The following is a 288,358-nucleotide window of genomic DNA, read 5'->3' as shown; positions in this document are numbered from 1 at the left end:
TCTCTCTATATGCCCCACCCCTTTCCTTTCCCGTGGTCTCCAAGACTATCCCAAAAGTCAGATCCCAGCTGGCCCTGGGGTCATTTGTATTAAATGAATCCAGGGAGAAGAGAAGAATGCACTCAAATGAAGGCAATATTTTGCTGTTTTTTTCAATCACAAAATCTGCTGGGAATATGTGTGGAAATGGAGAGAGATTGTGAATGTACTAGTCAAAGAGAGAGGAAAATTATTTTTTTTTTTTTTTTTGAGAGGAAAATTATTAAAAATTAGTTTAATTTTGGGGCACCTGGGTGGCTTGGTCGGTTAAGCGTCCGACTTCGGCTCAGGTCATGATCTCACGGTCCGTGAGTTCGAGCCCCGCGTCGGGCTCTGTGCTGACAGCTCAGAGCCTGGAGCCTGCTTCCGATTCTGTGTCTCCCTCTCTCTCTGACCCTCCCCCATTCATGCTCTCTCTCTGTCTCAAAAATAAATAAACGTTAAAAAAAATTTTTTTTTTAAATTAGTTTAATTTTATTTCTATGGCTGCATCTACAAGAGCACCTGGGAATGCCTTGAACTATTTGGTGTGTTGACTGAATACTATGTAAGGTGAGATGTCGGAAAGTCGCTGGTGTGATGTGAAAGGGGGTATATGAAGATGTGAAGACTCTGGGCATGTGTGAGCTGTCTGTGCTCTCTATGGGGGTGCAACATTCTCTCCCTTTATAAGACCACCAAGAAGAATATTGATAAGCGAACCGAGCCCTTGTCAAAAGTGCTGTTATGTGTATGCAAAGTGCTATGGACTGTGTTCTCCCCAAATTTATATCTTGAAGCCCTCACTTCCCAATGTGACTAGATTTGGAGATAGGGCTTTGATGAGGTAATTAAAGCTCAGTGAGGTCATGACTGTAGGGTTCTAATTCAATAGGATTGGTGTGCAAGGAAAGGCCATGTGACACAACAGCGGGAGGGTGGCCTAGACTCCATGTCAAGCAGAGAGAAGCCAGCTCTGCCCATGCCAAGATCTCCAACTCCAGCCTCCAAGACTGGGAGAAAGGAATATCTCTTGCTTAAGCTGCCCCGTCTGTGGGAGTTTGAGGGATAGACATCGAGGACCAGTGTGGGCGCCAGTAGGTTTCACTCACAGAGATCTTTGATGATGCTAATCTATCACGACAACCCTGGGGACCAAATAGAGACGCTGCACATGTTAGGGTCCAATGTTGGGGGAAAAAATAATTACGACGAGTGGGTAGTTCTCTTCTGGCACATGCTGCCTCAACTGTACCCAGACCTACGTTATTTCCAGACTGGGAGTCGTCCAAGAAGGGCCCTGTGAGTACATGTAAGGGTTCCCAAAGGGAGTCAAAAGCATTTACAAAAGTAACTTTACATGAAGAACTAAAAACATCAGACTTTTCAAGATTCATGGGCCACTGGCTCTGACTTCGCACATATCCTCCTTGACTCAGAATGATTCTCTTGTAACTGAGAATGGGGACTTTTCGGAGAAGGGGGTTCCACTGAATGGAGTTGTGCTACAAATCCACCCCACTTTGAGCAAAGTAGGTCCAAGCCAGCGTGTCACTATTTCCCCTGTTTCTGAATGTATATTTGGACTTGATATGCTTGATAACTGGCAGGGACCAGAACATTGGCTTTTTACCTTCAAGTCCGGATTATAATGGCAGGACTTGTCAGGTTTCTCCTTCTTACCAAAATGGTAAACCCAACCAACAAGAGGTCCCTAGAAAATGATGGCGATTCGTGCTCTCTTTACAGTCTTGCAATATGTAGGGATAGTGGTCCTTAATGTATACTTGTTATGAGCTGAATTTTGTCTACTCAAAACGAACATGTTGAAGCCCTAACCCACAGGACGTCTGAATGGAAATGAATTGGGAGACAGGTCTCTGAAGAGGTGATTATGGTAAAATGATGTTATACAGGTGGGCCCTGATCCCATAGGAGTGAGGTCCTTATAAGAAGAAATTAGGACACAGACATACACAGAGGGATGACCTTGTAGGACACAGGGAAAAGACAGGGTCTACATGCCAAGGAAAGAGGCCTCAGGAGGAACCAGCCTTGGCCCCGCCTGAATCTCAGACTCCCAGCCTCCACCACTGCAAAAAACCAATTGCTGTTGTTTAAGCTACGCTGTGTGTGATATTGTGTTATGGCAGCTGTAGCGAACTAAACCAATGCCAATTCAATGAGCCTCTTGGGCTTGGCTGAGGACTGGCAGGTTGTGTGGAGATTTCCTGGATCATGGTGAGCTTACTCATACGGTGTTGCTAATTTCTTTGCTGTTCCACAAGTGGCTTATGTCGACCCTGAAATCTGGGAAGCATCTATGGATACGGGAAATTCTTTTGTGTCACTTTCCTAATCATCACAGCTCGAGTGTTGGAGGCGGACAGTTCAAGAAGCAGGACCTAGTAGGATATGCCATGTATTGCACAGACTTGCCCCCGAAAGCTATTATCGGAAGGATATTTGATCCCCGTCCTATCTTAGGAGACAGACATATTCCTCGCACACAGTTTTGATTCAATCATGGTGATAGGGCCTGTAAAGCAAGAAGAAGCAATTGCCTTGAGAGCCTTGGAGAGAAATGTTAACCAAGGGCAGCAAATGAATATCACACACACAAAATTAAGGGATTGGCTGCTCAGGTAACGTTTTTGTATGATCTGCTGGCTGAGACTTGCCAGGGCATTTGATCTCAGTTGAGAGAAGAGGTGCCCCATTTGCACCCCCACTTTGGGTTTTTGAGATAACATGCATTTCACTTGAGTATAACGTTCTTACTGCATCCACTGAGTTATCTGAAGCACTTCACTGCTTTGGCAGAGACTCGCATTAAGGAAAGGAATTTTTAGCAGGTCGAGGAGGAGGCAGCGTGAGAAGCCATGTTACTTGGCATTGATGACCCGATAGCACCAGTAGAGTTTGCCGAATCAGAACCCACTAGGAGTGTCTACAGGGGGACAAGAGTGAAAGACTCAAGGTTGTGAACGAAGCGTCCCAGAGCAAACCAGCTTCAGGATGGCTTTTTGAGCCCCAGAAGACAGAAAGAGAGGCTCACGTGGAGCTTAATGACCATGCGACCCAGGCCCCCATCAAGAACTGCCCGTCCGCACAATCATGAAGCTGGTGTGGGTCATTTTGCGGAAGGAGAGTAATTGGGACTGAGCGTCCACAGTTTCTGAGGGTGGACGCAGGACCTAAATGTGAAGGAACCGTGTGTGTTCCTCAATCTGCTGCACTGCCTATCCTTCCAAAACCTACACCTAGCGGTCTCACGAGGAGTCCCCATGACCATTTGATCCACAGCAGATGCTCTGCTGGTTTACTGATGACTCCAGAAGCAGACAGCCATAGACTTGTGGCCTGTTGGTGGCTTTCACGTACTTAAAGTGGTGTGGGGGGCTGTCCTCAAGGAGGAAAGTAAGCTTGCCAGTGAGAAGAATTTCACGGAGGACCACTGGGGTCCACTTGCTGAGAGACAGAGTTGGCCACAAAGAAGGATCTATTACTGGTACTAAATACCTCTGTTTCTATTTCCCCTGCAACTTGGCATGGGGTGTTGGTAAGATAAGCTCACCATTTAGCCCATTTAGGAGATGAATGTGAAGTTGGCACTTAGGGGTGGAAGTGACCAACATGAATAGAAGCATGAAGGACCATTAGATATTGGGTTGACTGTTGAGTTGACCGTTGGGTCTTGGGTGTTTGTTTAACCTTGGGGAGCTGAGGCAAGGCTTCTTTCTGGGTTCAAAAATAATTTGGTAGGAATTGCCTTAAGGTGTGGTTAACCATTTCCTCTGGCTTGATCCTTTCTGTGCAATCTTATGACTTGGTTGTCTACCTTCTTGGATATTTAGAAAGATACTACCATGTGAGCACCATTTAAAACTAAATTAATTTTTAAAATTAATCTTGGGGCCAAGCATAACAAGGACATATAAATCTCTAGTGGCTTGTCTAATGGTTCTTTTTTTTAAAAATGTTTTTACATGTTGTTTTGAGAGTGAGAAACTGCGAGTAGAGGAAGGGGCAGAGAGAGAGAGAGAGAGGGAGGGAGAGAATCCCAAGAAGGCCCCACACTGTGCAGAGCCTGACTTGAGGCTTGCTCTCACAAACTGTGAGACCATGACCTGAGCTGAAATCAAAACTGGGACAGTTAACTGACAGAGCCACCCAGGGGCCCCGTGCAATAGTTCTTATTAAAGTATGACTGTGGGGGCGCCTGGGTGGCTCAGTCGGTTGGGCATCCGACTTCGGCTCAGGTCATGATCTCACAGTCTGTGAGTTCAAGCCCCGCGTCGGGCTCTGTGCTGACGGCTCAGAGCCTGGAGCCTGCTTCGCATTCTGTGTCTCCCTCTCTCTCTGCCCCTCCCCTGCTCATGCTCTGTCACTTTCTGCTTCAAAAATAAATAAAGCATTAAAAAATTAAAAAAAAAAGCATAACTCTGTTGTTATTGGATTCATAAACATGTATAAATGAAGGCAATTGGCTTAAGGCACTCCTCCTGTGGTGCCAGAAGGAAGGGAGAATCTAAGGTAAATGGACACACATTTCTACTGATTTCACGAAAGACGTCATAATGCAAGGAGGATCTACATGCACATTGTGCAGGAAAGGTGGTCGGAGAAATGTGTCAAAGAATAATAGTAAAAGAGGTAAGAGGGAGGGAATGGGCAGGAAACAAGGGGGATAGGGGTGAATCTACAGAGGGCTAGTAGAGGGCTTGAATATCCGGGCTTCCGCAGGGAGCCACACTGGTTGGGGCACAGGCGTGTGTTAGTGGGAAAAGCAGCAGAGAATTGCACACATAGTTCTGTGGGCCGTGGCAGTGTTGAAAGAGAAATGGTTTGACATGATCCCTCCCCGAGGGAACTTGACCACTCACCAGCAGGGCAGGAATTAAGGGTGAGGGGCAACAGAAAGTAACGCTTACGGAGACCTCAGTTGTGCCTCGGAAGAGATAAACAAAACCAGCCCTCCGCACACGAAGCGAAGCGTCCCAAAGCTTTTTGTAAGGGAGCAGAGATAAGAGCTTCTTCACTCTCAACAGACCCCAAATGCCAGAGTTTGTTTATGAGAGCGGCAAGGAGGGAAGTCAAGTAAACACTGTCTTTTCTAAAAACGCACACAATGGAAACAGGAACACAGGGACGGCTGCAGAAATGAAAACAGAGTGACAACCCAGGTGGACCCTACTGTTCACAGAGAAGATAAGGGGAAATACTCAAAGCAGAAAAGAGCCTTTCCGAAAGCAGCCAGTGGTTTAGAACAGATTTAGAGAAACCTGAACACGTTCTAAGTGCCCGCCTCAGCGACTCACGCAGAAATCCAAGCTAATCTCTCCAGGAGTAAGCACGGCAGCTTGTGCTGATCATGAAGGTGACCTAGAGCATGGGGACCCCAGGGCGAGGGGGCGGCCCACCCAAGGATGACATTCGAGGGGGGATTTCCTCAGCCCACCGGCCAGGCGATGAGCTAGCTGCAATTCTCTGCTCTCCAGGCCCAAGGGAGTCTGGCAAGGCTGACCACCAGGGTGCACCTGGCATTCACAAATGAGAGTGGTGCCCTCCCTGGGGGTGGGTAGAATACCTACAGCTCAGGCAGTCTGTCCTCACCTACCCCACCTGCCGAATACAAGTCCACCCTGCAGTCATGGGGCAGCAGGCAGATTAGAATTAGATCGTTCCTTCTGGGGTATTTGCAAGTGGTTCCCAGTCGCGGGCACTTCTCACTCTGCTGAGTGCCAGGATAGAAAACCAGAGATGGGGTGCTGTGTGCCAGATGAGCTATCTGGTAAACCTGGAAAATAACCCCATGAGCACGGAGGCTAGAGGCTTCGGTCCTGGGTCCTACTTCGCAGGACCCAGTTCTGATCATCCGCCGTCCCGATTTCTCCCTCCAAGGACGCCAAAAGATCAAAGACCTGCACTTCTTTTTAGATCCCATTCTGGGTACCTGGGACCCTGGAAATCTCTGCTTCAAAGACATTATCTACATCGACTTCTGTGGCCGGTGTCTTGTTCAATGAACCACACACTCAACCACATTACTGTTCTCACTGGTGATCATGTGGCTGCTGTGGGGAATTGATGGAGGATGGGCACCCATGGAGGACAGGACTGGAGTGTGGACGTGTGTTAAGCGGATGGATGGAGTATGGACATCCATGGAGGGCAGGGCTGGAGTGTGGACGTGTGTTAAGGGGATGGATGGAGTATGGACATCCATGGAGGGCAGGACTGGAGTGTGGACGTGTGTTAAGGGGATGGATGGAGTATGGACATTCATGGAGGGCAGGGCTGGAGTGTGGACGTGTGTTAAGCGGATGGATGGAGTATGGACATCCATGGAGGGCAGGGCTGGAGTGTGGACGTGTGTTAAGGGGATGGATGGAGTATGGACATTCATGGAGGACAGGGCTGGAGTGTGGACGTGTGTTAAGGGGATGGATGGAGTATGGACATTCATGGAGGGCAGGACTGGAGTGTGGACGTGTGTTAAGGGGATGGATGGAGTATGGACATCCGAGGAGGGCATGGCTGGAATGTGGACGTGTGTTAAGGAGATGGATGGAGTATGGACATCCACGGAGGGCAGGACTGGAGTGTGGACGTGTGTTAAGCGGATGGATGGAGTATGGACATCCACGGAGGGCAGGGCTGGAGTGTGGATGTGTAAGGCGATGGATGGAGTATGGACTTCCATGGAGGCCAGGACTCGAGTGTAGATGTGTGTTAAGGGGATGGATGGAGTATGGACATCCATGTAGGGGAGGGCTGGAACGTAGATGTGTGTTAAGGGGATTGATGGAGTATGGACATCCATGGAGGGCAGGGCTGGAGTGTGGACATGTGTTAAGGGGTGGATGGACAGTGAGGGTTAGGTGGAAGGTGACTGTGCAGGTGGAGATGTGCCCGTGTGGGTGCTGAAGAGGTGAGGGGCCGGACGTGGAGGTGGAAATCACTACGGGTGTCTCAGGAATGGGCCTGCATCGCACAGCCTTCCCCAAGTGTGAACCGGCCTTGTAGGCTGTTACAAAGGTGTGCTGACAGCTCGGAGCCTGGATCCTGCTTCGGGTTCTGTGTCTCCCTCTCTCTACCCCTCCCCTGCTCAGTCTCTGTCTCTCTCTCTTTCTCAAGAATAAATGAACATTAAAAAAATTTTTAAAAAAAGAAGAAAGTAGTCAGAAGTACGCTTGGGCAGAGTTCTTTGTAGGGTTTCAGGAGACAAAGACATCAAATGCTGTATTTAAGACAGGGTGCTGCCTTAAAACCCAATCCTGGCTGCATTTCAGTTTTGTAAGCAACCCAACGTTGCTGGTGGATTTGGCATATGCTGGACGTGAGGGAGTTAAGAAAGTCAGTGAACCAGATTTCAGGCGATACTGAAGTCTTACAAGCACTGAAGTCTTTTTTTTTTTCTTCCCAGAGAGCAGACAGCATTAAATAGTTTGTTATGAGCTAAAAGAATGTCACGGGAAAAGCATCCCGATCTCTCAAGGCTCACTGGTCATCCAATTTCTTTCTACCTTGGCAAGATGACGGTCTGGCTCATTATTTTCCTGCATATCCCTGTTATCTTGTGATAGGCAAACAATTTATTTTTAAACAAAGGTCAAACAAATTATCAGCTTTGGACGTTTGTGCTCAGGCAGAACATTGATGTGGCTGAATAGATATAATGCACAAGAATTGTAAGGCAAAAGATATGGGGCGACCTGGGAATGACAACCTCTCATTTTTCTTCCTTCCTTCCTTCTGTTCTTTGCCTGCTGTTGACATTTTGTTATATTTGCATCTTTCAAAATTTTTTTTATATTTTTTAATGTTTACTTATTTTCGACCAAGCGACAGATCATGAGCAGGCGAGGGGCAGAGAGAGAGGGAGACACCGAATCCAAAGCCGGGTTCAGGCTCTGAGCTGTCAGCAGAGAGCCCAGTGCAGGGCTTGAACCCATGAACTGCTACATCATGACCTGAGCTGAAGTCAGATGCTTAACCGACTGAGCCACCCAGGTGCCCCTGTATTTGCATCTTTTTAACGGGTACTAGATGTTCCTTCTTTTTCTTCACCTAGCAGACAACAGCACTTTCTTCTATGTCTGCATCGATTGGAGTAATGCTCCAAATAGCACGTTTATTATTTATGTACGTATTATCTTTAAAGGCTGGGAAGAAGGGAAAGGGAGGTTTTAAAATACACTAAAATTCATTTGCACTATTTTTAATAACACTTTTAATTATTCACGAATGTAAACATTATATATGCAAAGGCAAATATCATCCCAAATTACTATCTGGAGTGAATTCTATAGTGGAGGGCATACAGAATGCATGATGCATCCATTTAAATTTAAATTCATGTTATTTATTTCCTTGGATGATTGCACTATGATTTGGTTAATTATTCCCTGTTGTGGCACATTTAACTGGCTTTCTTTCCCTTCTTTGCTTTTATTTAAATCTTGCTAAAAATAAGGCGAAAACAAGTGCATGTGTACGTGGGGACTCTAAATCTGGTCCACTGGTTTTCTCAGAGTCCATTCGCAGGAGTGCTGTTGCTGGATAAAATCATGGTGTTCATTTTGGAGGTGTAGCTATTTTCTTAATTGTCCATCATAACCAAATTGTGGCTATCCTAGGAATTCAAGAATGGTTGATCATCAGAAAATATATGAATATGACTCAATCCATTTACAGAATAAAGGGCAAAAAATACATCTTTAAAAATAGGTCGTTTATTTATTTGTTTATTTATTTATGAGACAGAGGGAGGCAGAATACGACCAAGGGAGGAGCAGAGAGAGGGGGAGACACAGAATCCAGAGCAGGCTCCGGGCTCTGAGCCATCAGCACAGAGCCCGACACAGGCCCCGAACCCACGAACCCCGATATCATGACTTGAGCTGAAGTTGGACGCTTAACCGACTGATCCCCCCAGGCGCCCCTAAAAATAGGTCTTTAAAGTATCTTCTCTCCCCCACCAGGAGACCATAATTTAGTCCATAACACTGTTGTAAAGGGATGTGGGAACGGGCTGTCCTGTTTCCTGGTTGAAAGTGATGCCATGGGCCAGAGAGGGAGAGTTAGAAGGTAAGTACATTGCTTTGGGAAGGTACCTGCACTGATTTCCGAGCCACACGGCTATAGCATAGACCTGGCATCTTTCAGACCTGTGTCTGAGGATGATGGTAACTTTCCTGGCCCAGAGTTTTCCAGAATCTGCAGTGTGTAACACTGAGCATCCTTCTGATGGGTTCATTTACTTGGCCTCGCTCGTTTATGTTACTGTTGGAGAAGTTTATGGATTCTTCCCTATCGTCACCTCCACGGAACGGCAGGAGAAGCCGAGTCTTGGCTTTCGTGTTCCTTCGAAAGTCAGCAGCGTTGTAAAATCTGTGTTTTCGCCCTTGAGAGAGCAGAGGAGGAACATTCCAGAACTTTACAGAAAATTGTGCCAGATGCAATCATGAGTGTCAGGTTCTTTGGCCTTTTGGCCCCAGAATAAGGTTTGTGAAAGCAAACTAAAATATAGGGAATACACTCTGGTTTTCTTTGTTTTCCCCAATATTGACCTTATTACTATGTTGTAGTTGAAAGCCCTCCTTGGGGTGCCTGGGTGGCTCGCTCCGTTAAGCATCTGACTGTGAGTCAGGTCATGATCTCGCGGTTCTTGAGTTCGAGCCCCGCGGCCGCAGAGAGAGAGGCGAACGCAGGATCCGAAGAGGGCTGTGTGCTGATCAAAAATAAATAAGCATTTTTAAAAAAGTACTCTTTATATTAAGTGCATGATTTCATAAAAGGGGAATTTCGACCTCAGATATTTAGTTTAATGCGCTATATTTTGCATTGTTTTTCCTTAAAGAGTTAAGTTCTCATTTTATTCAAACATACATATATATTTCAGAAGCCATGAGAACTATATATATATATAAATATGTGCTATGTATAGCTATATAGTATAATAATATATTATGTATAAGCATGTAGTACAATATATCTCATATAAGTACATATTTATGTAAATACAGATATAAAAATATATTTATATAATCTATAAATCTTTTTATATATAATTTATAACTTATATAATCTATAAATCTATATAACTGTATATAATAGGTTATATAAATATTTATATAATAGAATATATAACATACATATATAAATCTACATTCCTAAATGTACATATATATATATTCTTATATATATATTCTTAAATAATATCTAAATTAATTTGAAATACCTCAGTTCTCCATTTTATGCTATTATTATCATTCTTCTGTAACAAGTTGGAAACTTGAGGCCAGCTTTGTCGGTCTGTTTGTTTTTCAAGGCGCAGTAGTCACTGAAATGGCAAGTTTTCTGTCTTAAATACTGCATTTTCTCCCTAATCTGTCAAGTGACCTTTTTTGGAAAACACACATCCCGAACGCCTTTGAAAGCCCGAGACAGCATCGTCTCGCTATGTTTTTTCAGTGTCCTTCGTCTGAGCCACTTAAATGTCTGTCAGGTGGCTCTAAGTGGAGGCACGTGCAAGGCCCGGATTCCCCGACCGTCAGAGTTGAAATCGCAGCCACATGGCACACAGGGGAAGGCGGGTCCACAGGGTGAGCCACAGGTAGGGGCTGTGGGTGATGAGCTCAGATCTGCAGCAGAAAAGCCTGTAACGAAACGTGAAATTGCAGCATCACACCTGTCGTGACAAGCAGCGGGCCCTTAGGGGACAGACCAGCTTTCCCGGGGATGCCACTCAAGGACGGGATTGTTGGTCTGGGCACAGAGGAGACATGCTGGTGGGTTTCCCTGCAGAGCCTCAGGAGCAAATACCACCAGCCGGACACCGTCCCCGTAGAGAACGGGCGCGTGTGGATGCCTGTAGGGTCCTCTTCCTACGGAGCCGGTGCAAGGAGGGCATTTACACGGCACGGATGGGGAGCACTGACATGATGTCGATTGTGCGTTCTCTGACCTAAGTCTCAGACACCCTGATTCGCCACGTCGTTGGGAATGTAACCAGAGTCTAGGAGTCGGCACGGAAGGATGGGAAAGAAGGATTTATGGAGATACATTACAAACGCCTGATGTTTGTAGTTACAAGGAAGCCTTTCTTAGAAACATGGAGTAGTTTTCTTGAACGGGAGACTTGTTATATATAGTGTATGTGTTCACGTCTGCCTCTCAATCTCTTATTTCTAAAAATTTGTGCCGACGGGAGCTCCAGTGACAGAATATGACTACTCGAACATTGCGGATGGAGGCAAGTCTTGCCCCAAATTCATGTGTGGCAGTCCTAACCTCTGAGACCTCAGGATGTGTCTATATTTGGAGGTGGGGTCATTTTAAAAGGGGATTAAGGTAAAATGAGGTCATCAGGATGGCCCCTGATCCCGTAAGACTGGGGTCCTTACAAGAAGAGGAGATCAGGACACAGACACGCACACAGGGATGACCACGTGAGGACACAGGGACAAGACGACCTCTACACGCCAATGAGAGAGGCCTCACGAAGAGCCAGCCTCCGCCCCTCCTGGGTCTCACACTCCCAGGCTCCCAAACCGTGGGAAACCAATGTCGGTTGTTTAAGCTTGTACTCCATCGTATTGAGTCATGGCACCCCAGGAAACTAATAGACACTATTCTATTTCTCAGTACAATTCTTGAACCCCTGATATTTCACCTAGAGAGGCAAACCTTGACCATATTCACCGGTATGCAAAATTTCTCTAATAAAGGGTCTTGCATGTTTGTGCATTAAATTTAAAAAGGGATGCAAAGAGAAACATAAAAGAGGTTTTGCATAGATTGTACTCTGCATATACTAGGGCTTTTGTGTGGCTTTCCTCCCCCCCCCCCATTTTTAATGGGGTTATATGTGTTTTTATTACTGAGATGTGAGAGTTCTTTATATGTTCTGGACATAAATCCCTCATCAGATCCATGATCTGCAAATACTTTGCGAGGTTTAAACAGCTCTGATGTGCAGAAAACACTTCAGCCCCATTTCTGTGTCTAATTTAAACTGTAGTGAGCCATATAGTTTCTATTTAGCTATGGCTGAACTTTTCTGAACCCAGTTGGTCTCCTGAAAGCGTGACATTTTCCATAGATCTGCAGAGGTCTTGGGCTGACCTTGGGGTTAAAGTCTGCCATGGGATATATGGATCCTCTCTCTACACAGTTACTAACGAGAACAGAGAAGACGGAACACCACTGAAATATTTCTGTGATTTTTAAGTGTTCTCCTAAAAAGCTCTGATAGCTGTCAAGAATATTTTAAAAGATGGCATATTTTCTATAAACCAGACGTAGAAACATCACTGCCACAGGAAGACTGGGAGAATGAGGCTGGCTGACATTGATGTAGCAAATGATTGAAAGAATTGTTAGTTTATGTATACATCTGAGATATATATATATATATGTATAGTGAATATACAGAGCATACATACAGTATATACAGTGTTATATGTTACAATACTTTATGTGCTATTTTTACACTTAGCAAGTGCATAAACAATTGTTAGTATGTGTATCTGATACATAGAGTGTATATACAATGTATATAAAGTACAGTACTTTACATTTAGCAAGTACTTAAAGAATTGTTACTATATATATGTGATATACATGTAGTGTATATACAGTATATATATATATATATACAGTATATATAAAGTACTTTATGTACTATTTTGACATTTAGCAAGTGCTTAAAGAATTGTTACTATATATATGTGATATACATGTAGTGTATATACAGTATATATATATATATATATATATACAGTATATATACAGTAAAGTACTTTATGTACTATTTTGGCATTTAGCAAGTGCTTAAACAATTGTTACTATATATATGTGATATACATGTAGTGTATATACAGTATATATATATATATACATATATATATACAGTATATATAAAGTAAAGTACTTTACTATTTTGACATTTAGCAAGTGCTTAAAGAATTCTTAGTATATGTATCTGATATGTATATATCATATATATGTATATATAATATACACACATGTATAATAGTGTGATAGATAATAATTATGTTATAGTATATATCATATATTATGTAATTATTTTATATTATACTATTATATATGAATACACTACTATATATAATATGTGTAGTATGTACAGAATAATTTGTATAATATACATACAGAGTATATGTTTAATACCTATGTAATATATATATGTATATATAGTGTAGTCATTATTCCTGCTTGGATAGTCTATTAAATATTTTTTTCAATGTTTATTTATTTATTTTGACACGGAGAGGGGCAGGGAGGGGCAGAGAGAAGAAGAGAGAGAATCCCAAGCAGGCTTCGCACAGTCAGCACAGAGCCTGACGCGGGGCTCGACCCCATGAACCATGAGATCATGGCCTGAGCCGAAACCAAGAGGCAGATGCTCAACCGACTGAGCCACCCAGGCGCTCCAAGCCTATTAAATATTTAACAAAGCTGCTTGTGCATTATACATGATGGTGTAGGATTTACTCTTTCAGTTGAATATTGATAAGAAATGTACTTTACTTGGAAAATATTTATATTTCCCATCCTGTCCAATACCTGAGAGGGTAGAACACATTTTGGAAGGAATAATTAAGTAAAATATTGATAATTACCATGCTATTTTCATTGTTCCTCTATAGTAACTAAAGACTTTTGCAGCCAGAGGCATTTCTTTCCTATTCCTTCTCTCTCTGTCTCACACTCTCTCTTTTCTTCTTTCTTTCCTTCTTTCTCTCTTTCTTTTGCATTTTATTTTTATTTCATTTTTTTCCTTGAGATTTTGTTTTTAAGTAATCCCTATACCCAAAGTGGGGCTCAAACTCATGACCCTGAAATCAAGAGTCACATGCTCTACCCACTGGGCAAGCCTGGTATCCCTCAGGAGGCATTTTAATTTTTTTAAAGCATGTTTATTTTTTAGAAAGAGGGAGAGAGAGAAATAGAGCAGGGGAGGAGCAGAGAGAGAGGGAGACACAGAATCCCACGCAGGCTCCAAGGTCACATATTATAACTTGTTTTGTTTTGTTTATTTATTTATTTAAAATATTTATTATTTTTTACATTTTTTATTATTTGAGAGAGAGAGAGAGCAGGGGAGGGGCAGAGAGAGAGGGAGACCCAGAATCCGAAGCAGGCTCCGGGCTCCGAGCTGTCAGCCCAGAGCCCGACGCGGGGCTCGAACTCACAGACCGTGAGATCATCAGCCGAGCGGAAATCAACAGTCGGATGCTTAACCAAGGGAGCCACCCAGACGCCCTGCTAAGTTTCAAATTTCTGAATTGAGATGTCAAAGTACCTGGGTGTCTCTATGGAAAATCCTCCTCAACTTTAACCTGTGATAAACATTTCTTAATTGGAAAGGGGGACGCAAAGGCAGACTTCCGGCGTAAATTGATATGAACACGGCTAAAAAAAAAAAAAAACAAAGAGAGAGAGAGAGAGAGCAAAAAAGATAAAGGGTGATCAGCTTGCCGTTGCAGCCATGAAGACAGAAAAGGGGAAATACTCGTTAAATACTTGTTAAAGCAACGGGATCTCAGCGTATTCCTAACCAATCTCAGAAAATATGTATCAGTAAGTGCCACCAATTATGAGGCAAGAAAATTACATGTTCTCAACATAAGAGAAACACAGGGTTTCCTACGTGGGCAAAAGTCCATCGTCGATCTTTTTAACAGTTTGTCCCTGTGGCCAGGAGGGATGCAAAGTCAGTCAACCGGAGTTGAAAATTAGGAATGGGCTGGGGGGCGCCTGGGGGGGCTCAGTCGGTTGAGTGTCTGACTTCAGCTCAGGTCACGATCTCGAGGTTTGGGAGTTCAAGCCCCACATTGGGCTTTGGGCTGACAGTGTGGAGCCTCCTTGGGATTCTCTCTCTCTCCCTCTCTCCGTGCCCCCTCCCCGCCACTCATTCTGTCTCCCCCACCCAGGTGCCCTGAATTTCATTTTTTTTAATGGCCAGAAACAAATAAGACACATCCATTTCTCAAAAAAAAAAAAAAAGCCGTTCTTTTCCAGAAGAGACAGATACATGGCAATCATCTGCTTATGGCTTTTTATCATGGCCCCTGAGGTGATGCAAGTCCCTGGGTTGCTTGGTTTTTTTTTTAAGTCCTCAATGTCGAACTCGAACTCAGAACCCCAAGATCAACAGTCTCACACTCCAGGGACGGAGCCAGCCAGGTGCCCAGCAACTGGGTGTCTGATTCCAGTTTTTCTCTTCTGGAAAAGAATGGATTTTTTTTTTTTTTTTTTTTTTTTTGAGAAATGGATGTGTCTTATTTGTTTCTGGCCATTAAAAAAAAATAAAATTCACGGCACGTGGGTGGGGGTAAGCACCTAGCTATTGATTTCGGCTCAGGTCGTGATCTCACAGTTCGTGAGTTCGAGCCCGGACTCAGTTCTGTGCTGACAGCTCAGAGCCTCCTTGGAATTCTCTCCTTGTTTCTCTGCCCCTCCCCTGCTCGTGTGAGCTGTGTACCCAGAGGACGTCTCATGTGTGATCGTGTCCCCAACAGGCAAACCCACGGACACAGATATCAGATTCATGGTGGCCAGGGGCTGAATGGTGGGGGGTGAAAGTGTTGATTCCATCTACCACGGGTGAAATATAGTGCAACATTAGCTCGATATGTGTCCATTAAAGCTACCACTTGGGGTTCAAGGTGCTTTTATGTTGAAACATAAGATATCTAGTTCGCTCTTCCAAAGGTGTTACACTAACATATTTTTTCACCTGGGAATGGGAACAATTTGACCTTTGCGTCATCCTATTTTCGGAATTGCAACATATATGGAAAGTTGCCTGTTCAGTTTCGCTCTGCGTCCTGATCCTCTCCAGGGAGAGACTTCAGAATCTGCAATTAACCTCCCAGAGGCCCAGGTCAGCGGGTGAAGACAAAAGGGCATAAATAGAAATGATAAGGTTAGACGTTTGCAAAAAATCGTGGAACGGACAACCAGATCCCAGACTTTGGTCCCACACGACTATCCCGAAGGTTTTGCAGAGAATTTCTGGTAAATGTAATCAATGTACTCACTCTGTAATAAAGATTCTTGCCATTAAAACAAGAACTCAGGGCCACCTGGGTGGCTCAGTCGGTTGAGCATCCGACTTCGGCTTGGGTCATGATCTCAGGTTCATGAGGTCGAGCCCCATGTCGGGATCTGTGCTGACAGTTAAGAGCCCGGAGCCTGCTTCGGATTCTGTGTCTCCCTCTCTCTCTCTGCCCCTCTCCACCTCATGCCTCTATCTCAAAAGTAAATAAACATTAAGAAAAATTTTTAAGTAAAATTCACAGTCAGATTGTTACAAAATAATTCTTCCGGCCTCCACTCTATCAGGCACAACTATCTGTATCAAATTCCGGGAATCCACACGGATTTCATACTTTGTCAGTATGTTGCATCCATTATCGTTTCCTGTGACCATCATCTTTCTTATTACGTGGTTGTCATTTAAAATGAGGTTTTAGATATCATCGAATTGCTACGATTGATGGATTCTATCTGGAAATGGCTTCGCAAGAGCCTCAGAGAGCCCAGGAGGTTGGAGTATTCCGTATTCCCGGACAGTTAATGACTACAAATTGGATCAGGTTATTGCCCTGCTTGGCGATGTTTTCGTAGGCACTTTCTTCATGAACTAATTGCATAGGCAAGCTCATTGGGAAGCGGGCATAGAAACAAGATAGCCAAGTCAACATTTTATGGATCAAAATCATATTCCCTGGCGAGAATCCACAATTAGGGTAGGTTTTACACGATACGGAAGTCTTGGAAGACGGGACCAGCTTTATCAACGTAAACATATGGTTAACTTTCCATCATACACAACCGAGCTATGTATTAACACCATGATCTGTGTATGGGGCAAAGACTACATTTCTAAGAGGTGTGTGTGTGTGTGTGTGTGTGTGTGTGTGAGAGAGAGAGAGAGAGAGAGAGAGAGAGCGAGAGCAGGGAAGGGGCAGAGAGAGAGAGGCACAGAATCGGAAGCAGGCTCTAGGCTCTGAGCTGTCAGCACAGAGTCCAACATGGGGTTTGAACTCATGAACCATGAGATCGTGACCTGAGCCGAAGTCGGACGCTTAACCGAATGACCGACCCAGGCACCTCGAAAGACCCCAAGAAGTGCCCTCCTTAATGCCCATCACCCATCTAGCCCATCCCCCCTCCCCTTCAGGAACCCTCAGTTCGTTTCCCATATTTAAGAGTCTCTTATGGTTTGCCTCCCTCTCTGTTTTTATCTTATTTTTCCTTCCCTTCATAAAGAAATTGGGAAAAGTAGAAAAAAAGCAATAAAAAATAGATTCTAGGGGTGCCTGGGTGGCTCAGTCAGTTAAGTGTTTGTCCAACCTTGGCTCAGGTCATGATCTCACGGCTCATGAGTTCAAGCCCCACGTCGGGCTCTGTGCTGACAGCTCAGAGCTTGGAACCTGCTTGGGATTCTGTGTCTCCCTCTCTCTCTCTGCTCCCTCCCCACTCATACTCTGTCTCTCTCTCAAAAATAAACATTAAAAAATTAAAAAATATATATTCCAAATTCAATGAGTTTGGAACCAATGCAAGAAAACTAAATGGACCTTTTGGGAAAGATGGTCTTTCAAGCAGACTGATGGGCAGGGCTGGGGACAAGGCGGGGAGGACACAGACAGGATCTCCAGCAGCCTTGGGACACCCGGCTTCCTTCCTGAGAGGGATCTTGGGGAGCACACAGTGTTATATGGGTACACCTGACCCCCACTTTCAGATCTGCGTGGAGCCCTGGAATCTGGGGCACATTTTCTCGCCTGCAGTCTGCAGCATACCCTGATTCCCTAATCTTGCTCAGCATAGGGAACATGTCCCTGGAAAGCAGACCCTGCCTGGTGCACAGGGATGCAGAGAATGGGGTTGGCATCACAGCACTCAGCCTCTTCCTGTAAACACGGCCCTTTTCCAGCTGCCTATTGAATCTGAGCTTTTCTAGAAAAAGTCAGTAAATAATAGCATGAATCGATGGGCTGCAGAGTGAGTCCTGTGTCTACGATGCTGGCTTTCATAGGTAACGGAGTTATGAGATCTTTATTCAGGGCAAGCAACACTTTGGTTCTGGGCCAGAGAAAGAAATTGCTAGAACTGATATGTCAGGAGTAAAAATGAACGTGTAAGTACAGTGTCGACATCGAAACGCCCCGAGACCCACAGGGAGGGAACAGGGGGTTTAAGCCCATGATGATGGGGAAGCTTCAAGGATGTAGGGTTTGCATGAACAGCAAGGGGCACTGCAAAGGAGGTAAATGCGACCAGTTGTCCATGAGATGGGACGGGGTGGGGGATCACCGTGCAAGTGCCATCGGTCAGTTGATGAACAGGTTCCGGCCAGGATACCCTGGGAGACAGGATGAGTGGTGACCCCTTTGGAACATTGTAGGTGTTGATTTGGGCGGTGGGAGATGACGTTATACGGACATGGCTCTAGAGCCTGAGGTCCGTCAGTTGAGAGTCACTTTAAGCTAAAGGAGAGGACATCATGAAAAATGGATACACGGTGTGCTTGGGTGGCTCACTCCATTAAGCATCTGCTTCTTGATTTTGGCTGAGGTCATGGTCTCAGGGTTCGTGAGTTCGAGCCCTGCGTCGGACTCTGCTCTAACACCATGGAACCTGCTTGGGATTCTCCAACCCAGCTAGTAAGGGGAAGGGGCAGAGTTTGAGCCAGGACGGTAAAATTCAAGGCTCTGCTCTTAACTATGTTTTCTTTATCACCGTAAAGATGAACTGGGGACATGGCGGGGGGCAATTTACACAGTGTTTTATTACCTGTGCACAATTACTAGAAATCTTGCCGTGAGCTGTCCAGTGTTTCTACCAGGTCCCAAATTACAGAATTACTGTGTTCTTTAAATTACCAGGAGCTTTGAAAACATCTCAGGGAGTAGCAGTTGTATGCAGGCTTTCTTGAGTTTAGAGTAGACAACCCATCTTTTTAAAAATATTGAAAATTTTACTCAAAGTAATATTTCAGTCCTATTGAATACACTAAAAACAAAAAAGGGAATCAGTACATTGAAAACCTGGAACAACGACTGATGTGTTGTGTTAACTAACTGGAATTTAAGTAAAAACTAAAACAAAAAGAAATAAAAAAGAGAGTGGATGTGTGTTGTAAGGGGAACAGAGCCTCCTACGGGTGTCCCCCTTGTGTGTCCGCTGGACAGGTGAGTTCACCTGGGATCCTCAGATGTGTGTTTTCCATATGCCTTCTGTGTAGATTGTACCAGCTCTCCACAGCTCCCTCACCTTGGATGTGACTTCCACAATAAGGTCTACGGAAGGGACAGGGGAGGGCGGGATTCCCCATCTCAGCTCTGTCTCTTCATGGCTGAGCATTTTGGGATCACATTCCCCCTCCCCTCGGAGCCTGCAGAGAATTTAAATGAGATAATATGGGACGCTAATGGGCATGCCCACAAACACCACTGGTTACTGTGGTTTGAAATACATTTCTACTTGCTGGGATGAGCCCCGGGTGTTATACGTAGGGGATGAATCATTGGAATCTACTCCTGAAATTGTACCACTGTGTGCTAACGATCTTGGATATAAATTAAAAAATGAATAGATACTAAAAAAAATTTTTTAAAGGAAAAAAATAAGGGGGGCCTGGATGGCTCAGTCGGTTAAGCGTCCGACTTCAGTTCAGCTCATGATGTCACAGCTTGTGGGTTCGAGCCCCGTGTCGGACTCTGGGCTGACAGCTCGGAGCCTGGAGCCTGCTTTGGATTCTGTGTCTGTCTCTCTCTCTCTCTGCCCCTCCCCTGCTTATGCTGTGTCTCTGTCTCTCAAAAATAAATAAACATTAAAATTTTTTTTTAATAAAATAAAAGAATAAAAAAAGAAAAAAAAAGAAAAAATAGAATATATTTCTGTATCTCTCTTCTGTCCCTCCTACAACATAAGCCACTGTCTGCGGGACAGACATTGGATATCCCTTAGATGCCTCCTTGTGGTTTCCTCCCATATTAGGAAACTCCCCCAAATATCTGTTCCTGACAGATCATAGCCGGCACTTACGAAGAGACACCAGACAGGTCGGGTGCTCTGAACACACGGGGTACAGAATTACACCAGTGCAGCAAGGTCCAGAGGCTCTCGGGGACGTCCTGTTTACTTTTCATAAAAAACATACAAAACTGTCACTGGAGGGAGCTTTTCACTCAGTAGGGAAAATGTCTATTTGGTTATTTAGAGATCTCTCGACTACATTCACTGCTTTTCTTTGTACTGCTTTTCTTTGCACTGTTTTTCTTTGTACCGAGTGACCGAAAAGGCAGGAATACGTGTCTGAATTAATTTAAATACTCAATAATATTTCAATCAGTATAATTCATTTTAATTATGTAATATCATTTATTTATACTTATTTAAGTTTTCTTTTTTTTTTTGAGAGAGAGAGACAGAAGCAGTGTGAGTGGGTGAGGGGCAGAGACAGAAGGAGAGAGAGAGAGAATCCCAAGTGGGCTTTGTACTGTCTGCACAGAGCCTGATGCGGGACTCAGACCCATGAAGCCACGAGATTATGAGCTGAGCTGGGGTCGAGTCAGATGCTTAACTGACTGAGCCACCCGGGCACCCCATTTATTACTTATTGAATGATATCAATCATTTCATCTGAAATTAATTTTAATACTTTCTTGACCATTAATAGTACTTTAATTGTATTATTTTAGCGACTTGATCATTTAATTCAAGTATTAATTAATCAAAATATCTATTTTATACTATCTCCTCTATATTAGAAAATGCTTATGTAATATGGAAATTGTGAAATATGAAATTATAATTATGAAAATCCTTTGTAATGGCATTATTGATGGTATTAATGATTAAAATATTTACTTGTCTGTTTATCTTCTAACATTTTCTAAAATGTACAATTTAGCGGTATTAGGTCCTCCATTCACAAAGCTATGTAAGCATCACCACTACAGAGGAAAACATTTTTAATTGAAGGGGACATTGAAAAAAAAAACGAATATTTTAGGTTTTTTCAAAGTCAAAATTGCATTCGGTGATAATCAAATGCCGCCCTCATTAGCTTTCTAGTTGGTGAGATCTCGTTCGTGTCACACAAAGCCCATTCCTATGAGCCATCAGTGACCACGTGTCATGAATGTCCAAGGCCCATGACCAACGTCTGATTAGGAGGAAGGTGACCTAAGTCCCAACTTGTACCTGAAGTGAAGGACACGGAGGGCAGCTCAAAGTTCTCCTCTTTGGGGTGGCAGGAGCTGGGGTTTGATTTATCCTAGGATAGAAGTTCTAAGTTTGCATAATTCCTTAGGCCCAAGAGAAAGACGGCAGGATGTAGGAGAACATTCCATGCCTTGCCTCCCCCACATTGTAAGTTGTTGAAATTATCTCTGGGGAATACAATGGTCTACATGCTGCGTGCATATGAAGACATTTCTTCACAGATAAAAGCGGGATCGCCCACAGCGAGTGGCCTTATTAGGAGGTGCGATTTCCCAAGTGTCCCTTGACCTGCCTGGGAAGTTTTATTCAGAAAAAGGGCCATGAAAAAGTTTATTTTGAAAATCACACCCCACTAAGAAACGAGCGTATTTCCCAGAAAAGTGCTTCAGTGTTTGGGTTTACAAAGAGATGTATAAATTTATTTCTTGGTCTTATATTGGACACTGTTTTATGTGTCTCATCTTGCTTCAGGATACATTAAAAAGTAATGAATGCCTTTAAAATTCGAATGTAGTGAATTAAAAGACACTGGAATTGTATAGCTATTGACTTTTAGCTTTTATGTGCTGATTCCCGGCAATTAAACTTTCCTCATTTGACCCTGTTCTAAAGGATTAAACAATGAAATGTAATTGTGTGAAAACGTTATAACATTAAAATACATAGAAAATATCAAATTATTAAGATATGTTTCATATTTTCTGAAGTTGCTTTTTTCCCTAAAGTATACTAAAATCTATTAAAAGGAAAAGATATAACACAAATTCTAGTTCCTACATATTAAATCTTATAACTTGAATTATTTAAGTAAATTTGTGAGTTTCAATCTATGTTTTCAAAATGAAATTTCATCTACCATTTAACCTTCTCCTGGTGGCTAAAATAAGGAATAATAATATATATTATGTGTATATATTATAACATATAGGTTATATATTACGTATATACAACATATACTTTATATAGTATATATACTAGTAAACAATATTAAAAAACCATTATATAGTGTGATACATATATGTATTATGCATATATGCATGTATCCTTATGCATATATTGTTATGCAAATACATATGCACAGCATTATGCATATACAAATACGTGTTATATCACTATATCACTATGCATATAGATATACACACCATTATGTACATATGCAAACACATATCATCATGCACACACATACAGCACCATTATGCATATATAAATACCTATAACATGCAAATACGTATATGCACATATGTATCAAACCTTTGATATGAAATATAAATGTTTAAATATTGAGATCGCTATATATGTCTAGCACTGCGTGCATATACATATTTTCCATGTAATACATATGGAACTACACATGCATGACTTTTTGAAATATTGTTCTATGCTTACTGTAACACATTTGTCGGTGGCCTTGCCAGCTTTCGTGAACACCCCATGAATCAGGGACAACATCTGTAGCCACAATTTGGAAGACGCAGAGAAGAGATTAGCGCATGCTTGGCGGTGCTGGGGAATGATGTTTTTTACTCAACAATCTTCTGCATCGGGACTTGGCAAGCTTTTTCTGTAAAGAGCCAGAGAGTAAATATTGTCAGCTTCAGCCTAGGAGGTAAAATCGAGGATATTACGTGGGTGTTTATACAGCCTTTTGTGGTGCAGCCATCTACCGGTGGAAAAGCCGTTCCTAGCCATGGCTTGCACACGCTCATTCTGTAGTCGCTCTGGGAGGAAGTGTTTGAGAAATTAATGCATTTTTTCACTCACAGAAGCAATTCTGCAACTCAAATCTGTCCACGCCTCAAAGCAGCGTCTGCCTTAGCAAGAGCAAGGCTGTAACCCACAGACCTTGGGGCCATTAGCATAAGTCACCTTCGAGTTCAGGAACATAGGTCAATTCTTGGGGAAGTTTCTGGGGACATGAAAGGTGTTAGTTGTGGGAACAGATAGTTCAGGCTGCATTTAGTCTCTGCCAGAGGTGAGACCTAGATCTTGCATGACAGGGTGTCCAATGTGTCCCTTATTAACTCTGTGTGTTTATTGGTTGACTTGTGTCTGTGATACAGGAGACCCTCGGCAGTAGGGGCCCCAGGTCAGGGACCTGCACTGTCCAGGTGTGTTGACCGTACTGCATGAAGGGGTTTAGGAGCATAAACCACAGTTACAAATATTCTTGTGTCACTGTTCCCTGGCTCTTAATTGTGTCTAAATTTCTGCTTCACGCATTAAACAAAAAACAAAAAACAAAAAACAATATCTAAAATGAGACACCATGGGGCACCTGGGTGGTTCAGTCGGTTAAGCGTCCGGCTTCGGCTCGGGTCATGATCTCATGGTTTGTGAGGTTGAGCCCCGCGTCAGGCTTTGTGCTGACAGCTCGGAAGCTAGGGCCTGCTTCAGATTCTGTGTCTCGTTGTCTCTCTGCCCCTCCCCTGCTCATTCTCTGTCTCTCCCTGTCTCAAAAATAAATACACATTAAAAAAATAATAAATAAATAAAATGAGACAGGACTCCCTCATGGTAGCTCTGAAGAGTAATGAGATAGCACGAGAGCCTTTTTCTGTCCCCGAGCAAAGAGGACCTGTGACTTCACATAAGTTTTGGAGATTGAGAATGTCAAGGAGGCAGCAGCAAAGTAAGAGTTGATATTCCACAGTGAGATTCAGGGAGATTTCCAGAGAGGAGAGAGCAATGAACTTGGGGGCTGGTTCCCGTATCAACTCCTGGTATCTAGGAAGCCCTCAGTGGATGTTTTCCCAATCAATCCATCAATCAAATATCCATCAATCAATGCATGATAGATAAGACCGTAGATGTAATCTCACTGGTAAACGTGCAATCGCATAAATGATTCAAGCGGGGGAAATGCACACTGATCTATACTCCAGGACATGATATTTATTGGTGGCATGAATTGGTGTCTGGAAGGTTGTGCCGTGGCCTTGGTGAGGAGCCAAAAGCTATGAGATTTGGCATTGCCAGAGAGGGGGAAGAGGGGCAGATATAAGTGGGTTTTAAGGGTGAGCTGATTTCCCAGGGCCGGGCCATAACAAAGTACCACAATCAAGGTGTCCTGCTTCCCCCTTCTCATAAGAGCACTGGTCATATGGGGTTAGGGGCCACCCTATTCTGGTATGACCTTATCCTAGATTCCACCTGCAATGACCCAATTTCCAAATAAGGTCACATTCTGAAGCCCTGGGGTTGGGACCTCAGCATATATTTTTTGCGGGAAAGCACACAGAGAGGGTAACCAACCACACCTTTTGGTAAATAACACGGCATGAAAAAAGAACCGATTTCAATGAGTCACAAGTCGTCCCGAAGCCTCTTAGTGGGGTCTAGATGGCCTTGATCTTAACTGAAAAGGAAAAGAGCAGGACAACCTTATGGCTTGAACCCACTGGGTTTATAATGCCTGGGAGTTATTGAGGAAAGATTTGGCTACAGGCAGTTGGACATAGGAGAACTCACGTGTGCGGTGTGATCTGGTCAATAGAACGGATTTACCTCCTCCAGGAAGTGCGTTATTGCACGGCACAGAGGTAGGATAACAACGTGAGGCTGACTTATGTGCTGCTGGGAACGTCTCCAAGGCACACAGGTGTTTGTGACCAAAGCAGTGTGCGTGATGATGTGCAGAATGTATTAACATCATCGTAAAAACAAGATGTGTGTGCAAGGTACAGTACGGACTGGCTTGTGTATTTGCAGAAAGTCCTGGGATGAAAATACAAGATGGTAAAAGCCTAAGCAGAGTTTTGGAGGTGTACTGAACACCACTTTGACCCCCTGGAATTCAGCACTGTTTTATGGTATTATTTTAAAACAAACAGCTGGTTTGAATGTGGGTATTGGCCTTGCATTTGGGTTGACACGTCGTGGAATGGTTGTTCTGAGCGTTTCTGCACATCACCGTGTGGTGTTTCACAGGTGGAGGCTGAGATAGAATCATTTGGGGGCAAGGTGTGTGGAGGCCAGTTTCCCTATCGTGACACATCTGACTTCAGTCCGTGATGCACAGAGTCTAACCATATGGCACGGTGTCTCTCCTGGAAGGAAAGGAGACAGATAAGCTCTTGGAACCAACACCCAGCATTGCAACGGGTGAACCCTGTTAACAGAAGAGAGAACAATAATGTGAACGGTCCAGAAAATATACCGAGAAGTAATATTGCTTGTGTGGGTAACAGCTTTTGAGCTGTGAGTGGTTCTCTTCTGACTTGGCTATTTAATGATCCACGTTGCTCTTTACATGCAAGAGAGACAGACCATTAGCACACCCTGTTGGGAAGTGAGGATACAGAGAGGTCCAATTTTACAGCACATTGGTTTTCAGCCAGGACGGCCGATGTGACAGTGGGCTTTACGGGAGTCATTTATCTTTGACGCTTTCTTGGAGCTGGTCCATAACTGCATAGACTTGGTTTAGCCATGCAAGCCGTCAAAGGCGCTGGCATCTCCAATGCCTCTGGAAAGTGTATTATAGTAAATGCAGTTTAAGAGGCTGTCTGACAACCTCCTGAGTAGATGCTCCGTGAGAGCACAGCGCTCACTCCTGCAAAAGAAGAACTCAAGAATGTCGTGCCTTCGTTATGGTGAGGCCGAGAACCGACGGTGATATCATTTGGATTGGGTGTAGTGAACAAGCACATGCGAGTTTTATTTGCCCAAAGTTACCATTTCTCACCGTGGTTTTAATTTAAATGTATGCTTAAAAAACAAAGTCTTGGGGCTCCTGGGTGGCTCAGTCAGTTAAGCGGCCGACTTCGGCTCAGGTCATGATCTCGTGGTCCGTGAGTTCGAGCCCCGCGTCAGGCTCTGTGCTGACCGCTCAGAGCCTAGAGCCTGTTTCGGATTCTATGTCTCCCTCTCTCTGACCCTCCCCCATTCATGCTCTGTCTCTCTCTGTCTCAAAAATAAAAACGTTAAAAAAAAATTAAAAAAAAAAAAAAAAAACGAAGTCTTTAAATAGCAGGAAAGGAAGGCATATTAAAGATGTACATCATGTGTCTAAGAACATAGGCAATCCCCCCACTCATTTACAGGTGTGGATTACAGATGCATCTGAAGTTTGAAAGGCATACAAACAGGGCAGAAATTTGACTTCTCCAAGACCCGGCCGTTACCAGAAGCAGAAGGCAGGGGGTGACAGGAGATTGCAGAGGTGGAAACACGCAGGGTAGGCTTCTGATAGACTTTGAATTGAAGACTATATAGGCCCCTCGTGTTCTACCGACATTTGTATGAGGAAGCACTCCACGGTCTAGTGAGGAATCCAAGCCACAGATGGGATAAATCGCCAGGTAAATCTCTTAGCATTTCATATTATGATCTTGTTTCTAAACCACCGCTGTTCACACTGTTTATGGATTTCTTCGGTTAAATCTCAAAATTACCCCAAATGCAAACCCACAAAAAAAAACCCACCTACAATGAACAAATATTAATAAGTTTATGTTCTTGACAGTTTTTAGATGTTTGTTTTGAGAGGGCTGGAAGGGCAGAGAGAGAGAGAATCCCAAGCAGGGTCCATGCTGTGAATGCAGAGCCCATATGGGGCTCCAAATCATGAACCGTGAGATCATGACCTGAGCCAAAATCAAGAGCCAGACGTTCAACTGAATGAGCCACCCAAGAGCCCCTAAAACATATTCCATATATATATATATATATATATATATATATATATATATATGGACCTTGTCCATAATAATGGAAGGATAATTAATGGAGGGCATATTACAACATATGCTAATTTTGGGGTCGTGGTGTGGGTTGAATTATGTTTCCCCCAAAAAAGATATGTGAAATCCTAACATCCTTACCCCCAGTCCTCGTGAATTCAATTTTATTTGGAAATAAGGTCTTCATTTAATAATGAAGTTAAGATGCCTTCATTAGGGTCGACTCTAATCCGATATGATTTATAAAAAAGGGAATTTTAGACATAAAGACAAATTTCGGAGAGAAATATCATTAGGCTTATCATTAGGCTTTGTGGAGGGTGTTATACATTCCTCAACTAGTAAGAGTTTTGCGAATGTGCCAAAATCCAGTGAAATCAAAACAAAAACAAAACACGCTAATGAATGGACAATTAAGACTTGGAATCACATTCCGAAGTAATTCTCCATTTCTGTCAGTATTCATTAGAATTAAATTTTAACGTGGGCTCCAGCCTGACTCGGAAGGTACAGAGGAATGCTTCCTGGCTGGGTCGCGTGGAGGAAAAGGCTGGCATCGTCCCCCCGAAAGGTGGCAGAAGGTAGGAGACCTCAGAGACTGTTTACAGGGAACGTATTTCCACACTCCCCGTCGCTGCATAATTCAAACCCACTCTGCTCAATTGGATATTTTAATCTTTAAAGTGAAGAGGAAAAATATAACCTTTTAGAAGCAGATCTTCAGGTGGGAACGTTAACGTGTTTGCCTGAAAAGCCATCCATTTTTGCTGTGGCAGGCAATTTGTGGTGGGAAATCATTTTCATCTCAGCCGGGAGATTGGAAAATAAACGTGTCAATGGGGGTTTTTCACAGGGAGTTCTAGAGGTGGGAGGCGGCCGTGGTGGGAAACAGGATGATATTTTGTCACCCGGACCTCATCTGCATGGGATGTGTTTTGGGCTTTGTGACCTGAAGCTCTGTGGCTTGTGTCTGAATCAACACCAATCTTCCAACAAATTTAAATTCCAGTTTTGCGCAAACATTTTTCTTAAATGGGCCCAAATTGCTCTAAACTGTTCAAATATAAATGGTAATCAGCTTATTTCAATGTGAAAGGAGTTAGTGTTGACCTGTAGGCATCCCAGCTTCGAGGGCTGTTATCAGAACACAACTGTGAGTCCACTGAAGGTCGGTAAGGCTGGCGATTTTGGTCACTACAGCGTGAGACACGGTGCCATTTGGTGGATCTCTTCCTGGAAGTATCCATTCGCCTATGTGTAAATGGAATAAATACTACTTTCCCTGCTGGGCTCAGTGCGTGTGCATAATTTGCTGTGGCACAAAGATTTCTCTAACGTCATGTAGAAACCTCTTTCGTACCCACCTTACTAATTAACGGTCTGAAATATGTTGAGAACATAGGTCCTAGTCAAGCTTTGAGAAGCACTCTGGTGTCTCCAGGGCATGGCTCTCAGGCTTTTAACCAGGATGGTCTTTGAGCTCACGAACATCTACCTGGGGAAAGTGAACGTCACCAGCAGGTGGGTTTGCACGGAGGGTCCCGCGTAGGGGGAAGTAGGAAGACGTTACTGTCAACCTGCAGACTCTTTGATCCCCAGGGCAAGCCGTTTCACGGTTTTCTAAGATTTAATGGTCTTCGTTGTAAAACAAAACAAAACAGAACAAAACCAAAAGCAGGTATAGTATCAGGATGTGCCTTAGACAGCTGAATGGCTACCATGATATGTTATTATTTGAGACCGCTCTTCTGAATTCATTGAGGAGAGAGATGGTCAGGATGAGTCAAGGGCTCTTCTGAGGCACATGTGTAAATGTGCTGCCCACCAGGACTGAAGTTCAAGTTAACGCTAACTAGCCGGGGAGGATCCGGAACTTTCTGACCAAGAGCCGATTCCAAGGCTGAATCATCTTCACAGCAGGTACAGGACAGAACAACTCTCTCTCTCTCTCTCTCTCTCTCTCTCTCTCTCCTTCTCAAGTGGAGATAAGAATTGGCAGATAACAGTATTCCAAATTTCTGAAAACTGAAACCTTCCTCTTGTGTATGTGTGCGTGTGCCTAAGACTTAAGTTTTTTTTTTGTAAACCAGGGTTTTGGGGGTACACGGGCGACTCAGCTGATTGAGCATCTGACTCTTGATTTGGGCTCAGCGTGGGGCTCTGTGCTGAGTGTGGATCCTGCTTACAATTCTCTTTCTCCTCCCTCTGCCCCTCTCCCCTGCTCACACTGGTGCTCTCTCTCTCAAAATAAAAAATAAATAAAATAAAAAAGTAAAATCTTAAGGAAAAAAATCTTAAGGATTGGGTTCACTGCAAAAATTGCAAGGGAGGTACGGAGAGCTGCTATGTTCCTCCTTCTGCCCCACATGCCCACGGCGTCCCCCGTTACCAACTTTTCTCACCACGCGGTGCTTTTTTTAAACAGGGATGAACCTACACCGACAGCTTAGAATACCCCAAGTCCTAGTTTACATCAGGATTCACGCTTGCTGTGCCTTCTGTGGGTTTGACGGATGTATGATACGCATCTGTTCTGTCTGTCCATCTGCTGTCCCCCCGTCCCTGGAGACCCCCGATCAATCTGTTTACCATCTCCATAGTTCTGCCTTGTCCAGGATGTTGGACTTGGAACCTGTCTCCTCGTGTTCTGAATTTTTTCCCTTCCAAGATTTTATTTAAATCCAAGTTAGTTGACATAGAGTGTAGGGTTAGTCTGAGGATGCTAATATTTTGAAGGAGAAATGATTGAAAGCATGGAGGCAAAGACAGGACCAGGAAATGCCTTGAACGCAGGTGTCCTTTTATATAAAAAAATGTTTTCAGGGGCACCTGGGTGGCTCAGTCAGTTAAGCATCTGACTTCGGCTCAGGTCATGGTCTCACGGTTCGTGGGTTCGAGCCCCACATGGGGCTCTGTGCTGACGGCCTGGAGCCTGCTTCCGATTCTGCATTTCCCTCTCTCTCTGCTCTTCCCCCACTGAAGCTCTGTCTCTCTGTCTTGCAAAAATAAATACGCATTAAAAAATGTTTTCAGGGGCGCCTGGGTGGCTCAGTCGGTTGAGTGTCCGACTTCAGCTCAAGTCACGATCTCGCAGTCCGTGAGTTCGAGCCCCGCATCGGGCTCTGTGCTGACAGCTCAGAGCCTGGAGCCTGCTTCTGATTCTGTGTCTCCCTCTCTCCGACCCTCCCCCATTCATGCTCTGTCTCTCTGTCTCAAAAATGAATAAACGTTAAAAAAAATGTTTTCATATCCACAGTGACTAGCACAATGTATGGTATCTATTAGACATTTCACATACAGTTAATAAAAAATATTGTATGGCAAAGTGGTGTGGGAATTGGAGAATGTTTCAAAACTCCACACATTTGTAAAGATGTATGCAACATCGTACAGAGTCTGTCCCACCTCTGCTGTGAATAGAAAGGCTGTTCTTTATGACGTGAAACGTGAGACATTCAGGAACAGGTCCTTCCAATATGTACTGTTTTGCCAGTGGCTGTCCAACGCAGCTTTCTAATTCACCAGATTCATTGCTCTTGTCATCACAGACACGATGATTTTTCATTAGCGCCTTCACCAAGGTCTACGTGTGAACATAGCGCTTAGTTAACTCATGAGAAGCTGGAAATGGATGCCTTCCCGTTTGGCCGTTTGCCAGGATGAGTACACGATTGGCATGTGATCGTGGGGTTCGCAAACATCTGTCTCTTTTGAGACCACATGGTACCTACCGTTGGCTGTTGGGTCAGTGACCAAGACTCCTTTCCAGATCGTCACCACAGTTAGGATAAAGTAGCAAGGGCTTCTGACTGTCGAGCACATTTGACACTTAGGTAAGCATTCCGCTTGGTAATATAAAATGCATCAGTCCTTTTAAACAGATGGCCTGGGAGAATGTCTCTGAGTTTACATTCGAAAAAATACGTTCCCTGCAAAGTTCCCAGGCACATTTCCCAAAGTGGGAAGATACTGGATCTGAACTGACAGGCAACAGAGGTCTCCCGTCCCTGCCTTAAGATTGCTTTGGAGCCTGGCTCCCAGCCACGTCCGTGATCTCTCCCGAGACAGACCCGATGAAGCAGAGGAACGTGGCACTGAACCCCCAAACAGCAGAGGCCTGTGAGAGTGGGGGCTTTCCCCAGTCAACATTATGCAAAACGCACCCTTGGATCCCATAGGCACGTACGGAAAATTAAGGGTCAACATGTCAGTGGAAACGGCACAGGCACCTTGACCAAGCACGATGCATGTAAAAGAAGGAGGGACTGGACACCCAGGGCCCCTAAAGCAAAGAGCTCTATCAAACAAGCATGTCTATCAAAGCACATGCACACCGTGTGTGATGAGCACCCTGCCCGGCTCATCTGTTTTAATGGCAGAGGGAGCTCAGTGGCACCAGGGGATCTGGCACCTGCAGTTTGCTGCTGTCTCCCGTTCACCAGACGGAAAGGTCCCCCTTCCCCCATTTGTCTCCCCCTGAGAACTCGCACCCACCCTTCAAGGCTCAGCAAATGTATGAGCTTCCCAGGGAAACGTTTTGTGAAATTTGGTGTCCCACAGGTGGTTACGTGGCTCTCCCAAACTGTGACCCATAGCGTGCTGTGTCTTTTGCATGTCACAGCCTGTAACTCCTGCCCTGAGACAGCGGTCTCCCTGCAATGCAGGTAGGAACAGCCCCAGCCTCCCCCCCGACCCCCTTCCTGTGCATGGGAGAAGCTCCCCTTTTCCTGGCCGCCATCATGAATCTCCCTATGTTTCAGGTGTGCCCTGGGACCAACTTGGCTCGTGGAGAGCTTGCACAGGTACGAGGTGTTGGGCCCCTTCATGGTACATTGAGGAGCGTTGAGTCTGGCCTGTACCCACTGGCTGCTCAGAGCTAATGACACGCAAGTGCATGCTTGTTTCATTGAAGCACAATTCACGTAAAATTAACGGGTCAAAGTGTGCAACTCAGCGGCACACTGAATGTGCTCACCAGAGTGTGCCATGTCACCACGGTCTGGTCCCAGGACGTTTTTATCCAGCTCCAGAGGAAACACGGTGCGTGCTAACCAGATGCTCTGTATTTCCCCACCTCCCGCAGCCCCTGGAGACCATGACTCTGCTTTCTGTGTCCGGGTCTGCCCGTTCCGGACAGTTCTTATCAATGGATGTACGGCGGGTTCGTTTTAGCACAATAATTCCACGAAGGATCAGGCCACTGTGCCGATAACTGTACCGCAGAGTGAAATGCAGGCACGGAGGCGTTCTGAGACCTCAGAAACAGAGAAGCCACCCGCGATGCAGGAAAACTTGAGATCCGCACCATTAACTGATTGTGGGACATGACCCGGCCCGCCATCGATATTCCCGCCAGCCTGAGCAATACATATACCATGTTGGCTTCTCGTGTTCAAAAATCATCAGATATTGTTGCCTGAAGGTGGGAAAACGAGCAACGAATTCTTCCTCTTGTATGTTCTTGGGTCAGCTCGCGTCTTGGGTCAGATGCTCGCGTCTGTTTCTGATTTCTGCCTTTCCTTTGGCTTCCTTTAAACCCCAAGTACTGAACAAAGACGTATCCTCCAAGGAAGGTGTTTCATTGGGAGGGACGTTGTATAGCTATGTTCTCACACTGGCAAAGTCCCAATCAGGCAGGTGTCTCTTGGGTCGTCTTTGCACTTCGCCAGGTTTGAAAAGAGGGAACCAACCCACAGGCAGGTTTACCATACAACACAGAGAAGTTTCTTCAAGAAGTTTCCTTAATGCGAGCACAGCAACGATGCATTATTTCACAAGGGTAAGGCTTTCTTTACGGGGGAAAAAAATCCCCTTGGGGCGCCTGGGTGGCTCAGTCAGTTAAGCCACCGACTCTTGACTTCGGCTCAGGTCATGATCTCACAGTTCGTGAGTTTGGGCCCCGTATGGTGCTCTGTGCAGACAGCTCTGAGCCTGCTTGGGATTCTCTCTCTCTCTGCCCCTCCTCTGTTTACACACTCTCTCTCAAAATAAACAAATAAACATTAAAAAAAAAAAAGAAAAAAAACCCATCTGGAATGTGGAACTTTGTATGCAGAGGACAATAATGTCGAGCCGTGAGCTTATCTGTCTTTTATTTTCATTTAGCCAAGCACCAAGTGTTTGGAGGGATGGGAAGAAAAAGTAATCTAAACAATAAAAAATATCAAGTTGACCTTTTACTGAGTACCCATCTCTGCAGCCCAAGGCAACAAGCTACATGGAGTTTCTTTTCATTAAACGAAATTATTCTATCGTATGAAACCGTCACCTTCATATTCATTTAACCTTTCTGATGGTTTTCTTGCCTGGGAGGCGTGCAAGAGGAAATGCCGAATGCAGAGAAAAAGGAAGAGGTTTTAAACTTCAACATAAAGCAACTGGCAGAGGGGTTTGATGTTCCTGTGGACGGGCCAAGAGCCCAGTCATGTTATGGTGGAAAGCATGGCTTTCTCCACCCTGAAACGAATGATGGCTTGGCAGTGTAAAGACTCGTAAAATAATGGTCCTCCTATGCTTCGGACAGAGGGTCTCCACTGCGTTGCACTCAACAGCTGAGACGCTAGAGGTCTTTCAGTGTTTTTAAAACAATGAATACGCTGACTTTCCCTGTGAAAGTGGTTCGCCCATAGTGTTGAGTCATGGATCTCAGTCTGCCTGTTGTTAGTTGTCACGAGAGGGCGCCTGCGGTAGAGACGACCACAGTCACAATGGCTTCCCCCAACAAGAATCCATTTCTTGCTAACCTCATAGTCTACACCAGGGGTTATTGCCCACACTGGGGAGAAACAGGTGCTCTTTCAAAGACTAAAAGGGGGCTTTACCTGTGCAAGGCAGGTAGAGGTGACCCTGGCCATTGGGGCTTTGCCATCAGACAGGATGAACGTAGCTTGCCAATGGCACCCACTGGTCTTGCCCAAAGCCCACTGACGAGAATTAACCCCATGGTTAATTCTCGTAAAGGTGGAGATGTGATGGGAATTCTAGACAGTGACAAGGAACAGGAGACCAGGCGATACTGTAGGGCCAAGCAGCCAATCTCCGCCACAATTATGCGCAGTGACTGGCTGCATGTAACGCAACATTGGGCGTATTTTGCTTTTATCTGCCTATCACAGTGAGATGGGAAAGGGAGTCCCTTCTACCTATTGCTTTCCACCTCAACGGTGAGTGCGGGACTCATTGGTCGTGACCACCACAGCTCACCCCTGCTCCCACAATCCTATTAAATATCTCTGCTGGATTTGTCTCCTCCTAACTGGAACCCAGCCTCGTGGCAGCCCAAAGGTTGGTATTTCTGTGAGATACAAATGGGTATCTGTGAAGCCCTATTTGCCCTCAGAAACCAGTGTTTATGATCACTGAAAGAGGAGGAAGAGGCCAAAAGAGGAAAAGATACGTTTTTCATAAAGATGGGTTCTCCAATGTAGCAGGAAAAGGCCCCATGTAGGACTCTGGGCTGACAGTGTGGAGCCTGCTTGGGATTCTCTCTCTCTCCGTCTCTCTTTCTTTCTCTCTCTCTGCCCCTCCCTCACCTTGTCTCAGCCTCTCAAAATAAATAAAAAACTTAAAAAAAAAAAGAATAAGGTTTCAAGGAAACTGCAGTTGAAGAGTTTTTATGAAGACCCTTATATTTAAATTGATTTACTTATATACAATGTGTCTATAATATATAACATGTATGTAATATATATGTATTACATATTTATATATAGTATGTGTGTATGTATTATATATAATGTACATAGACATGTGTATAATATATATTATATATGTAATATATCTCTTACATACATACAACTAATACATAGGATAGAAGTATGTTAATTTACTTGCTATGTTTAGATAATGTAATGTTTAATAAATGATAAACACATATTATGTGTAATATGATTATATTAAATAATGGTTATAGGCACACCTGGGTGGGTCAGTCACTTAAGTGTCTATCTCTTGATTTCAGCTCAGGTCATGATCTCTCACTTCCTGAGCTCGAACCCCCCGCATTGGGTTCTGTTTTGCTAGTGTGGAGCCTGCTTGGTATTCTCTGTCTCTTTTTCTCTCTCTGCCCCTCCCCCACTTGCTCTCTGTCTCCCTCCAAATAAATAAATAAACTTAAAAATAAAGAAATAAATAATCATTATAACATCATGTTATATGTATTGAATATATGTTATAACAGTATCTACGTGATGTGTGTCTATAATTATGACAGTATATACTAATTTACATAAGTACACATTTACAATAAGTTACAGGTTTTAGTGCTTTAAAGTTCTTTCATATACGGCATCGCACAAACCCGTCTCCCACGCACACTGCCCCCGGTACCAGAATCAGACCATCCCAACGAGATGGCCGAGAAAGCAGTCGGTGAAGCTAGGACATCACTGAGCTCTGCATGATTCTACTCTTGTTGGATTGGCCCACATCTAAAGATACGTGTGATTTGTATATATTAACAGGCATGTTCTAAAATGATGTGTTTTTGTATTTGGCAAGGAAAACTGCTGGAAAGAAATATATATTCTCTGCACACGACAGCGACATGTATTCTGTTCCTTTTGTGTTTTCCTCGGTAGTATATCACCCACTGAGGCTCCCATTGGCCCATGCAGACAAAATCCTGTCAGTCCCCCGGTGTCGAACAACTCTTGGGAATACTAATTCTCCAAAATCACAACAAAGCTCAGATCAGCAAATAGAATAATATGTACGTGCCTCTTAATTGATAGAGAAGACACTGTGATTTTATCACTTTCTAGAAGGTAGAGATTGCAGAGGGAAATGAACTAACTTCTGAACCCCACTGTGACTCAAAAGATATTCAGAAACCCAGGCAACTCCTACAGTCTATTTTAAACAATCACAAATGCCAACACGGGTCTGGACTCACCGTGACGTGTGCCTTCTCTCTCATACGTAGACATGTACGTGCATCTTGAGCATACCCAACGTTAACAACACCGTTCTGTCTTTGTCTACAATGCATCGCTATGTCATAACTCAGTTTCTTATTTCCTTCACTTCAAAGACCGTGCGCTTTTCTCTCCACCCTTAATAAAATCTATGCTTAACTTATATCGTAGATGCTCTTTGGACGGTCGCCCAGATCTCAGGAGAACAAAACCAATGCATCACCTATCATCATGCCATTTTCACGTGGAATTCGGGCAAAGTGATTTTCTTTAAGCTCCTTCCCGAGGCCACAACCCATTGCAAAATGGTTGCAAACGTCACCGTTCTTGGGACAACCAAACCCTTTAAAAAGTAACGGGTTTATTTTTTTAGAAATTGGAAGTACAGAGTTCCCACGAACCCCTCTCCCTGCTTACACAATCTGCCCTATTAATAACATCTGGCACTAGTGTGCTACATTTATGACAATCAATGAAAAATACGAATATTATTAATAAAGGGTTATAGTTTGCATTACTGGCTCTATCTTTGTTTTGGGCACTCTGGGTTTGGACAAATGCATAATGACGTGTGTCTGCCATTACAGACTCATACAAAATAGTTTCACTGCCCTAAAAATTTCCTGCGTTTTGTCTGCTCATTCCCCGCCCCCAAGTCTCCGGCAACCACTGATTTTTTTTTTTTACTGACTCCATGGTTTTGCCTTCTCCTAAAACGTCATAGAGCTGAAATCATAGCATAGGGAGCCTTTTCAGATGGACTTCTTTCACTTATGAGCATGCATTTAAGTTTTCTCCATGTCTTTCCCTGGGTTGACAGCTTATTTCCTTGTATCCCTGAATGATATCCTGTTGCATTCACCTGTTGAAAGGCTTCATGGTTGCCAATTCCATTCTCAGGCAGGTACAACTTGCCGGCAGCTTCTGTCCACTCTCTGACTCCTTCGTTACCTGGCTGCCCGGAAAAATCCCAAGCTTAGAATTATCCTCGGCCTTTCCTGTTCTAAATCTATAAATCTGAGTGGTAGACCACAAGTAGAGTAATGGCAGTCTTCCCAGCATAGTAAAAATAATCTTCCCCAAACCGCCCATCTTCCTCCATGTGGTTAAAAGAGAGGAGGGGTCTTACTCCTTGTTCAAAATGAATGAAGGGGTCCTGAGTGACTCAGTTGAGCGTCCGACTTTGGCTCAGGTCATGATCTTGTGCTTGGTGAGTTCAAGCCCCGCGTTGGGCTCACTGCTGTCAGCCCGGAGCCTGCTTTGGATCCTCTGTCTCCCTCTCTCTCTGTCCCCACCCCACTTGTGCTCTCTCTCTCAGAAAATAAAATAAAACATTAAAAAAATAAATGAATGGAAATAGAAGAGTCTTCCCTCTACTTGTCCTGTAGCTGTGATTCCGGACCTGAGTGATTTCTCAGGTCCTGTCAAGAGCCCGCTGGTCTGGGTAATGGGTTCTCCTTTGCAGAGTGAGCATTATCCCTACCAGATGCCTTGTCAGAAGGAAAGAAGCGTGGTGCTATTGTCATTTGATGTCCTTCGAATCATAATCAACGCCTTGATTTCCGTGTGTGTGTGTGTGTGCGTGTGTGTGACACCTACATCAACTGGGGGGGAAAAAATATTCAGAACCAATTGAACCAGTGACTCTCAACTCTGCATTTGGATGGTGATATTGGCAGTGGCTGCTAGGGAAGGCAGTGGAGGCAGTGGGTTCTGGGGGTACGGAAGCGGGTTTCTAAATTGCCAGTCTTGGAGGATGGAGAAATACGTAGAATGAAGATGGAAATGTTTCTCTATTCTCATAAAGTAATGAATGAGCTGTCATCATTAATAGCCACAGGGAAAGGTTGGCAGCTCGAGCCGAATGAATAAGAAAAGAGCGTGATAGCCTGTCCCTGCCTAATGAAGCCGAGAGATTAAAGATACTCAATCATAGCATTTTACCAGTACACCTGGATTCTCTTTATTAAAAAGGCATTTATCTAATGATCCATGGCAAGCTATTACCAGAAGTGGAGAATGGTGTTATTGATAGAAAGAGGATGAAAAGCCATCGAAGAAGGAATATTTCCTCACTGTAATAAACCTTGATAAAGTATTGATCTTTAAAGGAAAATTGTTGGTTTTGCGTTTTGTGCTGGGCTGTCGAGCTTAGTTAGAGAAAGAATTATTTAGCTGAATTCCCAGCACTTAGTGTTAATGAACTCAACACTTCTTTTTTTTTTTAAATCAAGTAATTTTCATGCAAAATCGTAGTTTGAGGATTGGCATAGTGCTGAAAGAAAACTGCACGTTATTAAAAAGCAGACAGTATTACTCTGAGAGAATCCACGACTCAACCGATACCTTCTTCTAGATTTTGTCAGTATGTCTGTCTGAAGCAGCATTGGGAGGACAGGACAGAGTAATTGATGCACCAAAGTGATTCATAACATTCCTAGCTGTTCCTGGATTATTAAGCAATTCGGGGGAAAACAAACACAGAAATGCTTTTGCTGTGTTTAATCGGAAAACAGAGACAAGTCAGAACATACGAGAAGGAGAGAAAAAAAGACATCTGGAATTTGGTTAGAAAACCTGAAATGTACTTTGGTCTTGGTCTCTGTTGGTTCGTTGCTGGGTAGATGCTAAAACATGATATTCTTGGAATCTGCGTTTGAAACTGTGATGTACATGAGCATCTATCAACACTTAGGTTCGAGGGAGTGTGATTTTAGTCCAGAAGGTCAACATAAGAAATATCTGTTTCCAGGATGCACACATTCTCTGGGAATTACACACATCGTCGATTACAGCAGGGGTATTTTTCTAGCATCCTGATTGGAAGTATCCATGATACTGCATATTTAAAACATGGCAAAGGAAACATTCTGCCAAGTGAAAGGAGCCAGTCATCAAAGACGCAATGTAGGAGTCCATTTATATGAACTGCCTTGAATATGCACATCCATAGAGACAGAATGTAGATGGGTGGTTCCCAACTGGAGACGTGGAAATCAGGAAGGACTAGCCATGTGTGAAAAAGTGCCCTTTGTGGTGATGAAAATGATCTGGGATAGGCAGTGGAGATGCTTGGACAACTCAATATACTAAAACACAAACACACACACACACACACACACACACACACACACACACACACACACTGGCTTGTACATTTTCTTTTTATTTTTTTAATGTTTATTTTTTGAGAGAGAGAGAGAGTGAGCATGAGCAGGGGAGGGGCAGAGAGAGGGGGAGACACAGAATCTGAAGCGGGCTCCAGGTTCCGAGTTGTCAGCACAATGCCTGATGTGGGGCAGGAACCCACAAACCATGAGATCATGACCTGATCATGATCATTAACCGACTAAGCCACCCAGGTGCCCCTGGCTTGTACATTTTCAACAGCACATTCTATGGTATACGAATTACATCTCAAAAAAGCTGATAAAAACCTGATAGGATTCTTGTCAAGTGCGTACACTGGGTAAGATGCCAACGTGTTCAAATGGCTGCATCTTGACAGGTGGAAACCCACAGGCGTGCCTGGCTGTGACCATAAAACCCTTAAGAACCCCAAAATCTAGGTTTTTGTGCCTCAGAGAATGGTTCTTGGATGAGCAACACGACAATTTCCTGGGGGTGAACTTCATGCCAGACTCTCAGGCATTGAAGCAGGATCTGCATTTAGGAAGATGTCAAGGGGATGGTGGGCACATTCACACTTACGTTTACGACGTCCTGAGTGATACAGCGTGCCATGCAGGGGTCATTCTGCTGAATGATTTTTTTCCAATTGCACCTCATGTGTTTTGGGTTAATGTTTGAACTAGATGGACTGCCTTTGTAGAAACAGAAGCGGAGACCCTGTCTTTTTGCCTTCAGACCCCAAGCCACTCTTGAGTGCTAACTGTACTGTTAGCTCAACTCACTTTGGAGGTGAGTAAGTGGGAAATAAAATAACCCTCATGTGTAATCAAGTCTTACGATGACATCAGTGCCACGTTGCTATAAAAGTGCCATGTCACGTGTCTTCTGCGTACTTTGGTACAGCCACCGTGGAAAACGGTATGGAGGTTCCTCAAAAATTTAGAACTAGAAATACCATATGATCCTATTAATTCTAGGGTTTATTTACCCAGAGAAAACAAAAATACGAATTCAAAAAGATACAGGCACCCCTGTGTTTATTGCAGCATTATTTACCACGGTCAAATTAGGGAAGCAGCCCAAGTGTCATCACTAAGATGAATGCATACGGAACACGTGGTACATATACACAATGGAATATTACTCAGCCATACACAAGAATGAACTCTTGCCATTTGCAACAACATGGATGGAGCTGTAGACTATTCTGTTAACTGAAATAAGACAGTCAGAGAAAGACAAATACCATGTGATTTCACTCACACGTGGAATCTCAGAAACAAAACAGATGCACACACAAAACAGACTCCCAAATACAGAGAAGAAATTGCTGGTTGCCAGACAGAGGTGGGTAGTTGGATGGGTGAAATACGGAAAAGAGATCAAGAGCTAGAAAATAAATAACCATGGACATGAAAAGCACAGCATGGGCAATAGAGTCAATAATACTGTAATACGTTGTTGGGTGACTGAGGAATACTCTATACTTAGTGAGAGGAGCCCTGGGTAATGTATGGAATTGTTGAATCGATATGTTGTACATCTGGAATTAATATAAAATTGTATGTTAATTATACTTCAATACAACGAAGAAATGGCATCTTAAAAAAGACAATAGTAGGAAAAATATGAAGAGAAAAACTACCTTCGATGAACTCAAATCCATGCCTAGATGCAGATTATCGCATTTAAAGGCCTCGGAAGAGCAACCGTGTATGTAGATAGCCTAAAATGACGGTGTGGGTGTGTGTGTGTGTGTGTGTGTGTGTGTGTGTGTGTGTGAATTTGACAAGTTTCAGTATTTATGAGCCTCTGTTAGTTTTCTGCAGAATAGAGATAATGCCCATGGCCTCCTTCCTTCAGAAAGACTTTTGATCCAAGAAACTTACGTGTGCGAAAATGTTCCATAAATTATATGATGACGTGAAAATGACTCCTATTTTATCAACAAGACTGCTTCGCGCTGAATTTATAGTTTCTTTGTGGAGAATGCTTCAGACAATGATACTGTGTTCACTTTGAAAATTTTCCTGCCTCTCCTACTAAAATTAGACGCAGACGCAGTCTTGTTCCCGTATGTTTGTTAATTGGGATTATGAATTACCTCTTTGAAATGTATTTTCTCTAAGGTTTATTGCCTCATTTTTCATTGTGTGTACATGCTACGTGGCATTTCGCTTTTCTTCGCTAGCCCACGGACTGGCTTTGGCTAAAGAGAAAAATAATTGAAATGAAATGAAGAAAATCTTCATGTTGAATGCAAAATCATTACCCCATAACCACCTTTTTTAAAAGCAGGAACACTTCACAATTAGCTTTTCCATCTTGTACCAAAGCCTTCATCCCAAGTTCTTCCTGTGCCATCATTTAGTCCACTGCATTCTTATGATCTGTTTGTACGAATGGCTTTCTTAAAGATGTCTTGGAGAGATTATCTTCATAGCTTCTCCTTTTTAAACAAATGCTAGCTTACATAGTCCTGAGAACCATCAGCCTATATTCACGGTGCATCCGAATATTAAGGCAGCACAAATTCTCAGAGGGGTATAGATGGTTTTGTATGATAGGAACTAGTACATATAAGGTTGACATTTCTTTCATTTATGCAGCCAGGAATAGTTCTTGAGAGCATAGACCGAACTACACTGTCTGTGCTATTCTGAGAATAAACATGCAAATTTGAAGGATGTCTCCTCTTCCATTTTAAACATGAAAAAGTACACCTGGGGGCCTTGGTGGAAAAATACATTCAAGGGCCACCTTGGTGGCTCAGTCGGTTAAGCATCCAACTCTTGGTTTTGCCTCAGGTCACGATCTCGGTTTGTTGAGTTCCAGCTTCGCATTGGGCTCTGTGCTGACAGCACGGAGCTTGGTTGGGATTCTCTCCCTCTCTCTCTCTGCCCCTCCACATGCAGTAATTGAAATTCCTGGCTTCATGGATGTTCACATATTTCTATTTTAGCCTCTGGGAACTATGGAGAGAGGAAAATAGCTCTCTGTTCGTGGTGGTGTAGGTTATGAAGTCAGAGACCAATGCATGGAGACAAGAAGTTGTCAGGACCTGGGGAGGAGGGCACAGAGATTGCCCACTAAATGCCGTGTGTCCAGTCTGAATCCCTACATGACTTTAATGTAATTTAACCTTGGAAATGAAGCATATATCATCCTGACTTCCTCCATGTGAAGCAGTAATAAACTGATTAGTCACTGGAGGGTGGGCATTGAGGCACCAGGGACAGCGGGCATCTGTGAGCAGCTAGGAGGCCACGTGGGGCCCCAACACAGTGGTAGAGTCCCCCTGCATCAGTCTGCACCCTTGCAACTTTCTTGTGATTGATGCTGGAACCCTGGCTGCTTCCCAGATCTGCACCAATGGTTCACGTGAAAGTCAGGAAGGTCAGTCAGATTGTGTCAGGATTCAGCACGTTTGGGCCAGGCCTCCAGCCACGTCCATCTGTGGACTCACTCTTGCCTCAGGGACACTAGCATTGGGAATCACTGGGTTCCAGAGACACAGCACCCCTTCTTACATTCCCATTCCATGGGGATCCTGCCTTCAATACAACTGTTCTTGGGACTCTCTCTCTCTCTCTCTGCTGGCCTCCATTATATGTGTTTCGAGGGTATGTATATAAAATGTACCATTTTAACATTTATTTATTTTTGAAAGACAGAGACAGAGTGTGAGCAGGGGAGGGGCAGAGAAAGAGGGAGACACAGAATCCGAAGTAGGCTCCAGGCTCTGAGCTGTCAGCACAGAGCCCAATGCAGGGCTCGAACTCATGAATCGTGAGATCATGACCTGAGCCGAAGTTGGATGCTTAACCAACTGAGCCAACCAGGTGCCCCTAAAATGTGTCCTTTTAACCATTTTTAAGTGTACAGTTTCCCGGCATTAAATACACTCCATTGTTGGGCAACCATGCCCACCGTCTGTCTGCAGAACTTTTCCATCTCCCCACACTGAAGCTCTCACCTTATTAAATGCTAAGTCCTCAGCCCCCTCTCCCAGATGCTGAGAGCCATCCTCCACTTTCCGTCCCTATGAATGGGACCCTGTACGTTCTATATAAGTGCAGTCATACAGAACTTGTCTTTTTGTGACAAACCTATTTCACCCAGCATAACGACCTCAAAGTTATCCATGTTGTAGCATGGCGGCACTTCCTGCCTTTTTAAAACCCAATTGTATGTTTGTGCCCCATTCTACTGCATATACTTCTCCCTTCATCTGCTGAACTTTTACCCTGCTTCTACTTGTGGGGCACTGTGACTAATGCTGCAGTGGACATTGGTGTACAAACGTGTGTTGAGTCCTGGCTTTCAACTGGTTTGGGTATGTATGAAGGCGGGGGATGTCATACGGAGTCAAGCTAAGTCATATGGAAAGTCCATGTTTAACTTTCTGAGGAACTGCTCTGTTTGGAATTTATGGGTTCAAGAAACTTCTAGGTAAGAAAGGCAAATCTCTCTTTAAAATTTCTGAGGGAGCTTTGTTACCAAAAAACAAAACAAAAACAAAAAGTCCCCTAAATGAGCCTGAGGACAACTAGGATCTGGTTCCTGGAAAGCGCCACCATTCAAACCTTGGGTAGGAAGAGGGGAGGACTGAGAAAACCACAAAGATGAGGACATCGGTAAAGCATCCTGCCATATAAACCATCCACCAACGTAGTAAGGGAGTTTTGTCTGCACATTTGAAGAGTGCTTACATTTTAGGGACACATGCCCACTGAAATATAGTCATTCCAATTCTAGAATAAAGGTTGGCATTTTTCACGCAATTTTGTAAATGTCACGCATGAATCTCCAAAGGGGGTTCAAAACCAACATCAGCTCCTTTGTATATGGCTACACCCAGCGCGATAATAATTTGATGTGAGTTGTGCTTCTTTACAAATGCATTCTGGTATCACTCATGAGTGCCTGCCTGTTATCTGGTCTTGCTGGTTAAGATTATGTATCCCATAAAAAGAATAACTCGCGCTCTACTGCTTGATCCATCCTGCAATGCATTGTGCACCTTGCCGTGGATATGCGGTGTGCACCATCCAACGGGCAGTGGGGAGACTGAGGCGCTGGACGTCTTGTGGAAACAGGATCCCTGAGATCTCCCATCTCATTCTTGGTGCATAGCCACCTGCGGCCAGACTTGAGCCTCCCAACATTCGGCAGATGTCTTACAAATCAAGTTGTGGGATCCTTTTTTGTTTCTCCATTCACTCTCCTTTGATCTAACATTTAGAAATTCTATTTGAGACCTTGCTGTTGCGGGTTGCCACATGGTGCCGTATATCAAATGAGTTAAGCAAATCCAACTGGGCCACGAAAGGAATATCTTTCAATGCCTGCTCTAATTTTGAAATGTATTTAATATTCATACTCCGATTTGGGTCACTTCATGTGAGGTACTACCACTACCAGCCACGTCATGGTAGTAGCTTGTCCTTAAGAGCACTGAGTATCTTGTTGAAGAAGTTCTTCCTTTCTCGTGTCCATTCCTGGGAAGACCAGCCATCGTGGAGCCCCATCGTGATTCTACTTTGCCAGTCAGGGTTCTGCAACAGAGTATGAAGTCCTCAAGGGCAGATATCTTTTTTGCTCGTCCTTTGAGTTCCATTTTCAACTGAAAGCTTTACAAGAAGAATGTGTCTACTGCACGTCGCATACATGTAGAGAAAAAGGAAGAAATGAAGGAGACAAGGGAGGAGAGAAGGGACTCAGATGGTGTTTATGCAGCAGCATCCAACGAGTTACAACCCGTTAGAGGGGTACTTCCGTTTTTCACTCTTCCTAAGTCATACAACTGAGCTTGATGAAACCCGTCTGCCATTATTCTGCCCACTGAGTTTGTCCCCTGAAAAGAGGGGTCTGATCTTATCTGACTGATGTCTTCTTTTGTGGCCCCTAGAAGGGGTCACTGATTTTTCTTTACAAAAGGGTGGATTTGGCTTGCCTTGCTGCAGGGGTATTTCTCTTCAGGAGAGGCTGCAGCTTCCCAGGCTCCAGAGTCCAGAATGCATCTCAAGGTGATGGGTTTGGTGACTCGATTACATGATGTGAGCTCAACCTAACCACTGACTCAGGGAGACACAGATGACCCCCCCTAACACCTTACACCTGGTCTCTTCTTGGCTTTTTGGGGGAGACCAATGTACTCTGTGGAACTCTTTTGTACAACTGGTCAACCCACAGGTAGATGACGCCATGTGGTGCCATGCAGCTCACTTCTCAGCAAGAACTTCTTCAGCTGTCAGCTCCTCAAGGGTCCACCATACCAGTGAGATAATTTTGCCTGTGGGGTGATGGGTGCTGGACATTTGTATGGCTGATCAGCCACATTTGTTCCTGTTCTTGATCCCAGGGGGCAGAAAACCTTTCTCTTCCTTTTTCCTTTCTTCTTTTACCCGTCTGATCTTGGTCAAACTGAATTTACAGATTTATCTAACAGTGTTTCCTCCATAATTAGGAGAAAAGAATGAACCATTGTGTTAGGGTTCCCTGGAGAAACAGAACCAGTATATGCACTGTGGGGTTGGGGCAGACGGAGGGATGAATATTCGGAGCACGGGGGATTTTTTAGGGCAGTGAAACTATTCTGTATGATAAGCTACAGTAGATACCTGGTCAAAGTCAGGAGGTCCAACACCAAGAATGCACCCAAATGTGTACTATGGACTTTACAGGATGAGAACATGGCACTGTGAGCTCATTAGTTGTCATAAATGTCCTACTTTGATTGACGTGGATAACGGGGGAGGCTGTGCATTTGTGGGGGACAGCGGGTGTATGGGACTTCTTTGTCTCTTCTTGTCAACTGTGCCATGAAACTAAACCTGTTCTAAAAAATAAAGTCTTTTAGGGGCACCTGGGTGGCTCAGTTGGTTGAGTATCCAACTTCGGTTCAGGTCATCATTGCACAGTACGTGAGTTCGAATCTCGCACGGGGCTCTCTGCTGTCAGAGCAGAGCTCACTTTGGATCCTTGTCCCCGCCCCCGCCCCCCCCCCCCACCATGTTCCTGTTCACTGTCTCTCAAAAATAAACATTAAAAAAAAAACCAAAAAAGTCTTTAAAAAGAAAAATACAAAAGCATCAAATATTTATTTTAAAAACATGAAGGGCATAGGTTTTAGGCATTGGATTGAATTATGTGCCCAATGTTGGTCCTTCTGACATACTTTTTAATAACATAACAGAATTACATTTTATGTCTAGTTCATTGAGTAATTTATGTGGAAGCACATTTACTATAAACATTTTCAGGGCACATCCTGGAAAATGGCATTCATAGACTTTTGTTTTCTTGTTGCCATAGTTGCAGAAAGAAGTTGCTGAAGAACTTTAGTAAACATTTGGAAAACTGTAAGTTTTGACCCGAATTGTCCTTGTGGTTTAACAGCAAGCTTTCTTATCATGTTAATGGCCTTGTTAAAATCCACAATCGAGTCCTTGTTATTTTGTAACTTAGTGTCAACAAAATCAAAATAAGCTCCTCTGTTTCACATCACATGTTTATTTTCATGATAGAAGCCTGAGGCACCAAATTAAAGGCCTTTCTGGAAAATCTGTCATAGTCTGAAGCCTTCTTCCTTCTGAAGAAGGAGGAGCATCCGACTACATCAAAAAAAAGAGCCTTTAAAAAGTTCAAGATGATTTCAAATGAAATTCCTAATAGTAGATTTTCTAGAAGTCAGTTAAATTTTATTGTGCACCTTATCATCTTTATAGAAGTTGGAAAATCTCTAGGGAAGTGAATTAAAGTTGATTCTTTTGCTTGTAATAAAATAAAGAATATCCTATTGTACCTAAGGGGATGTCTTCGAAATGACTTTTAAAGTAAAAATCATAAAAGTAAAAAAAGAAAAAAAAAGAAAGAAAGAAAGAAAGAAAGAAAGAAAGAAAGAAAGGAAGTCCAGGGAGACTGTCTCTATCATTGTTCCTTTTTCTTTTTCTTTTCTTTTTTTTTTTGTCCAACAAATTATATAAGTAATGCTCTATAATAAATCTTGGGAGTATCATTTCTTCACCCTTCCCAGAGAGTATGGTGGATTTGTTGGCTGATGAGAAAGTTGTCTGGTCTGAAGGAAATTCTCGGTGGGCAGGAGGTAGGTCCATATGCCAGAAGGAGCGCGTGACTAGCTGAACTCACAACTACTCCTGTGTCCCTGCAGCCATGGAAACGTGGGAGCACCTTGGCCTCTTGAAGGCTCTAGAAAGATGGGCTTCTTTGGATCTCCCTTGCGACTTTGTCCCTGCATACGATTTTTCTCTGGAAGTCATGATGGAATATGTTTGACACTGGGGCCGTATGGGGGTGGTGTCTCTGGATTCATTGATATCCATCAGCTGAGGGAATAAATAGTCACTTACTTGGAGGCACCTGTGAAGAGAGAACTGACTAGTTCAGATGATTGACGGTGTTTCTCTTAAGGGGCCTGGAGGGGTCTGCATTCTCAGCTCAAATGCTCCCATGGTACAATGGATGCAAATTTAGCCTTGAACCTGCTTGGTGTCTACACCTGTTGTATGGCTAGTGAGGTGAGTGTGTAGCTCACATGGACAGACCCATGATCACCAGTGACCCCTGCATATACCTTCTCCTTCCACTTACGGACCCCTCATCCTGCTTATTAAAGTCATGCTGTGTATGGTGATTTCCAACGTCTGTGTGTTTTCCTTATTGTTTACCGAGAATCAACCTCAAATATAAAGTCAGTGAGCACAGAGACCTTGTGTAACAGTCTCTACCTACCCAAGTAGTGGGTACATGGTAAATATATGTTGGTAAATATCTGTATTTGAATGCCTGTGTCCCCCTCCCCAAAATTCATATGTTGGCATCCTAACCCCCAAGGTGATGGTGTTAGGCAGTGGGGCGGGATTCCTTCCACTTTAGGGTGGAGTCCCCATGGTGGGATCAGGTGTCCTTTTAGAAGAGACTCCGGGAAGCCCCCCGCCCTTTCCATCATATGACGATGCAGTGAGATGATGCCATCCATGAACCCGGAAGCAAGGCCCTCAGCAGAAACTCCATCTGCAGGTGCCTTGATCATGGACACCCAGCCTCCAGAACTGTAAGAAGTAAGTGTCCCTTGTTCATAAGCCCCCGGGTCCACGGTTTCTCTTATAGTAGCCACAGCAGAGTAACACATATAGAAAGTAGGTGGTCATTGTCGACAATATCCTGACACCTTTCTTGATCTCAGAAAGTATCCGAAGGGAATAATTAATAATATAAATTACTTCAAAAGACCAGCTCCACAGAGATTATAAGGGAATATTAATAAGGTTAAGTGGTGGCTCATGGAAAATGGAAACATCAGGAAGGCTTCTTTCCACGTTCGGAGGCTTCCATTCAAGAGAGAACACTGCGTAGAGCCTGACCCAAAGGCATCGTTGTATTTCCCCACAAACGATCTACTTCCGTTTGATTTGCCTTAGTCTTTTGAATGGCCTGAGGGGCCCACTTTATCTTAGCCAATTCCTAGGATTAAAAAACTATGTCCTCATATGCCTGCCCCTCATAATTATGTCTACCTTTACCGGGAGAACTCGGGAATGAAACACAAAAGGAAAACTGATGCCAGTTCCCATTCTCTTTCAGAATGGATTACGTTAAGAATCAAGATGAGAGAAGACAGACTGAGCGGGCACCGGGGTGGCTCAGTGGGTTGACCCATTAACTCTTGACTTGGACTCACGGTCGTGGGACTGAGCCCCGCGTCAGGGTTTGCGCTGACAGCAGGGAGTCTGCTTGGGATTCTCTCTCTCCCTCTCTCTGCCTTTCCACCCCCCTCAAGGTAAACAAATAAACATTTTTAAAAAAAGATCAGAGAGGTCAGGAGAATTATCTGAGCCCTAACGGGTAACCTAAACTACATACGCATCCATCTGGGGAACAGGGAGGTCATTCATCAGAAATAGAAACTGATTTCTGAAAACAGTATATACCCTCTACACCTCCGTATTCTAAATGTGTCTGTTGTGCTCTCTTTATAGAGTCGCTTTTCTCATTCTGGACATAGCCTCTTTGCTATCCTTGCTAGAGAATCCTTCCAGGTATTCTGACAGCCCGGGGAAAATCTTGCAAATGGCAAAGGAACAGGTACCCGGAGATGTGGGCACAAGAAATAGCGTTATCACCCATGCAAATTTTAGTCAAAGCAAAAAAGAATAATACACTTTTTTTCCATAACAAGAAAGGGTCTTCTCACTGGCTATTGTAGGAGAGGTTACCCCGTATATTGAAGTCAGCGTTTTGCTTTAAGGACCTTGCTTGTCAGTATTTGATTAAGGGTTTTCTAATCAAGTTAGAACAGAACCGACAGGGTCGTGTCTGTGCAAACTCTGACCCAGCATATCCCCAGCACCTGCTGTTTCCTTGCTGTTGCTACATTCCCCATGAACCTGACACGCTCAGTGTCTGCTATTGTACCACCCGACTTAAATTTCCCGACTCTTTGGGGTTGTTTCTCCAAAGACACTGGGTCACTCTGTGAAAATGTTCGCCACTCACTAAACACGAGGGTGCGACTTAACTGTGAGAGTGTCACTGTAAATAAACACGCCACATTCTGAGATTGGGGGGAGCTTCTAAAAGGACACCGACCCCCTAAACGCCTAACTGGAAAAACGCATGTCCTTTGGAAAGCACCTGATTCCCTCCAGAGAGGATGTGACAGTCAGGGAGCCCTCACAGTGCGTGGGGACAGGGCTCTACAAAGCTAATTCCGTGGGTGTATCTGCTAATGGAACATCTTAAGGTAAATGGTATCAATGCTATTCTCTTTGCCATTATCAAATGTCAATAACAAAAACAGGAGACCAGAAATTCAGTATAAAAGCCATGGGCTAAGTTTTCAGTCTTCGTGAAGCTCAGTGAATACTTTCCATTGCAATGCAAAAGATGAGAACATTTATCACGTGTTTTTTTTTTTTTTTTTTTTTTTTTTATCCTGCTCCATGACCTTTGGGACAGTTTATTATGAAAGGAAAGGGTATTCAAGTATTCTGACAAGTTGAAGGTGTACAGACGAAGCACTGAGAGCTTGTCTTATCCGCCCAGCCTTCACTGATGGCTTATTTGAATGTAGTTCTGAACCAGCCTGTGAATATTCTTAAATCTCCTCCACACTCAAAATAAATTTAAAAAATAGTAATAGTTCAGTAACTTGCTTATGGTCTCACGAGTTGATTTGTGGCCACGGAATTCTGATGTTATTAAAAAAATAATAAAAGGCAGGGACTCACTCTGTATAAAAAGAGTAAGATATATCTCAAATGGCACATGCATTAGAATATAATGTTTTAGCTGAATTCAGTATATCCATCCAATGGTTTTTTTTTTTATCTAATCTGTAGAGAAGCTGGTTATGCATTGCTCAGCCCAAGAGAATTGAATAAGAAATATTCATGATTTAGTTTTTTTTTTTTTTTTTTAATGCCCGGAGCCACCGGGCTTGATGGCATATCAATTTTTGGCACAGTTTATGGCTTTTCTTTCTATTTTATTATACATTTGAGAATACACATTGAGTCTGTTAATCAAGATGGATCCTATATTAAAACTGGGTATGTATTAGAGCGAAAATATAAATTGCAGCAACATGGACCATTGGCCTATGAGCTTTCTCTTTGGATTGTGTGTTCATCTTGAGTGTGATGGGCATGTACCTCCTCTGGCTTGGGTCAGGGTTCCCAACCTCCTGCCCTCAAAAGTCTGGAAGTTTTTAAAGAGATGCAGGAAAAATGGTCACAAAACGCCATGTTCCACACTGTAAGTTATTATTGTAAACTTTGACAGAGAAGGAAAAAATGACCCCCGAGTGCCTTGAGGAGGACACGAAGAAGTGTTCCCCAAATATGAAAGCCAGAAGGGAGCGTTTCCAGCCACTCCTGAGAGACGAAGGTTGTCATTAGTAAAAAAAAAAGTGGATGATGGTCTTTACAGATCAGGAGGTTGAGCGTCTAACTCTTGATTTCACCTTAGGTCACGATCTCGTGGCTCGTGAGTTTGAGCCCCGTGTGGGACTCTGTGTTTGTAGCTAAGTCTGGAGCCTGCTTCGGATTGTGTGTGTGTCTCTCTCTCTGTTCCTCCCCAGCTTGTATTGTCTTTTTCTCTCTCTCTCTCTCAAAAACAAATAAACATTTAAAAAAATAAAAAAGAAATAAAAAGAAATAATTCTAAATTGGTTGGTCCTCCGGGAGTTTGGTAGAAACAGTATTTTTGTTGAGCAGCACATATTTCAAATGCAACCCTCCAAGAATTCCTACAGATACAGCTCCGGGAACACCAGCTCATTGTAGCATGCTCCCAATGACAACAAAAACCCAAAAACCCAAGGAAAAGACGCACGCCACCCGCCTATACTCTAGTCTGTACGGGATGTTTCCAGAAGGAGAATCAGACGTTCAAGGCTACCAGAGACTTTGCGGACATGGGAGCTATGCTTTTGTAGCAGGTGTCATTTACCTTGGCGGTAACGGAGGGAGCTCTCACAAAGTTGTGTTTCGGCAGAACTACAGGAAAACGTGAGCATGTTGTTAAGTTGCATGAGGATTTTTCCCATCTGTGTTGCACGGCGTGCATCATCGACATGGCACCCTGGATGACAATGGGGGGATAGTGATACGGTGTGGTCCTGTAGCAAATGCTCTCGGTAGGTGACAAGTGTTTATTTTATTTGTTTATTTTAATATTTAATTATTTTTGAGAGAGAGAGAGAGAGAGAGAGAGACAGAGCATGAACGAGAGAAGGGCAGAGAGAGAGGGAGACACAGGATCCAAAACGGGCTCCAGGCTCTGAGCTGTCAGCACATGGCCAGACACAGGGATGTCCTCAGAGAGGATGGATGTCAGAGTTCACACAGACACTTGGTAGTTTTTTTTTTAATGTTTATTTTTGAGAGAGAGAGAGAGAGAGAGAGAGAGAGAGAGAGAGAGAATCCCAAGCAGGCTCTGAGCTTTCAGCACAGAGTCCAACACGTCGTTCAAACTCACAAAGTGTGAGACCGTGACCTGAGCCAAAGTGGGACGCTTAACAGGCTGAGCCACCAGGCGTCCCCATTTGGTAGTATTTTTAAGGTGGGTGAACTTGTCTTGCTCTGTGTTGCTTATGATCATACTAAAGAATATTAAATGTCAGCAGATACAAAGTAAATTACAAGCAGCACCTACATATTCATATGTATTTATCATTTATATATACAGTAAAACCTTGGATTGTGAGTGACTTGTTCTGCGAGTGTTCCACAAGATGAGCAAACATTTCTAATACATTTTAACTTGATGAACGAGAGATGTCTCGCATTAACGAGTGGTACGTGATGCCCAATGTCACGTGATTACAACTGAGCCAATGTTCTTGAAATTCGCTTTGATACACAAGTGCTTTGGATTACAAGCATGTTTTTGGAGCGAATTATTCTCGCAAACCAAGGTTTTATGGCATGTATATATACTATATAAGTAATTTATATAATATATACAAATATATACATAATATATTTGTATTATGTAATATGTAATATGTGATGTTAATAATTTGTAATATATATACACATAAATATATATATTATATAGATATAATTCATCTTGAATTATAATATGATCAAAGCCTCCACAACTTGCAACTGTGACAATGGTTATAAAAATGTGATATTTAGGGGCACCTGGGTGGCTCAGTCAGTTGGGCGGCTGACTTCGGCTCAGGTTGTGATCTCACAGTCCGTGAGTTTGAACCCCGCGTCAGGCTCTGTGCTGACAGCTCAGAGCCTGGAGCCTGTTTCAGATTCTGTGTCTCCCTCTCTCTGACCCTCCCCCGTTCATGCTCTGTCTCTCTCTGTCTCAAAAAAGAAAATAAATAAACGTTAAAAAAAATTAAATTAAAAATGTGATATTTAGGGGCCCCTGGCTGGCTCAACTGGTTAAGCGTCCAACTCTTGATCTCAGCTCAGGTCACGAACTCACGGTTCATGGGTTCAAGGCTGTGCTCGAGCTTGGCGTTGTCTCTCCCTCTCTCTGTCCCTGCCCTGTTTGTGCTTGCTCTCTCTCAAAATAAATAAACATTAAAAAGAAGTGATATTTAAACATATATGTAAGTATAATGCATACATACATAAATACATTTCTTTTTGTTACATGCAAAGGTATAATTGTGGGTGGGTTTCTCAGGTTTATAAGTCACAATAAATGTACTTATCCCAAGCAGGGACCACACTGTCAGTGCAGATCCCCACGTGGGGCTTGAAATCAAGAGTCAGATGCTTAACTGAGTGCCCATATGATGATGGATATTTTGAAGGACATTTTTTAAAGTTAAAAAATATATATTTTATAGAAATGTTTGACTTCTCCTGTTGTGTAAAGGCAGTGTTTTCATTATGTATCGCAACCATTTAGATAACGTGATACCAAAAAATAAATAAATCACATGAAACCTTCACTTCCTGTCGAATACATACTTTTTAAGCAGGCTGGTATTAAATCTTGGCTTCATTTCTAAATTGCTGTGAAACTTCTGGAGATCCACTTAATGCTCTGATTGATTTGCAAGTCTTCACCTGAGAAATAAAAATGCAAACCAGTATCATGCAGTGGCAGAGGAATTAAAAATATAATGCACTAAAAAAAATGCCCTAGAGATCAACAGCTTTGCCAGTGACACGTGTTATTGGGGCATCCTTGTATCTGTGAGGACCTAGCAGGAAATCAGTGTAAGGTCAACCGTTAACTGTTGGGGGTAACATATTCTCCATGAGTTACAGACTGACAGAGCCCTGACTGTGTGCTTGGATCCTAACTCAGTATTTCACATTTCCTCTCCCCAAAATACAGCCATCCAATGGCATTAATGATGAAGACTTTTGAAGACAAACACACTGTGTTTTAATGAAATTAAAACCAAAATTACCAGGCACCTGGGTGGCTTAGTCGGTCGAGTGGCCCACTCTTGATTTTGGCTCAGGTCATGATCTCATGGTTTATGAGTTTGAGCCCCGTGTTGGGCTCTGTGCTGACAGCTCAGAGCCGGCTTGGGATTCTCTCTCTCCCTCTCTGTGTCTGGCCCTCCTCACTCACATGCTGTCTTGCTCTCAAAATAAATAAACTTAAAAAAATACAAATGAATCATTTGAGGCAGTCAAAATGAAACAAAATCAGCCGTGCCCCTCTCTGCACAAATGTCATGTGGTGTAAAAACCATTAAGATCCTACAGGCTGTGGGTGTGGTGTCTTCAGCTATGAGCCCATAGCAATCAATGAGAGAAAACGAGTGATTTCAGTGGGAATAGTACTTTACCCAGTAAGAGTGACAGAGTGAGTTGACCTTGAAAAGCATCTTGGATTTGACGACATCGTATATGAAGGGGCCATTCCTGGTCAATAAAAGGCCATAAACACAGTTCTCGGAAACGCTTAGGTTCTCGACTCTGTGATACACAAGTGGAAATGATAGAATCAGGAAAGTGAATGTGAGTCGAAGTGCGAACCGAGTTCAGACTCAGTTACAAATAACCGAAATGAGAATTTTCCCCAGACACGTAGCAGCAGGTGAAAATGTTTTGGGTTTTACTCCACAGGCAACAGGCAAGGAGTAAAGGTTTCCATGCAGGTGGTAGACACAGTCAGGACATGTGTCACTTAGGGACTTTGAGCTCCCCAAGCAGAGAGGACACGGTAAAAAAAAATGTCCTCACTCCCTGCATCACAATATCAAAGGACCACATTTGTACAGAATAAACTAGGGACATCAATGGAGATACTCCAAACCAAAAAGCAGTGATTAAAATTTTCATTTGCAACCTGAAATAGAATTTTCAAACTCATTAGAGAAACTTAAATAACATGAGAAATGATTTTAAAAAAAGCTGGCTGTTGACTGGAATTGGAATCATGCAGCTACTGTTATTATCTTGAAGATAAAAACTAACCGTGAAAGTGACAATCCACTCTCTTGTGAATTTTATTAAGCGAAGTAGAGATGTTAGGCTTACACAGTGAGAAATGATAAAATCCATTCTCTCTTTTATTATCCATTTAACAAATATTTAGTGAGAGTTTTCCATATGCTGCAGACTGTGAGAAACAGCAAAATTTATCAGCTTTGGCCCCTAGAGGATAAAAATGCAGTGGAAAAGACAACACATCCAATAGGTGGGAAGCCAAATGTGAAGCATCCGTCTTAGAGACGCGTCTATATCTTTGCTGGAAAGAGAAAGTGCATTTGTTCTGGTGGGTGGAGGTGATGCAGAGAAGGGTTGACTTTTATTAATAAAGTTTGTCTTTATTGAATGAATGAATGGAAGCAAATGAGGTGGGCCAGCAGTTTCCAAAAACACTAGAGGAGAAAGTTGGTAAATCAGCACTGATGTGGACAACACGGAATGCCAAGAGATGACCGATGAGTTTGTCCTCGAAGAGATCGTTGGACAAATTGTCCAACAAGTGGCTCAGTCCAGTCATGGGGATAATAGTCGATAGGAATGCACTCAAGAGAACATAAAGGAGAGAAAAGGGAAGTTAGTGAATTTCAACAGTGATTGAGGAGTTTTTCTGCGAAGTTGAGCAGAGGAAGGTGGGGAACGTGACTTCCTGTAACATTTAAAACTCACTTTGAAATTCGAGATCGTGTATCTGAGGGGCACCTGGGTGGCTCAGTCCATTAAGTGTCTGATTCTTGGTTTCGGCTCAGGTCATGGTCTTATGGTTCATGGGATTGAGCCCTGGGTTGGGCTCTGTGCTGACAGTGCAGACCCTGCTTGGAATTCTCTCTCTCCTTCTCTCTCTCTCTGCCCTTTCAGTGGTCGTACTCTGTCTTTCTCAAGATAAATAAAGTTAACAAAATACAAAAAAAAATAATAATGAAATGCAAAATGGTACCATTTGTGTGATTGCTGGTGGAACAACAAAGCATGGAGACCCATGATCAGGGCGCCCAACTCAGCAATGGATACTGGTTGAGCTGCGGGGCAACCGGCTGAGGGTCAGTGAGGGGTCCTAGCCCACATTCCACAGACGTCTTGTTTACCGAGCGACAAGGGCAACATCCATCTTGCAGGGCCTTTGAGGAGATGAGGGAAACAGAGGAAGCACCCAACACAGATACATCTTGGAGAGAACAGCAGAGATGGTGGCAGAGGGGGTACAAAAAAAGGAAAGGTGGGGGGAAGAAGGAAGAGAAGGATACAGTCCAGGGGAGCAGAGGAAGGAGAGTGGAAGGGAGAGGGAGAGCTGGTGTCAGAGGAGAGGGAGGACCAGAAGGCCACAGAGAAGGATGGGGAAGTAAGGAACCAACAAGCGATGAGGACAAGCAGGGAGAAGAAACCCCCAAGAATGGCATTTGATGGGTGATGTGGAAATTTTCATTTACCGTAAGCTGAGGAGGGAAAGGTGAAGACATCAGCAGGGATGGGAATACAGGATTCTTATGAGGGGCCCTGTGTGAGGAAACAAAGAAGGGGTTCCACTTGTGTTTTGAGGATGCTATTGAGGACACAGTCAATGCCAGGCAAAGGTCAAAATGTGGGGGAGTGCTTGGACACTGCACGTCCGCCAGCAAAACGCCGCTGGCTGGCAAATAGTAGGATGACCACAGCACGGATGACAGATCAGCCCAAAGGATTCCACCTTGACTATAAAAATGATGAAGCCATTAAGACAAGAGGGAGCCCAGTGAGAAGGGTTGAAATTGGGGATGGGATGATTAATTAGGTTCGAGATTTGTTGAAATTTAGGTGCCGGCAGGGCGGCTGGCCGGAAATATCTGAGAGACCTTTGTAAATATGAATCTGGGGCAAAGAGGAGAGGCCATGATACAGATATCTGATTAGGGAACCACGTGCATGGAGGTGATGATTAAGGGTGCTGAGGTTGTGTTGTTTCACAGCAACCGAAACAGAACAGAAGCAGACTTCCACAAAAGAGGCCAGTTGTCACCTGGGCCAGCCAGCCAAGGATGGGACTCAGGGACTGAACCTGGCGTGTATTTTCTATTCTCTGTTCTCACATCTTTGCTTTTCTCCTTTATTTTATCTTCTATCTCCTCGTCCTCCTCCTCCAGGTCTGGAGAGAAAAATCAAAGCTTTGTCTCTGGGTTGGTAAGTTGGAGATCTCGTGGGATGACACACTGGGGAAACCATGAAGTCAAGTGCTTATATAAGATGAGAGTTTAGAGAAGGGGCCCTTGGGCATAGTAATTTGGAAATCAACCCATACAGAGATGGGATGTAAAGTGTGAGGACGAATATAGTTACCTACAGACAGAGTAGATGGAGGGAAGGGCCCAGAAGTCCCAAACCAAGCTAGTCGAGCTCCCCAGTGTTAAAAACTGGGAAGAAAGCCATGGAAAGAGATCATAAAGATGAACCATTCAATGAGGTAGGAAAATGAGCTCCCAGTCATGGAAGGAAGGATGGACTCAAGGGGCGGATGGACAGCTGAGTGGAATGCTCCTAAGAGACAGGTCCCATGGGCTTGGTCCACAGTTATCTTTGGAGATGAAAAGGCAACTTCAGTAACTCAGATACTGGCAGGAATCAGGCTGAAGCAGGCTGCTCTTGAATAGTGCACGAACACATAAAAGTCAAACTGCTGGTGACTTTGTGAAGATATGTAGACATGGTTGAGAGAATTGGGGGTACGTGGTTGGAACACAAAAGGGAGATCATCTCATTTCAACTGTTTTTTTTTTTTTTTTATTTTTGTTTGAGAGAGACAGAGAGAACAAGCAGGGGAAGGGCAGAGAGAGAGGGAGACACAGAATCCGAAGCAGGCTCCAGACTCTGAGCTGTCGGCACAGAGCCAGACACACGGCCCAAACTCATGAACCATGAGATCATGACCTGTGCCGAAATCAAGAGTCGGATGCTTAGCCAACTGAGCCACCCAAGCGCCCTATTATCTCCTATTTCGTAAGGGGTGAGTCATGAGATTAGGTGTACATCTTGAAACATCGTAACTATATCCATAAATGAAGAAAGAAAGAAACAGGAAAGAAAGAAAGAAAGAAAGAAAGAAAGAAAGAAAGAAAGAAAGAGGAAGAAAGAAAGGGAGAAAGAAAGAAAGGGAGAAAGAAAGAAAGAGGAAGAAAGAAAGGGAGAGAGAGAGGGGGAAGGAGGGAAGAAAGAAAGAAAGAAAGAGAAAGAAAGAAAGAAAGAAAGAAAGAAAGAAAGAGAGAAAGAGGAAGAAGAAAGGGAGAGAGGGGGGAAGGAGGAAAAAGAAAGAAGAAAGAAAGAAAGAAAGAAAGAAAGAAAGAAAGAAAGAAAGAAAGAAAGAAAGAGGTAAGATTTCTCTGGGCTTCCTCTTCATATCCCTACTCCTTTGGACAGGATTCCAAAGATTGAGCATGAATGGTAAAGTGTGCCAGACTTCTTGAAAACCAACTCAACCATTTTTACCCCAGTCAAAATATTTTGCTTCTCTGAGCTATAGCTGACTCATGCATGATGTAGCACCTTTAACACCTCCCGGGTAGAGAACAGAGAAACACCTGAGGTTTTTAAAGAGGTGTGGTACGTGTTAAACCATGGTGGCCATGAAGGCAACACATACATGCAAAACATTTTGTTAGGAGAACTCTGTCTTGTCCTTAAGCCTATGGATTTGAAAGCCAAATTCCTCCTTAGTTTGTCTTTTATAGAAGTTCCCAGCTTAAGAGAACACCTTTAGCTAAGTTGCTAGAGGCGATGCCCCTAATTCTTCTTAGGGCACAAGGTGACATCTGTGTTCACCCAAGATTGCTCACTTCTGTGCTGGAGCCATAGTCAAACTTGTCCATATAATAAAACTTCCCTGCCTCAAAGTCTTACATTGTCTTAAGGCACTTGGTTCCCTTGACATGTCTTTTTAACGGATGATTATGATCAGAGCCCATGTAATTCTGTCACTGTTTTCAAAGAAGAAAGTTTAATCCAATAACTTCTTATTAAATTTTTAGTCCTCAGAGTGGCACGTGTGAAGGATATTCAAGGTAAACCACCTCATATCCTAATTCCACTGCTGGATACCCTCATCCTTCCTAATGAAAATTTATTTCGGGCTAATAACAAATTCTGGTCTTTGTTATATTGTTGAGGATTTCTGCACATGAGCTTTTTTGATATGCTAAGTTTATAACCAATACTTTATGCTTGCCTAACTTATTTTCCACTTAGAAATGAATGATAAATAGATAAAGCCCTAAAGAAGAAAAATTGGATTTTAAATCACTCAGTTGTCTTATTAAAAAAAAAAATAACCAGGCAATGATTACAGTTGGAGCTAGACCAGACATGTATTCACTCTATTAAAGATGGAAATCGTAATGCTGTTTAAGTGGACATTTCTTTGCTGTCTTGCCGTCTCTCCTAGGTAAATTTAGATTTACAAAATTATTGAGTGTGAGAGCACTCAATCCTCTGCACTGTTTGGAAATTCAAATTCCTTTAAGGCCAGGGGTAATAATAAGGGAAATGGTGGAGTATGTAGGGCACTGATGAATGTGTCTGGGGCTTGAAGTACTTATAGGTTAAACGTTTTAAAAAACCATTTTGCGGGCCAAGTGAAATACACTTGTGAATTCAGATAGCCCATGTGTCTCCTTCTCTGGCTCGAGGTCAAAGCTCTACCTAAACTACGTCCTCTGTGTTTCAACTGCATGTTCCTAGGATGCCAAGGGTGGGGCACTGGCCCTTCCTTTCAGTGAAGAGTTGCCTCGTGTTTTTACGAACTGTGTCAAAGGTCCAAGATGGCGGCCATGTGGTGCCACCAAGGTAGTCGGGGTGAAATAGCATATGAATGCCATTTCTCATCCGCTGCCTCCAGTCCATTCTCCTTGCCACCCTGCACTCTCCCTTTGAGATATCCTAGAGCAATGTTTGGGAATTCTGTCCCTTACGTATGTGGGGTTCTCTCTGTTCCTCTGTTGAATGGCTAGGTGGGCTCCCCACGCAATGGTAATGCTCTCTGGCTCACTGCATCATATCTTGCCAACGCTCCCAATTTCTGTGACACAAAAAACCAAACCAAGAATAACAAAAAATCTCCACTTACCAGAGACAGGACCTGTAAATACAACATCTCAAATTTACTTCTTGAAATGGACATATGGGGAGATTCCTTTTTTCATGGACTGTGGTCTCCCAACATGAGAAGGAATACTACCCAGCCCCTGTGCGACGTGGCATGGGATACATGCAGAGACCTTGTGCGGCGTAAATTAAAAGCTGATTTCCACCACGAGGGCAGGTACAACTGGATGCTGCCACTTTTGACAATATATGCATGAGGGATACATACTCAAGCCGGCAACTCTGGGCGGTGACCCTAAGTCAATTGATATAACTTCTGAAGACAAGTCATAATGCCAAATGATTACACCATGGTTTATTCAGACATGGCTCCTTTGCTACAACAAGCATATACGGGTCTGTTTTCATTCCTTGTTTGTGTTACAGGTGTGTTTCTGCTAAGGTTTTATTTTTTCCTGCCACTGTCATGAACCGTGACCTGATTGGTACTTTTCCCATCCATTCCTGTCTGTGCCATACTGGGGAGACATTCTTAATATCTCATGGTTTGGGATGGTATTTTTTTTCCCTAAATGCTGAAAAATATGGCTGCCTACCTTCACATTTATGTGACTATATGTGAAGGCAATGAGATTAAATGAAGACTAAATGATTTCAAAGTAAGTGAACACCCACTGCAAAAGAAAAAGTTCCCCATAAATGTGCAAGATTGTTAGTTTTGGAAAATGGTTATGCGGGTTGCAAATGATTGATCCTTTGAATGAAACGGCACTGTAGCAACATGCCATTATTGGACTTATTGATTGATTGAAGACACTTTCCTATGGTTTAGGTAGCAGTTACTATTATTTCTAAACAATATTTCCCTGTGATGCAATAAACCATGGTATCTGACACGTTCTTCAAAGGGAATCTTGAATCTGTGGGCACTGACAGATGCAGTTCTGTCTTTGTGATCACTTACTTTGGTTCAACGTGATTTATTTCCTTGTGGAGATGTTAGGAGGCCATGCTGAGATAGGATACCAAGGGAAGGGGGAGAGGAAGTCTGTCTCTAAGAAGTTACTATATAATTCACAGATGCCTACAATTATAGAGCTAGCACTGACTTTAAGGTCAGTGTGCTCCATTCCATCATTTGAAAAATCAGAAAAAAATAGACTCAAGGGAATTGTTAGTGGTTGTTAATATTTCTGGGATCACAGAGCCTTGGAGCATCAGATTCACATTATGAGTGTCTCTCTAGAATAATGCATGCATGCTTCAAACGTTGAACATTCTCATTTGGTTTTAAGGGTCTTGCTACAGACTTTCATCACTGGCCTTTAGGAACCCTGAGGTTCAATGATTTCTCTAAGGACACCCAGACGGGTGTCATGAGATATGCCTCAAAAAGATTCTTTGGTTGGAATTGAAACCACATATTTCAAGAATAGAGAACCAAAACTTCTGCCCTCATGCGAATGTTCTAACACAGAACCTCCTAGGGGCACCTGGGTGGCTCAGTTGCTTAAGCTTGTGACTCCTGACTTTGGCTCAGGTCACGATCTCATGGTTTGTGGGCTCAAGTCCTGCAGTGGGCTCTGTGCTGATATGAGGGACCCTGCTTGGGGTTCTCTCTCTCCCTCTCTCTCCCCCTCCCCTGTTCTTGTTCACTCTCTCTCTCCCTCAAAATAAATGTAAAATAAATAAAATAAAACAAAATGGAACCTTCTATCTCTGCCTCAAGATATTGACATGCCCATTCTCAAATGGCAATTCAAAATTTATAATTGGTGTCACATTGGGATTTTTGATTAAGTCCTACTGCTTTCCTTAGGTGTTTTTCCTTCTTTATTTTTCTTTATGCTATTATGTTCCTACTGTGGTAAGATATTCTTCATTAGTATGGAAACATAAATAAGGCCCTATTTTACCCATAAGTGGGTCACCACCTACTGTGGACAGCAGTATGCATTATCTGTCGACGGTGTTTCAAGAGATGCTAAGTTACATGCCACTGCTGAGATCTGAATGTCTCGACCCACCTTCATACACTTACTGGTGTCTTTGCAGTCTTCACACAGGGGAAAATAAACATTTTGTGAATGGAGGCCAACTACGTCATGCCAATACCTGCATGCATCTTTCTTAGGATGATACGATTTCACATTATTCCAACCAAAGGAAACCCAAAATTATCACAATTCACAAATTATGCCAGCCCAAGAATCCTGTCAAATCCTCATGGTCGAATATTTTTTTTTTGCACCATTTCTGCCCAAGAACTTATGCTCCATTCTTTTGAAACAAATACCCAATTTTAGGCAAAACGTGCTGTCTGCCCTGGCCCATACCTTCTATATCTTTGACAGGTCTTTAAGTCTCTTGTCCTTAGACGTGATCACTGTTTGTAGTTTTAAAAAATCAAACTTAAGTCTAGATCAGCAAAATGAGTTACCCCCAGTTTTGGCAAGAATCTAAAACAGCTTTCATATAATAAATGCCATATAATATGTGAAAAACTCTAATGTACTCAACATCATTCTAATACCAAGGAAACTAGGCTGTGCTCACAAAGGTCTTGCACATGAGAAGGCATCAGTTGGTCTGTTACCAGCATCAATAAAGAGGATATGGTGGTAAAATGGAAAAGCATGGCTCAACAGATTCAGTTCCATAATTTTTGGGGGAAGGAAATCATAAGACAAAAAGTATGTTCCGGTGTCTCAAACCCCAGCCCAATTATCACCTCTAAAGAGAACAACCCAAGACCAAAACCTGGCTTCATTGAACGGAGTCATTTTCAGATATGTTGAGTTGGAAACCACAAGTGGAAATGCTAAGTATTTGGTAAATACTGAGGAAACATCTATGAAATCCCCCTCCGGTAGCTTGTGTGAGAAAACGCAACGGGAGAATTGGAGTCTCAGAAATTTACATTTCCAATATGCAAGAAATAAATGGAAACAAAGCAAACAGAGTCTTTTTAAGTACAACTTCTACATCTTTAGGGTAATGAGGTCGCTACTCATTCAATGGAGATGGCCTGAAGTCACTCTGACACGTCAGAAAATAGCTTGCATGTCTGGGCAACTAGTCTGGTCACCATCAAAAGCAAGGAAGTATCTTTTTAATTTTTTTTTTAACCTTTATTTATTTTTGAGACAGAGAGAGACAGAGCATGAACGGGGGAGGGTCAGAGAGAGAGGGAGACACAGAATCCGAAACAGGCTCCAGGCTCTGAGCCATCAGCACAGAGCCCGACGCGGGGCTTGAACTCACGAACCGCGAGATCATGACCTGAGCCGAAGTCGGACGCTTAACCGACTGAGCCACCCAGGTGCCCCAGGAAGTATCTTTTTAGAAATATTTAACTCCGATACGCAGCTGGGCCAGCCAGCAAACACTGACCTTATGATTAAGGTATGCGTTTTGAAATTCTGGAAACATTTAAGTCCCGTATACAAATGAGCCAACCAGCAAAGACTGACCCCGCAATTAAGCTTTGCATTTTGAAAATTGACCTTGGATTCTCAAATGTTATGTAGGGATTTTGCACTGGGCGCTCGCTCGGTTAGTATGTACCTTTGAATGGACTCCGCCCTCCAGTTTGCTTTGACCGGATTCTCAACGGCCCCGCCCAGTGTTGGCCTAAGAATTCTGTCGCCAAGGTTTAGGTCTGCATCATTTTTGTTAGGGTGACGAGGATCACTCCCCAAGCCCTGTTCTGTTCCTTTCTGGGTTTTTTCCTAGCGACAGTCCCTGCCTCTCAAGGAATGTTTGCCCACACGTCCTCTTCTGGTCCAACCTCCGTCCTTGCAGCCAGTGCTAAGAAATCAAACGTACCAACTCCTTCAAAGGTTCCAGAACGAGTCTGCAGAATTCCCATAATGTGCTACACCTGACACTTCATCGTCCTCGAAAGGAAACTCCTTCATTTTCTGTTTCAACATTTAAGAGCTTTCTGAAACTGTGATTTTAAAACATTCGAGTCTATATTCATTTATTTATGACTACCATGGTGTTATGTCCTATGGTTGTGCACCGAAAGTCTTGAGTATCTTGTGTTTTTTGTGGCAGGCGAGAGAAGATTTTTTTGAGGGTTGTTTGGGAACCTTGCCATTATTAATAACACGGCTTTGCAGAAACAAATACTTTATTTTCTTCCAAATAAATGACTCAGAGTTGAACCTTGCAGGCGTTGCCTGTAAACATTCATAAGCTTTGAACCCTACGAGGCTCGTGACTGATGCACCAGCCAAGGACGGGGAGCTGTTTTAGTGCTGACATGACACTCCCAGCTGCACACGTGTCTCAGAATCCCCCTGCCTCACATAAGATTTCTCCCCAAACCTGTGCATTATTTGAAACTCCAAACTATTAACGAAAATGTTTTAACGTGTATTTCATAACCACCAACACTAATTTTCTACTCAGTATTGATTAATGCCCTACCGTAGGATGCTTTTAGCAGCCTTAAAATATTATGTTATGACAGATTTTGATGACAACCTGAGGCGCCACGTGTTTAAAAGGTTTTGCCATGTTTCACAGTTTAGTCCTCTGGTTGTTAAGAAGTCAAATGAATCCATTTGGGTATACTCAAAATTAGCGAATTATGGCTCTCCCACAAATAATTAGATGCTAAAATACAGTGACTAAATTAAAGATTGTTATTCATACATAAATTAATGAATTTTTAAATGAAATATCCCACCGTTTTAAAAAGCTGTGATTATCTAATTCTAATTAATTTTCCACATGATTACAAATAACTCAAGCTTCTCCCTTCCACAATTATTTGGATGTCTTTCCCTGTACATTTCTATACTATCAGACCGTCTTAAAAATTAATTGAAACACATGAATGTTGCAGGCAAAGGTCGAAGATAGCCATTATTCCTGGCCGTATATTTTTACAGAGTGTGTACCCTGGGAGCTTATTTATTTTCATATTCACAGTGTTAAATTAAAGAGGCTGTTCCCTGCTTGCCACGGCTTGGGACTGGAGAAAGGGTAAGGAACTCCACGCATAGGTGACTGCTGGTAGCAGATGGGGACGGCTGTCTGGTGAACAGACCTTCCTTTCTTCTCAGTTTTTAGGAGGCTGATATTGTTTAAACGACACGCCCTGGAAAGCTCAGCCTCTCCCCAGCCCAGAGTATAAGGATCATTCGATGTGGGCCAGACAAGAGACTCACTTTCTCTTTGGTTGCGAATAATTTAGGAACAGCCACGAGACCGGTTTCTGATCAGAGACAAACATTTCCTTCTTCGTATTCCTGAGAACTACGTTCCTTCCCTTTGAAGACCCGGACCCTTAGCCCATTTCCCCTAATTCAGAATGACATATGTACCTCATTTTGCCTGTCGTTGGAATTTCCGTGTCTGTGTGGGTTCCCCGTATGTAGTAAAGTAAACGTGATTTTCTCATGCTCATCTGCCTCGTGTCAACTTGATTCTTAGTCCAACCAGGAGGACCTTGAATGGCAGAGGAAATTCTTCCTCCTCAACATCTGAAAATGGGTAGAAAGAACAAGGAAAGAAGAGAGATTTGTTTTTTAATTTTTAAAAATGCTTTATTATATTTGAGAGAGAGAGACAAAATGGAAGCAGGGGAGGGGCAGAGAGAGAGGGAGACACAGAATTGGAAGCAGGGTCCAAGCTCCGAGCTGTCAGCACAGAGCCCGATGCGGGCTCGAACCCACAAGCTGTGAGATCATGACCTGAGCTGAAGGCAGACGCTCAACTGACTGAGCCACCCAGGCATCCCAGATTTGGGATGATTTCACTGGGTTAGGGCTTGGTGCTGGGGTAAACTTCCTGCTGGCATAAAAGAACAGAGAACTGGGCTTTTCTATTAGTTTTTCCTTTCCTGGAGCAGAAGGACATAGACAGGCATGAAGCTAAAAAACTATGAGGGGTACAACAGTGAGAACACAGAGTCCCACTTTTTATTCCAAAGACAAGAGGATTAAGAACTATGGCCACACACATCCTGTGTGCAGCTTTCTCTCTCTTGCATATCTGTAATTTTAATAAAAATATCAGGAATTAGTAATTACGTAACATTTGTGAAGGTACAAATCCCATGATTAATTTGCACGACGCATCATGGAGACAGACATACCATGAAGGGTACACTTAGCCATCGCCACGGCAATGAGTGATAAAAATGAATGTCACCACGTGGTCCCACTGGAACTGGACTGCAGCCACTGGACGGCAGATCCCAAAGGATGTATGGAAAATGGAGTGTTCACTGATTTGCGGGGAGGAGCGTCCTTCATCAACATGGCTGGACACCTTGGTTCATTAAGGTGGCTTCTCCAAGCACTGTTCCTTTGCTCCCGGCTACCTAGAGACTGCAGCCAGTGTTTAAGGGTTAACTTGCTTCAAGTTAATACACTCCTTCTTTGCTGACCTAAGGCCCTTGATCTGTAACGGAACTAATTTACTTCCTTTGAGATCTGCAGTCCGGTGGCTTTTGTGGAGCGAAGGACCTGAATGTTCCGAGGTCACAGAGGCCCACAGGTCTGTTTGAAGGCCCTTGGTTTTCTTTTTTTTTTTTTTTTTTTAAATTTTTTTTTTCAACGGTTTTATTTATTTTTGGGACAGAGAGAGACAGAGCATGAACGGGGAAGGGGCAGAGAGAGAGGGAGACACAGAATCGGAAACAGGCTCCAGGCTCCGAGCCATCAGCCCAGAGCCTGACGTGGGGCTCGAACTCACGGACCGCGAGATCGTGACCTGGCTGAAGTCAGACGCTTAACCGACTGAGCCACCCAGGCGCCCCTGAAGGCCCTTGGTTTTCTGATAACGTTGGCAATCTTTGAGCACATGTTTTTGTTTTCTTAAGATCACACAAATGACTTTACTGACCAAGCTGTGTGCATTTGTTGAGCCTGCCCTCCTGTGCAGAAAGAACAGAGTACCTTTGCACAACATTCCCCCCACCTGCCCTGCCTTTGGGGGTTCCAAAGAACCAGACCTTGCAAAACCACTCCCTGGGCACCAACAACCAGAACTTCTCGCACAACCTCGAAGCACCAAGATAACTCTGTAGCTGAGGTCGTCAAGCCTGCCTGTTACCAGGAACATCACAGACCACTGCACTCCCTTAACTGATGAAACCCTTTAAAGACCCTTGGGCCAGGCAGAAATCAGAGTTGGCTTTTGGACAGGAGTCTGCCTTCTCCCCAGGTTCGGGGAAAACATGGCCAGGGTTTTCCACCCGACTGTTTCTGTTTCCTCCATCTCTTAACTGTAGGCCACGGCATCAGTGCAGACCCTGATGGGGCAAACAGCACATGAGGCACAGGATAAACACGCCCCTTGTTCGTGAATGCACGAGCAAGCGAGGGAAACCAGCTTGCCTCGCACCGAGCTTTCTTTAGAACCTAGACTAGAATGTTCCAGTTCTCGGGCCATGGCTGCCCTCAAATCCCTTTTGGTGTTGCTTCAATTAAAATATTATCCATCATCAGGGCGCCTGGGTGGCTCAGTCGGTTAAGCGTCTGACTCCGGCTCAGGTCATCATCTCACAGTTCATGGGTTCGAGCCCCGCATCGGGCTCTGTGCTGACAGCTCACAGCCTGGAGCCTGCTTCAGATTCTGTGTCTCCCACTCTCTCTGTTCCTCCCCTGCTCATGCTCTGTCTCTCTCTCTCTCCTTCAAAAATAAATAAAAACATTAATAAAAAAATTAAAAACAAAATCCTGGCTAGAACAGCTTCAGTAGTGTGATGAGATCATCAGTCAAATGTCAGCTAACTGGAGCCCACACGTGGTTGGAAAGTAAGATCATGGACCCAATGCTTTTCTGCTTGTCTTACCTAAGAGTTGGGGGGGTCTGGAGAGGCAGACCAAAATGCAAGATCAACACTGGACGCCTTCTTCCATTTTTGACTCTTATCATCAGGACAAAGTTCATGTTAGGGCAAAAGTCTTTTGTTCTCAAAAGTTCAGAAAGGAAATGAGTGCTGTGTTTGTGGGATACGCCCACATTAAAAGATACCAAAGATATGTTTTTTGAGTAAAAGCAAGAGGAAAAAGTTAGTTTCAGAAGGCATTGCACGTAATTGTAATATTGCTCTCACACTTATGATAGTAAACACGTCTCGGGGAAGGACAAAAATCTCCCACTGACGTTTTTGTACATTTTCCAGTGATCCAAGCAATCATTTCTCCTCCTCGGTGGCATCCACTTAACAGCCTAGCCCATTAAAAAAAAAAAAAAAAAAAAAAATATATATATATATATATATAGAGAGAGAGAGAGAGAGAGAGAGAGAGAGAGATCTATATATATCTACAACTGCCAAAGTGTCAAAATAATCACTTCCGAGGGCCCCTGTCCCTGCCATAGTCCATCACAGCAAGGAAACCCCAAGAGCCCTTTCAGAGCTGACACTTGCCTTGGAGAGAACCTAACTCAGATCAGACAAAAAGGCATCGTCAGCCAGGCAGGTGTCTACAGGAGTCCAGTGAGCTCTCTGTCCTTCAGCACTATGTAGACACCAGTGCTGAGAATATTCATCACCCATTAGCATGCGTAACCATGTCCTTGGCCCTCCGGCTTGCTTCTTGTATTTATAAATGTTGCATTTGAAGACTCTTATGCAAAAATAAAGGCTGTTTACTCCCCCATGTGCGAGTTCCGGAAAGGCAGAACTGTCAGGCACTCACTGGAGTGAGTGAATTGCCACGGGCAATTAAGAGCTGAGGGTGGAAAGAACAGCAGAGAGGGATGTCAGAGCCACGTTGAAATGTCTCATCCTTTCTGCTTCTTCCTCTGAAAAGCTCCCCGGCATAATGGCTCTAAATTATTAGCAATTTTGATAGACATTCCTCCTCCTCAACCTTCTATCTGACACATCTCATGTATTAAATATCAAAACAGCAGGCCCTGGAGAGAAAGACTTTGGGGAATACCATTTGAAAAACCATAAATTTTGTAATATCAAGAGCATTTAGGGGGGGCAGTAAATAAACACTTTTAAGTCACGCGTACACAGTCTTTAATAACGCTTTGCCGATGCTTGAACGAGGGCTGATATTTTCCTGGCGAAACCATGGACACACTTTTGTAAAAGACGTGTCCATCGTTTCTCATCATCATGGCAAGTTCATTTGCAAGTTAAACAGCACAGTGGAGGGTTTCAAATAAGGTAGCCACGTGGATCAGCTACACGGGCTGGAATGGATTTCTGTTGGCCTGATGTTAAGTCTGGTGACTCAGGGTGCTATCAAGAAACGGAAGTTTCCATTGGTGGAAACAGAAGAAGACACATTGTTCTTTCAATTCTCCGGACTCATCGTTCCAGGGGCGCCCGGGTGATTCAGTCGGTTGAACGCCCAACTCTTGCTTTCGGCTCAGGTCATGATCTCATGGTTTGTGGGTTCGAGCCCCGTGGTGGGCTGTGTGCTGACAGTGTGGAACCTGCTTGGGATTCTCTCTCCCTCTTTCTCTGCCCCTCCCCTGCTCTCTCTCTCTCAAAGTCAATAAATAAACATTAAAAAACAAAAGACGCATCTTGCCAGGAAAGGCCAATATGCATTTTTTTGCTGGGTGATTAGCTTGATGTGACAATAGGTTGCTTATTTATAATAGAACCTCAAAGCCCCCTGTGATTCTGAATATATGCCTTTCTTGACTAGGAAATTATATATTATTAAAGTGGAGGGATACATTTTATATCAATACATTTTTACGGCGAGTTTACTATCTGCTGCATAATTTGTTGCATTATCTCATCTCATCTTTTTTATAACTCTATTAACATTTTATTTCTATTTTATATATTGACAAATTAAAGCTTACGGACACTCAGTAAACTGCTCAAAGACAAAAAGCCATAGCATGTGTGGATCTCACTGTATGTCATTGGGGCTCTCCACCAGAAAGCCATTGACATTTTGGACCAGACCATTCTTTCGTGGTGCACTCCAAGTAGGAAATTTTGCAGCATCCCTGGTCTCTACCCACTAGGTGCTGGAGGCATCCCACACCCCCAAAGATGAGAGCTGGGATGTCTCCTGACATTGCCAAGTGTCCCCTGGGGGCTAAAATATCCCAAGTTGAGAATCACTACACTGGATTATTTACGGAGACTAAAGATTAAAATAGTGCTTTCCAAAATGTCCTCCAAAGACCAGAAACTCCATTCTCCCTTGGGAATTCTTGGTGCTGCAGTTTCTCAATGGTGACACCATGGCCCTACGGACTCAGAATCCCTGGGGTGGGGGGGGGGGGGGAGGCATCAATCTGTGTTTTTAACAACGATCCAGGTGGTTCTGATGCTCTCCCTGAGTTTGAGAAGCACTGGATTAAATTCCCTTTATTTTATAGGTTTGCAACATTCACGTGTTATAGCGGGAGAGGGAGAAAAGAAGAAAGAAAGGAAGAAATTCCTGCCAGTTTTCATACAACATCAGACGCTATATCAGTTACCTAATAGGTAATGGGTATTTGGATGAAAAGTTGTCCAGGAGGAAATCTCCAATTTATACCTCAGTGCCTTTGTTTTCTTCGTCAATAAGAGCTGTCTTACATCACAATTGTGAGATGTTAAGAATCCCGACTTGCATTTTAGTGGTCTTTGACTGGTGAATACATTGATGAAAAAAATAGGCCATCTCGGTCACCTGGTCCTCCGAGGAGGTGCCATGGTCACTGGCTCCTCTACTGAAGATGAATTTCTGGACGACTGAGTAATGTAAAAGGGAAATAATTTGCAAATTCCTCCACAGTGAAGGGACGGCCAGGCTGGCCGTGGTGGGAGGGCCTATGAGTGTTTTTTTGCCTCTGTAACAAATGAGCACATACTTGTGGCTTAAAACAACACACATTTGTTCTTTTATGGTTCTGGAGGCCAGAAGTCCAAAGTGAGTCTTGAAGGGCAGATTCAGTCCACCTCTGCTTCCGTGAGGACATCTTCTCTCTACATTGATCTTTAAGTCCTCCTCTGATAAGGGCCCCTGTGACAACAATGGGCCTACCTGGATAATCCAGGACCATCCCATCACCTCAAGATCCTTGATGTGATAACATACTCAAAGCCCCCTTTGCCATGGAGGGTGACCTATTCACAGGAATCAAAGCTCAGGTTGTGGACATCTCCGGGTGATAATTCTGGAGGCTTAGTTCTCCTCCGTTTCTCGGATGTAACCACGAGGCAGCTGTTAAGACACTGGCAGTTTCCTCTAGAGGCCACTCTCCTTCCAAGCAAATGAGGACGCGTGTTGTTCCTGAGTCATGCAGAACCCTACTGTATGGCCCAGGAAACGTTGCTGTGTGGTCCTCTGGAAGAATCACCACATGCTCTGTTTCTGGCCACCCCTTAGTCACAAATGAAAGAGGAACAGGGGTAGGAAGATGAAAGAAAACATTTGCCCATCCAGAACACCATTTATACATACGTCCCAGTAATCTGGCTCTTGTTAGATGTGGGGGCCACCATTCTAACCATGGCTCCACTAGTAACTATCCTGTGCAATGTGTCTTCCTCTCTGTGGACTTTCTCTCATAAGTAAAACAAGCATGAGCTGCCTCAGCGTGTTAGTATAATGACTTCATGAACTATTGAAAGAAAAATCCTTAACATGATGTCTGCAATACTGCAGGCACTCAATGGTGGACAATAACATTTTTGGGGGGGATTTTAAAGGCCACCAACTGAATCCATTGAATCTCCACTGTTTTCGCGTTTGCTATTCATTGTTAGCAAACAGCGCTCAGGTGCCTCGTAGCTGGTAAGTCTCCGGCACAGAAATAGTATCAAGTCTGGGTCACTGATTTCAACAGCTAAAATCCTGATCTAAAAAATGGGAGTAGATTTAATTAGCAAATATCCATTATCGAGTCATGTCCAGTGGGCTGGTAATGGATTTCAGAGTGAAGGAAAACAAGTCAACTGTCATTCTACCTACTGAGTGTCCCCAACAGCTGAGCACCCAAAGGGCTTGCTTGTTGGAATTGCATTTGAAATAGGGAGATTCAGAGTTCTTCTTGTGCAAGACTGCAACCAGCTTCCCTTTAACCATATGGACCATGCCTACCATAGGGGCACCATTTTTTCATACGTCCTAGGTGTGAAGGGTGTGATTTTTCTAAAGAATGCATATCTCTTTCCATTAGCAAAGCAATACGCATTCTCATGGAAAATCTGTAAAATGATCATCAGTGGAAAGAAAATCCATTTTTCAGTAATCCTTTCTCTAATAAAACTGGTGCATTTGTTAGGGTACCTGGGGGGCTCAGTCAATAAAGCATCTGACTCTTGATTTCTCCACTCAGGTCATGATCTCATGGTTTGTGAGTTCGAGCCCCGTGTCAGGCTCTGTGCTGACAGTGTGGAGCCTGTTTGGGATTCTCTCTCTTTCTCTCTCTCTCTGTCTGCCCCTACCCCACTTGCTCTCTTTCTCTCTCAAAAATAAATAAACTTAAAAAAAAAGCCTGGTGCATTTGTCGATCCCCGTTATTTTATTCATGTTTTACACTGTTGGTCTCATGTTCTGCCTAAAGAGGTACGGAGCATGGCATGGAGTGGGAATTAATGATGGTAAATTTATTGAGTGATGGAGGCCATGACTATATGGATTGTTCTATGTAAAAATTACTTATAAATAGTAAGGCATCCTCTATGTTTAAAAATTTGTATTCAGCACTCCCAAGTGCCTGGAGCTGTTTTAGGTGTCAGGAACAGAGACAACCAATATATTGGTTAGTTTTAAAGGAAAGCTGGAATTGTGAAGCATCCAGTATATTTCTAGGCTCCTGGGAAGCATGTGGGAATCGCTGACGAGTACTGCTTGCAATGCAAGCAACTTCTGAGAGCGGTTACTGTTTCTGAGGCAGAGATCGCTATGTGTGATGTGATCTCGTTCTTATTTTCGCCCTGGTTTTTCTCATTTTTACATTGTTTTCCTTTATACTCAGGGAGGGAGAAGTGGTCTGCTGTGTTCTCTCTATACCAACAGTTTTATTTTCTTCGAAATCTGTGTTGAATCTGGTGACCTTGTTTTTTATCTGTTTTGTTGCTTGGCTCACTCCTGCCTCAGTTATGTGCAATGTAAGCCATGTGATCTTCTGAGAAAATGACGTTTAACTTAAGCCCCTAAGTGCAGGACTCTGCACATAGACAAGGACATCGTCGTCTGCTTTTCAACGTGTGGGATATTTACATGCTCGATGTAGCACCTTCCTGCTACACCTCTCCTGTGAGTAGACTCATTTATCACTACAGTGACACACAGGGTGGTCAAAAGCAATAAACGAGCACTTGCCACAACTTGTAAATGGAACCGTGTTGTATTTTAATGCCAGGAAATATTATATGGCAATCGAAAGAAATCAGGCAGGACCAAGCCTAATAATGTTCAGGAAACTTTGCAATGCATTAAAGGAAAGAAATAAAATTGCTAAAATAGCACAAGCTGTAGATCACACTTTTATTTTATTTCATTTTCAATATTGATTTTTGAGAGAGAGAGAGAGAGAGCATGAGTGGAGGAAGGATAGAGAGAGAGGGAGACACAGAATCCCAAGCAGGCTCCAGGCTCCGAGCTGTCAGCCCAGGGCCCGATGGGGGGGGGGGGGCCTAACCCACGAACCCTGAGATCATGACCTGAGCCGAAGTTGGGCACTTACCTGACTGACCCACCCAGGCACCCCAAGGTGAATTTCTTGAAGGCACTGTGGCAGGAAAAAGGAATGAAGTACGTGTAGTAAGTATTTACAGCTTGTTGTTAAGGTCAGTGTGTGTGTGTGTGTGTGTGTGTGTGTGTGTGTGTGTGTGTCTGTGTGTGTGTGTGCGTGTTGGATGGTGGGGCATAAAGGGAGATAAAGGGGATGAACGAAAAAGGGAAGGAGGAAGGGAAGGAGAATAAAAGCAGCAATGTGTGGACCAGTAATGAGAATACGTCATAAATCAAGAATTACTATTTCACTTCCATGCAATGAGTTCACATTCTAAATGGGGGCGGAGGCACCCCTGAAAGCATGAAATGATGGGAATTGTAATAGGAAGAAGGTCTTCAGGTTGTGCAAGGCTCTGGTCGGCTGAAATTTGAGAAGTATGGCTCTGGGCTGTCATTCCAGGGATGGGAAGTGGTGTAGTGCAAGGAAAAAAGAGGACATAATCTGAATAAAGAAGTGTTTTGAGCACGAGAGTTTTGACTTCTAGTTGGTGTGGGTGTCCGTGTGTTCATCTCCCATGTCCTTCTCTTCCTTCTTCTTCATATGACATTTCACCCACACACACATGTAGAATTTAAGGTTGGTATGTATGCCTACTATGTGTGTCTGACGTGCCAAGTTATTCTGTCTGATTTGCACAAAATTATTTGTAAGATCTTTCCATGTCAACAAATTGCTAATGTGTTCTCATATTACACTTGGTTCTTATAGAAATGTGTTAATTCATGTCTTAATTTATGTGTGTGTAAGGTTTTCCAAGGAGATGTAGGACATCTTCAAACTTTTGTCATCAGATGCATCTATTACACGTTTTGACCCTATGTAATTTATTTTATCTTTTAATGATTTTGGTTTTTTTAAAATTTTTAATCATCATTTATTTTTGAGAGAGACAGAGTGAGCAGGGGAGGGGCCGGGGGGGGGGGGCAGCTGTGCTGACAGCAGAGAGCCTGACTCAGGACTCCAACTCATGCACCACGAGATCATGACCTGAGCTGAAACCAAGATTCATACGCTCAACCCACTGAGCCACCCAGGTGCCCCTAAAGATTTTATTTTAAAGTAATCTCTACACACAATGTGGGGGTGGAACTCACAACCACAAGATCAAGAGTCACATGCTCCACTGGCAGAACCATCCAGGTGCCTCAACCATATGCAATTTAAAAGTTAAGCAGATGGTTACTTATTTGTACTTTATGATCCTTCAACTACTTGCAACAGTTTTGTTTTTTTTTAATCTTAATGCCATCATGGAATTTCGAAGGAAATAGTGAAATTTCTCTTTGGACGTTGTGTTTTTGATGTTGGGCATCACAATTAATGCAACATAAATATTTTAACCCGCCCCATGCGACGTTCCACGTTCTATTTTGAGAAATCTGATCGACAAGCTGGTAATTGCATTGGACACGGGCTTTCCATCAAGTTGGGCACAAGCTGAGCTTCAGTGGTTCATGGAGGACCATGATAATTAATCATCGACTTTCCCATAAGATAATACTCCAACATCCCCTGGAGACACCTAAGTATATATCAACCTCTTCCTGGGAAGGGTTAGTTACTCTGAGAGCATAAGCCTGTAATTGTATCCTTTTGAATTTTACAAGTGTGCCTTGTCAAAGGGCTCCCCTACAGTGACTTTTCTTTTCCCCTTGGAGAAGAGTCAGATTAATTACTGTTCATCACCTTCCTGCCGGGTCCCCTCCCTAACATGGAGCAAGAATCCATCATTGGCATTCGACTTGCACATTTTCTTCAAGCCACAGTCGATGTGCACAGACTGGTTTTAGCATTGACCTACCACCAGTTCTGCATAAGAAATAAAGATATGATTTAGGGTTACTCTCAATGTGGTGATGATGGCAGAGAGACGTATAAGAAATGATAAATGAGTCCTCCAGATTCTACACTGTCAGGGGCCATGATGTTCCGGGAATGAGATCTTGGAGCAGCTAAATGGAGAAGACAGATGTAAAGCGGGATAGGGGACGACACACAGGTTAACAGTATTGCCCAGTAGAACATTCTATCAACGGAGAGAGAGGGAGATGTGGGTGCCAGTTTCACCAGGAAACCCACAATTCTGAAGGAAGCGGTAAGGTGGAGGAAGGGGTTTGCAAACCAGTATGAAGGACGGGGCATGCATTGAATCCATTCGTGTTTGGTAAGCATTAAATCTGCACGTTCATGCACCATGCATCTGTGTCAATGCAGGGCTTTTGATTGGCTGGCGTCCAGCCCTCTGCATGCAGGCTTTCATGTCTATTAGGCTGACTGAATGATAACGCTCTTTGTTAGAGCCATTTTCTCTTGGGGAACCTTTGTGGAGAGCCATGTATATATGCCACCCACCTGGAAAGCAAGTTTGAAAGAAATAGGGCATCTTCCTATTTTGACATCTAGACAATCCCATGAGTGGGGGAATAGTGTATATTATCCTCATGCTATCAACGAGACAGATGTGTTTAGCTTCTTGGAAGGAGGGTAGGAAGGAAAGAAGGAAGGGAGAAAGGAAGGAAGGGAGGGAAGAAGGAAGGGAGGGAGGAAGAAAGGAAAGAAAGAAGGAAGGAAAGAAGGAAGGAGGAGAGAGAGGGAAGGAAGGGAAAGGGGAAGAAAGGAAGAAATGGGGGAAAAAGGAAGGGAGGGAGGAGGGAAGGGGGAAGGAGGGAAGGAAGGAAGGAAGGAAGGAAGGAAGGAAGGAAGGAAGGAGAGAGTGAGGGAAGGAGAGAGTGAGGGAAGGAGAGAGTGAGGGAAGGAGAGAGTGAGGGAAGGAAGGAAGGAAGGAAGGAAGGAAGGAAACAAGAAGAGAGTGAGGGAAGGAGAGAGTGAAGGAAGGAGAGAGTGAGGGAAGGAAGGGAGGAAGGGAGGGAGGGAGGGAGGGAGGGAGGAAGGAAGGAAGGAAGGAAGGAAGGAAGGAAGGAAATAGGTAACAGGGAGGAAGGGCATTTTCACCAGAAACAAAAGGATCACCCTGGTTGTGAAACAGAGTGAAAATGGAAATCTTGGTTTTTTTGGTCTGTCATCATTAAGATGCCCCCAAAGGAAGGAGAATATGTACTTGCAGACAAACAGGCAAGTGTGATGTTAAAATGGGATTTTGCAAATTAGCCTCATTCTTTTCAGGGCAGGAAAGCATGGTAACCTTAAAACTCAGAACGATCGTGGCCATTGAATGGAAAGCAAGGAGAGAAAGCCAGTGTTGCGATCTGAGAGGTAAAGGAGATACTGAATGGATACAGGGGAGCCACCGTCAGTGAGTCAGCCGATTTTCTGAGTCAAAACGTGGCCAAGCACGTGGCTGGTGGAATGACCACAGTTGGCTGAGCAAACTTGTGGGGCATCAGTGGGCAATGAGAATAAAACAGAGACAGAGGGGGAAGGTCCAGTTCGTTCCTTGTGACTCGAGAGCCAAGTGTCCTTGGGGACATGGTTGAACACTTGCTGAGTTGCTAAGCTTAGTGAAGAGTTTCTTTGGGTGTTGATGGCCAGGTGCGCGTTGCTCGGGGACTCGGTGTGGTCGGGAATATTTGCTCCGAGGGGCTTCATGAAATGCCTCCTCTTTTGGTTGACAATTTCATCCTGCACAGATGTGCACTGAGTTCACACTGAATTGTCAAATGTCCGTGACATAGGAAACCATCTGTGGGCTAATGGGCACAGATAGCGACCTTTGAGAGACACATGTCAGTAAGAATTAGTGATTGCCTCGTGTTAGAATCACATTGCCTATTCGATACAGCCCAATAGCAGTGACCTCGAGTAGAAGCCGGACTCCACATTCACCTGCTTAAAATAATGATAATAATATACGGGGCGCCTGGGTGGTTCAGTTGCTTAAGCTTCCAACTTTGGCTCAGGTCATGATCTCATGGCTCACGAGTTCGAGCCCCGCATCAGGCTCGGTGCTGACAGCTCAGAGCCAGGAGCCTGCTTGGGATTCTGTGTCTTCCTCTTTCTCTCTGCCCCTCCCCCACTCATTCTCTCTCTCTCTCTCTCTCTCTCTCTCTCTCAAAAATAAATAAAACATTTAAAATAATAATAATAATATACTAAAATGAAGAAGAAGGAGAGAGAAGCAGATAGAGACAGGATACAAAGTAAGACCAAATATTTTTAGCCTGTGATGGGCGGACGGGTAAACCGAAGTTTATTTTCTTTATGGTTTTAGTTATTCTCCTGGGTTATCACCGTAAATCTGCAGAATACCCTTATATATTTCTTTCTTGATGTATCCACTACAGAAAGGATTGCATTTATGACACTTCCCAACAGCCCTGAGCCCCTCGTCTTCAGACCAAGAGTCACCAGCTACTCATACTCTGATTCTTGTGGCTCAGATTCCACACGCCCCCTCCCCAAAACACGAATATGTAGCAACAGAGGAGAATCACCTGGGACGTAGTTTCATTCTATCGTTGAATAAGACTAAACCGGGAGGGGGAGGGCGGATTCGTTTTTAGAGCAGTTCGAGGACGTGTAGACCTGTATGGAGGGAATTGGGTTTTACAGCAAGATAGAACATGTAAAAAAGGCTTTAGAGTATATTTAACTAAGAGGCACGGGAAGTCCCAGCTCTGTGACTAATTTGCACTGCTGTGTCCCTGATTAGACTGGGGGAGGTTGGGAGATGTCATCCCTGTAGTTATGTGGACCTTCAGATATGCCATCAAAGGAAAGGGGCCAAGGTTTTGTTTCCTCCGTTTTGGGGGTTCATATTGCTAAAGAGCCTTTTGCATATCCATCAGATAATTTTAAAATGTGCCTAAGGATCATGTTGATTTACCTAAGCAGACATAGCCTATGGGGGGAAATCTAGTCTCTCCTTAAATACTGCTGTGATGCTTTGAATTGTGCCATAGTCACAGCCCCTCCAAAATAATCCATATGTTGAAGCCCTAAACCCAGGACCTCAGAATGTGGATATATCTGCAGTCTTTAAAGAGTGGAGTAATGGGATGCCCGGGTGGGTTAGTTGGTCGGGCGTCTGACTTCAGCTCAGGTCACGATCTCACGGTTGGTGGGTTTGAGCCCCGCATGGGGCTCTGTGCTGACAGCTCGGAGCCTGGAGCCTGCTTCGGATTCTGTCTCCCTCTCTCTCTGCCCCTCCCCCACTCATGCTCTCTCTCTCTTTCTCTCTCTCTCTCTCTCAAGGATAAATAAACATTAATAAAAAGAGGGGATTAAGGTGAAATCAGGTCATTAGGATGGGCCCTGATCCCCTAGGGCTGGGGTCCTTAAAAGAAGAGATCAGGACACAGACATGCGGAGAGGGATGACCACGTGAGGACACAGGGAGAACACTTCACGTACACGCCAAGGAGGAACCAGCCTCGGCCTCACCTGGATCTAAGATTTCCAGCCTCAGCCCCACCTGGATCTCGGACTCGCAAACTCCAGGACTGAGAGAGGACACATGTGTGTTGTTGAAGCCGCTTTGCCTGTGGGACTCTGATACAGCAGCACTACGAAAGTACTAGGCTTGCTGAGCTGTTCTTCAGAGTAATGTTATATGTAAAAAGAAATCATGTTTCTAGGAGAACAATGACACACACACACACACACACACAATCAGCACACACAAAGCATGTTTCTCTCTGATTCTTCTTGCTTTGTGGCAAGAGTGCGTTCGAAGCTAGTAATGAAATAAAAGAGGGAAATGTGCTTCTCTCTGCCTTTCTTTCTTCTGTTTCTAATGAACTGCATTTATGGGGCTCAACGTTTGCAATTATAAAGAGAGACACAGTTTTGAGAACCCCGTGTCAACAGCGCACGGTGAGTAGGAAGAAATCCGCTGTGCTTTTCAGCTTCAGCTTGCGGATGCTTTGGCCACGCTGCAGAGTCCTTCCAGGAGCCCAGAACGCTGAAGTCATGCAGTCGCCACTGCAGAAAGCCTCCTTCCGATTCTCTCCACACAATTACTGTGAACACCCTGAGTGAATACCAATTAGGAGATGGGAGAGGCTGGCTCCTGCTCTCCCCGCAAAGATCCGGAAGCTTCTACTCAGAGGCAGAGAAGTTGGGGAAAGAACACTGTATCTCCTGCCCGGAGAGATTCAGGCGGAAACAATTAGAAGCATAATTGAGGATGCTCTCTGAGCTTCTCTGCGTAGACCTACTCAAGGCTTTGCAGGAAAGCGTGCAATGAAGGGAAGTCTTGGCTTTTCTGATTTTATTCATGAAGGAGATTTGAGAGAGATCACACGCTGATAACTATGAGGGCAGTTTGCTGTGAAAACGTCCCACAGGTGTCCTCTGGCATGCCTCATTATGTGTGTAGACACCCATCACCAGCCACTGGTGACTCAACTACGTAAAAACGAGATGTTCCTTCACAAGTGGGGTTGGGAGGCAAGAGTTGCACAACAGGAAAGGCTCTGATGTGCAGCATAAACGTGGACCACGGCGTGGAGCACAAGGCCCAGGGTGCACGCACACGCTTTCCACCACGTGAATGTACCTCCCCTCGAACCAGGCATGGGTTCTGCGAACCTATTTGGGACACATCACTCTACGTCGCGGGGGGCACGTTTTAGGTCTGTTCACTTCTCATTCTCACTTGCATTATTTAGAATTTATCTCCTGGTGGGAAAAATGTGTTTTTCATGGCAGATGATACAGATCAAAGTCCAGAGCTTTTCCATTCAATCCTGAGATTTTTGTTACATACATGATGTGAAAAGTAATATTTCTCTATTGTGATGTATTTTTATAGGTAAATTAATATTCCTGTATCACATTGTCATGTAAATTAATGTTTACATTATATAATTATATAAATTAATATCGATACACTAGATTATATATAATTAATGCTTATAATTATATGATTGTGTATAAATACATATGTGATTATATATAATGTTTACATTATATAATTACGTAAATTAATATCGATACACTATATTATATATAATTAATGCGTATAATTATGATTGTGTATAAATTAATACATATTATGTGATTATATATAAATTAATGTTTACATTATATAATTATGTAAATTAATATCGATACACTATATTATATATAATTAATGCTTATAATTATATGTGTATAAATTAATACTTACATATTATGTGATTATATGTAAATTAATGTTTATATTATATAATTACATAAATTAATATCAATACACTATATTATATATAATTTAATGGTTATATATTATATAATTGTGTATAAATTAATACTAACATATTATGTGATTATATATAAATTAATGTTTATATTATATAATTATATAGATTAGTATCGACACACTATGTTATATATAAATAAATGGTTACATATTTTATGATTGCGTATAAATTAATACTAACATATTATGTGATTATATATAAATGTTCATATTATATACTTCTATAAATTAATATTGATATACTATATATAAATTAATACTTATGTGTTATATGATTGTATATAAATTAATACTCATATATTATGTAATACTTAACATTTATATATTAATAATTGCATATAAATTAATATTTCTGTTATAGATTATATAAATTAATATTAATAGAATATTTATATCATGCATTATATGTGTTAACATGATATATTAATTATGATGACTACATTAGAATGATGTGTTATATATTATGTAAAGTATAATTATGTATTTTTGTTTTATACGTATGTGTATATATGCTCTATATACATACATATAGAGGTGTTCACATTACATGATTTTTGCATGTTTATACATATAAACTCATAAATATATATATATCGATGAAGAGTATGTGATTCTATGTAGTTCTTAGCTATAATAATGAGCAGATGACCTTTTTATCATGTTCCCAAATACAGTGAGCACATGTCTGTTCCAGGAAACTATGGTGGGATTTTCACCTTTATAAAGAAACCAGGATATGACAAATGTTTATGTGGAGTTGTGGTCACATGCAGACACACAGATATTTGACACTGAATGAAGTTTGGGGTGAATCAGAATCTCAGTGAGATGCCAAGAGTCTGACAGAGTGTGGGAATAACCCTATCAAAGAGGTGGGTCATTAAGCTTGGGTGTTGTTCTGGAGAAGAAAGGGGGAAAATGTGAAGTGTATCTATGGGGATATTAGCATATAAAAAGAAAAGTCAAAGGAAACCCAACAAAGAAGCCATTGGAAATGATGGGTCAGAAAGAAAACAGCATAGCAGCCTGACTTTAGGAAATCAGAGTGGAATTCTACTGTAAAAAGTCACAGTGGGGGAAAAAGAAAATGCTGAGTGTGGCAATCTCTTCTATTTGTAAACTCAAGGGTGTTAAATATTACTTTGCTATTATTGGGAAGAGAATGTCTCTAGTTATTAGGGAAGGTAATCATTGTTTTTGTATATTCCTTATTCCAATTTTTGTATTATTACTCTGGCTATTCTATTTCCTTTTCATTCCCTTACATTGTTTCCATTTTTCTGTCTACTTTGGGTTTGACATGTTCTTAGTCTAGCTTCTTAATGTGGAAGCAGGGGTCACTGACTTAAGACCTTCATTCTTTTCCAACATAGTCATTTAAAGCTATACATTTCCACTAGGTAATGCTTTAATATCATCCCACACGTCTACTAATTTTACTTCCATTTTGTTCAAGCCACATTCTAATTTCCCTTCTCACTTCTTTGACACCTTGGTAATTTAAAAGTGTGTTAGTTTCTGATGTTAGTGGATTTCCTAGATATGTTTCAATTTTTTATTATGATTCAATATCGCTGGGGTCAGGTACCATTATTGTATGAGTTGATTTTTTTTGAGTTTACAGACACTTGTTTTTAGGTCCACAATATGGTCTAACTTGGTTACTACTCTGTGTCCATCTGATCATGCATATCACACACCTGAAAAGTAAGCTCAGAAATACCTACAGGATACAAAAGTAGGCAACCCCCTGCAAGATAAATTGTACAACATCTGGCATCCAAACAAAAGTTTCCAGGCATGAGAAGCGGTTGGAAAATATAACAGATAAGACAGAGAAAAAAACTGATCAATGGCAATGGCCCCTTCAGTGACACAGAGGGTCAAATATGCACAGTGACATTAAATAGTTATGACAGCTGTGTTTCATATGTTCACAAAGCTAGCCATATGAAAGATATATAAAACACCCGCACAGAACATCCAGATGGAAACCACAATGAGTCAGATGATCAACTCATTGAGTGGGATTAAGAGTAGAGTAGGCTTGGCAGGAAAAATGGTTAGTGAACTTAAAGCTACGGGGGGGGGGGGGGGGGGGGGAAATCTACAAAATAAAACACAAGAGAAAAGAGATTTTTTTTGAAAAAAGAATAGAACTTCTGTGAGCTGTGGAAAAACCTTAAGCACCTTAGTATATATGTAACTGAACTCCTGAAAAACACGATTACAAGAACAATACTTGAAGAAATAATGACAAAGCATTTTCCATTTTTGATATTAATTTATAATCCCAAACTTCACGAAGTTCAGTCAAACACAAAACAAACACAAACATTATGAATTAAACTCCAATTTATTGAATTTGTGAGATGATGCTATGCCGTATTTTAGAGAAATGCCTAGTATTCCATAATCAAGTTACTGAGAAGTAGCAATTAAGAGAAAAATCTTAAAGCATCCACACGTGAAAGACGGGTTACATGTCATGCGACAAAGAGTAGGATTGAACAGGATTCTTGTGAGAAACGAGGCAAGCACGGGGAGAGTGGAATAACATGTACAAGGTACCAAGGTGGAAGAAACTCAATCTAGAATCACATAACCAGTACATAAATCTTTTGAAAATCAAAGAATATGTAGGGCCCGTGGGTGGCTCAGTTGGTTAAGCGTCCGACTCTTGATTTCGGCTCAGGTCATGATCTCACCGTTCATAGGATAGAGCCCCACATCAGGCTCTACACTGACAGCTTGGAGCCTGCTTGGGATTCTCTGTCTCTTCCTCTCTCTGCCCCTCCCTTGCTCCCTCTCTCTCCCTCTCTCTCTCTCACACAACAAATAAATAAACTTTAAAAAAAATCACAGAAGGTGTAGATGCTTCAAACATACAAAAGCAGAAAGAATGTGTTAATATAGACAGCACTCCAAGAAATGTTAAAAGCATCCTCAAATAGGAAAATGATATCAGGTGTGATTATGGAAATATGGGTCTATACAATGCAATGTGGAACATCAAACATTGTACATTGATTATGTGTAAGAACAGTTTCTTACAATTTGGATCTCTTTAAAGGATAATTGAATGTTTAAACCAATATGATAACAACATGAAAATTAGAACTGTGTTGTTAAAAGTTTTCCTTATCACCTAAATCTCTTTAAATTAAAAAAAACTTTAATGTTTACTTTCGAAAAGAGGGAGAGAGACAGAGCATGAGTGGGGGAGACCCAGAGAGAGAGGGAGACACAGAATCCGAAGTGGGGTCCAGCCTCTGAGCTGTCAGCACAGAACACAATGCGGGGCTTGAGCCCAGACTGTGAGATCATGACGTGAGCTGAAGTTGGATGTTTAACCAACAGAGCCACACAGGCGCCCCCTAAAAATTTTTTTGAATGTTTATTTACTTTTAAGAGAGAGAGAGACAGAGTGCAAGTGGGGGAGGGGCAGAGAGAGAGGGAGACACAAAAATCCAGCAGGCTCCAGGCTCTGAGCTGTGGGCACAGAGCGCAATGCGGGGCTCGAACCGTGAGATCATGACCTGAGCCAAAGTCAGACGCTTAACTGACTGAGCCACCCAGGTGCCCCAACTTAAATCTCTTCAAAAGACAGGCAACTCTTTAAGCAAATTTGATCTGGTTTGAGGAGAGAAACGCAAGTAAACTTAGTCATCTTCACATATTCTACGTGAAGTGTAATATCATTTGCGTGTTGACGGTGAAACATTAAAGATGTGAACTGTGAGCCCTAAAGTAACCACCAAAATAGCAAAATCATAGTGAACAAGCTTACAAGGGAGAAAAAAGAGAATTCTAAAAAATATTCAAATAATACGAAAGAAGGCAAAAAATGGGAAAGTGAGGACAATGCAACAACAAAATACCCAAGATGAGACAAAGAAGAAGAAAGCAAACAGCACGTGGTATTTTAAACCTTGCCATATCACTAATCACTTAAATGTGAATGGTCTGTAAACTCCAATTAAAAGCTGAGTTAGTGAAGATGAACGAAGGCAAGACTCAAACCTATTATATGCTACCAACTAGACAGGCTGCCTATATATCCCCAACTGTGTATGTTTCCTGTAAAACACATTAAATATAAAGACACAAGGAGGTTAAATTTGGGGCGGCTACATTTCTAGCACATAAAGGATGTGTCACAGCAAAGACTATGACCAGTGATAAGGATTATTTCTTAACAATAAAAAGGCCAATTTATTAAGAGGATGTAAAATCCTAAACGCCAATGCGCCCAATAACAAAGTCTCAAAAATGCAAAAAACAAACAAACAAAACAGATATGGAAGGACCACCAGAGAAATTCACAGTTTAAGTGAGGGATTAGAATATCCTTCTCTGAACAACTGGTAGAGAAAGGAGACAGAAAAATTAGTTAAGGATATCAGAGATTTGTTCAACACTATCAACCAACTTGGCTTCATTGTAATAATAAAACAGTCCACCCAAGAATAGCCAAGGAGACATTTCTTTCAAGAGAACACAAACTATTTAGGATGTTAGACCATATTCTGGGCCATAACATCTTCTTAGTCAATGTGAAATGATTTTGTTGATATCTATACGATTTTCATTTTAATAATGGAGAGATTCCAGAACCAAGTAGAAGGGGAGATATTAGTTACCTTTTAAGTCTGTATAGAGGGTTCTTGGCCATCTGCCATTGTTTTCTATATTTAATTTTACATGTACAATACTTACACTTTTTAAAGATTAAAATCAGAGTTATGCATTAAATACTTTCAGAGTCTGTAACATTTTTGCCTTTTATGTAATTAGTATAATTTACTGTTGTAGAAAAAAATCGAGTGAAATACACGGCTGTGCATAAAGCCAGATTTTTGAAACTTAGAAATCCATTCCTACAAAAATACAGAGTCTTGATTTTTTTTAAGTTTATTTATTTATTTGGAGAGAGAGAGAGCAGGAGAGGCAGAGAGACAGAGAATCCCAAGCAGACTCCGCAGTGTCAGCACGGAGTCCGATGCAGGGTTCGAACTCATGAAGCGTGAGATCATGACCTGAGCCAACACCAAGAGTCAGAAGCTTAACCGACTGAACCACCCAGGTGCCCCCAGAAGCTTCTTTGTTTTTGTTCTTAAGGTAAAACACCCTGAGCAGGTTCATCTGAAATTTCAGGCATGACAAAGAAACTATCAGGGAAAAAAGAACCTTTTTAAAGATCGTATTGTCTGGTAAGCACTCATGACCACAAGTTTCAGAAGTTGGTTTAAATATGTAAAATAAAAGCTGACAAATTAAACTAAATTACTAATGATGAAACAAACAAAGCTATCAGAGGCCTGAGCAAGATCCGATTTCAAAGGACCCTGAAAGAGAGCTTGGCTCCTGTAATGAAGGAGGGGGTTTGGACTCTGGGATGCAGAGAATCGTAGATGAACACAGCAGAGAAGTATCCAAGTCTGACATGGAAGGGCACAGCAAAGCAGAGCCAAGAAGTGAAGTCCTGAAGAGCTGTGCATGATGTTGTGATTTATAGTAAGAAATCTGTATTGGGTCCTCTACCCTGCCCGGCACCTAAACCCTTGGAATTTCCTAAGGGATGAGAGTGATAAAGGTGCCCTTTTTAGGTTAAGGAGGCGACAGGGGTCTACTCCCCGCAGAACGGGGTGGGGGAGGGCTGGTTGCCAGGGGAACCGACCCCCTGAGGAGAGGGTTGGAACTCGGTCCCAACCTCCCATCTCTCTGGGGAGGGGGGAAGGGCTGGATGTTGAGTTCAGTCACCAATGGCCAGGGATTTAATCAACCATACCTATGTGCTGAGTGCTTTATAAAAACCCGAAAGGGCAGGGTTTGGAGGGCTTCTGGGGTTGGCGAACACAGGGAAGTTTGGGGAGACAGGCTCATCTGGGGAGGGCATGGAAGCTGGGTTGTAGGACCAAGTGTGAGGAAACAGTTCTCTCCATCTTTTCCAACCTGCTCCTCCTTAGTTGTATCTCTCTAGAACAAACCGGTGATCTAGTAACATGTTCCTCTGAGTTCTGTGAGCCGCTCTAGAAGACGAATCCGACCAAGAACGGGGTGGTTAGAACCCTGATTCGCAGCCAGCCAGGTCACAACCTGGGCTTCCAACTGGCAACTGACGTTTGGCAGCAGTCTCGTAGGACTTGAGTCCTTACCGTGTGGGATCTGACCCTATTTCCCGGGAGATAGTGTCAGAATTGAGTTGAACTGTAGTATACCCTGTTGGTGTCACAGAATTGTTCAGTGGTGGCAAAACCCACACGTTGGTACCGGGTGCAGAACCTTCCCGAGAAAGGATGAATGTGTGCACCTGAGTGATGCCCCACAGCCCCACCTTTGCCTGATGAAAACATCCACCGCTTAGAGACTTCCATAATGAGCCAGGAATGAGGAAATCTGTAGTCTTCAGAAGTGACCTTAAATGAGAAGGTTATCGATTTAAGGCTCTTCCATCAATCTGTTGTCACGTGGGCTTCGGTAGCCAATACGATGTCCTCATTAAAAAATTTACTTATTTTTGAGAGACAGAGCACAAGTGGGAGAGGAGCAGAGAGAGAGGGGGACACAGAACCGGAAGCAGGCTCCAGGCTCTGAGCTGTTAGCACAGAGCCTGATGCGGGGCTCGAACCTGTGAACTGTGAGATCATGACCTGAGCTGAAGTCAGACGCCCAACCGGCCGAGCCACTCCGGCTCCCCACGATGCCCACATTTTAGAGCCTTGCCCTTTTCAGGAGTGTGGAAGATAAAGACATCAGTAGGCATTCATAGTAGCAAAGATCTTTATCTTCCACACTCCTGAAAAGATGTTGATCTTAGCTGCTCACAGTTGGAGTAAACATGTAAATGAACCTGAACCCAGAACCCAGGAGTTTTCTGACGGCCAAAATGATCTATATTGACTTGATCATTTTCATGGTTGCCACATAGCAAAACTATAACTTTTCTACCTGAGACCAATCTGACATTTTATGTGAAATGCAATCCTACCGTTTTTTCACCCGGTGAAATTGCTTTTGTCTCCTTGGTACGGGCAACGGCGAAGAAGCCAGCATTGGGTTTGGAAACATGGAGTTTCACTGCGCAGTTGGGGTTACTGGTAGACAAGTTAGCACAAGCCTCGGGAAGAAGCCTCGTCCCTGAAATTACTCACTTTTAGAGACATTTGGGATTGTTTGTTTTTCTTTTCAGAACAGGAGCTGTGCATGAAAATTTTACAACGTGATAAAAATTTCAAAACGTGTTTATATGTTCGCAAAGATTTCCCAAGCGTTGGGTGTTTGAAAGGACTCATCAGACTCCACAGAGTTTACATATCTAGAAGCTGCACTGAAAGGAAAAGGATAAGGAAAGAGAGAGAGGTGGGGGTATACAGAAGGGGGCATAAAGGGAGAGACAGACACTCAGAGACACAGGAAAGGAGCAAGTGGACATCCAACGTCCAAGAGACATCCAAGGCACAAACTCCCTGGGTCTTTACTCTCGTATCAAATGTGCTATGTCTCTGAGCAGGACCAATACCTGGAAACAGAGTTAGTTACATCTCACTAAATCTGGACGAAAACGCAAACATTTCAGTGAAGACCTGAAACTCACCTACATTAGCTCCTTTCTGTCAAAGGAGGAGTAGAGTTAGTGGCTTTGCTAAAGCCACTTAATGAGGGGCTACTTGGGGAACTATCACGGCCAAGCAACAGAGACCACCAACGTGAATGAAAACCCAAAAATCCAAACACAAAAGGATTAACTCTTGTGATGGTCTCTCTGTTTAGCCCCTGTGGGATCTGCCCAGGTGAAGGGGCGGGCCCCTCCGCCATGAGGATGTTGGTGTTTGGGGCTGGGCTTCCCTACGCTTCCTGAAGTCACACACTCTCTTGTAACCACTGGGGTCTACAGGTCAGGGGATGATGTGGTTGCGTGAACAGACTTTCTCCGAGGGTTACTATGGTTTTACCACATGAGAAATATTGGTTTAAACAAACTCAATTTGCTCACCCACTCCGTCTCACTAGGAGCTTCAGTGTTGGACAGTGTCCACCAGTGTAGACCATGTCTAAAAAGGAGAGCTGAAACAAAACCCTCTTAAACGTATTCGACCTCAAAGACCCACAGCATCATCTCCTCCCTCTTTCCCTCACAAAAAACAATCTCATTTTGGGAAAAACCGCACACGAGGATTCTCAAGTCCTATGGATCTGTAGACACATCTGAGAAGCTTTCAGAAAAACCGCATTGCTGTTTGTCAGCCTAGACTTTCTGAAGCAGAATCTTCAAGGGAATCCACATTCCCTGGAGCTACTTCTTCTGGTGGAAAATACACAGTTCCCAGACTCCCTTAGGTTGCAATGGCAATGTTGGTGAAAAGCACCAGCCTTGGGATTGCATGTGTCAAAATAATGCAAGCAGCAATTCGACCTTACTTTGTCCTTAGGTTATAGCTAAACAGTCCCTTTTCGTGTCTCTCTCTCTCTCTCTCTTTTTTTTAATTTCACATCGACATGGCTTCCATTAAGCTGAGCCGGACCTCCAATCCTCCTGCCTGACAAGGCATCAGCCTCCTGTTCCAAGTGATTTACATGATGGTGGCAGACAATTTGCAGAAGTCAGGCAATTAATCAGGTAGCTAAAAACGTTTTTACTAAAGTAGTCAAGTAATTGAAACATCCCTGAGAAACTGTAATTGATCTACTTATTCCTGAGACAATATCTGGATATTATATAAGCAGGTCACATTTTCCCCCCCACCCCCAAGCTCAAAACACCGGGTGACTGGTATTGGGATATTTCAGTGCTGAGTTAGAATCCTTACGCAACATTTCACCCCTTCCTTTCCTACCAGGGGAAGGTAGAAAATTGGAATGAAGTATCAACACAGGAAACCGTGGTTTCTTTTTTAAAACAAAATAAATCAGCATCTTTTATTTGAAGATCCATAGTTTCTAATGCAATTTTCCTTGAGGGAGAGATAGAAATCTGAGTTTGCATTTGAAACAAAACAACAATATAAGCGTTCTCATTGAAGACTAGACGTATTTTGGCTCATTGGTTTCTTTCAAATTAGAAATAGCACATTTAGGGGCGCCTGGGTGGCTCAGTCGGTTAAGCGTCAGACTTCAGCTCGGGTCATGATCTCATGATTCGTCAGTTTGAGCCCCGTGTCAGGCTCTGTGCTGACAGCTCGGAGCCTGGAGCCTGCTTTGGATTCTGTGTCTCCCTCTCTTTCTGCCCCTCCCCTGCTCATGCTCTCTCTCTGTCTCAAAAATAAATAAAAACATTAAATGTTTAATAATAAACATTATTTTAAAAAATTTTAAAAAAAGAGATAGCACATTTGGAAAACATTTGGGGGGCTTCTTAGAGTAAATAAGTGGCATGGAAGATTGGTTTTTGTAAAATTCTCAGATGCCTTTTGCATATCTCAAAGATGATTGAGCATTCGTAGGAAGGCAGGATAGCTCCTCATGGTGAGTGACAATGTTTTCAGAGTGTCCTCCTAGAGAGATTTGCTGCCAGAAGTAGATGGGATTAGGCCCCTTCTTGGTTCTGGAATGTCCCACACCAGGGGCAGGCTTGTATTGAACGGTACCTGGGACTTCGGAGTCTTTATGTGTGTGTGATCAAGGCGAGCTCAGAACACTGACTTCTAGCAGGGACTCCTCCAGCTGCCCTTTGTGGGCATGATTTAAAATCAGGCACTTTCATACGTGGTCCTCCTACGGTATCCCTCTGCATGATTTAAAATCAGGCACTTTCAGGGGCTCCCGGGTGACGTAGTCAGTTAAGCGTCCACCTCTTGATTCTGATTCAGATCACGATCTCACAGTTCATGGGACGGAGCCCGGTGTTGGGCTCTGGGCTGAGAGCACGGAGCCTGCTGGGGATTCTCCCTCTCTGCCCTTCCCTGCTCTCTCTCTCTCAAAATAAATAAATAAACTTAAAACAATAACAAAACAAAATAAAATCAGGCACTTTCTACATAGCAGTGCTGCAGAGGGAACACAAAAATCCTACATTTAATGGTAGCACTGAAGTCACTGATGTCAACACTATAGCATCAGCCTATCACGAAAAATGTTACACGTATGAAACGCATTTCAGAAGGGTCCAGCTATCCCATGAGACTATTTTACCGGCTCGTGTTACACATGTCTATTTGCCGTTTGTATTTGGTGCTTCTCTGTTGAACGATGTTTGGAAAAGCAAAGACTGGAGACCAAGAAAATGGAGAGCTTCAGAAGAGTAGAAAGTGTTTACGCCTTAAATTCTAGTAGCAGAAAATCTATGTATAAAAATCACAGAAATGCAAATTAGTCGCCCCCACCAGTATTCTGAATGACGCATTGGTGTAACTGTTCTTGAGCATTTGCCCTTCTACATTGGAAATAATTTTAAGCATTTCCCTGGGGTGCCGGGGTGGCTCAGTTAAGCATCCAACTTCAGCTCAGGTCATGATCTCACAGTCCGTGGGTTCGAGTCCCGCGTCAGGCTCTGTGCTGACAGCTCAGAGCCTGGAGCCTGCTTCCGATTCTGTGTCTCCCTCTGTCTCTGCCCCTCCCCAGCTCACACACTCATTCTCCCTCTCTCTCTGTCAAAAATAAACAGTAAAACAAAAATTTTTTTAAAAATTTAAAAACTTTAAGCATTTCCCAAAAGCACCTCCATTGTAATTATCTCCAAATCTTGTGAACGGATGGCCCTCTTTTACTTGGTTTTTCCTTGAAAAAGCAAAGAATAAGAGACTTTATTATGAAGCATATCACCTCTTAGTGATTACATAGTGCTCAATTTGTCCCCTATTCGAGGGTGTTAGCAATTGTAGGTTAATGGGGGACTTTACCTACTGAAAAAATACAACCCATACATAATGGCTAATTCTGTTTTTCTTTTGTCTTTGGGGTGTATGGCTTTATGAACAGGCATATAAAATGTTGTGTTTTGCTTTAATAAGCAGTAAGGATTTTGCTTCAGCCATGGCTAGACTTTGTTGGCTGACCAGCGCAGTCACATTCATATGCTTAATATGGCAAAGCGAAAGGTAGGCACCACAGTGTAGACGGTGAGCCTCACCCTGTGTTCTGAGCTCTAGCCAGAGGGACACAGGGGACAGGCTATCCTGGGCGGGCATGTGAGGAGATCTGGAACTTGCATGCACTCAGTAGAACGAGGGATGTAAGCAGCATTCATGTAGCAGCCCATCCCAACTGTCATGTCCCAGTGAGTTCTGCCATGGTCCAGCCATCGTCACCGCCACTGAGCTTGTATGGCTCATGGACACGAAGGACCCACTGTACACGCCACAATACCCTTCAGTGTGACCTCACAACTCAACTACTGTGAGATGCTGAAGAAGAAACTCACCCTAGTCTTTTTTCTACTTGGTTTCCCCATCCCTTGGCACAGTCAGTATAAACATTTAGTGTCTTTGTGTTAGATGAATGGGCTTTGGGGAGGTAGGTGGCACCTGGGTGGAAGCAAGACACTCAGAGTGTAGAATTTGGACGCAGGGGACCTTGCTGGTGAAAATGATGCGAAATGTGCCTCTCGGTCCCCAAACCACTGGAAGAGCAGATACCTTGAAGTTTAGACACAAGAACAATAAAGCTAAACTCCCTCTAGCTCATCACTACAGTTCCTCTTCCAGGAATCTGTCTCTGGCTTTTCAAGGCCATGATGGGCACCATATGGGGAAAGATCATGGATCAGAAGACCTAGGACTGCAACTTTATTTTACAATTTTCCAGAAGGAAGATGCTGAGTGAGAGTCTAGATGCGGCCTGGGTGAATATGGAAAGTGAGGAGGAAGACTTTTCTTTCCATAATGTAATTGTATGGCCAAAATGACATCCAAACAAGGACGGTGGGTAGAAGACAGAATTATGAAAATGCCCTGTAGTTCCTGGAGAAGACTTCCATATTTTTGGAATCTTGACAGGATCAATGCAAAGAGGTTCCAACTTCCACCAGGAACCAATATGGCGGAGAACATGCATTTGCATGTGTCAGTCTACTTAAAATAAAGCTACTTAAAAAATCATCCAAGATTTTTTTTTAGGATATCATTTATATGCAGAAAAAAACGAAAATCAATAAATTAGTTTCCCAGTGAAACTGGTCACCCAGGATTTTAAATGGAGACCTTACATCCGGAGAGTTCAGCTCTGAAATCATAGGGCCTATTTCAGAGTTCGATCGTGGAGGTTGTATCAACCAAACAAGAGCAAGACAAATTGGGAATTACAAAATAGATTCCCGTATAATATTTTGCATCTGAGTTATTTCTACACTATATCTTAGTTTTATGACTGAACAGTAACGATCTAGTGTTGGCTGAAAACATCACGATAATTTACATGTGTGTTCATATAATATACTTGCAAGTAATTATTTGGAACTGATTTGATAGTCACTCAGCTTTGGTTTTTTTAATTATAAAAATATTAACATAAATTTACTCATGATTTATCTCACGCAACTCCCCATTTTGTTTCCGACGACGCCCTTCTACACCGGTCAGGTTTTGGCATTCTTCCCTTTGGGATGTTGTGGTTTTTCTGGCTTCAGATAGAAAAGGTAAAAAGCATGTTTAAAAGCCGGAGAACGGGCAAGGAAGAAAAGGTTAGGACAACATAAGGTCCTCATTGTGCCGCCAGCTAATTACACATGTGGTTCCGGGGAAATGAAAACGGCATGTTATCAAGGAGACACTTTGCATTCTCAAGTCTGTAAAGTAAGCAGCTTCATTTTCAGGACTACCCACTGGCCCTTCATGACGAGCCGACTCAATTCTGACCGTAAAATGCTTGTGGCACACAGCGTGCCCATCTTTCCCCCAGATCGCTGCCACGGGGGGTGGGCAGGAGGGAGATTCTTCTTGGTGTTGTTTCAAAACAGGTCCTCGTGCTGTCGAACACGTTTTATGATGGCAGGGTTTAGTTGCCCTTGAGGCTTACAATGGGAGAGGGTCAGTGAATAGGTAGGTCTTTGACACCAGTAGGTGTGGAATCAGCCCAGAGGGGACAGGGACGAGGGGGCTGACTGACGCCCTGGGACTCTTCTGGACGCCCTGCTTGGGGGACTCTGGCAGGTGGGCACCAGGAAGATAAATCACATAGGTGCACGTACACACAGGCGTGGAGAGAACTGTCCATCCAGAGAGCTATGTGTGCCCTGAATTATGATGCAGGTCCCCTCCTAAAGCCTCCAGCTGCCTCTGCCGACACGGATCCTTGAAGAATGGCAAGGGACAGCAAGGAACAAAGCAGACAGAGCCGGCCCACGTGGAGCTGGGGCCGTTTGAGCAGGTTCATCAGCAGGCGGGCTGCAGAAGGTGATGGCTGCATGAGCCTCGGGCAGCGACGCACGTCTGTGACATTGAACTGTGGGGCAACACGAGCTTTTGTTTTATTTGTCCACTACTGTGGCCTCAGTCTTCTGAGGCGGCTCCTCTCCTGAGCCACAGAAAGGCGGCAAGGAGGGTTGACCTTGTGAGAAGCTGAGAAAAACAGGTGTTGGGCGGACCCCTCCGATGGCAGTTGAGCTGCATCTCAAAACTGCCCATTTGGGAATGAAGAGGGCAGGCACCGTGCTGGCTCCCGTCCTGCCCCTGTGAATTCCGGCCCCCACCCATACACCTTGATGTCCTCACACACCCCGGCGGCCTGCGGAGGTCGGGAGGTCCGCAGCTTTGGAAGAGTGTGCAGTTCTGAAAACAATTTGGAAGTGGTGCAGAAAAATGTCCCAAAGAGAGTGTGGGTGTCAGGGAGACCGTTCAAAATACGCATCTTTCCCTAAGCGCCTACAGACCATTGTAATAGTTGACCACATATTAAGTCATAAGAACGCTCAAGAAACGCCAAAGATAAAGTGCCTGGAGACCACGCTTCTGTCTACCATTTCCTCCATATTCTATTGACATGGATGGACACTAATGTATACATTAATGAGAAGGTAGGTAATGAATTCTTGCCTATTTAATAAAACATACAAACATGGGTTACGTAAATCAGCGCTGGGTTACAGGAGGCATTATAACCAGAAATCCAAAGTATTATTAGAAATAAGTGGTATTCGTTGTCCCACCTACCAAAATACTATGTTGAAATAGACTGAGTCATGGGGGGATATCACGTCCTGAAAATTTACATGAGAAAACACACTATCTTGAAAAGAATGAAGTATTTCCCATAAAGATAACAACAGTATCTAACAAACAGATAAAAACAGTAGCACAAACCCCAAGGATGTAAAGGGAAAGATAACCAAGTAAGAGAAGAAACAGACAGTAGAGATTATAACCGTAGGACTGGGAAATTCAACGTAAGCAAGAGTTGTTCTTTGTAACAAATTGGAAGAAGAGGTAGGTCTCCGCCAATACTGACTAACAGATGAGGAGACGAGATAGAAAGAAGTGGGGCTGTATGGCTAGTATTTCTCGAGTCAACTGTCTAACAATACAAGGGGATTACATTTTAAATACAGGAGGGATGGGGGAGCCTGGGTGGCCTCTCACTTCGGGGGGGGTCATGGTCTCGCAGTCCGTGAGTTCCAGCCCCGCATCGGGCTCTGTGCTGACAGCTGGGAGCCTGGAGCCTGCTTTGGATTCTGTGTCTCCCTCTCTGCTCCTCCCTTGCTTGCACTCTGTCTCTGTCAATCTCTCTCAAAATTAAATGAATGAATGAATGAATGAATGAATGAATAGAGCAGGGGTCATCAATGCAGGTAAGGCAGAGATGAAATGCAGAGGAGAATATCATCACCCTTTTACAGACTCTGGCGTTCGGGAGGGACGTCATTCTTAAGCTAAGTTTAAGAATCTTTTTTCGGGCTGGCTTACCAAGAGGTGACAGGAATGAAAATCCTACGTGCTGAAAACGCTACAGCAGTGGTTAAAAGGGCTTCCGACAGAGAGGACGTTCACGGGCCATTCAAGAAGTATATCATCCCAGTTTTATACAAGTGACCGAACAAAGGGGAGCGATACACATGTAATGGCCCCCATCCTGCTGTTAAGGCTGATGTGAGTTTAACAGGCGGTGGGGGGAAAAAAACCAAACAACAAACAAGAAGTCCATTGCACTTAGGAATTCGGTTTCAAAAATCTAACAGCATTACGAATATGTTTCACCCAACAAGGTACCAAAAATCAAAAGAGGGGGCCATGACCTAGCTGGGGATGTCCCTGCATGGCAGAGATTTATCACGGGGTTGGATTTTGAGAGAAAAATAAAATCACCTGGATGGAAGGAGAGAAAGAAGTGATAATATTTGAGTCTCCTCTGTCAAAACTGTCTGTAATTAGGAATCCAAAGGAACTTACTTAAGGGGTTAAAAGAATGTATAAAAATTGCACAACACATGCCTCCTGAAATGGGGAGGTGCAGATGTGAGCTGAAAGCATCCTTCATGCATTGTGGGTCAGAAAAATTGGGGGATCCTCCTTGAAAAAGAGGTGAGGGGAGCCTGAGTGGCTCTGTCGCTTAGGCCTCCAATTCTTGATTTCAGCTCAGGGTTCCCGTTCATACATAGCACCGTGAATGTCTGATAGATTTACACACTAAGACCGTGAGTTCCACCAGGTGACAGATCCCCTCCCCCCGTCACCCTGTTCTGTCAAAGTCAAGGAAAAAATAAAATACATATCCCCATTCAAGAGCACGTGTTGATGAAGCATACGTTCACTTAACCAAATGAAGAAAACCCTGAATGCAGGATTTGCCGTGATGTTTAAGTCAAGATGGGGAGACGTGTTCGTGAGGAGGATGTTAGATAAATTAATGCTCGTCATGGTCCTCGATTTTGTTTGGTGGACGGGCTGAAATAGACTCCGGGCTCCAAGCTGTCAGCACAGAGCCCGACTGGGGGCTCAAACACATGAACCGCGAGATCATAATCTGAGCAGAAGTCAGATGCTTAACCGACTGAGCCACCGAGGCGTCCCTCCTTATTTCAGATTCTTGATACAGCATTTTGTTTATAGTGTTGGGAACACAAATGATGAATGGTTGGACCTCAGGAATACATACACTTCCTACGTCAACAGAAGTACACAGGGGACAGTACGTTCTCTGTCCCCAGCCCTAACACATGCCACCAGCACACAGGTGACATACATCTGCGTCAGGCGAATCATGAAGTCTCTAGTATTGTATGATTACATCCATCAGAAAGCTTGTTTCAAAAAGTAAGGAAAGGTTGCCTCATCAGTGCTGAATGCATTCCCATGGCTAAACAGGCCTCCCTAAATGAAATGTTTGGAAATGAAAAGAAGAATGGAATGGAATGGAATGGAATGGAATGGAATGGAATGGAATGGAATGGAATGGATTAGAATAGAAAAGAATAGAATAGAATAGAATAGAATAGAATAGAATAGAATAGAATAGAATAGAATAAGGACTGATCAGCTGAAAAAAGCCTTTGGAAAAAAAATTCTGAAGCCAGACTGTATGGACATTATATTTAACTTGGGTGTTGGTGAATATTTTCTGAACTTGATATTTTCAAAATATGCATCCCAGTTTTGAAAACTGGAAACTAACAGACAATATGAATTTCTGTGATGTCTACATGTTTCCTTTCGTACAGGAATTGGTTATTAAAACTACTGAGCTGATGTAATTTAATTAGTCGTCTAGCTAGTAATTAGAAGATTGTTTGACCAATACTGTACAGACTTTTTTTTCCCCCATATTTTCCTCGATGGTGTTATCTGTGGTATCTTTAAACAAACTTGTGTACTGAGTATTTTGCACAGATATTTTTAGAATGTGGCAGGTTAGAAGAAAAGGAAGTGTGAATCAGGTACGCATCAAATCAAAGGTAACAGATGGTCACTTAAAAACATCAACATTAATATCTTTGCACCCAGTCTGGGAACACACTTTCCTTCCTGCCTCAGCTGGGAGTGAAAGGTATCTGAAGTGTCTACTCACAGGGGTTACAAGTGAAACAATTATTTTAAGTAGCAAGTGCAGTTTGAAAGTCTCTGTTTGTTGGTGAGGGTATTGATGTTGGTTGCAAGACCAATGTGAGGCTGGCTCATTATATGAGCTATGCTTTTACCATCAGCCCCAGGCACGTACACTAGAGAGCTGAAGAAGGTTCAAAACTTAGCTCAGCCTCCTGTTGACTTGGAGGAGAAGAGTGGAGGTCCTGGGGAGAAAGAGAGGCAGCAGTTGCCAAAGACTATGATTGGGATATTCTAGATCCGAGTAAAAAGTCCACTTAATCTCCCCCCACCCCTGCGCTTAGGACTAATCTGGAACATCTTCCAGATCACCGTACATTCTGGGACCGAGATGCCTTCTCAGAAATTAGCAAGTCCTCTCAGGGGGACACTACCCAGTCAGGGGACATTCCAGGAAGCTGCCAGCTTCTGGCAAGCTCAATGGAGGCTCCGTTGGGTCGCTAACATTCAAACGGATGCATACATTTGTCCTGAGGCTTCGGACGGAGGTCGTGACCAGAGATTATGCATATTCGCTCTAGGAGGGGACATTTCACTCAGTCCGGGATTGTTATTTTGTCATCAGCAAATGCCTGTCATTTCTCATGAGCCAGTTGGAGTGCCCATTGTGTGTCTCCCATTCTGTTTGGCACAGAGAAGAGAATACTGAATGCTATTTTAGGGCAGATGGATTAATCTGCCTTGGTTCTGAGGTACCAAGTTTTATTACTTTTCAATTCAATTGTTGTATCAGAAGCAATTACGTCTACACCCCTAGAGATAATACATCTTCAAGGGTACACATGGGCATGCACAGACACACATTCACACACACACACACACACACACACACACACACAATCTACTATCTGCGGTGGGGGAAACAGAAATTGGAGAAGAATATGAAAGACCTTACTGGAGGGAATAAACACACGATTCTGGGATATCATTATTTGAAGATGTAAGGATATCACGTGAGTGCATCCCAACTAGTCATGATAGCATTTGATATAATGGGACCGGTAGATTCAATATCCCAGCACTTCTGGTCCTGGTGACAGCCTCGTTCTGGGAATCCCAACCACTTCCTGCTCCATTTTATATTCTGTGTGCAAGACCTTCCCATCCTGAGTTCTAGCCCCACAAGGTGCTCTATGCTGACTGTGGAACCCGCTTGGGATTCTCTGTCTCTGTCTCTCTTTCTCTCTCTCTCCCTCTCTTTCTGCCCAGCCCTGGCTTATGCTCTCTCACACTCTCAAAATCAATAAATAAAAACTAAAAAAAAATTCTCTCTTCAGAAGTATGTAACAATGGGAGTATTTACCCAGGAAAACTTTTCCTTTCAAACATCAGATAAAATTCAGTAATTTACTGGGAATCATTGCCAATTTGCTAAAGGTTAGGATTAGGAAAACATGATTTGCTATGGGAGAAAAATATCTCTACATTTGAGGCACAATTTTCGTATTTCCTTGGATGTCTCAATATTATTAGAATGTTTCTAAGTTCACAAGTAAACAATTTAGATGAAATAATATTATTCACATCAAATAAAGGTCTTCAGAATGATAGAAATTATTGAATGCAATCCATTACTCCCCCTTATGCTGGCCATTTCAGTCAATGATTTCTGGGCAACTTCCTTGAGGTGGAGGGATTTGGAACAGGTTGAGAGGGTTAGAAGGGGGGGAGGCTGGATGCTTTCTGCTTTATAACAATCAAACTAAGCAACATGAAAATCCTCAAAATGTAGACTTCTCAGGCCAAAGTCCCCATGCCTCTTAAATGCAGCTACATATCAAAGCGTTGTGGGTACTAAGGAAGGGAGATTCGCAATGTAAAACGTTTTAAAAACTGTTAAATGTCCAAAATTGCAAATTAGGTGTCTGTGGGCTTATCTTATTGTACATCCATATCTATTTGTGATCAAATGAGCATTAGGATCCAAGCAAAATAAATTAGTAATTCTGCGCAGAAAATGAGGTTTGATTTACGACATGAACGTCACGCCCTGGCACAGTCTGAAACTCTTTTACAGTTTCTTTAAATTGAAATTGACCCTCTTTTCTCAAAGAGTGTAATTTAAAACACCTTACAACCAATTATCTCCAAATGAAATTATTTAACATGTACACAAGACAAGGTTCATTTGCTAATGAAGACCGTAACAATTTGTGAAGGTGTTTATAGAATTACCAATATTTATTCAACAGAAATCTATTGAATTGAGGCTAAAAGCCAGTGCTATGGTGCGCCTTTCAATCTGTCTTTGTTTGCTTGTTTTTAATAATTAATGAGGCTTCCAATATTGCAGATGAATGAATGTTAACAGACACAGTAAGATGTGGCTAGATATAAAGAAGTCTTGAAAATTTATTGGAGGCAAAAAAAAAAAAAAAAGGATTTACTCTGTATTCTTTGTTAATAAAGCACTAGTACTTGTAAGCATTAACTAATATTTCTGGGTCCTGAGTTTTAATCCCTTTCAATAAGCCTGTTGGTCTCTTCAATGGAACGGTCATTGTCTACTGCCATATTAATTTGAGTTTGGAAAGGGAGCCTGTCATGTTGGGTCCATGAGACCCTCTATGTTCTAAAGGAGAGCCACCCTATGTTTTCCTATGTGGGTGGAAATCATCACGGCGGGGGCAACTTCACAAGACTTGCATTCTGCCTGCCTTTAGTCCACACCCTGATTTCCGTACCCTGAGTCCAGGAGAACCCAGTTCGAGAAATTAGGAACAGAAGCAATTGCATTGTCTACTTTGGAAATCGGTTAAATGTGTTCCTTAAAAAGAAGATACTCCTTTCTTTTTGGTGAAGCATTCTTGGCATCTTGATTTGGTTTTAAATTTGTCTCTATCCATAGCAGTGTGTGTGTGTGTGTGTGTGTGTGTGTGTGTGTGTGTGTATTTTCTCCTTCCTCTTCCCCAATCAAAAGCACCAAAAACTCTCTTTGGAGAACACATCCATTACAGAAATTTGAGAGACTTGGCTTCTTTTAAATACAGGTCCCGGACTTTGTAGGACATGTTTATGTTGATGCAGAATTCGGGGACGCACCCTCTCCAATTTCCTTCCTACGGTCGTGAGAAGTAGGCACAGAAGGTACATATATGTGCACACAGAAGCCAATGACATCTCAAGTTCCCCAAATACTGCTTTAGACCAAATCTCCAGTCTTCAACCATCACGTAGCCACGCAGAACCCCAGTGGTTTTGTGATGAAGGGGACGTTCAGTAAGTGAAAGCTGATATTTGTGAAAGAGACTATTTTATACAAAATCCTTCATGGAGGAAAAGAAATATACATGACGGATGATATCAGCAAGGAGCTTGACCTTAACCTGGGAAAGAATATGTAGAAGGAGAGATTTTGCTGTAGTCCTTCTGGACAGAAACTCTTGGTTTCAATCTGTGAAGATACCTGGCTGGAACAGACTGCTTTCCACCTCATAAAATCTGTCTGTGTTTGTGTTTATACTGGCGACCTGCCATCCTGTTTGGGTAAACACCTATGCCTTTACACCAATTCAAAGGTGGCTGTTGTGGTCCAGTGAATAGCACATAGATGAGGCAGGCAGAAAAGTCCGAATGCCCCATTAATTTCGACGCTCTGAGAAATGTGTAATGCTCATAGGATTTGACCTTCCTGGGGCACCTCGGAGATTTCAGGCAAAGAAAAGGAACCTCCCTTTTGTAATCCGTTAGTTAACGCAAACCGAAAGATTTCTATCAGCTATCTTGTGGCAATATCTGTCCGTTACCAAGCTTTCTGCATAAAGTAAACGCTACCCCAAAAGATTGTCCATCTAGAGGATGCTACCAGGATTAGAGGCAAACGGGATGACTGTATTAGAATGCACGGAGTTGATCATGTTCGAGTATGAACGCATTTGTTCTCCATTTTGGAAGGGTGACCAAAACTGAAGAAACGGCTGAGCCACATGCCCAGATGTGTTAGAAACAGACAAATGCAAACGTGTGTGTGCCTACAGCAATACCGATAGTCAGGGTGGGGGTTTCTCAGCAGCCCAGACGCAAGGGTCACCTCTAAGATCAGACAAGAGACAGGTCGAGGGAAGCCAGATGTTGGAGGAGGCCCCACAGTGCGGGGCACTCCAGGAAATCTTCCAGGATAAAGGAGCAAAAGCCTTGGGAACAGGGCACCAGGCAGTTATCAAGGAGAAAATAAAATGTTGGCTGTGGGGGCTCGGGCTATAACCCAAGAGGAGAATGTGGGGTCAGCGATCCCCAATCAAACTCATTCCCTTGTGCCAGCTAGATTAGATCAGCAACATTGGAAGGGGTTGCTTCCAAGTGAGACCAGTGGGCAGGCAGACTTGATTTGGCCACATGGCAGCATCTGAGAGGAATGAAGAGTCTGGAAGCTGGCATCCACCTCCACTGCCAGAGGCAACAGCATAAAACCTATCAAGAGCTAAATGCACATCCCTCATCAGGGAGAGAGAGCAAAGGCTCTATCAGGCAAGTAACAGGATCTGAAGTAAATGGACACACGAAACGTATACCATACCATCAACTAACACAATGAAATAGAAAGTGGAAAGGATAATGGCGGATGCCTCTTGAAGCGATGTTAGGAAATTTAATTTAATACAGGGAAGCGTATATCCCACTTTAATAAAGAAGTGAATTCCTAACCTAGGGGATGGCCAACATTTTCTGCAAAGTGCCAAACAATGCACATAATGACTGCCGGTTGTACGGTCTGGGTGACGACTGCTCGACTCTGGCATTGCAGCAGGACGGCAGCCACAGAAATACATAAAAGAATGGGCATGGATGTGTGCCAATAAAACTTTATGAACACACACATCAGGTGGGCCCCAATTGGTCTCTACGCTGTGATTCGCTGGCCCATGTTTCCCTTGCTACACAGTATTAGCATCTTTCTTTTTAATGTTTTTTTATTCTTGAGAGAGAGAGAGACAGAGCATGAGTGGAGAGAGGGGCAGAAAGAGAGGGAGACACAGAATCCAAAGCAGGCTCCAGAGCCATCAGCACAGAGCCCGACACGGGGCTCGAACTCACAAACTGCGAGATCATGGCCTGAGCCCAAGTCTGATGCTCAACGTACTGAGCCACCCAGGCGCCCCTCCCAGCATCACCATCTTATGGGAGATGAGACACTCAGCCCCCCAACACCCAAGACCTGTGGAAACAGAAGCTGTGTTTGTTACAAGACGCCCAAGAGAACATTATAGAATTGACTGCAGTCTATTGTCTTATGCTCTGTCACCTTGTAAGATTCAGGGGAAGTAGAGTTGCAATGTGCGTGTTGCACGCACTTACACACACACTCACACAAAGTTTGCAAAGCACTGCTCCAACACTTGGTCATTAATGGTGTTAACCTGCTCATCAGAGGAAATCTGATCATCAGAGGAAATCTCTTCATTGTTGAGACTACCCTAAACATTGTTATGAAAGTCTCAAAGGGGAGAAAAAAACTAAAACTCAACTCCATAAGAAAAAGTACTAAAAGTTGGTAAAGAAGAGTAACCTGTATGGTCGACAGAGTGTCTCCAGTGAGCTGTGACTGAAAGGCAGGGTCCCCCTTCCACATCTTTCACGAATGTGATGTGCTGCACGACAGGGCACCGTCACCATCAGGGTTATTGCTGCTGCCAGGCTCCCACCGCTCTGACATCGGGAGCAAGGAGGGAAAGGGTGTCCGCACAAGTTAGCAGCAACCACGCGTGTGAAGACCAAGAAGTGGGACAGCGGGGAGAAGGGGGCACCAGACTGTCTGGATGTCCACACAGTCACAAACATCTCTACGCCTGTGTCTATGCCTACTTCCATTTCAACATCTGTATCTCTACCATCGTGGACTGCAGGACCTTCAGAGAAGTCCCTCTCAAGGAACTTCACACCTGCCGGCCTTCTTCAGATGCACCAGAATGTTCTAGCTACACGGTTAACCACAACACACGTGATCGCCGGCCCCGAAACACTCCCTGCTCTGCATAACCCAGATAAGGGATCGCCTGCAGGACTCCCAGGAAAAAGGAGAACTGTACCTCTTACCATAAATTTTCATGACTCCTGTTCATAGGATTTACGGGCCAGAATTTAACTTGCACATCCGCAGACACGGAGCTTATGGGCAGAAGAGGGAGAAATGCCGCAGAGTGGAAAAAATAAACAGCTATCGTGGTCGTAATTACTGAGTAAACTGTATTCCACGTGGCCTGTTGAAACACACGTGCCCTTCTCCTCCTGTTTCAAAAGGTTTGTTCCTGTGTGCTTGAAAATGTTTTTGGTTTTTTTTCCCCTTTCATCATGCTCGGGAATCAGTTCCATTTGGATGGTTACATAGAAGTGGAAACAAAGAGGAATCTTTTGGAACATGGAGAAGATAAAGGGTTGACCCTTCTGTTACGCAATCTTACAAGGAAAATGTGCACGCGAGCACGTGCACACACATATGCACATAAAATGTCATAATCCTACACATTCCACGCGCCTAGGACAAGTAAGCTATCACAGCCATGCGATGAACCAATAGTCACCTACCTGAACACTGTCATCCAGCTGATGGGTAAAAATTCCAATAAGAAAAAAGAATCCTGGGGCGCCTGGGTGACTCGGTCAGTTAAGCGACCGACTTCGGCTCAGGTCACGATCTCAAGGTCTGTGAGTTCGAGCCCCGCGTCGGGCTTGGTGCTGACAGCTCAGAGCCTGGAGCCTGCTTCTGACTTGGTGTCTCCCTCTCTCTCTGCATGTCTCCCACTGATACGCTGTCTCTCTAAAATAAATAAACATTGAAAACATTAAAAAAAAAAACCCCAGTCCATCTCTCCTGTTGACGATTTCTAACAAAACTAATGAACCTAATTCAACCAACACAGCAAACAGCAAAGTGAAAAATAAGGAAACTTGGTGCTATGTCCCCATCGAAATGCACACAAAAATACTTTAAAAAGCGAGACTTAATAAAAAAACGAGTGCATCTCTCTACAAATAACCTCAATCCTGTTGTGTTGAAGTCAAGTATGTAGTGAAAAGGGGGAAAAAGGAGAAAGGAAGATCTTATTACAGAATAGAATGAAGGCTGTAATTCCTGTGAAATTGGTGAGCTGGACCCAGAACATATTCAAGTGTTTGGAGTTCTCCCAAACCCCACCTCTGCATCCCCATCACTTAATGCTTCTCTAAAGACACATCTTCAATTCTCATTCCTCTCTTGCTTCTCCAGGCTTCTCTTAGAGCAGCCACTGGAAAAAGGTCACTGATGCTTTCAACAGTTAGCCTGTTGTTGCTAAACTCTCCGGCCAAGGCACAGCACTGACCTTGTGAGACCCACAGCTATGTGATTATATCCCTGAATTCTGAGTGAGCGCAACGCGCAGGGTCTCCTTGCCAGCTTTCAACCCACAATGGAGGAGGCGAGACACGTACATCTTTGCTGACTTAGCTATGGAGAAGGGGATGGTCGCTCACAGAAGCGTCTGCATGGCCACCTGTCCAAAGCTTCACTGTTCCCAAGACTGTGCAATAATACCTTGCCACACTTGCAAGAAATTCATCAAATACAGACGGATGGGGAAATCCCTAGGTGTCTTTTACTCTGTCTTGTTTTAAGCATCCTTGTTGCTTGTACTGGGTTCTCCCAATGTCCAGAATTCACTGCCTTACAATGCTGCCCACTATTTACTTATAGAGAACCTGCCAGCTGAATGCTAGATTGGGTAATTCACAAGAAAGCATATTAACTTAAAGATTTGCCCATTGAAGAATTATTTGCCTAGTGACATAATCCCTTAAGAATAAATGCCAAAAGTTAAATTTCAGGTGGTGAACAATGGGTGCTTCAAAGATTTCGAGGAATGATCTCAAGGTACACTAAAATGTTAAAAAAAAACCTCTTAGCCTTATTTTAGAGAATCAATTCAAGTTTCAATCAATGTTTGATTAAATCTGCATACACGTTTAAATCCTATTTGTGGGAAGAGATCAATGTGGAATAATTTAAGTGATTATTTTTCTTTAAATATATGTAATAGATCTCTACACAAATTATAACTAAGATTTATGTCTTACCTGTACAATTTAACTCAGAACATGTGAATGGATGGTGGTGAAAATTTAGAGGGAAAGGATATTATTGCTGATTTCCTACAGAAACAAGGTTTCACACCAACAAGCTCCAGAAGCAACCACTAAAACTCCTGGATTATGAAAAAGAAAAGAAGGAAAGGAAAGGAAAGGAAAGGAAAGGAAAGGAAAGGAAAGGAAAGAAAGAAAAAAGAATCCACCTAGATAGCTATGGTAAGGCCAACAGAGCTTGGGTGTGGAATAAAATTGTACTATAAAATAGCATCAATTATTAATAGCATTTTTTCATATTCTAGATGGAAATGCAATGCATTTTTCAAGAGGAGATGCTACAAATATATATCGGTAATGGTCTCTGGTGGAATAAAATGTTTGCTAGCAATATACAGAAAATAGGTATGAAATGGACACCGTTAATGCATTTTGGGGCATTTATGTGTTATGTAATGGATGCCATTTTATATCCCACCTTATTGTGTTGGGGTTTAATTCAACTGAGTCCTGACCATTGCTAGGTAAGTGATGTTAGGCACGTTCCTCTGTCTGTTGGGGCCTGTTTCCCCCTACATAAAAGACAAATAAGCTAAATTGGATAAATATGTGCATTTCAGAGCTCAGCCACAAGGTTCTTATCTGCTCAAAAGAGAAGAACAAGATGTAGAAGATATGACCTGTCTGGAAAATGGGTCGTCACAAGTCCTCCAACCTTGCCTGCCATGAGGACCTCAGTCCTTTCTTGAAGTCTGTCATATGAAGAGTAGTTCCACAGAACACTCAGACAACTAACTGGACAAGCCGAGGAGGTGATTTAGTGTCTTTGTTTCCAAAGAGATTGAAGTAGATCAAGGTTGGAGTTAAGATTTTCCAGGCTTTTGCCAGCAACCTGCCTGAATCTCTTTGGTATGGGACTACAGCAGATTCCTGTTATGTGTCATTGGTGACATTTGGCTCAACAATGATAGGTAGATGGTGGATAGATAGATAGACAGACAGACAGGATGGATGGGTGGCCAGATGGATGGATGGATGGATGGATGGGTGGATGGATAAATAGGCAGATAATAGACAGATGATAAACACAGTTGGTTGAGGATATATGGCAGATGATAGATGGCAGATAGGTGAGAGAATACACCAAGTCAACCATGACAGTTTAGTATACAAAGTAACATACTTTCCAGCTTCACTGAGGTACAGTGGACGTACAATAATCCTCCCCTTTTTAAAGTGTGTAAACTTCTGTTAATTGTATAATTGGGGGTAACTACTGCCACAATGAAGACATAAGCATGCTAACAAGTTCCTCTAGCCCTTTGTGGCCAACCCTTCCACATTACTCCCGGCCCTGGGCCAACATGGACAGCATGGACAGTCCTGTAGCTTTGTCTTCTCTAGAATTTCATGTAAATGGCAGCATGAGTGTAGGTAGACGTCGGTGCCTGACTTCTTTCAGTCAGCCTAGTTTCCAAAACTCATCTCTGTTGTTGCACTTACTAGTGCTATGTTCCTTTGATTAGTGAATACTGTTCATTGTATAAATGGGTAAACAAAATATGTGTATGCACTCAGTTCTTGACGAACATATGGCTTGCTTCCAATTTTTTTGTGTGTGCTATTTTGAATAAAAATACTATGAATTCATGGGCACATCTTGGGTAGACATATGTTGTCACGTTTGTGGTGGATACCTAGGATTGGCATTACACGGCCGTATGATTAATATGTGTTCACATTTGATACAGTCTGTTTTCCAAATGGGTAAAACATACTATAAATTGTTGATTTCTTGAAGTTTATATTTTTAACACTTGATTACAAATGTCAGCAAATAGTGCGGTTACTATTAAGGTTTGACTGGTCTAAGAAAAGTTTTAATTTATTTCTTTTTAAAATAAATTTTATTACCTGAGGGGTTATACGTTACATATACAACACATGGTTAGTCAAATGCTTAATGTAAGAAAAACTGTACACAAACATTTAATTTCTCCCAGGACCACAGAATTCTTCAGAACAGTTAATCCAGACTTCAGACACTAATACTGTAAACGTACATCTCCAATAGATGGCATATCCTAATTTACCACCTTATTATCTGTAAAAATGCAGCATATATCGAACAGACATTTTGAAGACAGATGGTTCTTAAAATTTATCCTATTTGATTTTAGATCACAGCGTGTGTGTCAAAAGAACACAAACTCAATAATCATCGCCTCTGGAGTTACTTTCTCTGTTCCATGCCCTTGAAGTGTGTAATAAATAATTTTCAAGAACAGATGACTAATTTTCCATGCACCAATTTCCTTTTCTCCAATTTTTCTCTGTGATGTTCGGATTCTTTTCATTCATCACGATAGTGGGTAAGACTCCCATAGACGGTTGGAAACCAGTGAGGAGGGACACAGTTGGTGTCTGAGATAATTTTTTAAAAAGGTGACAGTTTGCTCTGCAAGATAATTTAAGATGAAGAACCATTTTCTAAAATGTGTCCCTTTGCAGAAGGCAGAGTTCAGTGTTCTTCAAAATGATTCATTGATGAGACTCATTATTTGCCTTGTAGTATGACATCTTCATGGGGTACCAATTTATTGTGGGAGTGTTTGATGATAGATGACGGTGTGATGAGTTCCACCGAAAAAGACGTTAAGCCCAACCTCAGCATGTTGTGTCAATATTTGTTGATTCTACTTTAGACTGCCCACGTGGTTACCTGTTTTCAGAGGTGGCCAAAAATATCCAGATGGATAATTACACATTGAAGTACAACAGCTATGGTACATTTGCCTGTCAATCTATGGCCTCGGATAAAATTCAATGCCAATGTTTTACGACGCTCCCGAAAGTGACCGTGATGATGCTTTCCTCTTTTGTAAGGCAAATTATATTCTGTTTATCATTTCTGATTGGACAAATTAAATCTAATGGAGTCTTCTTTAGTCAAGGAATGATTATTTTGTGCTTTCTACAGGAGCCGATTTTTCCCAGAGAAGCAAGGTCAATCTAAGCAATTAAAAGGATTAGTGGCTGTACTGTTTGAATATGCAATTTCAAGTACTCGTTACAGAATTTTCAATTTAAGAAATCCCCCATGATTAATTGTTGAAAATATTCATGAGAACCTCAAGCTTCAAGGACAGAACATATTTCTTCATTAAAATAGGGCGAGAGAGAAATAAGGGTTTACAAAATAACTACCCCATAAAATGTATTTTCGTGCTGTGCTCCTTGGCTTTGCTTTAAAAGAAAAAATCTCCTGGGCTTTTGAATATATGGGGACTTTCCACTTGAAATTTGTATCGTTGTTTCTCTTATCAGTGGATGTTTAGTTGATGAAGATGTTAACTTGATCTATCTCCTCACCCAAGAACTGGCTTCTGATTCAGACAGTGGTTGGTATACCATTGGAACAGTACATGCTAGTAAAGAAAATGCAACCTTGTTGAATACATTCATTGACCTATATATTGGAGATTCGAAAAGTAGCCTTGTAGAAATCAATTATTTATGGTTTCTAAATCCATCCTTCAAGACTTAGGAAAGAATCCCCGGATGTAGTTGAAACTTGTTTTCCCCTATTAGGACTGTAGCTTAAGGGCGCCTGGGTGGCTCCTCGGTTAAGTGTCTGACTCTTGATTACAGCTCAGGTCATGATCTCTCATGGTTTGTGAGTTCAAGCCCTGCATCAGGCTCAGTGCTGACAGTGTGGAGCCTGCTTGGGATTCTCTCTCTCCCTCTCTGCCCCTCCTCCATTCAATTCTCTGTCTCTGTCGCTCTCTCTCAAAGTTGATAAACTTAAAAGAAAACAAGACCTGTAGCTTATTCACAGTGGTGAGCTGACAAAGCCATGGACAGTATTGTTCTTAAAAAATTTTTTTAGTGTTTATTTTTGAGAGAGAGAAAGACAGAGTGTAAGTGGGGGAGGGGCAAAGAGAGGGAGACCCAGAACCCGAAGCAGGCTCCAGGCTCCGAGCTGTCAGCACAGAGCCTGACGCGGGGCTCGAACCCACAAACCGTGAGATCATGACCTGAGCCGAAGTTGGTCCATCAACCAACTGAGCCACCCAGATGCTCCAGGCATGGCCAATATTGTAAACAGAGTTGATGTTTTAAGAATTAATACGATTTAGGCATGCTCAAAGTCCATATGGTTATCAGGAAAGCACAATTATCCACCCAGATAATTCAGAAAAAAACAGGTTGATTTGTTTTAGGACAGGTTTAGGTTTTTAACATTGAATTTGGTAGTACCCTAATTGGGGGGAATTTACTTCACATTGATGAGATAAGTACAGAAGGACCCAGGACGTCACTTCATTAGTGCATTTTCAAACATACAAAAAATACTGCATTAGCTGGAGTAAGTAGGCGGTATACTTACAGAATATACCCTGAATTCTAACTGGCTTTATGCAAGAAGGGTATATGTAACAAAGGTATATTTTTTGATATAACTGATGTATCTGGTACACTGTCCCTTCTCTCTCTCTCTCTGTGTAGATACATAAGTAGGGTTATCTATGTGAACTTGAATACATCCTTATTTCCAATTATAAATTATTCTATAATAATATGTAAACTCAAAACTTATATATACATATAATTGTATATTATTTTAAATAATTTATAAATAGACACGCATATGTACTTTTATATTGATATATTTTATTTTATTTTTTTTAATTTTTTAATGTTTATTTTTGAAGACAGAGAGAGAGAGATACAGAAAGCGAGTGGGGGACGTACAGAGAGGGAGACACAGAACCCAAGGCAGGCTCCGGGCTCTGAGCTGTCAGCACAAAGCCCGATGTGGGGCTCCAACTCATGAACTGCGAGATCATGACCTGAGCCAAAGTGGGTGCTCAAGGGACTGAGCCACCCAGGCGTTCTTATAATGTTTATTTCAAATGTAGTTCATACATTAGTAACATTTCTCGTTCTGTATTCCTGTTTTTAACAGTACCAACGATTGTTTCTCCCTGAAATGGCTGATTCTTGCCAGTTAAACCTCCTTGTTTGGAGTCACAAGCCCATTATTTTTTAAAATGCAGCCACTGTTGTGTACTTTTGATAAACTCTTAATCTTTCCAAATTGCTGAAGATTCCTTTATTGATTTTTTCCCCTCAGTGGAAATTATCTTCCCATTTTAAATTACACGTAAGTAGAATTGTGACGGGCAAATGGTATTTGATAATATTATGGCTCATATCATCATGTTCATACTTTAAAAATACACCAGGCTATAATCTTCAGTGTTATTTGACAATGCGCCTGTAAGAATCATTACACACCTCCACGAACGCCGACTACTTATTAACACGATTTCGTATATTTCCCACACAGAATGGTCGACATAAATACACACTGTTAATATTTAAAGGATTCATCGTGACGTTAACTTTGTTTTGCTGTTTTGTTTTCTTATCGATGCATAGTTGGGTTTGCTGATAGCAACGTTTTTATGAAATACTGTCTATCTCTCGACACCACCCATTCCTGGGGAGTTAGCCCGCTTACTAGGACCTGAAGGAATCCTCGCTTGGGGCTCCTGGGTGGCTCAGTCGGTTAAACGTCCGACTTCCGCTCAGGTCATGATCTCACAGTCTGTGAGTTTGAGCCCCACGTCAGGCGCTGTGCTGACAGCTCAGATCCTGGAGCCTGCTTTGGATTCCGTGTCTTTCTCTCTCTCTCTCTGCCCCTCCCCTGCTCATGTTCTGTCTCTGTCTCAAAAATAAATAAAAACATTAAAAAAATTAAAAAAAAATAAGAATCCTCACTTGGGTTTGGATTCTGGATGGGGCTAACAGAAGCCAGACAGCTGTGAAGGATGCATGGTTGAACTCAGCCCTTCTGGTTACTATAGACATGAAGGGGACACATATGATGATATATAATATGATATATAATATATAAAATGTAATGTAATATGGTATTATACTATATTTATGTACTTTATATGTTGTAATATATATAATTCCAGTCCTTGATGGTGGTTTCCATGGGGGCAGTGCTGTGGTCTGCCTGGATGTTTCTCCTGCCCACGTCATTTCTGCCATATCCGTATCACTCTCGGACGCTCTTACAAATTCTATTAATTAAGGGCTTCCGCACTAATGAATCCATTTCTGTTTAAACCAGCTGGAAGACATCTCCTTTGAAAAAGCTGATCCTGTAATAGGAGGCTGATCCTCCTAGCTTTAATTAGTGGTTCAGTTAATGATGTTGCTTGTGCGCTCTGGGACGCAAACATTCCCAAGGAAGCCCAGAACATCTCCAAGGCACGGGAAACCTTTTCCCAGGCGCCTACTCCTTCGCGGCCGTGACGTCGTGCGTCCTTGATTTATGTCTGTTTATTTACACATGTTTAGGAAAGTGCCACCTTCAATATAAGAGACAGGTCGCAGAGTACAATTTGGAAATGAGGGAATTAGTCCAAAGAAACACACATTCATCTCAAGGGTACTAATTAAAGGCAGCCTGATTTTAAAACCTGTTTTGGTGCGTGTTTTCACAATTTTTGAATTGAATTTCAAGCCAGTGGATGAATGCTTACAACTTGAAATGAAGCCCCAACCTCTCATTATATCTACGGGTTCTTTCAACAGCAATCACTCGTAACACCTGGGGGCACGTCCACATTAAATTCGTTTTGCATCTTTTAGGGTAGTTTTCATTTCCTATTTTTTCTTCTTTGCTCCATGTTGTACGGATCTCCAGTTACTACTAAAATTTCCCCAAGATAATACTCCCAGGTACCTTGTAATTCCGGCATCCTTCTCTGTCAAGAACTGTGAGTGTCTACTTTTATATGTGGTTTGCCAAACTCAAAACAAAACCCTGTATATTGATCACAGGTACCTGGTGGCTCAGTCGGTTAAGAGTCTAAATTTATCTCAGGTCATGATCTCACGGTTCATGGGTTGGAGCCCCACGTCGGGCTCTGCGCTGACAGCTCAGAGCCTGGAACCTGCTTCAGATTCTGTGGTTCCCTCTCTCTCTGCCCCTGCCCACCCCTCACTCTCTCTCTGTCTCTCTCTCTCTGAACAATAAAGGAACATTTAAAAAAAAGAAAAAATATGAAGACTTGTGACCTCGAGGAACATCCCATGAGATGCACAAACAACATGGTCTTCCCGGATTAGCTTTTCCAGCATCAATAGTATTCATCACCCACAGGGAATTTAGGTCCAAATCCAACCTCTGCTTTCTTTTTCTTTTCTCTTTTATTTATTTTTTTTTTTTTTGACCATGCATGAGTCAGGGAAGGGCAGAAGGAGAGAGACAGAGATCATCTTAAACACACTCCATGCGTGCTCAGTGCAGAGCCCAACGTGGGGTTCAATGCCATGACTGTGAGATCATGACCGGAGACAAAATCAAGAGATGGACGCTCAACCGACCGAGCCACCCAGGCGCCCCCAACCTCTGGTATCCTTAACCTGCGCATGTAGAGAAGCGAGATATTAAAGACTCAAGACATCCAGGAATCTACCCAACAGAAATAACGTTGCCCTGGTGTCTTTACATCTGTGTATGGAGAGAAATCATTGAAACATGGGAGATCATACGTAACTTGCAAGTCTGTGTTCCGCTCATTTAATATGGTTTCTTATTTCTTTCCCAAATCTTTCCATATCCTGAGATGCGTAAAAAGAGCTTTTTACCAAGAAACTTGCAAAATGAAGGCAGGCTTAGCTATGTCAATGAGGAAGGTAGAATATGAGATGACTGCACTGTCAGGGGGTGGGCATTTTCCTGCCTGCAGATGACGTAACATGACCTGGGATTTAGATGCCTACACAACACTAAACTACAAAGGGCATATTAGTTTGTTTTGATCTTGGAAACGTCTAGATGGTTAGACGTGGGTAGCTATCCATTTCACTGGGATTTTTCTTGGGATTCAGTGGATACCTGGGCTTTTTCCTTCCTTCAGATTCTCCACAAGCTCATCCAGAAGCAAAGGATCCCATCAGGAAGGAAATGCTTTCGAATCTCTGATATGCTTGCCAACATTTGTTTTCCTTCCTCCCTCCTCCCTTCCTCCCTTCTGTCATCCATCCATCATATCTATCTTTCCCTCCTTCCTTCCCTCCCTCCCTTCTCTCTCCTCTTTCTTCCTCCCTTGCTATCATCCATCCATCATATCTATCTTTCCTTCCTTTCTTCCTTTCCCCTTCCTTCTTCCCTCCTTCCTTCCTTCCTCTGTTCCTTTCATTCATCCATCATATCTATTTTTCCTTCCTTCCTCCCTCCCTTCTTCACCCCTTCCTTCCATCCATGCATCATATCTATCTTTTCTTCCTTCCTCCTTTCTCCTTTCCCCTTCCCTTCCTCCCTCCCTCCCTCCTTCCTTCCTTCCTTCCTTCCTTCCTTCCTTCCTTCCTTCCTAGTACAGCCATCGTAGTGGGTGTGACATGGTATAAATGGACCTGGGAAGCACTGTGCCCAGAGAAAGAAGCCAGACAGGGCACCACACACTGTTGGATGACATTTGTATGAAAGTCCAAAATATGCAAATCCACAGAGACAGAATGTAGATTCGAGGCTACCCAGGGCTGGGGAGGGCATGGAAGTAACTTCCAATGGCATACGGCTTTCTTAGTGGGAGGTGAAAATGCTCTGCAAGTAGACAGAGGTGATGGTTGTACAACCCTGTGAATGCTCTAAAGGCCAAAGAGGTATACATCTAAAAATGGTTAGAATGGTAAACATTATATTGTGTGCATTTCATCACAATGAGAAACTACAAGAATACACCTAGTAATGTGTAGGACTGTTGAATTGTTATGCCATACACCTGACACGAATGTAACACGGTGTGTTAGTTATACTTGAATTTTTAAAATAAAAATTTTAAAAATCGTAAATGAAATAAACGTTAACAGCACTTGCACCCTACCTGAAAGGTAGCCAGAACAGCCTTCTGTGGTGTATTAAAGTTTCATGTGGCTGCTTTTAAACAATTACAGCGTTGCTAGCTTAAAACAATAAATTGATTTTCCCACAATTCTGGGATCCAGGCGGGCAGGGCTGCTGAGATCCAGGCGAGGCCGTGCTCTGTCTAGAGCCTCCAAGGGAGGGTCCTTCCTGCCCCCTCCAGCTTCTGTGGCTCCAGGCATCCCTGGGTTTGTAGCCATGTCCCTGCCATCTTCGAATCTCTCTGGCTACTGTGCCAGGAGAGTTCCCCAGTTTCAAGATGTTTCATCATATCTGCAAAGTCCCTTTTGTCATGTAAGAGAACTTATCAAGAGATTCTGGCAAATAGGATCTTTGGGGTTGCCTTCAGCTTACTACTCCCATGTTGAGTGCTCTCTCTTGTTGTGCCAACTATTAAAACCAACTGTCCATCTGCACATGCCTTCCTGGAAATTTATATATATTAGCATCGGAAAAAAGTCCAAAGAATAAACACAGCAGTAGATAGATCTCTTTGACATCCTATCTCCGTTTCCTTTGGGTACATACACACCCAGAAGAGGAACTGCTGGTAGACTTAATTTTTGTTTTTTTTATTTTTAGAGGAATTTCCACAGCATTTCCCCTACAATGGCACCTATGCTATGGCAGGAAGATGGATAGGTGGATAGACAGATGGCAGATAATAGATAGGTAGTCATGATGGCTAGCTGGACGGATTGATGGATAATAGATACACTCGATGGTTGGCTGGATAGATGGATGGATGGATGGATGGACGGATGGATGGATAGATAGATAATAGCTATGATGAATGGATGGATGGATAGATGGATGGATTGATAGATGGATAGATAGATAGATAGATAGATAGATAGATAGATAGATAGATATGATGGATGGGTGAATGGATGGATGGATAGATAGATAGATAGATAGATAGATAGATAGATAATAGCTATGATGAATGGATGGATGGTTAGCTGGATGGATTGATAGATAATAGATACACTCGATGGTTGGCTGGATAGATGGATGGATGGATGGATGGATGGATGGATGGATAGATAGATAGATAATAGCTATGATGAACGGATGGATGGATAGATGGATGGATGGATGGATGGATGGATAGATAGATAGATAGATAGATAGATAGATAGATAGATAATAGCTATGATGAATGGATGGATGGATAGATGGATGGATGATGGATAGATAGATAGATAGATAGATAGATATGATGGATGGATGCATAGATAGATACATATGATATGATAGATAGATATATAGATAGATGATATGATACATACATACAATAGAGAGATGATAGATAGATAGATAGATAGATAGATAGATAGATAATAGATAGCTATGATGGATGGATGGATGGATGGATGCAGGCATGGATGGATGGATTGATAGATGGATAGACAGATAGATATGATGGATGGATGGATGGATGGATGGATAGACAGATATAGATAGATATGATAGGTAGATAGATAGATAAATAGAGAGACAGACAGACATGATGGATGGATGGGTAGATGGATGGATGGATAGGTAGGTAGGTAGGTAGGTAGATAGATATGATGGGTGGGTGGATGGGTGGATGGATGGATGGATGGATAGATAGATGGATAGATACATAGATAGATATATAGATAGTAGATAGCTATGATGGATGGATGGATGGATGGATGGATGGATTGATAGATGGACAGACAGATAGATATGATGGATGGATGGATGGATGGATGGATAGATAGATAGATAGACAGATAGATAGATATGATGGATGGATAGATAGATATCATAGATACATATAATAGATATGACAGATATATATGATACATACATATAATAGAGAGATGATAGATAGATATGGATAGATAGATACATGTGATGGATGGATAGATAGATACCACAGATAGAAAGAAAGAAAGATAGATATGATGATGGATAGATAGATATCATAGATAGATAAATATAATAGATATCATACATAGATATATATGATGGGTAGATACATATAATATAGATGATAGATAGATAGATATCATAGATAGATATGATGGATGGATAGATAGATATCATAGAACAGATGTTATATGATATGATGGATATGATGGATAGATGGATGTATACACAGATGATAGATAGATAGATAGATAGACAGACATGATATGATGGATAGACAGATATGATATAATGGATAGATAGGACAGATTGGATGGATGGATGGATGGATAGATAGATAGATAGATAGATATGATGGGTGGGTGGATGCGTGGATGGATGGATGGATAGACAGATAGATATGATGGATGGATGGATAGATAGATAGATATGATGGATAGATAGATAGATAACATAGATACATATAATAGATATGACAGATAGATATATATGATACATACATATAATAGAGAGATGATAGATAGATATCATGGATAGATAGATACATGTGATGGATGGATAGACAGATACCACAGATAGAAAGAAAGAAAGATAGATATGATGGATGGATAGATAGATATCATAGATAAATATAATAGATATCATACATAGATATATATGATGGATAGATACATACAATATAGATGATGGGTAGATAGATATCATAGATAGATATGATGGATGGATAGATACATATAATAGATGATAGATGTCACAGATAGATAGATATGATGGATGGATAGATATCATAGAACAGATGTCATATGATATGATGGATATGATGAATAGATGGATGTATAGACAGATGATAGATAGACATGATATGATGGATAGATAGATATGATATGATATGATGGATAGATAGGACAGATTGGATGGATGGATGGATAGATAGATACAAACATACCCAATTAACATGCTGTACACCTTAAACTTCCTTATGTTATATGTCAAACATAGTCAAGAAAAAACAATAGAAACCTTAAAATTAAATTAAAACCAAAAACCAGACACACAGAGCACTTTCCATGTAAACCTCCTCGAAGGCCAATTCATCAGCAAAAAAAAAAAAAAAAAAAAAGAAAACCCTATTAATTTTCCAGCACTCCCTACCTTCCAAGTACGTAAAGGAAGCTAGCTAGGAAGCTTAAAGCATCTCGAGATCGATTCCCGATTTGCATGCTCACGATCCACATCTTTGGGTTATGGTCTGTGCCTCGGGGTTTCTACGAACAGGAGGTCAGACCTGGCTGCCTTTATAATGATGTGCATGGAGGTTCCGTCTACCAGAGACTAAGAAAATTAATGTAAATGATTTCAGTCTTCTGCGCGGTAGTTCATGGGACTCAGCTGAATAATTCAACTGCGAGTAGCTGGAAATGTGGGACCTGGGCTTTCTATTTTTCCAAAGTCCCTCTGACTGAGTCTCATGCATTTCAGGTTGTTCCAGAGAAAAGAAAGGGAGCCTTGAAGTGACACCCTGTCATCGTCCTGCATGTGTCACAGATTCCACTGGAGTTTTTTCCTCCCCTTCCAGGTGAAATGAGCCATGCGGTGTCTATTTCAAACCTTTTACGAAAAAGCATCCTCTTTATACTCAAGGTTAAGTAGGACAAGAAGTGTTAAAACATTTTAGGGGAGCCTGCATGGCTCAGTTGGTTAAGCCTCTGCCTTCGGCTCAGGTCACCATAGCACGGTTCGTGAGTTCGAGCCCCGTGTCGGGCTCTGGGCTGATGGCTCAGAGCCTGGAGCCTGCTTCTGATTCTGTGTCTCCCTCTCTCTCTGCCCCTCCCCTGCTCCTACTCTCTCTCTCTCTCTCTCTCTCTCTCTCTCAAAAATACATAAACATTAAAAAATTAAAAAACATGTAAAACTTGCCTTTGGTAAGGATTGGTCAAATTTCATTTTCCATCCATCAGAACGTGTCTGAAATGAGGGAATGTGTATGAATCATTGTTCCAGTACCTCAAGAAGAAACCCAAGGGACTCCCAACAAATTCATTCCATTTAACGCCTCAGATATGTTCCTATCCCTTTATTCTCTCCTGATTCTTATTATTTTCCAAACATTGATGGCACAGCTGGTGGCAGGGAGCAGGAAAAACGCCTATCTGTAGACCTATAAGGTAGTTTCAGGATTTTACAAGGGCAAGTGTTTACATCAGAAAGAACGTCCGGCAGGTGTTATAAAATCTTGCAAAGGTGCGTCTATGCAATTGCAACTTCTGCTAGTAACATTTTAACCTGGCAAGGTCTTCCTGTCTGCGCAGTACCCAAGGGGAAGGCTGGTTAAGTTGGATTTTCACCAGATTTTTTGGCAATGGATCTGTGGCTTTAAGAGATAGTATGTTTTGTAAGGGACGAAACTCCTTCTTGCTCACGTTTGATTATCCCAGTGTGTTAGATGTACGATGTGCTCAGTCAGTGTGTACGTCAGACTGCGTCCGCATAATTCCCACCCTCCCGTGGGCCTGATGTAACAATGCAGGTGACTGGAAATGGCAATTTACAACAGACTACAGATTTTAAGACACTTTGTACATGCGCTATTTCATTTAATCTGCCCACAAACTCCTCTGAACTGGTACTGCTTTGTGTTTGGAAAGTCTGGGGATCAGGCAGGAAAATAATTCTTCGTGACCCCCAAGGTCCCATGAGAATCAGACTAAAGAAGCACGAATTTCATGTTATTTATTTATTTATTTACACGGGCAGGAGGCAGTCTGAGGGCTGACTTTTATAAATTCCTATACTGATAAGCAGTTGCTGGATGTTTTAATTATTCTCTCCCTTTGTTTTCTTATCTATACATTACTTAGTAACTAAGGTAATTTAATGTTCATTTTTATTTTATTTTTAATTTAAAAAATTCTTATTTAGTTTTGAAAGACAGAGAAAGAAGGGGAGGGGCGGAGAGAGAGGGAGACCCAGAATCTGAAGCAGGCTCCAGGCTCCGAGCTGTCAGCACAGAGCCCGACGTGGGGCTCGAACTCACGAACCAAACCATGAGATCATGACTTGAGCAAAAGTCACATGTTTAACTCAGTGAGCCACCCAGACACCCCACAGACAATACCCCTTTAAGCAAACAGAACAGGAACAAACTTGAACAGGGACTGGCCTCATAGCAAGCAGCTGTAATTCATGGCAGGTGCTAGAAATGTTTTTAGGTTAGCTCCTGCTCCAATGAAGTTTGCACGTTGTGTTCAATGGCAACTATGTGACGGGACATCTGACCATGTAACACAGTAACCCCTCAGTTCGGATGTGGGCGTCCTTCTCAGCTAAGCCATGCAGTCTGGAAACGCTGCCTGGGGCCTCTACATCTCGCTTCACACTGGAATCACCAGGAAGCACTTAAAAGTACACAGGCCTACATATTGCCCTCAGAGGCTTTTATTTTATTGCTTTGAAATGCAGTAGTGTAAATGTGATACTTGAAAGGTTCCAGGGGAGTCTAGTATATAGGAATGTCCAACAACCGGTGTTCTATGCATTCCTAGCCAAGAAATTTGGATCACCACCCATGATGACCTTTGCATGCATAAATATAGTTTTACATACATATACTGCTATATATTTATGTGTGTGTGTGTGTGTGTGTGTATATATATGTGTGTGTGTGTGTATATATATATATATATACACATATGGTCTCATAAATATATACTTTATATATTTATATATAGCTTTATATGTTTATATATAGTTTAACATCTATATTTACTATAAATATATACAACATGTATTAAATACTTACAATATATATTAGAATATCAATGTACTATATATTTATATAATATATATACTTACAGATTTATCCTTATATTTGTGACTATGCAAAATATAACTATCTTTAACACAGGCGTCGTGCATGAGGCTTCATCTAACAACAGTGTGCATGTTAATATGCACGGTGACGGAAATAGCTCTAAGGATAGCCCAGGAACAGGTGTAAAATAACCCTGGGGTCACCGCCAGGGGCCTGCAGTTCCGGAGAGCGGCCAGCAGGTGGCGATGTTGATTTGAGCGCTGAGGACCCACCGCTTGGAGGTTGCCTTCAGGGACAGAAGTTTTTCTTAAAACCTGGCATCTCCACGCGACCCCCTCAAGGGCTCCGCTTGGTTTTAACCACACCTGCAGCTGCTGAGGCCCGGAGAGAGTCGATTATGCATAATTAGCGTTCCTACCTGATGTGCTGAAACCACACTTTGTTCAGTGTTTCTGTCCAAGCCATATTAACGCGTGTATTTATTTGTTCTCTGCAATCGAAAAACAGATATATGGTGCACTCTTTCCAGACAGATGTTTGATTACGGATGTCGGTTCCAGAACAGGCTCGTGCTGCAAGAGGAAACCAAAGGAGGGAGCAAGGGAAGACACGTTCCCCCCGGGGGGTGGCCCAGCGCAAGACAACAAAACAAACAAACAAACAAAACCAGTTGAGCCTAGAATTTGAATTCAGCTGAAGGGACGTGCATTGAGCCTAATTAAGCTAATAGACCCTGCAGTGGGTAGCACAGAATTTTTAGCTCCTGTACCTTAAAACGTGGAAAGCCACCAAGAAAAGACGGGAGAACAGAAGATTTTCACCCACCAGAGATGAACCCAACCTGTAGATAAAACTAGGTCCCTCACAGCCGGGAAGAAGGAACATAACTGAGAATATTTACGGAGCACGAATACAGCTTTCATGTACTGTGAAGTGATTGTAGACAGCAGGGTAAATCATCGTGGCTCTGGTTTTCGTGCACGCACAACATGATAGGCATCACACCTTTCCCTCACTGGTTCATTCACTCACTCATTCATTCATTCACTCAAGGTATGCTGAACATCTAAATAAGTCTGGGCCCTACAGAGACAAAAGCACATAGCTTCCAGTTCCTTCTATACATTTATTTATTTACTTACTTATGAGAGAGAGAGGCAGAGCACGAGTAGGGGGAGGGGCAGAGAGAGGAGACACGCAATCGGAAGCAGGCTCCAGGCTCTGAGCTGTCAGCACAGAGCCCGACGCGGGGCTCGAACTCACAGACCATGAGATCGTGACCTGAGCTGAAGTCAGAGGCTTAACCAACTGAGCCACCCAGGCACCCTAAGTTCCTTCTACAAGTTGTTCTTGTATTGGGGCGCCTGGGTGGCTCGGTTGGTCGACTGTCCGACTTCGGTTCAGGTCATGATCTCACGGTTCATGGGTTCGAGCCCCATGTCGGGCTCTGTGCTGACAGCTCCGAGCCTGGAGCCTGCTTTGGATTCTGTGTCTCCTTCTCTCTCTCTCTCAAAACATAAATAAACATGAAAAAAAACCAAAACAACTTGTTCTTGTACCTTCTATGTTGGTCCTACAGTGAATTACATAGAAGGTAACCTCTGCTTCTCCTGCTGATACAAATTACCGATACGTGGCTGGTACTCAAGACTGTTGAGGTCTTGAAAAGAGCAGGAAAGATTGATAACTGGCCACAGAGAGAGAATGTGGAGACGTGAGAAGTGAGTCCGACCCAATATCCTAGATGAGTGGGGGAGGGTAAGGCCATTCGTAGTTTTGACAAACATACCACAGATAATTAGGGGCATAATAATAATCATGGGGGGGCACTAGATGAGGGATCTACAAGGATTCTATAAACTATGACAAACCTTGTGTAAATCTGAAATTGTTTCAAGATAAAAGAGCCTATTGTTTTAAGTTTATTTATTAATTGAGGGGGGGGGGAGGGAAAATGAGTGGGGGAGGGGCAGACAGAGGGAGACACAGAATCCAAAGCAGGCTCCAGGCTCTGAGCCATCAGCACAGAGCCTGATGCGGGGCTCAAACCCACAAACCGTGAGATTGTGACCTGAGCTGAAGTCAGACGCTTAACCAACTGAGCCACCCAGGAGCCCAAAAGTCTATTTTTAAAACTCAGTAATAATAATAATAATAATAATAATCCCAATCCAATACACCAAATAAACAATCTAAAAATATTTGGACATATAATCTGAACAGATATTACACAGAAGATGATATTCAGCTAATAAGTGCTTGAAAAGAAAACTCAACATCTTTAGTCATTAGGGAAATGTGATTTAAAACTATAACAGTGGGGTGCCTAGGTGGCTCAGTCAGTTGAGTGTCTGTCCGACTCTTAATGTCGGCTGAGGTCTTGAATCCCAGCGTTGTGGGACTGAGCCCTGGCACCTGCCTCCATGCTAATCATGGAGACTGCTTTAGATTCTCTCTCCATCATCCCCTCTCCCCTGCTCGCTCTCTCTTTAAAATAAAAAGAATAAAAATAAAACTATAACCATAGGGACATGCTACTACCTACTGATGAGAAAGTCTAAAATATAATCAGTTTAAAAAATACCAGTAACAGTATGGATAGGGAGTATGGAGACTATCATGTTACCTGGGGCTGGTGGGAATACAGAACGGCACAGCCACTCTGGAAAATAGTCTGGTGGCTTCTCGTATCCCTAAACCTGCAACTGTCACATGAGCCAGAAGTTCCCCTCCTAGGAATTTACCTAAGGGAAATAAAAAGCTTATGTTCATTCACAAACCTGTCAATGAGCAGTGTTTGTCATGGCTTCAAGTGTAATCAAGAAAACTAGTGGAAACAGCCCAGATGTCCTTTGTCGGATGACGGACAGGCTGATTGGAGCACATCTACAAAATGGAACTGAGTCGAGCAATAAAAGAGGGCTGAAGCACTCATACATGGAACAGCCTGGCTGAGCCTCAAATGTGTTCATCTCAGTGTAAGAAGCCAGCCTCCATACCATGCATTCTGTTTGATCCCTTCATAGAACATTCTGGAAAAGACCTCAAGAGTGTTCATCTAAGTGCAAGAAGCCAGACTCATACCATGCATTCTGTTTGATCCCTTCATAGAACATTCTGGAAAAGACCTCAAGAGTGTTCATCTAAGTGCAAGAAGCCAGACTCATACCATGCATTCTGTTTGATCCCTTCATAGAACATTCTGGAAAAGACCTCAAAAGTGTTCATGTAAATGGAAGAAGCCAGCCTCATACCAGGCATTCTGTTTGGTCCCTTCATAGAACATTCTGGGAAAGTCGTCAAACATGTAACTCTAAGCACAAGAAGTCAGCCTCCATACCAAGCATTTTGTTTGGCCCCTTCATAGAACATTCTGGAAAAGACCTCAGGTGTGTTCATCTAAGCGCAAGAAGCCACTCTCCATGCCATGCATTGTTTGCACCCTTCATAGAATGTTCTGGAAAAGACCTCAGATGTATTCACTTACATGCAAAAAGTCAGCATCCATACCATGCATTTCGTTTGATCCCTTCACTGAATGTTCTGGAAAAGAGCTCAGATGTGTTCATCTAAGTGCAAGAGGCCAGTCCCCAAGCCATGCATTCCATTTGATCCCTCCATAGAATGTTCTGGAAAATACTTCAAATATGTTCATCTAAGTGCAAGAAGCCAACCTCCATACCATGCAGTGTATTTCTTCCATTCACAGAATGTTCTGGAAAAGACCTCAGATGTGTTCATCTAAGTGCAAGAAGCTAGTCTCAATACCTTGCATATTTGATCCATTTATAGGACATGCTGGAAAAGACACTGTAAGGACAGAAACAGACTAGTGGGTCCTGGGTCTGAACCTGAGGCGAGGTGTTGGCCACAAAGTCTAACAGGGTGATCAGGGCTTGAGGAGTTGTGACCTATTGTATGTTGTCAGCCTGACAACGGTGTGTTTTCGTCAAAACTCTCAGGGCCCCACAAGAAAAAGTGAGTTTTCCTCTCCATACTCAGAACAACCATTATGGAAATCATCCTCGTAAGAAAAGGTGGGGACTTTGCCACAATCACGGCACATCCGGGACTGTTTCCGGCACCAACGAGGGAAATGTGAAGCCACTGACGGGCACGCATCCTCAGTCACTTGCCCCCGAAGAGCCTGAACACGGATTCCAACCCAGGTCAGAGCAGCTCCAAGGTCTGAGCCTGTGCAAGCACGCCTTCACAGCTCGGGCTGCCTGGCACATGTAAAGCCTCGAGGGAAGGATACAGGAGGCAGCGAGGTCAAGAGGGGACAGGCGGTCATAACTCACGTGGAAAAGGGCAGTGAACTTCTACGGGTTTCCCCAATCCCTGAAAACAGTCGCACAACAGCTCTCTTGCTAAAGTGAGTCAGGTGTGAGAGCTACAGACACGTGCTCAGTGACACAATTTTCACTCAGAAAAAGGGCAACTAATCAGCAGTAATTCCACAATCTGGGGGGGATTTCAGACTACCGGTGCCAGTGACAATCAGAAACGCAGTCACAGGCTTCCTGAAAATGCACAAACCTCAGATGGACGTTCTTACGTTCTTGAGATGGCCGTTCAAGCAAACTGAGCCCCAATGCAACACTTTAAGAGATGCCATCGGTCTTCAAAATGTTACAGGATCGTTAAATTTTTTAATTTTTTAAAGTTTATTTACTTATTATTTTGAGACAGAGAGAGGATCCCAGCAGGGTCCATATTGTCAGCGCAGAGCCCGACACGGGGCTCAAATTCACAAAGCACGAGATCATGAGCGAAGCCAAAGTTGGATGCTTAACCAACTGAGCCACCCCGGCACCCCACAGTTTTTAAATTTTTTGAAAAAATGTTGATTTATTTTGAAAGAGAGAGAGAGTGAGTGGGGAGGGTGGTGCGGAGAGAGAATCCCAAGCAGCCTCTGCACTGTCAGCACAGAGCTCAGTGCGGGGCTTGAACTCACGACCTGTGAGATCATGACCTGAGCTGACATCAAGAGTCAGACGCTTAACTGACTGAGCCACCCAGGCGTCTCCAGACCGTCCTACTCTTAAAATCAATTCTCCTGGCCTTTCAGCTTGTGGGGAAAACAAAAACAAAAACAAACACAAACACAAACAAACAAAAACAAAACAAAGGCAACAACCAGTCTTTTTATTTCCATCAGATTCTTATTTTGAACTTGGTTTAAATTTGTGGCTCAACAAAACCCAAAAGCCAAGGCAATTCTGTCTGTAATAAGCGTTATGGGATTTGGTTTCCCATAGAGAAGCTAGTACTTATGTGAAGGTGGATTAAAAAGAATTAGAAAAATTTTAAACATCACTGAAAGACGCCTTCAAGGCCCCAAAAGGACTCAAGTTCAAGATTAAGAGCTGGGACCCATTCATACACGCATATGTTGTTGAACGTGATTCACTCAAACGTGAAAAAGGAAAGTTTCTGTCATTCTCAAAAACAGTGCCCCAAATTAACCATAGTTTAAAAAGTATCAGGGTTGTTTCTCACCACAAGCCTGTCTGTGGATTTTAAAGCGTTTCCAGGAGCGCCTGGGTGGCTTAGTCGGCTAAGCATCTGGGTTGGTTTTGGCTCAGGTGATGATCTCACGGTTCGTGAATTCAAGCCACACATTAGGCTCTTTGATGTCAACATGGAGCCTGTTTGAGATCCTCTGTTTCCCTCTCTCTCGGCCCCTTCCCTGCTGGCTCTGTCCCTCAAAAGTAAATAAGCACTAAAAGAATTTTTTTAAGCCTTATATTAAATTTCCAACTCATGATGTCAGGAGTCCTCCTATCACTCATGGTCTTTTGAGTTATACTTAAGTTCATTGCGTGCTGTTAAATTCTTCAATATTTGTAACGCTTTTGTCCCTAATCCTCTTACACGGAATGAATTGGTTGCTGTATTTGTATCTCCTCTGTTAGGTCCTCAACAACATGACAATCCCGCTGTCCTTGGAAACCTATGTTTGATAGGAAAGTGCCAAGGACTCGTTCGAAACTCAGTTCTGCAACCGCACAGTGCGTCCCCAGAGCGAAGTTGATGGCACATGTTACGGGTCCTCAAGCGAATGGAGGGCTTTGGTCAGTAGGGGGTATGAGCAGCAGTGACCCACAGGTTATGACACAACAAAGGGAAATGTCATCATCAGTAGAAGGTACGCTGACTGGGTGGCCCCGTCTCAGACACACCACACTCACTACACGTTTAGGATTGGTGTGCATTCGTTCTTGTCATCTGAGTCCCGATTTCCAGAGAAGCTTCGATGGTGGATGACAGTCCAGTTTGATCCAGGGGACATTTATGAAGCCTTCCTGTGACGAATCAGGTCAAACGGGCGATGGGCACTGAGGACCGCACTTGTTGGCATGAGCCCTGGGTGTTCCATGTAAGAGTTGAATCACTGGGTTGCACTCCTGAAGCCAAGACTACACTGGATAGAAGTATTAACTAACTTGAATTTAAAAAAGAAAAAGGGTCAAGCCCATGTTTCTTGTACCATTTTTTCAAAACACTTCACTAAAGCCTAAATTACTTCTCTCACGTGCTACATGTAAGGAGATACCTCGGGCTCCCAGGAGTAGCAAACATCTTGAAAGTCACAGATACTCTTTGAGCTCGGTTTCTGTCCCAAACTCCAGGATGTTTTCCAAACTGGAAAAGCCAACGTGGAAATGAGAGGTTTTGGCTCAAGTCGCGGTCTTCCAAATATTTCTGTCGTGGTGCACAGTGACCCTGTTTTGAATGCTTTCTGTGAGTTCAGCTTATTTGAATTCCTAAGCTTTCAAAAGATCATGTCCCTCTGGATTCCATTTATAATCCACTGTGATAGTTCTTCGTGCTTAACAGAATATATTTTTTTTTATTTTAAGAAACACAGTCACAGAAAATAAAACAAGAATAATGTAGTTCTGGGAGCCCCCATGTAGCAGCAATAGATTGAAGCATTACATTGTGCATTCAAGGTTTTTATATTAGAAATCATCCAGAAGCTCCCGGGTGGCTTCATGAGTTGAATGTCCGACTTGTCTCCCATCACGCTCTCGCGGTTCGAGAGTTTTGAGTTCACTGCTGTCAGCACAGAGCCTGCTTTGGATCCTCTGTGCCCCTCTCTCTGCCCTTCACCAACTTGTGCTCTCCTCCAAATAAATAAATATTAAAAAACAAATCGTTCCATGAGCCAGCCCTTATCCTTATGGAAAATCTGTCCCCGTGCGTCACTAGACGAACATTTTCCTGAATCTGTCCGGTGGGCTCACATCCATGTGAATCCAGGTCTCTGCTCATATGCATATGCGTGAATGCTGGATAGTATTGTGTTACTTTTCACGTTTACACGAACCTGTCATTCCCATGAATCCTGTTTAAGAACACCGACTCATACGTACTTACTGGGTTCGTTTGAATTCCTTTTACCCATTCATTTCTTCCAAGTTTCACCACGGTTATGTGCACTGTCAATATGGTAGTTTTTTTGATAGGACATGATGTGTCTCTTTTTTCTATTAGGTGTTCTTTTTTATCTCTTTCTTCTGTGTCTGCTTACTGGATTGATAAGATTTTTCTTACTTTCCACCCGATCGGCTTGTAATTTTATGTTTTGCATTCTTCAGTGTGGGATCCGACAGATTTAATATGTGTATATAAAGCATAAATGGTTAATCGGTAGGTCTAACTCCTGAGAAAGTCTTCAAATACTTTAAACGCTATTTCACCACTCGTGTTCCACACATTGTGTTTCCTGATATTTTAAACGAGACTGCCTTGCATATTCCATGAAATTAAAGTTATTTTAAGTACTGTAGTTACGTATATTCTGTGGAGATTCTTTCTGCTGCGATCATAACTAACATGCTCGAGCGTTTATCTACAAACATTATATTGGGTCTCCAATCTTCAATGATATTTTAAATTTAATTTTTTAATGTTTATTTATTTTTGAGAGAGAGCATGAGAGAGAGAGCAAGTGGGGGACCGGCAGAGAGAGAATCTCAAGCGGCTTCTGTGCTGTCAGCACAGAGCCTGACACAGGGCTTGATCTCACAAACTGTGAGATCCTGACCTGAGCCAAGATCAAGAGTTGGACACCTGGGGCGCCTGGGGGGCTCAGTCGGTTGAGCGTCCGACTTAGGCTCAGGTCAGGATCCCACAGTTTGTGAGTTCGAGCCCCGCATCGGGCTCTGTGCTGACAGCTCAAGGCCTGAAGCCTGTTTCAGATTCTGTGTCTCCCTCTCTCTGCCCCTTCCCCGCTCATGCTCTGTCTCTCTCTGTCTCTCAAAAATGAATAAACGTTAAAAAATTTAAAAAAAAGAGTTGGACATCTAACTGACTGAGCCACCCGGGCATCCCAGTGATATTTTAATTTGGCATTGAATTCTGTGTTCACATTTATTTCTAGGGCAATCTGTCAAGACACCTACCGTGTTCTGCAATCGAGCACTGACGGAAATTATGTGCACTGTTATTTCTTTCTATATAATTGGCTTTTTCCACAAGGAAGTCTCAGCTTTTCAGGTCAGTAATGGTTTAGACCTCTTTAAACGCAGTATTTGCGTCTTTCCGGCTGTGGGGGGCATTTTTTGCATCAATCAGGCAGGATGTGATTTGCTTCTAATTTAGATTGAGGTTGTGACTTGTGTTTTCTTTTTGTGTTGGCATCATGAACACGAATCTCATCGTGGATGCACCATATATGGGTGTACTAGTAACAAAATGTGTGTTTTTGATGCGATGCAATAATCATCTGTAGGAGGATGCACAGGGAGTGCACGGATACACAGCAGAGGGGTATTAACCTAACACCTGGCAGATACTAAATCCTTAGTAACATTTAGCAGTTAGGAGTTTTGACGTTAGTGATGTTTAAGCAGAGTGGCATAGCAGTAGAGAAGGAGAACGGTAGATGAGGAGGAAACTTCGGAAGGCTGGGTTGCTTCCCACAGTGACATGAGAGCCCCAAAAGTTGGGACCATCAGGGAGAGTAACTGTTAGGCTCATTGGAAAGACTGTCCTTATGTGGTTAATCATAGAATAATAATACCTACCATCATGTTGTGATTTATTTGCAATTGTCAAGGGCTACCACATTCTGTTAACGTGCTGCAAAGGATCAAAGACCTGAATTCCCACGGGCGTGAATCACACCAGACACATGCACAGAAATGTTTGCCTAGTGACGCACGGGGACAGAGTTTCCATGGGACATGTTTGCAGCACAAAGTTTGGATTGCAGCCAATCCCCAAAACCAAAAATAAATAAAAATAAAAGTTTCAAACTTCTGCATTGTTGAAAAGAAGGTGTCAACACCTATGTGCATGGGCACGCACGCACACACACACATTCACAGACATGTTGCCACACTATGGTATCCCATTTCTCATCATGGATGGATAATCAAAATGCACTCTTGAATTGTCATGATCATTATTTTTCCAGGTGTGAGCCGAATGCTAAATACCTCTGTAAGACTAATTATTTCCTTTAACACAGCGGCTAAAAATTCTCATTCCTAAGTAATTTTTATACGGTAGCTTTTCAGTTAATATCCCGTATCAAGTGTTAGAACCAAGATGAGGTAATCCTTTAATTAAAAATTTAATGGGTTTCTGGGACCCCAGTTGAAGGACTGACTATGTAATTTCTGGATACTTCTTTTTTTTTAATGTTTATTTTTATTTTTGAGAGACAGAGAGCATGAGCGGGGGAGGGGCAGACAGAGAGGGAGACACAGAATGCAAAGGAGGCTCCGGGCTCTGAGCTGTCAGCACAGAGCCCGATGCGGGGCTCGGACACACGAACTCTGAGATCATGACCTGAACTGAAGTCGGATGCTTAACCAACCGAGCCACCGAGGCCCCCCAGTTTCTGGCTACTTCTAAATTCCCACACATGAACAGACAGAGCAAGTAAATAGCAAAGTACAAAACGCACAGAAAATATTTACAGCAAAAGTACACCAGTTACCCCCAGGACCACAGCCAGCTCTCACAGGGGGTGCTAATGTGGTTCTTCCTTGCTTCTAGAAATGAGTACCCACAGTCATTATTACACTCTTTTCACATCTGCTTGTTTGATTCTCTGCCTACCAGAGGCAGGTCTGCAAATGCCCAGAGTTTGGTAATGGGCCAACTTACTGATTTTAAAAATACAGAAACTATTTACACCATAGTCCCCACTACATATCTCCTCCATTCAGAGTTTTGCTGTAAGTTCAGGGTTGTGTTTCACAATAAAATATGGAAGATGACTTCTCTTGGGTTAATTTTCAGTTTATTCATTTATTTACTTATTTTGAGACAGACACAGAGAGAGAATCCTAAGCAGAATCCACACTCAGCACAGAACCAGAGGCAGGGCTCGATCTTAAAACCCCGGGATCATGACCTGAGCTGAAACCAAGAGTCAGACGTTCAACTGACTGAGCCACCCAGGTGCCCCTAACTTTTTTTTTTAAATGTTAACTACATGAGTCGACCATGTTTTTATTGAGAGACAACTCAAAGTCCACTCCACAGTGAGAGGATCTAACATTCCTAGATGAAAAACTGCCTGGTGTGCCTCAGAAATTAACATAAAATGATCAGGGTTTATTTTTGTTGAGTAATTGCTCTTACAAAGACAAAAGCATTCACTGGAATGATGAAATGCTCATGGCAGATGGACATTACGGATTTCTGGATACCTATGGATTCCCAAAAGGAAGCTGTACGGGACCTCCATGTGCTGTGGATCTATGGTTTCTTTTTCCTGAACTTGCATACCTAATGGGAGAGAACAGTTTTAGAAACTAACCAAGAATGAGGGGTGCCTGGGTGGCTCAGGCGGTTAAGCGTCCAACTTTGGCTCAGATCATGATCTCGAGGTCTAGGGGCTTGAGTCCCTCATCAATCTCTGTGCTGACAGCTCAGAGCCTGCGTGGGATTCTCTCTCTCTCTCTCTCTCTCTCTGCCCCTCCCTCGGATGCAGTCTCTCTCTCTCTCAAAATAAATAAACTTAAAAAAAAGTAAGACATGTTAAGACTTTGCTGCAGATACTCAGTAAAACTGGTTGACCTAACTCACCTAGCTCTTACTGGCTTAAAGTTATTATTTGAAAGGCAAAAAATAGTCGCCTGATTGGTAAAGAAAATAGTGATGTCAATGCCTTTGTAGGTATGGGCTCATTGGGGGTGGATAGGGAGGCATTTTAGCTCATTAAGGCAAACACAGGATTTCTTAGATTGATCAGAACATCTTTTATAGTTCAAGAGAGGATAGTCACGGACTTTCAGAAAGCACTGGAATCAGAACAGGGGGCATGGAAGCTTCAAAGTCATGCCTGAAGACAAGGTGACATTTCCCAGAGAAGAAACAGGTGTAGCATTGCACAATGTTCTGCATGGAACTGTTGTGACCTTCCAAGTTCATCTGTGGAATCTGTCACCCTGGTGTGATGACAAGAGGAGGTGGGCTTTGGGGACGGGCTAGGATGACACAAGTTCATGTGGTGGAGTCCCATGATGGGATTAGGTGGTATTTAGATGAAGAACGAATCTCTGGGCTCTTCTGGTGGGTCATTGAGTGAACTGGGAGATGGGAGAGAGACACGGGTGGATCATAAGAACACAGGTGTGTATTATTGTAGCCTTGGACATCCTACCAGAAGAAGTATTGCTCATGAAGGAAGTCAGGAAAGGATGGGTGAAGCTATACACAAGATCACTGTGACCTAAGGCTACCAAAGAGAAAGCCTGTATTCTGACATCCCACTGGGTTAGAATCCCTGCCCTCCAGTCCCCAGATGGACCACACCCTTACTTCTGACTCAGCTACAATGTGGAAAACATCAAATCTTCCACATAGGTCTACATCCACTTCTCCAGAATCTGCTCCCCACACAGGTATTGAAATGATGCACCATCTTGGTGACCTCACTCTCCTGTTAATGGTTCTAACACCTGAAATAATCCTTTAACAGAAACACAAATAGTACAGTGATGTTTGTCCTCTATCTGAAGTCATTCCCTGGATCCCCTGTTGTGTATGATATAGAACACGAGACCCATGCCTGCTGGCCACCAACTTCTGCCTCTGCTGTTTTCTATTTCTGGATCCTTCTGCTGGCATTCCCAAATAATGCCACTGTTTAGATCCCCCCCAAACGCATGCCGTCCTTCAGCATGTGTCATCCTCTCAGCCTGGATTGTGCCATTCTCTTGTGAAATGAACATGGCGGAAAGCTAATTTGTCTTTACATCCTGGTTCTCATGTTGCCTCCTCCGAGAAGCTTTTCCTGAGCTGTGGGATAGACTGAGTCATTGTCCTTCATCGCTTCTCTGTACTTAAGCCTGCTCTAGAATTACACAGTGATTGCATTCGTTTAGATGCCCACATCTTTTGATGGACTGGACTCCACTGAATTTTGTTTTCTTGTTGAGTTTTGTATCTGAACCATGTGAGATCTCTTGGCCCATAGAGGGAAGGAAAGGAAGGTGGAAGGAAGGAAGGAAGGAAGGAAGGAAGGAAGGAAGGAAGGAAGGGTGGGAGGGAGGATGAGGAAGGAAAGAAGAGAGAAATGGATAAAAAAAAAAGGACAGATTTTCCTTAAATGGAGTAAACTCTAGTTGAGGGCAATGAAGCCATAAGATCTATATTGAAAATTAAAACAAAATGGTTATGTCATCAGCCTAGGAAGTAGAAATGTTCCAAAACATAAGTTGAGTCTGATACCAATAGATAAAGGAGGGCATTCAACCCCACTCTGTAGACTTAAAGGTTAAGTAAATGGTCATGGCCATTTTCTATTAAGGTTAAGTGTATGTACTTATTTTTCTGTATATTTCCCAGGATAGACCCGCAGTGGAAAGAGCGCACCTTTGAATTTTTATGTGATTCATGAGTTTCCCACATGTGCTCAAAACAGTCGGCACCTTCTGACATCTTCCTCTCCCTCCTTTTTAGATCTGCAACTCTCGTGTGAGCCCTAGCATGTGGCACCTGGTGATGTCCGAAAACCTTTGGAAGGAACTTTACTCCTAAACTTGCTTACGTGGGTAAAACAAGCTAATGAATTCTTGTTGAAATGAATTAAATACTTACATAGGAATTTTTATTAGAAGGTTTTATAACAAGATCTACAAATCACTGTTATTATGGGTCATTTACTGGGGTGCAGGAATGGCTCCGTAATATAGAAATGGATCTTATAATGATATCCTCTCAAATGATGCTGAGTCTAATATTTTACTTCTATATAATATCTCTCATTGGGATGAGTTTTACTTGCTTTGTGAATATAAAGTGAGGACATTTGAGTGCCAAAGAACATGAGCATTTAAAGTCCACGGACCATGTTCAATGAGAGCCCAATGAGGGCTCTTCAGTGGATTGTGACCCTGCTCACAATTATTTCTCTGAGCTTCAATCACCCCACCTGTAACACAGGCGATAATGCTAGTGAGCTCATGGAAATCGTGTGAACGTTAAATGAGATACGATTTCCAAAGTCTGGATTATTCAATAGGTTTTCTTCTTCTTCCCTGTACTCCTTAAATTGTAGGTAACTTTATAATAATGTGGTAATGTTCATGTTTCTACACTGCTGTCATAATTGTCCCAATTAATCAGGAATGAATTCTTACTAGTTTTTTTTTTTTAATTTTAACTTTATGAAGCAAACACTATTTAATTATCCTTGCTTTTTCTTTCTTGCAAACTCAAATAAGGAGCAAATCCCATCAAATAGTGCTTCCTTAACACAGCTGTCTCTTTAGAAATAGCTATTATCATCAATTAGTACACACACACACACACACACACACACGTTTTTGCCAATAATATTACATGGTGCTTATGTACCACACAATATAGCTTGGAGATATAAGAAAATATATACAAATAGTATATATCATGGCAATCTGTATTGTATATTATAAACAATCATGGTTATATAACAATCTCCCTACTAATAGACATTGAGAGTGTCGAAAATATTTTGTTATTTTACACAGAGCCCTATATAAACAGCTAATTTAAACGGCTGTTTGGTTTTTCCCTGGTCACCTGTAATAATTGATTGCCTTTTTATGGTGCTTATTAAATGAGTCTTTTTTTTAATATTTATCTTTGAGAGAAAGAGCGTGAGTTGGGGAGGAGGAGAGAGAGAGGGAGACATAGAATCCGAAGCAGGCTCCAGGCTCTGAGCTGTCTGCACAGAACCTGACGTGGGGCTCGAACCCACAAACTGTGAGATCATGACCTGAGTTGATGTTGGATGCTCAACCAACTGAGCCACCCAGGCAACCTGAGCTTTTGTTTGTTTAATTTTTTTAACGTTTATTTATTTTTGAGAAGAGTGAGACAGAGCATGAGCAGGAGAGGAGAGAGAAAGAGGGAGACACAGAATCTGAAACAGGCTCCAGGCTCTGAGCTGTCAGCACAGAGCCCAACGCGGGGCTCGAACTCATGGACCGCAAGATCATGACCTGAGCCAAAGTAGGACGCTTAACCGACTGAGCCACCCAGGCACCCCAACCCTGAGCTTTTGTTTTTAATTGCAAAGTCAAATTGCTTATATATAGGAAAAAACTGGTTACATACAATAATCTTGGTCATGAGACTATGTTGCAATCCTTTATTAGTTCCAGAAGTGTTTGTTGTTATTGATTCTTTGACATTTCTTTGACATAACAATCATGTCATCTATTTTTTTGTAAATGATAGTTTTGGGGGGTGCCTGGGTGGCTCAGTCGGTTAATCATCCGACTTTGGCTCAAGTCATGGTCTTACGGTTCGTGAATTCGAGCCCCACGTCAGGCTCTGTGCTGACAGCTCAGAGCCTGGAGCCTGCTCCAGATTCTATGACTCCTCACTCTACCCCTTCCCCCCCTTGCGTTCTCTCTCTCTCCCTCTCAAAAATAAACAAACATTAAAATTTTTTTTAAATGACGTTTTATTTCTTCTTGCCAAACTGAGTAGCTTTTATTTTCCTTTCTTGTCTTATTGCATTGACTAGGACCTCCAATATGGGCTTGCATAGGAGTAGTGGGAGGGGATATCCTTGGTTTGCTCCTGATCTTATGGGAGGGTATCTGGTTTTTCATAAAGAAAATTGTTTGCATGAAGTTAAGGAAGTATCACTCTTTATCGCTCTTTTCTTAGTTTGCTCAGTGTTTGCATCATGAGTTAGATTTTATCAAATGCTTTTTCTGGAACAATTGATATAATCATCTGATTTTTCTTAACACTGTTGATTACAAAAATTTATTTTCAAGTGTGGAGGCAACTTTGCATACGGTACACATATTGATTTACTATTGTGTATGTTTACTTCTACATGTTATAGCAATCTATTTGTTAATGTTTATGTTGAAGACTTTTGCATCTATATTTATGAGAGACATCAGCCTGTGGTTTTCCTTTCATGTCATGTCTGTATCTGGTGTTTGTGTCAGGGTGACACTGGCCTCATAGAATAAGTTAAGAAGTGCTTTCTTTTTTGTAAATGAGATTTAGAAAATTAGCATTGTTTGCTCTCACCTGAATTTTATCTCCCAAAATTCAGTGGTTGAATTAACAGCCCCCCCATATCTATTTGTGACTATTTTGGAGATAAGGTCTTTTAGGTGAGGTGATGGAGTTAAAATGAGGTCATGAAGGTGGTCCCTCATCCCACAGGGCTGCTGTCCTTGTCAGAGATTAGGACGCAGGCATGCACAGAGTGATGACCATGTGAGGACACAGGGAGAACACAGGATCTACACAGCCAGAAGAGAGGCCTCAGGAGGAACCAGCCTCAGCCCGCCTGGATCTCAGACCCCCAGCCTCTAGGACTGTGAGAAAGTAAATGTCTGTGTTGAAGCCATCCATCCTGTGGGACGTGTGCCATGGTAAACTAATACATTTTTATTGCTTGAAGGTTTGGTAGAATTCTCCAGTGCAACTGTGTGGCCTCATGCATTTTTAGGAGGGTCATTAATTATTGATTCAATTTCTTTAATATAAATAGGCCTATTGAAATTACATATTTCTCCTTGTATGAGTTTCAGTCTTTCAGGGAATTGGTCCTTTCCATCTAAATTATCAAACCTGTGGGCAGAGAGATATTAATAATGCTCCTTTGTTATATGTTCATGTCTATGGGATCATTACAGATGGCTTTTTTCCATATGTGGTATTACGAAATTGTGTCTTCTCTCTTTTTTGCTCAGTTAGCTTGCCTCGAAGTTATGATTTTATTGATCTTTTCACAGACCCTGTTTTTTTGCTTTGTTGATTTTTCTCCATGGGTTTCCTGTTTTTTAATTTATTGATCTCTGCTGTAACTTATATTATGATTTTTTCTGTCATTTGGTTTAGATTTAAATTCATCTCCTTTTTATGCTTTCCTAAGGCCAGTGTTTAGGTTATAGATTTTACATCTTTCTTCTTTTTTAAAAAAATTTTAAAGAATTTAAAAAAAAATGTTTAATGTTTATTTATTCTTGAGAGAGAAACACACACAAAGCTGAGTGGGGGAGGGGCAGGGAGTGAGGGAGACACAGAATATGAAGTAGGCTCCAGGCTCTGAGCTGTCAGCACAGAGCCCGACACAGAGCTTGAACTCACGGACTGTGAAATCATGACCTGAGCTGGAGTGCTTAACCCACTGAACCACCCAGGTGCCTCTCTTTTTTTCCAAAAAAAAAATATAATATTTATTTATTCTTGAGAGAGACACAGAGCATGAGTGGGAGAGGGGCAGAGAGAGAGGGAGATACAGAATCTGAAGCAGGCTCCAATGGGGCTTGAACCCACAAACCATGAGATCATGAGCTGAGCCAAAGTTGGACGCTCAACAGACTGAGCCACCCAGGCACCCCTCTTCTTTTCTAATATATTCATTCAATGCTTTAACATTCCCTTGAGGTATTGTTTTCACTACATCCTAGCCTGTTTGGATAACCTGGGTTTTTCCCGTCATATGTTGTCCAGGAGGGTATGGTTTACTTTCCAATTATTTGAGGATTCGTCATCTACGTGCTATGGATTTCTAATTCAGTTCCATTGTGGGCTGAGAACATGTTTCATACGATTTCTGTTCTTTCAAATTTGGTAAGCTGTGTCTCATCATCCAAAATGTGTTCTATGTTGGCACCTATAACAGGTGGACTTGAGAAGAACGTGTCCCCTGGTCTCTCATTGGCGTATTCTCTAAACGCCACTGAGATCAAATTGATGGCCAGTGACATTCGCATGAACTATGTCCTCACTGATGTTCTGCCCGTTGGATCTACAGGGTCTGCAAGCTTAGAGTGGATTTTTCTATTTCTACAATTTTTGATAAGTTGTATAAGTTTTCACCTCATGTATTTGGATAGTCTGGTCTTTGGCATATTTATGCGTGATGTATCTGCATGAACAATGGTCCCCTTCAACATTATGTATTGATATTTTTATCCTTGATAATTTTCCTTGTTGTGAAGTCTGATTTGTCTGAAATTAATATGTCTATTCCAGATTTGTTTTGATTAGGGCAAGGACAGCGTATCTTTTTCCATCCCTTTATTTTAACCTATCTAGGATTTAAAATTTTTTTTTTAACGTTTATTTATTTTTGGGACAAAGAGACAGAGCGTGATTGGGGGAGGGGCAGAGACAGGGAGACACAGGATCTGAAGCAGGCTCCAGCCTCTGAGCTGTCAGCACAGAGCCCGTCGTGCGGCTCAAACCCAGGAACCGCAAGATCGTGACCTGAGCCTAAGTCGGATGCTCAACTGACTGAGCCACTCAGGCACCCCTACAATCTTTTAATCTGTCTATTCAGCATTAATATTTAATTACTGATGTCGTTGGATTAATGTCTAACATATTTGTAACCATTCTATTTATTGTATTTGTTGTTTTTATTCCCCTTATATTCAGCCTTCTGTTCTTTTTATTGTTCAGCTCTCTCTGTGTTTACTTGAGGAGTTTAAATAATTTCATTGTGTCTTTTCTCTGAGCATATAATTTATACTTTACTATTTGCCTGAGTATTATCAATTTTTATCTAATATAATTCCTTTTCAAATACCACTGTCTGCTTCAAGAGTCAAGTAGATACCTCATCATGTAGACAGGCTGGGTTGACAACCTGTGCAGAGCCAGGTTTTAATGCTGAAGAAGTCTGATGCATGAACTGCTTTAAAAAAAACAAAGTTGAAGTATAATTGACACACAATATTCAGTTAGTTTCAGGTGTAACTTGCTTCTGTTATGGATGCTTTTGGCATCGATTTAGCTCTAGATCCTTAAGATTTTCTCCTATATTTGTGCAAAAAATTGATAGTTTGATGTTTTACATTTAAGTTGAAAAACTGGCTATCGTGTTTGCTTATGGAACTGAGTCATGCAGTGTTTGGCCTTCTGTGTCTGGCCTGTTTCACTTGGCACAATGTCCTCCAGGTTTACCCACGTTCTCTGATGTCTCAGAAGTTCCTTCCAATTGAGGCTGAACAATATTCCATCGGTCATATAGTCCACCATTTTGTTCATCCATTCATCTACTGATTGTGTTGATGTGAAGACATTTTCTTCTCTCCATCGTTTCATATGCATTGCATTTATTTTATCATTTGTTTCCTTAGCTTTATGGGTTGTTGCCTAGTCCATTTAGAAAATCTTTTTGGGGGGTTAAGTGTCTGAATTCAGCTCAGGTCATGATCTCACAGTTCGTGGGTTTGAGCCCCGCATCGGGCTCTGTGCTGATGGCTCGGAGCCTGGAGGCTGCTTCCAATTCTGTGTCTCCCTCTCTCTCTGCCCCTCCCCTCCTCGTATCTGTCTCTCTCTCAAAAATAAATAAACATTAAAAAAATTTTTTTAAAAAGAAAATCTTTTTGGGGTCTAAAGAATACATTTTGATATATATATGTCACATCCTTTGATGTAGACTCCTTTTGATGTCCTCTTTTGATTTCCGCCTTAAATTATTGAGTGCTTAAAAGTACAGTTTTAGAATCCAAATAAGATAGTGTTCAGGTAGATTGGGTTTTTCATTTACTATTTTATTATGTTATCGCTTCTCGGCCTTTTGGCTAAGATCAGGTGTACTATTTTATTATGTTAGGTTTAGTAAACCCAATATGCATAACGTGAATATATTAAAAGTCACTGTAAAATAGAACATGGCCTGTTGATGTCATACATGTGTTTAGAACAAAAAATTATCCTTGTGTTATGCTGATTTATTATGCTTGTTAATTTCCCTATGTCCTTAGTCTTTGACCTATTGGTGTGTATTACGGTAAATTTTGAATTTCTTCTTGTAATTATTTGAGCTTTAAAACTATAACTCTTCCAACTATTCCTAAGTTTTCCATGAACCACCATAAAATATTCCTCTTTATCTGTATGAATTCTTTTCATCTTGGATTAATTTTTCTTATTTTAATGTTAAACCAATTTTCTTTTTGGCATATTTATCTAGGAGACATATATCTCCTAGTTAAATCTGTATAAAATTTATATAAAAGATGTATTCATATATAATATAAATCTAGGATATATATGCATCATATAAATCTAGGATATATATATACATATTATAAATTTGCTACATAATTTGGCTCAAGGCATACCTTTTACCAGTAGCACACATGTAAATACAATTTGCTACTCCAAAGAAAGAGATTGCAAACATAGATAAAAATATAGATTACAGAAGACTACATTACAGAACATCTTTTCACCAAAAGGCAGTATTCAGCAAAAAGACAAGCTTGGGGCACCTGGGTGGCTCAGTCAGTTGAGCCCCCGACTCTTGATTTCGGCTCAGGTCATGGTATCACGGTTTGTGAGTTTGAGCCCCAAGTCAGGCTTCAGGCTCTGCTGTGAGTGTGCACAGCCTGCTTAGGATTCTCTCTTCCTCTGTCTCTGCCCGTCCCCTACTCATGCTTGCTCTCTCTCAAAATAAATACATGAACTGTAAAAAAAAAAAAAAAAAGAGTCAAGCTCTTTTGTAGCAGGAATATGTACTGAAAGCACATATCACTCACAAAAGCTGTCCTCAACGTGTATAAAGAAAGTGAAAAGATGCTCGTTGAATATATTTTTGAGGTAGGTACACACTGGAAAATCACAATGACTACCCCATATTAGGTTTTCTGTTTATACAAAAATGTACTAAGTCTGTTTAACATTTTCAAGTTAATTTTTATAAGAGTATTTGACTTAACTGTACTGAGTAAACAGCCTTTGCCTTTTAGCAGAGATATGTTTTATCTTTTTAAAGTTCATCTTTACAAGAATAGGTAAGTTATCTGTTCCCGAGTAAATTGTATGCTTTAAGTCGCTGGTTCCTGGACAGCAAACGCTACCACGGCAGGGAAGGACTTTATCATTATCTGTCCTGGAAGTTTGCCTAAATTGAATGCTCTTCAATTAAATCTCTCATTAATTCAATAACATTTAAAGATTAAATGGGATCTTTACGGATGCATTTTGGGGGAGCAAGACGACAAAGACCTGTACATTTATGGAAACTATTTGAGTTAGTAGACCCACAAGAGCGTAACAAATACACGACTTAGTATTTTAGGAGGACATAAGAGCTATGGAAAAAATAAAGAAGACAGTGCAGGCTATGAATGATCAGAAATGTAAAGGTGGGGAGGTGTCAGATTTTAAAACTAGATGATCAGGGCAGGTCTCTCAAAGATGTCGGGTTTGAGCAGGGTTTAGAAGCAGTGAGAGGGCTGAGTATGGTTCCGTTTGAGAGGGGTGATATTTCAGGGAGGAGGACTAGTGGAGACTAATCTGGGAGGTGCAAATCTTCCAGGCATATTGGGGCAACAGCATGGAGGTCCGTGCAGCTGACCAAGTAGAGGCTGGTGCTCAGAAGTGACACTTTCACATGCAAGTGGGGTTCATAGACCGAAGGGCCAGATTACGTCAGAACTGTAGTCATTCGGGCAACTTTGGCTATTACTCCCGAAGAAAAGACGTGAATCCCTGAGGCATGCTGACAGGAGGAACACAGACGGCCCATGTTTTCCCAAGAGGAACACAGGCCACCGTGTTGAGAATAAAAAGAGGTCAGAGTGAAGAGAGAGAGGCCAGTTACGCTGTTCCATGAAACAAGTAGAAATCCATGGATGGTTCTACCAAAGTAAAGCATGAGAGGTTGCGTCCTGCACATGCCTTGAAGGTGTGAATAACTGATGTAGTGGGGAAAAGAAAATAGGAGATGAGCAAAGACTTTGAGAGCATCTGAAATGATGGAATGGAGAAGCATGGAAACATGGAAACAGTAGGTTAGAAGGTGAGTGTGGGATGTCCGCTAAGCAACCAGAGACATGAAGGAGATGGCTGGGTTTACTGCTATGAGTTGAGGAGAGTGTTCTAGTCAAGAAAAGCAAGTGGGGGAGACGGTGACGTGGAAATGCCACCGAAAGACCCAATACCTGGTGAGATGGTCAATGGAGGGAAGATAAAGAGAAGGAGAGGGCAAGAAAAGTTAACAGGAAAAGAGAAAAATGTAATCTCCTGGGTATCACATCTGTTGTGCTCATCAGGAAACCTAGGCAGCTGGAGGAACCTGCCACACAAGCTGGCACCCCGTAAATACTTGTTGAATCAACATGAAAAAGACACATGTGATGCTGGTGATTACTAAGGGCATAGTGATCCAGACAGCTGTGCTCCCTGACATTCAGTCACAAGGCATAAAAAATCATTCCGAGCTTTCTGTTGGTAGGTGTGAAATGAGGATCATCAAGCAATCCTGAAGGTCAAAAGGCACCTGCAAGTCTAGCAAACACATTCAAATTTAATTGTATTCTTTCCTTGCAGATAAATGCAACAACAACAACAAAAAGGCAAAAAAAAAAACAAAAAAAAAAACAACTCTCATATCTTGTAGGTTAAAGGAAGGAAGGGTTTTGCTTTCACTCATGTAGGATTCTTCATGACACTGGACAGTTCTTGAAGGTCGTTTGCCTGATAGTGGGGCCAAAGTGAAGATGCCATGGCAACCAAGGACAGCTTGCGGCTCCCTGCGCTGGATAAATAGCGTTCTTGAGAAATGCTGTCACAGGTTTAAGAACGCTGAGACAGAAGTCACATAGCAATGATAAAATTTCCAACCAGATGCCCATTCAGCGTTGCATTCCTGCAGCCAGTATAGATAGCCAGTCTCGTGTTACGCTGTGGACAGGCACTCGCAAAAGCAGAGTGGCCATAAGTGGTTCCCATTATTGCACACGAGTAAATGTGCTTCATAGATGGGGAATCACGTACCCCATCTATGGGGTTAAGAGTACGAAACCTCACAGCAAGAACATCTTGGGATTAAAATCCACGTGTCCTCACTCTGCGTTCAGCATGCAGCTTCCCATGACTCTATTTACATGCATAGCAAAATTTTGTTGCGGAGTAAATGAATGGACGATAACATGTATTGCAGAACAAGGGAGGAAGGAAAAATTATGTTCTTGCACTCACAGAAAAAAAGGGAGGGAGGGAAGGAGGGATGAACACATGATTTCTGAATGCTCACTGATATATGCAAAATATTCATACAGTAGAAAAAAAAAGATCGCTTCCAAATTTAGTATAAATTCAAATGTTAGCAACATTTATGAATAAAGTCATTTTAGGTACTCAGTTACACTGGGGATTATTGAAAGTCAGGATGAAATTCATTCAAAGCGAAGTATGAACTTTTATAAACCATGGACGTCTGGTAACATTAAACCCAGGACAGAAGGACCGCCCTCACCAAAAGCACCAAGCCAGATGGTGCTGGGCCAAGACTCTGAAAATCTTTTTTTTATTTTTAATTTTTTTAAATGTTTATTTATTATTGAGAGACAGACACAGAGCGTGAGCAGGGGAGGGCTGGAGAGAGGGGGAGACGCAGAATCCAAAGCGGGCTCCAGGCTCTGAGCTGTCAGCACAGAGCCTGACGCGGGGCTTGAACCCACAAACTGTGAGATCGTGACCTGAGCCGAAGTCGGTTGCCTAACCAACTGAGCCACCCAGGCGCCCCAAGACTCCAAAAATCTTAATGAAGACATACCTCCGATGATGTAAGAGTCCTCTGGAACAAAGCGAAATAAAAATTTTGGTCAGATGATATAACTAGCTGTAGCCTGGTATAAGACTGTGATAGATCACACAGATGAAATTGGCGTGAAGATATTATTTGTAAATATAACGTGAAAAAAATAAAAATAAGGCTCTTCGTTTGACGTAAATTGTACATTAATAGTATTAGCCATGTGATCAGGAAGATGTGATCTCAAGATCATTAGACTAATGTGGGGGAATAAAATATTCAAATAGATTACATACATACGTCAACATTTTCATGCACTTGAACCGTGTGCAGGAAATAAATACAACTAAAATGTCACTGGGAACCATGTCTGCCTATCAGTTTTGCATTTTCCAAGACTCTTCTATATGACTGCCTTTCCAAAATTTTCTCAAATATAATACTTTAAAACTAAAATGTGGGGCACGCAGGTGACTCAGTTGGTCAAGCGTCCGACTCTTGATATCACCTCAGGTTGTGATCTTGGGGTCGTGAGGTTGAGTCCCCTGTCAGGCTCTGTGCTGAGTGTGGAGTCGGCTTGGGATTCTCTCTCTCCCTTTCCCTCTCTATGCTCAGGTGGGGACTTGTGCTCTAATAAATAAACATTGAAAACAAATAAAAAATAAGAGTAAACAAAATTTGATACAAAGCCTAATTAATTAATGGGTTGGCTTTTGTTACATACGGTTTGGTAGACATTTTGCATAAAATAGAGCATCCAGAAATTCATATCAAAGTATAAAACGAGTTAATACATAACAGACTCCTTCATATTTGGATGTATATAAAGGTAAAGGAATAACCACTTGGCGAAACAAAAAAGGGATTCTTATCAACCCTCTCCTTTATCTGTCAGTCAACAGATAAATCCTATGGGTCACATATTTCAAAGGAAATAGGAAAATAATACAGTACAAGAAAAAGGGGTGGGAAACTTTTGTTTAAGTAATCTCAGGGTGATAAGTGATTTCATAGCACAGGAATAAATTTCTTTAAAAGTTGGGTATAATAGGGGCACCTGGGTGGCTCAGTCAGTTAAGCATCTGACTTCAGCTCAGGTCATGATCTCGCGGTTCATGAGTTCCAGCCCCATGCCAGGCTCTGTCAGTCTGGAGCCTGTTTCAGATTCTGTGTCCTTCTCTCTCTGCCCCTCCCCAACTCATGCTCAGTCTCTCTCTTAAAAATAAATATTAAAAAATTTTTTAATAAAAGATGGGTATATTAGAGTACATTTAATGCACTGCTCAGGGAAATACCATAAGCAAAACCAAAAGATATAAAAATAAGTAAAAAAAAAAAAAGAAAAATAACGAAAACTATTTTAGTGTATAAAATAAATATAACGTGTGTTTAAGATATACACATATAAATTAATAACAAGTCCAATTGAGAAACATGGGTGGGGCACCTGAGTGGCTCAGTCGGTTAAGCGTCCCACTCTTGGTTTCAGCTCAGGTCATGATCTCACTGTTTGTGAGTTCAAGTCCCACATCGGGCTCTGTGCTGACATTGAACAGCCTGCTTGTGATTCTCTCCCTCCCTCTTGCAGCCTGTCCCGCAGTCACACACACTCTCTCTCTCAAAATAAATAAATAAACTTTAAAAAAAAGTAAAACATGGGTAACATGCACAAATAGATCATTCACCAAATGTTATTTGATTTAAGAAGATATGTTAATCTTATATTAAGAGAAATGTAAATTAAAATTAAAACATGTGTTCATTAGATTCGAGAAGATGACAAAGTTTGACAACACTCACCAAATTGATGAGAGAACGGAGAAACACTTTCTACATAATTGGTGAAACTGTAAATCATTGTAACATCAGCAAAGCAATGCTGCAACACCCAGCACAATTTAAAATGTGCATTCATTTTTATCTATTCCAGTTCTACAAGTAGAATTCAGTTTAATTCCACTGGAATTTGATCAATTCCAGTTCTAGAAGTGGTTTTAATCAGGATTAGGGAGAGGGTCAGATGGGCATGCCTAGTTTTTGGGGAATCTGAGCTGGTGAAGATGTGTATCTGGACTTACTGCTTTTCCAAACAAATTTGGTATTGCCTAATGGTTTCTTATACAGATCCATGAAAAGAGCAAAGAGAACGACATGCATCGTGCAAATAAGTGAATAGACACACACTCACATATATATATGAGAAAATGAATGAATGTATGAGAAGACACTTGCCAAAGCAAAAAAAAAAAAAAAAAATCTTATTCGAACGTAAGCACTCAAGTCACTCAATGAAATACTTTTGTTTTGCTGCAAAACCTGCTTCAAACACCCAATTGAAGTAAGATTCAGTATGTCCCAAAGTTTAAACTAAAAACAAAATCTCCTCTCATGTCAAGTTTATCCAGGCAAGGTGATTAGCACACAGCTCAGAACTTGTCAGAAAGGAAAACCGTTTTAATTGGGGTGTAATAAACACTAAAAGTGCTCCCATGTGGAAATGCCTTGATTAAGTCAGGCATACTGATTAAGCTGTGCCTGGGTTGAATGCTGACTCTGCAACATTTGTCTTCAGATTTACCACAGTTTTTGGGTTCTGGCATGTCTCTGTCAAAGCAAAGAGGATGATGCACAACTTGAAAACCGGGAGTAAAATCTGGTTTTATCATTGTGGATAGGGTGCAGGTATCCCCATTGTGGTTCAGACTTTTATGCCTGGGAATTGGTCTTCAATGAACCAATGACTCTACCTTTTCTTTTTCTTTTTTTAATGTCTATTTATATTTGAGAGAGAGAGAGAAAGCGTGAGCAGGGGAGGGGGAGAGAGAGAGAGAGGGAGACACAGAATCTGAAGCAGGCTCCAGGCTCCAAGCTGTCAGCACAGAGCCCAATGCTCTGACCGAACTCCCAAACCACCAGATCACGACCTGAACCAAAGTTGGACGCTTAACTGACTGAGCCACCCAGGTGCACTGGCTCTGCTTTTGGTGAACTGTTTATAGCATTATTTAAGCCTGAACACAGATAAGGTCCTGCACTCAAAGAGAATTCAACAGGCAAAGGAATTATATTTTCCTTCTCATTTTATATCTACACCTGGGAAAGTTCAAGGCTGTGATAAACTATAGGAATCCAGAGATAAAGCTATCTTAGCACCAAGGGGACATCATGATCACAAACTTGAGAGATGACTTGGGTAGGTGGAATGAGTAATGGGGTCACAATCAGGTTGAAATGATAGTTCTGCCAATTTGGAGCCCTGTGACCTTGGGTGTCTTTGCCTCTCTGAGACCTACTTCCTCCATTTTTGAAAGGAGGATAATTCTGGTTTGAGAGGCATTTCCCAAGATTAAGCAAGAAACTGGTGGTGAAGCATCTATACTTCTGTCTGATACATGGTATGGGGTCAACAAGCAAGTTTTCCTTTTCCTTAAAACACAGATACTAAAATAGGGTACGTGGAAAGTTCCACAAGGGGAAGATGGTAGAAATAACCATGCGGGGGGTAGGACGGTGATCACAGGCCTTAGTGGAGTCATGATTGCTCTAGGGAGCGTATTACAGAAAAAGGATGGAGTGAGCCCTGGAGACAGGAACGAGGACAAAACGATGTGGCACATGACAGGGAGGTAATGCAGTTGTGGGGCCGGTGATTAGGCTGTAGACGCTTAATGCATAATGTCACTCAATCTCAACGAACTTTGTAAGTCAAGAGGAAGCAGTGATATGTCCTGAGAGGTGGTGTAAGGTGACTTAATGAGTAAGCATTTTTGTTTTTAAGAAAGAAAACTCTTGGACATGTATTGAATGACAATATTGAGGTTGGAGAGAACATAGTTAATTTAGCATTTTAACCATGGTATCGACTGAATGGTGCCCCTCAGAAATATAGGTTGGAGTCCTACTCCCCAGGAGCTGGGAATGTGACCTTATTTGGAAATATGGTCTCTGCAACATATAATTAAGATGTCAGTTAAGGTGAGGTCAGAGAGGTGTAGTGTGGGTCCTAATCCAAGCTGGCAGGTGTCCCTGTAAGAAGAGAAGAAACAGAGCGACAGACACAGAGAGAGGAGAACCTCATGTGAAGATACAGACACGGAGGAGAAGCCATGTGGAGACAGAGGCAGAGGTGAGTGGGATGTGGCCACAAGCTCAGGACAGCCAGCTGCCACCAGAAGCTGGAAGAGGCAAGGAAGGATCCTCCTGTAGGGCCTTCAGAGAGAGCACAGCCCTGCAACACTCTGAATTTGGATTTTGTCCTCCAGACTTGGGAAAGGGTATATTTCTAGTGCCGTAAGCCACACGGCTGGTGGTATTTCATTACGGTAGCTCTAGGAAACGGATACAGACTGCAAATATTTGAAGCTAAAACAATGGAGTGGACAGAATGAGCATGATCATCGCGGGGACAGAGAACAATGTACAAACACAATGCATAATCAGAACTTTGAATCTGGGAGGACAAAAAAGGGGAAGGCGGCCATGACATCACTCTGAGAACTGGCTGATAAACATGAACTTGAATCGGTGCAATGAATACTGAGCAAAGACAGAATTTGGGAGGTGTAAGGGGCGGCTAGTGAGTACACTGTAGATCATATGTTTGAGCTGTTGGCAGGGAAGTCTGGAAGAGGACTCTAAAACAAATAGAAAACACAGAAAGGAGACAACCAAGGACTTGGAGATGAAACAAAATGGTAGAAAGAAGGACAGTACCTAAGAAGCCAAAAGGGATGGGATTTCCATGACAACAAGGTGGCCCAAGTGTTCCAATGCATGAGGTACCTGTGCTGTGGGAGACCTACGTCCGAGAGCTGGAGCATGCAACCCACATCCCAGACTGCCATTCTGATGGGAAGCAGAGGCAGGAGAGGAAGGTAGATTTGCTCACTCCCAACCCAAGTGGGTTCAACAGTAATGGTTGGGCCATGTGGCCTCTGAGACCAGGTTTGCTTCTCTGCACATGCTGAGCCCACTTGACTTTTCTTTCTGCTGCATTCCTAGGTGGCACTTAGTGCCTTCCTGCACTTTCTGCATTATTGTTATGGTGAAGGTGTTATAGGGGTAGATCAGGGCTTTCTTTGACATCATCATGACCTACCTGGCTCTGCGGTTAGGCATCGCTGAGAAAGAACGAAGATTGTGTTCCCTCCTTCTCTATTAACTCAGCAGAGCGAGTAGACAAGAGCCCCAGTCTCTAACTTGTCTGCGTACATCGGGTAGACATTGTTCTATCAGGCATTCTTTGCAGTCTATGAGTCCTAAATTATTCTCCAAAGGAGCCGTGCACTAATTTTGCTGTTAGTGCCAGAAATAATATAAACCAGACCTGATGAATAAAGCATGAGCTCTGATTTCAGATCAGGTTATTTCTGGCATCATCTGTCTGTCTGCAGATAGCATATTAAGAGCAGGTTGTTGTTGACGATAACTGAATGATGAAAGTAAGAACTAGCCTTCGGCCTTGGAGATTCCTGGCTTCAATGTGATGTCTGTAGGTCTAACAATCTTAAAAACATAGACTTGACGAGGTTAAGTGGCTTGGCAGAAAGACCCCGGGCTTTGTCCATCATGTGGGTTTTGTTGTCTTTATTTAAATAAGAAGCATCAATTATTTTTGGGAAGACAGTCTGGCTTTCTCCGAATCTTTCATTGTAGGGTAAGCACCACCACTGAAGGAACCAGCCAGCACTGAGGAGCTATCCTTTACCACAGCTTCATTCCTACCGTGGCGAGACGTATTCTTCCCCAGGGAAGTTGAAGGGTTTAGCACTCAACTGGCCAGGAAGTCTCTGGATGGCACACAAAGTCTGCGGGGTGGTAATCTCATGCCTTTCGGTCCAAACACGCACCCGTTACACATGACAAGGATAATAAAGTCTGGGCACAGGCAAAGCACATACACCAGAATGCCTTCCAGGGTTTGCACAACACAGGTCTGCCGGATGCTGTTACATCCCCATCTATGCGGGAGGGTTTCCCCCATCGTGTAGGTAAAACGTGATTACGATGAGTCGCCTATGTTGCCACGTTATGCTGCGTGGTTTAGGAACTTTTAGTTTGAGAGGTTCTCTTGCTTTGGCTTTCAATGAAATATTCCTTGTTGCTTGCAGCTACTGTGGCTCCAAGAGTCCCCTGGCTTGTGGCCACGTCCCTCCCGGCTCTGTGTCAATCTTCACGCGGCTTCTCCTGTGTGTCTCTGTCTCCTCCTCACGTAAGAACACCAGTCACTGGATTGGGCGCCCAAGGTAAAATCTACAAGGATTTCATCTCAAGATCTTCAACTATATCTGTAAAGCCCCTAATTCCAAGTGAGGTGGCATTCTGATGTTCCGGGTGGGTGTGGATTTAGGGGGACACCGTTGCACCCAGTAAAGCTACAGACAGGCAACGCTGCAGCAGCAGACCAGAGGCATCGGCACCAAGGCCTCAGAGCTGAGCCGCAAGACAGCCGCGGGAGGGATGGAGGACCGACGGGACGCCCGTCGTCTGCAGGTGGAAATCGGGAGACGATTCAGGAGCTCAGAAAGGGGGTGGAGTCAAACACACGAGGGGATGTGTCTTCAGAGGAGAGGAAGGGCAGTTAGTGTTTAATGGGGACAGACATTCAGTTTGGGAGGAGAGGATGTTCTGGACATGGATGGTGGGACAGTTGCACGACACGATGACTGCACTTAGTGCCACCGAACTGTTATACTTCAAGATGGTTATGACGGTAGTTTTTGTGTGACGGTGACTAAACTACATTGAAGAGAAAGTTCTCGAGGCATCCGCATGCCCTGGGTGTTCCCCATCTGTGGCCACACGAAGCTCCCAGGATTGTTCTGACTTATGGCACCCATGTCCTTGTGGACTCACTTGCCCCAGGGAATTTTAATCTCCACTTGGGGCTGTTGTGTATGTTCCCAGACGCACTGAGTTGTGATACCTTTTAAGCAGTCTACAAAGAATGACGGAAATATGTAGGGCATGGGGCACCTGGCTGGCTCAGTCGGTAGAGCATGAGGGTCTTAATCTCCAGGTTGTGTGTTTGAGCCCCATGTTGCATATGGAGATTACTCAAAAATAAAATCTTTAGGGATGCCTGAGTGGCTCAGTCATTTGAGTGTCCAACTTGATTTCAGCTCAGGTCATGATCTCATGGTTCGTGGGATTGAGCCCCACGTCAGGCTCTGAGCTCACAGCACGGAGCCTGCATGCGATTCTCTCTCTCTCCCTCTCCCAGCCTCTCCCCTGCTTGCTCTTTTTCTCTCAAAATAAGTAATACGATTTTAAAAAACATAAAAAATAAACGCCTTTTCAGGATAGAAGCAGGCTGATGAACTCATAGTTAAGTGGACAATTTCATTTAGAACATAATCAAAAGGAAAATGGAGAATTATTAACAACCTTCAAAGATTTAATTATTACCACACATGCCCCTTTCGATTTCGAGTGCATGTTCTATAAATCATGACCAGTTATTGAGCCAGATCGTCTATATTATATCCTAATTGATCTCCCAGGGACCTTACTTCACTAGTCAGCTTAACGTAGCTCATTCAGTGAGACTTGATTTATAATCAGGGCATTCTTTTTTAATGAGAGAGTGCAGACCATTTGTCGACACCCTAAGAGAGACACCTCATTAGAGAGATAGGAAGAAAGAATAACAGTGGTTAATCAAATATAGATATACATCAGCTGCAATACTCATTGTTTTAATTAAATATATTCACAGTGAAAGGACCAAGGTCAACTCCAGGATAGGTGACATAATTTCTAATGAAGGAAATTATAATATTTATTAAACCACCTTAGTAGCTTGATGCCTGAGTGATGGGTTAAGAAGTTACTTAATACCAGAGAGAGACAGAAAAGGTACGCGACAAAATGAAAAGTTAAAGCGCAAACACGCTTTTGTTTTATTTTGAACAACGTGGAGATTCATAAATGAAGTACCAAGTAGAAATAAGTAGATAATGCATGTGCATTTAAGATGGGGCCAAGTTCCCCCCAAGCCCATCACGGATGTTAATTGTGGTGCCCAATTAATTACATTTAATTATATCTATAGTTTTTGGCATTTAGAGGGGTCACTTGTATCTCACAGAGTTATGAGTTTCGTTCATGTCATTTTTATAAAACATATTAAGCATTACTTAAAATACTAAAAAAAAACCCCACGTAGAGATGTTCCTGTGAACATGTGCACACGTAAATACGTATACAAACTGTTAAGTACATACTGGTAGGTCTTCATAGAATTTCATGAAGAAGAAAGGGGGGACATACTAATGTGATATGTAAGCGTGTGTATTGTGGACTATGGGTTTTTCTCAGGATTGTATCTATAATTCTGGGACTTTACTGGCTATGTATTGGGTACCATTGAGGCTAATGATTTAGTTCCTTAATTCCAGAAATTTGACCTAACATGTTTGAAGAAAAACTATGTCAATACTTATGTTTGATCGCCTTATTTCTTTAAGTTTTAGGGCCTAGGCATTATGGACAATACCAAGTAAATATTTCTAGAAAATATAAAATGATCATTTGCAAAATTATCCATTTTTATCTTTATTTTGTTTTAAAGATTTTATTTTCTTTTAATTGTATGTATTTAGACAGAGAGACAGAGAGCATGGGAGGGGCAGACGGAGAAGGAGAGAGAGAATTCCAAGCAGGTTCCGAGCTGTCAGTGCAGAGCCCGACATGGGGCTCGATCCCACGAACCGTGAGATCACGGCCTGAGCCGAAATCAAGAGTCAGACGCTTAACCGACTGAGCCACCCAGGCGCCCCTTAAAGATTTTATTTTAAGTAATGTCTACACCCAACGTGGGGCTCAAACTCACAATCACAAGATCAAGAGTCACATGCTCTACTGACTGAGCTGGCCAGGTGCTCCTATAAAATAATCTATATTTTAAAACAGAAGTCTATGATTCCCAAACATTCCCAACACCTTTGCTTCATGCAGTGTTCCTCTTAAGGCTCCCGGAGCTCAGAATCAGTAGGAAACAGTTACACTATGAATGAGAAATTGAACGCCAAGGAAACGAACGTACCCACCCCAAGAAAGTTCCCAAGACCACATATTATGGGATACTGGGTATAAGAAATGTCTACAGGAGGGATATCCATAGGGACAGAAAGTAGATTTATGGCTCCCAGAGGCTGGGAGGAAGGTGAATGGTCATTGAAGGGCTAACAGTTGTGGGGAGTCTGCCTGGGGTCTTGCAAATGACCCAGAACGGGACAGTGGTGCCATACTGACATCTTATGAATATACTAAAGGCTACCAAATTGTACATTGTAAAACAGTGACTTTCACAGCTTGTGAATCACATCTCAATTAGGAAAAAGGGAGAATGACTCATTTATATCAGCCTCACTAAGTAAAGGAAGCATGTTTTAACCTGAAGAATACCTAAGTAAGGAATAGTGGAATGCCCTGTAACAAGCTAACGGATAGCTGGAAAAATATAAATATAGACTGATGATCTTCCTTAAAAGGAACATAGAACAGGCATAAAAAGCAATTAATAGAGTATGTTCAGTTTAAATATATCAGTTACACTAGATGTTAATGGTCTGAATATTATAACTTCTATTAAAAGAAAACTATTTTCAGACTACATTAAAATGAAGATCCAATTATATGCTGATTAGTACAGCAATGTCTTAAGTAGCAAGGTAGCAAAATATTTTAAGTAAAAAAAAGAAATTGTTAACCCAGGCGAAAATAAAGCAAGGCAGCTTGGTATAATTGTTCTAAATGTCAGACTACACAGAGTTGAAGGCAGAATTGTGAAGAATAAGGAGATTTTATAAAGAAAAATTACCTATGCAGCAAAGATGTCACCATCTGAAATTCATATGCATGTAAATGACACAGCACTGAAAAACACAAATGGACAGAAAAGAAAGGAAACGATAAAAATATCCAAAATCACGGTGGGTAATTTTAAAACACAAATCACAGAAACTAATACAGATTCAGGAGAAAAGCACTGAGGGTAAAGATGACTTCAACAATATATTAATAAACGTGGTCAGACTGATAGAAACAAAAACGCACAGTGCACTTTCTTTTAAATACACTTTGAACACCCGCCTGATTGTATAAATCTGCTGCAATACAAGTGAAGTCTAAGGACTGAGTTTTATGGCAAACACTCTCTGCTCTCAGTGAAATCAGGCTGCACATCAATGGCAAGAAAATAAACACAAGATTCCCAATTATTTGAAAATGAAGCAATGCATTTCCAAATAAGGTATCGGTCAGAGAAGAAATTACAACGTAAATTGGGGGAAAACATGACCTGCCTAGCGATGAAAATGCAATGTGTGAAAGCAGGCACGATGGAATTCAAATGGAATTTGCTCAAAATATACAGGTGCTGGGACGTCGCTCAGAAAAGCAAAGGTTGGTCAACAATTTTTGAGTTTTCTTTTCCATGCGTGCGGCAAAGCAAAACAAAATCCAAAATAAAAACCCACGACAAGACAGTGGCGATAGACCCAAGAATACGAAAGGAAGAATAAATATTATAGCTCAGAAATATTAACCACATAAAAATAAAATGATAAAATAAACACAAAGAATCAAGGGTGCCATGAATTATTTCTTCGCAAAGAGAAGAAATAATTTATAATAATTGTATTTAAATTTATAATAATAATAAATAATTTATAATAATTGTATTTAAATTGTAAATAATTTATACACATCTCGTGACGCTCTCAGAGGATAGAACAGGGGCCACCATCACCAAAAGAACTACCAAAGGTGACATCATCACGCATATTGCTAACATTAAGGGTATATTAAAGGGCCCTGAAATTAATACAGCACTGTGTGTGAATTATACTGAAATTAAAATCAAAAAGAAATAGAACAAAAATCTGTAAAGGTGTTTTAAAAGAATACTATGTGCAAATTTATGCTCATTTAATTCCAAATTTAGGTGCCGCAGGCACATTCGTTTACAAATGACAAAACTGGACAATTCAGGAATAGAAACCTGGGAATCCCTATGAATGTTTAAGTTATTCACTGTTTCTAAAATTGTTTTTTTAACGTTTATTCATTTTTGAGATACAGAGTGTGAGCTGGGCAGGGGCAGAGAGAGAGGGAGCCACAGACTCAGAAGCAGGCTCCAGGCTCTGAGCTGTCGGCACAGAGCCCGACGCGGGACTCGAACCCACGGACTGTGAGATCATGAACTGAGCCAAAGTTGGGCGCTTGGCTGACTGAGCCACCCAGGCGCCCCAGTGGATACAACGGATATGTGGTGAATTCTTGAACCACATTAACAAACTCTTGCATAGAAGACAGAGCGAGAAAAAAAATCCCTACTTATTTTATGAGGATCGCATTATCCAAATTTGAAAACGGCACTAATATAATTTCCCTCATGCACATAGAGGCAAATATTATAGATGAAATATGAGCAAACTGAACCCAGGGGCATATGCAAGCAGTATGTGTTTAAGTAGGCCTTGTCCTAGAAATGCAAGGTGAATTTAACCCTTTAAAATCCTCAACACCAACAACACAGGAATAAAGATTATGTGATGTTTTTAATAGATTCAGCACTTGGTAATATCCATTACTGATTTTTAAATAAACTCTTAACTGTGCTTTTGAGAAATTTTTCTCATCAGACAAAGGTTATTTCCAATACCTCTATGGCTGAAAATATATTTTAAAAATCTTTTTAATGTTTATTTATTTTTTAGAGAGACAGAGCCTGAGCAGGGGAGGGGCAGAGAGAGAGGGAGACACAGAATCCGAAGCAAGCTCCAGGCTCCGAGCTGCCAGCACAGAGCCCGACGCGGGGCTCGCACTCACGGACCGCGAGATCATGACCTGAGCCGAAGTCGGACGCTTATCTGGCTGAGCCCCCAGATGCCCCTTAAGTTTAATTATTTTGAGAGAGTAGGAGTGTGATCAGGGGAGTGGATGAGAGAGGGGGAGAGAGAGAATCAAACACAGGCTTCACTCACTGTCAGCGCAGAGCCCCACACGGGTCTCGATCTCGGGAACCGCAAAATCATGCCATGAGCTGAAATCAAGATTCTACCGCTTAACCGACTGAGTCAGTCAAGTGCCCCTGAAATTATTCTTAATAATTTATTATTAAAGCTTTTCCACAAATATCTGGCAGGAGACAAGGATATATCTGTTATTATAATTTTTTCATTTCTATTTATCACTGTACTGGAGATTTATGTTTATAATTTTATGTTTTATGTTTTTAAAGCAAATGTTGAATGCATAAACACATTACTCAGGATACATATATGCACATATATTATTTTAAATGAGATATATTATTCATAGAAGTCAAGGTCATCTACATAGAAAATTTAATAGGATCTACAGATATGCCATCAGAAATAGCAACTTAAATTAGGAACGTGTCTGGATTCAAAGAATGAAAACATCTATTCCCATAGGCCAGAAGAGCAAATAAAAACACATTACAAAATGGGACGGTTAAAACATCAAAATATCAAATATTTCCAAATAAATGTAATCAGATATAGTAGCTACAGACACTATAAACTGCCAAACATTATTATAAAAACATGAAAACTTACTTAATGGAGGAGTACATCCTGTTCATGAATCAGGATACTGTTTCTATCCTAATTTACAGATTTAGCCCAATTGCTATAAAAATCTCACCAGTTTACATGTTGACAAACTGATTGCAAAACTCACACAGAGATACGAAGGAAAATGCATACCTAAAAGATATCTTGAAACTTCAGGGCAGCGCATAGATATCTCTAAGTTATTAGACTTGAGTAGGGTTTTACTGCCACAGACAAAAAGTAATTGATTGACTAATGGAACAGGATGAAGGGAGCCCTGACAGAGATACTATGTATGGAGTCACGTGACCTATGACAAGTTTGACAGTAAAGCGCAGACAGGAATGTGGTCTGAACCATGAATGGTGGGGAATGTGCACCTTTACTAAGACTCAACATCATTTATGTAAATTGCTATGATGTAACACAATTCAGATAAATCCATTCTAGATGTACGGTATATACAAATGAACAATTTAATGCTTATAGGAGAAAAGAGGAAATATCTTCATGACATTGATTGAACCAAATTGTTAAAATAGGACGGAAACATGTTAAGCATGCAGGGAAACGTTGATAAATTTCACCACAAGAAAATTAATCTCCTTTACCATCAGTGACACCATCACAAGATTGACAATGTAACTAAGTGGGAAAATATAGAAGTTTAATAGATGTATCCAAGAAAGAATTCTATTTATCTATCTATCCATCCATCCATCCATCTATCTCTGTCTGTCTGTCCATACATCCATCTATCCATCCACCCACCCATCCATCATATCTATCTATCTATCTATCTATCTATCTATCTATCTATCTATCCGTCCATCCATCCTATCTATCTATCTATCTATCTATCTATCTATCTATCTATCTATCTATCTATCCGTCCATCCATCCTATCTATCTATCTATCTATCTATCTATCTATCTATCTATCTATCCGTCCATCCATCATATCTATCTATCTATCTATCTGTCCGTCCATCCATCATATCTATCTATCTATCTATCTATCTATCTATCTATCTATCTATCTATTTATCTATCCGTCCATCCATCATATCTATCTATCTATCTATCTATCTATCTATCTATCTATATCTATCCATCCATCCATCCTTCCACCCACCCATCCATCCCTCCAACCATCCATCTATTTCTATGTCTATCTATCTATCTATCTATCTATCTATCTATCTATCTATCCATCCATCCTATCTATCTATCTATCTATCTATCTATCTATCTATCTATCTATCCATCCATCTATCTATCTATCTATCCATCCATCATATCTATCTATCTATCTATCTATCTATCTATCTATCTATCTATCCGTCCATCCATCATATCTATCTATCTATCTATCTATCCATCCATCATATCTATCTATCTATCTATATCTATCCATCCATCCATCCATCCACCCACCCATCCATCCCTCCAACCATCCATCTATTTCTATGTCTGTCTATCTATCTATCTATCTATCTATCTATCTATCTATCTATCTATCCATCCACCCATCCTATCTATCTATCTATCTATCTATCTATCTATCTATCTATCTATCCGTCCATCCATCATATCTATCTATCTATCTATCTATCTATCTATCTATCTACCTATCTATCTATCCGTCCATCCATCATATCTATCTATCTATCTATCTATCTATCCATCCGTCCATCCATCATATCTATCTATCTATCTATCTATCTATCTATCCATCCATCCATCATATCTATCTATCTATCTATCTATCTATCTATCTATCCATCCATCCATCTAGCATCCATCCATCCATCCCTGTATCTACCTACCTACTCATGATATCTGTCATCTATCCATCCATCCATTCAGCCAGCCAGCCAGCCATCATACCTATCTCTCTATCCAGCCATCCAGCCATTCATTGATTCATCTATCACTCCTATTAAAACTCCATAAAAACAGACATTCCAACATCAGTGCACCACTCAAATGCCAACACCAATACGAACAGGTTCTCACATTACCTGTCATCAAAATAACGGTATTAAAAACCCAATATGATACTATACCCTTACCAAAATCTAGGAATAAAGTGGCAGGAAATACCAAGTGCTAATGACGCTGTAGACAAACAAGAACTTTGTTATACAACCAGTTGAATATATATACCACGGTGCAGCCACTTACTAAATCTTGCGTTACCTGGTATGATGTAGCAATCCCACTGTTTATATACCTATTTACCCACCGGAAGTACATACAGACACTTAACAGAAAGTGTCCTGAGAAACAAGACACCGGAAATAATATTACTCATCAATTTTAGAATAGAAAAAAAATAGAGGTAAACTCATATAGTGGAACTTCAAATGCATATTCAAATGCATTAAATAAATACCCAAATGCGTAAGACAACATGAGTAGAATCTTACACACAGAATCAGAAAATCCACTTAACCAAAAAAAACAAAAAAAACAAAAAAAAAACCAGGCATATTTGGTGAGGTGCCAAGTTTATAAAATGCAAAAACCAGGTCAAAGAACACATCAGTGTTAAAACTCGGGCTTGTGGGTGGACCTAAGGGTTTGGACAGATGCAGAGAGAACTAAGAGCCGTGAATGAGGACTGCTTTGCAAGACCGCTCCCATCCCCTCTAAAGAAAATTTACAAAGCTGTGCAGTGCTGGAAGAAGCACAGAGCCACACAAAGAACTTGGTTCACTGCCTGCCTCCCTTGTCTTTCCCACACAAACAACCAAAATATCCCCGTCACCTCCTATTCATGAAAGCCTCCTGGGGAGCCGACGTGCGGTGCCCAAAGCTAATTACAAGGGTCCAGTATCGCTCAGGAACCAGTACCTGGGAATGTTTTAAACTGAGCATAGGAAGAGACGCGTCAACATTGAAAATTAGAACGCGGGTCTAGCCCCCAACACCCAGCTTCCCCCGCCAGCCTGGTTTCTCATCTCCCACTTGGAAATCAGGCTTCCCATCCATAGCTACTCTGCGTTAGTATTTCAAGTAAGACTTTTGAAAGCATTTAGCAAATGCAAGACAAGAATGTAGGAAATGTAATGAGTCTGTGCAACTCATATCCATTCGGTAAGTATTTTTGAGTACATCCCAACGCTGTCCATTTCAGTGGAAATTACGTGAGGTAGCATCTGTTACATGGCGGTCTTAAGAAGGGGCCACTTTTGATGGTCACAGCTCAGGGACAGGATGGTAATGGCATCTGGGGGCGGGGGGTGCAGCGGGCAAGACGCTGGGAATGCTACCTCCCACCTACCTACTAGTGTATACAGGGCACACCCCCAAATGATTATTCTGTCCAAAATATCAGTACGACCACTGTGGACAACCTTAATCTCGCAGATGGTATTATAACTGGACATTCTGGAGGCTGCTGAAATAGAGAGACAGAGAGACAAGCAGAGTTTTTAAGTCCTTGAGAAATGTCCTCCAATGGGTGTTTTGTACCAGAATTAGCCAAGTATGGCATTCCTCCTGAAATGTTTTTCTTTTTTCTTGCAAGAAATGTTGGGTCCACATGGACCTGGGAAAGTAGTTTTGATTTTCTGGAGTCCCTTGAGTTTGGGCACGGGGTTTGCAAAGGAAATCAGGCACTTCCAATGTTTCCACACAGGCTAACTGCATGCTTGCTCATTATTAAACCTTGCTTACAGAACATTAGCGCATAGCTGAACTCGGGGGTCTAAGTACAAGAGTTTGGCTCAATCACTGCGTATTTTATTTAGCAAACAGGGTATTTTGCCGAAATGGCTACTCACCGAGGTCACTGAGATCTGCCTATTGGAGGATGACAACTTACGATCCATCATTGATCTGAGAGACCAACCAAGTCAGCGCCCGGATGTTATGGGTTGAACTGTGCCCTCCAAAAAGATTTGCTGAAATCCTTACCTGTCCGTGCTGACCTGATTCACAAAGAGGGTCTTTGCAGATGTGATGGAGTTCAGATGAGGTCATTAGGGGGGGCTTTAATGGAATATAGCTGAGGTGTGCATCAAGGAGGACACTTGGACAGAAATGTGCACCGAGGGAAAATGCCATGTGATGGCGGGGCAGAGATGGGAGCCGTGTGGCTGGTAGGTCAAGGAAGGGGAAGAATCGCCAGGAGCCACCAGGAGCTAAAGGGGCAAGAAAAGCTTCTACCCTGAGTCTCTTACATGTAAAACAGATTTGCATACGTGACTGAATTCCTTATACGAAGAAGTTAAACTTACTCAGATATTTGCAAGGAAATTGACGCATGAGAGAATGGTAGTGTCCCTAAAGCCCTCCATAATGAATTTAGGAGGAGAAGAATGTTGCCAGTGATTCCCTAACTCCAACTACAAAATTCAGAGTAAACCACATCAGGAAATCTACCGCAAAACAGAAATGCAGACGCTTCCTAAATTTTGAGATTTCTGCAAACGTGCAAATGGGAATAATCCTCGAGCGATAAACGTTTGCTTCCTGTCTCTCGAGCAAGATTTTAAGAATTAAGCATGAGAACCCAAAAATGATAAAACTTCCTGGTTTCCAGAGTCTCCTTGGAGATTAAGCCCCAGAGATCAAGCCACTGCTTGATAGATTCAGCTCTGTCAGAACGCAAACATGGTGGCCAAGCTGAAAAAAAAAAACGCATGTTTGTGAAAGAATACGCCAGAACACCTTGAGCCATGCTGAGAGGAATAAGCTATTCGAGGTGGTTCAGTCCACTCATTTAGACTACATTTACTTGAGAAAAGTGTAAATGATACATTTATTTAATTTATATTTACGTACATATTTACTTCTCTAGGTTTAAAATGATGATGCGTGTGTGGGGAAAAAGTACAACAAATCCATGTTAATATAACTGGGAAACTGGATGCAAAACGGTGCAAGCTTTTAATGAATCTTTGCTTGGAACGTCTGTAAACATGTAATAACATTTAAGGCGCTAAACCAGCATCAAGAACTTTGTTTGCTCTCTACACACCTTACCTTTTGGACTTTACGAATATTTTTTAAAATATTTGATGATAATAATATTTGTAAAGTAGACTAAATGGACCCAGATTAAACAGAAACCCAAACAAGTCGATTTTCTGACTCGCATATTCTCAGAGTGTTCTCATTTTATTATGCCGTTCGTAATAACAAAGACTCGTTGAGCCAAGACCAGAAAGTCTTCAACAGGTCAGCAGGATGTTGATAAAAAAGGTATCTATCTTACAAAAAGTTACACAAGTTAAACCCCAGAAAACCACAGATTTTGTTAGTCATAAATTAATTTTGGGAAATGTATGATAAAATGGTTTTGAGGGTTAATTTCACATGTTCCCACAGGCCTTAGATAGTCAAACACTAGTTTGGAATCTGCTGCAAAGGCATTTTTAAAGCTAAGATTAAGATTTTATCCACTAGTCTTTGAATAGAGAGCCCTCCAAGATGTGGTGGGTCGCATCTAATCAGTTGATGGAAGAGAAAATTCCCCCAGACTTTCTTTTTTTTCTTTAATTTTTTTTAACGTTTGTATTTATTTTTGAGACAGAGAGAGACAGAGCATGGCAGGGGAGGGGCAGAGAGAGGGAGACACAGAATCTGAAGCAGGCTCCAGGCTCCGAGCTGTCAGCACAGAGCCCGATGCGGGACTCGAACTCACAGACTGTGAGATCATGACCTAAGCCAAAGTTGGACGCTCAACTGACTGAGTCATCCAGGTGCCCCTAAATCAGTGAGTGAGTGTGTGTGTGTGTGAGTGTGTGTGTGTTGTTTCTCTGTAGAATCCTGACTAACACCGTGGCTGAAAAGGTTTCCAGCAAAAATTCCTATATCAACAATGCGATTGTCCACAACTGACACTGAAATTAACAGACTCATTCATCGTGCCGAACCCATTTCCCAGAGGGAAATGTGCTACAGTAAAGTCACACATGATTCTGCACGGTTTCATGAGAGGTCGTTCTCCAGCCTCGGTGACAGTCGTCCAGAAATAGAACTGAGCAAACAATTGTTCTTTAGCCGAAAGTGTTGCTTGAAAGCCATGAAAATTTCAAGCTACTGTGTTTATTTTTCCCATATGGGAAGGGTGCCCTAAGGCATTTCCTACCGTGCACTGAACAACACAGTCCGTTATCAATCAGAGATCTGTTAGCTCCCACAATCTCCTGACACTTTGCAAGAAACCTTCTTTAGGGGTACGGGGGAGCCAGGTTAAATATGTAAGGTCTATAATCTTTTTCAAATGTTTATTTTTGAGAGAGAGAGAGAGAGAGAGAGACAGACAGACAGACAGACAGAGTGTGAGCAGGGGAGGGGCACAGAGAGGGAGACACAGAATCGGAAGCAGGCTCCAGGCTCCCAGCTGTCAGCACAGAGCCCGACGCGGGACTCGAACTCACAGACTGTGAGATCATGACCTGAGCCAAAGTTGGACGCTCAACCGACTGAGCCACCCAGGCACCCAGTCACAGCATCTGTGACCTCCACATAACATGATGACAAACGAAACGAAGTTGTCTATTTTGGGGAGAGAATCAGGAGTGCGGGACCAACTTTTGTTCATGAAAGCATATTAAGCTGTAAGGTAAGATGTCAAAGGAAGCATTTAAGCAAAGTGGTAGCATCATGATTCTACTTCGCTGAGTGCTTCAGTTACTATTATGCGCGTTTTTAGGGTTGGCTGGAAAAACGTAGGGCAAAAAGCATACTGTCTCTTCCTTTCCATAAATCTTTGCTATCCAGTAGGGAACGGGTTGGGCAAACCTTTTCTTTGAAAGAGCCAGATGGTAAATATTTTACACATGAAAGGTAGATGTCATGACCTGAATTTGCAAGAACTATTCTTTCTGAGGGGTGAAGTGTGTGTGTGTGTGTGTGTATGTGTGTGTGTGTGTGTGTGTGTGTTAAATTTTACATTTTGAAACAACCCAACTGTTCTTGGCTCACGACCGAATTTGTCTCTCTACCTGCTGACTGAGAATCCCTGCAAGCGAGGAACCAACTTTCCCCTACACCCAGACAAGGGGCTTTCTCTGCCCAGGGGACAGTGCATTCTGTAGCTGGCATCTGAAGACTGGATGCAGATTTAATATTCGTCCTGGGTGCACAGGGGCTATTTTGGGATCAGATTTCCTTTTCTCCCAGAGAGACAGCATGTATCAAAGACACATTTATTCCCACCTTTGATTGTCATTATCTGCTTCTGCTTCTGTGCACCTGTTATCTTTCCTTTGCAAACTTTAACAAGCAAAAGGCAATATATTGCCTCTTGACAATGCTTGTGTTTGGTGCTATCTACCTTAAGCTATCTTTCCCTGAATGAGATTTGAGGGGTTTTTTTGGGGGGGGGGAGTGGAGGGAGTGAGGCCTGTTGTATCTCTTTGCTGTGGTGTACCTGTGGTGCACTGACATCTCTTAATTTCCAAGACCTTTCAAATGGTCGCACGAGAACTGGCTTCACAATAAAGAATCGGTTCTAGAAAGGAGTAAGGTCCAAGAGGGGCATTTTTCATGCAGTTAATTACCCTGCGCTAAACCTTTCAGCCAAATTTCCTATAATGACTCTGGGTTACATTACCTGAGTTCCGTTAATGACGAGTTTCTTGTTTTGAAGTCCTGTCGACAGGATCAAGGGCAGACAGAGACCATATCTCGTCTTGAATTCTGAAATAGCCCTCTGGTCTATGATTATTACTGGTCTATGATTATTACTATTAACATGATTTTCAGTTTTTTTGTTTTTTGTTTTTACCAAATCAGGCACCTTGATTTGCATTGTTTAATAATAGAAATAAAATGAAAGCAGAATTAGAGTTTGGATTCAAGACACTTGCCCTGAGTTTCAAAACCACCTGTCGCACGGATTAGATTTCTTTATCCCAATTCAAATTCTTAGTTTCAAATTCTTTTTTTCAACATTATTTGTTCATTGGGCTTAATTTTGAAAAGCTGTTTAGTTCAATGTAAAGAGAACTCTTTTGTAGACAGGACACATCAAGCTGCCCTTTTTTCTCATTTTATCTTTTTTTTTCTAGAGTTTAGGGAGAAGTGATTGGAACAAAATTTCTGGATATATAAAAACAATTCATTTTAGGTTAAGACAAAGTGAACGATGAAAACCCTGGGGTCAAAGATATAATAAGATAGGAGATACGTTTTTTCTTACCTAAAAAAGGGGGTTTTAGAAATCAATTTATCTGAGAGATGACTTTCCACCCAATTTTGTTCCTCACCCTCTGTTGGAATTTGCCCCCAATACCTCAGGAAACAGGTTTTTTATATATCCAGAAATTTTGTTCCGATCACTTCTCCCGAAACTCTAGAAAAAGAAAGAAGGTCAGGTTTTTTTGGGGGGGGTGTGCAGTGACCCCAGGATTTTCATCGTTCACTTTGTCTTAACCTAAAATGAATGTTTTTATATATCCAGGTGAAGTGATGTCCATAGACATCAGGCTTCTTTCCCATTTCTGGTCATTAAGTCTTAAAATGATTTGGACAATCCCGTGGGGGGTCACTGAGTAGAAACAGGTGTTTAATTCTCTTAGAGAAATACATACAAGAGACAGTCTAGGGTGAAGTGTGCATTTAACTTTATGGGGGAAAAGGTCAAATTATTTTCTTTTTTCAATAGATGTTCCTTTTTTATGTTTATTTATTTTTGAGAGAAAGAGAGTATGTGGGAGAACGAGCAGGGGAGGGACAGAGAAAGAGTAGGACACAGAATCCGAAGCAGGCTCCAGGCTCCGAGCTGTCAGCGCAGACCCAGACGCGGGGCTCGAACTCACAAACTGTGAGATTGTGAACCGAGCTGAAGTTTGATGCTTAGACTGAGACACCCAGTTCTTGCCAACAGTTGCTATACAGTCACTTCGTTTAACTTTAGCCCCTCGTGGTAACTCACTGTATTAATTTGCTTTTGTAATAACTAATGACACTGATTCTAGCTGATGTGTTTATTAGTCATCCGCATATTTCTTGGATAAAATGCCTCTTGAAATGGTTTGGGCATTTAAATGATTTTCATTGTGTTATTTTTTCTTCTTACGGTTCATGGTTAAGAGTTCTTAAAATATTCGGATTTAAAAAAACAAATAACTTTATGTGTTACTTATTTCGTAAATCTTTTCTCCTAACTTGTCGGGTTAAGTTATCACACTCCTAAGGGTGTTTTTAAAAATAGAAAATTCAACCATTGGGGCGTGCCTGGGTGGCTCAGTGGGTTAAGTGTTCGACTCTTGGTTTCCACTCAGGTCATGATCTCACAATTTGTGAGTTTGAGCCCCACGCTGGGCTCTGTACTGACATTGTGGAGCGTCTCTCTCTCTCTCTCTCTCTCTCTCTCTCTCTGCCCCACCTCCCCCAAAATAAATAAACTTAAATAAAGAAATAAAACACGTGTAAAAAAAAATCAAACATCACAAATAATTTCTCTTATGGTTTCTTGCAGAAAAGGTACATTTTTAGTGGTTGTATCTGAATTTTGTCAACTGTGTCTTCTGTTTCAGTTATTCTTGGCAAGTGATTCTTATCATATAGATTTTCATTTTTAGTCTATTAATATGTTGACCTCAAGAATGGATTAACTGAGTGCTAAACCAACCTCATATCCCTATGGTTAAACCCAACTTGGCCAAGATATACGACCGTTTATAACACCAATGCTGGAGTCCATTTACTAGTATTTTTTTTTAAATGTTTGTTTATTCTTTTGTGTGAGAGAGTGTGTGAGCAGGAGAGGGCAGAGAGAGAGGGAGAAAGACAATCCCAACCAGGCTCTGCACTCCCAGCACAGAGCCCGACATGGGGCTCGAACTCATGAACTGTGAAATCATGACCGGAGTAGAAACCAAGACTCGGATGCTTAACCCACTGAGTTGCCCAGGTGCCCCGATTTACTAATATTTTGTTAAGGGTTTTGCATCTAGATTCATGAGGGATATTCATCAGTAGTTGATTTTTACTGTGATGTCTTAGGTTGTGAGAAAACTAGCTTCATAAAATGAGACAGAATTTTTATCATCTTGTATTTTCTGGATGATTTTGTATGTTTTTGGTATTATTCATTCCAGACTTTTTTTTTAAAGTTCCATCTGACAAACCATCTCTTTTTCAAGTTTTCTTTGGGGAAATGTTTTATTGCAAATGTGTTAAATACACCCAGGGCTAGGTAGGTTATATTTGTGTGTTTGTGTGTGTGTGTGTGTGTGTGTGTGTGTGTGTGAGGGAGAGAGAGAGAGAGAAATTCACTGATTTTTGAGCTTTCCAAAGGGGCAGCTTCTGATTTAATTGGTGTTACCTCTTTAACTATTTTGTCTCTCAATGGTGTTTGTTCTTCCACTTATTTTGGGTTTACCACAAAATTTTTCTGGCTTATTTTTCTGGCTTTCGAAGCAGGAGCTTAGACCAGTTGTCTGCTTTTCTAATGCACACACTCAAAGATGCAATTTTCTGTTTCTTTCCCCTGCACACCACAAATTGGAACATGTTTTGTTTTCATGGTTATTTAGTTGAAAATACATCTTCCAGTACAAATTCACTGAGATTTATGAGAAAAATAAAAAGAATGGAAAGATGGCTAAAAAGAAAATAATTACCTTAAGAAAGATAAAAAATACAGAGGACCAAAAAAAAAAAAAAAATGCTCCCACCCTGGTTATTTTTTGCAAAGTATTAGCTTGAGTTCTTAGGCAAGAAGATGGTGACTGATGAAGAGTCTGTCGTTTTGGAATGAGCAGATGACCACAGGGGTCCCATTTAAACAGAACGTTCATGGGGCGCCTGGGTTAAGCGTCCGACTTCAGCTCAGGTCATGATCTCACAGTTCGTGGGTTCAAGCCCCGCATTGGGCTCTGTGCTGACAGCTCAGAGCCTGGAGCCTGCTTCGGATTCTGTGTCTCCCTCTCTCTCTATGCCCCCCTACCCCGGTCCCCACTCATGCTCTGTCTCTCTCTCTCTCTCAAAAAATTAAAAAACATTAAAAAAAATCAGAACGTTCATTAGCCAACATCCGCCAAGTGTTCAGAAACCTATCTGAAAGTCTTCCTTTTACCTGGTGTCATAATTGCAAAGAGTCTGGAAACAGTGAGATAAATTGCAAGTTGGCGTTCCAAGATTTGCCACACACAAAAGAAATATTTCCCCACTGGGTTCCTTTCTGCTTCATTTGCTTCCCACCGTTTAGAGCAGATTAATGGGCTCGGAGAAGGATGGTGGTAATTACCCTGTCCGGCCGCTGCAGTCAGTTATGCAAACAAATGTTAAGAGTTAGAGTAACAGAGGACGGGGACCAGTCTGGGGCTCCGTAAGCTGTCCCGTTCCCTAATTCATCACATTGCATGCAAGACGGATCTGGGGCTCCAGCAGGGGAGGCCTTTCTGCAGGTATGTGAGAGCAGTGAGCACACCTTCAACCATCCATCGGGATGTTTCTTTTTGTCCGTTGTGCCTGGAGACTTTCACGGAAGCCTTACCCCTTGGTTTTGCACGGTAGTTCGGTGAATATGTTGCTACATATTTGTACTAGTTAATCTTTGTTAATAAGGCAAAAAAAATAGTTCTTTGAGTAACACTGGCAGACGTTTTAACCAATGTATGATCCTATAAATAATTCAATCTTGGCATAGATTTGTGTTACAGAAACGGGGCAGCACACGAAGGTGTCTGTGGCCTGCAAGTGACGATTGCCGGAGAAGTGACACAGGGAGAATTGCCGTGAATATCTGGTATACGCCATAGAGTTCACGCTCGAACTGTTTCCAAGTGCCTGTGGATTCCTAGGTCATGTTTAATGGGCGGGGTGTCTCCTATTTAAGTGAATTTAGAGCAGACTTGGCTCCAAGAGCACCCCATGCTGAGAACGGATTAATCATGCCCAAATCTGCACATCAAAATACATTTTGCTCATGTGTTCAGACACCCTGCGTCTATATACTGAGTGCAGTAGAAAATGATTACTTAAATGCATACTACTCGTTTCATAGCAACAAAGAATGTCTTTAAATTTCGTGCTTACGTATGCCTCTGGAAATCACATTTAAGTGTGTGGAAATAAAAAACAAAAACAAGAACAAAAACATAACAAGCAATACCCAGTAGAGGAGGACCCAGCAACTCCCGTCCTGGGTATAGAGGGAAGAGATCGTGAGCAGGTGTTTCCACAGACACATGTGCACAGAGGACCACGGGATCCCTATCGACAGCAGCAAACAGCAGAAGTGGTCCAGATGTCCATCAACGGACAAATGGACGCATGGGATGGGCTCCATCCGTAAGACAGGATATGGTTGGAACGCAGAATGGAGCGAGCTCTCACGCATTCTACCTTGAAACCATAGCATGCGGTAAAGAAGTACAGGAGGACACAGAGGGCGTGACCGCGTTCACGCGAACGGTCCGGAAATGCGAAATCTGTGCAGACACAGAGCAGATGTGTGGGTACCAGAGGCTGGCAGGAGGGAAGAGGGAGAAGTGACCGCTTTCTGGGAGGTGGGTTTGCGTGCAGGGCAAGAAGGAAAGGTCTGGAACGAGGTGGTGCTGATGGATGATGCATCACGTTGGTGAGTATACTTAGGGCCGCTGTGTAGATAAAGCCGTGGGAGACACATGGAGTGGAATGTGATTCAGCCACAAAAACAGAAGGGAACAGGGAGGGACCAGCATTGCGTTGAGCTGAGGGAAGGGCAAATACTGTAACGTCTCACTTATACATAGAATCTTAAAAAAGAAAAAGCAAAAGTCTAACTCGTAAACACAGGAGGATGGAGGTTCCCAGGAGCACAGCGGGTGAGAGAACGTTGCTTAAGGGTAGAGCGTGCGACTGATACGTGACTTCTACCAATCAGGTGCACAGATTATAGGCAACCCTACTGTATCACACACTTCCAAACTGCGGAGAGAGCAGATGTCCCAAGCTCTCCGCCCAAGAAAAGAAATGGTAATTATGTGACAGGATCCATGCGGTGCGAGCTCAGGCTCCCGTGCTCATGCTAACGCAATCTATCCAAGTACCGACTCATCACCTGAAATCGCACAATGGTGCATGTCAACTGGCTCGCCAAAGAGGTCCGCACGTGCATCCCTGACCATGGGTAGAACTCTAAACTTGACGCTATTGTGGTTTGGTTTTTTTCTTGCCAGGATGACAACACTGGAAAGATGAAAACATAATAAAAGGTAGGAAAGACCACACTGGGAAGATGATATTTCAGAAAGAAATGTGATCTATCCCCGCGCACACAATGAATGAACGACACAGCTGAACGTCAATGTATTTCCCCCTGCCGTCCATCCTTGTATTTTGTAATGCGACAGGTAAATAATAATAATAAACCTACCTTTCTTAAACTGCCTTCTATCTAAAAGATCTTATTTAAACGTCATCTGTACAGCCAATGTGGGGCTTGAACTCAGAACCCTGAAATCAAGAGTCTCATGATCTACCGACTGACTCAGACAGACGTCCCTGCCTTTAACTCACACTGGATAATCAATATCCCCCTGGGAATATTTTGAAAAGCCCAATTAGGAAAAAAGGGGGGTGGGGTGGCTTGAAAAATATTTCTGTCTATTTGAGAACAAGAACTTTAGCATGAGAGATTGGAAAAGTGACAGAATTTTTTTTTTATTCTTTTACATTTATTTATTTTTGAGAGACAGAGACAGAGCGTGAGTGGGGGAGGAGATCATGACCTCAGCCAAAGTCGGACGCTCAACCGACTGAGTCACCCAGGCACCCCAAATGTTTATGTATTTTTGAGAGAATGACAGAGTGTGAGCAGGGGAGGGTCAGAGAGAGAGGGAGACACAGAATCGGAAGCAGGCTCCAGGCTCTGAGCTGTCAGCACAGAGCCCGACGTGGGGCTCGAGCCCACGAACAGTGAGATCATGACCTGAGCCAAAGTTGGACACTCAACCAGCTGAACCACCGAGGTGCCCCGAAAAGCGACAGAATTTTAAAGCAGGAAATTTGCTTTGGTGTTAGACACTTTCACAATACAGTGCACCAATATTGTAAAAAAAAAAAAAAAAAAAAAACAAAAAAAAACACCCCAAAACTATAGGAACCTACTTTAGCTTTGCAACCACAATGAAACAGAATATATTTGGAACCCACTGCAATCAAGTATGGCTTGTCTCATTTAACTCAGGAGAGGGTAAAGATCCGATGGTTTTCTCTTAATCTTGAATGAATACGGAGGCAGTGTTTTGTGTTATCAAATGTACCCTTCTGTCATGTCTCAGTAAAATGTTACAAATTCTCCTTTGTATCCTTCAAGGCATCGAATCTCCTGTCCCTAGAAATGCACAGGCGTAGGTGGGACAGTAAATCGGTGGAATGTTGGGAAAATGCGTGAACGACCAGAGACTTTGACCAGATGATTGTTAACTGTCTCTCCCATCCCAGAAATAATCTAAGTATCCCCACTCATATGGGAATCGGTCACACACGTGGTTCAACAATTCGAGCACGTGGTTTTTCCAGAATATAAGAGTCAATCTCTTGATAATAGACAACACACATACGTGTACAAATATCATGTAAAACTTAAAGATTCGGACCTTTGAAAATGGACCAATAAGAATCCTTTTACTTAGAAATGTTAAACACAGGCGATCCAACCTCTGGTTCCAAATAATAGTTTCAACTTTTTGTCTTTAAAAAGGAGAACTGGCTGGCTTTTCCTTAACTTTTCCCCTCGCCACGGAATTTCTTACAAGTTATTTTACATATCCCTTTTGCTAGTGGTCTGGTTTTTATTGGATTTCCATCATCTACTTCCCTTGAAATAATAGGAACAGCATTTTCTGGTGATTCCCCATCACCAACGGACACTCCTGGACCTGTGCCGCCTGAATCAAATCGTCACAAATGACAGGGCGTCGTCTTAACTCTTGGAAAGCATCCAAAAAATATGTTCTGTGTGACGACTGGTGGGGGGGGGGGGGCGGGGAGACATACCAGCAACACAACTCAAAACAGCTGATGTGGAAAATACATTTATTGAAGAAGACGTCAAGGAGATCCTTGAAATTCTATTGCTCTCAGTAAAACTGCAATATAGCCTCGGTCCTGCACATCATTTGGGGAAAGGGAGAAGTCAGCGTTGCATAAAAATAGTCTGCTACTTCAGCCCGTTAAAGATAGTTCAATAAAGAGGACCCAGTGAATTTAACTTAATTTAGTTTAATTTAATTTAATTCAATTTTATTTTATTTTATTGAATGTTATTCCATTTCATTTTATTTACCCACCACCCAGTGAATCTTAAAACTTTACACTTCCCGGCCCCCACTAAGATCCTGGATGGTTTGAAATCTACGAGTAGCAGGGGTAAGTTGTCCTCTCAATGCCAGACTGAAGCCCTGTCTTCATTTTCCTGGACATACATTAGTCATGCTCATGGCCACCCAACCCAGCACCCCATGCACAGAGCACTGAGATCATGGGGAGTTACAGTGACCCTTGGCCCGGCTATACACACCCCTCATGGGGTCAAGCTACACTCCGGGACGATGTTCATGGTCCAGACCATGTGCTCTCTTGAAACAAAATAGCAGAGTTTTGCTCATCAACAATGCTGGACCTTTGGTCTGTGGTCAAATCAAAGCTCCTTGGGTCCAACTGTCACATTGCCATATTATATGTTAAAAGGGGGAATGTCCACATTTCAGCCAGTCATGGGCAAAATGTACCCAAATGGGGACGGCCTCATCGGTTTTGTCTGCAAAGAAGGACTTTGTGATATAACAGAAAAGTATGATGTTTTTCCCTGAACTGGATTTTATCAAAAACATGCTGTAGATTCTCAGATACTTCAGGATCGGACCTTCTACAAAGATATTTACTTAATTCACATTAAAGCCCCAGGGAAAGAAAACCCAACGGGATTAGGCATAAATCATGAATCCGTTCATCAGAGAGGAATGCTTAAGTGTTTGATGTTGTAAGCTTTTGTTTTTAATTTTTTTTAATGTTTACTTATTTTTGACAGAGAGACACAGAGCATGAGCTGGGGAGGGGCAGAAAGAGAGGGAGACACAGAATCTGAAACAGGCTCCAGGCTCTGAGCTGTCAGCATGGAGCCCGACGCGGGGCTCAAAGTCACAGACCACGAGATCATGACTTGAGCCAACATTGGACGCTCAACGACTGAGCCACCCAGGCGCCCCATGGTGTTGTAAGTTTTAATGACAATGCTCTTTTTATCGCATGCCTTATTTTTATAAACAAGAAAAAAATCTTACACTTAAAAAAACAGACTAAAGTGCATTTTAAAATATTTTCAAGTTCCACTTTAAATAAAAAGAGAACGCTGAATTTTAATTTAAAACAATTTGAAAAAAGAAAAAATTTAAAATTTTTTTTAAAAATTAAAAAGGAAAGCAATTTGAACACTTTCTTGTGCTAATCTACTAAACATAGGAGTCTCATTATAAGTACCTTTGCACTGGTTTTCAAAGTTTACTTTTGACATGTGAATTTTATTTGAGGCTGGGAGTATTTTGTACTGTGAACACAAAGTGGTTCTTTTTTTTTTAAAAATTATTTATTTATTTTGAGAGAGAGAGACAGAGAGAGTGGGGGAGGGGCAGAAAGAGAAAGAGACAGAGACACAGAATCTGAAGCAGGCTCCAGATGGTCAGCACAGAGCCCGACGTGGGGCTCGAACTCACCAACCGTGAGATCATTACCTGAGCTGAAATGAAGAGTCAGACACTTAAGTGACTGAGCCACCCAGGTGCCCCATAACTAATGTTCTCCAAATGCCATGTAAAAATGGGGAAAACACACATTGACATTCTCCAGTTCTGTAGGAGATCACAGAGTCTGGATGTAATGACAGAAGACAAATTTCCCTTTTAGTATTTGATCTAACCTATATATTCCTAACTTATGGACAACAGTTTCTCCCGATTGACTGGTGTCATGATCTCTAAACGGTACAGCCAAGGCTGTGTGTTCAGACCCGTCAAGAAAACCCATAAAATGACAACAGACTTTCCAGGCCTGAGATGCTGTCCGATCTCCAGGGAGACATGACCACGTCCAACTTTTTAGGAAAGCTATGGGGATTCTGCAGAAGCTGTGTGTTGAAGATGGCCGAATGAGAGGGTGATTATACGGGGTCGTCAGATGCATGGGGTTGGAAAAGAAGGTGAGGAAACGCGGCAAGACAAGTGTTACTTATGGGGTGAAAAAGGGTTAGCAGATATTCCCACATCTTCAGATGGAAATACGGAGTTAAGAGTGTTAAACAACAAAGGAATCAGGTCAGGTCAATGCATACTGAAAGTAGGCTGTCCAATGTGTTTATGAATTACAGGTGGTTTGTAGGACTATGAAATCCAGGAGGGAACTGGAGTGAGGGCTGACCTTGTGGCAGAGGGTGATCTCCCACAGAGTAATCCTTCAGGAGATGGTGTGCACAGTGAAATCAGGGAAGCCTGCCCAGGGAAAGCCCCACGAAATTCGGGTAGGCTGGAGAAGGTTCTCATAGCCCTTGCCATCCTCTTGCATTCCCAAGATGGTTGATCTTGTTTGCAAAATGGAAGAGAGTCCTCACGAATACTGATAAATGGAGGACAGAATCAAATAATGGAATCAGGGTTAAATGAGCAAGAATGCAGGGTATGGCAAACCATGCCCAAGGCAAGAAAGAAGAGGCTCATTTTAACCAATGGCTTTCACTCAATAACTTGATCTCTTCTTTCCATTTACTCTGAAGTCAAGTGAAAATTCTAAGACGTAGCGAAAGCAAGATTGTGTGGTCTCACCGTCAGCCTGTGAAGTACCTGAGTCGGAGAACATTAACTTTGGAGGCCTCCATTAATTTAATTTAGGGGCCTTTCCATCGGTGCAAAAATGGAAATTCTATCTTAGAAAAGTATCTGGGCATGTTAGTCAATTGCATAGGCTGCACTTATGGGCACAGAATTTTCCGTAGGGCTCAACACGATGAATGTTTACTCAATGTGCCTTGTAGAGGTGGGATGTTTCTGCACTAAGTTCTTCACTGGGGGGAAGACTCCATCAGTTTAATGTTGAGGGAGACTGTGTAAATTCAATGTGAAATATTAAGGAACACCTCTTAAGCTTAAATTAAATATATATGTGAGAAACTAAGCTTATTTTACGGAGAAATAATTCAAGAGGTGAGGTCGTGCTTTATAAGTTATGCGAGGTTGATGTATTATTTAAGATGATGGATTGAAATGATTACATTTTGGGGATAAAACCCACAGATTTAAAATACATGAGGAGCGCCCGGGGTAGCTCAGTGGGTTAAGAGTGCAACTTCAGCAAAGGTCATGATTTCACGGTTTGTGGGTTCGAGCCCCGCGTCGGGCTCTGTGCTGACAGCTCAGAGCCTGGAGCCTCCTTCGGATTCCGTGTCTCCCTCTCCCTCTCCTCTCTCTCTGCTCCTCCCCTGTTCACGCTTTGTCTGTCTCTCTCTCAAAAATAAGTAAACACCAAAAATAAATTAATTAAATTAAATATATGAAATGATACAAATGAAAATAAAATCATTGATGATTTCATGGAAGTCTTCCTACCGCAATGGCTATTCTATATACTCCTGCTCGTTAAGTTCATTGTGACGTGAACACGTAAGCCCTCTGTTTATCCTGGAAGCGTCTATTGCTACTGAAATTACTATCGGCTTAGTTTATAGAAAAGAAAAATACGAGTATTGTCAACAAACCTTATAAACTAACCTGGGACACTTTTTCTGGTTGAGATTTTAATTTCTCATTTTTTCATGTCGAAAAATTCGAGAAATTTTTCAAATTCGAAAAATTCGAGAATTTCTCGAAAAATCTCGAGAAATTCCTCAAACGCAAGAAATCCATGGATCAAAGTCATCTCAACTTGTCCATACATTCTTTGTGTAACGTGGAGCCTTACGAGACCCAAAACTCGTATTTCAGAATATCTTCCTTTCTCATTTGGACTCGCAGGGAGATGGTTGACGAGCATCTCGTTTCTTAAGCTTATAATCTATCGATTACCTGCTTTGGGACTCTCTGAAAATTTCCATGGTACATCAGGTGTGGACATTGCTGAAGATAATTAAACGCAGTATGATGTTTGTAACCCAGCCGACAAGTTCGGATCCCTCAAATACATAGGAAAAAGTCACCTTGCTTGTTTTCAGAGCCTGGGACACGGAGTCCTTAACTTGCTGTCGGTCTGGGATGTTTTTAGCATCCGAGAAGAGGCATGCTTTCTGGGTGCAGCATTTACTTAATTTAACGCACCCTCTACCTCAGTCTCCAAAAGCTGTCGTCTTTCTTCAGGGAAATTATGCATTTTTGATTTCGTGGTCAGGACTGCCCTTCACGTAACTCTCTAATTTATACCCTTGATAAGTACAGTTTTTTATTTTTTGTCTTTTTAAGACTACAATTCTGCAAAAGGATTCTGGGCTCTAAGTCTCCCTCATGCAAACATATATATAATTTTGACTCCTCAGGGTAAGTGAGTAGTAAGCCTGTGCTTTCTACCTGGAATGGCTTGTCTTTCTGAGGTCAGAGACTTTGAGGTCAGGCATCTGACTTACAGAGTAAATACAAACTCCAACATCTTACTTTCACGCCCATTACATTCCTTGTGAACTGGGTTTATCACCTACCCATGTGGCCTCACATGAGAGTGTGTCTGAAGATATATAAAACCTTCAGGAAGAAACATGTTCCAACCCCTTATTAATGTTCCGAGCCCCGTGTGTGTTTCGTGGCTGGTGCATTTTGAACGTTAGGAAATGAAGGTATCAGAGAGGAGAGGAAATTATCTCGCGCTTGAAGGATACGCACATCAAGGGTTGTAGTTACGGTTGGAAACGGAGCACTATTTTTAGGGGGATGGCTCTGTCGGTTGGCAATCATGTTTACAGCTGTTTCTAATCGTATCAATTTTTCAGGTTGGCACTAATCTACTGGCCCAGGCTTGCCCAGAACATTCTGCACCCAGAAACCAGGTGGGTATCCGTCTCGTTGCTAATGAAGCTGTCTTTTCTATTTGCTATGCTGTGAATGCAAAAGAAGAAAACCTGTGAATGGTTTCTGCAAATATATACGTGTATATATATATATATATATATATATACGCACACGTATATATGGATATATGTATGTATATGCTTAAACTATACACATATATATAAGTTTGAAGTGGTTTTTATCATATTTGCTAGATGTAAAAAGGAACGGCCTTTGATGGACAGAAATAATAATCATGCTCCACAGTGTGTATTTGTGCAACATATAAGTCATCTTTTTTCAGCCCTAAAAAAAATGACAAACACACACACATATGTACAATATACCATGACAATGTAGGCTCAATGCAGTATTCACTGGGCTCCTTCTGCCCATGATAAGTAACCTTTCCCTCCTCCTTTAGACTATAACTTTCATAACAGCAACGTTGGGGATTTCGCCTATCTAAATGTTGATTAAAAGAGGATGAGACCAGTTAGGATGCTGTTTGCAGAGTGTGGTCCCCAGCCCAGGAGCAACTTCATTTCTACTATGTGATGAATATTATCACATAGCCTTTCATATAGAATACTGTTAATTTTTTTAATACTCAGTAAAATGATCAATTTATGTAAATATATACATCATTGATCAACATGGTATTTGTACAGATTTAATTTGTGCAATGTATTGTATGTACTTAGCAATTAAACAGATATGGGCCCTTGAGCTGTCCCTCGGCTGATTTTTGATCAAAAACATTGAACCAAGGGGCTCCTGGGGGGCTCAGTCGGTTGAGCGTCCGACTTCGGCTCAGGTCCTGATCTTGGGGTTCATGGGTTCAAGCCCCACGTCGGGCTCTGTGCTGACAGCTCAGAGCCTGGAGCCTGCTTCGGATTCTGGGTCTCCCTCTCTCTCTCTGCCCCTCCCCCGCTCATGCTTTGTCTCTGTCAAAAATAAATAAACATTTAAAAAAATTAAAACCAAAAAAACAAAAAAACCCAACATTGACCCAAGGGGCTCCTGTGTGGCTGCATCGTTAAGCGTCCAACTTCAGCTCAGACCATGACCTTGCAGTTCGCAGGTTTAAGCCCCGTGTCAGGCTCAGAGCTGACAGCGTGCAGCCTACTTAGGATTCTGTCTCTCTCACTCTCTCTCTGCCCCTCCCCAGCTCCTGCTCTCTTTCTCTCTCAAAATAAACTTTAAAAAAATATTTAAAATATTGAAATAAAAGACGCCATTCCCGGATGAGGTTGAAACGGTACTTAGGTTGTGTGTTCAGCCTCAGTTTGGCACCGTGGGGCTTGAGTTTGCACCGGTGATCCCGTTTTGGGAGTCTTGTCTCTTTTTTAATAGATCAGTGTGTGACCTTACAGCACCGTCCAGCTATCTGCCTATTATTAGGGAAGGAGAAATGGTTTGGGAGCAGCACGGGCAGGTCTGTGCCACAGAAGGAACAGCGTGTTGGACGAAGGACCTGAATACAGAACACTTTTTTTTAAATTTTTTTAATCTTTATTTATTTTTGAGAGAGAGACAGAGTGCAGGCAGGGAGGAACAGAGGGAGAGGGAGACACAGAATCCGAACCAGGCTCCAGGCTCCGAGCTGTCAGCACAGAGCCCGACACGGGGCTCAAACCCACAAACCGCGAGATCATGACCTGAGCTGAAGTCGGCTGCTTAACCGACTGAGCCACCCAGGCACCCCTGAGGGTCGTCTTAACTTCCTTTTTGGTATTTATAGCAGGTGGACAAATAAATTTCCTGTACGCAACATTATGATCATACTATAAAGATCTGGAAGAGAGAATCTGTCGGTAGGTGGTTGGTTTGTGGGCAAATCTGTGAGTTCAACTTGTCTGAAGTTGGGAGTAACAGCTTCCTAAGGCCTTTGTCCATTTACAGAGGACCACGACGCATCATCGGGGTGACATGTTCCCTCTAAAACAGTATTCTGAATAGAACGCCTACTCAGGGGGATCAGAGGACTCAAAACTGGGGTTGTCACTTACAAAACAAATGGTTTACAAAATGAATTACACAATGGTTCCCAATAGAGCAATTTCATCTGTTTGCCTCATTTTCCTTCACACCAGCCAAGACCCCATTGAAAAAACATGACATCCAGTCTCCGGCATACCAAGAATAGAGTGGAAAGTTATCTACCAAGTTGCTTAATAGTGTAATCTCTTTCTGTCCAAATATTTTTAAATGGAGTTACTCTGATATATTCCGGCCAAGTGCTATGGAGTCTTATAAACCTACTATAATAGGTTTCATAAAAATGAATAATTCAGCTCATTTCTGTTTCTCGTTCCTTCCAAGACTTCTTTCATCACAATGCATTATCTCTAAAGGGTAAGCAAAAATAAATCAAGGTCCCACCAAGATTGGGACATGCTTTCTTTCTTTTTAAGTGGGATTATGTTCCCTTCTTTGCGGTTGATAATAAAGTTAGTCCTCAGAAGCTGCATCTATTTATGTCGAAATGCCGTTTCTGGTGGAAGATGTACTGTGAACACCTGAATAAAAGCCACGAGGTCACATCTCCTTTAAAGATAGGATCTGTTTCATTCCCGTGTTGCATACCGCTATCTCGTTATGAGACAAGGTCTGAGGGATCTTCAGTTTCATAATTAAATTGCCCTGAAGAAAGCTCTAAGTTGTCATCTAGAGCTCCTCCTCTTTCTAATTTCTTTGCAACCCAGTGTGAGTGAGCCCCTGATAATACACGATACTTGAAAGCACACACTGAACCCTCAAGTTGGCTACTATGAATGCTGAAGCTTCAACGCGAGTATTATTCAGTCCGTTCTCCAGTGCTGTGTGTTCTGAGTGGGGGCACTTAAAAATTTTTTTTAACGTTTATTTATATTTGAAAGAGAAAGAGTGTGAGCGGGGAGGGGCAGAGACAGTGGGAAACACAGAATGCGAAGCAGGCTCTAGGCTTGAGCTGTCAGCACAGAGCCCGACGCGGGGCTCGAACTCATGAACCATGAGATCATGACCTGAGCCAAAGTCAGACGGTTAACCGACTGAGTCCCCCAGGTGGCCCTAAGTGGGGGCATTTTTATCTTGCTCAGCAACTGTGCGTTTTTAGGAGACAACCACGGTTCCAAAAACCATTCCCAGGTGAGCCATCTTTGAAGTCTACCTTCTTACCTGTTTCTCACAAACGATGTTCAAAGTCAAGAATCTTTATCCACAAGGTGTGTGTGTGTGTGTGTGTGTGTGTGTGTGTGTGTGGACTGATGGGTTGATAGATACATTCCCTGCTAGTTTTTTCCCAATTTATTTTGGCCCGGAACAGACTTACCAGGGTGTATGACTACAAGGTACCCCTGAACAACGCCCAGCCCTACACATTTGAAGACCCATGTAGAGCATCTGACTCCCCCCCAAAAAAAGCAACAGCCAACCTTTGACCGGAAGCACAACCGACCACATAAACAGTCCATTCACACGTGTTTTGTATCTGTGTAATGTAGACCGTATGGTTACAATAACATAAGCTACAAAAAAGAAAATGGTGGTGAGAAAATCATAAGGAAGAGTATATCATAGAATGAGTGATTGGTTAATTATCTGTAACTAACAGACTTAACTCTTCATTATTCTTCTGGGAAATATAGTGTCCAAATGTGTTTTCTAACTCGGTTCACAATGACCTTTTCCTCCTACAACAAATGTTTGATTTTTATGTATTCCAACCCAATATTCAAATGAAGTTTTCTAGACAATCCTCTGCAAAATCAAATTTGTATTTAGAGAGTGAAAAGAGATTTTTTTAAGCTTATGTATTCATTTTGAGAGCGGGAGAGAGAGTATAAGCAGGGGAGGAGCAGAGAGAGCGTGAGAGAGAATCCCAAGCAGGTTCTGTACTGTCAGGAGAGCCTGACACAGGGCTTGAACCCATGAACTGCGAGATAATGACCGGAGCTGAGATCGAGAGTCAGATGCTTCACCAATGGAGCCACCCAGGCCCCCCAAAACAGGTTTTTAATATGCATATTCGATTTTTTTATACGAGCCTTAGTGGTATCTGCTTCTCCACATCACTGTGGCTGCTGATGGGGTTCGGGCATGGATGCCAGTCCCCTTTCCAGCTCAGCAGTTGAAGGGAAGAAGATCATGGTAAGCCAAAGCCAGAGAGAGAGATGGGGTCTTTCCCCAAGTAGAGAAGTTCCGGACCATGCAATGTTTCCCAGCCTCTTGTGGGAAAGAAAATCTCATCCATCCATAGCCCACAATGAGTGCAGAACCCTCCTCTATAGACCCTCCAGCCATAAAAATGGGTACCAGTCTGTGTACAGGAATTGATAAAGGAGCTGTCTTCCATTAGTTAGATGGCCTCACCCCAGATTCTGAGCTTCTCAAAGATCAGAAGGGATTGAAGTAGAGAGGAGGCAAGAATGCCTTCTCAAGTCTGGGATGTGTCACACTGAGAATAAAGGCCATGCTAGTGGGTACAAGCCATCTAGAACAATAGCAACCCAACTGGCAGACCCGTCCTGCTGTGCCCAAAACTGGGGTCCTGGACTTTATCAGCCTAAGAGACTGAGGCAAATCTAACCCATCAGTTCCACAGGAAAAGAGAGATGGAGAGGAGACACAGGGAGTTTTGTCCAATTTATCCAATTTCTATGAGAATTTTGGTGTTCTTGTGTCCATTTTTTCAATGTACATATCCTTCATAATCCATCCATCCCTTCCCTCTCCTCCATCCAACCATCCATCCATCCATCCCACTATCCATCCATCCATCCGTCCACCCATCCATCCATCCATCCCTCCCTCCCTCCCTCCCCTCCATCCATCTATCCCTTCCTCCCCACCATCCATCCATCCATCCATCCATCCATCCATCCATCCATCCTTCCCATCCACCCATCTGTCCATCCACCTTTCCCCTATATCCATCCTTCCCCTCCATCCATCAATCCATTCATCCCTCCCCTCCATCTGTCCATCCTTCTCATCCACCCATCCGTCCTTCCCATCCACCCATCCGTCCTTCCCATCCACCCATCCACCCTTCCCCTATATCCATCCTTCCCCTCCATCCATCTATTTACCTATCCATCCATCCATCCATCCATCCATCCCACTATCCATCCATCCATCCGTCTGTCTGTCCATCCATCCATTCCTCACTCCCTCCCCTCCATCCATCTATCCCTTCCTCCCCACCATCCATTCATCCATCCATCCATCCATCCATCCGTCCATGCTTCCCATCCACCCTTCCCCTATATTCATCCTTCCCCTCCATCCATCCATCCATCCCTCTCCTCCATCTGTCCATCCTTCCCATCCACCCATCCATCCATCCACCCTTCCCCTATACCCATCCTTCACCTCCATCCATCTATTTATCCATCCATCCATCCATCCATCCATCTATCCATCCATTCACCTCTCCCCTCCATCCATCCCTCCCTCCCTCTATCCATCCATCCATCTATCCATCCATCCCCTTTCCTCAACCTTGCTATTACTGTTACATCTTTCCATAGATAGATAGATACATAGATACATAGATGTATATATAGATAGATGTACATATATATGTATCTATCTACATATATACATACACACACACACACACACACACACACACACACATAATTGGGTCTCTATTATATTAGAGGTTTTGTACCCAGACCTTTTCACTTAAAACCAAATCATGAAACAGGAAACACTCTTTTAATGGATTGATTTATAACTGAACATTAAGATTCCTTTCAGCAACTTGAAACTCATAATGCTGAGGACCCTGTCACGTAATAAAAGCAGCTTGCCTCTGACTCGTTTTTCAGGAAGAAGTCCTACGAACAGCATGTGTGAGTCTATGATCCTTTTCAGTCCCTTGGTAATGGAATCGCTCTCAAAAAAATGTGCAGCTATGCATGCTGCCTTCTGCAATGATATGGGTTCTTGAGTGTCTTTTTGATTGGTAAATACCAGAATTAACATAAAATAACATTAGTAAGTTAACCTAAAAATGTACTTTAAGATCATCAAGTATATAAAGGTAAAAGGAAGCTGATGTTCTAAGCTTAAAGGTTGACCATAACTCTGTAGTTTGAGTTTGGGGCCCCAGCCCACCTTTCCAGGCCAGTGTGTGAAAGGTCCTGAGCTTGCAGATGCTGTCTCCAGCTTTACTCTGTGATACAAGATCAGATCGGATTTCTTGGGTTTGTGTGTTATTTGTTTGGGTTTACAGATTTTACTTCCAAGTGAGGACACCATACACGTTACACCTTTTCTTCTTGCAGCAATGACTTACTTTCAGTGAAATATTTTAAGTGTCACATGTATCTACCCCACCCCCCACCACACACACATACACATTATCTTTCTTTTTAATATAAATAGAACGTGGCCATCAATTGTATGTGTCAACCTGGCTTTGGCTAGGCCATGGTGGCCATTTATTTGATCCAACCCGAGTTGAGATGTGGTTGTTGTATGTTTTGTAGAAGTGGTGCCCATCTACACTCAGCTGACTCTGTATATGGGGGATCACCCTTAGCAACGTGGTGGGCCTCATCTCATCTGTTGAACGCCTTAAGACCAACAACTGATGATTCTTGGCAAAGAAATAACTTTGCCTCTTAACATGGAAATCCCGCCTGCTGACCTGCACTAACACGTTCAGACTTGCCAGTGTCCACAATCAAGGAAATCCATTCCATAAAATAAACCCTTGTGTTGTTCTGTTTCTCTGGAAAACCCTGCAAAAATAGTACAGAAATCATTCCGTGCTTCTAGTTCATGACATTTTCGCACTTAAGATATTCTGGGGCACAACTTACCCTTTATTGTACAATAACCTCCATGCTGTGTAGCTACACCGTGCGCATTTGTACTCATTTATCGCTGGATGGATACTTTGGCCGTGCTCGAATGTCTTTTATTATACAAGACTTATTCTCGAGCAGAATATTCTTCTAAACAATTTTATAGAAGGAGGAGGCCCAACCACGTTTATAGAAACTCCAACAGGAGCTGGTAATGAGAAGGAAACTCTTTGAAAAGCACTTAGAAACACAATGAAAAAATACAACACATACACACACACACACACACACACACACACACACACACACACTTAGGACCCCAATTTCTATGAAAAGTTCCAGATGTTGACAATCATGTCACTTTTCACATCTGCCGGCATGTCAGATCTAACATGCTCCAAACAGGACTTTTGGGGAGCACCTGTGTGGCTCACTCAGTTGAGAGTCCGATTCTGGCTCAGCTCATGATCTCACGGTTCATGAGTTCGAGCCCCACGGTGAGCTCTATGCTGACAGCACGAATCCTACCACATAGTTTGGATTCTCTGTCTCCCTGTCCCTCTGTCGGTCCCCCACTCTCTCTCAAAAATAAATAAACATTAAAAATTTTTTTTAAAAATCAGGACTTTTGCTTCTCATCCTGGAAAACAACCCCTCCCCAGATTTGACCATTTCTGCAATTCCAAACAGACAGCCTGAAGCCCACACAGAAATCTGTCACAAGGTGCACTGAACTCACAAGGCTGGAGATGAGATGATCTCTCTTTACAGAGAGCGCAAAGATGTTTCCCTCCCAGTGGGGAATGTGCTATCATGACAACATTTTCCTCGTCGTGCTGATTAAAGTAGGAAAGCAACTATGGGGAAAGAGTCAGGTGCGAAGAACATGCCACGGTCAACCTCCTTCAGAGGTGACAAAGTACCCAGAAAGAGAGAGATTTGATCCAGGAAGCCCTCACCTGTGCCTTCTCTTCATGGAAATATCACACCAGAGACTATATGGAAGGTTGATGCACTGGTGGCTGTTTATAACAGAGGGAAATGGACTAATTTCCATGTGAAAATAAATCTCTGTGATAATAATTGGTCTGTTGTGCTCCTAAACGTTGAGTTATGGAGTAAACATGAATGCTGTATCTCCCTATGACACTTGTAGGTTGGCTCTTTTTTTTTTTTTTTGCCTTTGCATATTATGATAATTAAGATTTATGTGGATTCCAAGTTTCCTGGCTGTGGTTCAATCTATGGAATGTCCTTGTCTCTAGAAACCATCATCTCATGAAAGAAGATCGTGATGACAGGGAAAACTTTTGCACTATTTCAAGGAATTTTTAAACACTGGATTCAGGCAATTGAATGTAATAAATATTGATTGAGGACTTCACGAAGACAGGCTGTGCTCCAGCCCCGGGTATATTCATATGCAATAGGATGTAGTCTCTGGCACTGTCATACTTGCTGTCTTACCGAGGGGTTGCGGATGAGCCATTAGTTGTCTACAGCGGCCATACTTATGAGGGGGCACCATAGGGGACATTAGGCACTGTCTGGAGACATTTTTGGTTGTCACAACAGAGGATGCTTCTGGAATCTAGTGGGTAGAGACCACAGATGCTGTTGAACAGTCTACATTGCACAGGGCAGCCCCCTACATCCATAGCAAAGAATTATCCAGCCTCTCAACACCAGCAGCGTTGAAGTTAAGAAACTCTGTGTTACAACTTGAGGAAAATAACATGTGAGCAAAAGGGACATGTAAATGTCATGTGACTGAGAGAACCGAGGGCGGAATCAGGATTTGAGGGCTTTAGGAAGACTAAGGGTGGCTACACACAAGAAATGCAATTGTATTTAGAGCCTACATTTATTTCCTTTGAAGAGTGGCTTGCAGGGGTGCCTGGGTGGCTCAGTTGATTAAGTATCTGACCCTTGATTTTGGCTGAGGGCATGATTTCATGGTTCCTGGGTTCCAGCCCCAAGTCGGGCTCTGCACTGGCACCGTGGAGCCTGCTTGGGATTCTCTCTGTCCATGCCCCTCCCCCACTCATTCTCAAAATAAATAAACACTAAAAATGCAAGAAAGTAGTTTGCATTTTCTGAGAACGTTATTTAAAGCCAGGAAAGCTGGAGTTGGACCCCTGGACAGGCATCCCTTCCTTAGTGCGAGTAGGAAGCCATCGGTGCCATTGGAGACATTGTGGTGGACGGCCCGCGACCTCCTTCCAGTGGTAACACATGGCCTGAGCTCTGTGGCCAACGGGAAGCTCCAAATACAAGGGAAATGTGGCATGATGGTCTTCGAAACTAACAACACAGGCGGGTCATATTCCAGCTTCTCCCTTATGCAAAGTCCTATTTCTAAGATCAGGTGTGGAGTTGGGACATGGCTGAGAGGACAGCCAAGGACAAGTGCTGTAGACAGAATGGGATCTGGTCTGGGAAAATGAAATCCTGTGAACACCACCCCTGATGTCAGCTAGACACAAGTCTAGAGGTTGAACCTCAAATAACCACGTGTGTCTGCTTTACGTCTCTCTAACGGAGTAGGTAGGATATCTGCTGAACAGAGATGTGAGAATATACATGAATTTCCCTCATCTGGCACATTAGTTCAGGATTACCAGTCTATACTCATGCTATGCCACATGGCAATGCTCTTCAAAGTAAATGGGTTAGCTGATGACCATCGGGTACCCTGAGATTGTAAGAATACAGAATGTCAGGGCAAGCAGAGTGGATTATCTGTCTATCCCAGGTTTAGGCTCTTATCTTGGGGATGGGGAGATGGAAAGGATGAGAAAATCCATGGGGATTGAGATGACTGTCTGGGAAATCATGAATCTCTGCTCCAAACTGGCTTAGGACAGGACATTCCTTTGCAAAAGAAATGCTACAGAAGACAGCAAATTCTGGAAGGTTTCGTCACAGCCAAAGGGCACATTCAGGAGGGAATGGATTCTCAGTTGCTCAGAAAAGGGGGGACCAAAGCATGTTAAAGCAAAACCAATCTGTATCTCCATGTTAAATCCTAGACCGCGGACACAAGCTAGGACACTCACGGCTTAGTACATTTATTTATAAGGCTTTAAATATATTCTACAGAGGGGGTTTTGTTTAATCAGGTAACATGCTTAAGTGATTCTACGTCTAATGTTCTAAAGAACGGCATGAAGTGATTTATAAAATGGTAAGAAAATTGGGCTCTCCTACACGCGCGTGGTCATTAAGACTTGTTTCCTAGCCTCGAACAAGTGTAAAAGTATTTGTATGAGAAAGTAGAGATCTTTGCTTAATAATTGAAAATAGGTTCCTGGGTTGCTTCTCCTTGCTACTCATAATCGTAAATCACCAATTCTGAGTGAGAAGACATACCACATAGAACAACTAAGGTCTTATTTTGCTCTACGGTAAAACCTTGGTTTGCAAGCATCATTCGTTCTGGAAACATGCTTGTCATCCAAAGCACTCGTATTATCAGAGCAAATTTCAAGAACCACTGGCCTCAGTTGTGACCATGTGACGTTCAGCATCACGTACAACTCGTATGGCAAGATGTTGTTGTTTATCAAGCTAAAATTTATTAGAAATGTTTGCTTGAGTGTGGAGGTTCCTCAGAAAATTAAAAATAGACCTACCCTATGACCCAGCAATAGCACTGCTAGGAATTTACCCAAGGGATACAGGAGTACTGATGCATAGGGGCACTTGTACCCCAATGTTTATAGCAGCACTCTCAACAATAGCCAAATTATGGAAAGAGCCTAAATGTCCATCAACTGACGAATGGATAAAGAAATTGTGGTTTGTATACACAGTGGAATACTACGTGGCAATGAGAAAGAATGAAATATGGCCCTTTGTAGCAACGTGGATGGAACTGGAGAGTGTGATGCTAAGTGAAATAAGCCATACAGAGAGAGACAGATACCATATGGTTTCACTCTTATGTGGATCCTGAGAAACTTAACAGAAACCCATGGGGGAGGGGAAGGAAAAAAAAAAGAGGTTAGAGTGGGAGAGAGCCAAAGCATAAGAGACTGTTAAAAACTGAGAACAAACTGAGGGTTGATGGGGGGTGGGAGGGAGGGGAGGGTGGGTGATGGGTATTGAGGAGGGCACCTTTTGGGATGAGCACTGGGTGTTGTATGGAAACCAATTTGACAATAAATTTCATATATTGAAAAAAAAAAGAAATGTTTGCTTGTCTTGTTGAATACTCACAGAACAAGTCACTAGCAACCCAAGGTTTTACTGTATTTGCAGAAAGAGAATATAAATTCCCTCTTGATTTTCATTATGTTATAGGAGATCACTTGTTACTGCCCCCTCACTGTATGTGATGTAATCCCAGGACTGTGTAGGGTCCCATGGTAACAATGGAGAAGCAGTCATGCTTCTTGAACAGGGTCCTGCTATGGGGCCTCCGATTTGGGGTCCAGTATTTCCAAATCCTTTCAGCATTCACCCATGCAGTAATCTGCTTTTAAGTACACATGAGGAAATCTTTCTACTTAGCTTGGACTCCTACTCCAAAAATAAACAAGTTCATTATGCTAAGTGAAATAAGTCAGAGAAAGACAAACATCACATGATTTCACTCATATGTGGAATTTAAGAAACACAACAGATGAACACAGGGGAAGGGAAGGAAAAATAAGATAAAAACAGAGAGAGGGAGGCAAACCATAAGAGACTCTTAAAGACAGAGAACAAACTGAGGGTGGCTGGAGGGGGTTGGGTGGGGGCCGGGCTAGATGGGTGATGGGCCTTAAGGAGGATGCTTGTTGGGATGAGCACTGGGTGTTATATAGAAGTGACAAATCACTAAATTTTACCCCCGAAATCATTATTACACTGTATGTTAACTAACCAGAATTTAAATAAAACTTTGCAAGAAAAAAACCCCATAAAAATACAATTTTTCAGGCATCCAGGTAGAAAGGGCAGGATGATTATGATGGAGAAAATATGGCTTCCCCAAAATCAATTTCTCTCTACAAAATTTCATGTGTGAAGCCAATATAGCAATAATTATATAATAAGTAAAATGAACTATAAACCCATATTATACTCTATGTTAACTAACTTGGATTTAAATTTAAAAAAATGAAACATAAATCAATAAATGAATAAATAAAATAAACATAAATTCACTCTCTGCTCCAGAACATACACATCCACATACAATGCGTGCATTTGTTTATTTAAAAATATTTTTTTTAATGTGTGTGTATCTCGCCAACTCCACGGACCCCTGTGCACACAACAAGAATGTTTGTATCAGTGGGGACCGATTGTGGAATGAGGTCCATTTCAGTGTCTACAACTTATTGAAATACATCACCCATGAGGACAAGGGGGATGTGTCTGCTCCAGCCAGCGTGACTAACGGAAAATGTATTGCTCTGATATGAATGCTTTGCTCCGCTTCTGTTTTCCTATTGTCTATTTCCTATTTTCCTACGGTCTTTGGCATTGGTTTATCTTTTCCACAGGGTCTCCATGCCTCTGGTTTCCTGAGACCAACACCATGGGATGACAGCACTGAGCTTTACTGTGCCGCTCAGACTGATATTTTAAGAGCCTCTGTGGTACTGCAGGGTAATCCAGGGAAGGGCGGCCATGAGAATTACCCATTCAGTGCAAACCCATGACTACAGGAAGGAACAAAAATGATGTTTCAGATGGGGCAAGGATGGGGCAAGGGCACCATAGCCTGTCTACAGGAACAGTCTTTAACTGATCACTGTTGCATTCACGTTATACTTTGGATTTACTCTAAATTTAAAATAACTCTCAACACTGGAGGTCGTCATCACATTGATGCTTAGAAATCATTCCAGTTTGGAGGAGACAACTAAACAATTTTGACGGAGAACACGGTTGTGAGGGTGTCTTGCTGGATGAAAGGTATTTACGTGGAAATGACTTCCGAACGTTCCACGTAGGATTTGATGACGATGAGGTATTTGTCTGAGATGACTGGATCCAAGAACACACAAACAGGTGAGGACATCAGGCATTCTGTTATACAAGACGCTCACATCTCTCCTTATTGGGACTACAGGGATCATCTTCTAGCATAGAAACTAAGAAAAAGTTGTATTCTGGGCCAGACCCTAGAAGGATGTTCATATTCCCCCAATATGAAATGGGCACATGATGTCTTGCTTGCCAATTATTTATTTAAGTTTTAACATTTAGTCCCAGATGATGTCCTTTAATTACTGCTAAATACTTTTATAGAATTAAACAATAATTGTGTCTTCTTTTTTCCTTGTGCTTTGCACTGACTTTACTTTGCCAACATGGTCTGTCCAACCCTAGGGAGTTCGGCCTCCATACACTGGTGAGTCTGTTTTCCTCAGAAATAGGCAATTAAATGTCTTTATCCCAAGTGATGTGGCTTCCCATGAGAAACCGGGTAGAAACCATTGTCACATTGCACAATCACAGCGTCCAACACCACTCCTGTGTCTGTGTGTCTTCGTAGAGCCTACGAGAGCGGGTATTTAATGGCGCTAATGAGGATTTGTTCTTAAAACCAGTGCAGGCCCATTAACCGTGAGATTAACTGACATCTAATTGCATCCTAGACATCTTGGTACAAAGAACAATTGCTCTTTAGGGCCCCGCAGAGGCTGGATTTCTCAGTAGAATAATTGACGAAGACTTCCATGCTGGTGTAGTAAATAAATTCCAAGGAGTCGCCATAACAGACATAGAAAGGAAAGCATTTGAAAATATTTAAGGAAAGCATAGGAAAATCAGTAAGATAACCCATGAAGTTGGGATGATTTAGCCGAATAGTTTCATAAGAAACACGGGTGTATACAATGGAAGAGACACAAAGATGTCATTTATCAATGAATTTGTGTTGTAAAAGAAACACATTCCTGTATATATGTGAAAACATGATCATCAGCCACATCATCAGATGTGCCCAAAGTCTTTAGCTGACCAGAATTCTGGATGGATTTGCAGGGGGGAGTAGGGGGTGGGAACCTAAAATATTTGGTGCCGTAGAATTTAGGAAAAATGTTTTTCCTAAGCCATGCGTTATTATAAATGTCATTGAGGAGAACGATGCTACTTTAACTCCCAGAAATGGTAGACTCTTGTCCAAAGGATTTTTTTTTGTTTCATAGTTTATCTTAAGTGTGCCAAGAGCCCTTAGCAAAGGGTGCAGAGGGAACAAACAAATCAAAAGCTGCCATAACGCTATGCAAAACAGACGTGTGTGGTTTGGCTACAGAGGAAGGATAGAAATTGGGAAGGAGGGATGCAGACAGAGGCTGAGTGTGAGGCCAAATTGGTGGACAAGAGCAGTGGGCAGGCAACACCAGCTGGGAGACTTTATCAGTGGGTGGGGTGGGGCTGAGGGAGTTGGTAGGGTAGTCATTTCTGTGGTATCGACTTCGACTTATGCGCTCTCTTGAGGCGTCACAATCCAACCCAGTAACAACCTGCAGTACAATGCACACAAGGACGTGCCTTGCTCGGGCAGTGTCCCCTCCCAGCTCTGGAGGCCACAAGTCTGAGATCCGGGTGGGGCAGGGCTGTGCTCTATCCCAAGACTCCAGGGGAGGGTCCTTCCTGCCTCTTCCGACTTCTGGGGCTCCAGGTGTCCTTTGCCTTGTGGCCGCGTCCCTCAGATGTCTGCCTCCGTCTTCACGTGACTTCTCCTCTGTGTCTGTGTCTCCTCTTCTGTCTCTTGCAAGGACACCTGTCATTGGATGCTGGGCCTGTTGTAATCTACTGTGACCTCATTGTATCTTGATTCCATCTTCAAAGACCCTATTTCCAAAGAAGGTCCCATTCACAGGCTCTGGGGTGAGCACTTACACATAACCTTTTGGTGATGTTCGACCCACCGGGTCCTTGAGAAACCACTGGGGCAGTGAGAAACCAAGTAAAAAGTCATGTTTCCCAGGTTAGCAGTCGGTGAGAGAGCCAATCCAAAGGAGATGAACCCAAGCGAAGTCCTCCCATGGGATGGGAAGTGGCTGAAGGCTCAGAGAGGGATTTGCCTTCTCAGTGGACACAGCCTTATGTTCCCAATACTTTCCTCGTAAACGTTAAGCGATGTGCACCTTGTGCTGTTATACGAGCTGCAAATCCTGTGTCTTATTTTTGTTTACAAAGCACTGATTTTGAAGGGAGCTGTGCTGCAGGAACCAGGATGTATCTGAGATTCACCTCTCTGGTGGAGGAGGAAAGGAAGCAGTGAGGGATGGGATGGACAGTCATGCCTGCTGACTTTGGTCTCTGAGTCTCTGCAGCGACTCTGCTCATTTCACCTCAAGGCTCTTTGGTGAACCTTGATCTGCCCACAGGGAATGTGATGATGTGAACGCGGGCAATGTCCTGCGGAGGCTGGAGCACTGGGAGCCGCTCGCTGTGTGCATATCTCCAAAGGGAGGCAGTCAGCAGGTGGCTGAATGTGCTCACTGGCTTGCCTGGACTCTTGAAGAGGCTCTAGGCTCGATGAAGTGTTTTTCTTTAGAAAATCAGCAAAGATTTCGCATCCTGGGTGCAAGCTGAAGTCAACACTTGCTTTCATAAGGCACAAAGCGCTTGCAAAGATGTGAAGGCAATCCTTTCAATGCCACTCCCGGTGACACACAAATAAATAGGAGAGATGTGTAAGGATCCTTGCCTGAGAATGCTGCCTGAGCCCTCACCACTCTTTCTGCTGCTGTCTCCTTGAAGGAGCCTCCACACCAAGCAGGCCAACTGGGAAGGTTCACTCATAATTCATGTATCAAGAACCCACATGTGAACATGGTTGACTCCTCTCTCTGGGTGTGTTGTGGTTGCTCCTGAGGGGTCAGTGTTTTTCGAGAGGAAACAGCCTTTGAGAAATTCACCCTTCTGCAGGGAAGATGCTCCCCAGGCTGGACCACCTCAGCCCGGATGTCCTGGCAGGAGAAACACAGCCAAGGCACAGGGGATTCAGATAGAGCTGTGGCATCTTCACGCAGGGCTGGTGATGTACCTGCTCCTCAGATCTAACATGAACACTGTTTCCTCTGGCCTTTCATTACTGCTCTCTTGTAGGGATGTTTTGTTTCTGGTAATATATCTACCATCTATCTATTGTCTGTCACGTATCAGATCTACCTATCTATCGTCTATCTATCCATCCATCCTACCATCATATCTATCTATCATCTATGTATCTATGTATCTATCCATCCATTTGTCAGTCCATCATTATCTATCTATGCATTCTACCATTCATCCTATCTATCTATCTATCTATCTATCTATCTATCTATCTATCTATCCATCCATCCATCCAACATATCTATCTTCCTTCCTTATATCCATCCATCCATCCATCCATCCATCCATCCATCCATCCATCCAACATATCTATCATCTATCCATCCATCCTACCATCCTCCTATCCATCCATCCATCATATGTATCTATCATCTATGTATCTATGTATCCATCTATCTATCTATCCATCCATCCATCCATCCGTCAATCCATCATTATCTATCATCTATCTATCCATTCTACCATTCATCCTATCTATCTATCTATCTATCTATCTTCCTTCAATCCATCCATCCATCCATCCATCCATCCATCCATCCATTCTACCACCCATCTTATCTATCTATCTCTGAGTGTGTGTTTGGGTGTGTGTGAGAGAAAGAAGTTAACACAGTAAATGAACACACTAGAAAGAAGCAAATGACCACAGTAGAAAAGAAGGTGAGAGAAGGAAAATGATGATTAAAGTATAGTTTCATGGCATTTTTGTGAGGCACTACAGTAAACATGCTCACTTCCATAAGACTTGAAGGTATTCATTCATTTTATATCTTCCAGAACAAACGCCAAAGTGGAGTTAAAAAAGTAAACCACCGAGGGCATCTGGGTGGCTCAGTGGGTTAAGCATCTGACTTCGGCTCAGGTCATGATCTTGTGGCTCATGGGTTCGAGTCTACCTCTCTCCCTGCCCCTCCCCCTCTCGTGCTCTGTCTCTCTCTCTCTCAAAAACAAATAACAAACATTTGAGAGGCACACGGGTGGCTCAGTCGGTTAAATGTCCGACTTCAACTCAGGTCATGATCTCACAGTTCGTGGGTTCGAGCCCCACGTCGGGCTCTGTTCTGACAGCTCAGAGCCTGGAGCCCATTTCAGATTCTGTGTCTCCTCTCTCTCTCTCTGCCCCTCCCCTGTTCATGCTCTGCCTCTTGTCTCAAAAATAAAAAATAAACAGTAAAAAAAAAAAATTAAAAAAAAAAACAAATAACAAACATTTGAAAAAAGAAACCACTGTAAGAGCAACAGGAAAGGGAGAAATGCCTTAATATAAAAGTATTTAATCTATCACAGAAGGTAAATATACCTTAATTATAATAAATATTAACATTCTAAATAGCCAACATTCCATTTTGAATGGAAATAAAATCTCAATATATGTAGGGTCCATGAGACTAGCTCTAAACACAAAAATAGGTAACAGTTAAAATTTTAATCATGGGAAAAAGTGTTATGATGAGAAAACTAACCAAAATAAAGTTCGTGCAGAAATACTACTGTCAGACAAAATGAAACACAAGACGGAAAGCACGATAAAAGACAGTGTGGGCTACTTCATAATTTAACTAGAGACATAAAATTATAAATCCAGTGGTGACTAAGGAAAGAGATTTTAAGAATTTATGGGGCACCTGGCTGCCTCAGTCGGTAGACCATTCAACTCTTAATCTCAAGGTTGTGAGTTCGAGCCCCATGTTGTATGTAGAGATTAGTTTTAAAAATCTTCAAGAAAAAAAAAAAAAAATAGAAGGCGCCCGGGTGGCTCAGTTGGTTAAGCGTCTGACTTCAGCTCAGGTCACAATCTCATGGTTTGTGAGTCGAGCCCTACATTAGGATCCATGCTGACAGTGGTAAGCCTACTTGGGATTCTCTCTCTTTCCCTCTCTCTCCTCCCCTTCTGTGCTAGAAAATATATAATAAAATTACACAAACTTTAAAAAAAGTTTAAAATAAAAACAAAAAACAGAGCTTCCAAATATTTACATCAAAACTTCACATATCATAAAGGAGAAACAGACACGTTTGTGATGCAAACCACTTTATCATGTGTATCAAAGCAGCTGATAGAATAGGAAGGAAAAAATTGCAAACGACAAGGAGCATATGAAACCCCATGGCACCTGAGTGGCATTACAGGGTGACGTGGCCGGCAGTGACGTGTTGCATATCGTCTTTAAGTGCACAACACTGACCATATGCTGAGTCGTAAAACAAACGTCACCATGCGGCATAGACCGAAGATGTCAAGGACATGTACACTCATCACGGTGGGACTAGCAGAGATGACCGAGCCAATGGACAACTGGAAAACTCCCAAGGGCTCGTAAATTAAGGCAAACACAATTAACGAACCCACGGGACAAAACGGACAAACACAGACAATTAGAAAATACTTTGGATTTAACGGTAAGTAAAATGTGACTTTGTGAAAGCTTTGTGGGATGCACGCTGACTTAGATGCAGAGGGAAAGACAAGCCGTACATCCCAACATGTATCCTTTTGGGGGCACCTGGGGTGATCAGTAGGTTAAGCGTCCGACCCTTGGTTTCAGCTCAGGTCATGATCTCATGGTTTGTGGGTTCGAGCCCTATGTTGGGCTCCACGCTGACAGTGTGGAGACTGCTTGGGATTCTCTCTCCCTCTTTTTCTGTCCCCGCCTGCTTGCTCACTCACCCTCTCTCTCAAAATAAATAAATAAACTTAAAAGAATAAACACATATCTTTTTTGTTAATGCTAAAAATTCACAAGACAAACAGGTGTCTGAGGAAGTGAGACAAAAACACACAAACCACCATTGAAAGTTACCAGAACAACGTACATCGAGGTAAGAGCAAAAAGTAATAAAATGAAAACAGGGATTGCTTCTGAAATTGTGAAATCAAGACTAAAAATCTGCTCGTCCATAAAAGCACTGAGGACACCTGCTTGTCAGAATTAAAAGCCTCAAGACTGGGGGCACCTGGGTGGCTCATCGGTTAAGTATCCAACCTCGGCTCAGGTCGTGATCTCACAGTTCGTGGGTCCGAACCCGCGTCGGGCTATGTGCTGACGGCTCGGAGCCTGGAGCCTGCTTCGGAGTCTGTGTCTCCCTCTCTCTCTGCCTCTCCCCTGTTTGTGTTCTGTCTTTCTCTCTCTTAAAAATAAAGACCTTTAAAATTTTTTTAAAAGCCTCAAGACTCTTAATTAAGCAAAAGTTTGCAGCATCAGCAGAGGGCGTGTTCTAGAACAACAGGTGAATCTTGAAGGGTGGTAGGTGGGTCCATCCCCTTCCCCCAGCTTCACAGGAACCAGCGGACCCCACAGGTCTGCAGGCAACACATCTCCTCGGAAGGGTGAGAACGTCCCACCTAGATGCTGCCTGGATATCACCACTTACAGCGTGTTTCTCTTCTCACAGTCGGACTCAACGGAAAGCTTGCCCCGTGACACAGCCTCGTTCCACACACACATATTTCCCAAACACACATGGGGCACGTTGTCGGTTAGACGTGAGGAAGTCCTACAACGCGCCTCGGTCAACGTGGACGGACTGACATTGAGCAGATGGGAGTGAACTGGTGTGGGAGTCTTACGGGCATCTGGAAATCAAACGGTGCGCTCATAAATGAACAAGCGGCCAAGGGAGAAATCAGAAGGGAAATGGGAAAAGAATCCGAGACCAATGAACACGAAAACCGCATTACAACACCAGATGCCAACATCAAATCCTACACATTCCAAAAATGTATTGGACCAGCATCTAGACCAGTGCTTAGTGGGCCACTTATTAATATAAAAATGTACCCTGAAAGAGAAGACAATCTCAAAATGGTACAACGTCACTATTCACCTTAAAATCTAAATGGAGAGGAGGAAACTACACCCAAGCAGATGGTAAGAAATTGTAAATATTAAGGTGTGAATAGATGAAGAGTATTGAAAAACCGTACAGAGAAATCAGTGGGATGAAAGGGGTTTTTTTGGTAAAGATCCACAAACTGACACGTTTTTAGTTAACATGATCTTTGGTAAAGATCAACAAATTGACACGTTTTTAGTTAACATGATCATTCGTAAAGATCAACAAATTGACACGTTTTTAGTTAACATGACTCAAATTACTAAATAATAATAATACAATTACTACTACTAATATTATTCCTAATAATTACTAACTGAATCTCATAATATTATGACATTGTAATATAATAATTATTATTATGAGATTTAGTGATTACACTCAAACACACACACTTCCCACAAAAAGTCCAGTGTAGATGGCTTCATTGGTGAATTCCACCAAACGTTTTAGAAGAATTTTTTTTTAACGTTTATTTATTTTTGAGACAAAGAGAGACAGAGCATGAACGGGGGAGGGGCAGAGAGAGAGGGAGACTCAGAATCGGAAGCAGGCTCCAGGCTCTGAGCCATCAGCCCAGAGCCCGACGCGGGGCTCGAACTCACGGACCGCGAGATCATGACCTGAGCTGATGTCGGACGCTCAACCGACTGAGCCACCCAGGCGCCTCACGTTTTAGAAGAATTAATACGGTAAGGTCTGAACGTGTCCATAATGAAAAGAGGCAACTCTTGTCGACAGGTTCCCTGAGGACACTGTGGTGGTAACGTTAACGAGGCCAGGGCACCACAAGAAAACCAGAAGCGATATCCCTTAAGAACACGTCCACAGACATCCTCAGTACCATTTGCAAGTCAAATTCAGCCACACAGAAAAAGGATTTTACACCATGACCAAAAAACAGACGTAGCAAGGTGAAAATTCCAGAGAGAAAGAGCACGTTTTAGCATTTGGCACAAGGGAACTGCGTTTGCTTCGTAGGAAGGAGACCTGTGTTCAGACAGAACTTTTCCTATTTGAAAATTTCCTATTTGAAAACCCAAGCCTGAAGGGAGTGGGATCAAGCCTGACAATGGTCAAGGGAAGGTGTCCCTACCCGTCGTGATACAGTCCCCTGACAGGTCCATATGCCCCAGTCACTATCCCCAGAATGCAGTGTCTCTAGAAGGTTCCTTTTCTCCATGTGGGTACCGAGATCAGCAATGCAGAAAGCCAGCTTTCCAAATACGCACAAGGTCTGAGATCGTCACACACACACACAGGAAGGAAACAGAGGTAAGATACAGACTCAGTGCACACATTTCAGGTGACTAGAACCTCTAACGTATGTGAAGAAAGAATCTTTGATCCCCAAATACACATTCCTAAGGAGAAACGGAACTTTAGAAGAATACCTTTGAAACTATTTCAGGACGGTACAAACTAGGATTGTAATAGACTATGGATGTGTGTACTTAAAAGCAATGTGAAATGCCCACTCCAATCAAAAACCTTGTGTAAAGTACACAGTTTCAAAGGGGCACATGCACCCCAGTGTTTACAGCAGCACTATCCACAATAGCCAACGTATGGAAAGAGCCCAAATGGCCAACGATGGATAAAGAAGATGTGGTATATGTATACAATGGAGTATTCCTCGGCAATCAAAAAGAATGAAATCTTGCCATTTGCAACTACGTGGGTGGAACTAGAGAGTATTATGCGAAGTGAAATTAGTCAGAGAAAGACAAAAATCATATGACTTCACTCATATGAGGACTTTAAGAGACAAAACAGATGAACATAAGGGAAGGGACAAAATTATATAAAAACAGGGAGGGGGGAAAAACAAAAGAGACTCATAAATATAGAGAACAAACTCAGGGTTACTAGAGGGGTTGTGGGAGGGGGGATGGGCTAAATGGTTAAGGGTCACTAAGGAATCTACTCCTGAAATCAGCGTTGTACTATATGCTAAGTAATTTGGATGTAAATTAAACAATAAATTATTAAAAATGTATATATAATTCCTCACACACACACAAAGGTACACAGTTAATATTTTTTGATAAGCTAATCGACTCATACAGTTTATAAATGTTTGACTTAAAAATTAAACCACTAGCTACATTTAAAAGTGTACCCCAAGATGGCTTTTAATCAGGAAGATACCTACCCTACACCTAAGACAGATGTAAATAGTAAACCACACATACGAGATTATCAACTTTCATCAAAGAAAAGTGTTAGAATATGCTGGTGAAAAGCTTAGGGAAATTAAAAAAAAAAAACTCTTCCTACATTTTTGGATGACAGGGTTCATTTAGTCAATCCCTTTAGGGGACACTCCCACAACATTTGCAAGATTAAAATTACACCATCATTGGGGCGCCTGGGTGGCTCAGTCGGTTGAGTGTCCACCTTCGACTCAGGTCATGATCTCGCGGTCTGTGAGTTCGAGCCCCGCGTCGGGCTCTGTGCTGACAGCTCAGAGCCTGGAGCCTGCTTCGGATTCTGTGTCTCCCTCTCTCTCTGACCCTCCCCCGCTCATGCTCTGTCTCTCTCTCTCTCTCTCTCTGTCAAAAATAAATAAACATTAAAAAAAAAACAAAATAAAAATAAATAAAATCACACCATCATTGTCCCCGTGATCCCAATGGTCAGAATTCACCCACAGAACATGTGTTCACACGGGCCCCAAAACATTACTGTAAAGATAAACAACGTAGCTTGGGTTGAAGGAGTCACAGGTTGTGATAAGTTCAATTTCTCCACAAGGAGGTTAAGTAAATTGTACACCAATGTTACAGAATAAGATGCAGGCCTTCAAAAAAAAAAAAAAATGAGGGGGATTTGTATTTAATGATATAGAAAGACTTAATATGGGCATAGGCATTTCAAGGACAAAATTGAAATATATTGTGAAGAATGGGACATAATATGTGAATAGATGACCAAGGACGTTTTCCAAGTGATTCATTCTTAGGGGGAGCCCTGGGGGTCAACCACAGGAGTAGGACTTACTTTTAATTGGGTATCATTGTATTTTCTGCTTTAACTTGATTCATGTAGTCATCGTTAGGAAAAAAAACCAAAAGAAAACACATTAGCCCTGCTTCCAAATTAAAGGGGAAATGGGGGTGGGAAGCAAGGTGTGACTATAATTCGACCATGCTAAAAATTATTAGTAAAGAAGAAACAATAGCCAAGCCTAAAAACCAGACACGTAAAGAAAAGATGAAAAACAAAACAAAATCAAGCATTCAGTCTCCACGATCCAGATAAATACACAGAAGACAAATTTTCCTGTCAAAAGACACCGTCAGGTAAGGTGATAAACATAAATCAAATTTGCATGTTTTTTAAATGACACGCTGTGATTTTTTTTAAAGGAAAATGGTAAAATTAAGACACGAAAATAGATTAAAAGCCAACGCAAATTGAAACAAAGGTTGAGGGGCGCCTGGGTGGCTCAGTTGGCTGAGCGTCTGACTCTTGATCTCGGCCCAGGTCAGGATCTCACCGTTCTCGAGTTCCAGCCCCGCATCGGGGTCTGGGCTGACAGTGAGGAGTCTGCTTGGGGTTCTCTCTCTCCCTCTCTCTCCGCACCTTCCCTGCGAGGACTCGCTCTCTCAAGAATAAACAAACTTAAACAAAAAGAAAGAAGAAAAGGTTGAGTGGTAATATTATCAGCAGAGTAAGCAGAATGGAGGTTCCAGAGAAGGACCTAGGATAGGTGTCCTTTCCTCCGTATTTGCAGGGCCTTATCCCATTCAGCACCCCATTTTAGCGTGTGTGAATACCACACACTCACCTGACAACCTCATTTTCAGTTTCGAGGATGGAGCCCATTCTGGTCATTGAGGCCTTGGAGGTATGACCTGGGAATCTCAGGGTAGAACGAAGATGTGATATTAGAGGCTCTACTGCGTCCTGGTTTGGAACATTGCATGGAAGGATACGTGATGCTTGGAGCCACTGCAGCCACTTTGAGGGCGAGAGAATTTCAACGACAAAGGCCAGAGTATCACCAAGAAGCTCATCAACATTCCTGGATGACTGAGCTGCTGAATTAACAGACTCTAGAAGTATCATCTTGCCTTTTTCTCCTTACCTGTTCCAGGTGCTTTTATTTGGGTATGTGTTTTGTTTTTTTATTTTTTGGAGAGAGACACAGAGCATGAGCAGGACAGGGGCAGAGAGAGGGGGGAGACACAGAATCCGAAGCAGACTCCAGGCTCTGAGCTGTCAGCACAGAGCCCGACGTGGGGCTCGAACTCACAAACAGGGAGATGATGACCTGAGCCAAAGTCGGACGCTCAACAGACTGAAACCTACATATTTATTTTAGCAGTATAATTTGTTTGATGCTTTCTGCTATGGATATTTTGCTTACTCTCCCCTTTTAGGTATTTTTAAATGTTTGCAATATGTGACACATTGCTTTACTGTTTATTCTCCTCTCAGAAATAAAATCCAGACTCAAAAGAACTCCCTAACTCATTAACAGTATTGTTTATTATCACCTGCAATTGCTAATTTCCCTCTCTCTCTCTCTCTCTCTCTCTCTCTCTCTCTCTCGGTCTCTCAGATCAAGCAGCTTCTCACTTGCTGTTTTCTTTCTGGGCATGGTTGCTTTTATTTTTTATTTTATTTGTGTCCCTTCCTAAGTCACAGAGACAGAGCGTATATCTCTGTGTTTGCCCCAACTCTTTGAGGTGTGTGTGATGATTTTCCTGATTTAACACCTCAGCATGACTCAGCAGTCTGGAAATTAAAAATACCGGTTAACTTCAAAAACACACAATCAAAGTAGATGTTTAAGGTTCACAACAGGAACAGGCAGTACAAGACGAGCTTTTTCTTCAGAGTAGAAACATTTTGAAAACCTAGCTCTCTTAACATTTAAAAGTGGCATAAACATTGTGGGAAACGGTGCCTGATTGAGTTTGTATTTAATGTTCTAGAGGAAAAGGCTATATATAGCTCTCCAAAACATCTTCATTAGTGGATGATGTGAAGAAACTTCAAAACAAAAATAGAACATCTAGCAACTTTATTGCTGATTAACTGTCGTAGCAACTAGACAGCACAATAAAATTCAATTTAGACCACTATTAACTCTGGGTAGAATTTAATTGGGAGACAAACTAAATCCTGGATTATTGTTGCTGTCTAAAATATGCGAGCTCAAAGGTGGTACTTTTGTTAAAAGGTAAATGCACTGTGGCTTTTTTTTTAAGAGCAGAAAAAGAAAAATCGAGCAGCACAGAGTCTCAAGTATACAGAACAAAACTTAATCAAAAGCCAGCCCATTTTTCTTCTCCAAATTAAAATATGTCCTAGAAGGTAAAGAGTTATTTAACGCTTAGTTATAAATACATTATGATAAGCAATTCTTTATGAGGCAGGTATAATAGGGAAAAATAAATTATACTGCTAAAATAAATAGGTAGGTTTCTTACATGTATTTTTTAAAAATTTTTCTTATGTTTATTTTTGAGAGAGAGAGAGACAGAGCACAAGACGGGGGAGGGACAGAGAGAGAGGGAGACACACAATCTGAAACAGGCTCCAGGCTCCGAGCTGTCAGCACAGAGCCCCACGCGGGGCTCGAACTCAAGGACCGCGAGATCATGACCTGAGCCGAAGTCTGATGCTTCCCATACTGAGCCAAATAGGCTCCCCTCTTACATTGATTTCGAAACCACACTTTTCAAATCATCATGTGGCCATATACACAAGTGCCATTTCCACCGAAATCAATGCGGACAGATTCCCGAGCAGGGCTGCTATGAGGAATGTGAGGGTCTACTGACGTCTGCAAACCTATCAATCTAATCCATTAATCCAATGGAGGAAGAAAGCTATACGATTACACCCAGAGGCATGGAAAACATATTTGAAAATAACTATGCAGCCCGATATAAAAAGGCAAAAATAAAAGGATACACAAAATGAGCAAAACGAAATCAAATAACTGAAACACTCTTCTAAAACTAATACCAGTCTGAGACTAAAAGGCAGAGAGGAGAGGGCCTTCTGTTTGCACCATTATGCAACAATTCTTTTGAAGATTCTCGAAAATGCAATGAAATGGGTAAATGTAAACACGTGACAACTATTGGAAAAGAATAAAAATGGGAGCTCTTCAGTTCACGGCATGACTGTGTACCTGAGAAAGTCTATTAAAAACCAACGAGAAGGGGAACCTGCGTGGCCCAGTCGGCTGGGCATCCGGCTTCTGCTCGGGTCACGATCTGGCGGTCTGTGAGTTCGAGCCCCGCGTGGGGCTCTGTGGTGACAGCTTGGAGCCTGGAGCCTGCTTCCGATTCTGTCTCCCTCTCTCTGTGACCCTCTGCCATTCACTCACTCTCTCTCTCTCTCAAAAATAAAGATTAAAAAAAGATTAAAAACAAACAAACATGAGAAGGTATAAGGTAATTTGGTGAATTTGCTGAATACAAAATACATAAACAAAAAAATCTTAAGTTTTTACCTATATTGCCAGTAAGTAGCTAGAATGCAATATAGATACATTCTATTCTAAATCCAATAATTATCAAAAAAATATTGGGAGCACATTTAATTTTTAAAAACAACATTAGAAGAGGTGCCTGGGTGGCTCCGTTGGTTAAGCGTCCAAGTCTTGGCTTCAGCTCAGGTCATGATCTCGTGGTTTCGTGGCATTCAGCCCCGCATCGGGGTCTGTGCCAAAGGTGCAGAAACGGCTTGGGATTGTCTCCCTCCCCCTCTCTATGTGTCCGTCCCCTCCTTGCACTGGTCTCTGTCTCTCTCTCTCAAGTGCCCTGAGAGACACTAGAAAGAGAAACAGCAAACCACTATGGAAAGAGAGCCACGTAGGTCATTAAATACAGGAAACAAAAAGAGAGAAAAATCCCGTACGCCCTTGAACACACACCCAGGACAGCAGGATACAGGGTGGGTTGCCCCTCTTGACTTGCTCAGCTTACGTCTAATGAAAGATATGCACTGTTGTTTCTCTACCACTGTTTTTATAAAGTGGGAAAACCAATGAATGAGCTGGTCACTCGGACAACAGCTGGGTGGCCGTCCACCTGTGCTTTGACGTCAACCCTGACTGACCGCTCGATTTACCCCAACAAATACCACAGACGAGGCAGTTTAAAGAACACATGTGTTGTGTCACAGTCCCAGACGCTGGATGGGTAAGATGACCATTTCTGTGTGGCTGGGGTCTGGGAAGGGTCTCCTCCTGGTGTTAGATGCTGGCCTTGTACCAAGGTCTTCATGTGGAGACAGAAAGAGATAGATTCCTGGTGTCTCTTTTTATAAGGACATGAAACTTACAAGATCGATAATCTCATTCGTCTTGTAATATTTCCTTGGAGTCCCCAACTCTAAAGGAGCCACACTGGACGTTCGGGCTTCGACATATGAATTTGGGTGGGGGCACACACATTCTGTCCACAACACCGGTCATTCCACCATTGATGACGCATTTTCCACAGGCAGAGACATCGCAGAGTTTTTCCGCTGTTGTGCAAATTGTGCACACAAGAGCACCTATCAACGTGGGCACAGATGTAAACGCCCCCCAAGGAACAGCCAAGGTGTAGAAAGAAGCCTAATTATTCCGAACACCTTGGAAGAAGAGGGACCTTTGGTTCCCTCCAGAGAGAACACGGACTGGGTGGTCAGGGAGCAAAGCAGGAGGTACTCATAGAATTATCACGGGATGGATGAACAAAAGTCTTGAGGTAGGACAGCTGAGCGAGCGGGAAGTGTATTCTCTGCAGAGGCCCAGACAGGAGTCCGGATGAAATGTATTCAGGGTCCTGCCTCCACAAAGATGCGGGAGCAAGTCTGCAGGTTCCGGGGGTGGTCACGCCTACTTTCCAATTCAACGTAGTGCCACACTCCACACCTATCCTGACTTAAAATGACACGCATTTACTGAGCCATCTATGCTGTGCTGCCCACCCTCTCATGACGAGATCTGTGCTCTGAGAAGGAAGCTACGTTACCAGACACAAGGTTATCGGCATCTGATGCCAACTTGGGTTGAGACTTAAATTCACCACCAAGCATCTTCCTCCTCCACTTTGGAGTCCCATTCTTTCATGGTTGACCAACTCTGGGCCTTACTTTTCTTTCCAACAAGGCCTTTGAATAGGACACGACACGAGAGCAGAATCGAAGGAACACCGCACTTCATAGGGAGTTTCAAATACTTGAATCACCACTTGCAAGTAGCTTAAAAAAAGAAAAGAAAAGAAATGCTCCCGAGGAAAAAATCACCCTCCTTTGATTGGCTCTGAATCAGGAGCCTCATCTTTCAAATTAAGCTACACAAAGAGTGGGGGGGATTCAGGTCTGGATCGTGAACAGGTCTCGAAAGAATTCCAGGAGGTGCGAGTTGCCGTGTTAGGCGCACGGGGTGCATGCAAAGCGGTCAACACCCTTAGCCGACTGACAAAAAGGCAAAGGGAACTGTCTCGCCTTAGATAACATTATAAGCAGCATCTGTAAGCACACAGTTGGCTCAGAACAGGAGATGAGTCTTTGCTGCTTCCCCACAGACCTTCCAGGGTCGATGCCCGCACAGGAACCCCTGTATGGACACTGACACAGGATGGGCTGCTTTCCACTTGGCTGGTGTGTGTTTGTGTGTCCATGTGTCTGCAGGCATGTGTTGATTATGATGTGCATGTGAGTGTGTACTGTATGTGTGCATGCATTTTTTGTGTACGTGTTGATGTATGTGTGGAATCGGTGGTGGATATGCGAGTGCATGCGGCATATGCGTGCATGTGCAAATGGAGTGTGCATGTGCACGTGTGGGATGTGTGTGCATGCATGTTTCTGACTACCTGTGCATATATGTGTGCTATGCATGTGTGGTACGTGTACTTGTACACATGAAGTGTGTATGTGCATGTATGGCATATGTGTGTGTGTACACGTGGGTGTGCATGTGTGGTTTATATGTGCATGTGTGGTATATGTGTGCATGTGCATTATGTGTGCATGTACATGTGGGATGTGGATGTGCATTATATGTGTGCATTACATATGGAGGGTATATATGCATGTGTGGTGTGTGTGCATGTACACGTGAGGTGTGTACATGCATATGTTATATGTGTGTGTTACACAGGGGCGTGTATGTGCATGTGTGGATTGTGTGTGCATGTACACATGGGGTGTGCATGTGCATGTGTGGCATATGTGTGTATCACATGTGGGGCATGCACGGGCATGTGTGGTATATGTGTGCATGTACACATAGAGTGTGCATGTGCAGTATATGTGCATATATGTGAGGTGTATACGTACATGTGTGGTATATGTATTACACAGGGGCGTGTATGTGCATGTGTGGATTGTGTGTGCATGTACATGTGAGATGTGTATGTGCATGTGTGGCATATGTGTGTATTACATGTGGGGCGTGCACGGGCATGTGCGGTATACGTGTGCATGTACACGTGGGGTGTGTATGTGCATGTGTGGGATGTGTATGCATGCATGTTTCTGACTACATGTGCATATATGTGTGTTATGCATGTGTGGTATGTGCACTTGTACACGTGGGGTGTGCATGTGCATGTGCGGTTTATATGTGCCTGTGTGTGGTATATGTGTGCATGTGCATTATGTGTGCATGCACACGTGGGATGTGCATGTGTGCATTACATATGGAGTGTATATATGCATGTGTGGTATGTGTGTGCATGTACATGTGGAGCATGCATGTGCGTGTGCGGCATATGTCTGTATTACGCATGGGGCATGTACGTGCATGTGTGGTATATGTGTGTGCATGTACACGTGGGGCATGTACACGCATGTGTGCTATGTATGTGCATGTACACGTAGGGTGTGCATGTGCGGTATATGTGTGTATTATACGTGAGGTGTGTGTGTGCATGTGTGGCATGTGTGTATTACACAGGGGAGTGTAGGTGCATGTGTGGATTGTGTGTGCATGTACACATGGGGTGTGCATGTGCATGTGTGGTATATGTATTACACGTGGGGTGTGCACAGGCATGTGTGGTATATGTGTGTGCATGTACACATGGGGCATGTACGTGCATGTGTGCTATGTGTGTGCATGTACATGTAGGGTGTGCATGTGCTGTATATATGTGTATTATACATGAGGTGTCTGTGTGCATGTCTGGTGTATGTGTGCATGTACACATGCGGTGTGTACCTGCATGTGTGGATTGTGTGTGCATGTACACGTGAGGTGTGTATGTGCATGTGTGGTATATGTGTGTATTACACGTGGGGTGTGCATGTGCATTATATGTATGCATTACGTATGGAGTGTATATATGCATGTGTGGTATGTGAGCATGTACACATGGAGCATGTGTGTGCATGTGTGTTTGCATGTACACGTGTGGTATATGTGTGTATTACATACGTGGGGTGTGCACGGGCATGTGTGGTATACATGTGCATGTACACGTGGTGTGTGCATGTGCATTATATGTATGCATTATATATGGAGCGTATATATGCATATGTGGTATGTGTGTGCATGTACATGTGGAGCATGCATGTGCATGTGTGGTATATGTGTGTGTTACATACATGGGGTGTGTACGGGCACGTGTGGTATACGTGTGCATGTACACGTGGGGTGTGTATGTGCCTGTGTGGTATGTGTGTGTATGCTTGTTTGTACGTGTGCATGCATGTGCAGAGACCAGTTCGGTTTGCACCTGACCGAGAGAAACATGACATCCTTTCTGGAGAGAAAGGCACGAAAGGGATTCTACCACTTGTGTCCCGGTTGCCCCAGAGTCCAGACCCCTCCCTGCAAACTTCCCCAGCATCAGCACAGTTAAAGGGCTGCATCTCCAGAGTCACAAGCCCTATTGAACGGGCTTATACGTCGGACACTTATACGTCTCGTCCGACACTTTCACTCATGCTGCAAAAATTCACTGAATGTTTCGGTCTGCGGCTTGGTTGTGCCCACTCCGTCGAAGAAATCTGAGGAAGGAAGGCAGTACTATCAACGGAGTCTCACGGGCTTTGGAGGCGATGCTGACTGTTACTTCACAACGTTGACAGGACCCCTGGCCACCAGCTTCTGAGTATGTGTGACTCTAGCTGATTAGGCGGAAACACGTTTATTGAAAGAGACTGCCCAGATCTTGAGATCTGGGGAGGGGCCGAGAACGAGGTTACAGGAGAATGTTCCAGGGCCAACATTGAATATAAACTTATGAATGGGTCTGGGGAAGACACTGCCATGGTCACTTGGCAGGTTGCTGCAAATGGACTGCCACCCCATCCGTGACGCCCCGCCTGAGGTCGACGTTGAGACCTCGCCCCAGTGCACTTGCCATCTTGGACACCCTCCTGCCATCGCCACGCATAAAAAAATGCCTGTGACTGGAGGAGGCTGTGTGACTGGTTTGGGTCCCGCTGCAAGGGAAGCTGGAAATGTGAACTTTAAGGGTTCATCCTGGGAGAGATGAGACTCCTAGAGGAAGAAATGTGCCAGACACACAAGCGGGCACCATCCAAGTCAAGAAACCAAAGCTATGAATCCTCCATGAAAAAAAAAAAAAAAACCAACCTGTGGATGCACTGGGCAGTGTTGTGATGGACGAACACCTGTCCTCTGGCTGCAGGAATCCAGGCTGACTTATGGTTGGCTCTGAGATGAAGGGGTAGGTGTAGACAGAAGAGGAAGAATAATCCCTGTGTAGGCTTCACGATTACAGATAAAATGTAAGGAACTGCATGGAATTACGTTATTAACAAATGGTCCCCCGGGGACCAGGTGTTATATTGGAGAGCTGCGTTTAAACATTCGTTACAGGCAGAGTAGAAATGCCCACTACGAGGAAGAAGAAGAAAATGGATCTGAAGGTGTTAAGTGGCTGTCGTACAGGAAATACGGGAATAATGAAGCACTTACTACCCTAGAGGATTTGTAGCTGAATGAACAGTTCAAGATGATGAAAAAGCAGCTTCCTTTTATAAAGCAGCAAAGGCTTTCATCCTGAGCAATGATAAAGTGAGATGTTCACGAGAAAAAAAAAAAAAAATAAGAGATTTCCAGATTAAGAGAGGAAGCAACTAATCCACTTTCTCCGGAAACAGTAGCCTCAGAGGGAATTCAGCCAGTGTAACTCAGGGCTCCACGCTTGTATTTCCGTAAAGTTGTACTATGTGATCCCATCGCATGGCTTGAGTCCTGGATCGAAGGGTTTGCCAGCGAAATCTCCTCCAAAACAGCAGAATGAGCGGTAAACTGCTATCCCTTCACCGCCCATCCGTCAAGAGTTTTTCCGCCCGCGATTGGAACCGTTGGAGGAGAGGAAGCAAATGCCAGCACACATTCCCCCGGGATGATTCACCGGCGGTGGGGTGAACTGGGACCACAGACTAGCACAGTCGCGGAATTGCAAACGACTAGGGTTTGCTAGTTCAACCTGTGCAGTAAGAGGGAAAAAACAACAGACTCCCTCCAGAGTTTGAATGATTGCAAGTAGCTGAGCTACGCCCCCCGCCCCTCTTCCGATGTACAGCTGTTGACACATACAGGCAACACTTGGGACCTCAGCACCTCTGCGTGTGTCCCTCACCTGTCCGCGTGCCGGGCACGTCTTCGCGATTGCGGCAAGACCAAAAAGACGCCCCCATTCTGAGAATTCACGCCTCGCTTCACTCTCTCCAACCCCCACACCCGTATATTAACTATTTAAAAGTATAATTTCTGGGACGCCTGGGTGGCTCAGTCACTTAAGCGGCCGACTTTGGCTCAGGTCATGATCTCACGGTCCGTGAGTTCGAGCCCCGCGTCGGGCTCTGTGCTGACACCTCGGAGCCTGGAGCCTGCTTCGGATTCTGTGCCTCCCTCTCTCTCTGCCCCAACCCACTCGCATTCTGTCTCTGTCTCTCTCAAAAATAAATGAAGATCAAAACGAAATACTTACTTGGACCGTGTGGAGGTTAGTAAGAACAGAAATTGCCAATTAAACAACTTATTGGCAAATTAAACAGTTTTGTCAAACCGACTCTCCACTTCAAGTGTGCGTATCCTATGTATGTCATTCACATTTTAACAAGTTTCGTGTGTGTGCGAGATGAAATTCAGTTTCAAAAAAGTCAAATAAATACTATACCGAAAGCCTTCTTGGAACTTTTAGCAAATAAGCCACTTTGAACCGAGTGTCAGACTCTTAATGGCAAAATGTCTGTTATAGATCAGACAAACACTCAGAAGTCTCTCTAGGAAAGAGGTAACTCTTAGCATAAAGGAACGCGGTTTTCAGATCTTAACGAGCATCGGGTGTCGTCCTGAGAACCGTCAGATGCTGGCAGAGGCGAGGTGACCTCTCGTTTCTGCCTCTTGATGTTAGACCCGTCATCGTGTGACTCATTTCCGACTCTGGCTTCTTACGACTGTATGGCTCAAAAAGACAGAAGGGAAAACCTTGGCACAAAGTGACAGTTGACATTTGAAGCTCATTGTATTTAGCTGAAAGCCAACAGACACCGCTTTTGCAAAAAGGCCATCTTTGAGGACCCCGAGGTGGCCATACGCCAAATGTGTGCATATCAATTTCTCCGCCAGTACGTCTGGAAACGCAGAGGATGTGGGCGGTGAGCACTCAGTGATGAGAGAACCACCGCATTTCAGAAGCGGGAACCCATGTCCCTACGGAGGATGTGACCCGGCTGATGTCACCTGAGGCCAGTCGTCCATCCAGAATCAGGGGTACCAGGGCTATGTTACCCCTTTATCCGAAGGCCACATAAAGGGTTGGGCATCACTGAAGAATTCTCACCTGGGACCATTAACTGAATCATGCCTCCAGATACAATTTCTAATGCAATAGAAAATAGGGGAAGGGTACCTGCGGGCTTCAAGAGACACGATCAGATGCATCCAGGGTCTGGGGGGGGGGTGCGGGGGGCACGCTGTGCTGTGAGAGCCATGATCTCAGCACAAACAGGTATAGGAGGTCTCAGGAAAAAGGGAAGTGAGAGGCTGTGCCACAGTAAGAGAGTCTGAAGAGACATGATCATCCCGGGTGAAGGAACATGTATTATCGGATAAATAATGGGATTTTATGATACCAGAAGATTTGCTTTGTTTTCATTAGATATGAGAATTGAATTGCTGTCATGTTGGAAAATGTTCTGTTATTTTTGGAGGTGCACAGTAAGTTATTTGGGGGAAAAATTCTATGGTGTCTGTATTTATTTGAATCGGTTGATTATATACCTATAATACACTGTAGCTACATGTTTATATATTAATACTCTATGCCCAACTACGGGAGATTTTCCTTACAGTGAGCATGTCTCATTGTCTGGAGACAACTGGGTTTTTTGGGGGGTGCGTGGGGAAGCTCCTGCAGGCAGGCTTCTAGTTCATGGAGGCCAGCAAGGATGCTGAATCCCCAGTGAAGCACAGGATGGCTATACACACACAAACAGAGATCAACAGGGCCTCAAATTATGAGTTTCGTTCTTACATCTACCTGTCTATCATCTACACACACACACACACACACACATCGATCTATCACCCCTGTACCCACCCACCCATCCATCCATCATATCTATTTATCCATCCATCATATCTATCTATCTATCTATCTATCTATCATCTATCATTGGTCTTATCTATGTATCTATCTATCATTGGTCTTATCTATCCATCCATCCAACCATCCATCATATGTATGTATGTATGTATGTATGTATGTATCTATCTATCTATCTCTCTGTCATCAGTCCTATGTCCATGCATCCCTGTATCTATCTATCTATCTATCTATCTATCTATCTATCTATCTATCATCTATCCATCCATCATATCTATCTATGTATCTATGTATCTATCTATCTATGTATCTCTCTATCTCTCTATCTATCATCTATCCATCCATCATATCTATCTATCTATCTATCTATCTATCATCTATCATTGGTCTTATCTATGTATCTATCATTGGTCTTATCTCTCCATCCATCCAACCATCCATATGTATGTATGTATGTATGTATGTATGTATGTATCTGTCTATCTATCTCTCTGTCATCAGTCCTAACTATGTCCATGCATCCCTGTATCTATCTATCTATCTATCTATCTATCTACCTATCATCTATCCATCCATCATATCTATCTATCTATCTATCTATCTATCTATCTATCATCCATCCACCCACCCACCCATCCATCCATCATATCTATCTATCTTATCTATCTATCCATCCACCTACCTACCTACCTTCCTACCTACCTACCTACCTGCATACACAAATACCTGTGTATTTATGTAGCAACTCTGGTGGAATGTTAACTTTCCTTAAAACAAAATGATGGGTATTGAATACATGATTCTTTCGATGTTTATCTATTTTTGAAAATTTAATACAACAGATAAATAATGTAATACTGGGTTCCAGAAAAAGAAACACTTACTTAAAAATGCATACCATTATGAAAAACTGTAAATGTAAATTGCAACAGAAATAACTGTTACTTATCTCCGGGAAAAAAAAAGATGATTTTGGATAGCTGACTGCTGATCACAGTAAGAATCCCAGGAGGCCCAAAGTAAAAACAAGGCATCGTCATTTAATAACCTAGAAACAGAAATAACTGCCATGTTTGCTTTCATAAGCCAGAATACAGAAAGAAGGTCACATAAGAATTCGATACATATTTCAATCAAATTGTACCAGAAATAGGACACGGTAAAGTTATCATGCTTCATTTTGGAGAGAAATTCAGTAGCATTTAGATGGATAAGAAATGAGTGGTATTGATCGAACTTGATAAAAGCAATCTGTTTCTTTTCATAGCAAAGGGTCGAGAGAAGCATCTGGGTCCAATGGAAGATACCCCAGCAGAGCTGTAGGCACAGAAACATAGACAAGCCTGGTAGAAAAAAAAGACTCCTCCTGGAAAAGGAAATAGATGTAAACTTAGTTAGAGTCCTAACTTGAAGCAGGACTACTCTCTATTAGTAAAGGAGAGAAAAAGCTTCTAAGTCAGAGCACTTCTGTGAGTTGTATTGCTGAGGAGAAAAGAGGATGAACTCAGAGGTATCCTATACAAATTAAGCGAAGCTTTACGATTCCTAAGCATGAAACTAGAGACACTCTGCATCCTGACCCCAGAATAAACTCGTTAAGTTCTGTGTATTTGGGTTTTCAATACCTCAAATACCTTCTGTGTATCTGGGTTCTCAGTTTACCTCTCGGGGTAAACTGTGATTGGGTTGCCATGTTCCTGTATTATCGAACTAATGTGTGTATTCATTGATTTATGCCTTGTGGGACTACAGAACTTACTTTTTTAAATAGATATACATAAGTGAAAGTCATAGATTTTAATCTATAGTTCAATTGGTATTATCAAATATGTATGAATACATCATACAGACATCATCCATACAAGTATACATCATCCACAGCAAGAAGTGTATTCTTACCACCGCACAGAAACCACATTCTGGGGGCACCTGGGTGGCTCAGTCGGTTGAGCGTCCGACTTCAGCTCAGGTCATGGTCTCACGGTCCATGACTTCAAGCCCGGCATCGGGCTCTGTGCAGACAGCTCAGAGCCTGGAGCCTGTTTCAGATTCTGTGTCTCCCTCTCTCTGCCCCTTCCCCGCTCATGCTCTGTCTCTGTCTCTCAAAAATGAATAAACGTTAAAAAAATATTAAAAAACAAAACAAAAACCACATTCTGGGGGCGCCTGGGTGGCTCAGTCGGTTGAGCATCCGACTTCAGCTCAGGTCATGGTCTCACAGTCTGTGAGTTTGAGCCCCGCGTCGGGCTCTGTGCTGACAGCTCGGAGCCTGGAGCCTGTTTCAGGTTCTGTGTCTCCCTCTCTCTGCCCCTTCCCCAGTCATGCTCTTTCAAAAATGAATAAACGTTAAAAAAAATTTAAAAAACAAAACCACATTCTGGTCAACCCTCACTATTCCTCCGAAGTGACCACAGTTCAGTAATTCAATACCCTGGATTAGTTGTGTCTCGTCTTCAAAGTTGGATGTAAATGGAACCATACACTGCACATTCTTTTTTCCTCTACCCTCTTTGACTTCACTTGTGTTTTGCGATTGACCCATTTTGTTGTGTTGGTCCGCCATTTGCTTTCATGTTGGCTACAGAACAGCTTCCTATTATATGAAAGATAGTACAACTTGGGTGTCCATTCTCCCAGAGAAGGACATCTGGCTTCTTCTAGTGTGGTGCCATTGAGAACAAAGATGCTATTGGGGCAGGGGCACCTGGGTGGCTCAGTTGGTTACGCATCCAACTCTTGATTTCGGCTCGGGTCATGATCTCGAGTCATAGGATCTGGACATACAGCATGGAGCTTGCTTGGGATTCTCTCCCTCTCTCTGTCTCTGTCTCTCTCTCTTTCTCATGCACACATATGCACACTATCTCAAAAAATAAAAATATAATAAACATTTACAAATAAAAGAATAAAGATGCTACCAAATTCATGGATGAGTCTACTGGGGAGCATATACTTTCATTTTTCTTGTGTAAATGCCTAGGAGTTATATGATGTGGTCAGGGAATATGTGGGGATAGTTTGATAAGAACTACAAAATTGTCTGCTCCTCCTGACCATTCTTCTATGGCTTTTTTTTTTTCTTTGCCATTTGTATATTATCTGTTGTGACACATCTGCTCAAATCCTTTTAAAAAGAATTTGTGTTTGTTAAAATATTTAAATTATAAATTTAAGTATACATACATGATACCAATGTACATTAATATAAATAATCTATGCTCTGTGTGTGATAATTTATTTAAGCACATCATGAACTTAAGTGAATATTTATATATCTCTACGTAGCATTTATTTATCTGCTCCCAAAGTCATCTTGACAAAGCTCATTTTATCAACTGATGCACTATGGACATCTTCTCCTAATCTGTGCAGGATAAATAAAACACAGTATCTAGTAGTTTGGGGCAAGTACCTAATGCAATGACACTTAAATTTGCATCATGTTATCTATACAGTTAGAAGAGAAGAAATATGATGTATCAGGGATCTAATTTTCTAATCTAAGAACCTACATAATGACAAGCCAATTAAACCCAGAGAGAGGAGAAAAAAAAAATGAAATATTCATGTAATGAAAGGAGATCAAACTAAATCACAATAAGGGAATAATAAAGAGAATGATAATCTACTAAATATAGAGCAATAAAGACAGTCCACAAAACCAAAAAGTGGTTTCTTACAGAAAATCGAAGTGTTAGCACCTGCGAATTATCCCCCACCAAGGTCGTCACACTCAGGATAAAGCACATTTCCGTCACCTGGGACAGATGCCTCCTCTCAGTGGGAGTCCATTCCCCTCCATCCTTGACCCCGACTGATCAATATCAGCACATACCAGTTCTGCTTTGCCTAGATCTTCTTATCAGTGGAAGCATATGGTAAATGCTCATTTGTGCCCAGCTTAGTCACTCAACGCTGCGTTTCTCCTGTTCCTGCATGGGGATGTAGGCAACAGATGGTTCTTAGGCTTTCTTTTTCTTTAATCCTGAGCTTTATTGACACACAATTGACAAAAAATGTACATCCCTATGGTGTATAATATCATGATTTAGAACACATGTATGCTGTGGAATGATTACCACGATCAAGCAAATGAACACATCCATCATCGCACACGAGGTCCACTTTCTTGGTAATTTTCAAACACACAATCCTATGGTACGCACTGGATCCCAGCACTTACTTATCAGTGGAAGTTTGTACTCTGACCAACATTTCCCCAAGGTCTCCCACCACCCACTCCCTAGCCCCTGGCAACAGCCATTCAGCTCTCAGCTTTTATGAGCTGACTCTCTCAGAGTCCCTGGATCAATGAGGTCATGCAGTATTTGTCCTTGTGTGTCTGGCTTGTGTCGCATCGCATAAAGTCCTCCAGGGTCGCCCCTGTGGCAGTAAATGGCAGAATCTTTCTTTTTAACGGCTGAATAATATCCTATTGTGCATGTATGTGTACCCATAACAACATGTTCTTTTATGATTTTCTAATTTTTTTTTTTTTCAACGTTTTTTTATTTATTTGTGGGACAGAGAGAAACAGAGCATGAACGGGGGAGGGACAGAGAGAGAGGGAGACACAGAATCGAAAACAGGCTCCAGGCTCTGAGCCATCAGCCCAGAGCCTGACGCGGGGCTCGAACTCACGGACCGTGAGATCGTGACCTGGCTGAAGTCGGACGCTTAACCGACTGCGCCACCCAGGCGCCCCTCTAATTTTTTATTCAACTATAATTACCATAACGTGCCTGATATATATATACACACACACACACTATATATATATATATATATATATATATATATATATATATATATATATATATATGACTCGGTGCTCATCACAATTAAGAATACTCTTAGATAATCGCATGTTTTTTATCCATCCGGTCACCGACGGACCCTGAGATGCTTTCCAAGCCTTGGTGACCATGAGTAAGGCTGGAGACTGGACATTTCCTATGGATATTCACCTAGAAAGGGGTCTGTAGGATCGATCACATGAAAGGCTACACTTCTGCCTTCCATTCAGCTGCTGATGGGAAGTCAGACTGTACCTAGTGTCTCATGATCATTATTACTGTAGCCACCACACACATTCACGCACACATCGTGGGCAAAAGCACGTTTTGATCTCTCCTGGGTAGATACCTAGGGGTGAAATGTCCGTGTCATGTGGAAAGTTTCTATTTCGTTGTACGAGCCTACGCCCTAACTTTCTCCACAGTCATTTAACCATTTACATCGCCAACAGGACTGTGTGAGTGAGCTACCAATGTGGGCTTATCCAACTGTATTGTATCCCTTTTGTTCAGTGTGCATTAATATTTCATTTGGGATTTCATTTGGATTTCACTAAGAAGTGATGTCAAATATCAGTGAATGTACCTGACCTTTATGTAGGTTTTGAATTGAATTTATCATTTATATATGTTTTGAAGTGAACTTATCATTTACGTACTTGTAATTGAATTTTTTGTTGATGTGCTTGTTCTGTAGCCCATTAAATTGTTTTTAAAGTGTGATTTCTCTTCTTATCAAGTTAAAAGATTCTAAAAATCAATTCTGTATATAATCTCTTTGTCAGCTACAGATGTTGCAAATATACTCTCCCACTCTGTGAATTTTATTTTCCTTTTGAAGATCAAATGTTTTCATTTTAATAAAGATAATACATTAATCTTCTCTGTGCATGTACAATTTAAAAGATCTTGGGGCACTCGGGTGGCTCAGTCAGTTAAGCATCTGACTCTTGGTTTTGGCTCAGGTCACAATCTCACAGTTCTGTGCTGACAGAGTGGAGCCTGCTTGGGATTCTCTCTCTCATTCTCTCTCTCTCTCTCTCTCTCTCTCTCTCTCTTCCCCCTCCTACTCCCTTTCTCTCTAAAAATAAACTTTAAAAATAAATAAAATATTTTTTCCTCCTTCAGTGACACAAAAATCTCTCTCTTAAATTTAACATTCTATACCTTTATTATTATTTTTAAAATAGTTTATGTTTAAGTAATCTCTTCCCACAACGTGGGGCTGGAACTCACAACCCCCAAGATCAAGATTCGCAGGCTCCACTGACAGAGCCAGCCAGGCTCCCCACCTTCCACACTTTTAAATACCATTAGTATTCCCGTTTCTGCATGCTATGAGGAAAATTTGAGGCTGATCATTTTTTCCCCTTTTGTGTACTCAGTTGTTAAAGCAGCATTCAAAAAGCATATCAAAAGCATAGTGATTATGCTTATCTACTGTTTTTATTTTTAAAGCTTCTGTATCAGATTCTAAGAAAAACGTGTTTTCTCATAAATGTCTTATACAGGTCATCAGAAAAGTCACGTGGGCCTGGAGTTTCACTTATTGAAGCTTATTAAAATTCAATTTTTCAGATGTATTTACAGCCATTCGCGTTTTCTTGTTCTTGTAGGTCACTTCACTTAATTTGTGTTTTTCAAGAATTTGTCCATTTCAAAAAGGTGGTCTATTTTATTGCCACGGGTTCTCATTCATGCTTCAATATTTCCTTTTCCATGTGGGTATAGCTGGAATGGTGTTGGGAATTTATTAGTGATATTGATAGTTTTTAAAACTTTCTCTGTTATGATGTCTCATTACATACCAAGCTTAACTGACTTTATAAAGAATTAGGTTTTTCAAAATATGATGTGAGATTCCCAATAAGCTGGGGAAAAGACAGTCACCTGTATCTTTTTTAAAAAAATTTTTTTTTAACATTTATTTTATTTTTGAGACAGAGAGAGACAGAGCATGAACAGGGGAGGGGCAGAGAGAGAGGGAGACACAGAATCTGAAACAGGCTCCAGGCTCTGAGCTGTCAGCACAGAGCCCGACGCGGGGCTCGAACTCACGGACCATGAGATCATGACCTGAGCCGAAGTCCGACGCTTAACCGACCAAGCCACCCAGGCACCCCGACAGTCACCTGTATCTTACCCAGCTTACACAAAAATCTCATAACTATAGTATGATATCAATGCCAGGACTTTGAAATTGATGCAACGCTTCTGTTAAGTGAACCACAGACCTGATTCAGATTTCACCACATTTTACATGCACACCGTGTGTGTGTGTGTTGTGTGTGTGTGTGTCTGTGTGTGTAGGTGTGTGTAAAAGAACCAACTTCTAGGGCACCCAGGTGGCTCAGTTGGTTGAGGGTCCGACTTCAGCTCAGGCCATGATCTTGCAGTTTGTGGGTTCAAGCCCCGCATCAGGCTCTGTGCTGATGGCTCAGAGCCTGGAGACTGCTTTGGATTCTGTGTCTCCCTCTCTCTCTCTGCCCCTCCCCTACTCACGCTCTGTCTCTCTGTCTCTCAAGAATAAATAAACTTTAAAAAAAGAATCAGCTTTGGATTTTGTTAATGAATCGGTTTTCAATTTCAATGATGTAATATTAAATTTGTCATTCCTTCTAGCTGTTTTCCATTAGACTTGTTCTTTTCTTTATTTGCGAGCTCAGTGAAACTTAGCTGAGGTTATATATTTTTATACTTGTGTATAAGCATAGAAAGATACAAATTTTCCACCATGTTCTGCTTTGTCTGCTAGCAAGAGATTTAGATAGATTTTTATTTTATTGTCTGTCGGTACAAAGTATTTAAAAAATCTCCTCAGGGACAACTTCTTTTGACCAATGGTGATTCAGAAACGTATGTGTTGATTTTTCCTTGTGTTCTTTAATTCCTAAATATTTGCAGATTTCCTACATACGCAGTGTTCATCAAGTTCTAATTTGATCCCACTGTGATCAGTAATTACACGGAACACAAGAAAATACTTGATTAAAACAAAAAAGCAGAGGAAGGGGGAAAAAACGCTATTTGAACTTGATAAAAGAGCATGAAAAAAAATCTTTAAAATAATGGATATTCCAACTTTTGATTGGAAAATGTCTGGCTAAGTTTCTGGTGGTTTCTTACACAGAACAGAGAGAATTTTCAGCTTGATCACAGAACAATCAAATTATGTTGCAGTTGGTTGAGTTAGGATCCTCAGAAAGGGCCCAGAAGTACGTGTCTCTGAAGGGAGTTCCTCAGGGCCACACACAAAAAGGACACTTTCCCTGAGTCTTTCCTCTCTCACAAGATTCTCCAGAGCCTGCAGGAAGGCACGAAAGGTACGCTCATTCCACAGACGGACAGCTTGCCCACTCTCACCGCTGTTGTTTAATATAGTGCTGGAAGTTCTAGCATCAGCAATCAGACAACAAAAGGAAATCAAAGGCATCCAAATTGGCAAAGATGAAGTCAAGCTTTCGCTTTTTGCAGATGACATGATATTATACATGGAAAATCCGATAGACTCCGCAGCTCAGGTCGTGATCTCCCAGTTTGTGGGTTCGAGCCCCGGGCTCTGTGCTGACGGCTCTCTCTCAAAAATGAATAAATATTTTTAAAAAATTTTAAAAAGGGCACACCAAAAGACATGGAATTTAACAGAGAAAGGGTAAACGCTTGCATCGCCCTTTCTAAGAAAGGCAGGATTCGAAACTCCCAGTCAATCCATTTAACAGAGGCATGAAGTCAGGAGGGAGCTGTTTGTTTACCAGCTCACAATTCTAGAAAGCTGCTACCTGATGGTCCTTCGGATTGTGACATTTTTTTGGCTGAAGGATTCCAGATCGTGGGAGCCAGACAAAGCGTGCAGCAGGAAAGATACTTTTCAGTACTGAATATTGGAGGGGTGGACACCTGTTAGAGGGATGTGTGCATTCGGCAGGAGGAATGAGAATGGGTGAGTAGAAATGGCAGGGAGGGGGCAAGGGTTTTACCCAAGGACGTATGGAATGGTGATAAAATCAGCTCTTGGCTAGAGACAACGGTCTTGTGGGCCCATCAGCTCCCTGTAAACATTTCCAAAGTGAGGCTATTTGCCACGTGTGACAGGGGAGGCACAGACGCTCAGTGCACATCGGGACTCTGAGTAAACAGGTCAGTGAGGAAGACGCCGATTCTTACACACACTTGGGGATCCACAGATCTTGTGTGAAATGGACAGGGCACCGGGAGAAAACACAAATGTCCCCAAGGAACTGAAGACCCAGGCTCCTGATGGGATTGCGGTTCCTGGCCGACCTTTGTTGGACAGATCGCAGGATCTGTAAGGCCAGGACACCATGGGGTCAAGTCCTGGTCTGGGCATCGCCACCAGTAGGACAACAATCACCACCAGCTACATCTATGCGAAGGTGGGCAATGTCCCCGTGATGCAGGCATCAGCCTCCCAGTGGCCAGTGGCGGAAATGCAGCCATTTGGATGTCTACGGACACTTACCTCTGTCTCTGCATGCACGTGACAGGTCTACTTTATTGTATTATTTTGTGTTGTTATTTCTTAACTTTTTACATGACTGGAGATCATGTGTAACCAACTCAAGTAATACAGTAGGAAAGAAAGAGCTATACAGCCCACAGTTCTTTCAGCCAACACAGATGCGACCCACAAGACCATGGCCACCCCACCTATACGGCTAAAGAACATCCAGGGGTGTTGTTTTTCAACCTGAGTCCGTTCCTAGACCAGGCTGGGCACTCTTACTCAAGGTGGGAGTCTGGGCTTGTGTAAATTACACTTAGAGTCCAAAGCGTTCTAACGCACATATGCTATCTCTAGGGCTAGAAGCTCCTTCAAAGGCATATTATCAGATTAAAAAGGGAAACTGACCTGGAGAATGTAAGGTTTATTCTAAAGGTAAACAGAAGCATCTAAGCAAGGAGCAGAAGCCCGGCTGCACAAGAGGATGGCCACATGATGGGTAGCTTCACTTGTACACAAACGATTTGGGGCAGAGATATCATTTGTCTTTGTTTTTCTTGTGAAAGGAGGTCTCCATATAAAATTCTGGGGATGGACCCACAGGTATGAATGCAGGTGTGAATAAATTTAGTGCATGCCAAGGGAAAGAATCAATGGAACGGTCCCCGTGTCTTTTCATTAGATGTAAGGGGCACCTGGATGGCTCCTTCAGTGAAATGTCCGACTCTTGGTTTTGGCTCAGGTCATGACCTCACAGTTCATGAGTTCGAGCCCCGCATCGGGCTCTGTGCTGATGGTGCAGACACTGCTTGGGATTCTCTCTCTGTCTCCCCCTCTCTCAAAATAAATAAACCTTAATGAAATAGTAGATGCAACTCTATCTTTCTATCTTCTTCCCTTCCTTCCTCCTTTCGTCCCTTCCTTTCTTATTCAAAGCCACAACTCTGTAATGAGGAAAGCCATTTGACAGTATTGCCTTATAATTTTTAGCCTGTGGGACTTGGCATCATTTCATGGAGGACGGGTCCCTCCTCATTAAAACTCTGTGACTTCAGACGATGTGCCTCACTGCACACCTTCAATTTCCTCAACTGTAAGCTAAGGAAAGACTCACTCAGAATGCACCGAGCTGGTGTGAGCAATTTATGAAATTATGGACATCAGGCCCGTGGCAGTGCACCCAGAGCATGGTAAATGATCAAATACGAAGCCTTTTAGAAATGACTACCCAGATTGGTGCAGCCACTCTGGAAAGCAGTGTGGAGTTCCTCAAAAAATTAAGAATAGACCTACCCTATGACCCAGCAATAGCACTGCTAGGAATTGACCCAAGGGATACAGGAGGGCTGATGCATAGGGGCACTTGTACCCCGATGTTTATAGCAGCACTCTCAACAATAGCCAAATTATGGAAAGAGCCTAAATGTCCATCAACTGATGAATGGATAAAGAAATTGTGGTTTATATACACAATGGAGTACTACGTGGCAATGAGAAAGAATGAAATATGGCCCTTTGTAGCAACGTGGAGGGAACTGGAGAGTGTGATGCTAAGTGAAATAAGCCATACAGAGAAAGACAGATATCATATGTTTTCACTCTTATGTGGATCCTAGAAACTTAACAGAAACCCATGGGGGAGGGGAAGGGGAAAAAAAGGAGGTTAGAGTGGGAGAAAGCCAAAGCATAAGAGACTGTTGAAAACTGAGAACAAACTGAGGGTTGATGGGGGCGGGAGGGAGGGGAGGGTGGGTGATGGGTATTGAGGAGGGCACCTTTTGGGATGAGCACTGGGTGTTGTATGGAAACCAAGTTGACAATAAACTTCATATATTGAAAAAAAAAAAGAATAACATATTTAAAAAAATAAAAATAAAAATAAAAATGACTACCCAAACCAAAACATGACTTCATCGGGACTGTAGAGAACCACCCACTCTGATTCTGGGGAAGGATGTCTGTGGGAAACACAAACTGGGGAACAGGACTCAGAAATGCTCACAGGACTCTATGAGTGAAGACAGCTCAAGGGAAAACTCAAAGCAAATCACATCACTCTTGGTTCCTTCTACCATTTTCCTTTTTGTCTCCTATGGATCCAAGAAAGAATGAAGTGGACTCATCAATGGCAGGGCTCAGAAGACAGCCATTCTCCCTGTGGGCTGGATATATTGTTACTCTAAAACAAAGTCCACAGACTCTCCAGCCAACAAGACAAATCTAGCCCACTGGTTATTTTTGTGTGAGTTAAACACGGAGACTCCTTTTATGTTGTCAAATGATTAGAAACAAGTAACTCAGAAGAAGAATGTTACTTTATGGCATGCAAAACTTATAAGCAATTAAACTTTCAGTATCCAAACGAAATTACTGAAACACAGCCACACCCATTTACCAGCATGTTTTCTATGGCTCCCTTTTGCTACCAAGTACAGTTGAGTAGTTTTGACAAGGTCTGCAAAGCCTAAAATATTTAACACTGTCCCTTTCTAGAAAGTCTTTGGGAATGTGTTTGCTGATCCTTGCTCTGAACAAGTGTTTCCAGGGCAGAGGATATCATGTGACATTATTTGGTTCTATAGAGTCAAGAGTGAATTCAATGGGCTTCTACTCTACTTTTCATAATTTCTGGCTTTCCATCATAGGAATAAAATGAGAACCTAATCATTATCAATAATGTTGTAAAATATTAGTGATGCTCTGAACAAATGCCTTATAATTTTCCTTACGTATAGTATACGGCAGTTCTTGTTCCTCCCCCAACCCAAAAATCTTGAGAAATTAGGAAACCAGGAAACCGTGGCACAATCCTTGCAGTCAGGTATAGGAGGTGTTCAGAAAAAGGGCATTTCCAAATTCCATAAGAAGGCAGTTTATTACGGAGTCTTTCCTCCCCCTCTAACTGCCTGGATTTCTTTCATTCTTGTAAAAGTAAACAAAGGGGGCAGAGTCAGCACAGTTACTAAGCACAGTCAGGTGACAAAGGTCAACTGCGAAGGGTGGCACAGAAGAAGATCAGGTGTCCTCTCTCATCGCCAAGCGGACAGCTAATGATGCGACCACAGACTTTAGAAAGATCTGCCTACAAAGCAAAACAAAGGGGTGCTATTCTCTAAGAAGCCATTATTAAGTCACAGCCTATAACTGATGTGTTGTTTTTCACCCAGATGACATTTGTGCCATCTGTCCACTGAAGCAAGAAATGCTTTCCATTGAAGCTCCCGTAGGGTTTTTATTTTTCTTCAACTACAGGTCAAGCTTGCTGGTTACCAATCATGGCATGATACCTGAGAACAGATGCATAAGGATGGATGTGAATTTCTATATTCCATGGAGCCTGAATTTGGCATTGCGCTATTAAATTTCCTTTAATGGAGCCCAAGAGGGAAGAAGAAAGTTGATATTATGGGGGGGTGGGGGTGGGGAGAGAACCTTAGGAAGAACTAAGCTACAGTGATTGATATAAACTTGTTGTTGGGTACCTCCTTTTACACACATAAGTAAGAGAGCTTTCCTCAGTAGGGAGGCACATTCTGGATAAAGTTCAGCAAAGTCAGCTAAAGTGATCAACCCTGGAATTTTAGAGTCTTTATAAAGAAATGACCTAACACAGAAAGGAAAAACAAAGCAAACAGCCTCATGAGTGACGTTGACAGAACATGCTACTCTAAGTGAGGACTCAAGAGAAGTAGGAAGTGAGGCACTGGGCATACTTATGGACCCCAAGAAATGGTTTCCCAACATAGGGAAGGGTACAGTGATGGCCAAGTCTCCAGGGAATGGTAGAGCATTGGGAAATAGAGCTCCTCACAGGTTGTACAGAAGAAAGCTCAATGAAAAGACTATTTACAGGGGTGCCTGGGTGGCTCAGTCGGTTAAGCATCCAATGCTCGATTTTGGCTCAGGTCATGATCTCGCGGTTCATGAGTTCGAGCCTCGTATTGGGCTCTGCACCGACAGCGTAGAGCCTGTTTGGGATTCTCTCTCTCTCTCTCTCTCTCTCTCTCTCTCTCTCTCTCTGCTGTTCTCTCTGTCCCTCCCTGCTTCTCCAAATAAATAAATAAACTTATTTAAAAAAGACTTGTTTTTAATAAGGTGTGGAGAAGACTGCCCTCAACAATCTGTACTCTGGATTTGCACATGCAAAATGACTAAGCTCTAACCAGTCCAGAGGTGTGAAGGGGCTAAGGGAGAAGAGGTGCTCATCAGTGCCCATAGAGCTCTGGAGTGCTGCAGGTAAGCAGAACCATGGAAAAACCAAAAAGCAATCTTAAGGCTTAATCTTAAGACTTAATCTTAATCTTAATCTTAATCTTAAGACTGAGGGCACCAGTTCTACCACATTAAAACATATGAACAATCTTTTCTCAGTAAAATACTACCATATTGTTGCACATTTCATAGACAAGTTGAGTAGAAGATAAAGTCCGGAAATCGATGCAAGCACACAAGAAAATGAAGTCAATACAGTGATGGTATCACTAATCAGTGGGGACTTTGGGGTAAATTAGAATAAAATAGATTCCCTACCTCACACCATGCACAAAATAGACTCCAAATGGATTACAGTTCTGAATGGGAAAAAAAACTGAAAACATACAACTTAAGAAATAGGCAGATAGATATTTAGATGGATACCACAAGAGTTAACTTTCATATGTGCTTTCTGACTTATTGCATAAACACTAGATATGTTTCAAAAAGTCCAGTGTTATATTTAAGAATAATTAAAGGAAGAAATACACTGTTTGAACATCCCACATAATGAATAGGATGAAGGAAATTCCTATTACCTAAATTAAGCAATCAGGAATACAGAAAGAAAAGAGAACATTGTATTATGCACTTTGTTAAGAGTAGATCCCATGTTAAGTGTTCTTACTACAATAAACTAAAAATAACTTAGAAACAATAACTATAAAGAAAGTTGAAAGCAATGAAACAAAATAAAATGGTAGTGCCTGGATGGCTCAGTTGGTTAAGCCTCCGACTTTTGGTTTCGGCTCAGGTCATGATATCAGGGTCATGAGTTCAAGCCCCGTGTTGGGCTCTACACTGAGCGTGAAGCCTACTTAAAAAAATGAATAGAGTGGAATAGAGCAAAATAAAACAAAATGAAATAAAATGTACTGGTTGGCACAATGGATTATATTTCCTGTTAAACTGAAAAGAGCAACTTTGCAATTTTAAAATTAATCAGATTTTTTAGATTATTCAGTGGAAAATACTTGAAACATAGATACAAAATAAGGTTGAATATTAAGTGCTGGGCAAAAAGGTACCAGCTAAATGCAAATAAAAGAAGGTAACTGAGGTCATTTGACTGTCACGGATGTGGAGTTTTCGGTTAAGCATGGTAACCAGAATCACGACAATGAGCAAACATGGAATTTCTGATCCTGTGTCATAAAGCTGTATGTATTATCAACATGACGGTAACCATATAAGTAAAAAATAATCAGAAGATGATAAAAACGCAATTTTAAAGCGTGCAATAAACCTCATTCGGGTTTGGCAGATTTAGTACAAAATAAACATAAAGAGAAAATGAATCATCACATCACCCAGTTGCTTTTATGTCCACACCCAAATCCTTGGGGAGGGGTGCTGCAGCCCTGAAGAAGAGAAGCTACTGTTTAATACAGCAATGGAACTTGCATAAAAATCAATAGCTGGATAATTTTCAGGGCAACATCTGTCTTCAGACGTCAATAAAAATAACATGGCATCCAAAAAAAAAAAAAAAAAAATAACATGGCATCCAAATAAAACTTAATTAAGAAAATGCTTAGCAACTGAAACACACACAGTACAATGCCCGATATTTCCTAAAAAAAAACACAGAGCGAGAACAGAGACAACCGCACACAACACCAGGCTCAACGTGACTCTACCCCAAGCCATGCCTACTCTTCAAGTCAACACTATGTATTAAAAGAAGAAGAAAAAAAAGCTCCTCAATTCCAGAGGTTCTCTCAGTGGTCTTGCAGGGCTGTGGGGGAAAGACGCACAGCCTAACAAGACCGGGAAGACAGAAGAGACGAGAGACAAGCTGTTCATTCCACCGCTTGCACATGTGACATTGGGAGTACTTTTGAGTCATTATTTAAAATACTAACGACATTAAAGAGGAGATGATGCAGTATTGCAGAAAGACGACGCTAAAGGCAAAAGGAACTCGCATCTTTCAGTATTGGGCACACGATGCGTCTTTCTGGCACTTGGATTCCTAATTCCCAGAATTATTACACAGGTTGATTTGACTGCTTTAATGCAATCCTGTGGGCTGTCTTCAAAGGGATCATTTGCTATACACGTGCATGCCTGACTGTTTTTGTTTGTTTGTTTAGAGTCTCAGTGTTAACGCGCGGCTCAGGAAAAGAAAGAGAGAACTGGGGCATCTGGGTGGCTCGGTCGGTTAAGCGTCTGACTCTTGATTTCGGCTCCGGTCATGATCTCAACGGTTCGTCAGTTGGAGCCACATGGGGCTCTGTGCCGACAGTGTGGAACCTGCTTGGGATTCTTTGTCTCTCTTATAAAGAATCTTATAAAATGGGAGGTGGTAAGATTAGAATTATTCTCCATAGACAATATTTGAGTTTGAAATGAACCGATTCAATTCATTAACTTGTTTTCATTCAGGAAGTTTTCTTTCTTCTTCTTCTTCTTCTTCTTCTTCTTCTTCTTCTTCTTCTTCTTCTTCTGTCTTTGATAAATACTGCAAGGACATTAGGTCATTCTATAAACAGAGGAGCATACATTTAGCAAATTGCCTTTACTAATTCAGACAAATTCTCTTCCCTGGTTCATCTGTGGTTTGCTGGTGGTACATCTTCACTGCTGGCCAAAACGAAATGCGCTCGTCTTAAGACATAAAGGCTTACACGCCTCAATTCAATAAGCTTAGACGTTGGCTTCAAACAACCTAAAAAGAATAGCATCATCTCTGCTTGTTAATTGTGCATTGTTTCATATAATACTGGAGTTCTCATAGCGTAGTTGCCTCTTTATTATATTTTCTTAATATTTCCACTCCAAAGGCAAAGGGAACTGAAATACAACCAGAGAGAAGCTATCCAGCTGCATAATCGCACCGTAGCTCAAAGCTATAACCAACAAATATGATTCTAAAAAGCTATTTTGCCCGCATAATATAACCCAGTAACAATGCACCATGCTTTTAGTTTGGGAGACGCTTATGCACACTTCCACAATGATTGCTCAATTCTGCAGGCAGCATCCTGGCAGTTAAAATCAAATCCACTGTTCCAGCTAACAAGGGAATGGAGACTGTGTTCCAAAACAATCTCTGAAATGCAGTGACATTACCCATTTTGGGTCTAATATGTTTAATTATAGGATCTCCTTAGAGTGCTTCAGATACTCAACAAATTAGCTGTTCGGAGAAGAAAGGGTCACTTTATAACGTTTAGCATGTGTTTATTACTAAATGTAGGAGTTCAAGGTGAAATTGGAAAGCTGAAAACCTCAAGTGCGCTATGGTCACCTGCTGGCTCGCTATACCTGAACTGATATTCACCACATTAGAAGTTCTGTCAATTGTGCAAAAATCGGGGGCTTGTCACTTACAATCAAATGCAAAAAAACAAACAAAAAAAAAAATGCAAAGATGTTGTTCCTAAGGTAAAACAACTTGGAATGTGTAATGGGAGGCAGGGCGCACATGATGTTACGGCATGAATTATTATGGCTTCATTTATTCCTAAATACAGTTTAATAGATTCAAGTAAATCTTTATTTATACTAAAATTGATGTCAAAAATTGTTCTCTCTTCATACACCGATAAACCTAACAGTCATAAGTTGTTCCTTCAGTTCACTTGTAAGTACCCATCAATTATCATGCTACTACAATTCCATCCCAATACTTAGACGAGGGAACGGAGTTCACAAATTCCAATTTTTGGACAGCTAGTCAATGACGGTTCTAGCCATATTTTCATCTAGCCAGTCAATAGTATCTCAAGCCAGAAAGTCTCACCAAAAATCCTGTGCTTCTAATCAATAGGGTTTAATTATATATAAATAATTATATAATTTTTCCAAGTCACTGAATACATAATAATCATTTGGACCTAAACCAATTTACGGAAGAAAGACCCATAAGAAAGACAGCAAGAAAAGTAACTGTAGACTGAGTATCCAGGAAGGTCCAATAGTGGGAGGAAACAAAGTTTGGGATCATAAAGGAAAAAATACAAACAAAGCACAGGTGATTCTTCCTGGTAAATCTGTAAGAATCTTCTCTATGTAGATACATGCAAGCCGTGAACTCTTTTCTTGATGAGAGGGAAAAAGAACCAGTGAAGAAATGGAAGAAGTTCTGATAAGATCGGGGCTATCCAATATGGCAGCCATTAGCTCTATATGGGTGTTTAAACTTCAGTTAATTAAAACAAACAATTAACAGTTGCATATGTGAGTCACACTTGCCACGTTTCAAGGCTCAGTGGCCACATGTGGATTACAATATAGGACAGGACAAGGTTAGAATCTCTCCATCACTCCAGAAAGTTCTATTGCACAGTGCTGGTCTCAGAAAAATAAGAGAGTACAGTAGGGTCAACAGGTCTCCTCCAACAGTTTAGCTTTCACATAAACGGCTTAACACAAAGACCAGGGAAGGTTTGAACTGGTAACTTTGAACTTACTTAAAAATAAAACTGATCAGATATTTCAAAAAAGGACATTACTATGGATGAAGTGCTTTAATATGTCTTAAATTGAGTAACATACACCTTTTGTCCAATGTCAAACAATCATTCGTAAATTATACAAGGATACTAACTTAGCAATAAGAAAAAAGTGTTTTGCAAAAAATAGGTAAAGTGACATTAAATTTGAAATTACTGGTTCTTAGTGGAGGCTTTCCATCTCTAAATATATTATTATACATTTAAACAAAATTTTTTAACATTTATTTATTATTGAGAGACTGAGAGACACAGAGCGCGAGCAGGGGAGGGGTGGGGTGGGGGGACACACAGAATCCGAAGCAGGCTCCAGGCTCTGAGCTGTCAGCACAGAGCCCGACGTGGGGCTCGAACTCACAAACCGCAAGACCACGACCCGAGCCCAAGTCGGATGCTTAACCAACTGAGCCACCCAGGCTCCCCGAAATATTTCGTTACACATTTTTAAATGTTTATCTGATAATTTTGAGACAGAGACAGACTGCAAGCAGGGGAGGGGCAGAGAGAGAGGGAGAGACAGAATCCGAAGCAGGTTCCAGGCTCCGAGCTGTCAGCACAGAACCCGATGCGGGGCTCGAACTCATGAACCGTGAGATCATGACCTGAGCTGAAGTCAGATGCCTAAGCGACTGAGCGACCCAGGTGCCCCAAAAAACCTCCAATGTTACCTAGTCAAGTGTTCTTGTCAAGATATCCTAATAGGTTTAAAATATCATGAGGGATAAAGAAAAAATGTTGATGGTACACATGAAAAAAAAGTAAAAATATCATCACCTTCTGGTTGTTGAGATGACATTGTCCTCAACACTCTCACCGGGTTCCACATCACAAAACTGAGCTGGCTTCCGTGTCCCTGTACATGCTCCGTGGGACCAGCCAGCCAGGCTGTTGGCACGGCCAGTCTCCACACACCAAGGGTGACCATGCAGCCTGAAGCCAATCTGAGTTTCTCTCTTGGTCTCTTGCTGTTCTTCATTCTTGATCCCATAACAGTTTCCTGCCTCGTATCCCACGTGGCAGCTCACCGAGTGGATACTGTCGGCTGGTTTGTGTGCATCACCTAGACTGTCTATTTTATCATTTTTTTAACATTATTTTCTCTGCTTTCATCGGTTTCAGTGTTTTAATTCTTAATAGGGCATCCTCAACATTAGGGTTCTTTATTTTATTTTATTATTTTTTTAATGTTTATTTATTTTTGAGACAGAGAGAGACAGAGCATGAACGGGGGAGGGTCAGAGAGAGAGGGAGACACAGAATCTGAAACAGGCTCCAGGCTCTGAGCTGTCAGCCCAGAGCCCGACGCGGGGCTCGAACTCACGGACCGTGAGATCATGACCTGAGCCGAAGTCGGACGCCTAACCGACCGAGCCACCCAGACGCCCCAACATTAGGGTTCTTTAAAAGAATCCCTTATGCAAAAGAGAATGTAGGACAGCAGGGGACTTTGGAGGCAGATAATGAAATAAAATGAATAAAGCAAATTATACTGGTGGTAATTGCAGACTCTTCAAAGACGTACAGACGAGAATCTTGAGATGATGGGGTTTTGCTTCCTCAAGAGGAACTTTGTGGAAATAACGCCTACACGGGGTTGTTGATAAAACCTGTCACTTCTCACGGAAAACAGTACTAAGAGGTCCACCAGATTTTTAGAGAAATATTTAGCCTCTCTCCACCCTGGAGGGCATGAACTCTTGTCTGTGAGTAAACACCCATGGCTCACGGATGTCAGGGTTGTCAGTATTTGACAAATTTAACACACTCCTTAGAGGAAGTGAGATTTCTAATCAGTTCCTAAGGAGAAATCTTGTATCCTGCACCAGCATTTGCAAATGGAGTCTAAATAAATCCTTCCGTCAGAGCAGTGAGATTGAAAATCTCAATTTGGAAATCAACAGTGAAGGAACCACGCACAGTTTTGTGTTGGAAACAATTCCCGCAATAGATGATGTTTCACCCCGGGCCATTAAACACTAGAGCAACGACCAGCACTGACATTCAGCCCCAGAATCCAGCCCATTTTGTAACGGAACGTGTCTCTGTGGGAAAGCAACCGTATTCTTGAAGGTAAAGATCCGAGGGATTCTCTCCATGCTTGGACTCCACGACATCTGAACAAATGTGTGAACTTCTTCATTGTGGGTGGATTTTTTTTGTTGTTGTTGTTGCCATTTTCTTCAGACTTTCCAGTATACAGCACAGAGTTGTTTAGTTAGGGACTACTGGCTTCCTTTTTTTAATGTTTATTTTTGAGAGAGAGAGAGAGAGAGAGAGAGAGAGAGAGAGAGAGAGAGAGAACAAGGTGGAATGGGGCAAAGAGAGAGAGGGAGACACGGGATCCAAAGCAGGATCCAGGGTCTCAGCACAGAGCCCGACACGGGGCTTGAACCCACAAACCGTGAGATCATGACCTAAGCTGATGTTGGATGCTCAACCAGCTGAGCCTCTCAGGTGCTCCACGGGACTACTGGCTTCTGAGGTTTACTAAACAGACTTGGCAAATGGCTAGAATTTGATGAATGTGTCAGGTTTGATGCACTTTTTGGAAGGAAGTCACCTCGTGCACACCCCCTTCCCTAAAGATTGAGGAATTCTATCCCACTTCCTTGAGGGTAGAGTTCCTCCATGAATTATATGCAAGCCTCCTGCACCATTCTCCTTTATTTCAACTTCAGTCATCATACCTTTACCTATTTTAAACTTGGATAACACCACCTGGCATATTTTATGCAGAAAAAAGTTATTCAGTACATGCTTCCTTCCTTATTCCATTCGCTAGCTATCTGATCTCTATGGAATGGATCAGACATCTAAAATCAAAGTTCCAGTTTCAATTCAACTCTGAAATACTAGCTGTGCATTTCTATCTTCAGTTTGATTCTGTTCACATGGTCCATTCTCCTTTGATGTACGACAGATCAGGATCTTCATCCTAGACTGTCCCTGTGGGTTCCACAGAATACGCTAGTGATATTTCATGTTATTTCTGAGTTCCCATTTTCATGCTTGATCTACTTGATTTTAGCAATAAATCATATTTGGCTATAAAATCTGGTTAACATCATTTAAATCTTGTGTTTACATCCATAGGACATTGTACGCATGCATGTAGAGTACCCATTGTGAGTACACAAACATCTCATAGTATTTCCAGGCACAGTATTTTATATATGTGTGTGTGTGTGTGTGTGTGTGTGTGTGTGTGTGTATGCATCCCACCATATAAGATGCATCTCTGATGACTTCCAAACTCAAAATCTGTGTGACAGACATAGAAACCAGTAATGCTCAGAGCTGTGTTTCCCCATTTATATTCCTAGGGCTTCAGTTCTGGTCTTAAACCCTGTATGCTCTCGTGTTTTAGTAAATTAATGAAAGGTTTGGTGTCTGCTTCCAAGATAATTAAATCTCTGGAGGGCTAGACCAGAACCGAGGATTGGTAAAAAGATACCAAACACGACTGAATCATTAGACCAAGCAGACCTGCCCAATCAATCAAGAGAGATTTGGAACATACGATATACTCCAGAGATTCTGAGGACTCCCCAAGGCCACTAGATATCCTGAAACCATGCCAGTTGAGAGGTGTGGGTGTGACAGTTATCTTGTCACCTTCCCAAGCTGTTTTCTGTTTAACAAAGTCTTAATTATCTCCCTGCCTTCACAATGCTATTGCCCAACGTGGGCACTATGCTACGTAATGACAGATCATGAAAATTTTGTAATCAACTCTAATTTTCAACTTGTGCACATCAGGGTTCTAATCTATGAAGTCAGCAATATCACTTGTCAACCATTAAAAGAATCCTACTAATCACCTTCAAGTAAATCTACAGTTGTGGCATATATCTTATACATATCTGGCCAATCATAATATCCTTATCCCTAGTTAATAACATTGCTAGGCAGAAAAAGGAGAAAACTACGTGTTCTTCTGGTCAATAAAAGAGGAATGTCCTTTATCCTAGAAAATGTTGTTGCTTCACAGAAAAACGCTAATAATTAAAATTGAACATTTAAAAAAGTTCAGTGTCTTTAATTGTTATAATAAATTTAACTTTCCTGTTATTGATAAAACAAGCATTATATGTTAAACAGTTCATTAGCCTAAATGCCAAGGAATTTAGCAAATATTTAGCTTGTGCACTATATGTACAAGCATTCATGTTAGCACTGAAATATCTGGTCATATTTTATCCTAAGATCATTTCAAATTTCATCTGGATGTTTGTGATCTAAGAAACTTAATGAACAAATTTTGCCAAACAGTCATTATTAGGCCAATCCTCAAGCTCTAGTTTAAAGCACCATTTTGAAGGAGCTAAAAGTCATGGAAATTTTAACCGGGACAGGAGCTCTCTACCTTAGGTGGGACAGACAATAGAGCAGACTGTGATCCCTTAACATGTCCTCCTGTGCAAATGGCATGCCCTCTTAGATATCAGAACAGAATCACCCACAAACCCATGAGAGCAGGCAGGTCACTTTGCTGAAGGTCTACGACCCCACTAATTGTTCTGGAAGTTCATGAAGGTGGCAAAGAAGGCTTTTGATGCATGGTATTCCTTAGTGCTTCAAGCATGTGAGTGTCTATGTGAGCATGTTGGAAACAGAGAGGGAGATAGACAGAGACAGAGAGAGAGTCATACATGTTTATTTACAAATCAGTCACCTTTTATTCATTTGTAAAGGATCTGGGGACATCCAGAGACATTCAGATTAAAGTTTAACTGTAAAAAAGGTGGTTTATTCATTAAGGTTCTATTGCTGGCCACCAGGCAAAAAGAGAAAAGTAAAGTATATCTCTGAGCTAAGACTCATTAATCAAATATCCTACTTTAAAAATTTAGCATTGGGAGGGGTGCCTGGGTGGCTCAGTCAGGTTAAGCATCCAAAGTCAGTTAAGGTCATGATCTCAGTGTTGGTGGGTTCAAATCCTGCATCAGGCTCTACGCTGACAGTGTGGACCCTGCTTGGGATTCTGGGTCTCCCTCTGTCACTCTGTTCCTCTCCCACTCAAGTGAGGATTCTCTCTCTCCCTCTCTCTAAATAAATAAGTAAATAAGTAAATAAATAAATCTTTAAAAAATTTAGTATAGGGAACCATAAGATGTACAGTGAAAACTAAAACTGACGATTATTACAATGAAGCTAAAGCATGAGTTATGAAATTGATTTAAGCAAAATAAGAAAAAAACTATAAAAAATATTCTAAAGAAATATATATATACACACACATAATGATCAAATTGGTGGAAAGAGGGGCGCCTGGGTGGCTCAGTCGGTTGAGCGCCCGACTTTGGCTCAGGTCATGATCTCGCAGTTTGTGGGTTCAAGCCCCACGTTGGGCTCTGTGCTGAGAGCTCAGAGCCTGGAGCCTGTTTCAGATTCTGTGTCTCCTTCTCTCTCTGACCTTCCTTCATTCATGCTCTGTCTCTCTCTATCTCAAAAATAAATAAACGTTAAAAAAAATTAAAAAAAAATTGGCGGAAAGAACAATTCTCAGATTTCACATACATGTAAAATGTGTCCATAAACAAGTACATGGTATGTGGTAAAGAAATGCAATGAAAAAAATCAGCCACTTAAAGATAAGACTTGAAAAATCAGTCAGTTAAAAGTAAACTAAGGAAGTGTGAAAATGCACACACAAAAAGGGGCAGCAGGATCAGCCCCAGCCCCGAAAACTCCTTTCCCCTGAAGACCTGCACAAACCCCTGCCCACACCACATCTCCCAACCAGAATGTTCTGCAGGGCCTCAGTTCTGGTGGAGGTGGTGTCCAGTATCATTTCACAAGCAGACCAGAGCACAGCTAGTTAACCCTCACCACACTCAGGGACCCACCAAACACGCCCACAGTGGGCGACAAGAGCCTCTGCAGATGACTGCCAGAAGGGACAGAGCTGTCGAAACACAACAGTAGAGTGTGCCAGGCCCTGGACGCTACATGATGTCTTCTTCATAAGAACGTGACTTTCAGGAGCAGGAAGCATAACGGGTGTTTCTAACCACACAGAAGAAGGCAGAAACTTCAAAAAATGTGAAGATGGAAGAATTTATCCCAAATGAAAGAACAAAATAAGTGAAAGAGGTATAAGTAACATGCCCGATGGAGAACTTGAAGCAATGATCACAGAGACACTCACTGGGCTTGAGAGAAGAATGGCGAAGTTCAGGGAGGGCCTTACCACAGAGGTAAAACAGTTAAGAATTTGAGATGCAGAATGCAATACACGAGATTGCTAACAGACTGAAGCAATGAACAGAATGCTGGAAAAAGAAGAGGAACAACTAATGACCTAGCCCACAAAGTAACAGAAAGCAATGAAGCTGAAGAAGAGAATGAAAGAATAATTATGCAACACGAAAATAAACCGAGTGAACTCCGTTGACTTCATCAAACGTAGTGACATCCGTTTCACAGGAGTCTCAGAGGAAGAAGACAGAGAGAGGAGGACATCAGATTTATTTGAGGAAATCACAGCTGAAGACTTCCCTTGTCTGCGAAGGAAACAGACATCAAGATCTAGGAGGCACAGAGAACTCCCATCAAAATCAAGAAAAGCAAGGGCACACCAAGATGTATTATAATTAATTTTGCAAAATATAGGGCTGAAGAAAAATTCTTAAAAGAAGCAAGACAAAAGAACTCAGCAATATACAAGAGAATATCCATAAGCCTAGCTGGATGTGTTTCAACAGAAACCTGGCAAAGCCAGAAGTACGTGGCATGTATATTCAAACTGCTGAATAAGAAAAACCTGCAGCCAAGAATACGCTATCCAATAGGGCTAGCATTCAGAAAGGAGAGACCAAGAGTTTCCTCGACAAACAAAAACTAAAGGAGTTAATGACCACAAAACCATCCCTGCAAGAAATACTAAAGGGGTCGCTTTGAGTGGAAAAACAGACCAAAATTGACAATTTGAAGGTAGGAAACACAGAAACAGTAAAAATGAATATTTCCATAAAAACACCAGTCAAGGAACTCACACAGGCAAAAGCATATAAAATCTAGTAACATGCGTAAAATGTGGAGAGGAGAGGAGAAAAGAATGGGTTCAAATTTCGATGACCATCAACTTAATATAGACTGTTGTTTGCAGAAGAGACTATATTCAAAGCTAATGGAAACCATATATCAAAAACCACTAATAAACATGCAAAGATTAAAGAAAAAGAATTCCAAATACATCACTAAAGAAAGTCAGCAAAACATGAAAGACAGGAAAAGATAAAAGAAACTCTCCAGAAACATCACAAAGTGATAAAATGAGAATACATACATATTTATTAGCAATTACTTTGAATGGAAATGGACTAAATGCTCCAATGAAAAGATACACAGTGTCGGAGTGGATAAAAACCAACACCCATCTATCTGTTTTCTACAAGAGGCTGCTTAGAGACCCAAACACACCTGCAGATTGAAAGTGAAAGTATGGAGAAACATGTACCATGCAAATGGATGTCAAAACAGAGCTGGAGTAGCCATACCTAACGAGCACAAAATGGACTTTAAAACAAAGACTAGAACAAGAGACAAAGAAGGACACTGTATAATCATAAAGGGGACACTCCAACAGAAGATATAACAATTGTAAATATTTATGCACCCAAAATGGAAGCACCCAAATACACAAAACAATAATAAACATAAAGGAAGCAATTGATACTAAAACAATAATAGTAAGGGACTTAAAACTCACTTAATCAACGGACATACCATCTAAAGAGAAAGCAAACAAGGAAACAATGGCTTTGGATGACACATGGGGCCAGATGGACATAACAGATATATTCAGAACATTTCATCCTAAAACGGCAGAATATGCATTCTTTTCAAAAATACGTGGGACATTCTCCAGAACAGATCACATCTTAGGTCATAAAACAGGCCTCAATAAATACAAAAAGACTGAAGTCATACTACTCACCTTTTCTAATCGCAATACTATGAAACTTGAAGTCAACCACAGGAAAATATTTGGAAATACCACAAATACATGGAGATTAAACAACATGCTACTAAAGAATGAGTGTAACAACCACGACATCAAAGAAGAAATTTAAAATATATATGGAAACCAATGAAAATAAAAACAAGAGGGTCCCAAACTTTTGGTATGCAGCAAACACAGTCCTAAGAGGGAAGCAGATAGAAATACAGACCTATGTCACAACACAAACAACCTAACCTTACACTTGTACCATATAGAAAAAGAACAACAAACAAAGCATAAAGTCAGCTGAAGAAAGGAAATAACAAACATTAGAACATAAATAAATAATACAGAAACTAAAAAAAAAAAAAACAACAGGGGTGCCTGGGTGGCTCAGTTGGTTACGCATCCGACTCTTGATTTTGGCTCAGGTCACAATCTCACAGCTTGAGAGATTGAGTCCTGCATCAGGCTCTGCGCTGACAGTGCAGAGCCTGCTTGGGATTCTCTCTCTCTCTCTCTCTCTCTCTCTCTCTCTAACCCTCCCTCCCCCTCTTTCTCTATCTCAAAATAAATAAACATTTAAAAAAAGAAGCTAAAAGACAATAGAACAGATCAATTAAACCAGGAGGTGGCTCTTTGAAAAAAGTCAATAAAAATGATAAACCTCTAGCAGACTTCTCAAGAAAAAAGAGAAAGGATTCAAATAAAATCACAAATGAGAAAGGAGGAATAACAACCAACACTACAGAAATACAATTATAAGCAAATATTATGAAAAACGATATGCCAATAAATTGGACAACCTGGAAGAAATGGATAAATTCCTAGACATATAAATTACCAAAACTGAAACAGGAAAAAATAAGAAACTTGAACAGACTGATAACTAGCAATGAAATTGAATCAGCAATCAAAAATCTCCCAACAAACAAAAGCCCAGGGTCAGATGCCTTCACAGGCGAATTCCACCAAACATTTAAAGAAGAATTAATACCTATTTTTCTCAGACTATTCCAATAGAAAAGGTAGAAAAACTTCCCAGTTCATTCTATGAGGCTATCATTAACCTGATACCAAAACCAGTAAAAGACTCCATTAAAAAAGAAAACCACACATTTAACATCCCTGATCAAGTGGAATTTATTCCTGGGCTGCAGGGGTGGTTCAATATTCACAAATCAATCAATGTGATGCATCACTTTAATAAAAGAAAGGATAAGAGCCACATGATCCTTTCAATACATGCAGAAAAAGCATTTGACAAATCCATTCATGAGAATAAACCCGCAATAAAGTAGGGTTGAGAACATACCATGACATAATAAAGGCCATATACAAAAAACTCACAATGGATATCATCCTCAATGCGGGAAAACTGAGAGATTTTTCTCTATGGTCAGGAATAAGACAAGGATGTCTACTCTCCCCAATTTTATTCAACAGTATATTGGAAGTCCCAGCCATAGCAATCAGACTACAGAAAGAAATAAAAGGCATCCATATTGGCAAAAAAGAATTAAAACTTTCACTATTTGCAGATGACATGACACTCCATGTAGAAAACCCGAAAGACACCACCAAAAAAAATTGCTACCAGTGATACACAAATTCAGTAATGTAGCAGAATACAAAATCAATGTACAGAAATCTGTTGCATTTCTATACACCTGTAATGAAAAACCAGAAAGAGATCGGAAAATCAATCCCATTTATGACTGCACCAAAAACAGTAAGACACCTTGGAATAAACCTAACCAAGGTGGACCTGCCCTCTGAAAACTACAAACCACTGATAAGAGAAATTGAATGTGACACAAAAAAATGGAAAGACATTCTATGGTCACAGATCGGAAGAAAATAATGTTGTTAAAATGTCTACACTACCCAAAGCAATCCATACACTTAATGCAATCCCGATCAAAATACCAACAGTGTTTTTCACAGAGCTAGAGCAAACAATCCTAAAATTTTTATGGAACCACAAAAAACCCCCAAATAAACAAAGCCACCTTGAAAAAGAAAAACGAAGCTGAAGGCATCACAATTCCAGACTTCAAGTTGTATTACGAAACCATAGTGATCATAATAGTATGGCAATGGCACAAAAATAGTCACATAGATCAATGGAACACAACAGAAAAACCAGAAATAGACCCACAACCACACAATCAATTAATCTGTAACAAAGTAGGAAAGAATATTAAACAAGAAAAAGAGAGTCTCTTCAACAAATGGTGTTGGGAAAACTGGAGAGCTACACGCAAAAGAATGAACCTAGACCACTTTCTTACACCATACACCAAAATAAATTCAAAATGGATGAGAGACCTAAATGTGAGATATGAAACCATAAAAAGCCTAGAAGAGAGCACAGGTAGTAATTTCTCTGACATCAGCCCTAGCAACTTCTTACTCAAAATGTCTCCTGACACAAGGGAAACAAAAGCAAAAATAGATTACTGGGACCTCATCAAAATAAAAAGCTTCTGCACAGCGAAGGAAACAATCAGCAAAACTAAAAGGCAACTGACGGGATGGGAGAAGATATTTGCAAATGACATATCAGATAAAGGGTTAGTATCCAAAATCTATAAAGAACTTATCAAACTCAACACCCAAAACACAAATCATCCAGTGAAGAAATGGGCAAAAGACATGAATAGACACTTCTCCAAAGAAGACATCCAGATGGCCAACTGACACATGAAAAAAATGCTCCACATCACTCATCATCAGGGAAATACAGATCAAAACCACAATGAGATACCACCTCACACCTGTCAGAATGGCTAACATTAACAACTCAGGCAAAAACAGATGTTGGCGAGACTACGCAGAAAGGGAACCCTCTCACATTGTTGGTGGGAACGCAAACTGGTGCAGCCCCTGTGGAAAACTGTAGGGAGGCTCCTCAAAAAGTTAACAATAGACCTACCCTATGATCCAGCAATCACACTGTTTGGTATTTACACAAAACACACACACTAGAATATTACTCAACAATAAAAAAAGAATGAAATCTTGCCATTTGCAACATGGATGGAGCTAGGGAGTGTATAAGGCTAAATGAAAGAAGTTAGTCAAAGAAAGACAAATACTATACGATTTCACTCATATTTGGAATTTAAGTTACAAAACAGATGAGTAAAGGGGAAAAAGTGAGAGAGGGGGAGTGAGGGGGTAGAGAGAGGGAGAGCGGGAGGGAGGGAGGGAGGGAGGGGGAGGGAGAGGGAGAGGGAGAGGGAGAGGGAGAGGGAGAGGGAGAGAGAGAGAGAGAAAGGTAACCCAAGATACAGGAGGGAGGGAGGGAGGGAGGGAGAGGGAGAGGGAGGGAGAGGGAGGGAGGGAGGGAGGGAGGGAGGGAGGGAGAGAGAGAGAAAGAGAGAAAGGTAACCCAAGATACAGACTCTTAACTACAGACAACACACTGATGGTCACCAGAGGGGAGGTGGGTGGGGTATGGGTAAAACAGTTGATGCAGATTAAGGAGTGCACTTGCTGTGATGAGCACAGGGTATGGAAGTGTTGAATCACTAAATTGTACACCTGAAACTAATATTACACTGTATGCTAACTAACTGTACTTTAAATAAAAGCTTTTTAAAAAGGAAGCAAAATCCTTCCTTGTGATAAACATTTCATTATGTGGGCAAACAGTATCCTTCATATAAACTCATTCTCAGCATTTGGAATTCCAAGAATACATCATACCTTGGAGCTACGTTACAGAGGAAATGAAATAGAGCTCATTTGTGCACACTGCCGTCTAAAATCATAGATCTTAAACTTCCTGGAAGAAACACAAGAATAGTTGGAAAGTGTGTACGTGGGGAGGGTGGGTGAAGGTTTTTATGTGCTGTTATTTGAAAGAGGAAAAAGGATATATTCCATGTAAATGATATATTTGCAATGAAAACAAGATGATGCATAACATGAAGTATTCAGATGCTTCCAGATTTACAATATCCCCTTTGTTTAAAAAATAACTATTTTTGAGGTTATATTGTATGCAAAATACAGATGCCGTAAATGGGTGCATTTGGGATGCAATTGTTAAATGTTCTCAAACTTTCCATCATTAAATATCAGCTCATTGTTTAACCCCTCACATTAGACGTTTGCTATTTTTTTTTCTTCTGGTGAAAAGAATTTGGGTTTTACTCCTATATCATATCATTCTTTTTTTCCACAAAGCTTAACAAGTGGTCCCAAATAATAATTTAAAAGATAAATAGAAGAATCTTGCTTTAGAACTTGAATGACTATATTTAAATAGATATTTGCTACTATTATTCTTAAGCAATATTCAAGACATGTTCTCTCCTTATGAGGTCATTGAAATTGGGTTCCTGCAACTTGTGTACCAGTTACCACTTTACTCAGTGTTTTTTCCAACCCTCACCAGGCATACCCACATGGAGGTTTAACAACGTCTCCTGGAACTGAAAAGCAATTATAGCAAGATTCCAGGATATGAATAAATAAAAGGCACTTTCCTGTATACCAGCAGTGAACAGGTAGAATTGAAATTTTTTTTAAAAAACTCTATTTACATTAGCTCAAAAAATGAAATACTTAGGCATACATCGCACAAAACTTGTACTACAAGATCTATATGAGGAAAACCACTACACTCTGATGAAAACACAATTAGAAGAATATAATGCATGGAGAGACATTCCATGTTCATGGATAAGGAACACTGAATATTGTCAAGATGGCTAATGCTTCCTGACTTGATCTAGAGATTCAATGCAATCCCAGTTAAAACCCCAGCAAGTTCTTTTATGCATTTCAAGAAACTGATTCTAAAGTTTATATGAATAAGAAATAAAGTTTATACACACTCCCCAGAGATGTTACATTTTTAAGCAAACCATGTATTTTTTTTTCCTCAGTGGGAAAACCTCTTCCCCCAAATATATCCAAGGATTTCTCTCACACTTAATTGTAGAGTCTGCTGCTGAAAATTCATGTCCTCATAGACACTGGCTGTTGACCTTATGAAAATATTTAAGCAATCATAAATCTCTACGCCAGAGATCGGCAAACCATTTCTATAAAGGGTCAGATAGTAGGTATTTTAGGCATGGTGGCTCAGGCAGTCTCTGCCGCCAATTTTTTAAAGAACATTTTTAGCAATTCATTAAGGTGTGATTTACATACCACATTTTCACCCGTTGCAAGGTACAATTCAGTGATTTTTAGCAAATCTATACAGCTGTGCAATCTTCACTAGAAACACATTTCAGAACATTTGCATTAGTTCCAACAGGTGCCTGTGCCCATGTGTAGTGAGGACAACATCGAGCCCAGGTAAGTACTCATCTTTCCTCTTTATTTTTTATATTTATTTATATTTTATTTTTTTTATTTTTTATGTTTAAGTAATTGTCTACACCCGACGTGGGGCTTGAACGTCCAACCCCAAGATCAAGTGTCGCGTGAGCTACGGATGGAGCCAGCCAGGCATCTGTCATCTACTTATCAAGAAAACTGTGGCTTTTGCAGAAACTTCAGGTCAAGGAGTCATAGAGTATGTAGTCTTTTGTGACTGGCTTCTGGTTTTTAAGGCTCTTTCTCGTGCTCTACTGCATCAGACATTTGTTCCTTTCAACTGCGGAATAGAACTCCACTGTATGGATGGACCACATTGTCTTTATTCACCCAGGGATGGCCATCTGGGTTGTTCCCAACTTTTAGCTTTTATGAATAATGGTGCTATGAACATGGGTCCAAGTGTACAAACGACCAGTGAAAAGATAAGTTGAGGGAATGCACAGTTGCACGGTGGTCAGAGTCAACCACAGTATATTACGTACTTGAACAATTGCCAAGAGAGTAGATATTAAATGTTCTCATTACACATACATGCGCGTGCAGTCATTATGTGATGTATGCAGAGTTTACCTAACCCTACCTTCATCATTAGATATGTGAAGTGTACCAAATGAACACATTGTACCCCTTAAACTTACTCAGAGTGACATGCCAATTAAATCACAAGCTTTAGCTCTGCTGATTTAGTGCAAAAGGGTCCAGGGGCAACACATAAATGAATGAGTATGAATGTTTTCCAGTAAAGCTTTATTTACAAAAATGACTGCTGGGCCATAATCTTCTGGTTCCTTGGTTTTGTTTTGTTTTGTTTTGTTTTTTGGGTTTTTTTTAACTAGATGCCTGGAATTAGGGAAACGTATCATCACACCATGTGCTTTTTGGTTGATTGCCTGTCCCCCCGGCGTGACCTTCAGGTCCACGCGGGCAGAACATTGCTGTGTCTGCTGTGATCTTGCCCGTGAGTTGCTGGCTCCTGACACATAGCTTGCACATCAAATAAATTTTGGTTAAATGCATGCTTCAATTTATAGCTGAATACATGAAACCCAAAAGCACAATGGAGAGCCAGGAATCAGATCTACACTATTAGAATTCGCCTCCACATTCATGAAACCAGCAGTCTGAAGATAAAGCATCAACAACGAAATAGTGTTCTTGTTTCCAAGGTATAATTTCACAAAGATTTATCATCATTCCATAAAATCCAACTGGCTCACCAAGTTTCCTTCTGCAATGTAAAGATGACTACTGCTGGGGCCCCTGGGTGGCTCAGTAGGTTGAGCATCTGACTTGGGCTCAGGTCATAATCTCATGGTCCGTGAGTTCGAGCCCCATGTCGGGCTTGACAGCTCGGAGCCTGGATCCTGCTTTGGATTCTGTGTCTCCCTCTCTCTCTGCCCCACCCCTGCTCATGCTCTACATTTGTCTCTCTCTCTCTCTGTCTCTCAAAAATAAATAAACATTAAAAATTTTTTTAAAAAAAGATTGCTACTGATAAGGGGCGCCTGGGTGGCTCAGCTGGTTGAGTGTCCAGCTCTTGATTTGGGGTCAGGTCATGATCCCAGTGAGGGCATCCACACTGAGTCAGGAGCTGACTTGGGATGCGCTGTCTCCCTCTCTCTCAAATAAAAATAAATAAATAAATTTTAAAAAAGATTGCAACTGTTAATTTTCCAAAAGTACTCTAGGGCATTCTTCTACTCTATTCATATTTCCAGAATATCTTCACAAAAACAATAATACAGAAGAAGTTCATTTTTGCTAGGAATAGGGAATTCTAGTGCTGGTGGATTTATGTGACATTTTCTAGGAACTCAGAAATGTTGACGGCAATGAATTTGAGAATGAAGTACAGTTTTTACCATTTCCCCACTCTCTAGCACACTTAATGTGGGCACATTAAGCTCCTACTTACTCCCAAGACAAAATTACTTTTCAAGAATATATTCCAAATACCAGATGCAGAAATTCTTTCAGAAATACAAGCGTGACAGGGCAGCAATGTTCTTGCCATTCTGAACAGTTTTGGAAAAAACTCAGCTCAGACCTTAAAATGACTGACTCATGGCTAAAATAAATGCAATAAAACTGAATTGAATTAATCACAAAATTACACCCTGAAGGGAAAATAAGGCTACATTAGAATAAGTATATGTTGCCGAGTACAGGACTCCCAGTAAAGAGGTGTAATTTATAATCTGTATCAAATTGTTTCTACGGCATTTTTAAAGTTCAAGGTTACAAGCGAGATTCTATAGAAGTGGTCCTACTTTTCCACTCCTTTTAATCCCTGCCACCGTCCTGATAATTCACAGCAATATGCACGAAAAGGTCTTCCTTTTGAGGTATAAATAGGTCCGCCCTATAATTATCATTCATACTAGGACATATCTGTGGGTGGGAGGGAATAGTTACAATTATACAGGGACATGTACCATATCCCAAGGATTTCCTAAGTAAAAGTAAATTGCCTTCAATTTAGTAAACTCTGACTATAAAAATAACCTTATTTACATAAAATAATGCTACCAGCTTAATGATGAGAAATTAAAAAAAAAAAAAAAAAAAAAAACTCTTGAACGGTTGCGTACCTACCGTTCAGAGTTAGTGAAATAATCTGTTCATAAACAATGAGTGAAAAAAAAAAAAAACTAAACAGACAAGAAAAATCATTGATCAACATCTATGTGCCAGCAGGACGCTGCTGAGCTCTGGCCATTCTTTCAATAAACGTTCATAACGTGCCATCCAAGTCACCTGTCGTAGGTACTTTGAAGAGACAAAGGTCAGGCACAGCCACATTTAGGGAGAAAGAAATGAGGTGTTTCCTAGTTCCTGGGTTGGGAATGCTGATGCCTGCTGGAAATCATCACACCTTGAAAAATATAGACAGAATGGAGTTAAAAGATTTGGACAATTGACACGACGCTTCCTCCTCTAAGTGTGCATTCACTGTGGGCAAAATGAATTCAAGACATTTAGGTGATAACCAAAGGTCTATGTCCCGGACACTTGTAAGCAAGGGTCCAGATCTCAGTACGGAATTGTAGGCTGGAAATACAGACTTGCAACGACTAGGATGGAGGGGTTTGAAACGTGTGTATATGGACTCATGCACACATGCACTTACATGCACATATTTAAATGATGTTGTTATGTGTATGTGCATAAAATATGTAATTGATAATACAGACATATGCACGCATGTTATCTATGTAGGCATACATACATGATCATATATCCATACATCTCAATTCCATCTTCTAAATACACAGAATTACATAACTTTATGTATACCTAAATGATGAATGTCTGCATCTCTGTATCATGTATCCATCACGTCAATCTACCTCCAGCATTTATTTATCATCTATTATCCATCTATCATATGTATAATACATCACATCTGTTGTATGTATGTATGCATCTCTCAACCTACCTACCTATCATCTATCCATCCATCCATCCATCCATCCATCATTATCTATCTATCTATCTATCTATCATCTGTCATTGGTCTTATCTATGTATCTATCGATCTATCATTGGTCTTATCTATCCATCCATCCAACCATCCATCATATGTATGTATGTATGTATGTATGTATGTATGTATGTATCTGTCTCTCTATCATCAGTCCTAACTATGTCCATGCATCCCTGTATCTATCTATCTATCTATCTATCTATCTATCTATCTATCTATCATTGGTCTTATCTATGTATCTATCTATCTATCATTGGTCTTATCTATCCATCCATCCAACCATCCATCATATCTATGTATGTATGTATGTATGTATGTATGTATGTATCTGTCTATCTCTCTATCATCAGTCCTAACTATGTCCATGCATCCCTGTATCTATCTATCTATCTATCTATCTATCATTGGTCTTATCTATGTATCTATCGATCTATCATTGGTCTTATCTATCCATCCATCCAACCATCCATCATAACTATGTATGTATGTATCTATCTATCTATCATCAGTCCTAACTATGTCCATGCATCCATGTATCTATCTATCTATCTATCTATCTATCTATCTATCTATCATCTATCCATCTATCATATCTATCTATCTACCTATCTATCTATCTATCTATCTATCTACCTACCTACCATCTATCATCTATCATTGGTCTTATCTATGTATGTATCATTGGTCTTATCTATCCATCCATCCAACCATCCATCATATGTATGTATGTATGTATGTATCTATCTATCTCTCTATCATCAGTCCTAACTATGTCCATGCATCCCTGTATCTACCTATCTATCTATCTATCTATCTATCTACCTACCTATCATCTATCCATCCATCCATCCATCCATCCATCCATCATATCTATCTATCATCTATCTATCATTGGTCTTATCTATCCATCCATCCAACCATCTATCATTTCTTTCTATCTATCTATCTATCTATCTATCTATCTATCTACCTATCTATCTATCTATCTACCTACCTATCATCTATCCATCCATCCATCCATCCATCCATCCATCATATCTATCTATCATCTATCTATCATTGGTCTTATCTATCCATCCATCCAACCATCTATCATTTCTATCTATCTATCTATCTATCTATCTATCTATCATCAGTCCTAACTATGTCCATGCATCCCTATATCTGTCTATCTACCTATCACCTATCATATCATATCTATGTAGATATCATCTGTCTTATCTACGTATCTTTCTGTCATCTATCTACACTGGTATCCACCTAGCATCTGTCATATCTATCTTGCTATCATCTCTTTATAGTGACATCTGTCTACAATTACCTAATTTTGACCAGCTGCCTAAAGAAGTCCAGTCACAGGGTCCTTGAAGGCCCCTAAAATTATTAAGATCAGAAGAGACCCCACTAATGGAAGCAGAAACTTATGATTACATAAGAAGTATTAGTGTCACAGAATCCAGGGACACTGCCTGGTACAATAACATGGCGAGAATTCACTCTCCACAGACGTTTGTTTCCAGTGACAACTCGAGTGCTGAAGAGTGCTCAGTGAGAAGAATAATTGTGACAATCTTTATCTGAACATAACTTGCTCTCCTAGACTGAGATAACCCGCCCCCTGCCATCTGCTCATCTCAAACAGCGGGATTCATTGCTTCCTGAAAAGCCAAAGGTAGCCATTAAAAAATAAATAAATAAATGAGTCTTCAGTTCGAAAAATATAAAAATTACAAATAGCACTGTTGATAAATTATAACCTGATGGGGTTTCCTCGGACCGCGCTGAATTTCCTTCCATTCTGTGTCAAATCGGTTGAAGACAGTAGCATCATTCACCTTCTGGAAGGAACTATAATTTTGCACCTTTCTAAGCAAGGAAGTCCACTGTCACAGTGGGGGTGGTGTCCAAACCCACAGGGTTTTTAGATCTCTCGGCCACTGAGGATTGGAAGGTGTGCGTGGTCAGTGACCGCGGTCAACGTGGGCTGTGGAACACATCCGGTAGGAGCCATCAGCCACGGGAAGTTGATTAAGTGGAACAACCTTACTGTGCAAATGCTCAAGTCACTCTATAGGGAAGAGCTAAGAACTGTCCAAGAAGGGGCGCCTGGGTCGCTCAGTCGGTTAAGCATCTGATCTGATTTCAGCTCTTGTCACGATCTCCCAGTTCGTGGGTTTGAGCCCATCGGGCTGAGCGTGAAGCCTGCTTGGAATTCTCTCTCAGCCTCTCTCTCTGCCTTGTCTTGCTCATGCTCTCTCTCTCTCTCAAAATAAATGACCTTGAAAAAATTAACAACAACAAAAATATCCTAGAAGATATCACCAAATACCGAAGCTAGATCTGGACATGCTCCTAATGTGAACATTAGGAGAGCACATCTGTGGTCAGCAGATGTCTCCAGAGATGTCCATGCAAACCCCTGGAGCCTGCGGAAGCTGGAGACCGCCCTTAAGGGAACGCCAGCAGGGACGTGGGGGTCCCAGTCCTAACAACGACGGAGGCAGGAGAATTCCGCCAACAAGCAGAACCAGCTTGGAACCAGTAAGAAACAGACGCGGCAGTCCGCCCTGAGACTATGTGCCCGGTGCAGAAGTCGGGCAGATGCGGGGCGAGAAAAGAGAGCGAGTGTCCCGTTAGCACAAATAGGCTGGAAGAGAGGAGAGGAGTTAGAGAGACAGGTGCACTGCTAAGTGAACCACACGTGATCGGGAGTGAAAACCAGGAGGACGTGGAAACACGTCCAGTCCAGCAGTGGATAAAGGGAAGAAAATGAAAATGAAGGCAGGGGAAAGCTTCTTCTGTGGGGTGGGCGGTGACGGACAGATGACAGGGGCAGCACTGATGACGATTTTCACGGCCACAGGGAGGACCCGTTTCTTCACTGTGTTGCTGGTGCATTATTACATCTGCAAGATTTTCCACGGGCGTGCGGAGCTGTTTATGCCATACGTATTTCATTTTATTTTTCTCAGGTTTTATTTATTTTGTCAGAGAGAGCAGGGGAGGGGCAGAGAGACAGGGAGAAAGCATCCCAAGCAGGCTTTGTGCTGTCAGTGCAGAGCCCAATGCGAGGCTCAATCTCACCAAATTTGGAGATCATGACCTGAGCTGAAAATAACAGTCGGATGCTTAACCCACTGAGCCAGCCAGGCGCCTCGCTATGCATACATTTTAAACCTGAAGGTCAGGGCGCCTGGGTGGCTCACTCTGTTAAGCATCCGACTTCAGCTCAGGTCATGATCTCACCGTTCGTGAGTTCGAGCCCCGCGTCTGACAGCAAAGAGCCTGCTTTGGATCCTCTGTCTCTCCCTCTCTCTCTGCCCCTCCCCTGCCCGCTCGCTCTCTTTCAAGTAAGGAAACATTTTATTTTATTTTATTTTTTTTTTTTTTCAACGTTTTTTATTTTTTTATTTTTGGGACAGAGAGAGACAGAGCATGAACGGGGGAGGGGCAGAGAGAGAGGGAGACACAGAATCGGAAACAGGCTCCAGGCTCCGAGCCATCAGCCCAGAGCCTGACGCGGGGCTCGAACTCACGGACGGCGAGATCGTGACCTGGCTGAAGTCGGACGCTTAACCGACTGCGCCACCCAGGCGCCCCAGTAAGGAAACATTTTAAAAAATAAGTGATAAATAAAACTGAACATCAACGATACATCGATTTGTTTCAACAAGTCAACATACACACAATGTAACAAATTGCACCTTTTGCTAATCTATTTGCAACATCTATAATCCCACTGGCTGATCTGCACACACAAGTCTGTATAGCAAACACAGGTGGCTCCATGAAAATCAGGCAAAATATATGAATAGGCTGAGGGGTTTTTGTTCCTATGAAGATTGATGAAATAAATGACAAGATCCTCAAAGTTAGTGCTACATTTCAAAATCACAACCTAAAAGTGCATTTGATTGCTGAACCTCGCTTTGTCAAGTACTGACGTGTGAGAACACTTGATAAAGGCAAGCCCGGTGGGGAGGTAAGGATCCCCAGGCACTTCTGATGGGAGTGTGCGTTTTTAACAACTGAAAGAGAAATGTGTCTCTACCTAGGAGGTTGAAATCAGTGAAAAGGCTGAATCCTGTGCACCTGCTTTAATGTATTCCTTGAGACTACCTCGTGTATGTGTGCTAGGAGTGAGACAGGATGTGTGCTCTAGCATTGCATGAAAGAAATCAAATAAATGTGGGTGCCCGGGTGACTCATCCAACTTCAGCCCAGGTCATGATCTCACTGTTCATGGGTTCGAGCCCCGTGTGGGGCTCTGGGCTGACAGCTCAGAGCCTGGAGCCTGCTTCAGATTCTGTGTCTCCCTCTCTCTTTGCCCCTCCCCAACTCGTGTTCTGTCTCTCTCTCTCTCCCAAAAATAAATAAATATTAAAAAGAAAGAAAGAAAGAAAAGAGAACCCACAAACATAAAAAAAAACCTGAAAAGGACCAAAATGCCCATGAATAGAAGAAAGTTATGTTGTGTGACCTACTCCCAATAACATACAGCACTGAATGCATGTTTCAAAAATGTAAACTGTATCTACATGAAATCATAGGAATATTTCTCAAAACAAAATAACAATGTGAGAGAAGTGAATGCATGGGATCATATATTATTTATAGATTTTTAAATTGAATAATTTCCTAAAGTTATTATAGATATGCTTACATTTAGGAGAATTATTTTAAAAAATGCTGGGGGCGCCTGGGTGGCTCAGTCGGTTAAGCGTCCGACTTCGGCTCAGGTCATGATCTCCCGGTCCGTGAGTTCGAGCCCCGCGTCGGGCTCTGTGCTGACAGCTCAGAGCCTGGAGCCTGTTTCAGATTCTGTGTCTCCCTCTCTCTGACCCTCCCCCGTTCATGCTCTGTCTCTCTCTGTCTCAAAAATAAACGTTAAAAAAAAAAAAAAAAATTAAAAAAAAAAAAATAAAAAAAAAATAAAATAAAATAAAAAATGCTGTGTTGGGGCACCTGGCTGGCTCAGTCCGTGGAGAGTGCAACTCCTGAACTGAGGGTCGTGAATTTGAGCCCCACATTGGTCCGTGGACATTACTTTAAAAAACAAAAACCCAAAAAAAACAAAAGAAGGATTTTTTTTAAGTGCTGGGTTGTTCGAACTTAAGATAATGATTCCTTCTGGGGCGCCTGGGTGGCTCAGTCAGTTAAGTGTCTGACTTCGGCTCAGGTCATGATCTTACAGGTCATGAGTTCGAGCCCCGCATCAGGCTCTGTGCTGACAGCTTGGAGCCTGGAACCTGCTTCGGATTCTGTGTCTCCCTCTCTCTCTGCCCCTCCCCTGCTCATGCTCTGTCTCTCAAAAATGAATAAACTTAAAAAAAAAAGATAATGATTCCTTCTGTGAGGCAAGAGATAGATCTTTCCAAGAGACTTACATCTTGGAAAGATGTAAATAGTTTTTAAAACTGTATGAAAATAAACAAGCTAGACACAATGTAGATCTCATCGTTTACTGTGGCACCGATGTCAGAGATGTGTCTGTGTATCCAGGTATGAGAAGATAATTAAAATCATAGTTCTCAAGAATGTAAATTAAATCTGGGGCGCCTGGGTGACTCAGTCGGTTAAACGTCCAACTTCGGCTCAGGTCACAATATCACAGTTCGTGGGTTCCTGCCCCACGTCGGGCTCTGTGCGGACGGCTCGGAGCCTGGAGCCTGCTTCGGATTCTGTGTCTCCCTCTCTCTCTGCCCCTCCCCTGCTCTCACTCTGTCTCTCTCTCTCTCAAAAACATTAATTAAAAAAAAAAAACAATGTAAATTAAATCCACAATAAAATAGAGCTATTTTCTGGAGGTACTATTTTTCTAAAAATGCCCCAGCAGCAAGCTGCTGACAGATCTGCTGGGAAGGCTGAAAGACAGTGGGTAATTCAAACACCTATATGTGACCTTTCCCGTCCAATGGAGCCCCAGGTCTTGAGGGCGTGAGGCCACACATATGCACTCAATTTCATTGCCACGACTGAATGCATTTGGTCTTTGGTGACCTACCTCCTGCCTCCCTCTAAGGACAGGCTGCCAATGGAGGAGAGGGGTAAGCAATGAGCACTGGTAGAGACCCTTTATTTGCAAGTGAACTTTTGGACACATGGACCCAGGGTGCCGTGTTCTACCTCCTCCCTGTTGCCCGTCTATCACCTCAAAAGGCGTTGCAAGTGTTGATTCGTGTCTATGTTTCAACTGATCATAGGATGAACATCCCCCTTGGAGCTCAGATCTAAGCCACTTGCTTTAAGTGAGCTTTCCACCAGACTCATGCATTGCACGACCACGTGACAACCCTGTTCGGTTGCATTTGCACGCTGTTCTGATCCCGTTGATATACAGCTCTGTCCTGGCCAAGGAGGGAAGGACAGAATTTCCGCACCAGTTGGTGATGGGGTCGAGCTCCAATTCTCCTCCACGGGTGCACAATCTGATCTGATTGTCTAACAACCGGACGGTCGTAGAAACTCAATAAATATTTGATGACAGAGCAAATGGAAGCCACATTTAGATGCAACTTGGCAGAAAGAACAAACAGCTACGAAGACAGCAGACAACGGGAATTATTTCTAAGACAGTCGGGGCTGCCACGTATGTGTCTGGCCCACAGGAAAACGCGCATAAAACGATCACTTTCTAGACCTATAGCTGGGGAGGGGAAGGCTGGTTGCTTCAAATGTGGTTCAAGAGATAAATATACCAGGCAACCTAGCACATGGTTTTGTTTTGTTTTTTTCTTCTGAGGACAGAAAGTATCAAACAGTCGCACACGCACAACACTTCAAGGAAAAATGCGACACACGACTGTGTCTATATCACTGACGGCAAACGAAGAAGGAAGGGAGACACTGAGTAGGATTTCCTGCCATAGAGAGATCATCTCTACACAAGGGAAGAATCGACCTAATATCAAAACAAAAGGAAAATACCAACAGCAACAAGAAGGCCTGCGGACGGGGGTGCAAAGTCCAGGAGGCAGAACAGAAAGCACAGGGGATGTTTACGGGGTCAGACACAGGTCTGGACAAAGGTGTTCCCAATTCACGGTGAGGGAAATTGAGTTTACAGAACAGGGAGACTTTCACGGTCTGGGAAAGCAAGGTACCACTGGCGAGAGTCCAGGCATTGGACAGGACACCCCTGCTCGAAGGTCAACCAAAACCACGCATACGTTGGGATTCCTCCCACTCACGACGTTAGATTTTTCGAACGAACGTGTAGATCCACACATTTCTCTACACTTTGCGTTCTCCACGCAAATGATATACGGTGGCGCCATTTGGGCAACTCTTTCCTCCAGATATTACACCTTCTGCTCTCGGCGAGCATCTTGGTGGCTTTCGTTCTTTGTTCGATCAGCACGCTCGTGATGATGCAATGCCATTGTTTTTCTATCCCTTTGGTGCAAATACATGAGAATCTCTTTAGGTTATGTAGCCAGAGCTGGAATAATGGGGCGTTACAGCATACGCGACCCAGTTTGGATTCCCGAAGACATGTGTGATGGCAGGTTAAAAGTACTCCTGCGATGCTAAGAATGTTTCTGTGACGCTGCAACATGGTCAGGGCATCTCGTTACCGGATTAATTATGGTCTGTGGGGCGTTGCCTCTCTAAAGTTATCATTTATCCCTTTGTAGTTACTGCGTGTCTGTGAGAGATGGTTGGAGACCATGAAAACATTGTCCTTTTCTTGACTAGTTCGGACTTTATATTGGCCTCATTCCTTCCAGAGGTATCAGAAATTCTTCTCTAAGGTAGGGGTCTCTCTTGTTACCCATTTAGTCATGAAATTATAGCCGATAGCTGCAGGAACTTCACTGATTTTCAGGTAACCCTATGGGTTCTAATTTAGTGCTGTTGTTAGTGGGTCATCCCATTTCCTCCCACTTTCTCATACCGTAAGCTCCTTCGGTTTGAGGAGTGCGTCCTTCCCACAAAACATCAGACAGGTGCGGATTGAGAGATATTCAACAAAACACTTACCGTTATTCTTCAAGTGTTCAGGTCACGAAAGATCAGGAAAGATGTAGGGCCATCAGGAAAGATGTAGGGCCTTCCCCATGCAGGAGGACAGTCAGCCACCGTGGCCAAGATATAACGTGGGGTCCCAGAATGGATCCTGGACTGGGAAAAACAAATACATAAAAGGAAATGGCATTTGAATTATGTGCGTACTTTGCAATCTTGTGCCAAAGTTAATTTCTTAGTTTCAATAACTGTAGCACGGTTTATACAGAGATCAATGTGGGAGGAAGAGGGGTGAAGGCAAGATCCCACTACCCTGTGTCCTTGTCCAAATCAACATGGCCAGATTCTGTTTTGCTCGTAGGCTACGAGACATTTCTGAGATTTGTTTATCTTTCTGGTGACCCATGTTTTCTGTCGTTGCACCAATACTGGGCAGATATTTTAATTTTTTATTGATTATTCATTTATTTTGAGAGCGAGCAATTGGGGAGGGGCAGAGAGAGAGACAGACACACACACACACACACACACACAGAATCCCAAGCAGGCTCCAGGCTGTCAGCACAGAGCCTGACATGTGGCTCGAACCCAGGAACCGTGAGATCGTGCCCTGAGCCGAAATCAAGAGTAGGATGCTTAACCAGCTGAGGCACCCAGGCACCCCAGTGGGCTGATATTTTAAATTAAATTATGCAGATCTTACCAAAGAGTACTGAGAATTAAAATCTATTGAAATGTTTTCTCTTCCCCACACGCAAATATTCTGACACTGTCTGGTTAAATATTCTCCTCCCAGCTCTTTGAACTTTGAATGATTTCTATGATCGTGTGGCAAATGTCTCCTCGCCTTTATTCTACAGTGATCACCATTGTCTCATGGCAAAAACAGTTGTGATTTGTCTGAATTCATGCAGAGATGACAGGAATTTATTTGGTCCCTGGGTACTTCAAGGATGGGAATGGCTAGTTCCTGCCTCTCATATTTTCAGGGTTCAGCAGAGCAGCTGCTAGGCGAGAAAAGGAAGAACGTGAAGAAATCTCACCAAATGCCAGGCTGTCCCTGGGAAGTGTGGGACTCTCTTCATTTCCTGCTTTAACCCCCATTCCAAACACATGTAACTGTGAAGTTTCCTTTCCCATACGGCTGTTTAGACAGGAGAGAAAATTCAGGACTCTCCCTTTGGTTTTGGTCCTTTTACTGAACGTGGTCTTTCGTTTGCTGTGCCTTTGGGACATCCCTCCTTTGCGTTATTGTGATTTTTATTTCACAGGAGGAAATCAAAAAGTTGATGATACACATAGCTTTTTGTTTTCTGCACGTGGGAGTTGGTTAAGTGTTAAGTATCTATCTATTTATCCGATAACGTGGTCAACATCAAAAGTACTTGAAGACTGGTATGCTAGAAGGTGTGGTCATGCGGGGGTGACTGGGTGGCTCAGCCGGTTAAGTGTCCGACTTCGACTCAGGTCATGACTTCCTGGTTCATGGGTTCGAGCCCCACGTCGGGCTCTGTGCTGACAGCTCAGAGCCTGGAGCCTGCTTCGGATTCTGTGTCTCCCTCTCTCTCTCTGCGCCTCCCCTGCTCACGCTTTCTCTCTCTCAAATATAAATAAAATAAACATTTTTAGAATGGAGGAATACTGGGGAGGTAACCGTCTGGCATTTAGGGAACTTGACACAGGATGCGGAGAACATTTACTATTAGGATTGAATGCAGGTTTATGGGGCGCCTGGGTGGCTCAGTCAGTTAAGCGTCCCACTTCGGCTAGGTCATGATCTCGCAGTTTGTGAGTTCGAGCCCCGCGTCGGGCTCTGTGCTGACAGCTCAGAGCCTGGAGCCTGCTTCAGATTCTGTGCCGCCCTCTCTCTCTGACCCTCCCCTGCTCATGCTTTGTCTCTCTCTGTCTCAAAAATAAATAAAACATTAAAAAAACAAAAATTAAAAAAAAAAAAAGAATCGAATGCAGGTTTACCAGACAGTCCTAATAAAACAGACTATCATTACTACAAGTTATCAAGCCTCAAAAGTTTTATGAGTAGGTTTTAGATGAATGCGTTCATGATCATGGGATGTGTCGTGACTTCCTGAATTTAAGGTTCAGACAGACAATGAGATAACGCAGTCACGGCTCAGCAACAAGTTCGGACATCAAATGAATGAATGAATGAATGAATAAAAGAACAGAAACGAAATGTGGCAGACAGAGATGGAGTAAAAACTGAATAAACGTTTACTACAAGCTTTTTCCTTGATATTTTGTCAAAGTACATAAAAATTATAGGGTGGAAGAAGAAACACTTCCTAACAGTTTTTTTCTTTAATTGAATATTGATATACAAAAGGTATTGAATAGAGCATTCTGAGACAAATTCATTCCTTCCTTCTTTCCTCCTACTGATGGCCACCAAAATGGCAAGACAAGAGAGAAGTGTAGATGCCAGAAAGGATTGCATCGTAAGCCTTATATCCCCACTGTTAAGAAACCGAGGGTCGGTTTATTCAAGTATCGAACATCGTTTTTCTACGCTTGTCCAACATAAGACACGTATGTGGCTGCACAGAGCATCTGTAGTCTGATCTGAAACCACGTCTGCCTTCTAAATCCAAAACCAATTGGAATGATGTTTCCTGAGTTTTGTTCTGCCCCACCTCCAGTCCCCGAAGGAGACTTAATTCCTCCCTTCCTTGGTTATTTGCTGACTTTCGCAGGAATCAGGAGCTCTCAGTTTACCCAGGTCTGAACACAGCAGTAGGTCAACAATCTTGAAATCAGGGACCTTGGTCGACATGTGTTATGAGTCCAGGATGATTCAAGGCATCTCCCCAGGAGAATGATTTCCGTAAGCGCTCATATTAGCATGCACAGCAGTGAGATTCACCTAACACACCCCATTTGGGATACACCTTAGTTATAAGAAGAATCTGGCCAATCGTTACTCATCCACAGAAGTGCATTCACCCAATGGAGCCCGCCTCCTGGAGGTTTCTAATGTACTGTGTTCGTCAGAAAGACAAAGAAGAAATCCTTTATTTTTTTGTCCCTGTAGACACGTAAGGTTTTGATGGCCGCCATATTACCCACTGTTATTTCTAGGCTACTAAAATGTACTCTGCAATGAAAGGGAACATGATCTCCAGGTCATACAATATTTTTACGCACAATTTAGGGGAGGGAGGGCATCTTTTCACCAAGTGGCTTTTCATGCTTTGAATGAGTGTTTACTTCTCCTTTTAGCAAAGTTTCATAAAACATGGCCCTACATTTTATGGAAATATTGACCCTCAATTCCGAAAAATCTCAACCTGAAGTTAAAATTTTTAACAGGTACTTCTGAGATGTTTTATCGTGACGAAGACAGACCACACTCAGTTTTCCCACTAAATTCCGGAAAAGAAACACCTCCTTATAAAATGTAACTTTGGAGCAAAGCCACATTTCTGATGAAAACAAACCGAATGTTCCTTGCATTCAACATTGGACTATGGAAAGCATCTCTCCAAGATCCGTGTGGGTAGATGGGGATGTGGCTGGGTGGGGACATGCATCCTTCGCACTGTAACTCATCACCACCGAGGCTCAGTCTGGAAAGGTGTTGGGCCAGAGTGGTATTAACACAAATCGACTGCAAAACGGTGTAGCAGAAGGGACTGCAAAATCGACTGTCCGTTTCTTCCACAAAAGGAATACATTTATCCCCATCTGGCAAAGTCTCTTTACACTGTTTCCCCACCTTTAACATCAGGATTTGAGAAATTCCCCAGGACCTCCAGGACTTCTGTTCACAGCCCTCCAAAATAATAAAGCCACTTCCCTATCACATTGCCCCCAAAGTCTCATCTTATACGTTTGGTAATTTCTCTTGTTTTCCTGCAGTGAGAAGCAAGGCATTAATGGGGGAAAAATGCAAAGCATGGTAAAGAAACGGTCATGGCTTTCCAGATCCCCACCAACTGAAATTATCTGAAACGATGCAAAGCCTAGAGGATGTCTGGGACAAGTGTTCATGTGAGTATCTGCGGTGGGGAGACAGGGGGAGGCCAGGGCTCCCTACAGGGGCAACGAGAGAAGGTTTGGGGGCACAGCTTGTTAGATCTGCTCTGCGTGTTTTCTCAGGACAACCACCACTGTCCTCGACGAGCAGTATCCCTGTAGCACCAAGAGTTGTGAGATGACAGTTGAAGAAACCATTCATGCACGATGCCCAGCAGGCTTCCTGTATTTTTCCTCCACTTTGTCTCCAACCAAACTGTCTGCTGCAGGGAGTCACAACCTGGGACACAGCCTCTTTGAAGGGCGGTGGTTTCTTGACTTCTCAGATGCAATCTCCCTGGAGGACGTGGCTAACGAGTTGACACGGAACGAGGATGGCCAACAGGTCTACGTGATGCTCCTCGGCCAACCTCGGACTCAGCTGGGGGACTAGCCTGGGCCTGGCGTTCAGCTTCTTTCTTGGTCTGTTACTAGACTACTGGCCAGTAAGAAGGCACTAGGGGGAACCTGAGAGTTAGGAGGAGAGCAAAGGGGTCCTGCGAAGGGGGCAGCAAAGGGGTCCTTGCCGCCACACAACAGCGGACGGTTCCGGCAGCTTCCTGGAACACTCCATCACACATGCTCCGGGGCGCCGACCGGGGCAGCAAAGGTGTGCCCTGCAATTCTGCCCGAGCCACCGTCACAGATTAGCCCAGCCCTGCTGAGCACAGCCTCCCGGGGGTTACCCCCGGCAGCTCAGGGGCCCAGGTGCTGCTTCCTAGTCTGGAGCACCTGTCTATCCACCTGCTGTATCGAACCCCTACGGAAGCACACAGTGACGTCTGAGTCACCCTGACTGGACCCTGACAGATACATCTGGTGGTACGTCAGTAGAACCGGTGGGCCAGGGGCATAGTATAAAAGGCGACAGTTTGGGGCGCCTGGTGGCTCAGTCTGTTAAGCATCCGATGCTCAACTTTCAGCCCAGGTCATGATCTCACGGTTCCTGAGTTTGAGCCCCTGTGCCGGGCTCTGTGCTGGCAGCACGGAGCCTGCTTGGGATTCTGTCTCTCTCTCTCTCTCTCTCTCTCTCTCTCTCAAAATAAATAATATAAACATTTTAAAAAAGAGATAGTTTATATTCTATTACATCATATTATGTTATATATGTATTATATATTGCTAGACGATATTTGTTATATAATACTTAATGCAAATGTATATATCATATGGTAGAGTATATTTGTTATGTTTATATATTAGGTTATATTTATTTTATATATTTATATATTGCATATTTATGTTTATTACATATGTAGCTTTATAGATTGATACTGTGTATTTGTCTAATTTGATGTTATATATTACATATTTTAATACATCTTATATATTTATTACACATATTTATATATTACATTTTACACATGTATGTTATATTCATATTATATATCTCATATATTTTTTCCATTTATGTTTTCTATATTTACTTATACATTACCCACATTTACAAATATGTAAAATGTGTTAAAATGTAATATATAAATATTATATATTTGATATAATGTATAAACATATAAACATATTTAATATATGAGTATATATTTAGTATCTATAAAGATATATTTTAAAAATATGCTATAAATTGCAGCTCAGTAATTTTTTTTAAGTACTGGGTCCCTCTTCCAACTGAGCCAGCAAGGCTCCCCTAATTTTGTTGTTTGTTTTTTTTTTTTAACAAAATTCCAAGTTTATTTATTTATGAGAGAGCAGGGTAGGGGAAGGGAGAGAGGCAGACACAGAATCTCAAGCAGAATCCACACTGTGGGGCTCAAACTCACAAACCGTGAGATCATGCCCTGAGCGGAAATCAAGAGTCACATGCTTAACAGACTGAGCCACCCAAGTGCCCCTAATTTTTTTAAAAAGATGATTCACGTTTATTCCTTTTTAGGGGGATAACACATTGCACAGAAAGCTCAGATATGGACCGACCCATACATGGTCCATTTATTTTCCACAAGAGAATTAATTACTAATGAAAAAGTTCCTTCTCCATGAACCAAACCATGGTAACAGAGAAACAAAGTCCTCTACACAAGTAATAAAGGAACAACTTGATATACTTAGGAGGAAATACCTACGGTTTGGGGATGGAAATAGGAAAAAGCGATCATTGATCAGCTTTGAGAGATTCTGAAGTCCATCCACCTCTCTTCTGCAGATTTGAGAATCTGTCCGCTAGCTGGAAAGGTTGGAACGATTAAAACAGATGAGGGGCGCCTGGGTGGCGCAGTCGGTTAAGCGTCCGACTTCAGCCAGGTCACGATCTCGCGGTCCGTGAGTTCGAGCCCCGCGTCAGGCTCTGGGCTGATGGCTCGGAGCCTGGAGCCTGTTTCCAATTCTGTGTCTCCCTCTCTCTCTGCCCCTCCACCGTTCATGCTCTGTCTCTCTCTGTCCCAAAAATAAATAAAAAACGTTGAAAAAAAAAATTAAAAAAAAAAAAAAAAACAAAAAAAAAAACAAAAAAAACAGATGTTACACATAAGTACCTCACATCATGTGCAGTAACGGTCCCTATTACATCCTTGGCCTTGCCATATATACAGAGATAGATAGACAGATACAGATATAGATAGCTATAGCTATCGATATATAGATACAGATAGAGATGTAGATATATCTTCATGAGGTACCCACCAACATGAATTGAATTACTTGTGTCTACTTTAAAATTATACATTTTCTGAGTCTGTATATTTGAATAAAGTTAAATGTAAAGCTTATATCAAAAAGTGCAGAGAGGGGAGTCTGGCTGGCTCACTGGGCTGAGCGTTCTTGGCTCTTGATTTTGGCTCAGGTCATGATCCCAGGGTCATGGGATCTCCAGAGATGTAAGATCAAGCCCCGAATCAGGCTCTGCAGTGAGCGATGAGTCTGCTTAGAATTCTCTCTCTCCCTCTCTCTCTGCCCCTCCCCGCCACATGCTCTCACTGCGTCTCAAAAAAAAAAAAAAAAAAAGAATGCCGAGAATCTTGTAACCCACACACGGTTTAACCACAGAATCCACGAAATTGCAACTTTTGTTTGGGCAGGAAAAGTTCACCTTTTTTTGGAAAACTTCACTCTTAATTTTGCTGTATTTGAATGATTTTTCTTAGACATACAATATAAGACTTCTGGCTGCATGAAAAAATACATAAATGCTTCAACATACATTTTCCCTTGTTTATTCCATATACCAAACCAAAGAAATCCTAACTGGTAAATTATGTATTTATCCATCCATCCATCCACCCATCCATCAATCCATCCATCCATCCATCCATTCTACCATCCATCTGTCTATCTATCCTATCTATCCATCCATTCAGCAATCCCTATATCTATCATCTATCATATCTATCACACATTTTCCCTTATTTATTCCATATACTGAACCGAAGACATTCCAACAGTTAAATTATCTATCTATCTATCCATCTGTCCATTGTACCATCCATGCATTTATCATAGCCATTAATCTATCATATCTGTCCATTATTTTATCTAATATATATTTAATATACATATATATGTGTGTATATATATATATATATGTACAATCAAGTGAGAGGTCACAGGAGTACATGTTGGACATTTCCCGAGAATTAATTTTATTTTATTACAGGAGCTGGTCCTTAATGACGAGGATTCAAAAATCTGAGTTTGTAAATGCAGAGTAGAGCCATCACGACAGAAGAAGAAAATTCAAAATGACCAATGACCAACACTGATACACAATGTGAGAATGCCAAAAACATTAACTTATAACGTATGCCTCTCACTGACAGTAGACTATTAAAAGAAAAGTAGTACATTCTCCATCAGCAGGCAGACTTAAGTGGCCAGCAATATGGTAATTTGACTTTTTTCCCCCATAAACATAGAGTGGTTCAGGTAAACAAAATTCTCTTATTAGGCCTGATTCCGATCATCTCATGGGGTCTCCTGAAGAATAAGGGGTTTGGTAAATGTTGATTTTTTAAGTTTTACTTATTTATTTTGAGGGAGAGAGACAGAGCACGTGAGCAGGGGAGAGGGCAGAGAGAGAGACTCCCACACAGGCTCCACACTGTCCGTGCAGAGCCTGACCCAGGGCTCAATCTCAGGAACCCTGAGATCGTGACCCGAGCCGAAATGAAGCATCAGACGCTTACACAACAGAGCCACTCAGACGCCCAGGTTTTCCTTCTGATGGGCACAGAATACGAATGTATTAACCAAGGTTAATACATTGAATCTAGTTACAGATTGAAATGAGATCATCCACTACGTGTAATGTGACTTCATATTTTCATGTTCTTTTGTGATTTTCAGGTCTCATTGCTGGAGGACGACCTTTTTTCCCCATTTCAGTTTCCTAAATACTTGGAGGGGGGGGATCTCCCTCTTAAATCTGTGGACCAGCTCCAGCTTGTAAAATATCCTCATGCACATCCTATCCACTTGTGCCTTGAACGGTTTTCCTTCAGTTCCCCGTCTAAATTGTTGACTAATCTTGCTGTGGTCTGTGAAACCGCGGATGCATTTTAGTTCTATGTGAAACGACCCTCATATTCATTTGTAGTAGTGTTGTTAGGCCCTTTATGATCCTTCTGGATGCAAGATATAATAAAAGTGGAGGTCATTATCATTATGAGGACCATTTTCCCTTTTTGGAATGGCTCATGGCATTCTGAATTTGTAAGCGATCCTTATAACCTTCTCCCCAACCACAAAGTCAACTGCCCATCCAAGGTTCCAAGTCAACACGCCATTAGGAACAAATTTGTCTGCTGTTTAACTCCATCAACAGAATAGAAATCTTGCAGGCATCATTATATCTACATTACACACACATTTAATCACGTGCAAAGAGGAAAAGGGTCCATGTTGGGGAAAGGTTACCTGCTGCTGTCTGCTTCTACTATGTGTAGGAGAGAAGACAGAATCATCCAACATGGGGAGCACTGGCTTCATACTCGAATCCTCTCGGCTATGCTAATGTCAGAGGAGGAAACATCCACTTGTGTGAGACAGAGACAAAGGGAGTAGGGGAGCCTTCTGTGATACAGACAAGGTTGCCTTAATCAAACGTCATCACTAGGACCAAAGAAATACGTTTGCACAAAAACCTGCATCCTTCTGCAAGAAACCTGGAGAACCTTGGAAGATGCTGCATTCGATGAGGACCTGAGATGAGGAGAAGGAACGGGGCATCAGAAACGGTACCCTGAGGAAAGCGAGAGACTCTGCTGGGGAGCCACGTGCCAAGTGGGGGTCTTGAGAGTTGAGAAGGAGCTATTTTGAGAAGACTTCTTGGTAGACACAGAAGGGTTTATATTTATATTTAGGTCTTGGTGTGAAGGCACACTGACTGGGAGTCAGTGCCTCCTGGAATAGTAACTAAGCCCCAACCTACTCGTATCGGTCTAGACTTGAGTATACACTTCAAGTGACACAGAAATGGCTGCTCCGTGCAAGGATCAAAATGCACTTGCCTCTCCATCTGTCGTTTGCAGGAACACAACCCTCATTTTCCATCTTTAAAACAACAGACTTGATTATTCAGAGCAGTTTTAGGTTCATGGCAAAACTGAGGGGAAGGTAAAGGGATGTCCCCCCTCCCCGCCTCCCCACACCCACACACAGCCTCCTCCATGATGAAGAGTCCCAGCAGAGAGGGCCGTTAGGACAGCATCCACACTCTATCGCCACCCAGCGTCCATACTAGATATTAGGGCTCACTCTTGGTGTTGTGCACTTTTGGGGTTTGGGCAGATGTATGATGGCATGTATACACCATCGTAGCCCCACACAGACCCTTTCTTTCAAAGCCATGAAGAGGGGTGCCTGGGTGGCTCAGTCGGTTAAGCATCCGACATTGGCTCAGGTCATGATCTCACGGTTCGTGAGCTCCAAGCCTGGAGCCTGCTTCGGATTCTGTGTCTCCCTCTCTCTCTGCCCTTCCCCTGCTCGTGCTCTCTCGTGCTCTCTCGTGCTCTCTCGTGCTCTCTCTCTCTCTCTCTCAAAAATAAACATTAAAAAAAAATTTTTTTAAGCCATGAAGAGTTTTTACAGAGATGACTTAAGAGAAAAATACAGAGCATCCTGCTTAGAGATCTCATGAAACTGAGCCATCACCGCAGAGGAAGAGAGTCACGCATACTGAAGAGGTCATTACAACCCCCCCCCCCCCATTTTGTGCATAGATGATCCATCAATTTTAGAGAACTCTAAATAATTTCATTAAAATTGCTCAAACTATGGGCGTCTGGGTGGCTCAGTCGGTTGAGCGTATGACTTTGGCTCAGGTCATGATCTCGCGGTCTGTGAGTTTGAGCCCTGCATCGGGCTCTGTGCTGACAGCTCAGAGCCTGGAGACTGCTTTGGATTCTGTGTCTCCCTCTGTCTCTGTCCCTCCCCTGCTCATGCTCTGTCTCTCTCTCTGTCAAAAATAAACATTAAAAAATGTTTTAATAAAAAAAGAACAATGATGTACACCTGAAACTCCTGAAACTAACATAATTGTGGGTGTCAGTTATACCTCACTACAAAAACAAAACTGGATTTTACGGGGCTCCTGGGTGGCTCAGTTGGTTAATGGACCAACTTTGGGTCTGATCATGATCTCATGGTTCATGAGTTCAAGCCCCGCATCGGGATCTGCCTTGACAGTGTGGAGCCTGCTTGGGGTTCTCGGTCTCTCCCTCTCTCTCTGCCTCTGTGCCACTCATGCTCACTCTCTGTGTCTCCAAATAAACTATAAAAAATATTTTTAAAAAATTGCCCAAGTCAGTGTTTGTAATTTCATTATTTCTGTTTATACTGACGTGTTGGTCCAACCTCTCAAAATTATGTAGTGCTCTGTCTCTACGTCCCATTTTTCTAGAGCTATAGACTGTTTCTATACTAACAGTCAACTGCTATATAATATTTCTTACCTAAAAAGTTAATAGATGTCTCCTAACATCTGTTATTCATACCCTGATGGCCTAGCCTCGATTTTGTAGTTCTTTTGTGCCCAGATTCCTGTTTTAATAGTCATTATGGCTCTCTGAGATTTAAATACGGGGGAGGATGAGAAGTGCTGCCATGGGCATTTGCCCAAAATGCCAAGGGACGTTCATCAGTTTAGAGATTTTGGCACCCTGAGCTATAAGGTTGAAAACTGAACCCAGTCCGTGACCCAGGGATGGCTCAGCTCCAGAATGCTAACTCGAGCCGAATTCCTCCTCTCAAGGGTCTTTAAGAAATGCAACCAGAGGGCAAAATTGTTAAGAAGGATAAAAATCTCAGAGATCTCCCGGAAGCTGTGACGCCATCATCACAGTCTCTTGCCTGAGTCTAGGTGCTTGGATAGACGTTACGAACAGAGCAAGGTACATGCAACGTAAGTCATTAAAGAGAGTATGGAACACAGGTATCCATAATAAAAACACACCAAGTCAACATAAAGGTCAGTTCTGAAAGTGAGATTTTCATGAATTTCTGGTAAAAGTCCAAAATTGGACCGTCTTTCTTTTTTTACGTTTCTTCCCTAAGTACTCCAGTCTTAGATTTAAACACGTAGATGACAAACGTTTCCAAATATGAATACTGAACTGTGCATCATCTATGCACAGATTGTGTCCCTTGCTGAATTTACTTATAATTTATTTGCAATCGCTCCTACAATACAGAGAATAAGGTAGCGTCCAAAATTCCATTCCGCGTGGGCTCAAGCATAAACCTATTAATCAGTGTATCAATACATGAACCTATAGTAATGTTTATATGCATCATGTTATGCTATATATACGTATCAACATAATAACGGTAAGACGTTAACTAGGTTAACATACATATTCTATTTATAAATACAAAGCCCATCACGGTTTCTCATTAAGATTGTGCAAGAGCGAAATGCAGGAATTTGACTTTTTTTTTTTTCTCATTCCACATCTTCGTGCATTCGAACATTTTCTTTTCCGTAATGAGTTATCGAATCTCAAGTAAATTGTTTAAGTGCTCCGAGATTGAATCTGAGCTCCAAGCCAGTCCTAATGTATCACCATTTATTCCTTTTCCATTTCAATCTGGGGGCACGTGGGTCCCTTTATTAACTTTGAAACTGCTGCACAGAATGAGATGTAATTTTGCCACGAGCAACAACGAACAAACTGATACCCTGGTCACCTAGAACCGTCTGCTAATCCGCACAGTTTCTCAGTGGAATTCTGACGGCAGCCTTTTCCTGATCATTAAGAACAAATTTTATTTTAAAATCCAATTCCCCACCACCCTCTTTGAAGTGAACTTGGGAGAAACCAACAAAGTTGGGGGGCTCCGGGGGAAAAGAACGCAGACGGGGTAGGGAAACAGTCCAGCACCTCGAGGAGAGAGTAAGAGATTCAGGTCAGCAGTTCCAGGGTGGGGAGGGGCCCCTTCGCCCCCCCCCCCGCCCCCCCACCACGGATTCAACTCAATTCTGACACGTCTACACAAAGCTCGCGCCTGGTCCCACATTTCAGGGCTCAGCCCTGCAAGACTCACCCCCTTTCGGATGCCAATCCCAAATCCAGGCTGGCAGCTGTGTCTGCCACCCCTGGGTGCGGAGTGGAGCCCCCAGGACCCCCACCCCGGGTGCCTGAAGGTGCTAGGGCGGGCGCAGAACTCAGAGAAGCATGGTACTCACCGGGCCACGGTTGATGGTGACAGGACAGGACTCAGGGCCAGCCAGAGGAGGTCATGCACAGGGCCAGGTGTGGGGAAGGGGGCAGAACTCCCGTGGCCTCTCCGGGAGCACCTCTCTCCCCACACCTGCGTGTGTCCACAGGCCAGGAAGCTCTCTGAACCCCCTCCCTGGGGATGCCTCTGGAAGTTTCCCAACAGGCCGGATGGAGGCCCACAGAGTCAACCTCCGGGCCCTCCCCCTCCGCAGAGGGCAGGGGGTGGGGCGGAAAATCGCAACCCTGGGAGCAGAGGCTTGGTTGCCGTGGCGACCAGCCCCCTGCCCACAGTCACCTCATTAACTTAACAAAAGACACCTTTCTGGCTCTCAGCACAGGAAATTCCAAGGGCTTTAGGAGCGGGGTTCCAGAAACCCGGATTCACGCAAACACAGTTACAAATCACAGGTGTTTTAAGGGGGAAAAAAAAAAAAAAGGCAAAGCATGCTTGTTTAAAATATTTGAAGGTGCCCATAAGAGAAACCCTCATCTTTTGTTTATGGTGAGTTTCTTTTATTTTTATTTTTTTATACCTTTTTATTTTTTTTTATTATTTTTTATGAATATAATTTATCGTCAACTTGGCTTCCATACAACACCCAGGGCTCACCCCAACAGGTGCCCCCCTCAATGCCCATCACCCACTTTCCCCTCTCCCCCAACCCCCATCGACCCTCTCAGTTTGTTCTCCGTATTTAAGAGTCTCTTGGGATAAAGCCTCCTCTTTAGGCGAGGAGCAGTGATGTCCAGGAAAGTTTTCGCCTTTATTATGGGTAGTGACGATTCAGTTACTTGTGAGGGACCCCCTAGAAAAATCTCACTCTTGATTATATCCACGGGGAGCTTGCCTTTTGTAGCAAACGTCAGGCCAGTATGGCCAAGCATTCTCTTTTTCTGAAGACGTTATCTAGCATTCTAAGAATTTTGTACATTGTAGTCAAATATTGTCACAGTAAATGAGTATTTACCTCCCATATACACAATCTGTGTGATACATTTGTTGACATTTAACCATGTTTGCATGGGGTCCTGAATCTTTATATCATATATGGTAGATTACATATTACATATTAAATGTTATACACCATATAGAGATAATATATGGAGATTATAATATATATATTTGATAATTCTCTTGTGTGTTTAGAATATAATATCTCAGAGCCTCTGGAAATTCTCAGTTTAAATATTAGTCCAAAAGTTATGTGAGTTTTATTACGTTAGGCCCTTATGTTTGTTAACTTTTCTTTCTCTGGATATCTTTCTCTTATCATTCCCAACTTCTTAAATTGTGCATAAGGTAACTGATTTTCGGCCTGATTTGTTATTTCCCGAATGACACACGATTTCTTCTCAAAGTACATGAAATAAGTTTTAATGCTGTAATTATTATTGTTCATTTGTATAGATTTTTACATTTCCATTTTAATGTCTTTATATGATTTTTTTTATTTTACCAGTGTGTTTTGAAATTCCAGGCAGGTGTTTATTTGGTTAATATTTCATTCATTCATTCAAATTTATATTTGTTTCTAATCAATACAGTTTTTTCTTAGAATATATGGTTTGTACAATACTCGTCCTCGGTGTTTATTGAAACTTGCTTGCTTTGGAACCTAATTTGTAGCCAGTTTTAAAAATTCTCTGCTTGCAGAGGATTGTACTTGTGGTTTTATATTTATCCATTAGATAAAGCTTGTTAATCAAGCTTTTTTTCTCTCTCTCTTTCTATTTTTCCAACTGGCCTGGTAAGAAAGGAGAGTCTGACTAGGGTGATTGTGTTTTCATGCAGATTTTTTTTGCCCTCGTATTTTGTAGCTATGTTACTTGTTGCATGCAAGTTTAGATGCCACATAAAATGTCATTGTACATCAGTATGGTAGCAGTAACCCTAACCCCTTTTATCTTAAAGTTACTTAACTGATATTCACATAGTTATGCTAGTTTGGCTTTGATTGATCATTCATTGCCTCTTTAACACTTTTATATAAACCTCTTGGGTCCTTATATTTTAGATGTGTTTTTGTTTGTTTGTTTCTTTGTTTTATACAGGAATGAAGCAGGATACTTTGTATTTTATTCAGACTTTTCTGTGTGTCCCACTTTTATTCCACTTGGTTTTTCTTTTCCTTTTATACATTCTGAATGAATACAGAAAGTAGACCTGTTTTTTTTTCAATCCTGATGTGAATTTTTGATTTTCACCTTCTTGAATCTAGAAAAGAGCCTTTTTTTACAATTCGAGTACAGTCCCATTAGAAATTGCCTGTAGGGATGCTTGGGTGTCTCAGTCTGTAACGCATCTGACTTTTGGTTTCAGCTCAAGTCTTGATCTCACGGTTTGTGAGTTCGAGCCCCACGTTGGGCTCTGGGCTGCCGGTATGGAGCCTGTTTGAAATTCTCTCTCCCTCTCCCTTTCTGCCCCTACCCCGTTCGCGCTGTGTCTGTCTCTCTCAAAATAAATAAATAAGCTTAGAAATCTTTTTTCAATGTTTAGAAATTGCCTTTATTACTCCCTCCATCTGTAATATTCCTGAATTTCAATCGTAAGTGTGTAAGACCACTTCTTAATTACTCCTGTATGTTTTTAGATCCTTAGCTCTTTATATGGGAGTTTGGTATATAATTTCTTCCATGATGTTTCCAGAATTGTAATACTCTAAAAACTGACTCTATTCTGCATTTTAACCCACCTTTTGAAATTTAATTTATTAAAAATTAATTTTTAATTTAAAATATTTACCTAATAAATGAACACAGACAATTGACATCTACTTATAGCTCAACAATTCTCTTACAATATATCGTTGTTTATGAATTACCATCATTATGGCAAATAAAATGGCAAACTATTTGTCAGGTTTTTTGTATGTATATAAACTTGCTTGTCTAGAAATTCTGCCCTTTTTTGCATTACTTGGTCAAACAGAATACTTTTTCTTAAAGAATAAAAATGTAATAATTAAGTTTGAACGTCAATTGGACAGTTGGCTTCTTTTTACATAACATTACTCTCAATGAAATATTCTTTCTCCAAATTAGATGAATACATTCCTCAAATGCTCTTTCCTCAAATTAGATTAACAAATTTGTCCTGTTTTGTACCCTTCTCTCTTTCTTCCTCTCTATGGTGCCATATGTCATTCAATGAGTGAAAATACGTGTCTGCATTTTTCCTCAATGCACCATTATCTCCCACCAATCTGTGTGTCTATTTTTGTGGACTCACCCAATGGTGTAAATTCTCCATATTATTTTTTTGTAATTTTTTAACGTCTATTCATTTTTAAAAAAATTTTTTAATGTTTTATTTATTTTTGAGACAGAGAGAGAGCATGAACGGGGGAGGGGCAGAGAGAGAGGGAGACACAGAACCCGAAGCAGGCTCCGGGCTCTGACCTGTCAGCACAGAGCCCGACGTGGGGCTCGAATTCACAGACCACGAGATCATGACCTAAGCTGAAGTCGGACACTCAACCGACTGAGCCACCCAGGCGCCCCCGTTTATTCATTATTGAGAGACAGAGAGAGACAGAGCATGAGCAGGGAAGGGGCAGAGAGAGAGGGAGACACAGAATCCGAGGCAGGCTGCAGGCTCTGAGCCATCAGCACAGAGCCTGATGCGGGGCTCGAACTCACAGACCACGAGATGATGACCTGAGCCGAAGTTGGTCGCTCAATCAACTGACTGAGCCACCCAGGCGCCCCATTTCTCCATATTCTTTATTTATGAAAATGGCTTCCCAATTGACAGTACTTGTCGTTTCCATTAGAGTTTTTCATTGACATCCCTTTCCAAAAATTGCTACATCGTTTTACTACTATTCGAAACTTGCTCCTATATTGGTTGCCTCTGGTTAGTTTGTAATGAGAAACCTATTAATCTTTATGAACTTCTAACTAACAAGAGGCTGTCCCTCGACATGTTCACCAAATTACTAATCGATGCAGGTTTCTTCTTTCCTTCAAATATTGGAAGGCATTACAGCAACAACTTCCACAGATGTGAAGAATTTGGGGGCGTGGGTAAAAAGTCTTGTCTTTTGTTTTACAGGACTCCCAACATTATTTTCTTATGCATATTGATTTTTAAATCACGTATTTTAGGGGCACTGGGCTGTCCTGGTCGGTGAAGCGTGTGAGTCTTGATCTTGGGGGTATGAGTTCAAGCCCCACACTGCATATAGAGTTTACTTAATTTTTTTAAATCACATATTTATAGGGGCACCTGGGTGGCTCAGTCGGTTAAGCGTCCGACATTGGCTCAGGTCATGATCTTGAGGTCCATGAGTTCGAGCCCCGCATCAGGATCTGTGCTGACAGCTCAGAGCCTGGAGCCTGCTTCAGATTCTGTCTCTCTCTCTCTCTCTGTCTCTCTCTCTCTGCCCCTCCCCCACTCATGTTCTGTGTCTCTGTCTCTGAGAAATGAATAAACGTTTAAAAATTTAAAAAATAAAGTAAAATAAAATCATCATTATTCACTAAAGTAGGTATTTTCTACCGTTCCCCTATTTGATTTATCCTTGCTACAAATTATTTACCCAGTTTTCTGGAATCCACATATATTCATATAAACGTGGGATGTTTCTTAACTAATATTTTAAATTTCAAATAGTAAAGCACGAAACTTCTTATGGACTTTATAAAAGTTGGATTAATTGTTCACCGTCATTAAATTTTTACAGTTATTTTTCTGAAAATATAGCATATGGCATTTTATACCAGGTGGTGGGAGATTTTCTTGCTTTTTATATTTTTTTTGTGCAACGCTTCTAACAAAATATGTGCCCTGTGGTTTGCTTTGTACTCTCAAGGTAGCTCTCCTAGATGTTTTCCTTTCTCGCTCTCCACATCCCCCTGGGCAGCGAACGTGAGTCTTGGATCCGTCTGGCATTCAGTTATTCCCCCTGTAAACTTTATGATCTCCGAGTTGATTAGGTAAGTTCATGTAGCAAGTTTTAAGTGTCAAATTGTAACTAAGTTTAGGGTCCATGAAAGTGAGTCGATGTAGTTTTCTCACACCCAGGCTGGGAAACACTTTGCATCTCTGTAATGTGTTTATTTTCTCTAATTTCACCTTTATTATATTTTTTATTATGGAACTGATATATGTTCATTATAAAAGCATAACAAAATAAAAAGTCAACTATTTTTCTCACATGTTTTTATGTGAGTAACCTATGTGAATTAATATATCATAAGTATGTCATCCAACTTGTATATGCTTTTACTTCCATACATTTCTGTGTCGGTAAATAGTTACAGTATCTTTAAAAAATAATCTCTCTCAAAAATAAATAAATAAATGTTTAAAAAAAGGGGGGGGGGTGGTGCCTGAGTGGCTCAGTTGGTTGAGGATTCAACTTTGGCTCAAGCCATGATCTCATGGTTCATGGGTTCAAGTCCCACGTCGGGCTCTGTGCTGACAGCTCGGAGTCTGGAGCCTGCTTTGGATTCTGTGTCTCCCTCCTCTCTCTGCCCCTCCCCTCCTTGTGTGCCCTCTCTCCCTCCCTCTCTCTCTTGAAAATAAATAAATAAATACATAAACAAATAAATAAACGTTAAAAAAATTTAAAAAAAAATCTCTATGCCCAACTTGGGACTCGAAATCAACACCGTGAGGTCAAGAGTCGCCTGCTGTATCTAATGAGCCAGCCAGGTGCCTCAACACTATTTTCGTTTTGCATCCTTTGGTACGAACATTCCACAACTCATTAAATCAACACTGCATTTTAAGATCTCTTACGTTACTCCCAGTTTTGACTATGATAATTAAATTGAAACGAAGCATTTCCTATCCAAAAGGGTGAGTATTCCTAATTTTTTTTCCGTGAAAACATTCTTGAACTGTACACATCGTGAAGGGAAACACGGACACATTTAATTACATTAAAATGAAGTACTTTCAGGGGCGCCTGGCTGGCCTGGTTGGTGGAGCACGTGCGTATGTCTCCGGGTTGTGAGTTCGAGCCCCATGTTGTGGATTGAGACTCCTTGAAAAATTTAAGACCATTCTCCCTTTTTTTATTATTTAAATTCAACTTAGTTAACGTACAGTGTGGGCTTGGTTTCACCACTAGAACCCAGTGTTTCATCTGGGTAACACCCACTGGTAACACCCAGTGTTACATATGAAAACTGTCTTAAACGATCATCATGGAAGAAAGGAAAATATTAGGGACCTTCAGGTTTTTCCACTTCTGGTGGGAATAAATAATTTATAAATGTTGTAGATTTCTATCATTGTCACTGTATTCTATAAATAGATGTGTCTCCATATGACTTATATAGAGTCTATATATTATAGAGATTATATGGAGTTATATACAGAGAGAGACTAATGCGTGGTCTCTATGCAGAGATGTGTCTTTCTATAAGTATATGTTTAAATGTCTAAAAATAAAACTCAAGTGTTACCCACACTGTTTAGCTAAAGGAAACTATAACCTTGACGAACAATTGTTAGGTTCCCTGAGGAAGAAAATATCATGTTGATGAAGGTGCGTGCTTGAGTAAAATTTTATCATCAACAGATGTGAGCAGTAAACGTTCTTAGTTTCTGTGTCTTGATGTTGACCTATATGCTTTGTTGACTGCATATAAAATTCTAAGGGAAAGATATGTTTTCTGAGATTCTGAGGGCATTCCATGTCTGTCTCCTTCTGACTCTCGGGGTCTTGGTCGTTTTCTTTATACAAAATGCTTTTCTCACTCTTACCCGGATATTTTGATGTTCCTCAGTTTTTGGAATTGTCAGTATGATTAGTGTTCAATAAAGGCCTTCCTCTCCACCGCCCTTCCTGCTTTTTCTGTCTCCGTGTCTCTCCATTTTTCTCTCTCCCCTTCCTCCTCTCACTAAATATTCAGTCTTAAAATCCCAGTCTTTCCCAAGAAACAGGCGCAGAGGATTCTTAAGGGAAGATTAGGGGCAGAAATCCTGTTTCTTCTATTATGACACATTGTTGACTTTTTCTCTTGCTTCCACCACATTTTTAACTGTCTTCTCTTTTTAACGTACATAGTAACAAATATCTTTTATAAAGAGGTCCAACTTACGATCTTTTTCAATTCCCTCAAATGTAAGAGGAAATAATTAACATATTCCAAACTTTTACACATCTTTCTTGGGTTTTGATTCCTATGATTTTGTATTAAAGGTATTCTTGATTTAATATTTACCCTTGTTTGGGGTGCCTGGGTGGCTCAGTTGGTTAGGCATCTGACTTCAGCTCAGGTCATGATCTTGTGGTTCGTGGGTTCAAGCCCCATGTCAGGCTCTGTCCTGACAGCTCAGAGCCTGGAGCCTGCTTTGGATTCTGTGTCTCCCTCTCTCTCTGGCCCTTCCCCCGCCCCCCCCCCCCTCAAAAATAAATAAACATTAAAATATTTAAAAAAAAGATTTATTCATTGCTTGGAATTCTCTAAGAACACAAACTAAATTTTAATTTTCACACTTATTACAGGAAATGTCTGTTTTTGGGTTTTTTTTTTTAAACCTCTTTTTTTCCCTCTCTCTCTCTCTCTCTCTCTGTCTCCTCTGAGTCTCCTCTGCCCTGTTCTCTCTTTCTGTTCAATGATTGGAGATCCTTGGCTTTGTACCTTTATTTGTGTGTCAGAGATGAAATTACTGTAACTTGAAAAATATAAGTGATACATGAAGAAAATAAACAAAATAGCAGAGGCATACCAAAAACGGGATCACCTAGTGTCTTGCAATCACTTTTTTTTTGTGTGTGTGTGTGGCTTTTTTGGCAAATTCTTGAGACCCGTATGAACTGGTCCTCAAAGGCACAGCTAGGTTCCGTGTGTTCAAGGGCACCATGGTTGCAGAGCAATATGGAAAAGCAGAAATAGAAATTAAGTGACAGATGATCTGCGTCTGATAGGGTAGTTATTCACTTAGGGAAGGACACATCCATTTAGCTCAGGATGATGGCCGCCATTGCGGTTTGTAGACCTCACTCCTTTTCTTCACTCCTTTGCCCGGTCAGGCTGTTCTTTCTCCCTGGAATCGCCTCTTATATGCCTGGAAGTCCCCGTTCTCCATTTGTTTTACATGCCTGCTGACGCCTGGTGCATCTCAGCTTCTCAGCTCAGCCACCAGTGCTCAGTGAATCCTTCTCCAGCTTCCTTCAAGTTCCACGCCTTTGTGTCCCATAGGTGCCCATCATGAAGGCGACCCCTGTACGGTAAAGGTGTGACCAGGTAGCTCTTCCCCTTAGCTAGTGAAATGCCCAGAGTCTAAGAGACCCCCAAAAACGAACCACCAGAGTCCAGAGTCAAAGCTAAGCAGCAAGGGTCATTTATTGCAGGTTCGAACCTGGACCTCTGCGCCCTCGTTGCCGGTGACGCCGAGAGGTCCTCAGAGAGGTTTTTACACCCCTTTTATAGACAGGTACAAACAAGTCATGGGGAAATCAGGAATTTTCCACAGTTACAGAGCTGCGATTGGTTGGTGTTTAAAGTTGGACACTTAACAGTATTCGATTGGTTCCTGCCTTTAGGTCAGACCACAACCGGGGGTACGGGTATCACAATGATTGATCAGGAATACACGGATGTGCCAGGCAACAATGATTGATCAGGAATACACGGGCACGCCAAGCAATTGTACAGAAGCGGAACAAGCTGGTTAAGCTTGGTTAGGTTTCAGTTTCCCGTAACTTAAGCTTTTAAGTTTTAATTTTCTCAGGCCTCTCACTAGAGGGACTCCCCCAGTGGGACCTGTCTAGTTTATTTACCTTCAGAGGCTACAACTGCGACCTGGGCCATAAGAGTCACTTCTTGGGGTGCCGGGGTGGCTCAGTCGGTTGAGCAGAGGCTGACTCTTGATTTCAGCTCAGGTCATGATCTCACGGTTCGTGAGCTCAAGCCCTGCGTGGGGTTATGTGCTGACTGCACAGAGCCTGCTTGGGATTCTCCGTCTCTCTCTCTATCTCTCTCTCTCTCTCCCCCTCCCTGCTCACTCCCGCTCTCAAATAAATAAATAAATAAACCTTAAAGTTAAACTTGCCGATTCCTCGATATCATATTTATATTTGCATCTCCGAAGAGTACTGCACCCATGTGCCCATGAAACGCCCTCAGTAAATGGTTTTTAACAAAAAATGTGAAGCCAGTATGACACTTGGAAAGATCCATTTTCATTAATTTCTGGGGATGAGGGCACCAAAGGGAGCTAACAGCAGGTGATTCATCCAACTGGGAAACACCAACTCGGATTAGTCTCAGGCTGCTCTCTTGCACGCGTTTCCATTTTGCTCAGGGTTGTAAATTGATCCGCGGTTATCTTAAAAGGTTTCAGATGCTCAGAGCTGTCCCGTATCAGAGCTGCTTTGACGTGCGCCTGAAATCCATAACATCAAGAATTCCCTTGCGTGCAAGAGACACTCATCTATGCAAACATCATCAGGTTTCTGTCTAACTCACATGTTGAATACTTCCAAAGTTTTTGCAGTGGCTGTGTGTATTTCCACTGAATTCAGGGTTGGAAATGGGTCGTGTATGCCATAAATTGCAATTGTCAGTAAATCCATTCAGGGTAAATCTGTTTCCTGCCCATTACCCCCCAGAAACGCTCTTTGCCTTGGAGAAAGAAATGCTTTTCTGTTCCTCCTCTAGTGCTCAGATTGTTTGTTTTGTTCTCTTCTGTTTTTGTGCTCATACACCAAGTTTACTGTGTATAGTGATATTTCAAAATATGGGTAGTTATCGCCTTAAGTTAATACGTTGTCTGATATAAGCAGACGATATTATAATTCTCTCATTTGTCAAGAATATTTGATGGCCATAGGTGCCTGAATGGTTCAGTTGGTTGAGCCTCCGACTTCAGCTCAGGTCAGGATCTCATGTTTCATGAATTTGAACCCTGCGTCGGGCTCTGTGCTGACAGCTCAGAGCCTGGAGCCTGCTTCGGATTCTGTGTCTCCCTCTCTCTCTGCCCCTCTCCTGCTCGTGCTCTGTCTCTCTCTCTCTCTCTCTCTCTCACACACTCTCTCTCAAAAATGAATCAACATTAAGACAATTAAAAAACATAATGTTCTATGGCCAAGCACATAGCCTTCAGAGGGAGATATCCATCATGGAAAGGGAAAGAGGAATACCTCCCCTAAACCACCATGCAGGTAGTAAAGCCCCATCATCTGGTGTCTCTCAGAGGATGAAGGACTGATGAGTGTAGCAGAGTAATTCATTTCTAGAACTACATCTCAGCATTTGGAATAACTGAATACATATTTATGTGTTATGTGTATTCATTTCAGTACATAATGATCCTGAAGAAATTATTCCAAGGAAACAGTAAGGGCTGCAAAAACAGAAAAATAAGAAAAAAGAAAAAAGAGAAAGAAAGAAATAAAAGAAAAAGAAAGCAATGAATGCTTTATAAGATCTTAAGACAAATCAATCACAGTGACAGTTTGTGTTTAAATGTCTTGAATTTCAGGGGCACCTGGGTGGCTCAGTCGGTTGAGTGTCCGACTTCAGCTCAGGTCAGGATCTCACGGTCCGTGAGTTCGAGCCCCGCGTCGGGCTCTGTGCTGACTGCTCAGAGCCTGGAGCCTGTTTCAGATTCTGTGTCTCCCTCTCTCTCTGCCCCTCCCCTGCTCCTGTTCTGTCTCTCTCTCTTTCTCTCAAAAATAAATAAACATGAAAAAAAATGTAATAAATAAGTAAATAAATATCTTGAATTTCAGAGTTCTGAACATGCATGAACAATAGATAATATATAAACTAGAGCTGAATTATCCATTTTTAAAAAAATCACTGTAAGCTATTTAGAATGATACACTTTTTTCCCCCCAGGTACTCTGGAACGATGTGAATGCATAACATAAGTATTTTCACCACCGAAAATACTTTTATTAATAGAAAAGTGGAAATCTGAGTTTGATGTTCTGCAGATAGATTTTTTTCTACCTACTTTTTCATTTAAAAAAGTATACACGTACCCAAGACATGAGTCCCCCAAAAGTGGATTTTGTTAAGTGAAAAAAATATCCCTTTCACTTTATTTGAACTATTTCTACATAATTTTTTCTGCAGTAATACTATTTTAAACCATATCATTTTTGCAAATCGCTGTTCATTTCCCCATTAGAAGCAAGGCTTCACTATATGATAAATATTCCAAGGGAAGGTCAGATAAAACAAATACAAGGGTAAGGTTAATACAATTCCAAAATGACAATCCCAAAGATTAGTGACAGGGAAAGTCAATTGGTTAATTCAATTTAGACCACATGTAAACCCCAGGGCCATGGATGTCCACTTCTAAGCAATTAATTAATCAAATTTAGCTTTATCTGGTGAAATAATGGCCTAAGCAGGATTATTTATTGATTATACATATAAAAAAAAACAAAAAGTAAACAATATAGAGACGTAACCATTACAAACCCTTCATTAAACTCTTTCATGCATAACTAAAGAAAGGTTATCCAATAATTAACTTTTTAAAGAATTCATTGGCTGTTGAGATTAAAGGGTAGATAACTGGACCCACTAAATTGCATTGCTAGAAACACACTTGGAATGATTTTGAATGTAAACTAATATTTCAAAGTTTATTTTATGATCATGATAGTGAATACATTTTCTTTTTTTTTTTTTTTAACGTTTATTTATTTTTCAGACAGAGAGAGACACAGCATGAACGGGGGAGGGGCAGAGAGAGAGGGAAACACAGAATCGGAAGCAGGCTCCAGGCTCTGAGCCGTCAGCCCAGAGCCCGACGCGGGGCTCGAACCCGCGGACCGCGAGATCGTGACCTGAGCCGAAGTCAGACGCTTAACCGACTGAGCCACCCAGGCGCCCCTGAATACATTTTCACATACAATGCCATAGTTTCCTATTTTAATTATATTTCAACTATAAAAGTAATCCACAAATACTTTATTAGGGCATTGTAATAATATTCATATGTGAAATTAGAAAATAAACTGCTTCCAAAATTTTGGATCAAGCATATAAGAAGGTGAGAAGTCTCGTCCTACCATAAATGTATGTTGAAACAAATCATGTCATCTAAAGTGATTCATACATTTCGTGCACTGAAGGCCGTATCACGTGCCAATTTTTACAGTTAAAATAGAGTTTGAAATAAAAGAATATTAAATTTATTTTGTAAGTATCTTAAGGACTCCATGTAAAAGAGGGTTGAAATATGTGTCTTCTAAATAGATAAGGCTCTAATAATTATGGTAAGAAAAATGGGCCATGAGCCATTAACCAAATGCAAATGGGACGGCAAACCACATTGACAAAATATCCTCCCTCAGATCCGAACCAGCCCTGTCCAAACTGTGCTTTATCTTTACAGATGACCCGTGAATGAGGGATTGAACATCATGTGTGGGTCCCCTGATAACACGGATTTTTTCTGATAAACACAGGGCAGTACTGTAAATGTGTTTTCCTTATGGTTTCCTTAATATTTTCTCTAGCTTACTTTACTGTACGAATTAAGTATATAATCCATAGAACATTCCAAATATGGGCTAATTGACTAGATCAACTTTGTGAACGGGAGACTATCAGTAATTAAGTTTTGGGGGAGTCAAAATTTATACCCAGATGTTTTGACTATGCAGGGGTCAGTGACCCTAATGGGCACTCCCTCCAGGGTCAAGTATATTAGATTTCTTCTCATACCCTAGTTATACTCTACATGAATATATATACAATCTGTGGTGCTGAACCCAGAAAATGAATCTCCAATTGAGTTCATCAGATTTCAACACCTACTCTAGACACTTCACTATGTTTTCTCCCAGGGTCATTGTTTTAGCAGGAAGAGGCTCAGAGAAACTTCAGTTATTATTTATTTTATCTGCAACAAGTTGGCTTTCTTTTCTCAGAAAGTCTCATTTCAGGTAGAAATCGCCAAGAAGAAACTATTGTTCATAACGGAGAGTAAAATTACGTCATGTCAGTGACTTCTATCCTTGGTAGTTTATGTATGCCATGATACTACTTTTTAATGATGGGTTGAGAAATCCCTCTACTAAATCAACACCCAAGGACTCTGGCAACAAGCAAATGCATATCCTTCTCTGTAGAGCATATTGTTCTTAGGTTTCCAATGGTCAGTGTTTCTGGACTCTACACCATGAGGACTTTCCACAGACACCACTTGTAAATGTATGTGGCACTCAAATAGCAGGAAAGACCTTCCCCACACACAATAATGAGAGTAGAAATGTCCTAATTACCTAAAAAAAATGTTTTAACATTTATTTATTTTTGAGAGAGAGAGAGAGACAGAGAGAGAGAGAGACAGGGCACAACCAAGGGAGAGGCAGAGAGAGAGGGAAAACACAGAATCCCAAGCAGACTCCAGGCTCTGACCTGTCAGTACAGAGCCCGATGTGGGGTTCAAACTCACGAACCTTGAGATCATAACCTGAGCCGAAGTTGTACTCTCAACCGACTGAGCCACCCAGACGCCCCCTCATTACTTTTTAAAGCACTCTAGGGACACCGTGTGATCGTGTGTGAGCGCAAAGTGAGTTTCCTGTTTCAGGAAAAGTCTTGAGAAATCGACTGCATGAAGTTTGTCTGCAGCTTAGGACTGTTAGAATAAGTGAGACAAATAGTTTGCAAGGGAGCAGATTCCTGTTCATAAACCACAAGTTAAGGGCAGTGTGTGGGCTTAAATGTGTAAAACAATAGGAAGATGGCAATTCAGCTTCATGCACAATGGCAGTTACCAACTGTGGTGATTTTACCCCAAAGGGGACACTGGTGATGGAGATTATTTGGTGGTCTCAACTGTCATCTGGTGGGTGGAGACCAGGGTCGCTGCTTATCTTGTAAAACAGAGGACACCCCCATCATGGAGAATCATCCTGCCCCAAATGTCAATAGTGCCCAAGTCTACAATGTTCCCACTTGGTCACGGGTGACCATGGAGAAGTGCCAAGTAGCAAAAAATTTAGTGCAGGGCACAGTACACAGAGGGCATGGAATTGCACATCCCAGCTGCCTTCTCCTTGATCATCCACACAGTTGGGTGGAAGGTCACAGGCTTGGACCTTGCTGCTGGACAAATATCATGGCGCGACTGTTCCCTAACCTCGTGTGGACCCCGGCAAATGAGGCACATCAGGCTGCAGGAATTCTTTTCTAAAATTAGAAAGCTGTTCTGCTCATAGAGTAGGTTTAGTGATGATTTACATGATGGTAAATACTAATTTGCAAACTGAGGCAAGCTTACTGTTGCTCAGAAAAAAGTGTCTGTCTCGGAAAATGCACTAAATTGTTGTGTGGCAAGGTTTTTTAAATGTTACTTATACACACATGCATACACACATGTACATGTGGATTACAGGGATAGACACATAGATACATGGATAAATTGCTAGACAGCTAGACAGACATACAGGTAGACAGATAAAAGAGATGATGGATGGATAGATAGGCAGGTAGATAGAAATATAGATAGATAGATAGATAGATAGATAGATATGATGGATAGACAGATAGATGATAGATAGATAGATAGATAGATAGATAGATATGATGGATAGACAGATGATAGATAGATAGATAGATAGATAGATATGATGGATAGACAGATAGATGATAGATAGATAGATAGATAGATAGATATGATGGATAGACAGATGATAGATAGATAGATAGATAGATAGATAGATAGATAGATATGATGGATAGACAGATAGATGATAGATAGATAGATAGATAGATAGATAGATATGATGGATAGACAGATGATTGATAGATAGATAGATACGATGGATAGACAGATGATAGATAGATAGATAGATAGATAGATAGATGATAGAATGGATAGATGATAGATAGATAGATAGAATGGATTGGATGGATGGATGGATGGATGGATGGGTGGATAGATGGATGGATGGATGGATAGATGATTGATACATACATAGATAGATATGATCGATAGATGCATAAGTGGGTGGATGGATGGATAAATGGATGGATGATAGGAAGAAAGAAGGAAAGAATGAATTTGTCTCAGAATGCTCTATTCAATACCTTTTGTATATCAATATTCAATTAAAGAAAAAAACTGTTAGGAAGTGTTTCTTCTTCCACCCTATAATTTTTATATACTTTGACAAAATATCAAGGAAAAAGCTTGTAGTAAGTTTCCACAATTAAACTCAATTATCACTCTTTCTAACCTCGCTAAAATGTGCTCTCGTGAATTCTGGACTCTAGTGAATTCAGTCTCTGAGAATTAATTTCTGAATGTCACTTCATTTGACACAGGGAATAATAAGTGCATTTTAAAAATCCTGTGTCAGAGAGGGAGTGACACGGTTAGAAAGGCATCACGGTGATGTGCTTTAGGGCATTGTGTCCTGATTTCCAATTGTAAACCTAGAAACTACCGCTACTCTCCCCAGAGGTTTTTAAAGAAAGTTGCAGAGCTGTGTCCTTCTATCTGATTCTGGCTTCCCACTGTCCATTATTCTCAGGGTCCACTGCTTTATGTGCTTTGTTGGAAAAGCAACCGGTTCAACCATTTGCAGAGACATACTTAGTGATATGCTTTCACCGTCTGCTTTCAAGGAACACATATTAGTAAATTAATCTTTTTGTAATGGGTGGAGATTTGGGGGCATATGATCCTCAAAGAAATTTGGTTTTGAAAAGCATATGTCTCGAGTGAATGCCAGTCTGTTCTTTTGCTTCTCAAGCTGGGGGGGCCAGAGACCTACTGAATCAGAATCCGCCATTAAGTATAATTTTTAAAAATTTATTTTTGAGAGAGAGAGAGTGCACAAGTGTGTGTGTGTGGGGGGGGGAGGGGAGCAGAGAGAGGAACAGGGTGTGAGCAGGGGAGGGGCAGAGAGAGAGGGAGACACAGAATCCGAAGCAGGCTCCAGGCTCCAAGATGTCAGCACAGCAGAGCTAGAACCCACGAACCATGAGATCATGACCTGAGCCGAAGTTGGGCGCTTAAGCGACCCAGCCACCCAGATGCCCCAGAATCTCCCATTAATTAAATCCCTATGGGATCCCCAGACATAATTCATAAGCACCACATCCTGTACGCATTTTCTGCCTCAGATTTTGGTTTCATGGCCAGAACGAATATTCAGCTGTCCTAGTTGTTAAAATATGGAAATACTCCCCAACTGGCTGATAAATACATTGAAAATCAAAATTTCTTCCTGAGAAATGAACTGTGTTTTCAGTCATTTGTGGAAGACATAACCAGTGCCCGAGTATGTCCAGCCATTGCCAAAATACTAGATCCAAAGTGTTTACAGAAGGCACCCCCCGAATTCAAACAACAGGAAGAAAAAGTGGGCAGGTTCAGAATTTGCTCAGCTAACATAACTTTATACCAAGACCGGGTAAATGACACCAGGCACCCTCGAAGCTCAGATCAATTTTATCAACTACTGTGGTGGACCTGCGTGGACCCCTTCACGGCTGTTTAGAATTCCTGACCGCCCACCATCCAGTCAACAATCTGGGGTTGTTAACCAAGAGTCCCCTGTTAACCTTACTTTAAGGGGGTCCCTGTGAACTGTTCATTGCTTGTTTTCCGGCGAATGAAAAGCAAAACCCAAAGTCAACACTGGACAAGAGCCTGTGTTGGTTATGCAGGGGATTATCGTGTACATTTGAGGGGACAGGGATCAGGGGAGTTTTGTTCCACATGTGTGGATATACATAGATGGATATAGATATAGTATGTACTAACATGTATTATATCACAGTATAATATATATGCTCGTCTATTTTTATATATTGTATATGTAATAAATAAAATGTAATATTATATAGTATATAATTGTATATAATCTATAATAAAACATAATATATGTTTATTTTATATCATATATCTAATAAATAAAATATATTATATAGTATATAATTGTATATACTATATAATAAAACATTTATGTATGTTACATCTATTTGTATGATAATATATCTATTATGTATGATTGTATATAATATATACTATAGATTAGGTATAATAATATATAATAATGAGACAGATTTTGTCCAGATATTATATATGTAAATCTAGACACATCATATATAACATAACAACATTGCATAATATAATCTATAATGTAATAATCTACATAGGTTTTATTTAGTCTTATCTTTGGTTTATGTGATGCATTTAGTCTATATCTGTCTATCTATCTATCTATCTATCTATCTATATCTAAGTATTGGGGTGCCTGAGTGGCTCAGCTGGTTAAGTGTATAATTCCTGATTTTGGTTCAGCTCATGATCTTATGGTTGGGAGATCAAACCCTGTGTGGGGCTCTGTGCTAAGCGTGGAACCTGGCTGGGATTCTCCCTCCCTCTCTCTCTGTCCCTTCCCCGCTTGTGTGCTCTCTCTCTCAAAAGAAAAAAAAAAAAAACAAAAAAGATTCTCCTTCTTTCGCCATCTGTCTCTGCCTCTCCCCTTTTTGTGCCCATGCTCTGTCACTCTAAAATATATATATATATATATATATATATATATATATATATGATAAAATATTTCATTAAAAATTATATAAATTATATCCTATATAAAATATTATTATGAAATGAATACCACATAGTGCAACTTATACTATCTATAAAAATCGATGAGCATACGTGTGTGTGCAAATATATACAAATATATATATTCATTAAAAGTATGGTGATTTGTATGATTTATAGGCTCAGTGGAGCCCTTTAGAACCTTCCTGAGCACAGGATTCCTCCTACCAAAACACAGAGACATCCAGAGAGCAAGTCTTAACCTGTTTCTAAGATGTATAACACCCTATATGAGGATTCTTTTCTTTCTTCTGCAAGCATTGCCTTATCCATTCATTTAAACTTATTTGTTCAGTGGTAAATTTTCTAGCGAATTGAATTCACATCAAATATACCATGGACTAATAAATATAACCACGGTACCAGTTTAGATTAAGACTTTTCTTAGAAAGCGACGGGGCGAAAGGTTTCTCAGGAGACACGCAGAGATGAAAATGACACGTCAACACTGAACAGATTTCCTTAGAGAGAGAGGCCGCATAAATATTTCGTGAACGCGGAATACGTTCCCCAATAAATTTTAGAATCAAATTTTTTTTTGCTCGATGGCTGACTGGAATAATCAGTGGGTCCCAGAGTAGCAACAATTTGGTGGGCAGGTGTGTGGGAGAGAAACATGAAATATTAACAAAACATCTGAGCATCACACAAGGCAAGTCAGGATCCCGCTCTGTCCTGCGGATGAGGAAGAATGAGAAAAGAATAAGAAAGTTGCTCTCTGATGTGAAAGACCAACGCTGGAAAAAATGGTCTAAGCAATTAAAAATAATTTAGAGGGAGAATGACGTTGTAAAGCATACAGAATCTGAAAAAACAAGTGTTTTTTTCCTTTGTTCCTTTATCAGAGTCGTTTTCCTTGAGACACCCAAAAATGGACTGCATTGTCCTAGTGACAGCGATGGAAGCAATCGGCAAATTTATGTAAAATACAGTCCAAATGCTGACAAAATAACGCAGTAAACTCAGGATCACAAATTTGTACTTGAAATTTGCATTCAGTTTATTTGAAAAGCACTCGGTTTTGAAAATGAAGTGATTCTACATAAATACCTAACACATGCGCATCAATATTTCATTCTCCTAACTATGGAACTACGTCAAAGAAAAGTAACTTTGGTATACCGGGTTTGCTCAAAATGAAACTCAACATGCCAGTTAAAACTTCACATATTCCTTTGAGCACAGTGGCTGTGCCTGGTGTTATATTTTCCTGTGGAAGCCGGAAATCTCTGCTTCAGGTTTGGAGTGTCAGATTCCAGAACCTGTCACAGCATTGGACTGTTTGCATTCAAACTGACATCCTGTCTGTTACCAGCCTTGTGAGCCCGCCGAAGTGATGCAGCCTTTTGGGGAAACGTGTGTCTACTTTGTAAAATGCAGGAAATAGTGGTGCTATAATTGAACGTCTCTATTTATTTATTTATTTTTGAGAGACAGAGAGAGAGCAGGGGAGGGGCACAGAGAGAGGGAGACAGAATCCCAAGCAGGCTCTGAGCTGTCAGCGCACGGCCCGATGCGGGGCTCGAACTCCCGAACCGTGAGATCGCGACCTGAGCTGAAATCAAGAATCTGACACTCAACTGACTGAGCGACCTGGGCGCCCCAAGGCTGTTACATTTTTAGAAAACAATTCAGTGGTGTCTGAAATGCTTCATGAGAATTCTGCTCTGTCATAGCCAGTCTGTGACCTGTGTTTCAAACAGCAAGATGGGTTCTTTTACGCCTGTGACCAAGCGGGTGTTTACCATCATCCACCAGTCAGCGCTAGCCTTTTACTTGCGGGTTCACGGAACATCTGAGACACGGTGGGTCACGACAATGGACCCAAACAAGCACATTATAAGAGGACAAGACAAGACGCTAATATTTCAGTGAATTCTATGGTTTTATAACATGGCCATAATTTGCAGCCGCATGGCAGAATTACGGATTTTACTTAGGATTTTTAAAAAATGGTCTGTGCTCAAAAATAATCCACCAGGGACTCCTGGGTGGCTCAGTCAGTTGAGCGACCGACTCTTGATTTTGGCTCAGCTCGTGATCTCACGGTTCTGGAGTTTGAGCCCCACGTCGGGCTCTGTGCTAACAGCTCAGAGCCTGGAGCCTGCTTCTGATTCTGGGTCTCCCTCTCTCTCTGCCCCTCTCCCGCTCATGCTCTGTCTGTGTCTGTCTCTCAAAAATAAAGAAACATTAAAAGAATCAAAAAATTAAAAAAATAAAAATAAGTAAAAACAAACAGAACAATCCACTATGGCTTCCCGTTATAATTCACATGTAAAACTAATTTATATAATGTGTAATTAATTATATCTCCTGGAGTAAAGTGCATACCTAGGCACGGTCCCCGCCCTCTGGCTGTCCTCAAAAGCTCTTCTGTTGGGAATTTGACCACTTACCTGGTTCCAGCTTCTCTGTCCATTGGTGGGCACAGCACATTGTAACCCTGTATCTTTTTTTTTTTTTTTTTTTTTTTTTTTTTTTTGCATGTTCCTGCCCTGGTATTCTTTTCCTTCTGCTCTTGGAATGACTGAGTCCTTTGCATTGGGTGAGTCTCAGCTAGAATGCCGCCTTTCGAAAGGCTTCGGCTTACAGCAAAATGTAGCAGGTTTTGGGCAAGTGCGTTATCAGAGCAGAAGCCACATCCACACCCCCTGGTTGTCCGGGCCAAGCACGCCCTTTCAAGGAGCTATGTTTGCTGGATTTGCTTGTTCATGTCTGTTTGCCCTACTCGAGTACAACGTGCTGTGGGGAAGACGTTGTGTGGGAAGTGGGCGCATGTTTGGATGACACACTTTCTACAGTGTCATTGTTTGCTATCCTGTTATGGATCCTGTGATTATGGAGAAGGGAAGTGTTACTTTCACATTTGGGGGGCTGGACACTAATGCAGGTCTCATTAGAGCTGTGAGCTCTCCTTAGAGGAGTAGTGTATTTGCACGTGGGTGTGAGTGCACATGCCTCCTGTACAACAGAGTGTGTAACAGAGTAAGCATTTGCATGTGACCACACATGCCTGTAACGAGAATGTGTATTTGCATGTTGGTGTGAATGCACATGCATGTAACAACAGTGTATTTGCACATGGGTGTGATTGCACATGCATAGAGCGAGGGTGTGTATTTGCATGTGGTGTGACCGTAAGATGCGTATAACAAAAGAGCGCTGTTTTGCTTGGCTGAGTGGACACCTCCCTTCCCTGAAATGATTCCGAGTTGCAGACCCCTCCAAAAAGAGTCGCTCTCCCCTGCACACCTGGGTTTGTCCCCCTCGTGCTGCACAATGACTGGCACATTGTGCTCCAACCGTTTCGTGTGGAACAATTCAATGTGCTTCCTTTATTTCTGACTTTCTCCCTCCTCCTTTTACTGCGTCATGTTGGTTTTGAGCAGTTTCCGCCGGCCCCACCTCCTACGACTCGCAGGGGATGGAAAGTGGCTGAACTCATTTCACTGTGTTTGACAATCATCTCGATGATAAAACGAACAGCATTTTTATTCCTAACCCGCACTCTCCTCAACCACGTTTTCCCAAGCGGCTGACTCAGCTCTGGGAATGACTGCCACCCATTCGACTCCTAAGCCCTGCAGGCCGCCACCCCCCCCCCCCCCCCGCCCCCCGCCCTCTTACCCATGCTGTCAGGTGTCATCAGAGTCAACTCACATAGAGTACACAGTTATTACTATCACACGGCCAGGACAAGAGTGTTTTTTGCAAACTTTAACCAAAAATGTAGGTTCACCACTTTGGGAAATGAGGGTTTCTAAATACTATGCATATGGGTTAAAATCCTTGAAGCAACGTTAAGAGTATTCAGAATTCAGACGCTAAATCTTCTTAATCATGTTTTCCTGATGTCTATTTTCCCAGAAAGTGGCTGACTTCCATCTAATTTTAAAATAGATGAGGTAGGGGTGCCTGGGTGGCTCAGTCGGTTGAGCGTCCGACTTCGGCTCAGGTCATGATCTCATGGTTCGTGGGTTTGAGCCCCGCATAGGGCTCTGTGCTGACAGCTCAGAGCCTGGAGCCTGACTGGGATTCTCTGTCTCCCTCTCTCTCTGCCCCTTCCCTGCTCATGCTCTCTCTCTCTCTCTCTCTCTCTGTCAAAAATAAATAAACATTACAAAGTTTAAAAAAGTAAAAACATACCAACTTAGGAAAATCAGCACATGGGAACCATCAGGTCTATATCAGGGCAGGTGTGGTGTTGTGATGGCAGATACAGGCAAAGGAAGAGCCTGAGGCTACCCCACAAGTGTAATTTTTGAAATATGAAACACCATGGTAGGGTTAGGTAGGTAGATAGATACAGCTGATGAGAGAAATGAGTAACTTGGGGGATAAACCTGAAGAGATGGCCGGAAACACAGCCTGGAAGATAAGTTGAAATATGAAAGAGTACCTAAGGGGTGCCTGGGTGGCTCAGTCAGCTAAGCGTCCGACTTCAGCTCAGGTCACGATCTCTCGGTCTGTGAGTCTGAGCCCCACGTTGGGCTCTGTGCTGACAGCTCGGAGCCTGGAGCCTCTTTCGGATTCTCCGTCTCCCTCTCTCTCCACCCCTCCCCTGCTCATGCTCTGTCTCTCTCTCTCTCTCTCTTTCTCAAAAATAAATAAACATTAAAAAATTAAAATAGATGAGTTAGGGGTGCCTGGCTGGCTCAGTCGGTGGAGGCTGTGACTCTTGGTCTGCAGGTGCTGAGTGCGGGCAGATGTTGGGTATAGAGATTTCCAAAAAAATAAATAAATAAACTTCTAAAAAAATAAAAATACAAAACAGATGAGGTACATTTATTTATGGTATTTCAAATTAATTTTGGTAGTATGTCAGGAAAACTTATTTAGAAGTGAATTAAATTTATTGTAATAAATTTGTATATGTTTTAAATTTTTTAAAGTTTATTTATTTGTTTTGAGAGAGGGGGAGACACAGAGAAAGAGAATCCTAAGCAGGCTCCACACTGTCAGTGTTTTTAAAAGTAATCTCTGTGCCCAGCACGGGGCTTGAACTCATGGCCCTGACGTGAGCTGTATTGACAGAAACAGCCAGTTG

The 288,358-nt window shown here is 42.2% G+C and overlaps 2 long non-coding RNA genes and 1 other non-coding gene across 5 annotated transcripts; all 3 read right to left on the bottom strand.

Annotated features, from left to right (window-relative positions):
- Positions 1 to 9,613: 9,613 nt before the first annotated feature.
- On the bottom strand, positions 9,614 to 53,513 carry LOC145714869 (uncharacterized). 2 transcript variants are annotated; one of them, XR_014137020.1, is made up of 4 exons: positions 53,485 to 53,513; positions 51,494 to 51,625; positions 22,678 to 22,852; positions 9,614 to 9,754 (listed from the first exon to the last, which is right to left on the bottom strand). It is a non-coding gene; the product is annotated as an uncharacterized LOC145714869 (long non-coding RNA). The 2 variants fall into 2 exon arrangements; XR_014137021.1 differs by lacking the exons at positions 51,494 to 51,625; positions 53,485 to 53,513 and adding an exon at positions 30,704 to 30,796.
- Positions 53,514 to 62,457: 8,944 nt separating this feature from the next.
- On the bottom strand, positions 62,458 to 265,937 carry LOC145714941 (uncharacterized). Of its 2 annotated transcripts, none has more exons than XR_014137064.1 (4): positions 265,721 to 265,937; positions 253,069 to 253,209; positions 104,338 to 104,569; positions 62,458 to 65,525 (listed from the first exon to the last, which is right to left on the bottom strand). It is a non-coding gene; the product is annotated as an uncharacterized LOC145714941 (long non-coding RNA). The 2 variants fall into 2 exon arrangements; XR_014137065.1 differs by lacking the exon at positions 62,458 to 65,525 and adding an exon at positions 68,427 to 68,729.
- Positions 265,938 to 277,479: 11,542 nt separating this feature from the next.
- On the bottom strand, positions 277,480 to 277,564 carry TRNAR-UCG (transfer RNA arginine (anticodon UCG)). The gene has a single exon. It is a non-coding gene; the product is annotated as a tRNA-Arg (tRNA).
- Positions 277,565 to 288,358: the final 10,794 nt, after the last annotated feature.

Source organism: Panthera onca, chromosome Y, assembly GCF_046562875.1.
Source record: "Panthera onca isolate mPanOnc1 chromosome Y, mPanOnc1 haplotype 2, whole genome shotgun sequence".
Classification (NCBI taxonomy): Eukaryota; Metazoa; Chordata; class Mammalia; order Carnivora; family Felidae; genus Panthera; species Panthera onca.
This window is presented reverse-complemented; position numbering and strand designations above follow the sequence as displayed.